Source organism: Chiloscyllium plagiosum, unplaced genomic scaffold, assembly GCF_037043375.1.
Source record: "Chiloscyllium plagiosum isolate Xiang-an unplaced genomic scaffold, Cpla_swu_hap1 HiC_scaffold_1, whole genome shotgun sequence".
NCBI lineage: Eukaryota > Metazoa > Chordata > Chondrichthyes > Orectolobiformes > Hemiscylliidae > Chiloscyllium > Chiloscyllium plagiosum.
The window spans coordinates 56,332,508-56,620,865 of NW_028270139.1; the positions used below are offsets into that span (position 1 = coordinate 56,332,508).

Sequence of the window (288,358 nt, forward strand, 5' to 3'; positions counted from 1 at the left end):
AGCCAAAAACTCACCATTAACTTCTCAAAGGAAATTAAGGATGGGTATTGTCGATCACATCGCATCAATAAATGAACTGCCCTGCCTAACATTCATCCCTTAGTCAACAACCAAGAAAGATTATCCCAACATTTGTTTCATTGCTGTTTGTGGACCTTTCTGTGCGCACGCTGCCTGCTGTACTGCCAAGTTTCAAAAGTACCAAGGAGTTCCTTTTATACTAAAGTGGTACCTATCTCAGTTTCAGCATCATTGATCAATCTCAGAAATTAATCCTGTGCGCTTTGGATTAGAAGTGTCCAACACTGACAGTGTGGTTTGTGATGGGGAAAACAGTTAAATTTGTTGATAGATGTAACCAGGTTGTATTATTTCACATGTTTCCAAGTATGCTGGTCCAAGGTATGATCAATATCAATGAGTTTTGTTCAAGACTGGAGTCACATAGGCTAGTTTGAGAAAAGGATAGTTGGATTTCCTTCTCTGAAGTGCAGTGTAATGCAACTGAGCTCCTTGGATGCTCCTTGGGGAGGGAATGATGGGAAGTGGAAATCACTGGGCTAGTTGGCCCTAAAGAGAAACATAATCATCCTCACCATCTCACTAACCTTTTTCATCCACCACTAGTTAAGACCCTTGAGTGGCCAATTATGGTCACTGAGGAGCCTCAATCTGACACTTGCCTTATCAATTCTAGCTGGTGAATAAGAAAAGTGGTTAGTTTCCTGACTGGAAAACCAGGGTGACCTGCCTGCTTCAGGTTTTTAATTTCCAGATTATAAATGAATTCAAATTTTTGAACTGCTATGATGGAATAAAAACTAAAGGTTTGCGATTAGTACCTCTGATCTTTGTATTACTAGTTTCTGAATCTAGTTACTGTAACCAGTCATTTGGCGAAAGAAAATAAAACACAAATCAATTGGCCAACATTTTTGCAATTGTCTTGTGGAGAAATGGAGTAAGATTTATATTGAATGTTGTGGTTCTGTTCGCCGAGCTGGGAATTTGTGTTGCAGACGTTTCGTCTCCTGTCTAGGTGACATCCTCAGTGCTTGGGAGCCTCCTGTGAAGCGCTTCTGTGATCTTTCCTCCGGCATTTGTAATGGTTTGAATCTGCCGCTTCCGGTTGGCAGTTCCAGCAACGGACAGCTGGAACTGACAACCGGAAGCGGCAGATTCAACCCACTACAAATGCCAGAGGAAAGATCACAGAAGCGCTTCACAGGAGGCTCCCAAGCACTGAGGATGTCACCTAGACAGGGGACGAAACGTCTGCAACACAAATTTCCAGCTCGGCAAACAGAACCACAACAACGAGCACCCGAGCTACAAATCTTCTCACAAACTTTGAATTTATATTGAATGCTGTTTTATTTAATACATGCACAAACCTTCCTGGTAATAGCAGAATAATGAAAATTCTTCACTTCTGAGTGTGTAAGTGACATCTTGTTGGCTTGTTTCTTTTACATTCCTAACTGACTCTATCCGAATGATGTTCTGCCGACTTACTGTATCATGTATTGTCAACCCTATCCTGCTGTCCATGGATGTCTTTAAATTGAGGTTTAGCCCTCCTAGGGCTACTAGTAACTAGGAGGAAAAGAATCTCCAATTCAGCAATTCTTTCCCACTGATTGTTGTACTTGGAACTCCCACTGATTTGGGATCAGCAGCATTTCCCCTGCAAATTATTTCCATTCTGCTCCCAAATTCTCTTAGTTCTGTCTTTTCTGTGACCTCGGGGCATGCAGGTCAGTGTAAGGCAGCAGAAGGCTTTATAATGAATTTTTTCTTTCTGGATTTGGGAGCTCTTTACAGAAAACACAGTGGCAGAGAGACCACTCTCTCCCTGAGGTTGAATACATTACAAGCATTCAATCCAATTTTCTGCAGATTCACTGCTCAGCAAGGAATTTGTGGTTTCATTTCTGCATATAACACGCCATGTTGTATCTTTGTCTCTATATGCCATGAATCAATTTTGTGACTTGCCAATGTACTGGCACAAACAATCATCACATTATCTTCCTCTTAGTGGCTGCTCTATGCTGGTGGGTAGAAATTGAGAAATACTGTTCTTGACTGAAGACCTGCTCCAGGGTGAGTGAGATTAGAATTGAAATGGGGATTTAGACTGCAAAAGCTGTTAGGGATCAGGGCTGAAAGCTGGTGTGTTGGAGGGAGATTTTGTAATCTAGTAGAAGTTGGCATTTGACATTGAAATCTTTAGCGCTCTTTAACGGAGTCGTAACAATTGCCATATCTGACAGCAGGGGGAGGAACTAAAATAGAATCTCACCAGAACAGACAGCAGCCATTCAGATTGCACCAACCCTCTAAAGAGCATTCTACCCAAACCCAACTCCCTGCCCTATATTCAAAACCCTGCATTTCCCATGGCTAACCCATCTAGCCTGAATATCCCTAGACACTACGGGCAATTTAGCATGGCCAATCTACCTAACTTGCACATCTTTGGACTGTGAGAAGGAAATGGAACCCCCTGCAGAAACCATGCAGACACAGGGGAGAAATTGTGAACTCCACACATGCAGCCACCCAAGCTGAAATTGAACCTAGGTCCTTGGTGTTGTGAGGCAGCTGTACTAACCCACTGTCCTGTCCCTAAGGTTCTCCATGTGAATTCTATACATTAGAAACATTGAATTGGCAACCTTTCCAGATTGTTCTTAATCTCTGACAATGGGAGACGAAATTCCCAGGCACTGTTATGAGTAGCCTTGAAGAAAATGAAGATGTTACTGTTGGAATTTACAGCAATGTACTTCCTTTGTTTATTTGTGTATTTATCTAGCTTGTTCTGAGCACAACAATCTAATCAGAATGAATTCATTATTGAAGTGTTCACACCATGGATGCTGCAAAGTAAAGGTCACATGAATATGACAAACTATGAAGGACATTTGTTCATGATTACATTTCTATCCAAACACAACATATATTATACAAAATAAAATTGCAAGTTATCCAACTTATACACTATTGTTTACATGCATTAACAGTTCTCATGCATTAGCAGTTTGCCTTTCTTGTCAATCTCTATTTGCATTGCATTTACAATCCATAAATCATGCTGTTTTTCTAATGGTTGTTGTTGTTGTCTGTTCAAATGGATGATGTTCCTTCACGAGGACTGTAATTCTTGATATTTGTTGTTACCTGTGTTTACCTATTGTTGTTCCCCCTCTGTGTTGAGAAAAAAGTGAGGTCTGCAGATGCTGGAGATCAGAGCTGAAAATGTGTTGCTGGAAAAGCGCAGCAGGTCAGGCAACATCCAGGGAACAGGAGAATCGACGTTCCTGAAGAAGGGCTTATGCCCGAAACGTCGATTCTCCTGTTCCCTGGATGCTGCCTGACCTGCTGCGCTTTTCCAGCAACACATTTTCAACCCCCCTCTGTGTTGGCTTACTGTGGAACCGTGGGTCTGTTGGTTGATCTATGGATTTTGTATCTTCCTGATCAGCTGCCTGCAGTTAAGGACAAATTTCTCTGTTGTGCATATGTGCCTGCTGTTGCAATAGTATATCTGATCATCCACTTCCACTTTGAGCAATTGAGGTGATAACTGCTCTACACATATGTGGAATTGCCACTTTGACCAACTCTTGATGGAACATTGAAGGTTGTACCCTGACTGGCTCTCCAATGCTTAACTCTTGGCAGTCTTGTCAAAATGAAAGTTACCTTTCTGCTATTTGACCTTGATTAGCTTTTTTTTTGCGATTGAAAGTGTGGTTTGGGTGCAGCATGATGTTAGACTTTCCTTGTGTTATGTAGGTGTGTTCCCATTTCTTTGTGATGCCTTTGACAATTTTCACTGCCACATCAGCCTTTTCATTTGACTGGGTATAGTCTGAAGATGGTGTGTGATGTTGAATCTTTCCCATGTGTTTATGAAGTTACTAAATTTTTCACTTGTTAACTGAGTGTCATTATTGCTCATCACAATGTTGGGAAGGCAATAATGGCTGAAATATACTTTCAAGTATTCAACAATCTGAGCAAGTCATCTGATCCACCTCCCAGTCATTAGAATAGTACTTTAGTAACATGATAATCTTTTTCTGTGAATCTGAAGAAATCTACAACTTCTTCTGCATTATGTCTGGGATGTCATGAACCACTAGTGGCTCTCTAGCTTACTTAGTTTGGGAATTAAATGCAAGCACAACACTGGCTGATCAGATTTTGAAGAGTTGCTCACATTTGGTCAGCAAATCTGTTGCCTTCCTCAGAGTTAATTACTTGGTGGGTTTATATGGATGCCTGTTAGCATTTCTCCTTACAGGAAAAGACTCTATTTACTTTGCCCAATAAGCCATCATGGGCAATCAATTAATCTCTGATTGCCCAATAGGGCAATAGGTGTTGTTATAATGCTTTTGCGCTATCCTATCAGCACTACCTTTTGCAAAGCTTGGAGAATTACATCTTGTTTGGTACTTTATCTGATTTGAGCTTGATGCTTGTCTATTCTATTTAATGTATTTGCAGTATTGATGATTTACAGAGTATGATGGACTGGTAATTCATGCTGAATGAGGAAAATTTCACATAGTCATAGCATGCTCTCCTTTCTTCACTGGGAGTGCTCTACGTGACAGTATATCTTCAACGTACATTTGAATCCCTTGCTTGTTTGCCACATCCAGATGGTTTCTCTGTAACCAGAGTAACTTTCTTTGAAGATACTTTGGAAGAGAGAGCTGCAGCTTGAGGAAAAAGCTTTGGAGTGTCCTGTGTTCGTACTTGCTGCCATTCTGCCTCTTTCAAGTAGGTATTGATGAAAATACACACGAGCGGAAACAATGGCCATGCATTCCTTCTCAATCTGAGCATAGTATTGTTCAGCTTGTGTTAACATTCTGGATGCAAGTACAACCCTGTTGTCTTTGTTACCTTCGGGTTACTCCAAATCCTGTCTCATTGGTGTCAAACTGCAGAGTGACTTCATCAAGCACTTTATTGTATTGCAGCCTCGAAATTAGTGATTCTTGTAAATGTAATTCTTGTTACGTGCCCCAATGCCACTTCATGTCTTTGGCCATGGAATGGCATAATAGTTCACACTCTGATGATAAATTGCACAAGGATTTTGCCAAATAGTTGATAAAATCAAACATTATTGCACTGCTTTTACACCTGATGGTCATTGCATCATTTCTACAGCTCTCACATTTTCAGGCTCTGGCAAAGACATTCTCCTGTTAATTCATGGCTTATGTACCTGAGTTTGGGGTTCTTTAATTGTAAATTATTTTGCTTAGCATCATGGGCATCTGGTGAGTTCTGACAAGCAGTCACATTCAGTTTGGATTGGAATCAGTAATGGTCGCTTCCATTGTGTTTCCTCACCCATAAACTAGCAAATCATCCACATTAGCTTCCACTCCAGAAAGAACATTAGCTCTCACACTGACTATGTGGGTATATCAAATGGCATGCAGAACCATTGGTAACTCCCGAAGGGCACTCAGCATGTGGTTAGAAAGCTGCTGCTTTCATCCAGTTTCACTGACCCAGTGTCTACCTCATTCATCGTGAAGAATCTGCCTTTGCAAGTTGTGGCACAATTTCTTCAGTGTTTGGCATGGATTAGTAAGATTCCTTCAGAGCCTTATTTAGATCATTTGGGTCAATGCATGTTCTCAGATTTCCAGGTTGTTTCACTGCTACAATATTGCTAATCCATTCTGTAGGAGTTATCACTTTCTCAATCAATTCATTTGTTTCTAACTCTTTTATCTTGTCATTCAGGCTGGCCTGTTCTGAAGCAATGTTTTGTTGCCTGGACTGTTCTGGAGAACCCCTGTACAATAGCTGAGTCATGTGCTCTGATTCCTGGTGGGTTGCTATATCTTCCATAATACAATAATTGTGAAGTGCAGACCTTGCTACCAGAGATCAGGTAAGCAGTTCATGAGTTGGTGATGGTGAAAAATAGGAAGGGCATGAGCAAGAGGTGGACAAAACAGGAAGTGAAGGAATAGGTAGGTTTGTGACATTTTCCAAAATGACCATTTCTGGTATTTGTCACCTCTACCAGTGTGTGTTAATGGGTGCTGATTGACATAGTTCTCTGCCACCCAATCCTCTTTGTTTTTGCTTTGTCAATCGGATGATGATTGGTAAAGGATTTACAGAAGAAATGCAGCTATTACCTAACAAGAAGGCTTATTGCATGATAGTAATAATTACAGTTACAGTTTGCCAAATATAATTACTTGGACCTTAAGGGGCTGGTGAAGATATGTCTGTATCCTTCATAGATAGTAAAGACATCTTTAAGTCTACCCACAATTTGAGTGTCACATCAGTAGCATCTGTAACATAGTAACGTAAGGCCAGGCAAAAGCACCCTTGTGACAGGCATGCTGAAAGAAACGTTGACTGCCAAAAAATGTTCCAGATAATTTTCATTCATAGACCTTCAAATATTTAAATCAAAATTAAATAACAGCTCTGTACTAATAGGTCAGTTATGGCCATACTACCTCAGCAAGGATTGCCGCAGCCTAGACTGTTGGGTTGACTCGCACCAGTAAGGGCACTACCGGCGCCACAAGGATAGGTGGATGAATGGTGTATGGCTGTGGGCTTCTAACTAAGTTTTGTGTGTTTTAAATATTTTGACTGCAAGAGAATAACAGTTGCTTCCCAGGCCTGATGGATTCACAATTGCAACTCTCTAGATGATCTAAACAGTTGCATGGATCCTGTGTTTACCAACCAAACCGACATTGTTCTTACTCTAAAGGGCTTTTGCCCCAAACGTCGATTTTCCTGCTCCTCGGATGCTGCCTGACCTGCTGTGCTTTTCCAGCTACTTTCACTTGGCTACCTTCAGATGCGCCTATCTACAGTATAATGCATGGATGCAGTTTCATGATGCTACATATTGAGGTTTTAAATCTATTTCTAAACCTTTCAGCCTCCAACTCTGTTCGACAAGCATTGTTTATTGTACTGTGTGCATACTATTTCTTGGCTTTTACTGTGGCATATGATACATTGTAACTTGGCAACAAATCTGTTCTCAGGTCTGTTTTTTTCTTGACCTGGGTGTTTACTATTCCTTTTTGAGTTTCTAACCTGTTTTTGTTTATACATTGGTCAGAGAGTTAAAAATGCTAAACATACCATGCGGAGGTACTTTGACCAATTCAAATTATTTTAAGGCATTCTAACATCAGACATGTCCAACACTTCTCAAGTCCTTACTGACTCATTTATCTCTTTGATTAACTGATACTTGTTTAAGTGCTCATTCACTCTATTTCTGATGTTAAATATGTATTATTTCCCAGCAATTTATGTTAAACTGACAGGTCTTTTCTGATCTGATTTCTCTCCCTTGACCTTCTAAATAATGGCATAATACTTATAATTCCTCAAATTCGAGTCTTTTGGAAAATTATCACAAAGAATCTGTAATTTTCTTACCTATTTATTTTAATAACCTTGGACAGAGATCATCAGGTCTTGGAGGTTTAGCTTAATTCCATTTATTTTCGTCATAAACTTTTTAAACTTATTAAGTTCAGTGATCTTATTTTTAGATCCCCTTGAACCATGAATGGCTTGTCCTCCTACTCCACATGGATGAAGAATTAATTGAATAAAATTCCCATTTTCTTAATATTATTTCTTATATCATCAGAGCTTATCTCAAATGGCCCCACATTTTGCCTCAACTGAGCCCTTGACCTTCATTAATCCTCTGGAAATGTCAGGCATGTCCACCTCTGTTTGCAGAGATGTAAATGTGATTGTAGATGGTAATGGACCAGTTCTATTGCAGTCTGATCTGCATGACATCCATCCATTGGCCATCCCTTCATTGCCCAAACAAACATTCCCACTGTGAAACATGAGCTTGACGCAAAGAAAATAGAATAATTACCAATGGCTAAAGTGCCAAGTAGAAAGTAAATAGTGAATTAGTATCTTCAAATTTGATCATTTTATTTTCATTTCAACTGCATAAAGTTCCACCTGTAATATTATTAACATTTGTTTTTAATACTCTAACACAACTGTTTAAGTGTAAATAGTCATGGAAATTATGTGATTGTAAACGATATATAATTATGCAAATTCATTAGTATCATAAATGGAAATAATCAATTTGACCTTTGACAGTTTGATTTAGTTAAAAGAAAAGCATTACATTTTTATAAAACTAGATTGTATGTAGGTTTTTTCACATCAAAGTGCAACTCCCAATACGCAAAGTGCAACTGAATATTTCAAATGAATCAGAAGAATATTGCAAAGATCGTTGCATTAAATATTTGCAAATAATGAAATTGTGAATGAAAAGAGAATGCTTTCCATTTCAGTCCAATATGATCGGCATTTAACTGAACTCTTTTTCAATTTATTCAATTACCTATAGTAGACACGGAACATTTGAAGGATATCCAAGAAGATAAACTATAAAAATTATGCTTCAACCTAAAGGTAAGGAAATGATTTTCAAGGTTATGACTTTATCATATTAAATGTAATTCAACTTTGACCAGTTATATTCTGCAGATTTCCCAGCTCTAAATCATTGTACTTGAGTGTTGCAACATAACAAATATGTTAGTGCTGCTGGGACCATTGCCATAAGAGTCACCAGTTTATTGCAAGGACAAAATAAAGACTGTGAACCACACTGAGAACCAGCATGGATTCTTACTCAGGCTGATTTATGTGAGTTGTAGATACTCATGCGACACTATTTCCATCTTTTTCTCAGTTTGAACACAGATCGAAAAGGTTACCATTGATACAGTGAGTACTTTTGAATTTATTCCAACTGATTGTTGCTATGCAGCTGTGTTTGTCGGACAGGTGTGACAGGAGTTGGAGAGCAGTTTTTGTTGTATACGTAAATCTCAGAGGAGAGTCACCAATTCTGTTTGTTTCCACTTTCATTCAAAGATAAAATTTAACTAAATGAATATCAGGTAGCTTCATCTCCCAGAAATTTGCAGAATTTTGATATAGACTGGAATTGAATATTTATGTTCATTAGCATGCCTTTAAGTCAGAAGTTTCGGAGTTTAAAATCTTCTCCAGACAGTATGGATAAATTGAGTCTTGCATTCTGACTGGACGTCTAGCAGGATACACATCTGTAATAGGTGGGACTGCTTCTTCTCATTGCATACATGAGAGAACAACAGATAGGTGGCTGTTTTTGACTAGTGTTGATCTGATGGGGCTGAAAACCTCTATGACTCTTTGAGTATAATAAAAACCATAATGTGGAAGACCATAAAATGCTATAACTGTATAAAGGCTTCTCCACATGAGGTATAACAGACTGTTAATCAGCCTGCAACATTTTCCACTTTACAAAATTCTCGAAGGGAAGAATGTGAAGCTACAAAATCCGAAACCAAGTGTCGAAAGCTTCAATAATTGTAAACAGTCAAGCTGATAGATGAAAAGGTTGAGAAAGATCTCAGAAAGGGTCCACAGGCTTGTTGAGTAGAAGGCTAGGTCAACAATAACGTTTAGGCCTTGGCTTCTCAAAAACACTATTTTTGCACAACATTAAATACAATTCCAATGTCATTTTTTTCAACAATCAAATACAGTAACATTTCTCAGTTTTTGATTAAACCTGCATTTCTCATCCAAAACATTGAAATAATAAATGTTTAACTGACTTCACTCTTAGAACTCTAAACCTCCCAATTCCAAGAAACAATTTTTATTCCCAATTTTTTCAACCAATGTACCTTCAACCTGTTTCTGAACAAGTTTTTTTAAATTTGTTCATTGACAAATGTACAAGCAAAGGAATAGTCCAAACTGCTAAATCCCTTCCCAGCCAGGTCCGTTTTTAGCTTTTTTCCTCTAAGCAATCAACTCTGCTTTAGGTGTCCAGTGATTGGTCACTTTTCGTGAGTGCTCTATCTGGATTTGTCTCCTTGTCTGAAACCTCTGGGCTTTTACTCCTCTAACTTCTTTCCCTTGAAATGTTTGTTTCCCTTTTGATGGCTCTATAGAGTTTTTATTGACACAGCTGTCCTTGGAGGTTTCTTCACAGGAGTTTTCTGTTTAGAGATTTTTCCTTTCACAGCAACTGTTCAGCTCGAGGACTGAGGGCTTGCTACTTGGTCTTAAAGCTGTACTGACTTTTTTTTGGAAAGACAAGTTTTTGAGTTGTTCTTCACACAATTTCAGGTTTAGTTCTTAATTGTCACTGCTGCCAGATTTTGTTAGACAGTGGATTCTATCACTAACACCGTTTTTGTTTTGTTGTGTGGTTTTGTGCCCACATCTGAGAGCTTGGGTTCAAAACAGAGTGGTCAAGGAGAAGGCAAGAATGGTTTATAGCCCTATGCTTCTTTAGAGCAGTGCTTACAGCAATATTGACACTAAATACTATTATCATGGTCATTTGAGATATACCATGCCCTAATCTTACTTTTACAATCTTGAAAGACTATTCTGTACACGTGATTCTCTTGATAAATTCTTCAATCTAAATAACTCCTGAATCTAAATAATTCCACCAACATTGATCCACTTATGCACAGTGGGACCAGTTCCATGATATTATTGCAAGTTTACTCCAGGGTCGTATAATTACTACACAACAAAACATCGTCTCATGGTGTTAGGATCATGGATGTTGCAGAACAGATGCAATATATTCTGGAATATGAAAGTGTAGGTCCACTCAAGGACAAGGGTGGGAAATTTTGCATGCGACCAGAGGAAATGGGGTGAGATCCTTAATGAGTACTTTTGCATTTGTATTCACTACTTAGAAGGACATGGATGAATGTAAGTTTAGGGAGGGATATGTTGATGCTCTGAGGCATGTTGACATTAAGAAGAATTTGGGTGTCTTGTGAAACATTAACTTAAATTAGTCCCCAGGACCTGTTTGGAACTATCCCAAAATACTGAGGGAGGCAAGAGAGGAGATTACTAATGTTGTTTCTTTGTTTGAGAAAGGCGATGAGGATAATCCAGGAAATTATAGGTCTGTCTGCCTTACATCAGTGGAAGGGAAATTATTGAGAAGATGTTTAGAGACAAATTTTCATGTATTCGAAGAAGAATGGACTTATTAAAAAATGTCAGCATGGCTTTATATGGGGGAAGTCTTGTATCACAAATTTAATTGAGTTTTTTGAGGAAATGGCAATGATGACTGATGAGAGTAGGGCAGTGGATGTTGCCTATCTGGGCTTTACTAAAATGTCTGATAAAGCCCCTCATTGTAAGCTGGTCAAGAAGATTATGTCGCATGGAATCCATGTTGGGTTGGTAAGTTAGATATAAAATTGGCTTGTTCATAGAAGGCAGAGGGTAATTGTGTTGGGATAATTTTTCCTGACTGGAAGCCTGTGACCAGTGGTATTATATAATGATCAAAGCTGGGATCTCTTTGGTTTGAAATATAAATAAATGATTTCAGTGAAAATGTAGGTTGTCTGATTAGTAAGTTTGCATGAACATTGGTGGAGTTGTGGATAGTGAGGAAGGTTATCCAAGGATACAACAGGATATAGAGCATTTGGAAAGTTTTGCATGTAGGTTTGCTCGCTGAGTTGGAAGGTTCATTTTCAGATGTTTTCTCATATCAGTGAGCGTCTGATAAAGCACTGGTGTTGGTGACCTGCTTTCTATTTATGTGTTTAGGTTTCCTTGGGTTGGTGATGTCATTTGCTATGGTGATGTCATTTCCTGTGGTGAAATTAGTCACCACAGGAACATGTAAGCTGTACTCCTCACCACTAGACCATCCATGTGTTCAATCCGTGTGGAAAGTGATGTCAGGTAAAGCTGTGTAATTGCACCAATTCCCTTAATCCATTTTCCCTGCTTCAACAGTCCACCCCATACTGATGGAGCTTTTGGCTTGAAAGGAGTTTCTCTACAGAATTAGCTGGAAACTGTCCAACTTGTACTGCCTCTAGGCCAGAACCAAGACTACTCAACTTCTCTTATTCATCTGCAGAATGCAGATGAGACTTGTATGGGCATACATTCAAAAGTTGGGCTCCAAACCATTGTCAATGCACTCACAAAGGCATGTAAGAAAATCTATCTTAGGTGAAACATCCTTCTCCCACATAACATTGTGTCCTGACTATCAACATTCATGGTGAACCACTGGACAACATGCTTCAATTCTTATAATGTTGGAACTTCCTTTCAGGAAAGCAGACATCAAAATGAATTTCAGCATCATTTCTGATATGCCAGCACAGCCTTTGATAAAGAGGGTTTGATGACAAAGCTCTCAAGCTCAGCACCATGCTCATGGAAAGCACGGCAGTTGTGCTACTTGCCCATCTGAATGAATCAGAGTCATGGACAATGTATAACAGATATCTCAAGCCCTTGGAGAAATGTCACCAGCAATGCTTCTGGCAAGTTTTGCAAATTCAGTGGCAGGATAAGCACTCCAGTATCAGTGCTCTTAATGAAGCCAACATCCCCAGCATTGAGGAAATGATATTATCAATTAACTGCATTGAGAGGACCAGACTGTCCTCATGCTTGTCACAAGACTTCAGAAACAAACTCTCTATATTGAATTTCTTCATGTCACAATTGTCAGAGAAAACATTTCAAGGAGGTCTCTTAAAGAATTTGAAAAAAAAAATCTTGTCATCTGATGGGACTGTCTCGCCATGGGCTGCTCAAAAGAAGCATCTGTGAAGCTTCCCAACCATCTTGAGCATCTCAAAAGGCCCAGGAGGAGGGAAGTACCAAGACCAAAAGCAGCAACATTGCACGGGCATCCTGAGCACCATTTTCCCCACCTGCACAGTGTGTGTGGATCCATCTTTGGATTGGTCAGTTACCTTAGAACGTTCAACCCTGGAGAAGAAGAAAGCCATCCTTGGGTTTGAGGGACTGATAAAAGAAAAGCAGGCTGATTGGAAACTATGCAAGGAAATTACAGAGGTGTAAACATTAGACAGTAGTTATAAGGGAAGTTCAATGATCCAAATGTAGACTGGGACAGTAGTTGAGTACGGTCAGAGAAGATAAAACATTCATAAATTGTGTCTCGGAGAAATTTCTAAAGCAGTATGCTTTCAGTTACATGAGAAAAAGAAGCATTACTTCTTCCAAATAAGATGGGCCAAGTTGATCAAATATCAGTGAAGGGATATTAGGAAACAGTGATCATAATGTTTAGGATGATGGAAAAGTACGATGAGAAACTATTTAGATTTAGATTAGATTAGATTACAGTGTGGAAACAGGCCCTTCGGCCCAACAAGTCCACACCAACCCGCCGAAGCGAAACCCACCCATACCCCTATTATTAAGCATAAATAACTAGGGGGAATCTGACTTCAATGGATCAAGAATGAAGCTGGGCAGAGTATACAGAATACAAGGGGTGTTCTGTAACTGTTGTTGAACAATGGGCTACCTTCGAAGAAGAGATGTTTCAACAAAGACAAGGCATACTCTCTCAAAAGGAAAAGGTAGAGCAAACAAACCCAGAAAAAGGAGATGGAAATTAAGGTAAAGAAGAAAAAGTTAGTTAATGACAGGAGTCTGGTTGGGAATTGAAAATCAGGCTGAATACAGAAGGGTACAAAGACAGATGAAACTGCAAACTAGAAAAGCAAAAGAAGGCTGACATAAAAGGGAAGTCAAATATCTTTGTGAGGTACATAATTGAGAACACAGTGCTAAAATGGATAGGACCAATTAGAAACAAAAAGGTTTTCACATGGAGGCAGGGGGCATGGCTGAGGAAAGTAATGAATACTTTACATCTGTCTTTACCAGATGTTACCCAGGCCCAGGCCCATGTGTCAGAGAAGGCTATTCAGTCTCTCAAAGGGTTCAAAACTCGGGGGAGATGTTGAATAGGCTTGTTTGTACTTAAAACTGACAAGGCGGTAAGCCTAGGAGAAATGTATCCAAAGATACTGAAGTAAGTTAGAGTGAAAATTGTGGAGGCATGGTCCCTAATTTTTCACCATTCCTTTGACTTGGGGTGATACAGGATGAAAATTGCAAAATTTGTGACTTTGTTCAAAGAAACGTGTAAGGATAATCCATCCATTACAGACCTGTTAGTTTAACTTTGGAGGTTGGGAGACATCCAGAAACAACAGTTCAGGGTGGAAGTAACGGTTCTATTCCTTTTGCCTGAAACGTCGATTTTCCAGCTCCTCGGCTCTTTTCCTGATGAAGGGCCTTTGCTTGAAACGTCAATTTTCCAGCTCCCCCTCTATTCCTGATGAAGGGCTTTTGACCGAAATGTCGATTTTCATGCTCGTCGGATGCTGCCTGAACTGCTGTGCTTTTCCAGCACCACTCTGATCTGGAAGTAATGGTTAGGTGGGCAAATGTGGTTTAATTAAAGAGAATCAGCATGGATCTTGAGTGAAACTAACTTGTTGGGTTTTTTTTGAAGATATAACAGAGAGTTGATGAAACTAATGTTGTTGATGTAATCTACAGAGACTTTCAAAAGACATTTGATGTGTTACCATGCAACAAACTTGTGAGCAATGTTAAGAGTTCATGGAATGAAAGGGGCAAAAGTAAAGTGGATGTATAATTGCATAAGTGCAAGGAAATGGAGCAAAGGTTAATTTTGGGCAGGAGGAAGGTTTGTAGTTAAGTTTCCAGGATAATACTGGCATCTTTCCTTTTGCTGATATATATTAATAAGCTCGACCTTGGTGTGCAAGGGACCGTTTCAAAGTTTGTGGATGAAACAAAACTTGAAATGTATTGTAGTCTAAGAGGTAGATTGTGTATAACTTTAAAAGGGCATTGACACATTGGTGGAGTGGGTGGACAGGGGATAAATGAAATTCAGTGACAAGGAGTATGAAGTGATACAGTTTGTATGAAAAAATATAGAGACATACTTTGTGCGAAGATATGTAGCTCGGGTGCTCGTTGTTGTGGTTCTGTTCGCTGAGCTGGAAGTTTTTGTTGCGAACGTTTCGTCCCCTGGCTAGGCGACATCATCAGTACTTGGGAGCCTCCTGCGAAGCGCTTCTTTGATGTTTCCTCCGGTGTTTATAGTGGTCTGTCCCTGCCGCTTCCGGTTGTCAGTTTCAGCTGTCCGCTGTAGTGGTTGGTATATTGGGTCCAGGTCGATGTGTTTGTTGATGGAGTTTGTGGATGAATGCCATGCCTCTAGGAATTCCCTGGCTGTTCTCTGTCTGGCTTGCCCTATGATAGTAGTTGATTAGAAGTACTTACAATATCCTGAGCTTTATTGATTTGGAGCTCGGAGTACAAGAGGGAGGAGCTTTTGCTGAGTTTATGTATAATTCCAGCTGGAGCACTGTGCACAGTTCTGGGTGTCACTGCTGAAAATTTGTGAAGACTTTGGAGAGAGTTCAGAAGTAGGTTACAAATATGGTTCCAGAGATCAGCAACTTTGGTTACGAATGTGGTTTGGGAGAGTTAGGACTGTTTTCCTTGGAGGAATAATGGGTTGAAAAGCCTTCATATGCACTCTAATAATTCTGTGATTTTGTGATCACCTCAAAATTTCTCAAAGGTACTTGTGTGAAATTGACAAAATTGCATCAGAGAGGCTAGAGAATGAAGATGAGCCTATCCATACAGTTTTGACTCCATCTCAGCTGCATATTAAATTTTGATCCAGAGTCAGATATTTCCTCTTTGTTCCCATATCTGAGCAGTAGTTTGTATTTGTTAGATTGATCCCAGGACTCCTATTTGATATGCCTTGGATGAGCTGAATCCAGTCAAAACTCATTCACTAATACAGAGCTAAAATCAATCCCTTTGAATTATCTTTGCAATATTCTCTTGGGTATAGCAGATTTAGTTACTCTTCTGAGTTGACTGAACATTTTAAGTTTGGGATTGTGTCATGCGATTTTTTTTTAATTGAACTGAACAGCACTTTTGCAATAGTATCTCTGTGATCATTGAGCTGCTTCATTTCACAGCAATAATATAATTTAGCTTTATGCAATGATATAGAATAATAAGTTTATGACTTCGCACCTGTATGTTTGGAGATTATCTGGGTGGAATAAAATTAGCTTATGTAGAGATTTCAAACTTAAAGCAATTATATCCAGCTTACAATTAGCAATTCAGATATAGTTCAATGAAAATACCCTTGCAGAAGCAAGATTTGAGAATTATATTTGAAAACCACCATCAAAAATATTTAATTACTGTATCTTTAATCAATACAATTATAAAGGTTACCAATTTGGTTTCTCTTGTTCAGTCCTTGAATCATGGTTTTGTACAAAAGATGAATTAAAAGCTTAAAATATAAATAGATTTTTTTTCCGAAGCACTTGCTGCATGTTAATGAATTTAATATACCACAAAATATAGAAGTTCAGGTTTATAAGACCGCAAGGGATTTATAGATGACAACCATCTTTGACATTTTTCATGTTCAAGGCAAGGTCTTAGAAAATATTAAATATACCAAAGAACAAATATACTATGAACTTTCCACACATCAAATGTATTTGCCTCAGTGAGTGATAAATCAGATTGAAAAGATTGTAATTTTAACAAAAAATAACTGCAAAAAATTGCATTTGCCCTCACCCACATTGTGATTACAGATACTCTTAAAAATTAGCTTGAGACATCTTGATGGTTCTTCTTTTAAAATAAAAATCAGTTTTGACCTAATATGCTTCCTCAACAGTGCTTTCTGGAAGGCACTTCTCACAGATCCAAAGTCATGAAAATATACTTCTTTAGATCCATTCTCAATTACCTGCTGCGTTCATTGACCAAGGGGAGCTTTCTGAAAGCAAATTACATACATGATTAAAATTGATAATGTCATCTAAATTGTAAATGTGAAAATCTTCATGTTCAAAGTCAATTTCATCAGCATAAATTTCCTGTCAAGCCTCCATAGGGATGAAGATGGGTGGTGTATAATTAGCATGTGCCTGTAAGTGTGATGATCCTGACGGTATTTCTGGGGTCAGATCGAATTAAATAATACAGGCGAACACTCAGGAATCATTCCTTTTGCTGAAAATGTGTTTGCCTGGTTTAAGTATTGAAACTAGAGAGAAAGGGAGAGTATTGTTTTTGTCAGGATTGTCCAGTTCACACAAGCTGGGTAAATGCCTATAAGAACTAAAATCTTACTTTGTTCCTTTTTTTTGGACATTGATCCATCAAATTATAATTGGACGGGGTGGGCTGATCTTTTCAGGACTTGCAAACAAATCAATTGGGAATTTCACAGAACAAATAAGAAGCAACATCAATGGTAATACATACAAGGTATACAGCAGAGGGAGATGCTATTCAGCTCAGTCAGTCCTTGTTGATGTTTATGATACTCTGTTAACATTTGTTCATGGGCTATGGGTGTCATTGGCTCGAGCAACATTAATTGCTCATTAATTTTGGAGAAGGTGATGATAAGCTGCTTTCTTGAATTACTGCAGTCCTTGAGGTGTAGATATTCATAGTGCTGTTAGGAAGGGAGTTCCAATATTTTAAACTAATGACAGGGAAAGGATGACAATGTATTTCTAATTCAAGATGGTGAATGGCTTGAAGGGGAATTGGCAGGTCTGATGTATCCAGGCATCCGCTGGTCTTATTCTTTTTGATGTTAGAGCTTGTGGGCTTAGAAAGTACTATCACAGGAGCCTTGGTGAACTTCTGCTGTAAACTTTACAGATGATACACAGTGCTTTGACAGTGGATTTAAGCTCTAGGAAATGAAAGTTGAAGCCAGTCGATATGGTGCCAATTACCAATCTGCTTTGTCCTGGATGATGTGAAGTTTCTTGAATGTTGTCAGAGCTGCACTTATCCAGGCAAGTGGGAAAATTCCATCACATGTCTGACTTGTGTCCTGTGAATGATGGGAATTGTGAGTCAGGTGATGGGAGTTACGTGCTGTACAATGCCTAGCCTCTAATCTACTGCTGTAGTCACATTATTTATATGGCAAGTCTAAGACAAAAGTAACCCCTAGGATAGTGGGAAAGCCAATGAACATCAAGGTGTAATGGTTTGATTCTCTATTGTTGGAGAAGTTCATTGCTTGGCATGGATGTTACTTGCCACATATCAGCTCAAACCTGTATGTTGCCTGGTCTCACAGATTAATACAGTCTCCTTTCATATCTGAAGAATCGTGAATGGTGCTGAACATCATACATTCCTTAGCAAATATCTTCATTTCTGACCTTATAATGGATGGAAGGCACAGTGGCAGGATCGCTACCTCTGGACCAGGAGATCAGAATTCAAGTCCTACCTGCTCCAAATGTCATGTGTCAAAAGATGCTGAACATATTGATTAAAATCTATGATGGTAGGAAGGTTATTAATGAAGCAGCTGAAGATGGTTGGCACTGAGAAACTCTTGCAATCATGACTTCCACCAATCATCTTCCTTTATGCCAGGTTTGACTACAACCAGTACTATTGTTAGAATATTGTAAGGAAACATAGCCTTTGGAGTTTCAGAAGCCTTCATTAGTTACTTGCTATAAGGTTGAATGAATCAAATTTGTGGAAGGTTGGCCTCCATGATACTGGCAACATCTGGAGGCAGCTGAGGTGGATCATCTATTTGGCACTGCTGTTTAAAAAAATGGATGCAAATTTCAGAGTTGAGAGTGTGATGCTGAAAAAGTACAGCAGGTCAGGCAGCATCCGAGGAGCAGGAGAATCAACATTTCGGCCATAAGCCGTTCCTAATGAAAGGCTTATGCCTGAAATGTCGATTATCCTGCTCCTCAGATGCTGCCTGACCTGCTGTGCTTTTCCAGCAACACACTCTTGACTCTGATCTCCAGCATCTGCAATACTCACTTTCTCCTCTAATTGTTTTAGCCTTGTTATGACATTCCTTCCACCTTTTCTCATCTAAATCTATCATTGGGACCATAAATTCTTTACTCTCCCAAGTACTAGTCTATATTCAACCTCAATGCATTTTCTTCAATAATTGCCTGTGGTAGAAAATTCCACATTCCTGGCACTGTTTGGGAAAATAGGTGACTTCTTAAGTTTCTATTGGATTTCTTGATGACTATCTTAATTGTCTCGATGCTTGTTCCCACACTGGAAACATTCCTTCTGTATCCAGTCCATGAAAACCTTTCATATAGACCTCTGTAAGGTAATTTCTCATCCTTCATTTCGTTGCAGAAGATGGCCAGGCTTGTCAATTCTTTCCTGCTAAGAACACACATGGATTTTTGATATTATTCTTGCTAATCCTTTCTGCCCCCTCTTCAGTGGCTCCATATACTTTTTATAAAGTGACAAGTACACTGCACAAATATGGAAGGGTCTAACCAAGGTTTGACATAGATTTAGCAAAAGTAGCTCACTTATCAGTTCTCTACTCGTCAACTCTGAAATACAATTCTTTCCTGAAGGGCATTGTGGGTCTACCTACAATGAGGCAGCTCAAGGAGGCAGCTCACCATCACCTTCTCAAGAACTACTAGGGACAGGAAATAAAAGTTGGTCAGACAGTGATCCCCATGTTCCATGAATGAATTTTTTTTTTAAAAAATCGGTAGGCTTGGGTACAGTTCTTTTAAAACATTTAGTGCTTAATTTTATCAGCAGCAGAGACACGTGTCTAGAATTCTGGAGAGGCTAGAATTTTGGTGAGGCTCATCTGAGATCAGGAGCAACTCGCTCCATGATTTATGTTTTTCACAAGCAACATGGTGAGTTCCTCACTAAGGTTAGCTTTCTATCTTTTCAAACTCACCAAACAAGGTAGACATGGTGAAAATTGACCTGGAAATCAGAGTGTGTAGCTGGCAGATTCAGCTTGCTGTTTACTCTAAATGACCTTCATGTCAGGCCCAATCAAACTGCAGCTAAGACCATGATCAATGTCCATCAGTGGCATGCAGCCATTGTCCAGGGACATTGGCATTTGCCAACTTCTCATGGCTCTGCTCTGATCCATTTGCAGGAAGCACAAACTTGCAGGCAGCACTCTGGTGACTGCTATTGAAAGACTCACAGATTGGACCAGGCTACATCTCAGAGCTGTTCAACTTGCTCTCTGAGCAGTCAATCACTTAGAACCCACCTGCATGCTCACCACACCCCTCCCTCTGCTGTGCCAATTAACCAGGCAGTGTTCATGGCTGTTCAGCAGCCTTCAGGAAAGGGAACACACATCGTGTTGTAATGCAATATGCTATATCAGTGCCCACAGCAAACACACGGTAGGTATAGGATAGGGGGCAGGCATGTCTCAAAGTCTATGGGGAGTAAACCAGAGGATTGGCCACAGTCAGACATCCCTTTGGGGTGTTCTTGGTCAAGGGGTGTATCCCTTTGCAGACAGGGATAAGGCCATGGTGTGTTCTCTTTCCAGAGAAGCTAGTCCGAGTGTTAGGACTAACATGATCAGGGAAATGCACTTTGTATCTGATGGTTGTCCAGTTAGTGACACATAATGGGGTCGACCATGGTCAATCCATTGGTTCCATTCACAGAGACTAAAGGGAAATGGAGTTGAGAGGTAGAGGGGCCCTTAGCAGCCATTGCCATGGGAATGACACTTGGCAGAGTAGTTTTCTGGAGGGAGGGATAGCTGTAGGCTGTGTTGAATGAAGCATTACAATTGTGAGGGGTAGTTCAACAGGATTTTCAAGAGGGTAAAGGATGGTTGGGAAGAATGTAATGTGGGAGGGGCAGGTTGTGAACTGTCAGCAGCAGCCTAGTTTCAAAGGGAGGCTGTAAATGACACTGCACCCTGCATGGTTACCCAGTGGCGAAGGGGCAGTGTAAAAAGGACGGCAGATGCAGGTTCATGTAGATGGGTTGGATGGGGACCTGGGGTTTATAATTTGCAATGTGGAATGTCGGGAACTCACCAAAATATTCAACGTGAGGCTGAATATAATGTCTGAGGAATGCTCGCTGACACATTCCATCGTGCTGGAAATCTAAAGGGCATAATGGGGAAGGAAATGGTAGTGACCAGACTCGGACTGGCTGGGGTAGGTGATTCCACCTGTCGGTGAGGGGGCTGCAGAACCCAGTGTTCAGGCTTTTAAAGGCAAACAACATTACATGTAAACGCATGCACTGGACAGGACAAAGGCTTGCAGAGTGCCTATTCCCTGGACATCCTAAAGCCTTACCTGCTTCTGTGCATTGCACCACCCTGTCACTGATACTGCTAGGCAACTCATTGCCAGATACACTTTTGGTCCTGGAGGCCTTGAAAGAATAGACCTGTTGTACAGGCGAGTTAAAGGTATCTGCTTGATCCAATGCCCTGAACACGCCTTGATCTCTCATCTTCCAGACGATGCAGTCAGCTCTCAACACAGACCTCCATCCATGGAACCTGCGGTCATGAAGTAATATCTCATCAAGGATCAATCCTGTCGGGCCTTCACAGAGAGACTGAGAATTAGACATGCTACTAAAGTACATAAATATATCCAAATCATTAGCAAGCCATTGACAACAGTGACATGCTCTAGGTTTGTATTGCCATACTCTTGAGGCTTAATGTGCCCACAGAGATAGCGGTATCCAAGTTGGTGAAAAGTGCAGGAGGTCATGTTTTTTCATTATTCATTCACAGAATGATGGCATCACTGGCTAAACCAGCATTTATTGTCTATCCCTGATTGAGTGGGATTGCTGTGGGTCTGGAGTCATATGTAGGCCAGACAAGGTAAAGGATGGCAGTTTTCTTCCCTAAAAGACATTAGTGAGCCAATGGGTTTCTCTAACAATCAACAATGGTAGATCATAAGTTCATAGAGTAGTGCAGCATGGAAACAGACCCTTCAGCCCAAACTGGTCCATGCTGACCATGGTGCCCACCCAGTTGGTTCCAATTGCTTGCATTTGGTCCATGTCCCCCTAAACCCTGCTCGTCCATGTACCTATCCAAATGTTTTTTAAATGTTGCTACTGTACCTACCTCAACCACTTTCTCTGGCAGCTCATTCCATATACACACCCCTCTGTGCATGAAGAAGTGGCCCCTCGGATTCTTCTTAAATCTTTCCCCTCTCACCTTAAACCTATGCCATTTAGTTCTCAATTCCCTATCCCTGGAAAAAAGACTATATGTATTCATCCTATCTATGCCACTCGTGATTTTATAACCCTCAATAAGGTCACCACTTATTCTGCTCCAAGGAATAAAATCCTATCCTGGCCAACCTCTCCCTATAACTCAGACCTACTGGTCCTGGCAACATCCTCGTAAATGTTCTTTGCACTCGTTCCAGTTTAACTTTGTCTTTCCTGTAACAGGGTGACCAAAAATGTACACAATTCATTAGGTGAACTCAAATTCCACTGTCTGTACTGATGGGATTTGAACCTGGGTCCCAGAAAATGACTTGGGTCTCAGGGTTAACAGTTCAGTGATAATACCACTAGGCCATCGCCTCTCTAAACTTACCAATGTTTCATCTGACATCTTGTCCACACAGGTTGAGGCATTGGCTTCTGGAGAGAGCTGGGCATTTCACTGCTTAGGTAGCAGAGATGCAGGCTCTACCTCCAAGACACAAGAGTGCAACGTTTTAACAGCCAGTGGCTAGGAGTGGTGTGTAACAATGACACTGACAGTGTGGTTAATGGGAGACTGGCAGTGGCTGGGCAGACTGGGCCTGGCACGGTCATTTGGTTATAAGGCCACGGATGTCACGGCATTTGCCCAGGTTTGGTCTCAATCTTCTGAAAGGGCAAAGATTCTACCCTCAGGGGAGAAGAGAGTGAGGAGGGAGGTGAGGAGCAACTGTTGGGCACTCCGCAACCCATAATGCCTTTACATGTCTGTTACGGCCTGTTTTTGGTCTGCCTTCCACATGACGAAAGTAGAGGGATGGAATGAGATGACAGTAGGTGGCATGACCGGTTAATTTTAGTTAACGCAGTGGAATGATGGTGCTGAGTTGCTCCAAGGGAGTGAGGAAGCTTTTCAGAGGCCATGTAGTGTTAGTGTTATGAGAGGCTGTAGCTGGTCAGAGTCAGGGAGGGAAGATATTGCGAGCAATAGTCAGAGTGACAGAGCATGAACCTCACTGGGAGGTGGGTACAATAGCAGAGTCAGAGTGCGTATGAGGTATCAGAGCCACAAATTGTTCTCAAGAGGAAGTTTTACCCCAAGCTCCAGTACCAACCTAGACCTTCTAAAAGGAAAGCGATGACTGTGGTCATTTAAATGCACCAATAATTGTGTCAGGATTGAAGCATTAGTTAAGTGTTTTTCGTGGTTTGGAAATCTTGCCTGTGTTGCTTAGAAATTCCATTAAAGTACATCTAATTTAGTTTCTTTCCTTAATTAAAGTAGATATTTCACCTCCTTTGATAGTAGATTTATTTGACCTAAAATAAATTCCCATTGTGAAGTTAAATGCCGAAGGTAACAGTCAACATTTCATCAAATTAATTACAACTGCACTGGCATAGGCTGAATGTATTCACTTAAATTCTAATTACGTTTTGGATCTAATGTCTATCCTTTCAGACACATTTTAAACTTTCTCAATGGCAGTGATAGATCTCTTTCTTGTGATTGACACAGAGACATCAGTTCATTAGTAATATGCTGCCTCAGCATATTCCCAGTTCATTTCTAACTGGCACTGTCCATTTCGAGCATTCATATCAATGTGAAAACCTGACATCTGGTAGGTCGACAGCTTCAGGGAACTACTTGGCAGAATGTTGTTTTCTGTTTCACAGTAAGCTTCATCCTTTGTGGCTTAATGAAGAAGACATTCTGTTCCTCCTACCTGCACAAACCATTTCTTTAATCTCCAGGAAAAAGAAAAGAGAACATATTTTGAGTAGCATAACCCTTGACAATGATCTGTAAAATTATACAGTACAATATTGATAATTTTGTCATTTCACTTATATTTATGTGATTATACACTGTGTAATTATAACTTTGCTAGGGTATATCACAAGTATAATGAAGAATTGCTGTATTAATTTTTATTTTCTCTCTTTTGCACATCAGTTATCAGCTTGATTATAGTTTTCAAGCCAACATCAATTTTTTTATACATCAGGCTCAATATTCTCTCTGGTTCAAGGATCAAAGTATATAACTTCCTTCAAGGACTTTTCGTGATACAGTTTTGAAGTTTTTATTTTGATTTTTGGCAGCTACTTTTCCATTTTAAAGGACTCCTTTCCTTCTTCAGTCTTTAATGAGAGGATGATGTGAAATTAGAACATTGCCTTCTGTATTTGTGTTGACTTCTTTCGAATGATAAGATACTGCAAAATACAAAAGATTGCACACATACATACATATGATATTAAATCTTGGAATCTATGAATAAGATGTGTTTCTTAACTTAAATAAACCTCTCAATATAAGAGCATGGACATAGCTGAACTGATGTGTCTCTGTGTGATAAATGATGAACTAAGTCTCGCGTTTTTAGTTGAATACCCCCCGGTAACTGATTATGTATAGAATGTATTGCGAACAATTTCTCAGGTAAACTATCAAACAGATACTATTGATTTAGCTTCACATAGCTACACATATTATAATCAACCTTGGCAAAAGTGAGGACTGCAGATGCTGGAAACCAGAGTTTAGATCAAAGTGGTGCTGGAAAAGCACAGCAGGTCAGGCAGCATTTGAAGAGCAGGAAAATCGATGTTTCGGGCAAAAGCCCTTCATCAGGAATAGAGGGCTCTGTTCCTGATGAAGAGTTTTTGCCCGAAACGTCGATTTTCCTGCTCCTCAGATGCTGCCTGACCTGCTGTGCTTTTCCAACACCACTCTGATCTAAACTTATAATCAACCTTCTCTACCCCATACACTCACAGGCCTTCTTACAAAACTTCTCTTCCCACTCATTCAGCAGCCATGAGACCCACCAGCACCCTGTTCCAATCCCCTTTTGTAAATAATGAACTCATCAAACTTTAATTCATTTATGAGATATAATTTGTTGACCTCTACAAGGCATTCTAGCCAATGTATGTTCACTGTTTTACATTTCCAAACTGCAGTTTTCATTATGTTCCAGTCCTGTTAGCTGAATTGCTCCCTGACCCACATATATATTGGACTAGACCCCAGTGCCACAATCCTCTCGACTGCTCAGCTGAGTCTTGGGGCTAGCACACCGGCACTCCCACCCCTCCCAGCCAAGACTTGGGTTCAACATCCCACCTCTCCCCTCCCTTCCTTCTCACAGCTGCAACCTGTGTCCAGCATCATCCACCCTCAGACAAGACTCCAGGTTGGTTTTGATGTGCACTTACCTCGCTCAATAATCACACAAAGTGTGACTTCATTTCCTGATTTGTCTTAACAGCCTCCTGGAGGATGTCCATTCAACATCCACGGTGGGGCCAGAGGTCTCCCATGTGGGATGAGCTACTGGACAGCCCAGAATAACTCTTCCAGTTCCTCCAATTATATGATGCTGGTCTCCCACACTTGCTGTTCCTCCAATCACAGATTTGTCCTTAGACAGAGAGAGAGAGAAAGGTAAGCTGGAGGAGCTGAAAGAGCCAGCACGGGAGAGACAGACCCTGTGATCGGAGAACCAGGTAGTTCCACTCAGGCCATTAGCTAAAAATCGCAGAGCTGCGGATGCTGTAAATCAGAGAGAAAAACAGAAATTGCTGGAAAAGCTCAGCAGGTCTGGTAGCACTTGTGGAGAGGAATCAGAGTTAACATTCTGGGTTGAGTGACCCTTCCTCCAGTTCTGGTTTCTCTCCACAGATGCTGCCAAACTGGTTGAGGTTTTCCAGCCATTTCTTTTTTTTGGCCCCATTCAGACCAATGGACGGTTAGGACTTCTTGCCCATCAGGAGAAAGTGACGACTGCAGATGCTGGAGATCAGAGTCGAGAGTGTGGTGTTGGAAAAGCACCGCAGGTCAGGCAGCATCTGAGGAGCAGAAGGATCAACGTTTTGGGCATAAGCCCTTCATCAAGAATGAGGCTTGTGGGCCGGGCAGCTGAAAGATAAATGGGAGGGGGTGGTGAGGGGGAATTTGCCTTTTGCACTCTCAGCTGCCTTCCCCTCAGCCCCACCCCCTCCTATTTATCTCTCGACCCCCTTGGCTCACAAGCCTCATTACTGATGAAGAGCTAATGTCTGAAACGTTGAATCTCCTGCTCCTCGGATGCTGCCTGACCTTCTTGCCCATCAGATTGCCGCCATATTTGAATTTTCCTGAGCCATTTTTGATGCTTTCAGAGGCAAATTTGCACCCCCCCACTACCTCTGCCCCAATGTATTTTGAGTTGCTGATTGCTGTATATGAATATTTTTAACAGATGCCTTTCAGCTATCAATGGTTGTTCATTTTCACAATTCCTTAGAGATCCACGCAGTGGCAGGAGAAATGAGGGGGAGTGTAGGTGGTGAGTACCTCCAGCTATGGTAAGCAGAAGATTCGGACAAGAGGGGCATTGTGGGGATGTGGTAGTACTTACGGAGGCATATGTATGGGGCCAGAGTGCGAGAAAAGACCCTCAAAATCGCAGACAGAGCCCGTGAGACCTGATGAAAATAACACTGTCAAATTATCATAAGATTCAACCCTTTATTGTCATCCACAACTTGCTAAAGTTCTTTGAGAGATTAGTAATACCAAGAGCTCCTAAACTTGTCATTCTTCAGAGAATCCAGCTCAGAAATTTGTGTATTACAAAGTAGTGTACAGTCAGTGTAGTGGGTGGGAATTCCTCAATCAATACAGGAAATGGTTGTTAAGTGCATTCCTTGTCCTATGAACAAGAGAAGTCACGTATAAATTATAAGAGGTTGAGGGCAGATCTCTGTGGGACCCCATTCATCATATCCTGCCAATCTGAAAAAGATCTTTACATATATATATACACACACACACACGTTGTTTCCAGTCAGTCTGCCAATCTTTTATCCATGCCTGTATGTTACTCTCCATGCATCAATACCTACTTTGTTCAATAACCTTTTTGTATGGAATCTTGTCAAATGTCTTCTGGAAATCCAAATACAACACATCAATGAGTTCCCTTTTATTTACAGCATGTTACTTCTTCAAAGAATTCCAATAGGTAAGTTAAGCATGAACAATGGAAACATGGAGTACATGTTCGAAGAAGCTATAGTAAACCTATATAAAGTATGCCCTGCGATTTGACCCAGTTGTGGGCACTACACCTTAGGAAAGTAATAGAATCTTTGGAAGGAGTAGCAGAGATTGACCAGAATGGTTCTAAGGATGAGTGAGTACAGTTACTTGGAGAGACTGCGGGAGGTAGGATTCTCTCCTTAGAGCAAAGAAAGCTACGCGAAAACTTGTTGGAAGTGTTTGAAATCAAGAAGGATTGATACAAAGTAGATAAAGAGAAATCATTTCTCATTGATTAAGACTTAATGAAATTTGAGGTAACTGATAAAAGAATAATGATGATCAGAGGAAAGCCTTTTTTTGGAATAAGTGGCTAAGGTTTGAGCGGTTTGATGAGATGGTGGAAACAGATTTCACAGGAACCTTCAAAAGAATTGGAAAAACATTTTTAGGGGAAAACAATATGCAGGGAAGTGTGGAATGAATGGGAGTGGCACAAATTGAATTGCTCTTTGGAACAACAAGCACAGACTGGGCTGAAATCTTCTTTACTGTGCAATTATTAAATCTTCCCTGCATTTCGCCCCTCACAACCAAACAACTCACACATACCCCCTCATCCATCCCACCCAAACCTCACACAGACCTGAATGTGAAATGACACAAACGAATTTGGAAAGGAAGCACTGAGAGCAGATATCCCAAAGGAAATACTTGTCAGCCAAGTGTTACACTCACTTATACTCCACAACAATCAGCTAGTGGTTAGAAGATGAGCAGTGAAGATCCATATGAGTGATGCTAGCATGGCATCTGGAATGAAAAAAGCTAAACTTAGCTCAGTTTAGTTGCTCATAAGTTTTTGGTTCTGAGAAATAAACATATGATCTTTAGATTACTCATCAAAATGTGAAATTGCAACAAACCCAATTGTCTGTTACAAACTTCAGTTACATAGAGTCATAGATATGTACAGCATGGAAACAGACCATTCGCTCCAACCCGTCCATGCCGACCAGATATCCCAACCCAATCTAGTCCCACCTGCCAGACTTGGCCCATATCCCTCCAAACCCTTCCTATTCATAAACCCATCCGGATGTCTTTTAAATGTTGTAATTGTACTAGCCTCCACAACTTCCTCTGGCAGTTCATTCCATACACATACTACATTTTGCATGAAAATGTTGTCCCTAAGGAGATCTTCCTGCTCTCTCCTTAAACCTATGCCCTCTAGTTCGAGACTCCCCCACTCCAGGGAAAAGACTTTGTCTATTTATCCTATCCATGTCCCTCATGATTTTAGAAACCTTCATAAGGTCACCCCTCAACCTCCGACTCTCCAGGGAAAACAGCCTTAGCCTATTCAACCTTTCCCTATAGCTCAAATCCTCCAACCCTGGCAACATCCTTGTAAATCTTTTCTGAATCCTTTCAAGTTTCACAACATCCTTCTGATAGGAAAGGGACCAGATTGCATGCAATATTCCAAAGGTGGCCTAACCAATGTCCTGTACAGCTGCAACATGACCTCCTAGCGTCTGTACTCAATATTCTGTCCAATAAAGGAAAGCATGCCAAATGCCTTCTTCATTATCCTATCTACCTGCAACTCTACTTTCAAGGAGCTATGAACCTGCACTCCAAGATCTCTTTCTTCAGCAACACTCCCTAGGTCCTTACCATTAAGTGTATAAATTCTGCTAAGATTTGCTTTCCCAAAGTGAAGCCCCTCAAATTTATCCAAATTAAACTCTATCTGCCACTCCTCAGCCAAATGTCCCATTGTAATCTGAGGTAACCTTCTTTACTGTCCACTCCACCTCCAATTTTGCTGTCATCTGCAAACTTACTAACTATACCTCTTATATTCACATCCAAATCATTTATGTAAATTACAAAAAGTAGAGGACCCAGCACTGATCTTTGTGGTACTCCACTGGTCACAGGCCTCCAGTCTGAAAAACAACCCTCCACCACCACCCTCTGTCTTCTGCCTTTGAGCCAGTTTTGTATCCAAATGGCTGGTTCTCACTGTATTCCATGAAATCAACCTTACTAACTAGTCTCCCATGGGGAACCTTGTCGAACGCCTTACTGAAATCCATATAGATCACATCTACCACTCTGCCCTCATCAATCCTCTTTGTTGCTTCTTTAAAAAATGTAATCAAGTTTGTGAGACATGATTTCCCATGTACAAAGCCATGTTGACTATCCCTAATCAGTCCTTGCTTTTCCAAATACATGTACATCTTGCCCCTCAGGATTCCCTCCAACAACTTGCCCACCACCGACATCAGGCTCACTGGCCTATAGTTCTCTGGCTTGTGCTTACCACCCTTCTTAAACAATGGCACCACGTTAGCCAACCTCCATGCTTCCGGCACCTCACCTGTGGCTATCGATGATACAAATATCTCAGCAAGAGGCCCAGCAATCACTTCTCGAGGCTCCCACAGAGTTATAGGGTACATTTGATCAGGTCCTGGGGATTTATCACTTTTACATGTTTCAAGACATCCAGCACCTCCTCCTCTGTAATATGGACAATTTTCATGAAATTCATCTACAGCTCTGCTCGGCACAGCACAGCATAACACAGCTCAGGACATAACAGCAACATCACAGCAAAGCTCAGCTCAGTACAGCACAGCACAGCACAGCACAGCACAGCTCAGCACAGCACAGCACAGTTCAGCACAGCACGGCACAGTTCAGCACAGCACGGCATAGCTCAGCACAGCACGGCATAGCTCAGCACAGCACGGCATAGCTCAGCACAGCATGGCACAGCATAGCACAGCACAGCATAGCACAGCTCAGCACAGCACAGCACAGTTCAGCACAGCTCAGCACAGCACGGCATAGCTCAGCACAGTATGGCACAGCATAGCACAGCTTAGCACAGCTCAACAGAGCATGGCACAGCTCAGCACAGCACAGCTCAGCAGAGCTCAGCATGGCACAGCTCAGCTCAGCACTGCTTAGCACAGCATAGCTCAGCACAGCTCAGAACAGCACAGCACAGCCCAGAACAGCACAGCACTGCTTTGTTCAGCTTAGCTCAGTTCAGCTCAGCTCAGCATGTAACCGTGGTTTGTGGCCAGGATGACAGTGGTGACTGCTGAAGTTGGAGAACACGTTCGAGTTAAGGACTTGCACCAAACGTTTTGATATGGTGCCTCCATCTATTTCAATCATTTACAAATAAGCTCTCTGGGAAGTGTTTTAATCTAAGTCACCCAGAGCAAAATAATGCTTATGGATTCATTCTCCATATTAGACCTTGCTCACTTCAGAGTAAAATTAAGTAAGTGTAAAACATCTAACAGAACCAATGTTGGGCAAGAATAATGAAAACAACACCCCTTAGTTGGTCATGATCTTAACATCTGAGTAAGGAACGTATGGTTTAAATTCTATTCATAAAATGTTGTTTCAGTGCTGTATTATCAGTGTTTAATGATTTGTCTGGAAAGGTATTCATCCTTAAGACGTAGGATCTGCCTAGTCGTTCAGGTGTCATCCTCCAGATGCTGCCTGGCTTACTGTGTTCTTCCAGCCTCCTGCCTATTTATTTTGGATTCCAGCATCTGCAGTTTTTTTTGTCTCTAATCGTTCAGATGAACAGTGTCATAAAAAAAAACTTTTATTAATCTCTCTCTCTCAATTAGATTAGATTACTTACAGTGTGGAAAAAGGCCCTTCGGCCCAACAAGTCCACACCGACCCTCCGAAGAGCAACCCACCCATTCCCCTACATTTACCCCTTACCGAACACTACGGACAATTTAGCATGGCCAATTCACCTAACCTGCACATTTTTAGACTGTGGGAGGAAACCAGAGCGCCTGGAGGAAACCCACGCAGACACGGGGAGAATGTGCAAACTCAACACAGAGAGTCGCCTGAGGTGGGAATTGAACCCGGGTGTCTGGTGCTGTGAGGCAGCAGTGCTAACTGCTGTGCCACCGTGCCGCCCACAAGTATTATATATTACATGACTGTTTTAAAAACATACTAAATGGTCCAACAACAATCACGTGACTAGACTTAACAGTAACTTTTACTCAAGATTCTCAGTCATCAAGGTCAGGCAACCAATGCCTCATATACCTCTGAAGAGGACTGGAATGCTAACTATTGGCCCATAAACTGCCACAGAGTCACAGGGCAGAATCTTACAGGGTCTGACTGATGGGGCCTTGGTTAAATTTGTGTACGTCAATATCAGGAACATCCCATCCCATCGTTTGTGTTGTTGAAGAACAGTATGCTGAGTTCATGGCTCGGCAGCAGTGAGTCGCTAATTACAGGAATTTGTTGCTTGTTACAGACCAATTTATCAACAGACCAACCCACCTCATTAATATTCAGTTTCCCAAATTACTGAACAAGCTTTACGTCCCAAAAATCTTGACTGGGTACCTGTCAAAATTAGCTGTTCTGCATAACCTCCACATTGGACACTGGGTACCTACATCTCAAGGCATGCTCCATGGGCACTGTCCACCTTCACCCCGAGTCTGTGGATATTGGCATCTGATGTGTAACAGCATCCGAAAACCTTGTCAATATGACCGAGATGTGAAGTATGTAAAATAAACTTCTGTTTTAACTTTATAATAATGTTATTGTGGTCTTTAAAAAGTCAGCATCAATAAACTGACAGAATGGGGAAATATATACAATTGTTTTTTAAAAAAAGAAAACAGATAAAATCACTCTTTATGGAGAGGTAGTGAGGTTAGGGATAGAGATCCAATTTAAAACCCACCATCTGTCCAGAACAATAGAACTGATCTTCTGAAGATAAGTTTTGGGATGGTCAGATTAACATTAACACTTTTTTCTGATGTGACAGTATCAAATCAAATTGAAGTAATTATTATTTTGTGGAATCTTGTGGTGTGAAAGCGACATTTGCTTATGTAATTTGAGTGAATACAATAATCAAAAGCAATGTTCACGTGTTGTGTTATTTCTCATAGATGTGATCGATTACTGTATAAGTACAGATCCTACCTTTTTTAAAACCACAATGCTGGACACTATTCACTCAGGAAGTTCTCAGTGATTCCCATTCTGGCCTTACAGTATTTTACCTTCCCTTCCTTTGACCCTTTTATGATCAAGCTGCACCCTTGTGTGGCACTCACACGCAGGCAACATACACTGCAGTACCTCAGGAGGTTTTAGTGAGTCAGCCAGATGTACCTCTGTCAGCTGAAGAACAAGGCACCAAAAGAACAAATGGATTAGATCAGAGGCTATTTCATCTTCGCTTTTGTCTGTATAACCTGGGCAATATGAGCTCAAGAGGCCTGCAATTTTTAAAAAAATCAGTCTGGACACCAACATTTTATCTGAACCTCAAGGGATGTACCCCAACTGCAAATTCTGGTCATTTGTGACAGAGTTCTTTACTCATTGTACCATAGCCATTTAACAGATAATCAGTGCTGGATAATATGCAGATCAATTTCAGGGCCATGTGCAATAAAACCCTGATCGCTGAGGTTACAAGATCATGTGATACATGCAAATAAGGGAGCAAACGGAGCATTTTGGCCAATCTTAATTCAGCAATCCAGAAAGAATCTTCATGTGGAGCTTATTCAAGGAACAGCTACTGTGGGTCCTTGATAAGTATGTACCAATCACGCAGGGAGGAAGTGTTCGAGCGAGAGAGCCGTGGTTTACTAAAGAAGTTGAACCTCTTGTCAAAAGGAAGAAGAAGGCTTATGTTGGGATGAGATGTGAAGGCTCAGTTAGGGTGCTGATAGTTACAAGTTAGCCAAGAAAAACCTAAAGAGAGAGCTAAGAAGAGCCAGGAGGGGACATGAGAAGTCATTGGCAGATAGGATCAAGGACAATCCTAAAGCTTTCTATGGGTATATCAGGAATAAAAGAATGACCCAGAGAACGATTAGGGCCAATCAAGGATAGTAGTGGCAAGTTGTGCATGGAGTCTGAGGAGATAGGGGAAGGGCTAAATTAATATTTTTCATCAGTATTCACATTGGAAAAAGTCAATGTTGTCAAGGAGGATGCTGAGATACAGGCTACTAGACTAGATGGGATTGAGGTTCACAAGGAGGAGGTGTTAGCAATTCTGGAAAGTGTGAAAATTGATGAGTCCACTGGGCCAGATGGGATTTACCCCAAGATTCTCTGGGAAACCAGGAAGGAGACTGCAGAGCCTTTGGCTTTGATCTTAATGTCATCATTGTCAACAGGAATAGTACCAGAAAACTGGAGGATAGCAAATGTTGTTTCCTTTTTCAAGAAGGGGAGTAGAGACAACCCTGGTATTTACAGACCAGTGAGCCTTACTCCAGTTGTGGGTAAAGCGTTGGAAAAGTTTATAAAAGATAGGATTTATAATCATCTCAAGAGGAATAAGTTGATTAGGGATAGTCAACACAGTTTTGTGAAGGATAGGTCATGCCTCACAAACCTTATTGAGTTCTTTGAGATGGTGACCAAAAAAGATGGATGAAGGCAAAGCAGTTGATGCAGTGTATGTGGATTTCAGTAAGGGGTTTGATAAGGTTCCACACGGTTGGCTTTTGCACAAAATATGGAGGCATGGGATTGAGGGTTATTTTGTGGTTTGGATCAAAGATTAGCTAACTGAAAGAAGACAGAGGGTGGTGGTTGATGGGAAATGTTCATCCTGGAGTTCAGTCACTAGTGGTATACTGCAAGGATCTGTTTTGGGGACACTGCTGTCTGTAATTTTTACAAATGACCTAGATGAGGGCTTAGAAGGATGGGTTAGTAAATTTGCATATGAAACTAAGGTTGGTGGAATTGTAGATAGTGTGGAAGGATTATGAAGGTTACAGAGGGATATAGATAGCAGAGCTGGGTTGAGAGGTGGCAAATGGACTTTAATGTGGAAAAGTGTGAGGTGATTCACTTTCGAAGGAGTAACAGGAATACAGAGTACTCGGCTAATGGTAAGATTCTTGGTAGTGTGGATGAGCAGAGAGATCTCAGTTTCCATGTGCATAGATCCCTGAAAGTTGCCATACAGGTTGAGAGGGTTATTAAGAAGGTGTAAGATGCATTAGCGTTTATTGGTAGAGGGATTGAGTTTCAGAGCTATGAGTCATTTTGCAGCTGTATAAAACTCTGGAGCTGCCACACTTGGAGTATTGCATACAGTTGTGGTCACCACATTACAGGAAGGATGTGGAAGCATTGGAAAGAGTGCAGAAGAGATTTACTAGGATATTGCCTGGTATGAGGAAAGGCTGAGGGACATGAAGCTATTTTCATTAGAGAGAGGGTTGAGAGGTGACTTATTACAGACATACAAGATGATCAGAGGATTAGATAGGGTGGACAGTAAGAATCTTTTTCCTCGGATGGTGATGAGGCGACTTAGCTTTAAATTGAGCGTTGATAGATATAGGACAGATGTCAGAGGTATGTTCTTTACTCAGAGAGTTGTAAGGTCATGGAATATCCTGCCTGCAACAGTAGTGGACTTGCCAACTTTAAGGGCATTTAAATGGTCATTGGATAAACATATGGATGATAATGGATTAGTGTAGGTTAGATAAGCTTCAGATTGGTTCCACAGGTTGGCACAACAATGAGGGCTGAAGGGTCTGTTACCACTGTAATGTTCCATGTTCTATGTTAGTAGCTGTCAGACAAATCTCATTTCACTTTGATGCAGAACATTTTTTTTTTCTCAAATATTCATTTTCTTGTCAGGGATTATATATATTCTCAATTTTGCTTGTTTTAATAAAATCAGTGTTTCCTTTGCCTCTGAACCATCTGCCTCCTGTTTTTTTTTACCACACCACGTCTGATTATATCAGCCCAGTGTCAGGACCAGGGAGCTGTGGTACAATAAACTGACTAGCACTCCCTACACACGCCTTTATTATATTCCACATGGTACCAGGCTTTATATGAAAGCAACATGCAGCAATTGCTGGAAATCCAAAATAAACACACAATGGAGAAACTTAACAAATCTGGCAGCATCTGTGGAGACAGGAACAGAGTTAAAGTCTGGAATTTAGAGTTCTGGAGAAAAGTCATCCTGGACTCAGATGTTGGTTCTATTCTCCACAGATGCTACCAGACTGCCTGAGTTTCTCCAGTATTCCCTGTGCATGCTGGTACCAGCGTTCAGTTCTTTATCCCATCTGTCAGCTCATTGAAGCCAAAGGTTTTATAAAAAGGGCTTTGCAATATCAGTACAAATTTTTTCTCTTATTAGTTTGAACTTAGAACATTTTAAAATCATGTTTAGTTTGATATCTGATTTTAGATTTCCCTTTCCTACCATTCCTCATCTCATTAACTATATTGTGGCTCTGGTAGTTCAAGTATTTCACATAACCACTCAGATGGCTACTGAGGGGTGGTGGACTTCATTATCCAAAAGGTTGTCTTGTCCAATTTCAACATGTTGGGGCATATGACAAAAGGAGTGAAGGGAGGACATCTTCTTGGTATAAACTCCCAATGACCGAGTTCATAGATCATGGGGACACAGCTCACAGTCCAAATATCCTCTCCTTGGGTGAGGCTCTGTACTGGCTATATATGTTTGTAAATTGTGCCCTATTGCATTTCTTCTATGTCCCTAATCATTCCAAGATGGTGACAGCATATGGACAAGGCCTGGCTATTGATTTTCACACAAAACTGTTCTGATCCATGAAGCCATCTCTCACATGACTCACACTCCATGATATGAATGTTGGCTGAGATGATGACTCAGTTATAAGTGTCTCTCACAACGTGGCTTTGTCTGTTGCAGCTTCGTCATTAAGGCCCACTGAGGAATGTAAACTTTAACATCGTGAATAAATAAGGAGAGTGATGCTGCTTTAGATCAAATTGCTGATTCATAGGTGAATAAAGTATGGTAGTGTGCCTGCGATTTGTCAAAACACTCACAGAATTCAGTTAGATGAGCAGAATGAAAGGTAGGAGGTATATTCTGTAAGGACAGCAAATCTAAAGGATATATCAACATGATAAATTCTCAAAATAACAGTGAAAGCAGGAATAAAAAAGAGAGAAATTTAAACCATCAAAAATGGAAAAGAGTGAATAGCTGCTTCCGCTATGATGTGGTCTACAAAATTGTACTTTAAGCTGTGAGACCAGGTATCATAGAACATAGATCGTTACAGCACAGTACAGGCCCTTCAGCCCTCAATGTTGTGCCGAACTGTGAAAATAATCTGATGCCCATCTAACGTACACCGTTTCATTATATGCGTCTGGACACCGAGATCTCTTTGTTCATCTACATTGCCAAGAATTTTACTATGAGCCCAGTACTCTGTATTCCTGTTATTTCTTCTGATTTTTTTCACATTAAACTTCATTTGCAGCTCTGCATCTTATCTATGTCCCTCTGTAACCCACAACAGTAGTTGTAGGCACTATCCACAACTCTGCCTACATTAGTGTCATCTGAAAATTTACTAACCCATCCTTCTATGCCCACCTCCAGATCATATATAAAAATGACAAACAGCAGTTGCCCTAAAACAGATCCTTGCAGCACAGCACTGGTAACTGAGTTCCAGTATGAACATTTCCCATGAACCATCACCCTCTCTCTTCTTTCAGCTAGTCAATTTCTGATTCAAACCACTAAATCACCTTCAATCCCAAAACTCCATATTTTGTGCAATAGCCTACTGTGTGGAACCTTACCAAATGCCTTACTGAAGTCCATATACACCACATCAACCACCTTACCTCCATCTACATGTTCTGTCACCTTCTCAAAGAACTCAATAAGGTTAGTTAGGCATGATCTGCTCTTCACAAAATCGTGTTAATTATTCCTCTCCAGATGATTATAAATCCTATCTCTTATAACCTTTTCCAACATCTTACCCACAACCGAAGTAAGACCAACTGGCCTATAATTACTGGGGTTGTCCCGACTCCCCTTCTTAAACAAGGAAACAACATTTGCTATCCTCCAGTCTTCTGGCACTACTCCTGTCGACAACGATGACACAAAGATTGAAACCAAAAGCTCAGCAATCTTCTCCTTGGCTTCCCAGAGAATCCTTGGATAAATCCCATCTGGCCCAGGGGTCTTATCTATCTTCAGATCTTCCAAAATTGCTAAAGCCGCCTTTTTGTCAACCTCAATCCCATCTAACCTTGTAGCCTGTATCTCCGTATTCTCACTAACATTGCCCTTTTCCAATGTGAATACTGACGAAAAATATTAATTAAGTGATTCGCCTATGTCCTCAGATTCCACACAAAACTTTCCACTACTATCTTTGATTGGCCCTAATCTTACTCTAGTCATTCTTTTATTCCTGATATACCTATAGAAGGCCTTAGGATTTTCCTTGATCCTATCCACCAACAACTTTTCATGTTCCCTCCTGGCTCTTCTTAACCCTCTCCTTAGATCTTTTCTGGCTAATTTATAACTCTCAAGCCCCCTAACTGAGCATTCACGTCTCATCCTCACATAAGCCTTCTTCTTCCTCTTTACAAGAGCTTCAACCTCTTTAGTAAACCATGCGTCCCTCTCTCGACAACTACCTCTTATCATACATATCAAGGACATACTTATCAAGGACCCGCAGTAGCTGTTCTTTGAATGGGCTCCACATTTCAAGAGTGTCCATTCCCTGCAGTTTCCTTCCCCATCCTATGCATCCTACATCTTGCCTAATCACATCATAATTGCCTTTCCCTCAGTTATATCTCTTTCCTTGCAGTATATATCTATTCCTGCCCATTGCTATTGCAAACATAACCGAATTATGGTCACTATCGCCAAAGTGCTCACCTACCTCCAAATCTAACACCTAGCCGGGTTCATTCCTCAGTACCAAATCCATTGTGGCATCGCCCCTTGTTGGCTTGTTTACATTCTGTGTCAGAAAAACCCTCCTGCACACATTGAACATAAACTGACCCATCTAAACTACTTGAAATATAGTATACTGTCAAAGTTTGTGAGACAGGGGACGAAACGTTTGCAACAAAAACTTCCAGCTCGGTGAACAGAACCACAGTATATTGTCAATATTGGGAAAGTTAAATTCCCCCATAACAACTACCTTGTTACTCTCACTCCTATCAAGAATCACCTTTGCTATCCTTTCCTCTACATTCCTGGAATGATTTGGAGACCTATGGAAAACTCCCAACAGGGTGACCTCTCCTTTTCTGTTTCTAACCTCAGCCCAATCTACCTCAGTGGATGAGTCCTCAAACGTTCTCTCAGCTGCTGTAACACTACCCTTGATTAACAATGTCACACCCCCACCCCCTTTAGCATAATCGCTGTTCTTGCCGAAATATCTAAATTCCGGAATCTGCAACAACCATTCCTGTCCCTCCTCTAGCCATGTCTCTGAAATGGCCACAATATCGAAATCCCAGGTACCAACCCATGCTGCAAGTTCACCCACATTATTCCAGATGTCCCTGGCATTGAATTACACACATTTCAAACCAGCCTCCTGATTTCTACTGCCCTCTCGCAACCTTGTAAACCTATCCCTGACATCACTACCCTCAACCTCCTGAACACTGGGACTACAATTCAGGTTCCCATCATCCCACAGCATTAGTTTAAACACCTCCGAAGAGCATTTTCAAATGTCACCCCCAGGATATTGGTACCCCTCTGGTTCAGGTGAAGACCATCCAGTTCGTAGGGGTCCCACCTTCCCCAGGAAGAGCTCCACTTATCCAAGAATCCAAAACCCTCCCCCCTGCACCATCCCTGCAGCCACATGTTCAGCTCCACGCTCTCTCTGTTCCTCGCTTCACTAGTACGTGGCACGGGCAACAAACCAGAGATAACAACTCTGTTTGTTCCAAATATAAGCTAGAATGCATCCAATGTTTCATAAATGCTGTCGCTTACTAAGAGCTTTGTACCTGATTGATTGGTTTAATTGGCAATTTCTGCAATGCACCTTCTGGTGCCAGTTTTAGATAATGTTTAAGATAATGTTTAAGATGATGTTTAAGATGATGTTTAAGATGATGTTTAAGATAATGTTTAAGATAATTTTTAAGATGATGTTTAACATGATGTTTAAGATAATGTTTAAGATGATGGTTTAAATGCCAATCAAACAAAACATAATGTTGCCTGTCCTCGGATTTTGCCTGTTCTCGGATGCTGCCTGAACTGCTGTGCTCTTCCAGCACCACTAATCCATAATGTTGGATAGAGTCCAGCTTCTGATTTTGTTGAAGCTTCACTCATCGAGGCAAATGGAAAGTATTCTATCACACTCCTTACTTGTGACCTGTGGGTGGTGGACAAGCCTCAAGGAGTTAAATGATGAGCGAATCATCATAGAATTCCTTGCCACTGAGCTACTCATGTAGCTTTATTATGAATATGATTGGTTCAGTTCATTTTCTAGCCAGTTATATTCCTTCGTGAAAGGACTGTAATGCTGTTGGACATCAAAGGAAGATGGTTAGCTTGCATCTGGTTGGAGATGTGATATGAGCTTTCCTTGCCACATAATATTGTCCTGTTCTTGTTACATTCATACATACCTTTGAGGAATTTCAAATGAATCCACAGTCTATCGAATCATGAGCAAGCAGTCCCAGGAAGTATCATAATGATCTGTCCAAAGTTGATTGGCCTAGAATTCTACCTTGCACCTCTTGCAGTAATATCCTGGGACTGAGATGATTGATCTTCAACAACTCTAACCATCTTCATTTGAATTAGGTATGACTCTAAGAAGTAGAGAGTTTTAATCCTGATTTTCAATGACCAGTATTGTTCGGGTTCCTGGATGCCACAGTCAGGCAAATGCTGTCTTGATACTCGTCACTGACAATATTCAACTAATCCTGATGTGTCCAGCAAATATCCAGCATGAGTAGCACCTGCTTTGTTTTTATTCATACACAGGATGAGGGCGTTGCTGGCTGGGCCAGCATTTATTGCCCATCCCTAATTGCCCAGAGGGCAGTTGAGAGTCAACCACATTGCTGTGGGTCTGGAGACACATGGAGGCCAGACCAGGTAAGGATGGCAGCTTCCTTCCCTGAAGAACATTAGTGAACCCAATGAGTTTATTTTCCACAACAATTGACAATGGATTCTTGGTTGTCATTAGACTTTTAATTCCAGATTTTTTATTGAATTCAAATTCCACCATCTGCCGTGATGGGACTCGAACCCGGGTCCCCGGAACATTATCTGGATCTCTAGATTAACAGTCCAGTGATAATACCACTAGGCCATTGCCTCCCCAATGACATAATTATAATTCAAATCAATCAAACAATCAAAGCACAGTGGATACTGAAAATCAGAAATTGCTGGGAAAACTCAGCAGGTATGGCAGCATTTTTGGAGAGTTAACATTTCAGGTCTAGTGACCCTTCTTCAGCAACCTGAGCATGTTTTTTCAGCAAATTATTATTTAGTTCAAATGAGCTGGCTATACCAGTTGGTATGTCTTAGCGTCATAGAATCATATCACATGGAAACAGACCCTTTGGTCCAATGTATCCACGTCAGCCAAGTTTCCCAAACTAAATGTGTCCCATTTATCAGCATTTTGCCCAGATCCCTCCAAACCTTTCCTGTACATTGAAATTATTCCTTAAATATTTTACCTGTACCTGAATCTACCACTTCCTCTGGCAATTCATTTGACACACGAACTAACTGTACGAAAACGTTGTCCCTTAAGTCCCTTTTAAATCTTCCTCTTCTCACCTTAAAAATATGCCCTTAGTTTTGAACCCTAAGGAGAAGATCTTTACTATTTAGTTTGTCTATGCCCCTCATGATTTTACAAACCTTGATAAGATCACCCCTCAACCTCCTGCGCCCGAGTGAAAAGAAATCCCACTATATTCAGCCTTTCCTTATAACTCAAACCCTCCAATCCTGGCAACATCTGGTAAATTCTTCTCTGAACCCTCTCCAATTTATTAATACCCTTCCTATTACAGGGTTACCAGAGTTGTACACAGTACTCCAAAAATGGCCTCACTAACCTCAGCGTGATAAGGTGTCATATCAAATTATAGCAGAATTTAAAAGCTCATAGAGTCATTGAGATGTACAGTGCAGAAACAGACCCTTCGGTCCAACTCATCCACACCAACCAGACATTCCAACACAATCTAGTCCCACCTGCCAGCACTTGGTCCATATCCTTCTAAACCCTTCTTATTCATGTACCCATTCAGATGCATTTTAAATGCTGTAATTGTACCAGCCTCCACCACTTCCTCTGGCAGCTCATTCCATACACGTACCACCTGTATGAAAAAGTTGCCCCTTAGGTCCCTTTTATATCTTTCCCCTCTCACCCTAAACCTATGGCCTCTTGTTCCGAACTCCCCCACCCCAGGGAAAAGATCTTGTCTATTTATCCTACCAATGCCCCTCATGATTTTATAAAGGTCACTCTATAAGGTCACCCCTCAGCCTCCATGCTCCAGGGAAAAAAGCTCCCGCCTATTCAGCCTCTCACTATAGCTCAAACCCTCCGACCCTTGCAACATCCTATGAAATCTTTTCTGAACCCTTACAAGTTTTACAACATCAGAGACCAGAATTCCACACAATATTCCAAAACTGGCCTAACCAATGTCCCATACGGCCGCAACATGACCTCCCAACTCCTGTACTTAATGCACTGACCAATAAAGGAAAACACATCAAACGTCTTCTTCACTATTCTACCGACCTTTCAAGGAATTCCTTCACTTTCAAGGAATTATGAAGCTGCACTCCAAGGTCTCTTTGTTCAACAACACTTCCCAGGATGTTACCATTAAGTGTATAAGTCCTGCTCTGATTTGCTTTTCCAAAATGCAGCACCTTACATTTATCTAAATTAAACTCCATCTGCCACTCCTCATGAAATAGGGATTGCCATATTAGCACAGGTAGAAGACTCGATGGCTGGCAGAAAATAAAACATGCTTAAATGGGTCTGACTAATTGTCATTGCATTCTGATTGATAGACATGTGTTAATTGTGTGCAAGGATGTGTACACGATGCTCAATCTCAGGGGCAATCTAGTTTAGCCCCTTTATAGATCCTTTGTTCTGGAGCAGCAACAGAACATCTGAAGAAATTCAAGGCCAATATTTATTCTTACTTCAATTCTTTCTGAATGTAAATGCTTAATTCTGCAATATTCTTTATTAATAAATGTCTTGTAGTGTGTAATCAATTGTACATGTTAATGTTTCAACAAAATATGATTTATGATTTAGCATAAAATCATATGCAAAATAAATAGATTATAATGAAAGCAACATACTCAGAGTTACATGTGCAATGATAAAGCTGAAATAGATTTTGGAGATATATTTTTTGCTGCATAGGAATGTGAAGAGTTAACATAGAAAGACAAGATATTGGATCAGAGACTAATCCTTAATAAATCACTGAGTAAACGAGGCTTCTGTGATAAAGTCATCACCTGCAAATTTCTTCCTGTCAGTTGTATGCATGAATGATCACTGATGGATATTTAATGCAATCATGCAGAAAGCCTCTAATTTGTAACAACGACCATTTCACACTTACAAATGATATATCTAACAGGAAATAACTACATGCAAGATTCTCATGAAGATTAGTGAGATGATATCTTTTAAGTTTCCTTGGACTATGTAATAACTCAGAATGCAGAGATACACATTAATCCATCAACACATTGTATTAAAATGCAACAAAAAAAAGACTGGAATATGACACAACTTTTGGGCCCTTGCTATCAACTGGCTTTTAAACAGTGCAGTTAGAATAATGAAGCAATATAAAATAAAAATAAAGTAAAGCAAGAACAATCTGTGATATTTTTCTTTGTGTTTTTTGTACCAACTGTTTAAGTCAATATGTTAATATCATGATAATCACATTTATTAAAAATCCATGAAAAAGCACATTAAAACGGTTGCTGTATTCATCTGCACAAAATTGATTTTACAGTGAAAATATTGAATGTTAAATTAATTTTATTCATAAATACTTCACAAAACTTACAGCCACATAATACCTTAGTTTAACTGTATTTCAGCAGCCTGAATATTCCAATTTGAGGCAACTTGACACCAGTTCACAGCATTGCATCTCTGAACCACTTCTATTGTTTGCCAAACTGCCTTCAAGACAATCAGCATGGACCAGGAATACCAGGGGATAAAATGGATTATTTGCACTACCTCATTTACATTTATTAAAGTATAAATATTTCAGCAAATCTACATTCAGCCTTGGCTGCATGGCATCTAGCTTTATCGTTACATATGTGAATTCTTGAGGTTTTTGCAGCTTCAGACTGGTGAAGTCATCTTTAAGCTACTGATCATCCACATGTAACATTAAAGAGTTGATCTAATGAAAAAAGTAATGTTCAACTTAATTGTTGGAAGTGTGGCTAAAATCAAATTGTCCAGATTTATCACTTAGCAATTCATCTTTTTTGTAATGTGATAGTTTTACTGCAGATTTTCAACTGACTCTATACATGAAGCTCTAATGTAAATGAAATTTGCATTAATTTGAACTACGCTCTGGCCACTTATCAAAAGGGATTTTGGAGCTATTCAAATAATAGTCTCATTCCACACTGACTTCGTATTGGCTGCAGTATAATGTCAGAACTAAGATTTCAAACTTCCATTTTAAAATTACAAAACAATTCCAGACATTAAAAAAAATGTGGAGGAAGGTCAATGATGGGAAAAAAGTGCCATTTGGCCCATCAGCTTGTTCCAATCATTAAAACATTTGAAAAGTGTCACTGACGTTATAATACTGTTCCGTGTAGCTTTGTGCATTCTTAAACTGACAGAGACCTATACCTTCCCTGACTACAAGATGTCTAAATTGAATCTGAATCGCCTAGTGCTGCTGTCACACAGTTTTACCAGCAGGTTCTGGTGCTAAACTGGCATTTGTGGTATATCTCCAGCATGAAATCATAAAGCATTGTATAATCTACCAGCAATTATTATCAGCATCCTTTGTCTTTTAAATTCCTTAAGGTGTACATTGACTTGACATTGATGATGTCTGAAATAGACACATCATAACATCTAAGAAATAAACAGCACACAAAGATGGCAAAATGATAATTTCGAATAGCATTTGAGTTTATAAACATCTTTAAAGTTAACAGAAATTATTCCACAAGTGTCATGCAGAAGTTCTGGCATTGCCAGATTTTGGCAATGATCTTTCATTTTGCTCAGTCATATTGAATGAAATGTGACTGGTTGAAGAGTAATCATGACTTTCTTGAAGAAATAAGTTGCAAAATGAATTTTGTTAACACCTGCCACAAGTCTGTTAATATTTGCCTTCTCACTAACACATAACATGAATTTTCAGTTGTATTGTATGTGAGAGTAGAGAATTTCATTGTCTGATTCAATTTTCACCAATTGTGGATAATTTTTAACCATCTGGTCTTTTATTTTAATAAAAGCAAATGACAGCAGGATGCTGGAGATCTCAAACACTCACAGAAATTGCTGGAGGAGCTCAGCAGGTCTGATAGCATCTGTGGAGAGGGAAACAGTTAACGTTGTGTCCTTTATTAATGCTGCCAGACCTGCTGGGTTTCTCCAGAATTTTCTGTGTTTGTTTTAGTCTTTTAGTTTTTCAAAGAAGTGATGAAGACTCTGATCTGGTGCCATTATGATATAATCTCCAATCATCACTTTGGCTTCCGGCATGATCTGACAAAATCAAAGCAAACAAAAAAAAGAGTTGATTAAGTAAACACATGGCTTCCTGACAGAAGATACTGCACTCCATACATCGGTTTTTATGGATTTGGAATACTCTAGATTAAGATCTCATTATCATTGTGAACCATATCCACCTTAAGTCTATGAGCAGTCCAACTTTGAAATTCTCCTCACATTTCTCCATTCACTGACTTAATTCAGGTTTAAAATCAATGATTGATGCAATGGATAATTAAGGCAAACTATTTAAAGTTAATGATTTTAACCTTATCAAAATGATTGATAGTTTGTTTACCAAATAAAATACAATTGCTGCAGTTAAAATTTCTAATATGTGCCTGTCTAATCATTGAAGGTGAGAGATTTGGATTAGGATGCTTGAAATGAAAATGGCAATAATGCTTGTTGAACAAATTGGCAAATAGAAATCATTCAGTAAGTGGAGATATTTATCACAAGCTTCTAATTCACTGTACATCTGCTAAAAACATACACCAAGGTCATGCTGTCAAGTGGCTGAACATCATAGTTTGATTTCACAGAGGCTCACTCATCACCTGCAGACATATCACACTATGACAATCAGATGACAGCTAGCTACTGACACAGACTTTGTACATTCCAACTAATTTGACTTCAGTGAATGTAGATATAATGACCAGCAGAGAGCGCCAAACACTACGGTTAATAGCACACTTCCTCAAGTGACCATGAAGACATTAAACATTTTCACACGTAAATAAAAATATGTCTTTAATTCGCTTTGGAATTATATTCATATATACAGGTATGTGGATATATACATCTCTATGCAATTATCTATACCTGAGATATACTATTAATTTTATTTAAGGAATCATTCAAATCAGAACCATTGATTCAGTGGATGACTAAAACAAATAATGTGATGTTCAATGCAGCCCATTCAAAGATCTTTGCAAGTACATGCAACATTTGTTTTAGTCTCCAGTGTCTTGCTTTTCCTTCAGTTTTAAATCCAACACAAACATCTGTTCAAGCTGGAGTGGTGTTTGTTCATGGCAGATGCTCATGCTGGGTTTTAATCAGACTGTGGCTTTAACTGGCAGCAGGTTGTGAGGTCGGATTCCTCACTGCAGAAAGCTCAGAATCCTGAGCAGTCATTATCTAATCCATATGGTGATTTCTTTGTAACTTTGAAAGAGTGACATATTGACCTAGAAATGTGAAACACTGCACTGCTTGTTGGGTGCTGTCCATGCACCTAGGCCTCCAACATAAAGGGAAGCATACTCTGAGTATAAGCCAGAAGTGCATCACCTGCCATGAAGACAAAAAAAGTGCTATGTCAGAAACTGGAGTTTGGTACTTTGCATGTGGTGAAAATAGGCTCTTTCAAGATACCTGTGCAGAATCAAGGAACCATGTAGCTTAACCCTAGCCTCCACTAGAGTCTGCCATCAAACAGATAAGATTGTTACGAATTCTTACCTGAAGGCTGAATGTGCACTTGGGAATGGGACAGCAGTTTAGGTTGTGTAGGAATGTTCCTTCTGATGTTATTCTAATTATTGGTTTAATGCTTTGACTACTTGTGTGTGGCATCTCCCACGGGTGCTCGCAGCAGGACTATAACATCAATCATTTATCTGTACAGCCTCAAATTAATAGAGCTCTGATTTCAGCAGAACAAAAGTGTCTGCTTTGAGTATTTGTGTATATTTAAAAACATCTAACTCATGTGATGCCCAACTATCATGACGAGAAGTTGAAGTTTGATTCCTGGCTATCGAGTCATTGAGTCGTATAACACAGAAGAGACCCTTTGGCCCATCACGTCTGTTCTAACCTATTTCTCTCATTCTACTTTCCAATACTTGGCTCATACCCTTGAAAGCTATGACATTACAAGTGCAGATCCATGTAACTTTTTAAAGATTGTGAGGCTTCCTGCTTCTATTGCCATCCTGGGCAGTACATTGCAGGTTCCCACCACCCTCTGGGTAAAAACACTTTTCTCAAGTCCCCTCCTAACGTCCTTCCCTTCAGCTTAAAATTGTGTTTCCCTCAATATTGACCTTTCGACTAAAGGGTTTCACAGCTTTCTCTCCTCTCCATATCCCTCATAATTTTGTACATCTCTATCACGTCCCCCCTCCACCTTCTTTGCTCTAAAGAAAATAACTTGAGCCTATCCAGCCTCTATATTGATAAACTGCTCCATCCCAGGTAACAACCTGGTGAACCACCTTTGCACCCCCTCCAGAGCAAACACGCCTTTGTATAATGTCATGATCATAACTACACACAGTACTCCAGCTGAGCTGAACCAAAGTTTTGTCCAGCTCCAACATAACCTCCTAACTCTTATAATTAATGCCAAGACTGATAAAGGCTTTCCTGAAGAAGGGCTTATGCCCGAAACGTCGATTCTCCTGTTCCTTGGATGCTGCCTGACCTGCTGCGCTTTTCCAGCAACACATTTTCAGCTCTGATAAAGGCAAGCATCCAGTATGGCTTCTTTACTACCCTATTAACCTTACCTGCCATATTTAGAGATCAGGCACCTAAGATCCTACCGTTCCCCTGAATTTCTTAGTGCCCTGCCATTCATTGAGTACTCCCTTGTCTTATTATTTCTTCCAAAGTGCATCACTTCATATTTTTTAGGATTAAATTTCTTCTGCCATTGATCTGGCTATTTGACCAACCCATCCGTAACCTACGTAACCTAAGATCTTCTTCCTCACAGCGATAGGGTCCCCCTTGTCCTCATCTACCATCCACCAGTATCCATATCCAGAGGATCATTAGCTGTCATTTCTGCCACCTCCAGTGAGATGCCACCACCAGATACATAGTCCCCTCCCTGTCTCCTTCCACAGGGACCGTTCCATCCAGGACACTCTGGTCCACTACTCCTTCACTCCCAACACGCCCCCCCCTACAACTGCCCATTTACTTCCTCCCTCCTCACTTTCCAAGGTCCCAAACACATTTCAGGTGAGGCAGTGTTTTACCTGCACTTCACGCAGTCTAGTCTACTGTATTCACTGCTCACAATTCTGTACACTGGGGAAACGATTGTAGACTGGGTGGCAGTTTCACAGAATATCTACATTCTGTCCATGACAAGAAAAACCCTGAGCTTCCAGTCGCCTGCCACTTCAACACATCAGCCTGTTCTCTGCCCAACTTCTCTCTCTCAGGCTCACTGTAGTGCTCCAGAGAAGCACAGCGCAAGCTAAAAGAACAGCACCTATTTTTCAGCTTGAGAGCTCTACAGCCTACTGGACTTAATATTGAGTTGAACAATTTTACAGCTTGAGGTACCTTTTCCCATATCCTTACTCCAACCCCCACACCAGGCCTTGTTATCACATGGTCTGCTATCATACGCACCCATTGTTAGCCACCTATTGAACACTAATAGCTATTCATTCTCTCAAGCTGATCGTTATCTACTCCTTTGTCTGCCCAACTGTTCTCTCTCTTTAGGCTCTAACTCCACCTACCGTTTAATCCATATTTTCTGCATTAAATAACTTTTTCCTAGCTATCATCAGTTCTGAAGAAGGGTCACTGAACCTGAAGCGTTAACTCTGATTTTTCTCCTCAAATACTGCCAGACCTTCTGAGCCTTTCCAGCAATTTCTGTTTTTGTATTCTTTTTCTTCACTATTAATTCACAAAGTGACTTATCATCCTCACTTTACATTATGATTTATGCAGATTTTATAAATACCACAAACAATAAGGGACCTAGCATTGATCCATGTAATATGGTACTGGACACTGGCCTCCAGTCACACAAAGAGCCTTATTTTCCAACACTAAGGTAATTTTGGATCCGTGTTGCTAAGTTGCCCTGGATCCCATGAGTGTTTACCTTCTGTACCAGTGTCCCATATAAACAATATCAATTGCCCTACCCTCATCTGCACAACTGGTCAGCTCCTCAAACAATTCAATTCAATTTTTCAGGCATGATTAACCACCCCCACTCCCCAACAAAGCCATGCTGACTATCCCTGATCAAGCCTAACCTCTCCAAGTCGAGATTCATTTCTTCCTTCAGAGTTTTCACAAATATTTTCCCTGTCAGCGAAGTGAGACTCACTGGTCTGTAACTCCTAATTTATTCTTTTCACCTTCTTAAAAACTGGACTGAAATTAGCTGGCCTCCAGCCCTCAAGCACCTTTTCTGCGGCCAGAGAGGAATTAAAATCTTAGGTCAGAGTCCCTGGAATTTCCTTCCTATTCTCCAACAGCAGCTGGGCACACACCTTAACCAGACCTGGGTATCGTCTATTTTTAAGCCAACCAAGACCTCCAATCCTCCTCACTCCTATGTCAAACTGCTCAAGAACCTCACAGTGTCTAAGGTTCCTGTATTTATATCCTTCTTCTACCAAGTGAAGACAGAAGTGAAGTAGCCATTTAACAGCATACCAATGTCCTCCAACTCCACACACAGATTGACCCCTTGGTCCCTAATTGGGTTGATTATGCCCTGGGTTATCCTCTCCCCTTATAATAATTATGGAAGTCTTGAGACAGTCCTGAATTTTATCTGCCAGTATTTTTTCATGTCCCCTCTTTGCTCTGCTAATTGCTTTCTTATGTTCCCCTGCAAGCTCTGTAAGAGTCTTTGCAGCTTCAGTTATTCTTAGTTAGAAGTCGAATTAGAATTCCTACAGTGTGAAAACATGCCCTTTGGCCCAATACGTCCACACTGTCCCACCGAATCGTATCCCACCCATCCCACCCAGACCCATTAACCTACATTTTCCCTGACTAATGCATCTAACCTACCCAGAGGAAACCCACGCAGACACAGGGAGAATGTGTAAACTCCACACAGACAGTCCGTCAAGGCTGGAATCGAACCCAGGCCCCGGCGCTGAGAGGCACCTGTGCTAACCAGTGTTGTGATGGGATTAATGTGCCACGATTAGTGGGGGGGCGGGGGCATGTGTGTGTGCATGTGCGTGCGTGCGTGTGTCTGTGTCTGTGTCTGTGTAGAACATCTCAAACTCAAATTATATACATAGTTTTCATTGATTTGGAAACCAGAGTGAAATACATTGAGTTGCTAGTAGCCATGTGACTACATTCCCATGGGAGTCAGAAACTAGTTCAGATAGGAGCAAAATACAGTTTATAGACCTGGTTAGAGTGTTGTGTTCAATTCTGACAATACTTTAGTAAAGATGCTGAGGCCTTAGAGAGACCACAGAAAAGAGCCATGGATTTCAGTAAGGCGTTTGACAAGGTTCCCCATGGGAAACTGGTTATCAAGGTTAGATCTCATGGAATACAGAGAGAACTAGCCATTTGAATACAGAACTGATTCAAAAGTAGAAGACAGAGGGTGGTGGTGGAGGGTTGTTTTTCAGACTGGAGGCCTGTGACCAGTGGAGTGCCACAGGGATTGGTGCTGGGTCCTCTGCTTTTCATCATTTATATAAATGATTTGGATGTGAACATAGGAGGTATAGTTAGTAAGTTTGCAGATGACACCAAAATTGAAGGTGTATTGCAAATGAAGAAGGTTACGTCAGATTACAATGGGATCTTGATCAGATGGGCAAATGGGCTGACAAGTAACAAATGGAATTTAATGTGTTGCGGAGCAAAGAGACGTTGAAATGCACGTTCATAGCTCCTTGAAATTAGAGTCGCAGGTAGGTAGGATAGTGAAGAAGGTGTTTGGAATGATTTCCTTTATTTGTCAGAACATTGAGTACAGGAGTTGGGAGGTCATGTTGCGGCTGCACAGGACATTGGTTAGGCCACTTTAGGAATATTGTGTGTAATTCTGGTCTCCTTCTCATCAGAAGGATGTGTTCCACAGAATCCCTACATGGTGGAAACAGGCCCTTTGGCCCACACCAATCCTCCGAAGAATAACTCTCCCAGAACCATTGCCCTACCCTATTATCCTATATTTACCCCTGTAACCTACACATCCCTGAACAAGATGGGCAATTTTGCATGGCCAGTTCACCTGACCTGCACACCTTTGGATTGTGGGAGGAAACCAGAGCACCCAAAGGAAGCCCACGCGGACACGGGGAAAACATGGAAACTCCATATAGACAGTTGCCTGAGGCTGGATTCGAACCTGGGTCCCTGGTGCTGTGAGGCAGCAGTGTAAATCACTGAGCCACCATGCTGATGTTGTGAAACTTGAAAGTGTTCAGAAAAGATTTACAAGGATGTTGTCGGAGTTGGTGGATTTGAGCTATAGGGAGAGGCTGAATAGACCGGGGCTGTTTTTTCTGGAGCAATGGAGGCTGAGGGGTGACCTTGTAGAAGTTTATAAAATCATGAAGGGCATGGATAGGGTAAATAGACAAGGTCTTTTCTCTTGAGTTCTATGAATCCTAAGGGACAGAATTTATATGTATTTGGAAAGGCAAGGACTGATTAGGGATAGTCAGCATGGCTTTGTGTGAGGGAAATCATGCCTCACAAACTTGATTGAGTTTTTTGAAGAAGTAACAATGAGGATTGATTAGGCAATGCTTTGAACAATCTCAGCTAACTTGGAGAAAGTGAGGGCTGCACATGCAAGAGATCAGAGTTGAAGAGTGTGGTGCTGCGAAAGCGCAGCCAGTCAGGCAGCATCCAATGAGCAGGAGAATCGACATTTTGTGCATAAGCCCTTCATCAGGAATCTTGCAGAGATAAGTTTGGCAGTGCAGGAGTAGGCTGAGAATGGGCCAGTCAGGTGTGTGATTTTTGGACAGGAGGTAGGATCAGGCGATGTGGGGTTCCCAGATGATGAGGCTGGAGGCTGTGGATGGGAAATCTCCAGAGGTGATGAGGTTGTTTGGTGGTGGGAGGTTAGCTATTGGTCAAGGGTGCTGTAGGAGGAGGTGTCTGTGAGTTGTCATCTGGCTTTAGCAGTATAGAAGTGATTGCGCTAAATTATCACAGTGCACCCCCCCCCCCCCCAGCCTTGTCTGCTGGCTTGATGGTGAGGTTGGGATTGGAGCGGAGGGAATGGAGGGATGTGCATTGCAAGGGTGAGAGGTTAGAGTGCATGAGGGCATGGACAGGTTGAATTGGTCTATATAATGACAGCAGTTGGAAATGAAGAGATTGAGAGCGAGTAACAGATCAGCACGGGGTGTACAGGTTGATGGGGTATGTTGGAGGTGGGAGAAGGGGTCCTCGGAAGGCGAGTGGAGTCATGATGGAAAAAGTAAGCACTGAGTTGGTGGAAGAAATGTTCGATGTCACAATGTTTGTTGACCTCATGGATCCGGGAGCATAATGGGATAAAGGTCAGGTCTTTACTGAGGGCTGATCATTAACTTGCCTGCAATCCCACTTTGCACTTTTTTTTCCATTCATAATACAGTTCACTTGTTCATTTGTAGACTGACGCTAACTTGTCAATCAATCAACTCCCTTTCCTCCTGTAATTTAAACTGTTATGTTGTTTGAAATTTGGTATTCTTGAAGTTGTCCTGATGCTTGAAAGTTGAAAAGTTTCAGCAACGTGTCTCCTTTCAACATTATTGAAGATCTTCAACCAAGCAACTCTCTCTGCATCCTCAGATATATCCCATTGATAAATGGAGCCATTCTGATAGCTCTCCTTTCTCCAATTTTAGCTTATGTAGTGTTTGGGGTAGAATGGTACCAGGTGTAAGCAACTTATGTGGAGAGACTGTAAAAGCTGATATTGCTCCCTTTAAATGTTAAGAGAAGGTTCAGTAAATGTCATGAAAATGTCAAATGGAACTAACAAAAATAGCATATTTCCAAAGACAGAATAATCATTAAACTAAGGACAAGGCCTCTTAATTATTCACCTCTTTACTCACTGTCCTTATGAAGATTGCAGGCTGACTCCCAATGCCCAATCAATGTGTTGACAGTTCAAGAGCCTCAGTTGCCCCATCAGAAGACCTGAGTACCACTGGAACAATGAGGAACCTCCATGTGGAGATGCTGTCAGAAACATGAATAAAATATAAAACGATAATGGTTGAAAGCTATTGGGTACCTCAGAATTGAGGGGAAACCACTCTGGAGGATCTGTTTACAATCAAGAGCTGTGGGCTTGTATAGACTGTGGGCATTGCCTTTTAGGAGGGAAGACCACTCTTTGATAGATAAAGGATCCAGCTCCAGGGCCTTCTGTAAGGAGGCCACTTCCAGTTAGATAGTTGTTTCTGCATGTTTTTTTTTGGGGGGTGCGGGGGGGAGCTGTTTCATTTGACATAATGCCAGAAATGTTAAAATTTGCTCCTAATTGGAGCTTTAGCCACGTTGGCTGCTGGCTGCCATTGATGGGTAGCCAGTCCTTATCACAGCTCAGCCATGGTGAATGTCTCATGTGGCAGTAATGCATTAGACACCTCTCTGAATGCAGCTCTCCTCTATTCCTCAGAATCCTCCAACTCCAACCCTGCCACCATTGACCTGGGAAAATTCAGCCTAGTGTGAGCATCTGGTGCTGTGCATTACAATGTTATGTGGCCAACTCAATACTGATTCAAGGCACAAATTACATTATCCTAACTTGATCCCGAAGACAGTTGGTCATAAAATGATTGACAAAAACTTCTTGACAGACAGTGTAAATGCTGCAAGCTTTGAAAACCACAATTCTCATGATGCTACAAGGTTTTGTCAGTAGTTCTACTTGGTTGAAGTATTGTGCCTGGAGGATATAAACAAGCGAGCTGCATTATGAATGGAAAAATATACATAGCTTGCAAAGTGGGATAACTGATTTATACCTGAATCCATTTGCCTTCCCAATCGTTGAACACTTGCCATTCCTGTCATTTCTTACACGTAATTAATCTATGACAGTAGTGGCATTACTCAGAATTATGACCTACAGTCCATACTCTCTGATGCTATATCAACCAAAAAGTTGCTACTTGTGCACTTTTGTTGTAGATATCCAGTTGTGTATGAGTGATAAATTCTCTGACATAAATTCACTATAAATCAACCCTAAAGTAGCATTCTGTTTTATGCTTTTTTCTTTGGAATCATTAATTGTTGAAACTATTAAAGTGCCTATCATGTTTTTATCAATAGGAAAGTGATATTGGAACACAGGCCAAGGTCGCACCCTTTACCCTACCTCTATTTAACTATTTATTTAATTTTGACCACAGCAGTCAGGTTTTATGAATTTTGGTAGGAGGTAGAATGGGGCAGTGTGGGATTTCCACACTATGCGTTCAGAGGCTGTGGATGGGAGATTCCCAGAAAAAATATGGAAATTCTAACTGCTATTATTCAAGCACTCAAAATCCTGTGTCTTGTAAGGACGTACAATATTCTCATAATAATCTTAACTGTGCATACATATTTTCATATTTGCAATTAATACATTAAATAATACCATCCACTAGTTTAAAAGTATGTAAGAACAGATGATGAAATCATAAAGAATACTGTTCATTTGTAGAAGTTAGGAATATTATTGAACACTTTTCTAATTAAATTAATTATATCTTACAAAACATAGCAATCTTTTAAAGATATTGACAAGTCAATTAATTATGTCAATCATGTGTAATTAGCATATGCAAATTTTTTAATACAACTTCTATACAACCTTCCACGTATGGAAGCAAAGTGCTATTTTTAAGACAGATATAATGTGTAGTTTGATTGCTGTTAGTAATAAAAATTGATAAATTATGTTAATTAATGTTCAATAGATATGTAAATTTAGGTTAATTTGAAAATAACTTTCCTCTAAATTACTCTCAAAATCAAATTCCTACCTTTGCAATACATTGAGAATATTTTTATACTGCTGTTGGGAATAGTGAACAGAAACAAAACTGAGCTGGTTACAGAGTAACCTACTCTATATTTAACATGGGAGAAAGTGAAGACTGCAGATTCTGGAGAGTCAGAGTTGAAAAGTATGGCGCTGGAAAAAGCACAGCAGATCAATCAACATCCGAGGAGCAGGAGAACTGACGTTTTGTGCAGATAAGCCCTTCGTCAGGAATGTCCTGATGAACAGCTTATGCCCAAAATGTTGAATCACCTGCTCCTCAAATGCTGCTTGACCTGATGTGCTTTTCCAGCACCACACTTTTCAACTCTATATTTAACATGTCTATATCTTATCAATTAGGCAAGTTGGAGGCTAGGTCACCATTTCCTGAATTATTTAGCTAACATACGTTAACACATTTATTTACAATTCTGTATAAACCTTGACTTTTTAAACTAAGAAATGTAATGTTGAAATCCTGTTGTACAGGCTAAATAGCTTGTTATCACTGAATGTAGTGATATTACCTGACTGAAATGTCTGCTCATTTTTAGATTAGATTAGATTACTTTACAGTGTGGAAACAGGCCCTTCGGCCCAACAAGTCCACACCGACCCGCCGAAGCGCAAACCACCCATACCCCTACATTTACCCCTTACCTAACACTACGGACAATTTAGCATGGCCAATTCACCTGACCTGCACATCTTTGGACCTGTGAGAGGAAACCGGAGCACCCGGAGGAAACCCACGCAGACACGGGGAGAATGTGCAAACTCCACACAGTCAGTCGCCTGAGGCGGGAATTGAACCCGGGTCTCTGGCGCTGTGAGGCAGCAGTGCTAACCACTGTGCCACCGTGCCGCCCACAGAATACAGAATAATTTATCATGGCTGAGTACACAATTGTATATTTTACACAAATCTAATTTTGTAATATTAACTTTGTTGTACTCTACTGGTTAGCAAGGTCATAAATGATTGTGGCGTTAAAGTACTTAAATGTCAAGAGAAAGCATACATGAGTAAAGGAAGGAAATATCTGATTGAGGTTAACTTTTTGCTATTCTGGAAAATAGCCAATTATGGAATCACTGTCTATTATACTGCCCACTCAATGTTTCTCTAGAAATGAAAATGAAAATTAAGTGGAGTGTACAATAAGCAGTTGATTTGCCCATTTTCTGTCACTGCCAAAATGTAATATCACTTAGTTTGCTACAATAACAGGAACCCACAGGTAGGAAGTATGTGACAGCAGTTAACCATTGTGGACCTACTATTGTCATTAGTGTGGTTTTGGTTAGTAGGACTGCTTTTCATCTCAGATTGACTCTCGGGATTTTAAATTGTGATTAGAATCACTAGCATGTCAAGAGATCACTCTGAGGATCTGGACAACCTAAAATATCAAATCTCTCAACTGCCCAATGCTAGGATGTAGGTTTGCTTGCTGAGCTGAAAGGTTCATTTTCAGACATTTCGTCACCATAACTAGGTAACATCTTCAGTGAGCTCCTGGATGAAGCACTGCTGATATTTCCTACTTGCTATTTATATGTTTGGGTTTCCTTGGGTTGGTGATGCCATTTCTTGTGGTTCTGTTATTTCCTATGGTGATGTCATTTCCTGCTCTTTTTCTCTGTGGTGGTAATTGGGGTCCAAGTCAATGTATTTGTTAATAGATTAAAAATGGCATTATCAACTTAACGAAACACAGTGCATGGTGGGTGGGGAGGGGGCAGGTCGGCCAGGGGTCAGACGGTGGGTTGGCGTGGATGAGGGTGTGGGGTTGGGGGGGGCGGGGTGTGGGCGGCTGGGGTGTTGTTGGTGATGGATGAGGTTGGGGGTGGATGGGGGCAGGGTGGGGGTGGACGGTGTTGGGGTGGGTGGGGTGGGTGGATGGGGTTGGGCAGTGGGGGCGCGGGGTGAGAGTGGACGGGGTTGGGGGCGGGCAGGGGGTGGGGGCTTGTGCGCGGTGTGCTGCTGCCTAATCTCCTGAATGGGGAGCAGGTTTCACAAAAAAAACTCCGAGCCCCAGAGGCAATCAATTAACCAAATAATCAATTATCCAAACTAAATAGTGTCAGCCCATCTCATTCGGATAATCGAGGTTTAGATTACTTACAGTGTGGAAACAGGCCCTTCGGCCCAACAAGTCCACACCGACCCGCCGAAGCGTAACCCACCCAGACCCATTCTCCTACATTTACCCCTTCACCTAACACTACGGGCAATTTAGCATGGCCAATTCACCTAACCCCTGCACATTTTTGGATTGTGGGAGGAAACCGGAGCACCCAGAGGAAACCCACGCAGACACGGGGAGAATGTGCAAACTCCACACAGAGAGTCGCCTGAGGCGGGAATTGAACCCGGGTCTCTGGCGCTGTGAAGCAGCAGTGCTAACCACTGTGCTACCGTGCCGCCCGAGGTTCCTCTGTATATATTTCTTCAATATTATTTTCCCATGCACAGATACCCAGCAAATACGGCAGAAAGTTGAAAAATACCAGCAGAAAGAAATAGGTTAACATATTGTACTTTCCACTCTAAGAGTTAATTTTGAATCCAAACCAATGTCCCTTTTCTGTGTTTGCTACAAGGCCCCTGTGTGAAATAAGTTTATGTAGGTCCTAGAAAACATGGACTCACAAAAAAAACTGCCACAAATTGGCAATCCCAATATGAATGGAGATAAGGTTGGATGGTTCCTGAAAGGAAAATGTCAAACTTGCACAGCAAGGAGTGCCTTTCTTAGGTTGGAATAGAGTGCAAGAAGTTGCAATCTGCATGGAACCCATGCAATAGACTAGCTGGAAGCATTGCGTGCTGTCATTGTGTATCAGTTATTTTCTTTATCTCGCTTACAGACGTCCTTACTCTTGATAAGCAAAAAAATCTGAAAGTATAAAATGTTAAGACTTTTTTATCTCTTAGTATTAAAAAATATGAATTTGGTTTCTGACTTTATTTTTTATCATAAATCCATACAACAATCAATAGAAAGTATCATTCCTTTATGATTGTATAGAGAGCTGTGCTGTGCTGATATAGAATTGTTACAATGAGCATATTTCAAAATATCCAATATCAGTTTTGCAAGAGTATCTAAAAATATTCAGCTGTGAGGTGGAAAGTGGACTACATTCAATGAACTGTGGGATAATACAACATTGTTAGACATCTCTAAATCAACAGTCTGCAGTAAAACACCCACAGTGTCCAAAATAAATCTTACCTCATTTTTATTCTGCCATAATTTTCTAAAGTATTCTTATTGAAAACCTTGAGCTGAATTTTCCCAGTTTTGGCAAAGTGTTTTTTTTAGGTGAGATTCATAGTGGCCCATTTTGACTTTCTGCCATGGCCCATTTTGACTTTCCTTAAATAATTATTCGCTGTATAGCTCAATAATTATACAGGAGAGGTGAAAGAGCGCGTTGTGCTGGGCCTTTGTAATGTTCACAGCACTGGTGCCATTTTTAAAACCTGGGTCTGTAACAGTTTAGGTACTGCGAGCCAGGAACTGCAAATGACAGAGAGCTGTTAGACTATCTTGACTGGGGGATGTGCCTAACAGCAAATTCATTCCTTGCTTTGTCAACACGAAGCTGAAGGTGATCATGGGCAGGGTGGTTAAAAGGAGGGACATCCTTCACACTGAGGATCAACAAAGCATGGCAACACTGCCCCATCAGCCTGGTTGGAGCTAGTGACCCAGGCCACTGCAATGCCATGTCAAAAGCAATGCACAGTTGTGCTGAAAACTGGTGAATGAGCTTCAATGCTCTGCCACAGTAAGTGCTACTATTTTCTCTCTGCTACCTCCCACTCACAGGGTCACCAACACTCATTCTAACACTGTCGTTGCACACATCTCTTTCCAAAGCCCCTGTCACATAGAACCATCATGTTCATTCAATGAAGCTCACCCTCCTAATCCTCATAAATGACTAGCCCTTTCTGCTCTCTGTACTCTCTCCTCACTTACAGGAGACTCCTCACCACCACTCCTGTCCTTGCACCACCACTAATACCTCCCTCATCCACTTCGATAATACGCAATCCTTCCTTTGGTCTCTTGCAGAAAACTATGCCCCACACCCAGATGGAAAGGGCAAAGTTTTGTGGCAAGATGGTGGACAGTAGTCTCCTCACCTCATATGAACAAAACGTGCGAGAGTTAGCCAAATTAGAGAGTGGCTGCTCACATGAAGATACAGAGATCTGCATGGGAAACAATCTGAGCTTCATTGTGCCGCACTATGCTGCTCACTTATTAATACAACATCTGGGCCATTTAAGTCCAAACATATTTAAGGACCATCAGCCGGGCTGATCAATGGAGGCTCCCTCCATCCTAACTGTGGTCATTGGAATTGCATATAGATATGGTGAAAGGGAGGAAGAAAAACCCAACTGAGGGCATTTTGGTGATATGGATGGCACTTTATCGCAAACAATCATCTGCTTCAATATATAAATGATAACGTACAATCTTAAAGTCTCTCCGTTAGTCTCTCTGTCACTATCATACCTGACTCAGTTGCTTCTATTCAAGAGATAAATAGCCTCTTCAGACATTGTTATGGTCAAACATTGATTATGTCTCATAAGCAACTGATTCCTTGACTGCAGAAAGCCTCAGACTTTAGGAAAAATGAAGCTAAATGCCAGAAATGCCTCCTATGTCAATGAAAAAGATAAATCTTTGTCCCTATGCAACAAATGATCTGGCAGAAGTGTAAACGTTTTGGTGTCCCTAAGCTGCCAAGTGAAGTCAATGTAGTGACAAAAGTGGATTGATTTACCAATTCCATGATTGGAGGACTGTATTGAGAAGATTGGACAAGTGTAGTTCATTAAAAAATTGATTTATGAAAGGATATCAGCAAATTCCATTGACTGGTAGAGCCAAAGGAAAAAGCTTTTGCATCCCCAAAGACTTTTTTTCTGCAACCTGGAATGAAAAGTTCACCAGTGTTTTTCAATGATTAACCAACAAAGTCAGTAAAGAATGTCACTCAAAATTGTGAGGAATATTTTCAACACTTGAACAAATGGTTTTATCAATTACAAACAGTCAATTTTATCATAAGTTTGGCTAAAAATGAATTTGTCAAAGGAAGTTGACTTATTTGGTCCACACTGTGGGACAAGACTACTAGCACAATGAAAAGCAAAATTAATGTTTTTCTTGTATCTTCCTGTGACTGAGGTGAATCACAAAATTTTATGTTTATCAGTATGAGTATACTGATTAGAAGTTCATTCGAAATTTCAGGACTACAATGGCCCCTTCGACAAGGTTTTTTTAAAAGAAATGCAAGAAATTTGAATGGACAATGGGATGTCAGATTGCTTTTAATATATTGGATGCTGCTCCTACTACAATATTGATTTTAACAGCACAAAATTATACAAAGCCACATAAACTGGTTGTTGAATCCACTGACATCAGTGTTGGTGCAGATCTATTGCATAAAAATGAGATGGAGATTGAACAGTCAGTCATTTTTTTTACAAACTAAATGTAAGTCAACAGAAATATTCAATGGTGAGAGAGGAGACTTTGAGTTTGGAATAGATCTATAATTGAAAGTCTACATATTTGAAAACTCTACAAGGACATTTATTTGTAAGGATTATAATCTCTTTTATCGAGGTTTCATAACAAGAAATTGAGAAAATTGCATAGGAGTTTGGTGCTTCAATCTTACAATTTAAATCAGTTACACTGCAGGAAAGGAAGAGACAATAAGCAAGAAACCAAATATCATGAACAAAATCGACTTGTATAGAAAATGATTATGATGAAAAGCCCTTATGTGTTACTACTAAAGTGAAATCTGTATAAGTAAATACGTTTTATGATAAGAGGAAATTGTGATCAGAAAATTAAATACCTCTTACTTTAAACCTTTTCATTTTTCTGCTGTGGAAGGATATGATGAACGTTCATGATATATTATTTATCATTTTGAAGCTGGTTAGAAAGTAGACAGAACCATATGTAGCTTTAAGTTTGATTTATATATTTGATTTGTGTGGGTTAAGACACAGTTTTTGCTTCATTTTTGAGTTCTGTGAATGGTGAAAAGTTACTTGAAATTAGTTTTACATGCATTTAAAAGATTCTTTTAAAAAAATGAACATTTCAGGTGAAGAGCTCAGTGCTTTAGAAAACAAGGGTGGAAGAGAAGAAAAACAAAATGTCCTCTAAGACTGGGAGGTAGAGATAGATACAAGTTTCTTTTCAGAAAGAGAGAACCATTCAAAAGTTCAGTGAGAGTGCTGATTTCTTGCTGAGAGAAAAGTGGGGGACTCAGAGAGAATAGAGGCAAAAACAATGACTGCAGATGCTGGAAACCAGATTCTGGATTAGTGGTGCTGGAAGAGCACAGCAGTTCAGGCAGCATCTAAGGAGCAGCGAAATCGACATTTCGGGCTTAAGGAAACGTTGATTTCGTTGCTCCATGGATGCTGCCTGAACTGCTGTGCTCTTCCAGCACCACTAATCCAGAATCAGAGAGAATAGACTTGGCCCAGTGGTTGTGCAGTTTAACAGTGTCCACAGTGGTTAGGGCAGATGAAAAGAAGCCTAAGTGGCTCAGAAATTGGTAAGAAAGAACAGAAGGCTTTGAGTTGTTGGAGACAATGACATCCTGCAGGTTTGTTGAATGGATGAGTGAAGGAAAATCTGGTAAAGAGTAAGAGAGCTCCAAGTGTTGTTTTTCAATTAATTTACAGGATGTTGGCATTATTGATTAATTCAGCATTTACTACCCATTCTTGATTTCCCAGAGGGCAATTAAAAGTCAACAAAATTGCTATGGGCTTCAAGTAACATGTAGGCTAGACTAGGTCAGTACAGCAGATTTCCTTCCCTCTAGGTCATTAGTGAACCATACATTTTCTTCCTGACAATCAATGGTTTCATCGTCATCGTGAGCCTCTTAATTCCAGATTTGTATTGGATCCAAATTTCATCATCTCATGACAGAATATTGCCTGGCTCCCTGTATGAGTAATGTAGTGATAATACCACTAGACCATTGCCTCATTTGAGGGTCTCATGAGGAGACATTAACAAAAGACAATAATATCGAATCATTACAGAAGTTTGCTGGAAGGAAAGCAGGTCCAGCCATGCTAATTGAACAGGAAAGTGAAAACAGAATGATCTATCACTCAATTTTGAGTATTTGTAAGGTTATTGTCAAGGGTAAAAGGGTTATTTCTAATATTTGTAATAAGACCCTTTCAAACAGTTCAAACATAGTATAAAATAATTTGCATTTTATTTCTTTTATGTATAATGAACTTCGATGTTCTTTTGTTATATGTATATTGGCCACATTTTGTTAATATGTTCAGTGACTGACCATGTTGGCTAAACAAACAGCAAGAACTAGAATGAGGTTTCACTCTAGGATCTGACCTGTCGAATATTACCATCAGCTGGGATCATACACTTCTTATAGTTCTTTTAAGAGGTTATGAGGAGTGGAGGTACATAAGGGCATTTGTGTAAGAAACTGCTGTGAGAAACTAATAGCATTTTCATCCAGTATTTGCTTACTATTGGCTTTTGAATTCTTCCATAGCATAAAGGAGACTGAGATTCATAGTCACTTTGGAAATTATAGCCTAGATAACATGATACATTGTTGTGTCAATCAGTTAGTTGGTTATGAAACAAAAGAAGCCAAGCCATTCATTTAAAATACAAAATGCTGTGTCATTTCTTCATGTGTGCTTGTATTTAACACAATTATTCAAATTCATGAATTTTTAAGGGATCTATCAGCCAGGCGTTACTTAAATCATGAAGACCAACTTAGAGTCTTGAAGGAAAATCTGCCATAATGGAATCATGAAGTTGGATTTGGCAAGTTGAAAAGAAAATCTTTTATGTTTTTGGAGCAAAGTTTCATAAGGTAATTTTAACAATGTTAAAACCAAAATTGTGAATTATTTGTTTATTTTCACTACAAAAAGATTTAACAATGTTCAATAAATACTGTCCAAGGAACTTTTTTGATATTTTATATGGTCCATTACTGTTTAAGAAAAGTATTTATACAGCAAAGACTCAAAGCAATATTGATAGAAACACGGAACAGGAGTAAGTCTTTTGGTCCATCGGACCTTCTCTGTTATTCAGTATTTGGTGTGATTTTAATTTGTTGTTATCATAGGCAAATAAGACATGAGTCGAATCAGAAGCTTGAGAAATTAAAAAACACAGTTTTCTTGTCTAAGAGATAATACCCTAAATCTTCTGGTCTCTCGTTCAATAGAAACTAAAAACATGGCCAAAGGTGTCAGTCAGGACCTTCCAGAAATACAGGCACACTGACGTCTGTAGAAGTTGCCTGGAAATTTTCAACTTATAATTAGGAATTCCCCTGCTCCCCTGGCTCCTTAGCATGAGTCATTGCATCTGAGCTCGAATTAGAGACTTTGGAGAGATCCGTCAGACTTCACCGAATACTTATCGTGATATGTTAGACAGGGAAACCCTGAGTGCACAGTTCAGCGAGAATCCTTGACTCTGCAAATCTGACTTTTTAAAATGGGTGCCTAGGTGTTTTCAGTCTGGCATGAGAGTGGAGTGTCACTACATTAGAAGTCAGGAAAGGTGAGCCTGAAATGAGAGTGGAGGACTACAGGTGCATAGGTGGGCTGGTAGGAGACCTGCATATGTGCACCAGCACTATGTCATTATTGTTTTAAAACAATAAAACATAAAACATATTTCCAATCCCAGTGCTCACATCCTCTCACACACCCACTACATCAATTTTAAATTACATTATAGGAATGAATACTATATTGTGGAACATGAAAGATAGTTATAACATGACTGTCCTTCTTTAAATTTATACATGATGTATAAATCCACTTTAAAACATATGGATATTCAATCAAATCAGGTTTAATGGAAACTATGCTCAAAATCTGGTATGAGTGTTCTGGAGCATCTTTGTTTCAACCTAAGAGAAGCCTCTTCAATTATAACTGAAGTCTTTCTTGTGTCCTCTTAATGTGTTTTGGGTCATAATGACTCTTCCATTGTTTATGTCAAGCATCGCTCTTCACAATCTAAGACAGGGCATGGTTGATGTCCATTGGCTTTCAACCTGTGGAAACGTTGGCCTTTGCATTCCATCAGGCCTTGCTTGCAGATGCTGTGTTTTATTTAGAGTGTCCAATTTTATATTGGGCCTAGTTGCTTAGGTCATTGGCCACTTGGCCACACTTTTGTTTTAGATACTGGAAGTTCTTACGCTTTGATTTTGATATTTCTAGCTCATTTAATTTGATATTCTATTTCACATGCTTTATCAATTTTTGGCCATTGTTTGCTGGTATCTAAACCATCACCAATCCTTATACTGACAATTACTCTTGACATTATTTTAAGCTTCTTCTTTTAATCTAATACTATCCTAAATCTCTTTCGCTAGTCAAGAACAGATTTATTTTCCTAACAAGTTTAAATTTCTCATTGAAAATTATGAACTATTTTTTAAATGTTTGCTATTGCTCATCGATCATCTTATCTTTTACCCTAATTTATTGATTTATCTTGACTAACCTATCCCAATACTTATATAATTGATATTATTTAGTTGCGATATTCCAGTTTTGCAGTTACATGTACCATTCTCAAACTGAGTATGAATTTGTTTTTTTTAATCTTTCAGGAACTTGGGCATTGCTGACATGACCAGACTTTGTTGGCAAGCCAACTTAGTGCCTTTGGACTAACTGGCTTGCAAGACTTTTGGAGTCAATCATACTGTTGTGGAGTTGCACGTAGACTGGTTCAGGTAAGAATTGAAGACTTCCTTCCTTAAAGGACATTGGTGAACATGATGAGTTTTTACCATTGATGTAAATGTCATGATTGCTATTAAATTCAAGCCTTCATTGAATTTAAATTCAACCAGCATCTTTGTCACCAGTGCACCAGTCCAGGCCTCAAGATTACTTGTCCTGTGTTATTACCACAAAGCTACTATGTCCCCAAAATCGACCATATTATGGTCACGCTTTTCCAGAAGTTGCCTTACTAAAAAAGTACTGATTCATTCTTTCTCATTGCACCAAACAAGATCCAAAATTGCCTCTATGTATTACTTCACTATGTATTCCTTTAGAAAATAATCTCAAATGTACTCGTAAGAACTTGTTCTCCAAATGATTACAAATGTGATTAGTCCAGATTATATACATGAAGGCTATTGTCCCATGTAATTATTACATTATCCTTGTTAGAAGCCCTTTTTATTTCCATGACAATACTCTTGCCCAACAGCATAGCTACTGTTACATGTATTTTCTGATTCCTGTTCTTTGTTGTTACACCAATAATGATGTATTTCCTGATCTCCTTAATCCTAATCTTCCCCATCAAAGTCCATATGTTATTCTGTATTAAAAGGCTAACCAATCACATTACTATGATAAAACAAAAACTGCAGATGCTGGAGATCTGAAACAAACTAAAACAGAAATTATTGGAGAAACTCAGCAGGTCTGAGAGCATCTGTGAGGAGAAAGCCGAGTTAACATTTCAGGTCCGATAACTCTTTATCAGAACACTGCTTTATTGTTGTCTGTCATTTCAAAACTTCAAGAACCCTGCAACATTTGGTTCATCATGCACTAGTATCCCTGTAATGGTTGTTGGATTCAAACTATTTATTTCGATTACCACTATTAATCAACTAATTCATTACAAATTATTTAGATAAAGTCCCTTTTTCTTGGTATAGCATAGCAGGAGGCTATCTGATCTACCTTGCTTTGCCAGCCCATTGAGCTGTCTAATGATTTTCATTCCACTGCTCTCTGTCCATTGCCCTTAAATTCATCTAATTCATCTTTGGAAGTTACTGTTGAATTTGCTTCTATCATTTTCTTGGCTAATGCATTCCAGACCACAACAATTTTCTGCATCATATTTCTCTTTGGCATTGGAAATAGTTCCTCCCCATTGTCACTCCCAAAGCCCTTCGCGATCTTGGGTATGGCTATCAAATTTAAAGCTGCTGAGCTGGCAAACAGGTGGCATGCATCGAGCAGATACTGATATTACAGAAGGTGGCAGAATGAGTGAAATCTAAGGAATAAAAGATATATAAATGGCACAGAGGATGAATGTATGGTTAACCAAGGATCAGCACAAAGAGAAGTATCTGTATGAAAATGTGGGGCGCAGAGAAGGCTCCAGTGGTATGGCAATCTGATGAAAGAAGGAAACAGAGGCCACAGTCTGACATCAAGAGTGCAACACACACCACAAGTAGTTTCTGACTGGAAGAGCCCAACTCAAACTCTAACCAACATCCTGGCCTCAACCTTTAGAATAAATGGATCATACTTCTTAGGAAGTTTAGTTATGGTATGGAATTACTAGTGGCAATGTTGTGTTTAAAGAACTGTAGAGTGTCAGATAGAAAACCGAGGTGCCATTTCTTGAACTTTAGTTGAGATTCCCTCAAATAGTGTAGAGGTGCAAAGTTAAAGAGGTTAGAGTGTGAGGAGGATGGAGAATCTACAATTATGAGGGGCATCTGGTTTAAGGATACAGCAGTGAACATGATAGAACTGTTCAGTAAAGTGATCAGCGAACTGCATTTATTTATCCGGAAGTCTTGGAATCTATCATGTAAGAGGCAAGTAGAGTACAGTGGCAGACATGTGGCTGAATGGTCTCCTTCCGTGCATTAAATGTTTGTATCTGAGATACAAATGTAACTTCTCTCTTTAACAGAGAAGCAGTTTTTGGATCTTTGGACAGTGGGAAGGGAAATGCTGAAAGGGCCGACACTTGTCTGGGGAGCTGACAATGGAAGGGGAGCAGGTAAGAGGGGAATAGTGAACTAGAATATCCTGAATGTAACAATTCCTGTGGAATCACAAAACTTTCAGCAAGGGGAAGATGTGTCCAATAGTAGAATTGTGTTCAATTTGGTATAGACGGTGGAAGATATTTTGTGAAATATGGAACCTTATTGTTTGAAAAGAGAGAATAGTTGGGACCAGGCCATGATTCTGAGAGGGAAGTGAAGAGATGAGGGAGGAAATATGGGGAATGGTTTCAGCTCAGTCCAGGGCTCTACCAACCATAATGCAGAAGACAAACTGGCTGAAGTGAAAGGAAAATATTTAGAAGTTTTAGTTTGACCTGTCATATTTTCTGCTTTTAGACAGCTGATTCTTTTCCGCAGCACAAAATATTGAAATCCAAGTTAACAACCGATCGCAGATATCTTGTTGAATTTCACACCAGTGGCTTGTGTCTCAGTTTTCTTTTCTCTGACGTGAATGACCTTCAAGATGTACTCAACCTGTGGTGCCAGTGAATTACGGACCTTTCACATTTGCCAACAAGACCATTAATGTGCCATTACTTCTGCGTTTCCTGTGAGCAACAGATTGCAAAAGCTTTTGACCGTTCTTCACACTATACACTAAGTAAAAGTTGTAAGTCTGATAGCAATTACAGGAAAGAAAATGTCATCAGATATGATACAAGTATTTCAGCGAAAGGCCAGTGCATGCTGTGAATTGTGATCACCAATAGCTCCATGGTGATGGTGATGTTGACTGTGTTGCTGAAGACTGAGATTAATTAACTCAACACGCAGATCAGTCATCTTCAAGCTGAATATCATTTATTTGATGTTCAAATATTTCCCACATAGTTAGAGAAGTGACCAATAATTGCAATGTGATACAAAATGTCACTATTGATTCATTACAGGCTTTTATAAGCCATGATGGAATTTTCTAATCACTACTCTTTAATTAATGTAATCTTCGAGGCTGTTCAAATAAGTTAGACAGGTGACAGCAGACACCTGTGCACACATTCTGCTTCTTATTACCATCCGGTAGCTGGCATTGCAGGATTTATTGCACAGAGTCATAGAGTCACAGAGATGTACAGCACAGCCACAGAAGGTATATGGGCTGAAGCAGCGCTAGTCCCACAGCAAATAAGTCTTCTGTTAACATCTCGAGGGGCCACTGCTTGGCAGCCTGGTTCCCCTCGCACTGGTAGAGTCCTCTGAAAGGAATGGATAGAGGTGAGGCCTGCACTGTTGGGGTGAGAGATGAAGGAGTTGACAGTCAGTGCCAGTGCTATCATCAAGCACCTAGGAGTGATAATAACCAAAAACCTGTCCTGGACTCCTCATGTGGATGCGCCTACTCAAGAAGGCACAGCAATGCCTCTTCATCCTCAGGCTGCTCAGGAAATATTGTCTGTCCATAAGGACCCTCAGCGACTTCTACAGATGTGGCACAGAAAGCATACTGTCGTTGTGCATAACGGCCTGGTACAGCAACTGCTCTGCCCAGGACCTTAAGAAACTACAGTAATGTTGTGCACAGCCCAGACCATCACTGGAGCCAACCTCCCATCCATGGACTCCATTCACACTTCTCATTGACACAGAAAGGCTGCCAACATCAAAGACCCCTCCCACCCCAGTAATGCCCTCCTACAATCTCTTCCATCAGGCAGAAGATACAAAAGCTTGAACACATGCACCAATTGGTTCAAGAATAGCTTGTTCCCTGCTGTTATTAGACTGGTGAATGGACTCTCTAACTTTAAATAACACTGATCTTGTTAATGTTGACCTTGCCTATTGCATGTACTGTGATGGTGTAACCTGTATGTCTGACTCTGTCAGATTTTTTATTTACCCTATGATCTGTATGTCCTTGCCTACTATGATCTGCCTCTACTATTTGCAAACAAAGCTTTTCACTTTACTTGGAGAAAGTGAGGACTGCAGATGCTGCAGATGCTGGTGAAGGGCAGGTCGTGCCTCACAAACCTTTTTGAATTCTTTGAGAAGGTGACTAAGGAGGTGGACGAGGGGAAAGCGTAGATGTGGTGTATATGGATTTTAGTAAGGCGTTTGATAAGGTTCCCCATGGTAGACTACTGCAAAAAGTACGGAGGTATGGCATTTAGGGTGAGTTGGAGGTTTGGATTAGGAATTGGCTGGCTGGAAGAAGACAGAGGGTAGTAGTTGATGGCAAAGGTTCATCTTGGAGTGCCGTCACTAGTGGCGTTCCGCAAGGATCTGTTTTGGGACCACTGATGTTTGTCATTTTTATAAATGACCTGGAGGAGGGGTTAGAAGGTTGGGTGAGCAAGTTTGCGGATGATAACGAAAGTCGGAGGAGTTGTAGACAGTGAGGAAGGATGTGGCAGGTTACAGCGGGATATAGATAAGCTGCAGAACTGGGCAGAAAGGTGGCAAATGGAGTTCAATGTAGCTAAGTGTGAGGTGATTCACTTTGGTAAGAGTAATAAAAAGATGGGGTACTGGGCTAATGGACGGATACTTGGTAGTGTGGATGAGCAGAGGGATCTTGGTGTCCATGTACACAGATCTTTGAAAGTTGCCACCCAGGTAAATAGTGCGGTGAAGAAGGCATATGGCGTACTGGCTTTTATTGGTAGAGGAATTGAGTTCCGGAGTACTGAGGTCATGTTGCAGTTGTATAAGGCTCTGGTGCGGCCGCATCTGGAGTATTGTGTGCAGTTTTGGTCGCCATACTATAGTAAGGATGTGGAGGCACTGGAACGGGTGCAGAGGAGGTTTACCAGGATGTTGCCTGGTATGGTAGAAAGATCGTATGAGGAAAGGCTGAGGCACTTGGGGTTGTTTTCATTGGAGAAAAGAAGGTTTAGGGGTGACTTGATAGAGGTGTATAAGATGATTAGGGGTTTAGATAGGGTCGACAGTGAGAATCTTTTTCCACGTATGGAGTCAGCTATTACAAGGGGGCATAGCTTTAAATTAAGGGGGGCAAGGTATAGGACAGATGTTAGGGGTAGGTTCTTTACTCAGCGAGTCGTGAGTTCATGGAATGCCCTGCCAGTAGCAGTGGTGGACTCTCCCTCATTATGGGCATTTAAGCGGGCATTGGATAGGCATATGGAGGACAGTGGGCTAGTGTAGGTTGGGTGGGCTTGGATCGGCGCAACATGGAGGGCCGAAGGGCCTGTACTGCGCTGTATTCTTCTATGTTCTATGTTCTATCAGAGCTGAAAATGTGTTGCTGGAAAAGCGCAGCAGGTCAGGCAGCATCCAAGTAGTAGGAGAATCGACGTTTTGGGCATGATCCTTCCTATATGTGACAATAAATCAAATCAATCTCCCTCCCACTCACACCAAGGAGACCATTCACCCAGCTTAAAAGTAGTAAATACAATGAGCTTAGGAAAACTCAGCAGGTCAATACAATCTGTGGAAAGCTGCAGAGGTTAAAGGTCCAATGACCATTTATCAGACTAGTTCTGATGATAAACTACTTGGTTAACTGTTTCTCAATACAGACAGTACTTGACTTCCTGAGTTTTTCCAGCAATTTTTTGTCTTATTTCAGATTTCCAGCATTTTGTTTTATTATTAATGGACTTAAAGTGCTGCTTTGAAGAGTCCAGTTGGTTCAGCTATTTCTCCATTATTACACTGGTTTTGTATCAATAGTTTCCAAAATGCTTAGGTAATGAGCTAAGCAAGAACTTAGCAAGCTAAGCACATACTTTGCTGGAGAGGCAAGTGGTGAATGGAAAACCAACTTAAAGATGCAACAAAAGCATAACTTAAACTGAGGAGATTCTAGACTATAGAAATGCCAGCAATAATGGTGGAAAGATGGTCACTTCAATTTGAATGGATGAGTATAAAGGAACATAGATTTTTGTGATGAGAGACGAGGGATGAAGAATATTGATTGGCGAACAGAGAGAAATAGGTGACGAAATAGTGCATTTAGGTTCATAAAAGTTTGAAATAAATGCGTCGTCATTTGTTCCACAGTACAGTTGGAACTTGGAGTTCGTAAGCCAAAAATGCAACAACTAATTTACACAAGCATTGATTCGGCTACAATTAGAGTATTATGTGGAATAATGTGTACCACTCATAGAATAGACATAACAGTGTTGAGAACGTGACACATATGTTCATCAGGTGGATGTCGGGAAAGTTATATAATAGTATGCAAATTAGATACTAAATATGATTGTGCTGCAACAAAAAACTAGAATGAGATTTAGTAGAAACTTTTAAGATTAAGAAAACTTTCTCCCCCTAATTTATTTATTTTTACATAACTTATAATCAGCATAATTCAGACAAATGAAGCAGGTGGCAAATCTTTGATAAAGTAACAAAGCATGAGAGTGACTGTGACTCAGAGCATTGATGATGTCATTGGGAAGGGTATTGAGAGGTTAGAGCATTCATAGCTGAACTGTGGCTGAGGGTGGATATGAAATCATTGCAATAAAATGATTTTCCCCATTCTTTTGGTGAGGCAAAGCGAACATTTTTGACCACTTCCCCTGGACAAATTATATCGGATCAGGGGCAGGCTCAATCAACTTGAGGTACCAGCCAGAGGATAATTGTGGTACTAGCCAGCAGCATGTCTGATGGCAGCCTAATTGACTTCTACATGACTAATGACTGTGCTGACAACTTGATTGAACATTTTGACTCAGTTAGTTGGACTACCTCAGTATGCAGAACCATTGCTGTGTCCAAAGTCAAATACTCCGTTCAGTAGCTTCAGAAAAGATAAAATGATCAACATTTTGCTCTGAACTCAGTACAATGTAAACCATCCAGCGATTTGTCGTACATGAAGATGGCTGGATTTTTCAGTCTCCTACATAATGAAGTGCAACTCCTCCGAGTTCCTTTATATCTATTCTCACGACGTTACCAGTCCACAAACAACACAACAGTCTCATGGCCTCGACCTGAAAAGTAATTAATTCTAATCTTCAGCTACCATATTTATGACACAAGCAAAAGATTGCTTTTTATTGTAAAATATTCTTTATTCATTAAAGAAGAAATCCATACAAAAAGGTTGTCATTCCATTCTATACAATCTTTCCAACGAGACAAAAAGAAACAATAGATGCTTTGGAATTTTACATGCCACAGAGCTACCATGCAGTTGCAAATAACCCATGGAATTTTTAACTCACATAGGAAGAATATGTTTTTATTGTGAGTCAATGAAAGACTGACAACTGAACAGACCTTCATTATACTTTGGCAGAAAGATCATGTCCTCAAGTACAAATCTGTTATTCACTTCTTCTTCAGTAATTGGTCCCTTCTTCAGAAAAGTTTTCTGTTTCTGATTGCTGATGTTGACTTCTCTATCTGCAGGACCAAGTTAAATTTAAAACACCGGTCGTAAATTATTTTAGCTGCTTGGCCAGTGTATACTGTTGTACTCCACAGTCAATTCGACCATTTGAACCTTTCCTTCAGCACCCTGATACCCTGTAGTACCAAGACCCTGTGGTCAGCCTCAATCAAATCTTGTCTTTGGTGTCTCTCAGCAACCACCCATCTAGTCTCCTAGATGTTGAAATAGCAATGTCATATATGGAGGCATAATATAAAGGAATCATGGTAACATCACTATGGCAGGCACCATTGTGCATTATTGATTATTCTCTGAAACAATTTATATATCAATTTTTTTGTTCAGAAAAATGTGTTGACCTTGCCAGTATTGGTAAAATGATAATGTAATTGGTCTTGTGTCCAGAGGCTCAGCCTGATGCTCTGAGTACATGGCTCAAATTCCATTGTTGTAACCGCTGGAAGATCAGTTAAATAAATTGACATAACTTCTGAAGTTAGAAGGCACTGTTATAAAAGTGGAGATAGTCAGGACTCAAGGAAAATAATGAACATTGTAAAAATAAATGATTGCCAGAGAAATCATTGGCCAAGGAAGAATGATTTGAAAACCTGGATATCAAAGAGGGAAAAAATAAGATATTTTCAGAGTTGTAACTGCTATAAATAGGCTATAAATAAAAAAACTGCTATAAACTTACCAGAAGTGTCTGTGTAATCAAGGATACAGGTGTAATAATAACCTTTATTTAAAGAAAATGAAATCAAAGGGAGGTGGGACCAATACTTATGAATGAAAAAAAGGTGAGAACAAAGACACAATAGCTGGAAACCAAGGAATGACAATTCACATTAATTTGGAAGAAATCAGAACAGTACTAAATGGAGTGAAATAAAGGAAAGCAGTAGATCTGAGTAAGGTACCTGCAGAAATGTGGACACACCAACATAAATGTGAGCGCTGAACAAGCTGCTTTGTACAGTTTAATAAGACAGCAAATCCAAGACCTGGAGGCAAAGAAACATGATGTATATTTCGACAAAAGGGAGACAACCAAGATTGCAAATACTATGGAGGAATTAAACCCCTACCAGACACTTTCAACACGCGGGGGAGCATCATGATGCTGAGAATAATAGAAATTCATAAAATGTAGTTCAGATTCATGTCCAGAAGAAGTACTGTGGATGTCATTTTGTTATGAAGCAAGTATTGGAGAAATATTGGGAAAACCAATACTATCATGAAAATTGGCTTCATCAAAGTAGAGAAGGCTTATCACCAGATACTTATGGAGGAACTCAGGAGATGTCCTAGAATTTGTAGACTTCCTGAGAAATAATATCACAAGACGTCTCCAAGGACTGCCAGGCATGAATAAGAATCAATAAAAACAGAAAATATTGAAGAAACTCAGCAGATTGGCAGCATCTGTTAAGAGAAAAACAGAATTTAAAATAAGAAGCAGTCTGGGGGAGAATGAGAGCCTCAAAGTCAAAGTTGGATTTCACCAAAGATTGGCATTGAGCCTCTTCCTCTTCATACTTGTCATAAATATTCAATGTGAATGAGTGATTCAGGAAATTTCATGGTAAATGATGTTCACAGAAGAACTGAGCTATTAGGTTGGGAGGCTGAGAATATGACCACATGTCTGTGGAACTGGAGAAAAGCCCTGTGAGACATAGATATAAGGATCAGTGACTAAAGGTACACATCATGTTTTAGCCTAGGGAAGAGGAGCAGAATGAAGGTATGAAGAATTGTAAGAAGTGAGTAACTGCAAGTGCCTGGAGTCAGCTTGGCAGGTGTGCAAAGTATGGAAGTAGAAATTAAGTAAGGAGTTGGCTGTGGTTGGAGTAATTATGTCAAGTGCAGTGGAGTATTATGTGATAGAAGCTGAAAGAAGAGTCCACAAGGCATTTGTGATATCAGCCTTATTAGACAACACAGAAACCTGGGCAACATCAAGAAGAGAGGGACAATGACCGGATACTAATGAGATGATGTGAACATGTAGTGAGGTGAGTAATGCAGATGGGACTGTCAGGAAGAAAGAGAGAGGAATGTTTGAAACTCAGTGAAGGATCTTGTGGCAAGAGAGTAAAACAAAGGGGGAAGAGGATACAGAGAAGTGATAACGTACCATGATGCAACCCCAAGTAAAATGAGGGAAGATGAAAGAAAATCAGGAATTGAAAGCTAGTCCTGGAGTTAAACATTTAAATATCACATTGATGACTGTAAGAATTGGAATTTTAAAAATAATGCAGGGAAATAATAGTGACTGCAATAATACTAAAATAAAGTAAGCTTCTTCAGAAAAACAAGGTGTCTAAAATGTGTTTCATGCTATTTTTAACACATTAGCTTGTATGTTTGTATAATGTTCCTACATTTACGAGAAAGAAAATCAGGAACTAATTAACTTAGAGAATTGAACCTTACAATGTTCTCTCTATTGTTGCAGAAAGTGTTTGATAACAGTATCAAATGGCAACTTTATACCCATTCAATAATAGATTTCAAAGACTTACTGTTGCAAACGGGGATTTTTTTTGTCTCAACAATTAATTGTCTATAGTTCAAAATAGATGGTACAAAATAATTATTTTTCATGTTTGGGGTAATAATATGAGATGATAGAGAAATAGTTACAGCTAAATTCAGTTAATGAATAAAACAAGGAATAGAAAAGCTAGAGGAGGATTGATACATTTTGGTCACAAAACAAGCCACAAGCAGGGATGCAACTAAGTGGAGAGGATGAGCTGAAAATTGAGTTCAGATTAAAGCAAGATTTATATTTGAAGAAAAGTTATTATTTATGACTTGATAAATGTCCAAGGGAATAAGAGGCTGTGCGTTAAATAGCAATGTGGTAACAATTTTTCAGCATGAAAACACTTCCAATCCACCTTCCCACAGTATTCCTTAAGTGTATTTCTGATAACACGGAACACCATTTGTTTGTAACAACTTGTCCTCCTTCTTAAACCTGTGCGGATGCACTGTCCAATCAGGACAATGGTTGTAATTTCCTCCCACTCTCTTGATGAGTACAGTGACAGGGGGTGTAGTTAATCAGGTGGGAGTGTGAGTAGCAACTCCACCACTTTCCCATCTCCATCCCGATTAAATCCAGTCTGGAAGGCTCATGAATGATCCTTCCACGTTGACACTGATTGGCACCCTTTAATAATCACTTAAGTCTGCCTCATCTCAGGTGGTGGAGTAGGGGAAGATGGGTATGGGGCATGTGTTCATCTCTAGAAGAACACAAGAAGAGACCTCTTAATCATATTAAATTTCCACAATACGAGTTCCTTCCAGGGATCAACTAGGAATTAGGCCATTTGGCCCATCAAATCTGCTTCACCATTCATTTGTGGCTGATATGGTTTGTTATGGACCAGACCTGGTCTCGTCAAAATATTTTAAGAAGGTAGCCGAGACCCTAACTTTTTCTTATTTTAAAGTCAAATATAAAGTACTGTGTTCCAGATGCAATCGACTGGTCAAACTACTCAACATTAAGCAAAACATAATTTATTCAAACATTATATTTAAAATACAACAAATGAAAAACTTTGAATAATTTAATTCCATTAAAAACATAACAGAATAATAGATAAAGCAACTGTTAGAAACTGTTCCAGTATAGCAACATCTCATAAACACACCCCTGAGCAAAAAGGCAAATTCAGAAATCAGATTTTCTCATGTGCAAAATCTGCAGTGGGAGGTGAAACCTCAGCTTCCAGTTGTAACCGAGAGAGAGGACTTCTTCAAAACTCCAGCAGCTAAATCTAAAAAAAAAGAAATCTTTGTCTGTGAGAACTGGCCACACCCATTCAGGCTGCTTCTATTGTTCCAACTTTAAAAACAAACTCCAAGGCCACATAAGCTGTTTACATTACAGCTTGCTTAGCATCTCTCATTCAATCTCTCTCTTTAAATAAACCAGGAGAAAATACATCTCTTAAAGCCATAACCTAGTCACGGTTTCTCAAACCAATTATTCTGCTTTCTACCAGTAACTGTTGATCCTCTTACCAATCAAGAACCTATCTATTGATGACTCACTCTGCATCATACCACAAATTGTCATTGTCAGGTCTAAAAAATAGAATGTGACTTAGAATAAATACAACAAAAGGAGAGTATCAATTCAATGTGAAGTGCCAGATGCATACCAGTGTTTTAGGCAATATCCAGAGCTTGACAAGCCTGTGGCTCAAGATTGGGACTCAAAAGAAATCCCTTGAAGGTAAAGTTGAAATATATGTTGGAATTCTACTTACTCACTTCCAGGGGATAAATGAAGCTGAGAGGCCAATGCTAAAGGAAGAGCAATGAGATGGAATTCCTAATGATACTCAACTCAGCATAGCTGAAGCAAGTCTAAATCTAACCTTCCCTGTACGTACATGTAACTTTACATGTTGCTGCAGAGATCTCCAGATTTTTGTTGACCACTAAACCATTGACTGCTGAACATATCCTGAAATATTGCAAGGATGATTTTACAGATCTTGGATGGATTCCCATGGCATATTTTGTAGCATCATAGAGTCATACAGCATGGGAAAAGACACTTTGGTCCATCTGATCCATGCTGACCAAATTAGTCCCACTTGCCTGTGTTTAGTCCATCTCCCTCTAAACCTTTCCTATGCATGTAACTATCCAAAGGTCTTTTAAATGTTATGACTGTACCTGCATCTACCTCTTCTTCTCACAGTTCCCCTCAGCTCCCTTTTAAAGCTTTCTCCTCTCACCTTAAAATGATGTGCCCTAGTTTTGAAGTCACCCACCCTTGGGAAAAGTCCTCTGCTATTCACGCAGATGAACCTCAAGATTTTATAAACCTCTTTAAGTTCACCTCACAGCCTCCTATATTCCTATGAGAAAAGTTCCAGCCTATCCAGACCCTCCTTATAACTCAAATCCTCCTGAAAAATAGGAAAGAAAGATAATTGGGCAAGAAAGCAATTTTTGGGGACCTGGTAACTGATGATTAGCAGATCAAACAGAAGAAGCAGTTATCAAAGAACAGCGGAAGTAAATGCATGATGAGAAAATTGGAATAAATGGAATATAACAAAAATATACAATTTAACAGCTATTAAGTCATGTCCTAACAGCAAAAGGACCTTACCCAGATCCTGATGATATGAAAGCTGTAGCAGAAATGTAGCAACCAATAGATGTGAAAACAGTGTAGTGGTTTGTTGGGTTTGGGAAGTTCTTCCTTAATTTGTAATCAGTGTGAGAATTGCTGTGCAAGCTCACTGCTAAGGATAAGCAGTGGTATTGGGGCACAGAACAAGAAGAAACATTCACTCAAATTAACAACAAACAACAACAGGTCATCATGCTGTGGAAGTCATCCACCCAACAGATGAATCTGATAGTTAGAGTCTGATATTCTGATGAAATACACACCAACTTTTGCATGTCATTAAAAAAATTCTGAATGTCTCAGGGATTATGATTGAAATGTAGGTGCAGAATCTGATGAAAGTGAAAGAGACTAGAACTAGAAAACAGTTTTTGTTCAAGGTGATCACTTGTCAAAGTAAATTGGGTACCTTTTAACTGCAAACGATAATGCTTGCAAATTTATTTTTGTTTGTCTTGTTCATGTGACAGCTGCTGTAACTTGTTTTCACTTTTAAGGTAGAAACCAGTAAAACGCATTACACAAAACAATGAAACGCACACCAGATAAGGATGTGATTGCACTGAGGGGGTGCAGAGGAGACTTACCAGGATGTTGCCTGGGATGGAGCATCTTAGCAATGAAGAGAGGTAGGTTTGGCTCGCATTGTTTTCTTTGGAGCAGAGAAGGTTGGGAGGGGGACTTGATAGAGGTGTATATGATTATGAGGGGCATAAACAGGGAGAATAACAGCAACTGTTCCCTTAGTTGAAGGGCTATCAAACAGGGTGCATCATTTTAAGATGAAAGGCAGGAGATTTAGAAGGAATTTGAGGAAAGATGTTTTCACCCAGAAGGTGATAGGGGTATAGAATGCACATCTTTGGAAGGCAGTTTAAGGCAGGTGAGTTCACAACCTTTAAAAAAAATACTTTAATGAGCTCTTGAAGTGTCATAACATTCAAGGCCTGGGGCCTAGTGCTGGAAAGCAGGACGAGTAGAGAGTGTGTGCATTTTTGGTGGGACAGACTCTGTGGGCCGAAGGACTGCATGATTCTGCGATTCAAAGATCCGTACTGCTGCTGTCTTCCCAGCATGGTATCAGTATCTAGAATCCCACAAAAAAATTCCACCTAAGTAATTTATAAATGATTTAAATGTAGCTCACCTCAGGCCCTATGCAGATGGAGGGGTCAAAATGGTTAGGATGTGTGGTGATGCCATGCAATTTAGAAAGAGAATAAGTCATTCCATGATTTATGGAAGTAATTCCATCACTTCAGAAAGTGCACTGCCCACTGCATTCCTTGAGAGACTCAGTGGACCTGCTCGTACCTGCTGTTAAAGGGGCTGTCAGTTTCTGAGAAAAAGAAATTGATCCGAGAAAAGATTTTTTTATTATTATTCAGCAGCTAAGGACTGCACAACAAGTGGAACAGTTTTAATCCAGACTTAGAACATAGAACATAGAACATAGAAGAATACAGCGCAGTACAGGCCCTTGGGCCCTCGATGTTGCGCCGATCCAAGCCCACCTAAACTACACTAACCCACTATCCTCCATATACCTATCCAATGCCCTCTTAAATGCCCATAAAGAGGGAGAGTCCACCACTGTTACTGGCAGGGCATTCCATGAACTAACGACTCGCTGAGTGAAGAACCTACCCCTAACATCAGTCCTATATCTACCCCCCCTTAATTTAAAGCTATGCCCCCTTGTAATACCCGACTCAATACGCGGGAAAAGGTTCATACTGTCGACCCTATCTAACCCCCTAATCATCTTGTACACCTCAATCAAGTCACCCCTAAACCTTCTTTTCTCTAGTGAAAACAGCCCCAAGTGCCTCAGTCTTTCCTCATACGATTTTCCTTTCATACCAGGCAACATCCTGGTAAACCTCCTCTGCACCCGTTCCAATGCCTCCACATCCTTCCTATAGTATGGCGACCAAAACTGCACACAATATTCCAGATGCGGCCGTACCAGAGTCTTATACAACTGCATCATGACCTCAGGACTCCGGAACTCAATTCCTCTACCAATAAAAGCCAGTACGCCATATGCCTTCCTCACCGCACTATATACCTGGGTGGCAACTTTCAGAGATCTGTGTACATGGACACCAAGATCCCTCTGCTCATCCACACTACCAAATATCCGACCATTAGCCCAGTACCCCATCTTTTTGTTATTCTTCCCAAAGTGAATCACCTCGCACTTAGCTACATTGAATTCCATCTGCCACCTTTCTGCCCAGCTCTGCAGCTTCTCTATATCCTGCTGTAACCTGCCACATGCTTCCTCACTGTCAACAACTCCTCCGACTTTCGTGTCATCCGCAAACTTGCTCACCCAACCTTCTAACCCCTCTTCCAGGTCATTTATAAAAATGACAAACAGCAATGGTCCCAAAACAGATCCTTGCGGAACACCGCTAGTGACGGCACTCCATGAAGAAACTTTGCCATCAACTACTACCCTCTGTCTTCTTCCATCCAGCCAATTCCTAATCCAAACCTCCAACTCACCCTCAATGCCATATCTCCGTATTTTCTGCAGTAGCCTACCATGGGGAACCTTATCGAACGCCTTACTAAAATCCATATATACCACATCTACCGCTTTCCCCTCATCAACCTCCTTCGTCACCTTTTCAAAGAATTCAATAAGGTTTGTGAGGCACGACTTGCCCTTCACAAAACCATGCTGACTATCCTTGATCACATTATTCCTATCTAGATGTGCATAAATCCTATCCCTTACAATTCTCTCTAAGACTTTGCCCACAACAGAAGTGAGACTCACCGGCCTATAGTTACTAGGGCTATCCCTACTCCCCTTTTTGAACAAGGGAACCACATTTGCTATCCTCCAGTCTTCTGGGACTACTCCTGTAGACAAAGAGGACATAAAAATCAAGGCCAATGGCTCTGCAATCTCCTCCCTTGCTTCCCAGAGAATCCTAGGATAAATGCCATCAGGCCCAGGGGACTTATCTATTTTCACCTTTTCCAGGATTTCCAACACCTCTTCTCTACATACCTCAAAGCCATCCATTCTACTTATTTGTGCCTCAGTATTCTCATCGACAACAATGCCCTGTTCCTGAGTGAATACTGAAGAAAAGTATTCATTCAGTGTCTCCCCAATCTCTTCCGCCTCCACACGCAACTTCCCCCTACTATCCTTGACTGGACCTATTCCTACCCTAGTCATTCTTTTATTCCTAACATACCTATAGAAAGCCTTAGGGTTTTCCCTAATCCTATCTACTAAGGACCTTTCGTGTCCCCTCCTTGCTGCTTTTAGCTCTCTCTTCAGGTCCTTCCTGGCTACCCTATAACTCTCAATCGCCCCAATTGAACCTTCACGTCTCATCTTGAGATAGGCCGCCCTCTTCCATTTAACAAGGGATTCCAATTCCTTATTAAACCACGGCTCCCTCGCACGACCCTTTCCTACCTGCCTGACAGGTACATAATTATCAAGGACACTCAATAGTTGCCCCTTGAACAAGTTCCACATATCATTTACACTCTTGCCTTGGAGTCTACTTTTCCAAGCCACACATCCTAAGTCATGCCTCACCGCATCATAATTTCCCTTACCCCAGCTATAATTCTTGCCCTGTAGTACACACTTATCCCTCTCCATCACGAGTGTAAAAATCACCGAATTATGGTCACTATCCCCAAAGTGCTCACCTACCTCTAATTCTAACACCTGGCCTGGTTCGTTACCCAGAACCAAATCCAGTATGGCCTCACCTCTTGTTGGCCTGTCTACATATTGTGTCAGGAAACTCTCCTGCACACATTGAACAAACACTGACCCATCTAACGAACTTGAGCTATAGCTTTCCCAATCAATATCAGGAAAGTTAAAGTCCCCCATAACAACCACCCTATTACTGTCACTCATCTCCTGAATCACCTTCCCAATCCTTTCTTCAATGATTCTAGGACTATTAGGAGGCCTGTAAAAGACTCCCAACAGGGTGACCTCACCTTTCCTATTCCTAACCTCAGCCCAAACTACCTCAGATGGCAAGTCCTCATCCATCGTCCTTTCCACCGCTGTAATACTGTCTTTGACAAGCAATGCCACACCTCCCCCTCTTTTACCCCCACCTCTAAACCTACTAAAACATTTAAATCCCGGAACCTGCAACAGCCAATCCTGTCCCTGTTCTAGCCATGTCTCCGTAATAGCCACAACATCGAAGTCCCAGGTACCAACCCACGCTGCAAGTTCACCTACCTTATTTCGTATACTTCTTGCATTGAAGTATACACACTTCAAACAACTTCCCTGTTTACAGGCACCCTCCTTGGAAATTGATGCCATGTTCCTCACCTCCCTACACTCCAGGCCCTGCACCCTGAAGCTACAATCTGGGTTCCCATGCCCCTGCCGAGTTAGTTTAAACCCCCCCCAAGAGCACTAGCAAACCTCCCCCCAAGGATACTGGTTCCCCTCAGGTTCAGGTGTAGACCATCCTGTTTATAGAGGTCCCACCGTCCCCAGAAAGAACCCCAGTTATCCAAAAACTGGAACCCCTCCCTCCTGCACCATCCCTGAAGCCACGCATTTAATTGTTCTCTCTCCCTATTCCTCGAATCTCTATCACGTGGCACGGGTAACAAACCAGAGACAACAACTCTGTTTGTTCTAACTCCAAGCTTCCAACCTAGCTCCCTGAAAGCCTGTCTAACATCCTCAGCACTCCTCCTACCTATGTCGTTGGTGCCAATGTGGACCACGACTTCGGGTTGCTCCCCCTCCCCCTCCAGGACCCGGAAAACACGATCAGAGACATCACGTACCCTTGCACCTGGGAGGCAACATACCAAACGTGAGTCTCTCTCGTTCCCACAAAACCGCCTATCTGTGCCACGAACTATCGAGTCCCCAATTACTACTGCTCTGCTCTTCTTCACCCTTCCCTTCTGAGTAACGGGGACAGGCTCCGTGCCAGAGACCTGAGCCCCGTTACTTACCCCTGGTAAGTCATCCCCCCCACAAGTATCCAAAACGGTATACTTGTTCTTGAGGGGAATGGCCGCAGGAGGTCCCTGCACTGGCTGCTTCCTCCCAGTCCCCCTCACTGTAACCCATCTATCTGCCATCTTTGGAGTTACTACTTCCCTATAACTCTGATCTATGACCCCCTCTGCCTCCCGAATGATCCGAAGTTCATCCAACTCCAGCTCCAGTTCCCTAACACGGTCTTGGAGGAGCTGGAGATGGGTGCACTTCCTGCAAGTGTAATCGGCAGGGACGTCGATGGCATCCCTCACCTCATACATGTTGCAGGAGGAACATTGCACTGCCTTCACTGCCATCCCTCTAAAGCTAACTGTTTAAACAAAAACTGTGTCTAAATAATACAAGCAAAATTCAGCACTTACCTGCTTGCCACAACAGATGTTATTAATAGGTTAGAGGAGGAGGGCGGGTGGGAGGCACTACCCGTGTAGTGCCTCGGGTTCCTCTCCTTCACGCTTTTAAAGGGGGAAAAAACTAACCCAGCTAAGCTTACACTAACTGCTTCCGGGTCTCGGCTGCCCCTCTGCTTGCCGTCACTTCCTCTGCTGCTCCCGCTCTTTCTGTGAAGGAGAGAGAAAACAAAACACCGATGCCCGCTACAGGTAAGTAATTTTGAAAAAAACTCTTACCTTAGCTGTAGTCTCCCGGGTTCACCTCAACTCGGCCGCTGCTCCCACTTCTCTGAAGGACTTCAAGCATTTTCAGGAGAAAATCCAAAAGTCGCTCTGTCCTTCACTGGCAGATAGAGGTAGTAATTCCAGAAGTTCTTACACTATCTGTCAACTCATTCCAAATGTAAATGACCCTATCGCTAGGATTTGATTTGACTTCTCATCAGTTAAAAAAACCTTTTTGCCAACAGCATGACCTTAAAAGAAACATTATGATAGTTAAACTTCATAAAATTATATTCCAACCAAGAGAGTGACAAAAACCTTGCTAAACATCCAATGAAAAAATAATTCATTGATATCAATCTGTAGTATTACTTCAATATATAGAAGATGGAAAATGAGTTGTAAGATTGTGATCCCATAAAGTGGTTTCGCAGATATCATTAACTACAAAGCTGAAGTCCAATCAATGATGTGAACCACTGAGATAGAACAGTTGTTGCTATCCTGCCTCAGACAATGTTATTTTATGTGCTATATGCAGTATATCTGGAAAAAAATGTGCTGAGATTTTTTTCAATTCAGAAATCATCACTGCTTGTCTGAGAATTGAAGCAGTTGAAAATATATTTGTGTCCTCTCTCTGTGCTGAAAAAGCTTTTGGGCTGCACTCACCGATAGATTTGTTCTTTAAGTAACGCACATTTATTTAAAATCAGCTTTGCACACTTAAGCATTAACCAGGTTAAGTGTTCTATAATTGGCAGCAAATTGGCACCAGACCTAGTGATGTAGCTTCAAATGAACCGCTGCAGCTATGTAGTTGTTTATGACTCTGGCCTGAGCTTCAGATTTAGTCAGACCTCAAGAAGACCACCACCATGTGATTTGCCTTATGGTCTAACGAAGCTGATTGTTCAAATCATTACAAGGAGAACCTGTCTTGTTCTCTTAATGGACATATTCATCTTTATTTTTAGCTTAAATCTTCTTGCTGCTTGACAAGCACTAATTTTATTTTCATATTTCACTCTGGAATTATCAGAATGCAACATGCAATGCTGTGCAAGAATTTTAAGCAGAGAAAATTTCTAATAAAAGCTATTTACAGTTCAGCTGTAAATAAAAGACCTCCCTTCAAATGTAAGAGCTGTCGGGTAAAGAGCTGGTTTGTCAAAATCTTTGACAATTTCCCTATGGTGTCTGCATGGGGAAACGTGAAGGTCATACTCATCAGAAACTGGCAGACAGAGAAAACACCTATCATGCCAATGCTGGAGGAAGTTGAAATCAACTGACCCGAGGTTGCTGCTTGTCAGGAGCACGTGCAAGATATTTCCCTTGAAGCATCAAACTAGTGGATTGTAGATGGTGGCATCAAGATGCTGCTGTATACCTTGAATTATGGAGCCTGTAGTTAGAACATAGAACAATACAGCGCAGAACAGGCCCTTCGGCCCTTGATGTTGCACCGACCGTGAACTATTCTCAGCTCGTCCCCCTACACTATCCTAAAATCATCCATGTGCTTATCTAAGGATTGTTTAAATCTCCACTTATGTGGCTGAGTTGACTACATTAGCAGGTAGGGCATTCCATGCCCTTACAACTCTCTGCGTAACGAACCTGCCTCTGACATCTGTCTTAAATCTATTTGTAGTTATGCCCCCTCGTACAAGCTGACGTCATCATCCTAGGAAAAAGACTTTCACTGTCTACCCTATGTAATCCTCTGATCATCTTGCATGTCTCTATCAAATCCCTTCTTAGTCTTCTTCTTTCCAATGATAACAGACCCAAGTCTATCAGCCTTTCCTCATAAGACCTTCCCTCCAGAACAGGCAACATCCTGGTAGATCTTGTCTGCACATTTTTCAATGCTTCCACATCCTTCCCGAAATATGGTGACTTGAAGTGTACACAATATTCCAAGTGTGGCTGCACCAGCATTTTGTATAGTTGCAGCATGATATTGCAGCTCCGAAACTCAATCCCTCTACAAATGAAACCTAACACACTGTATGCCATCTTAACAGCACTATCTACCTGGATGGCAACTTTCAGGGATCTATGTACATGGACTCCAAGATCCCTCTGCACATCCACACTACTAAGAATCTTTCCATTGACCCAGTACTCTGCTTTCCTGTTATTGTTCCCAAAGTGCATCACCTCATATTTAGTTGCATTTAACTCCATTTGCCACCTCTCAGCCCAATTCTGCAGTTTATCCAAGTCCCCCTGCAACCTGCAACATTCTTCCAAACTGTCCACTACTCCACCAATTTTAGTGTTGTCTGCAAATGTACTAATCCATTCACCTATGCCTGCGTCTAAATCATTTATAAAAATGACAAACAGCAGTGGTCCCAAAACAGACCCTTGTGGCACACCACTAGTATCCTGACTCCAGGCTGAATATTTTCCATCAACCATCACTCGCTGCCTTCGTTCAGAAAGCCAGTTTCTAATCCAAACTGCTAAATCACCCTCAATTCCATGCCTCTGCATTTTCTCCAACAGCCTACCATGTGGAACCTTATTAAAAGCTTTATTGAAGTCCACGTATAACAAGTCAATTGCCCTACCCTCATCTACATGCTTGGTCACCTTCTCTAAAAGCTCAATGAGATTTGTGAGACATGACCTGCCCTTGACGAAACCATGTTGACTATTTGAAATCAAATTGTTGCTTGCTAGATGATTATAAATCTTATCTCTTATTATCCTTTACAAAACCTTTCCTACAACAGAAGTAAGGCTAACTGGTCTATAATTACCTGGGTCATCCCTACTGCCCTTCTTGAACAAGGGCACAACATTTGCAATCCTCCAGTCTTCAGGTACTAAACCTGTAGACAATGACGACTCAAATGTCAAAACCAAAGGCTCTGCTATCTCCTCCCTAGCTTCCCAGGGTATCCTCGGATAAATCCCATCCGGCCCAGGGGACTTGTCTACTTTCACTCCTTCTAGAATTGATAATACCTGTTCATAACTAACCTTGATCTTTTCTAGTCTAATATCTTGTACCTCTTTCTTCTACCTCTACAATATTCTCCTTTTCCTGAGTAAAAGCTGATGAGAAATGTTCATTTAGCACCTCTCAGATCTCCACAGGGTCCACACTCAACTTCCCACTTCTGACTTTGATTAGTCCTATTCAAACCCTAATCATCCTTTTATTCCTGACATACCTATAGAAAGCTTTAGGGTTCTCTTTTATTCTATTTGCTAAACACTGCTCGTGTCCTCTCTTTGCTCTTCTTAACTCTCTTTTTAAATCCTTCCTAGCTGATCTGTAGCTCTCCATCGCCTCATCTGAACCATTTTGCCTCATCAACACATAAGCCTCCTTCTTCTTCGTAACAAGAGATGCAATTTCTGTAGTAAACCACGGTTCCCTTACCTTATCACTTCCTCCCTGTCTGACAGGAACATACCTATCAAGGACATGCACTATCTATTCCTTAAACCAGCTCCACATTTCCATTGTTTGCATCCCCCTGCATTTTGCTACCCCATTCTATGCATCCTAATTCTTGCCTAATCGCATTATAACTTTCCTTGCTCCATCAATAATTCTTGACCTGTGGCATGTACCTATCCCTTTCCATCGCTAAACTAAACGTAACTGAATTATGGTCACTTTCTCCAAAGTGCTCACCTACAACTAAATCAAACACCTGGCCTGGTTCATTACCAAGCACCAGATCCAGTGTGGCCTCCCCTCTTGTCGGCTCTTTGACATACTGTGTCAGGAAACCCTCCTGAACACATTGGACAAAAACTGATCTATCCGACGTACTAGAGCTATAACATTTCCAATGAATGTTGGGGAAGTTAAAGACCCCATAATGACCACCCTGTTCCTTTCACTCCCACCCAGAATAATTTTGCTAATCCTCTCTTCCACCTCCCTAGAACTCTGCGGAGGCCTATAAAAAACTCCAAACAATATAACCTCTCCTCTCCTGTTTCTAATCTCAGCCCACATTACCTCAGTGGACGAGTCCTCATCAAAAGTTCTCTCAGCCACCGTTATACTATCCTTGACTAACAAGGCCACACCTCCCCCTCTTTTACTGCCTTGTCTGTTCTTAATGAAAGGTCTAAACCCTGGAACCTACAACACCCATTCCTCACCCTGCTCTATCCATGTCTCCGAAATGGCCACAACATCGAAGTCCCAGGTACCTATCCATGCTGCAAGCTCACCTACCTTATTTCGGATACTTCTGGCATTGAAGTAGACACACTTCAAACCAGTTTGTTGTCTGCCAGCACATTCCCGTGACCCTGAAATCCTGTCCCTGTCTTCCCTACTCTCATCCTTCTGTGCACTGCAACTACACCTCAGCTAGTTTAAACCCACCTGAATAGCACCAGCAAATATCCCACCCAGGATATTAGTACCCCTCTGGTTCAAGTGAAGACCGTCCTGTTTGTACAAGTCCCACCTTCCCCAGAATGAGCCCCAATTATCCATCCATCCTGCACCATCCTTGCAGCCACGTGTTCAGCTGATATCTCTCCCTATTCCTTGCCTCGCTATCATGGGTAACAAACCAGAGATAACAACTCTGTTTGTTCTAGCTCTTAGCTTCCACCCTAGCTCCCTGAAATCCTGCCTTATATCCCTATCCCTCTTTCTACCTATGTCGTTGGTACCTACATGGACAACGACTTGAGGCTGGTCACCCTCTCCCTTCAGGACCCCAAAGATACGATCCGAGACATCACGGACCCTGGCACCTGGGAGGCAACACACCAACCGCTAGTCTCGTTTGTTCCCAACAAACCTTCTATCTGACTCTCTAACTATTGAGTCCCCAATGGCCAACACTCTCCTCCTTTCCCTCCTTCCCTTTTGTGCAATAGGGACAGGCTCTGTGCCAGAGACCTGGGCCCCACTGCTTGCCCCTGGTAAGTCGCCCCCCTCAACAGTATCCAAAACGGTATACACATTTTTCAGGGGAACGACCACACAGGATCCCTCCACTGACTGTTTTTTTCCCCTTCGAACAGTCACCCAGCTTTCTTTGTGCCTCGGAGTAAGTACTTTCCTGTAACTCTTATCTATCACAGCCTCTGCCTCCCGAATGATCAGAAGTTCATCCAGCTCTTGCTCCAGTTCCCTAACACAATCTTGGAGGAGCAAGAGTTGGGTGCACTTCCACCAGATGTACTTGGATGGGACACTAATGGCACCCCTTACCTCAAACATCATGCAAGAGGAACATTGCTCTCCCTGCACTGCCATCCCTGCTCGTCCCCTAGTCACAAAGTAAAAAAAGAAGAGACGCTTACCTGATATGTCCCTGGTCTTTAAGATTAGAGAAGGTGTTTGGGTGGGAGGCCCTACAAAGGTAGGGTCTCGGGTTGAGAAGACACTGATTTACATAGCTGGATGGAATAAAAATAAGAACTCCCTCCTTTCCCAGAAACCTCTGCTCTCTGACTTCAAATTTAAAAGCACAAATCAGTGACTCAATGCTCCCGGCAGGCCCCTGGTGCAAGCTCCCACCCTTTGAGTTGCTGCTGCTGCTGAAAAACAGCTCCATCTCAGTTCTATGACCATTGTTCAACACAACAAACCATCCAGAACAGTTGTGCTATTGACCCTGAGCTCTCTTGAAAAAAAGCACCTGAATAAGAGATGAAAGCAGCAGTGCGTTGGTGGAAGTTCTTTTCTCTGAGTCAGGAACCTGAGGGTTCAAGTTCCACACTAGAGAACATGAGTATAGAATTGGCCATCCGAATTACACAGCCAAAGGTGCCTGTCTTGCAAATGAAATGCTAAAACAAAGCCGCATCTACCCTGTCGGATAGACATAAAAGATTTCAAGGTACCAGGTCAAAGAACAGCTGGGGTGTTCTGGCTAATATATTTATCCCTCAGCAAACAACCATTTGCTTTCTTTAAAACCTTTGGCTGGACCATGATACAGGTTTCAGTTAAATTGTCATGTGCCCGACAATAAGAGAAAGATTATATGATACCTTTCTGCACCTCATGACCACTCTGCCATTCTATAATATTATAGCTGTTCTGTTTGTGTTTCCAGTTGCACATATCAATCAGTAAACTTCCTGCCTACCTGAGCCTTTTAAAAATATTCAATGACCCTGCCTGCACTTCCTTCTCAGGAAGAGAGTTCCAAAGTCACACAATTCTCTGAGAGAAAATAAAACTCCTCATCTCTGTCCTGAAAAGGTGACCCATTAATTACATCCATCGCACACAAGAGGAAACATTCTTTCCACATGCACTTTATTAAGACTATTCAGGATCTTATACACTTCAATCCAGTCAACACTCAATCCTTAAAGTCGAGAGTGTGGTGCTGGGAAAGCACAGCAGGTCAGGCAGCATCCAAGAAGCAGGAGAATCGATGGTCTGGGCAAGACCCCTTCGTCAGGAAAGGACTCAATCTTTAAACACTAGTGGAAATAATCCCAATCTTTCCAATCTATCCTCAAAAGCAACATATTCATTCCAGGTTTCAATCCACTAAATTCTTCTGAACTGTCTCAATGCATTTACTTTCTTCCTTAAATCTGGAACCAAAACAGGGCACTGTATTCCACCTGTGCTTTCATTCATCAATGGCCAGTAAAACTGAAGCATAGCCTATACCTTTGTAATTCATTCCTCTCATAACAAAAAGTAACATTCCACTCATTATCTTGATCATGGGCTGTACCCATATTCTAACTCTTTTGACCAGAATAACAAAATCTCTGCAACATGGACTACTGCAGTGGTTTCTGTTTAAGTATTACTGCTATTTTCTTATCCTTCCAAAAAAGTGAACAATTTCACGTTGTCCCACATCCTACTCCATCTGCCAGATTTTGCCTAATCACTTAACCTATCCATATCTGCCTGCAAACTTCTTATATCTTCCTAATGTCATACTTTCTTACCTATCTTGGTGTCATTGTGAATTTAAATATCATTCCTTCCCTCTCCAGTATAGTTGAGGTTCCAACACAGATCCCTGCTGCACCATACTTGTCATAACTTACCAATCAGACACAGACACCTTTACATTCTCTCTGTTTTCTACCAGCCAGCCAATCCTTTATCTATGCTAATTACCCCTAACCATGTGATTTTATCATCTGCAGTCATCTTTTAAATTGTACTTGATCAAATGTCTCCTGGAAATTCAAGTATAGTATGTCTACAGGCTACCCTTTATCCTCAGAGGATGCTTTTCCTTCAAAGAATCCAATGAATTAGTTAACTGTGAACTTCCTTCAATGAAATTATACTGATTCTTCCCAATTAACTTATTTTTTCTAAATTTCTATCATTGCTTTGATGGTCTATGCTAATGACTTCCCAATAGCAGATAGTAAGCTAACTCTACAGATGCTGCCCAACATGTTGAGTCTCTCCAGCTATATCTATTCTTGTGTATTTCAGAAATGCATCTCCGTTGGCCAGGTTTTTTGAAGGGGACTCACCTTGAACAGGTTACTGCCACAGTGAAGCTTCAGTCAAACAAAACTACATTCAGATGGTCTATTTTCCTTCAGAAGTGTATTTGTTATCATGATAACTTCCTTTCATTGTGATTGAATTCTGCAAATTGCAGGTTACGTTACAGGTTTACATCTTCAACCTGTAGTAGATTTCTTTACCTGTTCTGCTTGAAACTGTGGATGCCTGTCACTGACTGTGATGTCAAAACCACGTGATTTCATTTTTCCAACAACAATAGAACTAATGTTAAATCAGAAAGTTGCATCAAAAAGCTTAACTGATAATCCACTCTAATATGATTATTTTCTACACAAAAGTTTGTGATGGCACTATATTAGATCATTGCTGAAGGATTAGTGACTCTTTGGTCAGTGACTTATGGTATGAGTTATGTTTGCCACATGAGACAATACCATCCCTGACTTCAGCCTGATTGTTGTGCCAGTACAGAGCTTCTTTGGCTGTGATACATTGTTCAAGCCTGACAGGTAGAATAGATTTTCCGCATCACCTCCATCCTCATCTCTGATTCTGTTTCCTTTAAACAAGATTTCATATTGAACAAAAAAACTCATCTCTGCAGCAGCATTCTCTTATTTCAGTAGAAATTTCTTCTTGGACAGCATGAAAGCTGTATTACAATTTCGCTAAGGCTTGATCTTTTTTTAATGTCTCCACAGCTGTTCTGAGATAGAAAGGTACAACAGCTTAGTGATGTTCTCAATCCCTTTGATAAACCCATCTTTTGTTTTAGAAAGACATATTTCATAGTTATAGATTTCACCGAGACAAATTTTTCTGGTCGAGTAAGCTCATTTTTCAATACTGTCTGTATTAGGCATGCATGTACTTCAGGCTGAAAATGTCTGTCTAGTGGACAGTATTTGTTATAGCTGGATGGTGATAGCTATGGGTCCTTAACAATAGCATTCCAAGTCTTAGGGAATATATTCAGAGCCTTTGACAGGCATGTCCATGTATTGGGATTCTAGAATTCACAATGCAGCACATCACTCATCCTTTCTATTGATATTTTGTCTTTTCTTTGTTCGATAATCTTGGGCATTGCTGATGGATATCTACCTGTTTCAGACCACAGTCAATTTTTAATATATTAATCAGGGTCCTGCTTTGTTAGTAAGACTGTTATGCAATTTGCCATGAACCAATGGGAAGAGCATGATCTCTACACCCTAGTGCCAAGCACTGAGGAACCTGGGAAGTGGCTCTTAAAGGGATTATCGAGGTAACATGACCAGAAATGCTGCACTACTGATTTCTGTGCAGGAACGGGACTCATGCCTTTGCCAGCCTCTTCATGCTGTTGTTGTAAAGACCTTGCAGATTGATGATTAAATGTAAGTCAGCTCAAAGTCTCAACTTGTTCGGGACAAGATGAGGATATCAGGCAGGGAGCATGATTGCACACCCTGCTACCTGCCTGAAGAGAAACAGCCCCTTGCGATCTCTTTTACACACTTCATACTCAAACTATTGAAATTTGATACCATGGTCAAACTTTTATGTCCCCCCACTGACAGGTTTGCAGGCAAAGGGGAGCTTGTACACCTCTGTGACTGGCTTTCCCATCTGCCTTTTGCGCAGTCACATTTCTTCATAATTCTACAGAGGGCTGCGCAAGGACTAAGGTAGCCTGCATGTCCTTACCCTCTTTCAGGACCTTTGTCTATGGTGCTTCCACCTGTTTCACATTTCTGATATTAAAGCTGCTAGACCAAATCTTTGTTGTCCTTGGGGAGGTCGGGGCATGGACTTCACATGAACAACAAACAAAGTGTCTCCGGTCCAATGTAACTCTCCTATCTACTGTGAAGGACCATGCAATCAGACTGAATGAGTCAATGAGAGAAAAAAGGATGAGTTGTCAGGCTGACCTCATGAATATGTGGATCCATGAGTAGAAATCTCAGATAACGAGGAGTGAATGTCCTCCTTTTCAAGGTTTCCCTTGAGGAAGGGGGAAATGTGTGATTTGCACAGAGCTTCATGCATTGTCTTCTTGGAATCCAGTGCTCTCCTGATTGTGAGCATGTGAATCATCCTTTCAAACTGCATCATCTTGCTTTCAGTTTTTGCAGGAGCACTCACAGTTCAAACTGGTCAAATTGACTTCCTGTAACCATTAATATCCAAAGCGATATTGAGTGAGTTTACAGCTGGGTTTACCTTCCTAGAGCTATTTTGGGTGTCTAAATTGGGCTCTTAATTGAGTCAGAGAATGTCATACTATTTCTTTCTCATTGGCTGGTCAACTGTGAAGGAGAGTACTTTTACTGAGGGAATGTTATGAGCAAAATAGCGGGAATATATGTTCACTGGAACTTTGAGTGAGCTGTAGTGTACCCAGAATGAGCAATGACATATTTTCTTTGCAGCAAGCATCTGAAAAACTGAAGATGGGGAACCGCTCATGATGAATTGCTTCAGATTGGTTGTTCAGTTCAGTCTGTTTTCTTTGGTTAAAAAAAAATCAGAGAAGCAAACGAGAGGCTATGATTAAACATTCTGTGTTCCTTTCATTTACAATGAGGCATCCTGTGGTGGTGTAATCTGCCTTCGATCTTAAAGATCTAACAACCTTGGCTTTAGAAACAAAGTACGTTCCCAAAAGGGGTAACCAGACAAGTAGCAATGCACCTTTTCACTTGAAATCTACATCATCTTTCATTTAAAAAAAAGGACCAGATGAATGTGTAGTTGTTCGCCAGTAAATTGTAGCTCCAGTAAGGACGAGCTCAACTCGTCATTGTGGTTTACTTAGGAAACAGGAGAGTCAGTCCATACATCATTAATTATATACCTGATTGTCAGATACTTCTGTAATACAAAGTGCTGAATCTCTGCTGTAGTAAAGTAGATTAAGGTTGAGCAAAATCAAACAAAAGTAATTTAATTTGAGTCTGTGAAATCCAATACCTTGAACAGGCCTTTCTCCTTTCTTATCTTCCCAGTCAGTTTTATTCAACTCGATACAGACATGTTTTTAATGTGGTTACATTCTATCCAGAGCAGTCTTGGCTGGCTTAGTACACTGTCCTTTTAATGAAACAGCAGTTGTTAGGTGACTAAAACACATTCCAAATTACACCTAAGAAAGAGGCTGGAATTTACACTGAGGATGGGTTCCCTGCTAAACTGGCTGGGCCTGCTTTAATTTTTCATGCAATCAGACTTTAATAAACATGGGGGAGGGGGGGCTTCCCTCCTCCTCCAAGAGCCAGTCTCTTGGAGGAGGTGGTGGTGGGCGGCACGGTGGCACAGTGGTTAGCACTGCTGCCTCACAGCGCCTGAGACCCGGGTTCAATTTCCACCTCAGGCGACTGACTGTGTGGAGTTTGCACGTTCTCCCCGTGTCTGCGTGGGTTTCCTCCGGGTGCTCCGGTTTCTTCCCACAGTCCAAAGATGTGCAGGTCAGGTGAATTGGCCATGCTAAATTGCCCGTAGTGTTCGGTAAGGGGTAAATGTAGGGGCATGGGTGGGTTGCACTTCGGCGGGGCGGTGTGGACTTGTTGGGCCGAAGGGCCTGTTTCTACGCTGTAATGTAATCTAATCCCCTCACAGAGTTATCAATCAGACTCCAACTGCTTTGAACTCTCACAGAGCCAGTCAGGAGAAAGTGAGGTCTGCAGATGCTGGAGATCAAAGTTGAAACTTTATTGCTGGAACAGCACAGCAGGTCAGGCAGCATCCAGGGAACAGGAGATTCGACGTTTCGGGCACAGGCCCTTCTTCATTCCTGAAGAAGGGCCTGTGCCCGAAACGTCGAATCTCCTGTTCCCTGGATGCTGCCTGACCTGCTGTGCTGTTCCAGCAATAAAGTTTCAACAGAGCCAGTCAGGAGCATTGGTCACTGCTGGTACTGCAGGTAGGCCAGAAGCTGGTGTCCAGCAATGGAACTGGACATTGAGGTGAGTCTGAGGTCTCTCCAGAGTTAGGCTAATCAGCTCCAGTGAGAGGTATGTGAGTATTTGCTCAAAAGAACAATGGGGAGAAAGTGGTCATGGTGAGGCTAAACAGTTGTCAGAAGTGGGTATCTTGAAATAGCATTTCCCTCCGGCTGTTGCAAGGTACTGACTGTATCCAACTAGCCCATGCTTGCAAACCTAAAATATAGTGTCAATATCCCATGTGATTCTGTGATTGGGCAGTATTTGCTAAATAGTTCAAAATATGCTGAGAATTACATTGAGCTCAAGTTTAAGCTTGTCAGTTTGGTGCATTCGTGCATACTGGCAGCTTTTTGTGTTAATATGCAGGACCGTGTTCTTTGCAGATTGAAAGAGCAGGACTACACTTTGCTCTTGTTTCAATTTAACAAAATAGGCAAAAGCCATTCTTTGGCTCATCTCTGAACTCAATATCTTGACCAATCAGAGTCAAACTGTTTGGTTGAGTTTTAAATCAGGCTTGACATTTCACTCCCAATGACCTAGCTGCTGTATTCTCCATGGCAACACCTTTGTTTGGCAATTGCATCAAAGTGTTGTACAGGATGAAGCTTTATCGACTTAACAAAAAGACTTTACATGACTAAAAACAGTGAAGTTCATCAGACAGGCTGAAGTTCACAATTAAAACAGACCACTGCTCCCATAAGAAAGCAAATTTTCCTGGGGCCCGAACTCTGAGTCCACTTTGTGAATCAGTGGGCTGCTAGTGAGACTGGAGCAACAAGGGGAGGAAGGCACTGTTTCTGCCTTATGTTTTTGTTCAAGTTGCTGATACTGAGTGCCATGAATGCCATAGGAGCAGCCACTTTGGTTTCCAAATAGTAATAGAAAGTTTCCAGTTACTTGTGAAACATTCAAAACAGACTGCTGCAGACTGTAAGTCGATGATGTGAAGGAGCAAGATATATTTTTCTCAGATGCAGTGGAGCACAAGCAAGATGTGCAGACGGATGATATCATTTGTCATCACTGAAACCCTTCATTTTGCCTTTTATTTGTGATACAACATGAAGGAGGAAGAATAATGTTGGAACAAATTTTATGTAATTGTTATAAACCCGAAGGTAAATTAACTATGATTTGCATATTGCATTGGTCCCTGCTCTTTGCATTATTATTTGTTACTACGTTATATTTTAATTTGAACGTTTCGGAGGAAAGGACTCAGCACAGTCATTTTAGTAATCCACCCAAGAAATTATGAAGCACCAATTGGAAGGTAGATTGGGTTACTCTTTCAGCAAAACCTTCCAAATCTGTGTTCACCACCAACTAGAAGGACAAGAACAACAGAAATACCACCACCTGTGAGTTCCTTCCAAGCCATGCATCATTCTGCCTCAGAGCTATCTTGGCACTCATGTACTGTTGCTGTGTTTAATATCCTGGACCTCCATCCTTCGCAACATTGTGGGTGTCCTTACACCCCAAGAACTGTTCACAAATGCAGCTCAACATCACTTTTTCCTGGACAATTTGTGATCCCACATATCAAGAACAAATCAAAATAAAAGAAGATCAAATGAAAGTGAATGATCAAAGTTCTTCTTAAAACACGTAAAGTTCGTGGGCAGCACGGTGGCCCAGTGGTTAGCACTGCTGCCTCACAGTGCCAGAGACCCGGATTCACTTCCCGCCTCAGGTGACTGACTGTGTGGAGTTTGCACATTCTCCCTGTGTTCGCGTGGGTTTTCTCCGGGTGCTCCGGTTTCCTCCCACAGTCCAAAAATGTGCAGGTTAGGTGAATTGGCCATGCTAAATTGCCCGTAGTGTAGGGGAATGGGTCTGTGTGGGTGCGGGTCGGTCTGGACTTGTTGGGCCGAAGGGCCTGTTTCCACACTGTAAGTAATCTAAACTAAAACGTTCCACTGTACAATGCTGAAAAGGATGGAAGAAGGATATATTTTCACCAATCTGCATTATTATAGCCTATTAATCTGATTCAATGTAAAATTGGACTTGAAAAATGACAATGCAAAGTTGAGGTGATTGTTTATCTTTGTATTTGATGGAGGGGCATAATAAATAACATCAATTGGACAAGATTTGAAGGGAAGTAGAAAGGAAAACTAAACATTATTGAGGTTAGCACTGAGATTCAGGGAGGAATTTTGCTAAACTTTCTCTTGAGAGATTAAATATATAGAATTCATAAGAGGGTATTTCAACATTGACTAAAGAAATAAAATTGTTTGATAGGCCATTTTGCCTTTTTTTCCCTCTGTTTTCACATGTTATTAAAGTTTTATATTTCTGAAGCTAATCCCTTTTGTTAAGCCACTAAGCCTGAAATAAGTAATATTGAAGAGTCCAGGTATCTTTCTGTCCTAACTTATTGTTTTGTTAACACATGTCATACAACATTGGCAACAGAGACATGACAATCACAAAGAGTTATTTACAGATCTCATTTCTGTGGATTTCTTTCAGTGTTCATTCACATGAAATGATATAGAAACAAAAGGCGAAGGCAGAATTACTCTCATCATTCAGAAAGAGCTGTCATAAAGGAGAATGAGTAGGAAGTACTGAGGAACAATGATACAGCAAAACGGTAGAACAGAAAAGTATAGGGATGATCACAAAGCCACAGTGTACTTAAAGTAGTGATATTTCTGTCATTTATGACAAAAGTAATAGTTGGTGCTTTAAAATATGAAAGGAATTTACAAAACTTGATCATGAAGGCTCTACCTTTTATGTGAGCAGGTTTTATGGAATTAATTTATTAATGCTCACAGTACAATGTAGGCAAATACATTTAAATTCATTTTAAGGGGAGGTGATGGACAGTGACTGAGTGGTACCGTCCTGGGATGTGGGCTTCTTGTCACTCAAGAAGCTTGACTCTGTCAACACAAAGCAGCCCGTTTGATTGGCACCACATCCAAAAATATCCACTCTGTCCACCACTAGTGTTCACTAAGAAACAACATGCACTTCAGAAATTCACCAAATGAGAAAGCATCTTCCAAAACCATGACCACTACCATCTATCAGGACATGGGCAACAGATATATGTGAATACTTTCATCTGCAAGTTCCTCTCCAGATTTGGAAATATGTGGCCATTCCTATTGCCTGGAACTCCCTCCCTAACAATATTATGGGTTAACTTACACCAAATGGACTACAGCAGTTTCAGAACGCAGCTAATCACCAGCTTCAAAAAGGCAACTTGGGATAAATTCTGGCCCAGCCAATGACACCCACATCATTGAATTCTTTCATTGAATGAAAGTAAAGAATTTTGCAAAGAAGGGAGCATTACCTATCCACATCACATCTTCACACATGGGGGTATAGATGTTGAATGGTCATCAGTATGTAATTAAATCTCATAAGCTAGCAGACTATGCACATGCCATGATCCATCATGTTTTTACATGATCACTCATTCATTCATATCCCTTGAGTTATTAGTGTATTATTTTATATAAATATATGTAATACAAGCATCTGCCAGTATGAAGTGAAGTGAAAGTGAAGAATCTCACACTGAAACGACTTAGTAAAGTGCTTGATAAAAGAAGACTGGTCCAAAGAGTGCAATGATGAAAAATTACAGGTGTACTTCATAAGAAGAAACAAACTGAGTGTAAATCAAGACTAGTTCCTTCTGACACTTAAGAATGATAAAGTTATTATTCCTCCAAGGTTTAGCGAAAGATTGTCGGAGGAACTTCACCAAGAGTACAAAGAGATAACCTCTTTAAGCTGTCAATCAAATTTTGAACTCAGGATGTCTTGTTTTTAGACTTAAGACTTTTGAAACTCATCGAAGCATTCATAATGATAATTGTGGACTTATTGAAATTGCTCGACCAGAGCTTTTCTTTTCTAACCAGTACTCTTCAATTAAAGCTTTCCAGAGGGGTTTGTTGAAACTCTAAATGACAGCTGTAACTGTTTTTTAATTTTTCTGGAGAAAACACTTATTCCAAGAATTTTTGGTGATGATGGTTATTTAGATCTTATTCACTTTTCCAGAACACAGTAATTATAAAAACAGGAAGGTCTTATGAGGGAAGGCTGAGGGAACTGAGGCTGTTTTCGTCGGAGAGAAGAAGATTGAGAGGTGACTTAATCGAGATGTATAAGATACCCAGAGGATTCGATAGTGTGGACAGTGAGAGCCTTTTTCCTCAGATGGTGAAGGCTAACACAAGGGGACATAGCTTTAAATTGAGGGGTGATAGATTTAGGACAGATATTAGGGGTAGTTTCTTTACTCTGAGAGTAGTAGGGGCATGGAACGGCCTGCCTTCAACAGTAGTAGAGTCGCTGATGTTAAGGGCATTTAAATGGGTATTGGACATACATATGGATAATAATGGAACGGTGTAGGTTAGATAGCCATTAGATTATTTTCACATGTCGGCACAACATTGAGGGCCGAAAGGCCTGTATTGTGCTGTAACGTTCTATGTTCTATGTACCAGGAGTAGGCCCTGCTTCACCATTTAGTACCATCATGGCTTGTCAAACACATCAATGTCTTTTGCACACATAATCCCCATAACACTTTATATTATTGGCAATCAAAGATTCATCAGCTTCTACTATAAATATATACACAAAGACTGAGCTTCTGCAGCCTTGTGGAATGAAGAATTTCACAAATTCACTAAAGTGTGATGAGAATAATTTTTCCTCGTCTCAGTCTGAAGTGGCATCCCCCTGATTTTTAAAATTGTGCTCCCTCGTTCTAGAGTACACAACCAAGGAATCAACTCTCTATATCCCTTTAAGCACTTTCTCAGTTTCAATGTGATCACCTCTCATTCTTCAAATCTTGAGATACTACAGGCCCAGCTCGTCCAATTTCTTTTCATCTGACACCCTCACGATTCCAGGAACCTTTGTTGCCCTTCTCCCATGGCAATAATATGTTTCCTCAGATAAGGAAACCAAACCTGCATACAGTTCTCTGGGTGAGGTCTAACCATGCTCCTTGTCCTTAGCATTCTGCTGAGGAAATATGAACATTTATAGGTTAAATTAAAATGCAGAACCACAGAGATAATAATCTGCGGATTACTATTTGAGCCATGAGCTAATTGGCACAGGGTCTACAAGATTAAAGAGGTAAAAGTAGGCTCAGATTTTGGTGTGGGTAAAATGGGTTCAACAAATGGGACATTGGCACTAGTACACAGAACACACCAGATGGCCTCCTTCTTTAGAGACCGCAATTTCCCTTCCCACGTGGTTAAAGATGCCCTCCAATGCATCTCGTTCACATCCCGCACCTCTGCCCTCAGACCACACCCCACTAACCGTAACAAGGACAGATAGCCCCGGTGCTCACCTTCAACCCTACCAACCTTCGCATAAACCAAATCATCCACCGACATTTCCGCCACCGCCAAAAAGACCCCACCACCAGGGATATATTTCCCTCCCCACCCCTTTCCGCCTTCCGCAAAGACCATTCCCTCCGTGACTACCTGATCAGATCCACACCCCCCTACAACCCACCCTCCCATCCTGGCACTTTCCCCTGCCACTGCAGGAACTGTAAAACCTGCGCCCACACCTCCTCTATCCAATGCCCTAAAGGAGCCTTCCACATCCATCAAAGTTTTACTTGCACATCCACTAATATCATTTATTGTATCCATTGCTCCTGATGCGGTCTCCTCTACATTGGGGAGACAGGACGCCTCCTAGTAGAGCGCTTTAGGGAACATCTCCCGGACACCCGCACCAATCAACCACACCGCCCGTGGCCCAACATTTCAACTCCCCCTCCCACTCTGCCGAGGACATGGAGGTCCTGGGCCTCCTTCCCCGCCGCTCCCTCACCACCAGACGCCTGGAGGAAGAACGCTTCATCTTCTGCCTCGGAACACTTCAACCCCAGGGCATCAATGTGGACTTCAACAGTTTCCTCATTTCCCCTTCCCCCACCTCACCCTAATTCCAAACTTCCAGCTCAGCACTGTCCCCATGACCTGTCCGGACTTGTCCTACCTGCCTATCTACTTTTCCACCTATCCACTCCACCCTCTCCTCCCTGACCTATCACCTTCATCCCCTCCCCCACTCACCCATTGTACTCTATGCTACTTTCTCCCCACCCCCACACTCCTCTAAGCTTATCGCTCCACGCTTCAGGCTCACTGCCTTTATTCTTGATGAAGGGCTTTTGCCCAAAATGTCGATTTTGCTGCTCTTTGGATGCTGCCTGCTCTGCTGTGCTCTTCCAGCACCACTAATCCAGAATCTGGTTTCCAGCATCTGCAGTCATTGTTTTTACCAAGCATCTTGATCAGATGGGCCAATGGACTGAGGTGTGGCAGATGGAGTTTCATCTTCAGGGCAGGACTTATACACTTAATGTTAAGGTTGTAGGGAGTGTTGTTGAACAAAGAGACCCTAGAATGCAAGTTTGTAATTCCTTGAAAGTGGAGTCACAGGTAGACAGCATAGTGAAGAAGGCATTTTGTACATTTTCCTATATCAGTCAGTGCATTAAGTATAGAAGTCAAAAGGTGTGGCTCTGGAAAAGCACAACACATCAGTCAGCATCCGAGGAGCAGGAGAGTTGATGTTTTGGGCATAAGACCTTCATCAGGAATATGGGCATTGAATATAGGAGTTGTGAGTTCATGTTGCAGCTATACATGATATTGGTTAAGCCACTTTTAGACTTCTGCATTCAATTCTGATCTCCCTGCTATAGGAAAGATGTTGTTAAACTTGAAAAGGTTCAGAAAAGATTTACAAGAATGTTGCCAGGGTTGGAGAGTTTGAACTATAGGGAGAAGCTGAATAGGCTGGGGTTATTTTCCCTGGAGAATCGGAGACTGAGGGCTGACCTTATAGAAATGTATAAAATCATGAGGGGCATGGATAGGGTAAATAGCCAAAGTCTTTTCCCTGGGGAAGGGAATCCAAAACTGAAGGGCACAGTTTTATGGTGAGAGAGGAAAGTTTTAAAAGAAACATTAGGGACAACTTTTCAATCAGAGGGTAATGTGTGTATGGAATGAGCTGCCAGAGCAAGTGGCAGAGGCGGGTTCGATTACAATATTTAGAGGAAATCTGGATGGGTGTATGAATACTAAGGGTTTGGAGGGATATGGGCCAAATGCTGGCAAGTGGGACTAGATTAATTTAGGAAATCTGGTCGGCATGGATGAGTTGGACTGAAGAGTCTGTTTCCTCTCTGTATAACTCTATGACTCTATAAGAGTTAACATTTCAGATCCAAAATTACTCATCTTTGTAACTGAAGTTTATGTAATAGTTAATACTATTGTCTGGTGAAATGTTATGTTACTGTGAAGATGTTTGAATTGTTCATTTACCATTTTTGTGTAACAGAGCTTTGAAAAGTGTAAACATAGCCAAAGTTTGGTGATAACTCAAATTCAGTTATTTCAATTAGGCCTGACATGAGTACCAGCTAGCACCAGCTTAACTAAATTAAGGTTTCTTCAAATAATGATAAAATGGAGGCAAGAGATTCATAATTTGCACAACTAAGGAAGAAGCACTAAAGGAAGATATTTATGATACATAAGTCTCATGAGCAATTGTTGAACTAAATATAACTGAAGAATGCATTTCAGCACATCGAAATGTAGCTCCAGAGATTTGAAAATGGCATCTGCAGCTATCCAATCAGCAGAAAAAGCCAATGCAAATTAACAAAAATAAATATTCATGTTTAACATTGTGAAGCTGCATTACCCTGAGTGGAAAAAGGAACAATTACTGAACGCTTACCATAACAGAGCTTTTAAACAGAAACATTGAATTTTGACCAAATTAGATTGGCACAATAACTGGGCCCAGTCAAACTTAATTACATCCCTCATCTGTTGTCCTTCACCAGAATTGTTTTTATTCATTCATGAGATGCTGGTGTTGCTGGCAAGCCTAGCATTTCTGTCTGTCCCTGTACAATTGAAAGACTTCCTTGGCCATTGCAAAGGGCAAGATAGGGTCAATCACATTGTTATAGGTCTGGAGTCAGATAAAGATTAGTCTGGTTACCATTTGCAGATTTCCATCCTGAAGGACACTAACAAACCAGATGGCTATTTTTCCAACAAATTGACGTTTTCATGGTCACTGCTACTGAGACTAGTTTTACTCCAAGATTTATTGAATTAACTGAGTTTAAATTGCCCAGCTGCTGGGGTGGGATTTGAACTCCCATCCACAGCCATTAGATCAAGCTTCTGTATCATGAGGCGAGTAATAGAACCGCTTTACCCCAAAAAAGTACAAATTTGAGAGCTTCTTTCTGCACTGATTCCTAATGTAATACTGAGTGGGGAAACTATTAAAAGAAGACTATCACTAACATTTGCAAATCAAGAAATGTTTTTATTTTATCTGATACTCTTTGACCACAGATCCAGCTTGCATTTGGCTTGTGCTTGCAAATCTTCCAAGTTGTATCAATGCAAGTACATCACAGAATTAATGACCACACATTCAGCTTTAAACGATTAGCATTTTTAAATTCTTTTCTTGGGTTGAATGTTATATTGGCATGCAGTATTTATGTCTAATCCAAGTTACCCTGAAGAATTAAATGATTGAATTTATGAGGAGATTCTCCTGGCTCCCAGCTATAACTTCTCCAGCATTCCTGATGATTTCTAACTATATATTGCTTTGTGAAAGCTAATCTCATGATAATAGCCTGGAGTCAAATAGACCAGAGCAGCGACGAATGCCAGGTTCATCCTCAAGCGCATTAGTCAATCAGATTTTATAACCATGCTGGTGCCAGTGAACAAAATACATCAGCTGGTTGGTGAATCATGTGTCATCTCTTTTTTCTGGTCCCAGTTGATTGCACGACTGGACAGTAGGAAAGATGCTGTTAAACTTGAAAGGGTTCAGAAAAGATTTGCAAGGATGTTGCTGGGGACTGGAGGGTTAGAGCTACAAGGAGAGGCTGAATAGGCGAGGGTTTTCTCTCCCTGGAGTGTCAGAGGCTGAGGGAATGACCTTGTAGAGGATACAAAATCGTGAGGGGCATAGATAAGGTGAATAGCCAAGGTCTTTTTCCCAGGGTGCGGGAATCCAAAATTAGAGGGCATAAGTTTAAGGTGAGAGGGAAAAGGTTTAAAAGGGACCTGAGAGACAACTTTTTCACACAGAGGATACTGTATGCATGGAATGAGCTGCCAGAGGAGGTGGTGGAGGTGGGTAAATTTACGACATTTAAAGGGCATCTGGGTATGTGTATGAATAGGAAAGGCTTAGAGGGACATGGGCCAAATTTTGGCAAATGGGATGAGATCAGTTTAGGATATTTGGTCAGTATGGAAGAGTTGGACCAAAAGGTCTGTTTCTATGCTATATAACTCCACGACACATTTGAGTCATATCCTAGTTTGAAATTTGACTTGATAGATGATTTTTTTTTGGTTTTCATGAGATAATTTTTCACTGAAACACAAGCATTGACAATCAAATTTAGTGGCTGGGAGCCTTTCAAATAGAATATGTAAGCTGTCAATGCTCATGTTGATCCTGACACACAACATGGTACTGTCATACAGGACAAACATTCTGGCTTTTTTAGTCCTGTTTAGTCCCTGAAACACAGGCATTTCAATACTGCAGTTTCAGATTTAACAATAAAACAGAAGCTTATTATGCAAAAGCAATGAAGATAAAATAGAGCAACACAAATTATTTACTTACAACACAGATTTAAAGATTTCAAAATACACAGTAACGTACAATATCATTAATCTCAAAATCAGTCTCCCGCAACACTCACACCAGTGAGAATCTCCTCTATTTCACATTTCTAAGGTTTAAGTTAGCTATGGTTTCAATGCCTTGCCTTGACAATCTTATAGCCTCTTCATAGAGCCTTCACTGAGCTTGAAACATTATTTGAAAGTGAGAAAGTTTCTGAGTTTTAATCAAATCATTCTGGACTGCAATTTTTAAACTAAGTTTGTTACTCTGAGGTAACTTCTGACTTAACATTCCTAAACTACTGCCTTTTCTCAGGAGCAACAGTTCTACACATCCAGTCTCAGCCAAGACTTCTGCAAAGCTGCTCAAAACTGAAACTAAGAAGCTTTCATGATCTCCCTGAAGCAGAAACTCTATTTTTGTTCCTTCCTCCTATTGCTAGATGTTCCTCTACCTAAACCAACTGAGGAATTGCCAGATGATTCCAAATTTAGGAAAGTAGCTCTTTCAAGTTTAAAGCATTATGCAGCCATTGCAAACATTTTGACATTCTGTTACTTGAGGGTAGAGGAAGTGAAAGTATGCACTACAATATTTAAGAGAAGCTCCCAGGATCTAAACTTTTTTCAGGTTGCTGTTTATTCAACATTCTAATAAATATTTACAGTCTGAGATCGAGCACGTGGTTGACTAAGCATCTCTGTTCATAATCCCTCCATCATGTGATATCTGCCATTATTACTGCTATCACTTGCTATTTATATTCAGGCATTACTTCCAGTAAGATGGCAGGGGAGTAGGGCCTGGAGTTTGTCTACTCCACTTGCTTTCCTTTCCAATTTTTTTTTCTGTCTTTCTCATTTCCTTTTCTTTGACTTACCTCTTTGTGAAGAGCTCAGACATGGCAGTCCGAGTGCCAACGCATGCGTGCAACGTCCCAGAGACGAGTTTGGGATCCTGGCAATGTCTGCACCCAGTGCTGATTCACAGAGGCTGCAGTGGAGATGAGTTTGAACCCAGGGACATGAGCAGTAGCTGTACTGGCGAAATGGGCCTGAAGCAGAATCATGGTGCTGACGGAGTTCAGTTTGGGCTGGTGCTGTACGGTGCTGGTGCTGGTGTGGCATTGCTGGTGGTCGAATTGGTGAGGTCCAATGAGGACTCACAGTGGTGGGGGCATCGATGAAGGCAAGATAGCTCCGAAGAATGGCAACTTTTGTTCTTGGGGACTCACCACTGACCACTAGGTCCATGGCCCATGATGGAACACTTAACAAGCAGGACTCCAAAACTCTACACTATTTCTTTATTTTTCTGCCTTTGTGTTGTACATTCTGGTTTATTTTTCTGTGTTTTAAAAAGGTGCTGGAGAGAGGCGGCGCTGGACAACACTTTTCACCATATTTTTTCACCAGATAAATCAATAAATATGCATTAACCCTTTACGATTCTAAAATAACAAGGATAACTGTGAAAGACTTACATCACCAACAGTTTTCTACAGGAGAGATGGCGAATGTCTCATTGAGAAAAGTTATAATTGCCAGTTCCCAATCTGTGTAACCCAGTTTTGCTCAACAAGATTTTAGGAAGTCATGGTTGCAGAACTGATTAACACAAGAATAAGCTTGAGGATGCCAGCAATATTAGATGTTTCTGAAGTCTTCAGCAGTGTCAGTAGCTATTTGTTACCCCAGTTTTTGTTCCGCTTCTGCCTCTTTTTCTGCTTTACAGTCAAAATTGAATTTTATGATTTCAATTATTGGGCTCTGTTATTACATTTAATGTTAATTTCTGAACCAAGACTATTTCATTTATAAAATAATTGCATGGTAAATTGAGTCCATTAGAATCAAAACAACTGAAGTATTCTAACTTACACTGACCCACTAATACAGAATAGTCTGAGCTAGGCAAAACAAAACCTCTGAATCAATTTAACACAGAACAGTGATCCGTTGTGAAAAATGGGAGTAGTAAGTGGCAGTCTTAACTGATGTGGAATGAAGGTTTGTTGAAACCTTTTCCTTTTGCGTTAACCAGTCATTATCAATAATGTCACTTTCATGTTTAGTGGCTCAATTGGATACAGGGTGTTTAATCCTGTTTGGATCAAGCAGGGTTGTACAAACAAGATCCAATAGTTTTGTACAGCACATCCCTTATTCCTAGATTTATAAAATAGGTACTGCCTGAATCCAAGAGGAAAGTCATAAATATTAATCCACTCGGGACAAAATGTGAACATACACTGACTTCCAATTAAGCATCGAGATTGCAGTTCTGTTAGACAGGACATTCACTGTTTAAGATGCAGTATCGGTTCAGTATATGAAGATACCATGGAACTAGTACCTTGAAGTGAAGGTACATATCCTGTAATTCAGATAATTTGGTGTGGTAAAGGAGAAAGCATGATGAAATGAGTATGAAGAAATCAGGAAAAAGATTCAAAAGATTAGGAAGGCAAAGTGAAAGTATGTAATTAGCAGCAAGTCCACAGAAACTCTGAAAGTGACAACACAAGTGGATATGGTGGTTAAGAAGGCACACACCTTGCTGGCCTTCATCATTTGGGGTATCAAAAATCAAAATTGTCAAGTTATGTTATAGCTGTATCAACTCTTCGTTAGACCATATTTAGAATATTGCATGCAGTTCTGGTTGCCACACTACCAGAAGGATGTGGATGCTTTGGAGAGGATGCAGAAGAAGTTTATGCCTGGTCTGGAGGGTTTTAAATATGAGAAGAGGTTAGATAAACTGGGATTGTTTTCATTTAAAAGAGGAAGGCTGATATGCAACTTGACATAGATCTACAAAATGGTGAGAGGCAGAGATAGGATGGATAATCAGAGGCTTTTTCCTAGGGTGGAAAGGTCAACTAAAAGAGGGCACAGGTTCAAAGCGAGAGAGGAAACGTTTAGGGGAGAAGTGTGGGGAAAATGTTTCACACAGAGGATGGTGAGTTCCTGGAATGCACTGCCAATGGAGGTGGTGGAAACGGACACAATAGCAACATTTAAGGTAAATCTTGATAGACAAATGAACTTGAGGTGAACAGAGGAATAGAAACTGCATATTGACAAAAAGTAATGGGTCTAAATAAAGATTAGGAATTGGCATCGGCTTGGTGGGCCAAAGGGCCTGTTCCTGTGCTGTATTGTTCTTTGTTCCTTGTACTGTTCATTGTTCATTGTTCTGAAACTACATCATTAGTTCCCCATCATCAACTCTCCTAGGTGGACCCTCAAAGAATTCCAGTACATTAGTCAAACATGATTTTTCTTTTGTAAATCCATGCTGACTCTCTCTGGTCCTGTCACTGTTTTCTGAGTTTCTGCAATAAGTATTTTATTATGAACATTAGTGTTTTCTTTATGACAGATGTCATGTTAAGCAGTCTTTAATTCCTTGTTTTCTCCCTACGTCCTTTATTAAATAGTAGAATTATGTTATCTGCTCTCCATGAAATCTGATCCAGTGTCTATAGAACCTTGAAGCATGATTATCAATGCATCAACAATTTTAGGGCCACTTCCTTAAGTATTCTTGGAAGTAGATTATCAAGGTCTGAGAATTTATCTGCCTTTAATCCCATCAATTCCGCAAACACCATTTCTCTACTAATATTGATTACCTTCAGTTCCTCCCTCTCATTAGACTTTGCATTCTCCAACATGTTTGGGACACAAAAGGTAGCATAAGCTTCAAAATCAGCTAATTGTCAAAATTATTTTTATTTATTCTGAGGTAAGCCGGTATAGTCCTTGACTTAATGGGCTAGGGACTCATGGTTCAACAGTATTCCTTATGGAAATTTCCATAAAGTAGCCCAGAGGCAAATCCCATCAAAGAAAGAAGGACATTGTGAATACAGAACCAAAATATGTATTTGATTGTTATGTCATCTCTGTTTCCCACTATAACTTTCCCTTTTTCTGTTTGCAAGTGACCTATATTTATTTTTACCTTTTCCCTTCACATACCAAGAAAGTTTTTACAATCGGTTTGTATGTTTCCTGCAAGTTCACACTTGTACTTTATTTTCTTCTCTCATCAATCATTTTTTCTTCCTTTGTTGAAATCTGAATTGTTTCCAATGTTCAGGTCTGCTGCCTTTTTTGGTCAATTTGCATTTCCCTTTTTTGAATCTAATATTACTGTTAATTTCCCATTGAGCCATGGATATGCACCGTTTTTGTTTTATTCCTACATCAGACAGGAATTACAATTTTTGCGCTTCTTCCATCTGTCCTTTACATGTTTGCCATTGTTTATCCACATCATCTCTTTAAGTAATGTTCTACAATTTAATGTGGATTGCTCATATCTCATGCTACTGTAGTGTCCTTGATTTAGATTTGGGATCCTAGACTCAGAATCAACTGCATCACTCTCCATCTCAATGAAAGTTAGGAGCAAAGTGGCCCTGAGGGAAATCAAACTAAACATCAAGTTAGAGCAGGTTATTCCTTCATCATTTTTCATGGTGGACTTACTGTCTTTGCGGATAGCCATATCTCAAAGCAGATTTCATATATGTTGTAATTCTTGATGTAAATCTTTTTCTGCTGAACAATGTCCTTCTTTCTTTGATGGGATTTGCCTCTGGGCTACTTTATGGAAATTTCCATAAGGAATACTGTTGAACCATGAGTCCCTAGCCCATTAAGTCAAGGACTATACTGGCTTGCCTCAGAATAAATAAAAATAATTTTCACAATTAGCTGATTTTGAAGCTTATGCTACCTTTTGTGTTAATAAATTACCACTACAATATCATCGAAAGAAATACTTGCTCCTAATATATGCAAAAATTGAAATGGTGTTATATCATTCGCATTTCCAACAAATGTATTGGCACTTTAATTCCTTTTGATTGATGCCCTCATATTCTCAAGCGCCAGTTCCCATAGAAGCAGTACGGAATTAAGCATTAAGATATGTCATGAAAATTTTCCAGGAACTACTATATTTACAATTTATTTTGGCATTTCTTTCTTCATTACATATTGTTAGTGTCAGTTCAAGTGCCAAAAGCAGTTGATTTAATGTAGAGTAAGAAGAATTGATTTGGTTATTAAATATAGGAACTAAGGAGCATAGGAACATGAATTAGTTGCAAACTTGTTTTACTATTTTGTTGGATCATTGTTGACCCATATCTCAATGCAATCTACCTATCTTGGATTCATGCCCCTTAACTACTTGCCAACAAAAATCTATTAATCTCTGTTGTGAAATTTTCAATTAGCTCAAGTCTCGACAGCACTTTGGTGGAGTGAGATTCAGATTTTATTTAATCTTTGTGCAAATGCAACAGAAAGGCAGCACCCTTCAAATGTCACCGACAATAAAGATTTGTCCATTGAATAAAATCCAATTGGTGAATTGCAATTTCACTGAAGTGCCGCTCTAGTACTCGGCAATAAGTCCTGGTGCACGTCAGTGGAAGATATGCTGTAAATTATTATGTAAAACCTCCTCATTTATTGTGTGCTCTTGGAATCAAGGAATATCTGAGCTGACTTAAGATTCTTTTCACATCTATTGCAGAGTGCTTTAGAGGGATATTGGAATGTGACAAACTAATTCCTGCAACAAATAAGGGGGGCAGAGCTAACAATCTGAAAATATTGAATCCAGTGTTGAGCCCAGAAGGCTATAAGGTGCCTTGAGATTATATTAAGCTTCAACCTAACCACCCTAAAATTTCAGAATATAGTCTCACATCCCACATTAAATCTAGGCTATCCTGCATGGTCACTTTTAAAATGATGAATGCAGAATGAGAACATTAGGCAAATATGACGTGTCAGGTAAACATTGGTGCTTCATGCAACAACATGACCTTCACAAACCTATACTAAATGGCTAAAGATGGTGACATCTCTCTAGCAGCCATTTTTTATAGGGTTATTCTGTTATTTTCTTTTGTATTAAGTGATTCTCTTACATGTAGTTGGAGTACATCTTCCTCCACATTGAACATGCTTTTGCTGCTTTTGTGTAAGTTCCTCCATAATATTTCTATGTTTGCCCTCTGGTTTTATCTTTCTTCTGGTCCTTCTGCAGTTATTTCTTCATTTAATCCGTAACATTGTTTTTGTTCAATTTGGAATGTCTCTGAACATATTATAAAGCCCTAACTGTTGTTCCATTTTTAAAATTAATTCGTGGGATGTGGGCATCACTGGTTGGTCAGTATTTATTGCCCGTCCCTAGTTGCCCTTGAGAAGGTGATAGTGAGCTGCCTTCTTCAACTTCAGTCCACTTGCTGTAGGTAGATCAAAATGCCCTTGCAGAGCGAATTTGAAGATTTTGACCCAGTGACAGTGAAGTAATGGTGATATGTTTCCAAGGGAGGATGGTGAGTGGCTTAGAAGGAAATTTGTAGGTGGTGGTGTTCCCAAGTATTTGCTGCCCTTGTTCTAGAATCATAGGGTCAATGAGTAATACAGCATGGACTTTGGCCCAAACTGGTGTATGCTGACCATGATGCTCACTCAGTTGGTTCCAATTGCCCGCATTTGGTCCTTATCCATCAAAACCCTTCCCATCCATGTACCTATCCAAATGTTTTTTAAAACTTTGCTATTGTACCTGCCTGAAATACTTTGTCTGGCAGCCCATTCCACACTCACACCCATCTCTGCATGAAGGTACCCTAAGGTCCTTCTTAAATCTTTCCCGTTTCACCTTAAACATGTGCCCTCTAGTTTTCAATTCTCCATCCTTTGGGAAACGACTATATGCATTCATCCTATCTATGCCCCCCATGATTTTATGCACCTCAGTAAGATCACCCCTCATTCTCCTACATTCCAAGTAATAAAGTCCTATCCTGGCCAACCTCTCCCTATAACTCAGACCTACTAGTCCTGGCAACATCCTCGTAAATCTTCTTTGCACCCTTTCCAGTTTAACTATGTCTTTCCTATAACAGGGTGACCAAACTATACACAATACTGCAATTATGGCCTCACAAACGACTTATACAACTGTAACATAACATCCTAACTCCTGCACTCCCTGCCTTGACCGATGAAGGCCAGCATACAAAATGCCTTCTTCACCACCCTGTCTACCGCTTTAAAAGAATGATGTCTTTTTACTCCTAGGTCCCGCTGTTCTACAACACTCCTCAGGACCTTACCATTTACTGTATAAGTCTGACCTTGATTTGACTTTCCAAAGTGCAACACCTCACACTTGAATTGCATTTGCCAATCCTCAGTCCACTTCTCATCTGATCAAGATCCCTTTGCAATTTCTGATAGCCTTCCGCCCTATCAACAATACCTCCTAATATTGTATAATCTGCAAACTTATTAATCATGCCTTGTACATTCACATCCAGTTCATTTATGTAAATACCAAATAACAAGTGTCCCAGCACCAACCCTGTGGTACACCGCTAGTCACAGGCATCCAGTCCAAGAAATGCAATTCAAGTGTGAGGTGTTGCACTTTGGAAAGTCAAACCAAGTTCAGGGATAAAATTACTTGAGTGACTTGATCAGGCTCAGGAGATCTTTCCACCTTAATGCACTTTAAAGTTGCAAAACCCTCCTCTCTGGCAAAAAGTATGCAGTCCAAAGCACCCCCACTTGCTTCCCTTATTTCCTTAGCATCCACAATTCTCTCCTCAGTAAACACTGAGGGGAAATATTCGTTAAAAATCTCCTCCATCTTGTCTTTCGAGATGGAAGTGGTTGTTAGCTTTAATGGTGCTGTCTGGGATCTTTGGTGAATTTCTGCAGTGCATCTTGTTGATGCACACTGTGCAATTGAGTATTGATGGTAAAGGAAGTAGATGTTTGCTGATATGGTGCAAATCAAGTGGATGGTGGATGGTGTGAAACTTCTTGAATGTTGTTGGAACTGTACCCATCAGGCAAGTGGGGAGCACTTTATTGCACTTCTGACTTGTGCCTTGTAGTTAGTGGACAGGCTTCAGGGAGTCAGGAGGTGAGTTACTCATCATAGTATTCCAAGCCCCTGACTTGCTCATGTAGCCACTGTGTTTATGTGATGATTCCAGTTGAGTTTCTGGTTAATGGTAAACCCAATGATATTGATAGTGGGGGCTTCAGTGATGGTAATACATGTCGAGTGGCGGTGGTTAAATGTCTCTTATTGGTGATGGTCATTTGTGTAGGATGAATGTTACTTGCCACTTGTCAGCCTAAGCCTGGAAATGGTCCAGATCTTGTTGAACATGGACTGCTTCAGGACCTGGGGAGTTGTGAATACAACTGAAGTTGTGCAATCATCGGCGAACATCCCCACTTCTGACCTTATAATGGAGGGAAAGTCATTGATGAAGCAGCTAAAGATGATTGGGTCTAGCACACTACTCTGAGGAACTCCTGCAGAGATGTCCTGGAGCTGAAATGACTGACCTCCAACAACCAAATCTGTCTTCCCAAGGGCCAGGTATGACTCCAACCAACAGAGATTGTGCTCCCTGATACCCATTGATTCCTGTTTTACTAGGGCTCCTTCATGCAACAGTTGGTCCAATGCGACCTTGATGTCAAGGGCTGTCACTCTCACCTCACCTTTGGAGTTTATCAGTACTGCCAGTGAAAAAGTGACTAGGGAAAACACCATTCACTGATCTTCACCAGCATTCTACAAATGTCACTGGCTCTGAGGCAAAAATGTAACAATGAAGCAACTGTGAACTGGGATTTCATTCTCACAACTCAAGGAATCTTAGGAATTTGAACTATACCTCTTTTACCTTCATGTTTGTACTACATTCCCTCCCCTTCTTTGATATTTATTACACGTTACCTGTGTGTTTGGTGCTGAGTTTTATTACTTTTTTCTCAGAATTGGTGACTAGTAAATTTCTCCTTAATTCAAGCAAAAAATCTTTAAGAGTGACTCGTTCATTTTGATCTCATTAACAAAGCTTTAATTGAAGTGTGATAGCTTCGTGCTGAAAAAGAGGTTTTTATGAATAGTTACAACTGACCAAGATGACATTAAAAAGAGGAGAGCTGATTCTCCCCCCTCAACTGGTTGTGACAGTTCGTTGAATAACTTTTCACGAGGCTCAAGAGGGACAGAATCAAATTTACACTGTTAGAACAGGAAGAGCATTTAGCCTGGGGCAATTTAATACATGACTGTCAGCACAGTTGGAAACCATTATTCATTATGGATGCTGGTGAAGAACTGTGTATGTAAAGAAGGAATTGTCAAACTTAGATGTTAATGTCCTGGCACAAAGTTGTGTTTGCTCAAATAGGCAACTTGAGAACCAGATGAATGAGCCTTTGGTCACTTGTTCAGCCATGAGACTGCTAGGCCTCTGCTTGTCTGCTTGCTCCACTTCATAAGAAAATGAGGTGGCTGCTATTACACATAGGTAACATGTAATAAGTGTCAAAGAAGGGGAGGGCGTGTAGTACATGAAGATTGTCTTTCATCACGAGGAATGAACGCCAAGCCACTCTTGACACCAACCTTGTCTCTGGGCAAAATAAGGCATTTCCTTCTAAATTCGTGCCTGATCAATAAGATACTTAGATGCTTACATCACCCAGGTATGAAAACTGGAAATGATCCAGCTCTCAGGTTTATGAGTCAGAATTGAAAACTCCACTCAAGGTGGCTGGAGAGAGAGAAGTAAGTACAGATCAATGTGGTGTTGCTCTGAGGAATATTGTGCGTGGAATGCTATAGAAGTCAGAGTGTCATGCTGAAAGTGGGATGCCACTGACATTCCCAAACTTCATGAGGTCCTGAATCCTCTTGGACAATGATTTCAGGTTTATGGGACCACACCTTTGTTGCTCCCTTCATTTGCTACGTTCTTCCAAGTCTGCCTGGTTTGAAAGGCTGTCCTCTTCCTTCATGCTTGGGAGAGCTCTCTTCACTGGAGACCCTTACATTTCACAGCAGGATCTCCCTTTTGTGTGAGAGACAATAGCTCAGATGTTCCACTGGTCAGATAGTTGTTTTACTGCAATGTAGCTGGAAGTTGAACATGGGAACCCTGCAGAATCCCTATCATTGCAGACTCCGTGGGGGTTGCCTAGAAAGTTAAATTTTCCATTGGGCAATTTGTTGACAACTGGAAACTTCTGGAAGTCTCTAGTTAAATCAGAAAATTCAGTGCTCTGATTAAATTAAATAAATAGTTACTCAGGAAAATTAGACAATTGAACACTTTGTATAATTCCTGAGTAAGATTTAACAGACACCATACTTACCTCACACATCCGTAACTACAAATCCCTCAGACACCCTGTACCTCGCTGAGACCCTGACCAGACACATCGTCTGGATGTGCCTCACCCTCATACCCAACACTAATGTCAAACCACCTTTACCCTGACTTCCCTAACATCACCACAGTGGCCTCCCCAAAATTGCTGGACCAGACATGGATTGTGGGAGGAAACCGGAGCACCCGAAGGAAACCCATGCAGACACGGGGAGAATATGCAAATTCCACACAGACAGGTGGGAATTGAAGCCAGGATCCTGGCTCTGTGAGGCAGCAGTGCTAACCTCTGAGCCACCATGCTGCCCACAAAGCCTACTGCACCATGCGGTCTCCCATCCAAGTACTAACCAGGCCTGAGTCTGCTCAAGATCAAGTGGGTTCAGACTAGTATGGCCATGATCTATGATGACTTTGTCTCACCCTTGGAGAAAGTGAGGACTGCAGATGCTGGAGAATCAGAGTCAAAAGGTGTGGTGCTGGAAAAGCATAGCAGGTCAGGCAGCTTGTGAGGAGCAGGAGGGTTGATGTTTCAGGCATAAACCCTTCATAGGAATGTGTTGATAAAGCCCTGATGAAGGGCTTATGCCTGAAACGTTGACTCTCCTGCTTCTCTCAATCTTGTCCACTAAGAATTTTCAAATTAAACTATTATTTCAGATACAAGAACACAAATGGGCATCTTTTGAAAATTTAAAAGGTTTAAAACTATTTCATTTACTAAGAAATTTGCTTGTATACGCCAGTAGAATGAATAAAGGATTTTAAAACAATTTTCAGACAGGCAGAAGATTAGACACTTTTCTCCGATAAACAAGTTTCACTATATTATTAAAACGGTATCATCTTCCTCCTCTTAAACATATCAAGAGGCACGCTTTTAAAGCAAGAAGGAAGAATAAACAATGACATTCTATAACACAGATTGTACAGTTGATTTTCTTTTTGTTATCATGCAAATGGTGTTCAATAAAAATTTGAACTGTGAATTCTCTTTGAATAACACATGCAATTTTGGGAACAATTGGTGCCTAGATTACTGTAAAGGTAAAAGCTCTATATTTCTTACTTACAATCATGCCTAATTATGACACAGTGAAATATGTATATAGCTGTTTTTTAAACTGTGCAATCATTTACCTCAGCACAGAGTGGAACAAATAATTAAATAAATATTAGACTTGGAATAAAGAATAACTTAATTGGAAACTAGTACGTGGTTCATGTAAGCATTTGAATTTAAATGTAGTATCAATGTCAACTGCAAGAAAATAAATGACTGAAATCATTTAATAAAGTAAATATCTGTGATCATTATTGCATATCTTATTGGCAGGTCGCAATGCCAGTTTGGAATTTACATTGGCAAGATTTGTCCAAACTAGAAGACTGGCTATTCACGTATGTTGAAAAGTGTGGTGCTGGAAAAGTGCAGCAGGTCAGACAGCATCCGAGGAGCAGGAGAATCGACGTTTCGGGCATAAGCTCTTCTTCAGGAATGAGGCTGGTGTGCCAGGCAGGCTGAGATAAAAGGTGGGGTGGGGGGGGTTGCTGGGAATACGATAGGTGGAAGGAGGTGAGGGTGAGAGTGATAGGCCGGAGAGAGGGTGGGGGCGGAGAGGTCAGGAAGAAGATTGCAGGTCAAGAGGGCGGTGCTGAATCCGGGGTTTGGGATGGAGATAAGATGGGGGGAGGGGAAATGAGGAAGCTGGAGAAATCTGCATTCATCCCGTGTGGTTGGAGGGTTCCTAGGCGGAAGATGAGGCGCTCTTCCTCCAGGCGTCGTGTGGCGATGGAGTAGGCCAAGGACCTACATGTCCTTGGCGGATTCATGGTGTGCCTAGTTTTGAGTAAGTTTTTTTTAACTGTTAGTGAATTACTTTCATGTTTGCAATGGGTTTGATGAACTGATTTGCACTCACTGTTCAATATTGCTCCCACTAGCTCTTTTTGAATCTGCTTTCAAAGCCTGTCATGTCATAAAATGTCAATGCTTCATTCAGCAGAAGCGAAGGCATTGGAAGACTACCTGCTGAAGGCCACAATGGCCATCATATGCAGCCCACATTTAAAATCAAAGATTCTGCAATCTGACTTTCCAGTTCCTATTATAATTGTTTATTGAACACAGTATTCATACTAAAGCAGGGCAAGCTATCTTTGGTCTGCAAGTAGGCTCTAAGTTGACTATGCTTTGTTTTCCTCTGAAGATGATATGTAGATTCAAACTCCTCCATTTATGCATTAAGTGCATTGATATCAGGAAATGTATCAAACATGAAGAGCATCAAACAACTGCAATAAATATATTCTACATTAAAATATCACATCACATCATAAAATCCATCTCTGCTTCTAAGGATAACTTTTCCAACTGACAACTCCCAGTGTGGAGCCTTAATTCTGAGATTCTGAATCAGAAAATCACATACATGCAGCCTATGATTTTCCTTCTTAGAATTAATGTAATTTATCCAACTCCAATAGCAATTTAAAGTGCTTTCAGCAATATATAATGTCAATCACTTTTCTTGGAAACTCTGCAAAACAGTTCAGATTCAATGTGCTATTCTGAAGTAAAGATTTATAAAGGTAAACATGGAAATGGACTTCAAACACAGTTGATGTCACCAATAATATATAAATAGAATGTGCCCATGATGATAATGGTGATTTGACGTAACATTTGGAGAAAAATGCTTGAAAACTTCCCTACTGTTTGAAGACTCTCTGGACAGTGCCAGCTGATTTCTTCATGCCCATGGAAGGATAATAGCATAGCTTTATTTAGGACCACACTACAGTGTCAGTCTAGGCAAACATGAGGACTGCAGATGCTGGATACCAGAGTTTAGATCAGAGTGGTGCTGGGAGAGCACAGCAGTTCAGGCAGCATCCGCGGAGCAGGAAAATCGATGTTTCGGGCAAAAGCCCTTCATCAGGAATGGGACGTCCCTGATGAAGGGCTTTTGCCTGAAACGTTGATTTTCCTGCTCCTCAGATGCTTCCTGACCTGCTGTGCTTTTCCAGCACCACTCTGCAGTGTCAATCCGTATGCCAACACACTTACTGGATCAAAAAGTTGAAGTTCTAAATTGGAGGAAGGTATTAGGCAAGAACTTTCAAAAGCTGACTGTGGGCAGATGTTCGCAGGTAAATAGATGGCTGGGAAATGGGAAGCCTTCAGAAATGGGATAATGAGAGAGTTCAGAGACAGTATATTCCTGTTAGGGTGAAAGGGAAGTCTGGTAGGTGTAGGGAATGCTGGATGACTAGAGAAATAGAGGTTGTGATTAAGAAAAAGAAGGAAGCATATGACGGTAGAGACAGGAGAGATTGAGTGAATCCTTAGAAGAGTATAAAGGCAGTAGGAGTTTACTTCAGAGGAAATCAGGAGGGCAGAAAGGGGACATGAGATAGCTTTGGCAAATAGGGTTAAGGAGAATCCAAAAGGTTTTTATAAATACATGAAGGACAAAAGGGTAACTGGAAAGAGAATAGGGCCCCTCAAAGATCAGCAAGGCAGCTGATCAATCAGAATGCTTTTCCAGGGTACCCTCTGAGGTTTGACCCTTGGAGCTATTGGTACTGCTGGGCAATATCTCTCACATGTATGTGGGGAAAAGAGAACATTGTTAAATGGTGTAGCACAAGCCTTTATGAGGAGGAATGTGTGAGATTGGCTGCAATTTTGAGAAAAAAAGACTATAAAACTTTCTGATTGGCTCTGGCCAATTTAATCTCACCACTGGCTCAGGACTAGTCTTTATCCTCACCTGCTAGCTGGGTGGTATCTTCTTCAAAGCTGGCGAAGGTGAGGAGAGCAAGAGCCACTTGACTAGTCTGAGCCACTTTTCACTGACTGTGAGCTAGCCTTTTCTGTCATGTGAGAGAGAAGGGCTGAGTTTGATGGGAACATGTGTATGAGCATTCATAGCCTGACCAGCTGGTGACTCTGCTGAATCAGTGAGTAGGACGTGCAGTGCCCAGAGCTGGGGCAGGAGGTTTAGAGCATAAGTGAGCATCAGCCTTTCAGCACACAAGATGCCTGTGATAGCTGGTTAGGCATGCCCATGGGTCATGGCTGCAGTGTCAGTGTTAGACTGAATGATGGCCTTATCTATTTGAGCCAGGGGACAAAATGGTGGCACTTACTCCTGCAGAGTGCAGGAGATCGTTTGTCCACTTTCTGCACTGGGTCCTGTTTTATTTATACCTGCTTGAGGCACCAATGTCAAATGCAACCTGTGCCCAGAAGTAGGAGAAGGGGACCCCCTTTCTGGCCCTGACAGCCTGGGGCTCAGTGTTCATGGAGAGATCCATGAAGTGGGGAGCCATGTTTTGGTGCTTTGCAGATATCTCCAAGGTTGTGGGTAGAGGCTGTGGTGGATCTGTTGCATGAGTCAATGGTTCTGAAAGAGTTAATGTTGAAGCAGCATAAAGCCCTGCCTAATCTGATGTCACATAGCCTTCAAGTTGTGTAGAAGTAGTCCAGAAGGCAATGTTAATGGACATGGATTTGCCATTTCAGGCTCCTGGAAGTTTTTGTAATTATGTCCAACCAGTCAATAAATCTTGCAACCATCGCTATTTTGTAATAACTTAGATGTTGCTGTTAAGACAAGTCCCTCATGTTTTTTTCAAGACTAATGAGTAGACCATCTCATACGCCTGTTAACTAAATAGGCTCTTAGAGTCAGTATGGAGGAGGGCTCCTGGGGCTCTTGGTAGTGTCCTTATCTCTTAGCAAGGAGGCCTAAGTTCAAATCCCACCTGTTGCAGAGGTATGTAATGACATCTCTGAACAGGTGGATTAGAAAATATCAAGAAAATGCTTACAGAGGGCTCCTCTGGTGCACTGGTAGTATACTGACCTCTGAACCAGGGCCTAGGTTCAAGTCTCACTGACCTCTGAACAGGTCAATTGGAAAATATCTAGAGTCAGTATTATGATAATAATAATAATTCTACCTAAACCACAAACTGCCAATGGCTGGTACTGCAATGTATGACAACATTGACCACTGTCTGTCCTGCTGTTTTTGGTTTTCAGTGGGTACGAAGATTGCTGGTAAAGAAAGTGATCCCAAATGGTACTGACCGGGCTTAGCTCATAACTGTGTCATTTAAGTCACTACAGATCGAGGTTATCTATGAAGTGAGCTGAAGAGTAGGGGATCACTCTGGAAAACATGCAACAGTGCATGGAGGGCGTGACACCATATTCGACATCCACTATGACAGTTTAATCCCAAAGTGGAAAATTACAACCTAGGTGTCTGTTTCAAGTCTGAGTCAGAATCCAAATCAAAACATTTTGTGAATGCAAATCTCACACCAGTGGCTTGAATGAATCATCCAGGTTGACATTCAAGTGCAATACAAAAGGAATGCCACATCTACTGCTGCAGGTACCATCTTCTGGATGAATCATTCAACCCAGAAGATTAGGAAAGATCCCTTGGTGTCCTACCAAATATTGATCCTAAAATCAACATCATGAAACCATTTCGAGTTGATCTTTGTGGATTCTTTCTCTGTGAAAATTGATTGCTGCATTTTCCTTGAACAGTGGCTCCAACTTGTTTTTTATAATTTGAAAATCTTTTGATTTATTTTATAAAATATTTGCAGTACTGAGTCAGTAGGATATACTGCCTGTTCCATCTCACTCTACTTTGTATGTTTCATGAAAATCTTACTTAACATTTACTGCACTGACCCACATGAAATAGAACAAAATAAAGTGCTTACTGCTTTTGTTTAAAACAATTCCATCTGCTGTTGTAACACTGGCTGTCAGGTATGTTTCTAACAGGAGAGCTAATTTAAACTTTTCAACTGGACTCTACTGAAGAATTTATTTTTGCTAAATAGGCCTATTATTATAAATAATAACTGTTGTACACATTAATAAAGGTTTCATTGATTAATTTAACTTTTCACAAGTTGATAATTTTGTCTGATTGTATCTGAAAAATTCATAAAGGTAACAATAGTGCTTATAAGATCTTTATGCATGTAAATGCTTTGACCTCTTTTTGGTCAATAACTTGTTCTGATTTGATACCAGCGCACCCTCCTCACAGGAATCGTTAGAAGCCTGGGTGTTCTATTTAAACGCTTGGTCATTGACATAAGGTGCTCAATCGTAATGTTGCAGAAGTGTCAATGTGCTTGTCCTCTTTTGGTTAACTTGTCCAGTCTATGGCTCTTCCCTGGTACGTCCTGCTGTACAATAATATTACAAACTGGCTAATTGGGATCAAAAATGGCAACTGCAAGTACAATATTTACAAAAGGGAAAGTAATAGATAAAAGGACACCAACTTCAAACATTAATTAGTTTCTCTTTTGACAGGTGTTGCCTTATCTGCTAAGAGTTTACAGAGTTCGCTGTTTTTTAAAAATTTCAAAGCACTAACATCTACATAATTTTGCTGTTGTGTTGTAGATTAATATCTTTCATATTGTTTGGTCATTTTTCCAAACCACCAACAGCTGTTTAATAGAGTTAAATACTAAAGCTGCCAGTTTACTGCTGTTTATTGCCTTCCCATTAGCTACATTACTCAGCAATCCATCATATTTTTGTTAATACTCCTCTTCTGAAGAAAACTATGGATGTAAAGTTATAAAGCTTGAGTGAAATTATTTCAAGGGTTTAGTTGAAAAATCTGAGATCTCAATCTGGAAGACGAAGAAAAACACTCTGAAATGGACTTGCTCCCACTGCATACCCAGGCTGAGAAATGTGTTTTGTTGATCTCAGCAAATACTCATTTCTGCGTCGAGCCATGAAACCGAAAGTGAATCGGTGTCCTTCTCTTTCAGTGTGAGTGTTGAAAATTCTAGACCTCTATGGAGTTTGAAGTAAATGAAGCATGTCTCCTTGAAGATTTACCAAACTTAATTGTGCTCAAGAAAAGACCAGCTCGAGGGGCTAGTGAGTTCAGGAGGCATTCTGACCTGGAGATCCATCAACGCCAAATTTCAGGAGCTCACCAAGGGCCTAGGGTCACAGGAACTAGACCACAGGAGGGCAGAATCACATATTAGTTTTGCTGCTATGGGTTCCTACATTGACTTGCCTTGATGGACATCGTCAAAAAATGTAAAGATCAATGGGCATCCTGCAAGCTAACATGCTATAGGCTGGAGTGTAGGGGAGTCCAAGGGAGTGCTGAACTCCAAGTAGTTTAACTTCTTGCACTGGAATGTTCTGCCATTTTTGACCATCCCAATCTTACAGTGTGGCAGCGCACCCTTCTCCCATTATGTAGGAGGAGGAGGGACAGTCTCCCCTCAAGGCTAGAATCTCTAAGGCATTGTCTAAATATTGTGGTGCTTTCACAATACTTTTGCAATGAATGCTTTGTGCAACTAATGCAGAAAAAACACCTTATATTTAGCTCCACAATCACCACTATGCCTCTCCCTTGAGAGTTATTGGACAACTGAAATGAGATTTGACTGGAACAAAATCCTACTTTTACATGGAGTGTGGGCTTACATGGTGGAAATGTCAGTAATCCAGAGCCCCACGCTTACCTTCTGGGAACATGCATTTGAATCCCACACTAGCCGATGGTGAAATTTGGCTTCAATAAAATTCAGAATTAGAAGCTAATCTAATGGTGACCATTTAACCATTGTTGATTTTTTTCTGTCAAAACCCACCTTATTCACTAATGTTCTTCAGGGAAGGATATCTGCTATCCTTAACTGATTTGGTCTACATGTGATGCCAGATTCACAGTAATAACACAGTCAATTAATTGCCTTACCAGTCTCTTAATTAAAGTGAAATTAATGATGGGAAACAAATGCTGGGATTATCAGTGATGCCATATCCCAAGTTGGGTCCAATTTGAAAATCTTCCTTTTCTTTCAAAAAAGGTCAAAGAGCTAAAGATGAAGAACATAACTTCCATACCTCATTAAGGCATTTCCCATCTGATTGACATCCCTAAACAAACTCCATGAAATTAGATTAATTCTGATGTGACCATTTGTTGCTAATGCTAATCTTCAATTAAATTTAAATCTCCTGACCTCACTTCTCATTTATTATATACTCACTTGGGATATTTAAATTCATACAGTTTTATAGTTACAAAATAATGTGATCAGCACAATGGATTGCACATAATCAGATAAGAAAGTATAATATTCTTTAATATATAACACAATAACAACATTTTTATTTTGTTTGCACAAGAACATTTCCTGTTTTCCCTGGTGGTCTAGTGGTTAGGATTCAATGCTTTCACCACAGGGGCCTAGGCTTGATTCCTGATCAAGGAAGGAGGGTTTATTGCTCCTACTGGAAGAGACAATGGCCTTGTTACATTACCCAGAGTATTACTCCAGAAACTCAGCTAACATCTGGGGACTTGGGTTGAAATTCTGCCATTGCAGAGATGGAATTTGAATTCAATTTTAAAAATCTGTAATTAAGAATCTACTATGACCATGAAACCATTGTCAACTGTTGGAAAAAAAATCTGGTTCACTAACGTCCTCCAGGGAGGGAAATCTGCCATCCTCACCTGGTCTGGCTGACACGTGACTCCAGACCCACAGCAATGCGACTTACTCTCAATTGCTGTCAGAAATGGCCTAGCAAGCCATTCAGTTAAATCTATTGTGATGAAGTCTTAACAAAGAAATGAAACTGGATTGACCACCTGGTGTCAACCAATGGCACAAACTGCGCTGTGAACCCTGCAAAGTTTTCCTCACTAACATTTGTGGGTTTGTGCTAAAACTGGGAGTGGTTTCTCACAGACTAGTCAAGTAACAGCGTGACATATTCATACTCCCTGAATCATAGCGTATAATATCCCAGAAACCACCATAACCATCCCTGTATATGGCCACACCCAGCAGAGGTGGCAGCTCAGTAGTAAACAGCCAGGAAGTTGTCCTGGGGGTTCTCAACATTGACTCTGGACCCCATAAAATCCCATGGCTTCATGGAACATAGAACTGTAAAGCACAGGGACGGGCTTTTCAGCCCACCATGTTGTGCTGAACATGATGCCAAATTAAATTTATAAAATGGAGTTAGGTACAGAATGCCATGGCTCATTCAGGCTTCAGTTTCAACAGTGTCAAAGAAACTTCCCACTTGTTAGCACATAACAGTGCGCCTCTATGTTCAACAACACTTGAGAGAAACACTGAGGCTGGTGAGGGTGAAAAATATACTCTGGGTGGGGGATGTCAATATCCACCACCAGGACTGGCTCAGCAGCAGAACTACTGATCGAACTGGTCGGGTCCTCCTCATGGTTGACCTCATCAACTGCTGGCTGCAGATACATCTGTCCATGACAGTATCGGTAAGAGTGACCATCGCACAGTCCTTGTGGAGATGAACTCCTGCCTTCACATTGAGAATAACCTCCATCGTGCTGTATTACACTATCACCATGCTAAATGGAACAGACATCAAACAGATTTAGCAACTCAAGACAAGGATGTCCATGAGATGCCATGGGCCATCAGCAGCAGCAGAACTGTACTCCAGCACAATCTGCAACCTCCTGAGTGGCATATCCCCCACTCAACATTACCATTGAGTCAGGGGATCAACCCTGGTTCAATGGAGAGTTCAGGAGGACACACCAAGAGCAGCACCAGGCATACCTGAAAATGAGGTGTCAACATGGTGCAACCATCAGGCAGGATGACTTGTATGTTAAACAGCATAAGCAGCAAGTGATAGGCAGAGCTAAGTGAGCTCACAACAAATGGATCAGATCTGAGCCCTGCAGTCCCATTATATTCAGTCGTGAATAGTGGTGGACAATTCAATAACTCACCAGAGGAGGAGGCTGCACAAATATCTCCATCGTCAATGATGGAAGAGCCCAACATATCCGTGAAACAGATGGCTGTGGTCAAGAAAAAAAATGGCATATTTAATGTATAGACAGCTGGGATTCAGTGAATCCCAAGAGGAGTATAAAGGCGATAGGTGTATACTTAAGAGAGAAATCCGGACAGCAAAAAGGGAACATGAGATAGCTTTGGCAAACAGAGTTAAGGAGCATCCAAAGAGATTCTAAAAGCATGTTAAAGGCAAAAGAGTAACGAGGGAGAGAGGAGGGCATCTTAACGGTTGATGTGGTTGTCTATGTGTAAAACCGCAGGAACTGGATGAGATACTAAATGAATATTGCATGCAGCTTTTTACTGTGGACAAGGATATGGAAGCTAGGGAAAAATTGGGGAAATAAGTAGAGATATTGTGAAAGCAGTTCATGTTACAGAAGAGGAGGTGCTGGAGGTCTTCAAATCTATAAAGGCAGATAAATCCTCAGGAGCTGATCATGTGTTTCCCAGACTTTCTGGGAAGCTAAGGAGGAGAGTGCTGGGTCCGTTGCTGGGACATCAGTATCATTGACAGCCATTGGTGAGGTGCTGGAAGACTGGAAGGTGGCAAATGTAGTGCCATTATTCAAGAAAGGCTGCAAGGAAAAGTTAGGGAATGACAGACCTGTGAGCCTAACGTCAGAGGTGAGTAAATTGTTGGTGCAGATTCTAAGGGACAGGATTTACATGTATTTGGAGAGGCACGGACTGGTTAGGGATAGTCAGCATGCATGGGAAATCATGTCTCATTAGATTGTGTTTTTTGAAGAGATGACAAAGAAGATTGATGAAGACAAAGCAGTGGACGTTGTCTATCTGGACTTCAGTAAAGTGTTTGACAAGCATTGGTAGGCTGGGTAATAGAGTTAGATCACATGGGATCCAGGGGGAGCTAGCCATTTGGATGGAAAAGTGCTTTGAATATAGGAGACAGAAGGTGGTGGTGGAGGGTTGCTTTTCAGACTAGAGGCCTATGACCAGTAGTGTGCCACAAGGATCGGTGCTGGGTCCGTTGATTTTCATCATTTATATAAATGATTTGGATGTGAACATAAGAGGTATGGTTAGTAAGTTTGCAGATTATACCAAAATAAGTGATGTAAAGAAAATTATCTCAGAGTACAAGGGGACCTTGACCAAATGGGCCAATATGCCGAAGGGTGGCATTTGGTAAGGAAAACCAGGGCAGGACTTATACACTTAATAGTAAGGCAGATGTAGCTTAATTTAGATAAATGTGAGGTGTTGTATTTTGGAAGGATGAATCAGGCAAGACTTATGCACTTAATGGTAGGGTCCTGGGGAGTGTTGCTGAAGAGACCTTGGAGTACAGGTTCATAGTTCCTTGAAAGTAGTTGCAGATAGACAGGGTGGTGAAGAAACCATTTGGCATGCTTACCTTCAGTAGTCAAGACAGTGAGTATAGGAGTTGTGGCTGCTTTGAGAATATTGTATGTAATTCTGGTCACATTTTATAAGGAGGATGTTGTTAAACTTGAGAGAGTGCAGGAAAGATTTACAAGGATGCTGCCAGGGCTGGAGGCTTCAAGTTATAGGGAGAGGCTGAATAGGCTGAAGATTTGTTTCCCTGGAGCATTGGAGGCTGAGGGGTGACATTATGGAGGCATGGGCAGAAAAATATCAGATGGAGTTTAATTGGAGGGTTATAAAATGATGAGGAGCATGGATAGGGTGAATAGACAAGGTCTTTTCCCTGGGGTGGGGAGTCCAAAACTAGAGGACATAGGTTTAAGGTGAGAAGGAAAGGGGTGTAAGAAGGACCTGAGCACGAACATTTTCACACAGAGGGTAGTGCATGTGTGGAATGAGCTGTCAGAAGAAGTGGTAGAGGCTGGTACAATTACAACATTTAAAAAGGCATCTGGATGGGTATATGAATAGGAAAGGTTTAGATGGATATGGACCAAATGCTGGCAAATGGGACTCGATCAAATTGGAATGTCTGAATGGTGCAGACTAGTTGGACGAAATGGTCTGTTTCTGTGCTGTATAAATCTATGATTGTATGATTTGAAGTGCCAAGTGGATGATCTATCTTGGCCTGTTCAGTGGTCCCCAATATTACAGATTCCAGTTTTCAGCCAATTCGATTCACTCCATGTGATATCAAGAAATGGTTTAAGACACTGCATAGTGCAAAGACTATGGTCCCTGATAACATTTTGGCAATAGTACTGAAGACTTGTGGTCCAGAACTTCTGCAACCCTAGCCAAATTCTTTCAGTACAGTTACAGGTCGTTCTGCTACAACACAAGTTTCGTTAATGTGACTTCTCTGTAATGTGATTGACGAATTGGGGACATTGTTTCTAAAGCGCAAACTTTAAAACGTGTGTTGGCTGTAACATGATGAGATTGCCAACACTTTAAATGCTGTTTCTAAAGTGCGCTTTTCTATAATGCGGGGTTGTGCGCTATAGAAGAAGAGCCTGTACAATGCTGACAACTAGCTGACAATGTGGAAAATTGTCCAGGTATGTCCTTGACACAAAAAAAGCAGGACAAATCCAACACAGCCAATTAGCGCCCTATCAGTCTACTCTCAATTATCAGTAGTGATGGAAGGTGTCATCAACAGTGTTATCAATCAGTACCTGCTCAACAATAACCTGCTCAGTGACAACCAGTTTGGGTTCCACCCGGGCCACTCAGCTCCTGGCCTCATTACAGCCTTGGTTCAAACATGGACAAACGAGCTGAATTCCAGAGGTAAAGTGAGAGTGACAGCCCTTGAGATTAAGGCTGCATTTGACTGGATGTGGCATCAAGTAGTCCTCGTCAAACTGGAATCAATTGGTATTGGGCAAAACTCTCTACTTGTTGGGATCATAACTGGTACATGGGAAGACGGTTGCGTTGTTGGAGGTCAGTCATCTTAGCTTCAAGGACATGTCTGCAGGAGTTCCTCGGGGTAGTGGCCCAGGTCCAATCATATTCAGCTGCTTCAGCAATCACTTTCCCTCCATCATAAAGTCAGAATATTCACCGATGATTGCACAATGTTCAGCACCATTCTCGACTCCTCAGATACTGAAGCACTCCATGTTCAATGGCAACAAGATCTGGACTATATCCAGGCTTGAACTGTCCTTCTTGTGCTGCTACTGGCAGTGATCTGTGGATCTGCATACCCCGATATCTTTGCACATCTGTACTCTTAAGGGTTCTGTCATTCATGATCTAATTTCGACCGGTACTTGACCTTCTAAAATATTTCACTACATTTGTCCAGATTAAACTCCATCTGATATTTTTCTGCCCATGCCTCCAACTGGTCTATATCCTGCTGTATCCTCTGACAATCCTCCCCACTATCCGCAACTCCATCAATCTTTGTATTGTCCACAACCTTACTAATTGGACTAACTGTGTTTTCCTCCAAATCATTTCTGTCAATCATGAACAGTGGAGGTCCCAACACTGATCCCTGTGGAACATCACTAATCACAGCCTTCCATTTGAAAAGCATCCTTCCTCTGCTACCCTCTGTCTCCATTGACTCAGCCAATTCTGTATCCATCTTGTCAGCTAACCCCTGATACCATGTGACTTCACCTTTTGGACCAGTCAGCCATGAGGGACCTTGCCAAAGGTTTTATTGATGTCCATGTAAACAGCATCAATTGCCTTTCCCTCATCAATTATCTTCATCACCTCCTCAAAAAGCTCAATCAAGTTAGTGAGGCACAATTTCTCCTGAACAAAATCATGCTGTCTATTGCTAATAAGTCCATTTGCTTCTAAATGTGTATAGATCTAGTCCCTGAGAACTTTTTCCAATAATTTCCCTACCACCAGCATGAGGCTTACAGGCCTATACTTTCCAGGATTGGCCCTGCTACCCTTCTTAAACAATGGTACAGCATTGGCTATTCTCCAGTCACCTGGGACCTCACGTGTGGCCAAAGAGGATATAAAGATGTCAGTCAATGCCTCAGCAATTTTATTCTCTTGCCTCCCTCAATATTCTGGGATGGATCCCATCTGGACCCAGGGTCTTATCTACCTTAACACTTTCTAAGATGCACAAAAGAAGAACGTTATTGTTTAGCTATTGCATTGAAGCTGCAAATGAGATGAAGGAACTACAACTGGGGGAAGGCGATGGCCTAACTATATTATCAGCAGACTATTAATCCATAAACGTAGCTAATACTCTGAGGAGTATGGCAGAAGGTGGAATTTGAATTCAGTAAAGAATATAGGATTAATAGTCTAATGATGACCATGACACCACTGTTAATTGGCAGACAAAAACATCTGTTTCACTATTGTCATTTGGAAAATGTCCTGTATAACTCTATGATTCTGGAAGGAAATCTGTCATCCTTACCTGATCTGACCCTCTTCTAACTCCAGACCAACAGTAATGTGGTTGACTCTTAACTTCTCTCTGGATGATGAGGGTTAGATAATAAATGCTGATCTAGCCAAAGAGACCTATGAGTGAATAAAAAGTTAGTGTTTAATGAAGATGTTCTTTCCAGAGTGGAAAGTCAGATCACTGCTGGGAAACAAGAACATTACCTTATATTAACAGCCACTAAGGCTAGCAAGTGAAGATTTAAACATTTTTTACAGCTAAAAAGATGACTGCAAAATCTAAGGCATCAAAAAATTGTGGAATTAGAAAGAATGCATCATTGATGCAAGGAAGAGGACTCAAAGCTTCAAAACAAATTCCAGAACATTCAAGATTCAGTCAGAGTGGATCAGGCCACACCTGCATTGGCAGAAGCATTGGACAATCATGTACAGACAACACTGACATGAATTTTACAGGTTTGGAGAAAAGTTTCAATCTACAAAAAAGATCCACCAAACAGAAGCATGATGACATCAAGTAGTTGATAAGAATCTAGCCAAAGACAAAGAGATTCTCAGATGTAAAGCAGACCATATAAATATTCTATGTGCAGAAAACTGTTGATATTGCACAAATGACAGCTGGAGGTTTCAAGAAAAACCTATCAACCAGCTGCGCCAAACACTAAAGCATTTTTCAAGAAAAGCCTGAGACCACATCAATGAGCTCATAGATGCACACAATACCTTGATGAAGTTTAAAGTTGAACTTGGGAATGAGCTTGAGCTTCTCAAAATTTAACAAGGATTAGCATCACCTAACTACCTCAGTGAGACGAGAGAGTAAAATTCCAGTTGCTAGCAATCAAACAAAACAACCTACCTTTGAAGACTATTACTGAGGAGCATTGAAGAAGATTGACAGAAATCCTACACTCAGACAACTAGTGCTCTCACTCAAGTGTAACGAAGGAGATGTCTTTTGATGGGGGAAATGCCTCTTTGTTATAGAAATACTCAGAATTCCAGGATCAAGATGACTGGTTTCCTTAAGAACAATCTCCACTAACTGCATGATAATGGGCCTTAACTTACAGAAAGAAAATGAGAAACTTTGTTCCCTTTTTAATGACAGATTGCAGAAGGAGAATGTTCTTTTGAGTAGCTCTGTAAGTCAGAGGACTGCACAAGAGTTTCACATAGATCATGCTTCAGCAGTTTATTTCTATTTACATGGTATACATTCCTGCTTTCTCATGTAGACTCTGACATGTTGTTGCCTTCACCTCAGCATCTTGCATCAGAGTAAGTGTTGAGCTGTTACCGCTATGTACTGAAAGAGATACTCCTCTCGAACTAATGGGGAAAACTTCATCCCCTCACCTGCAACATAATCTTCAGAATATCCTTGATTCTCCTACATTACCTTTGTCTCACAAAGAAAAGCAGGTACAAAAGAGAGTGAGAATTTTACTTCCTTGCCTTCATTGGCAAGAAGCCCTGATCAGGTGAGTCCTGTGCCTTCTCTTTTGGCATCAGCTTTTCCCAGCTTCGTCTTCATTGCTACGACATTCATGTCTTCATCTCAGCCACAGCCCAAAGACCAGCTGTGGTCAGAAGCTGTCATTCCACCCCACCGATGTGCTGACAAGGGAATGACAAAAGAGTGCATACATCTGGCACGTCCTCTAATAGGACTAAAATGTTCTTGGAGATTAATCCCTAAAGCACAAGAATCTCTCAGGTAGTTGAGGGGGAAGTGGAGTGGAAGTGTTAAATGTTAATGGTTGAATGTTAATGGTAAAAATGAAATATTGTAAATGAACCTGGGAGGAGATATAGAGTAGGGGAAATTATATCTTTCCTCCAGATATAGTTACTGTACATATCCAAAGGATTTAGCAATTTCAGATCAGAGGGAGCCTGGGTCTGTAGGACTCCAAATAAAATGCCTTCACTTACCAACTTCTGTACATAGTTATGTTCAATAAAGTCTGTAGCTGTTCACTTACAAGAGTGTAGAACTCATGGTGCTGTACTAGAAAGTGGAATATTCACCTTCTTCAGAGTTTACTATAGATACCAGCTCAGTATTTGTCCCAGTCCGCTCAGGCAGAACTTCCCCTGAACTCAAAGAATACAAACTATTGACAGATTATTATATAGGAATATGATAGACAGCAGAGCCCAAACTTCCCCCTCCTCCCCTATTTCGCCTCATCGGGAGTTTCATGGGAAATTGCTGACTTTGTCAGTAATGCAAATAAAAATGGCAGATATGGTTCTAAACAATATCTGTTTACCTTGCAGCAGCAGTCTTTGCCATATATAAGATGCACTGTGAAAGTTCATCCAGGTTCCTTTGACAGCAACTTCCAAACCAATCATGGCCAACATTGGGAAAGACAAGGGCAGCATGTGCATGGGAACATCACACACTACACTTTGGATCCAAACCACACTCTCGATTCAGATCTCCAGCATCTGCAGTCCTCACTTTCTCCCACTAACTATCCTGACCTGGAAATATATCGCTAATCCTTCAGTGTAACTGGGTTGAAATCCTGCAATTCCCTCTCTAGCACCATTGTGGGTCCACCTACAACGCATGGACAACGGAATTTCAGGAAGACAACTCACCACCACCTTCTCAAGGGCAAGTAAGGATTGGTAATAAACATGGACCAAGTCAGTAAAGCTTGAACCATATGAATGAATTTTAAAAAAGGCGTGAGTGAATTTAGAAGTGGCATTGACAGCAATGTTTCAGTTTTGTATTTCTGTGAGATGCAGAGCTTTGTGGTAGTCATTGTGAGTTAGTATTTCTATCAAAGGAAAAGTCATACCTCGTTCATATTTGTGTGATAGCAAGTGAAATTCTAGCTTAACTCTTCTTTTCTGTTGGATATTGAACAGATATTTAGTTTGGAGTGTTATGGGGGCCTATGGTAACATGTGCCAGAGAAATGAGAATCACATGAGAAATGCAGCAAGGCTGAACACAAATTGGGGAATAGCTGGTTTTATCTTTTAACTAAGATCCAGTGCTGAGGCAAGATTCTCCACAGGGGACAGTAATGATAGGGATCAAAGTTTTTCATCGACCTTAGGAACTGCAAATCCTGCCTCAATAATATGCAGCTTCCTGTCCTACCAGCTGCTGCAGGCAAACTAGATGCTGAGAATTCTCGATGTGGAAGTCAGAATGGATAACTGGCAACTTCAGCTCACCACTTGCTTCAAAGGACCTCTGTGTTGAAAATAAAATAAAGAACTGTAGATGCTGGAAATCTGAACAATGGTTTGAGATTACCTTGAACAGAGTGTTTTTACCTGATATGACATTGTTTATTTATCTCCCGTAACATAACAATTTGGGTACTGATACTTTGATTTTTAAGAATCTAACATACATGTATTTCATCTATCTATTACATAGAAAAATCACATTCACAAGCACAGATGCATCTGTGTGAATATTAATCTTTTAGAGTACAACAGAAGAGTGTCATACTTCAAGAGATTTCTGAGATAAGATGGAGTATGAGACCTTTATACCCTCTGGTCACATGTTATGATACAGTAGTCACACCATAAGCATGTTTCTTCATGGTAGACTGGAATATTGACTGTGCGATATAATACAACTGCTGAAAATGTGTTGCTGGAAAAGCGCAGCAGGTCAAGCAGCATCCAGGGAACAGGAGAATCGACGTTTCGGGTATAAGCCCTTCTTCAGGTTCCTGAAGAAGGGCTTATGCCCGAAACGTCGATTCTCCTGTTCCCTGGATGCTGTCTGACCTGCTGCGCTTTTCCAGCAACACATTTTCAGCTCTGATCTCCAGCATCTGCAGACCTCACTTTCTCCTCAAAGATATTATACAACACCTTACACTAAAATTATGATCAGAGACTGGGAAATCACTGTTGAAATTTTGTTGGAACTATATACTTTAATATTATTTTGCCCATCATTTGACCTACCTAGCTTCTGAAAATCTCATTTTCAAGGAATACATCCCTGACAATCCTCCAGGGATCACCTGCAAAATGGCTTCATGCTGCCTACATAGCTAAATATTTACATAGCACAGTTTATCATTAAGTGCACAATCAATTTGGCAAGCCTTTTTTTCTGTTTGTATTAGGATGACTTTTGGATCAGAATTTTTGTAAGTAGTGCATAAATATAACAATTTGCAAAGCTTTCTACCAGAGCCAATAAAAGATAAAAACCTGCAGAAAACATTCAATACAATGCACTTTACAAAAAGGAATTGATTACTGACATGAATGTGTCTTTCCTCAGTAGAAGTATTAAAGTTCATTAAATGATTTCAAGATATTGATTTTAAAAATAATTCTGTATTCATTTTACATTTAAATATCATGCTTCAATTAGGCATTTGATGTTATGAACGTGATATAAGTAGTTTAATGTGCTATTATTTTGAAAACCCTTTAACCTTTGTATAAATTTGCATCCATTTTATTATTTCTCAGCTTGTATATATTGTGCTACAGGTACCACATTAATAATTGTTCTGTAAGTTTTTTCACAATATGATTTCTATCAGCTATTCACATGTGAATACACAATAAATTATCTGCAGCGAGTTATTTCATTATTTACAATGTAACATTGGAAAAGCCAATGAAATTTTAAGCTGTAGACAAAATTTCAAAATTAGTTCCATGTGCAGGAGAGTAAATACTTTTCTCATTACTATAGGTACTGAAACTCGACAAATCTCTGTCCTTACTTTAGGAATGGCATGCGATTCTAAATAGATGAAGCAATATCATTCTTCGCTGTTAACTCAGATGCTTACCTGAAGAGGAAACAGTATTTTAGGCAGCATAGTGATTCAGTGGTTAGCATTGCTGCCTCATAGCGCGAGGTCATGAGTTTGATTCTAGCCTCGGGTGACTGTCTCTGTGGAGCTTGCACATTCTCACTGTGTCTGCGTGGGCTTCCTTCAGGTACTCTGGTTTCCTCCCACAGTCTGCAGTGTGCAAGCCAGGTGAATTGGCCATTCTAAATTGCCCATAGTATTCAGGAAAGTGTAAGCTTCAGTGCATTAGCCAGGAGAAGTGTCGAGCAAAAAGGTAAGGGATTGGGTCTAGGTGGGATACTCTTTGGAGGATGGGTGTGGACTTGATGGGCTAAATGGCCTGTTTACACACGGTAGGGATTCTATGATAACATTTTTCAGCTTCTTTTTTGTTCTTTGGCTTTTGGCAAAGGATCAAGTCATAGCTCAAACCAAAAACTGATGCACTGGGCACAATGTGTAGCTTCCTATATAGACCACTAACTTGGTGTATACTGTGAAAGAAACAGAAGGCTTCATTTGCCTTACTTAATTGTATGTTCAATGGTGGATGTTGAAACCGCCTAATTTTGGGAATTGGCAAGATGGCATTTAATGAAACATCACACTAATTTGCAGCTTGGCTTCTAACCTGGTTTCTACTGAGAGTTAACCTGCTGTTGTCGCATCTCAATTAATTGCTTTGTTTTTTTTTTATCCAGCTATGTCAAATACTCTATTTGAACATGATAATAAGAAAGGTATGAGATCTTATCCTACACTCAAAATGCAGCAAAGGCTAAGGCAATTCCTTTTAAAGTACTATATATATTCCTGAACAAATGGCACCAATTTATGCACGCAGTTAAACATAACATCTATATCTGTGCTGGTTGCTACAAACAATTATGAAAAACTGAATTGCATTATGGGATCTCACTATTTTCTGCTGTTGCCATATAAGACATAGAAGCAAAATAGCTTTATATATTTGTGAACATAAACCTAATTTGTACCTAATTTGTTAAGTGAGCAGAAGAACATATCAAGCATAATGGACAAGATTGTAACATCTTGGTGCCTCTGCCGAGCTAAGACTACTGTGTGTATTTGCCATCCCACTTTAAAGCTCTGTGGTAAAAAATTAGGATTACAGTTTGTAGATACTGAGCAAAGTGTTAAAGCAATCATTTGTCAGCAAAACTGAAGTGAAATGCTTTGGATGCATTTGCTTTGATGACTTTAATAAACTCTTGTTTGCAGTAACAAATTTCACCACGTCAGGAGATAGGTGATTGGACCTGGTTGATTGACAGGTTGATAAAACAGAGAAAACAGCAAATTCAAGTTCAGTTATAGTTAGGTGCCAACTCAGCTTTGAAATTGCTGCATTCTTGACAGGATTCAAAATTCTAATCCAAAAAAAAGTGCTTCATTCTCCAATTCTTCAGCTTATGATGTTGATCTGAAATGACTGTGTATTTTACACAAACAAACCGGAGAGTGCAATCCAGCGAATGTCTGCAGAGGTTGAAGTGGCCAGATGATTTTTTTAAAAAAGAGACGTTTTACAAGAATCAGTCAAACACAAAGGCCAAATCAAATAACTAGAGGTAAAATTCCCATTAATTTATGAGATTCATTTCTGCACTTTTTTGGCTAGAAGAGAAATTAGGAGCATACATTTGTTGTAAATCATGGCTTTCGAAAGGGAATCAGATAATTACCCAAAGAAAGGAAAGTCATCAGGATTACAGAGAAAAGTTGAGGGAGCTAGACTAGTTGCATTCCTCTTACATGAGAGCCAGGATAAACAAAATGGACTGAGTTATCCTCCTCTGTGCTCTTCCTTGTTCAAAATCTTATAAATGGGAATCGGTTTAGCTCAGTTGGCTGTATCGTGTGATGCCAATAGCATGGGTTCAATTCCTATCACTGGTTTGAGGTTACCGTGAATGACTCTCCTTCTCAACCTCTTCCCTTGCCTGAGGTCTAGTGGCCCTCAGGTTAAATCACCACCAATGGCTTCTTTTTCTAATGAGGGAGCAGCCCTATGGTCTGATAAGACCATGGGCGACATAACAACAAGTGCCTTATAAATGGATGCAATGCTGCTTAGTTCAAAGTGTCATTTTCACGCTGCTAGTACTCACAGTGTGAATTTGTTAGAAGCAAGAGTATTTTGGTGATCTGACAATTTCAGGATCTGATTTTGGCAGCAGCCATAGTGCACTTGCTGAATGTAATTTCCATCTGAAAATTCAGCCAATATTATAAAAGAAAATCAGCTGCCATGACTCGAGTAAAATTAAACTTCCACTGACTGGGCAAAACTATAGGAAATGACTGGCAAAGTAGAAACAATCTGAAGGTGCTTCAGTGATGCTTCAATTTTAATAATCTGAGATTTTTGTTTATAAGTTAGGTTGGTAGAAATAGCAAGGCACAATCATAATTTTACTATAAAACAAGATTCATTTCATCTCGTTATGCAGCAAGTGAATTGAGACTTTGACACTACATGATCAGTGGTGTAAATGCATAAGCAAATTAAGTAGAAATTATACTGGAGCTTAAAATGAAGGTGTTGTGGTTGCATAGTAACAGAAACCTCACTGTGTGGCTTGGGACATTAGCATTAATTAATTAAATGTCACTGCATGTGTGTTTTATTCTATATGGTAAATTAGAAGGTTTCTCAATATTTATTGGAATGCTCAAAGTGATAGTTGACTCTGCAAGGAAGGTCACTGTTCTTGTTTCAGATTTGCTCAGTGGAACAAAGTGTAAAATTTAATACATTTTAGAAATGTAGAATATAGGCACAGGAGTAGGCCATTTGAACTCTTTGAGCCTGCTCCATCATTCAGTATAATCATGGCTGATCATCCAACTCTGTTTCTACTTTAGAAAATAGAACATAGAATATTACAGCGAAGTACAGGCCTTTCGGCCTTCGATGTTGTGCTGACCTGTGAAACAAATGTGAGCCCATCTAACCTATACTATTCCATTTGTTTAACCAATGACCATTTAAATGCCCTTGGAGTTGACGAGTCTACTACTGTTGCAGGCAGGGCATTTCATGCCCTTACTACTCTCTGAGTAAAGAACCTACCTCTGACGTGTGTCCTATATCTATCACCCCTCAATTTAAAGCTATGTCCCTATGTGCTAGCCATCACTGTCTGAGGAAAAAAAGCTCTCACTGTCCACTCCATCTAATCCTCTATCATCTTATATGTTTTTATTAAGTCACCTTTCAACCTTCTCTCTAATAAAAATAGCCTCAAGTCCTCAGCCTTTCCTTCTAAGATTTCCCTCCATAACAGGCAAAATCCTGGTAAATCTCCTTGGCACCCTTTCCAATGCTTTCACATCCTTCCTACAATGTGGCTACCAGAACTGTACGCAATACTCCAAGTGCAGCCTCACCAGCGTTTTGTAGAGCTGCAGCATGACCTCATGGCTCCAAAACTCAATCTTCCTACCAATACAAACTAACACACCATATGCCTTCCTAAGAACCCTATCAACCTCTGTCTTTTTTCAGCTAGCCAATTTCTGATCCAAACTGTTAAATCACCCTCAATCCCATGGTGCTGTATTTTCTGCAATAGCCTACTGTGGGGAACCCTATCAAATGCTTTACTGAAATTCATGTACACCACATCAACAGCATTATCCTCATCCACCTGTTTGGCTCCTTCTCAAAGAACTCAATAAGGTTTATTGGGGCATGACCTATCCTTCACAAAACCGTGTTGACTATCCCTAATCAAATTGATTTCTAATCAAATGATTAGAAATCCTATCTTTTATAATTCTTTCCAACACTTTACCCACAACTGAAGTAAGGCTCACTGGTTTATAATTACCAGGGGTGTCTATTTCCCTTCTTGAACTAGGGGTCAACATTCGCTATCCTCCAGTCTTCTGCCACTATTCCTGTTGACAATGATGACATAAAGATCAAAGGCAAAGATTCTGCAATCTCCTCCCTAGATTCCCAGAGAATCCTAGGATAAATCCCATCTGGCCCAGGGGACTTATCTATTTTCACACTTTCCAGAATTACTAACACCTCCTCCTTGTGAATCTCAATCTCGTCTAGTCTAATAGCCTGTATCTCAGTATTTTCCTCTAAAACATTGTCTTTTTCCAGTGTGAATACTGATGAAAGATAATCATTTGGCACCTCTCCTATCTCCTCGGACTCCACGCACAATTTCCCACTAGTATCCTTGATTGGCCCGAACCTTACTCTGGTCATTCTTTTATTCCTGACATACCTATAGAAGGCTTTAAGATTTTCTTTGATCCTACCTGCCAAAGACTTCCCATGTCCCCTCCTGTCTCTTTTTAGCTCTCTCTTTAAGTCCTTCCTGGCTAACTTATAACTCTCAAGTACCCTAACTGAGCTTTAAAGTCTCATTCTAACATAAGCCTCCTTCTTCCTCTTGACAAGAGATTCAACTTCCTTAGTAAACCATGACTCCCTCGCTTGACCACTTCCTTCCCTATCTGACAGGAACATACTTGAACAAGCTCCATATTTCAATTGTGCCCATCCCCTGCAGTTTCCTTCCCCATCCTATGCATCCTAAATCTTGCCTAATCGCATCATAATTGCCTTTTCCCCAGCTATAACTCTTACCCTGTGGTATATACTTATTCCTCTCCATCGCTAAAGTCAACATAACTGAATTGTGGTCACTATCATCAAAGTGCTCCCCTATCTCCAAATATACCACCTGGCGTGGTTTATTATTTAGTACTAAACCCAATGTGGCCTTGCCTCTTGTTGGCCTGTCTACATACTCTGTCAGGAAACCCTCCTGCACACATTGGACAAAACTGGCCAATCTACAGTTCTCGAATTAGAGTGTTTCCAATCAATATTTGGAAAGTAAAAAGTCCCCCATAAGTAGTCCCCTGTCACTTTCACTCCTATCCATAATATTGTTTATAATCCTTTCCTCTACATCTCTGGAACTTTCCGGATGCCTATAGAAAACTCCCAACAGGGTGACCTCTCTTCTCCTGTTTCTAACCTCAACCCTACCTCAGTAGATGAGCCCTCACCAGACGTCCTTTCTGCCATCGTAATAGTGTTCTTGACTAACAATGCCACACCTCCCCATCTTTTACCATCTTCCCTGTTCTTACTGAAATACCTAAACCCCAGAACCTGCAACAACCATTCCTGTCCCTGCTCTAACTCCTTTTGATCCCGATAATTCTAAGAACTTTATCTGCCTCTTTCTGCAAAGTCTTCAATGTTTCTGCCTCAACTGTTTCCTGTGGCAGAGAATTCCACAGGGTCACTAGTCTCTCAACTCTGGCCTAAAAGGCCGACACTTTATACTTTGACTGTGACCACTAGTTCTGGACTCCTTGGTCATCAACAACATCCTTCCTACATCTACCCTGTCTAATCCAGTTAGAATTTTATAGGCTTCTATGATATGCTTCCTCATTCTTGTAAACTATATGAACGTACTCCTAATCAGTTCACCTCTCCCACCATGCCAGAAATCAGTCTCGTAAACGACCTTTGCACTCCCTCAATAACCAAGACATCTTTCCTCAGATAAGGAGGCCAAAGCTAAATGCAACACTCCAGATGTGGTCTTACTAATACTTACCAACATACCATTTGCCTTCTTCACCACCTGCTACATTTGCAGGCTTCCTTTCAGTGAGTGGTGAACAAGGACTCCCAGGTCTTGATGCACCTTCCCCTTTCCCAGACTATTGGTATTCAGATGATAATCTGCTTTTTTGTTTTTCCTTTTAAACTTGATAAACTTACATTTCTCCATATTATAATGCACCTACCATGTATCTGCCCACTTACTTCATTTGTCCAAATTGCACTAAAGGTTCTCTGCATTCTCCTCAGAGTATACCCTCCCAACCAGCTTTGTGTTATTGGCATACTCGGAGAAAGGACACATAGTTTTCTCATCTGAACCATTGATATATATATAGTGAATAGCTCGTGTACAAACACTGATTGCTGGAGTAAGCTACGATCATTGACTGCCACTTAGAAAAAGACCTGTTCATACCTAATCTTTCTTTCCTGTCTGCCAGTCAGTTCCCAATACAATCCTGCCCACTTCCAACTCATGGAAAAGTCAGACTTAATTTTGGGTTGAGTGGGCGATGTAGTGGGTTAGAACATCACAATTTCATTTTCATGCCCTGGGTCTGAATCCAGCTCCAAGTGCTGACTTCATGGGTGATTGCTGTTGCCTCGGAATACAGATACTGTCCTTTATTTGGAAGCAGTTTTTGCAAGATTGGTAATGTTATTCAAAAGTTTAATATGTTTTAAAGAGATTATTATTTTTTAGCTAAGTAACTTTTGCACTTTACTTCAGCAGGTCAGTACAACAACACTCACTTTCTGGCTTTGCCCTGCTAAGGGAAGCCAGACATTCTGAATGCGTTGCTTGACGGGACTAAATCTGAACAATGAGTGTGTTCACCAGTAAATTGGAACAATGAGTGTGTTCACCAGTAAATCTGAACAATGAGTGTGTTCACCAGTAAATCTGAACAATGAGCGCATTCACCAGTAAATCTGAACAATGAGCACATTCTCCAGTAAATCTGAAGAACAAACACGTTCACCATTAAATCTGAACCGAGTTGGTTGACCAGTAAAACTGAACAATGAGTGTGTTAACCAGTAAATCTGAACAATGAGCGTGTTCACCAGTAAATCTGGGCAATGAGCGTGCTCACCAGTAAATTTGAACAATAAACACGTTCACCCTTAAACCTGAGCAATGAGTATGTTCACCAGTAACTCTGAACAATGAGCGTGTTCACCAGTAAATATGAAAAATTATGTGTTCACTAGTAAATCAAAACAATGAGCGTGTTCACCAGTAAATCTGAACAATCAGCGTGTTCACCAGTAGATCTGAACAATCAGCGTGTTCACCAGTAAATCTGAACAATCAGCGTGTTCACCAGTCAATCTGAACAATCAGCGAGCTCACCAGTAAATCTGAACAATCAGCGTGTTCACCAGTCAATCTGAACAATCAGTGTGTTCACCAGTCAATCTGAACAATCAGCGTGTTCACCAGTAAATCTGAACAATCAGCGTGTTCACCAGTCAATCTGAACAATCAGCGTGTTCACCAGTCAATCTGAACAATCAGCGAGCTCACAGTCAATGTGAGCAATCAGCGTGTTCACCAGTAAATCTGAACAATCAGCGTCTTCACCAGTAAATCTGAACAATCAGCGAGCTCACCAGTAAATCTGAACAATCAGTGTGTTCACCACTAAATCTGAATAATGAGCAGGCTCACCAGTAAATCTGAACAATCAGCGTGTTCACCAGTCAATCTGAACAATCAGTGTGTTCACCAGTAAATCTGAACAATCAGCGTGTTCACCAGTCAATCTGAACAATCAGCGAGCTCACCAGTCACTCTGAACAATGAATGTGTTCACCAGTAAATCTGAACAATCAGCGAGCTCACCAGTCACTCTGAACAATGAATGTGTTCACCAGTAAATCTGAACAATCAGCGTGTTCACCAGCCAATCTGAACAATTAGCGTGTTCACCAGTCAATCTGAACAATGAATGTGTTCACCAGTAAATCTGAACAATCAGCGAGCTCACCAGTCAATCTGAACAATCAGCGTGTTCACCAGTCAATCTGAACAATCAGCGTGTTCACCAACCAATCTGAACAATCAGCGAGCTCGCAGTCAATCTGAACAATTAGCGTGTTCACCAGTAAATCTGAACAATCAGCGTGTTAACCAACCAATCTGAACAATCAGCGAGCTCACCAGTCAATCTGAACAATCAGTGTGTTCACCAGTAAATCTGAACAATCAGCGAGTTCACCAGTCAATCTGAACAATCAGCGTGTTCACCAGTAAATCTGAACAATCAGCGTGTTAACCAACCAATCTGAACAATCAGCGTGTTCACCAGTAAATCTGAACAATCAGCGAGTTCACCAGCCAATCTGAACAATCAGTGTGTTCACCAGTAAATCTGAACAATCAGTGTGTTCACCAGTAAATCTGAACAATCAGCGTGTTAACCAACCAATCTGAACAATCAGCGTGTTCACCAGTCAATCTGAACAATCAGCGAGTTCACCAGCCGATCTGAACAATCAGCGTGTTCACCAGTAAATCTGAACAATCAGTGTGTTCACCAGTAAATCTGAAAAATCAGTGAGTTCAGCAGCCAATCTGAACAATCAGCGTGTTCACCAGTCAATCTGAACAATCAGTGTGTTCACCAGTCAATCTGAACAATCAGCGTGTTCACCAGTAAATCTGAACAATCAGCGAGTTCACCAGCCAATCTGAACAATCAGCGTGTTCACCAGTCAATCTGAACAATCAGCGTGTTCACCAGTAAATCTGAACAATCAGCGTGTTCACCAGCCAATCTGAACAATCAGCGTGTTCACCAGTCAATCTGAACAATCAGCGAGCTCACCAGTAAATCTGAACAATCAGTGTGTTCACCAGTCAATCTGAACAATCAGTGTGTTCACCAGTAAATCTGAACAATCAGCGAGCTCACCAGCCAATCTGAACAATCAGCGTGTTCACCAGCCAATCTGAACAATCAGCGTGTTCACCAGTAAATCTGAACAATCAGCGAGCTCACCAGTCAATCTGAACAATCAGCGTGTTCACCAGTCAATCTGAACAATCAGCGAGCTCACCAGTCAATCTGAACAATCAGCGTGTTCACCAGTCAATCTGAACAATCAGCGTGTTCACCAGTAAATCTGAACAATCAGCGAGCTCACCAGTCAATCTGAACAATCAGTGTGTTCACCAGTAAATCTGAACAATCAGCGTGTTCACCAGTCAATCTGAACAATCAGCGTGTTCACCAGTCAATCTGAACAATCAGCGTGTTCACCAGTCAATCTGAACAATCAGCGAGCTCACCAGTCAATCTGAACAATCAGCGTGTTCACCAGTCAATCTGAACAATCAGCGTGTTCACCAGTAAATCTGAACAATCAGCGAGCTCACCAGTCAATCTGAACAATCAGTGTGTTCACCAGTAAATCTGAACAATCAGCGTGTTCACCAGTAAATCTGAACAATTAGCGAGTTCACCAGTCAATCTGAACAATCAGCGAGCTCACCAGTCAATCTGAACAATCAGTGTGTTCACCAGTAAATCTGAACAATCAGCGTGTTCACCAGCCAATCTGAACAATCAGCGAGCTCACCAGTCAATCTGAACAATCAGCGAGCTCACCAGTAAATCTGAACAATCAGCGTGTTCACCAGTCAATCTGAACAATCAGCGAGCTCACCAGTAAATCTGAACAATCAGCGTGTTCACCAGTAGATCTGAACAATCAGCGTGTTCACCAGTCAATCTGAACAATCAGCGAGCTCACCAGTAAATCTGAACAATCAGCGTGTTCACCAGTCAATCTGAACAATCAGCGTGTTCACCAGTCAATCTGAACAATCAGCGAGCTCACAGTCAATGTGAGCAATCAGCGTGTTCACCAGTAAATCTGAACAATCAGCGTCTTCACCAGTAAATCTGAACAATCAGCGAGCTCACCAGTAAATCTGAACAATCAGTGTGTTCACCACTAAATCTGAATAATGAGCGTGCTCACCAGTAAATCTGAACAATCAGTGTGTTCACCAGTAAATCTGAACAATCAGCGAGCTCATAGTCAATCTGAACAATTAGCGTGTTCACCAGTAAATCTGAACAATCAGCGAGCTCACCAGTCACTCTGAACAATCAGCGTGTTCACCAGCCAATCTGAACAATTAGCGTGTTCACCAGTCAATCTGAACAATGAGCGTGCTCACCAGTAAATCTGAACAATCAGCGTGTTCACCAGTCAATCTGAACAATCAGCGTGTTCACCAACCAATCTGAACAATCAGCGAGCTCGCAGTCAATCTGAACAATTAGCGTGTTCACCAGTAAATCTGAACAATCAGCGTGTTCACCAACCAATCTGAACAATCAGCGAGCTCACCAGTCAATCTGAACAATCAGCGTGTTCACCAGTAAATCTGAACAATCAGCGTGTTCACCAGTCAATCTGAACAATCAGTGTGTTCACCAGTAAATCTGAACAATCAGCGTGTTCACCAGTCAATCTGAACAATCAGCGTGTTCACCAGTCAATCTGAACAATCAGCGAGTTCACCAGCCAATCTGAACAATCAGCTTGTTCACCAGTAAATCTGAACAATCAGCGTGTTCACCAGTAAATCTGAACAATCAGCTTGTTCACCAGTAAATCTGAACAATCAGCGTGTTCACCAGTAAATCTGAACAATCAGCTTGTTCACCAGTCAATCTGAACAATCAGTGTGTTCACCAGTAAATCTGAACAATCAGCGTGTTCACCAGTAAATCTGAACAATCAGCGAGTTCACCAGTAAATCTGAACAATCAGTGTGTTCACCAGTAAATCTGAACAATCAGCGTGTTCACCAGTAAATCTGAACAATCAGTGTGTTCACCAGCCAATCTGAACAATCAGCGTGTTCACCAGTCAATCTGAACAATCAGTGTGTTCACCAGTAAATCTGAACAATCAGCGTGTTCACCAGTCAATCTGAACAATTAGCGTGTTCACCAGTCAATCTGAACAATCAGCGAGCTCACCAGTCAATCTGAACAATCAGTGTGTTCACCAGTAAATCTGAACAATCAGCGTGTTCACCAGTCACTCTGAACAATTAGCGTGTTCACCAGCCAATCTGAACAATTAGCGTGTTCACCAGTCAATCTGAACAATGAGCGTGCTCACCAGTAAATCTGAACAATCAGCGTGTTCACCAGTCAATCTGAACAATCAGCGTGTTAACCAACCAATCTGAACAATCAGCGAGCTCACCAGTCAATCTGAACAATCAGTGTGTTCACCAGTAAATCTGAACAATCAGCGAGTTCACCAGCCGATCTGAACAATCAGCGTGTTCACCAGTAAATCTGAACAATCAGTGTGTTCACCAGTAAATCTGAACAATCAGTGAGTTCACCAGCCAATCTGAACAATCAGCGTGTTCACCAGTCAATCTGAACAATCAGTGTGTTCACCAGTAAATCTGAACAATCAGCGTGTTCACCAGCCAATCTGAACAATTAGCGTGTTCACCAGTAAATCTGAACAATCAGCGTGTTCACCAGTAAATCTGAACAATCAGCGAGTTCACCAGCCAATCTGAACAATCAGCGTGTTCACCAGTAAATCTGAACAATCAGCGTGTTCACCAGTAAATCTGAACAATCAGCGAGCTCACCAGCCAATCTGAACAATCAGCGTGTTCACCAGTAAATCTGAACAATCAGCGTGTTCACCAGTAAATCTGAACAATCAGCGAGCTCACCAGTCAATCTGAACAATCAGTGTGTTCACCAGTAAATCTGAACAATCAGCGTGTTCACCAGTCAATCTGAACAATTAGCATGTTCACCAGTCAATCTGAACAATCAGCGAACTCACCAGTCAATCTGAACAATCAGCGTGTTCACCAGTAAATCTGAACAATCAGCGAGTTCACCAGTCAATCTGAACAATTAGCGTGTTCACCAGTCAATCTGAACAATCAGCGTGTTCACCAGTAAATCTGAACAATCAGCGAGCTCACCAGTCAATCTGAACAATCAGCGTGTTCACCAGTAAATCTGAACAATTAGCGTGTTCACCAACCAATCTGAACAATCAGCGTGTTCACCAACCAATCTGAACAATCTGCGAGCTCATCAGTAAATCTGAACAATCAGCGTGTTCACCAGTAAATCTGAACAATCAGTGTGTTCACCAGTAAATCTGAAAAATCAGCGAGCTCACAGTCAATGTGAACAATCAGCGTGTTCACCAGTAAATCTGAACAATCAGCGAGCTCACCAGTCAATCTGAAAAATCAGTGTGTTCCCCAGTAAATCTGAACAATGAGCAGGCTCACCACTAAATCTGAATAATGAGCATGCTCACCAGTAAATCTGAACAGTGTGTTCACCAGTCAATCTGAACAAGCAGAGCGTTCAGCAGTAAATCTGAAAAATTAATGTGTTCACCAGTAAATCTGAACAATGAGCATGTTCTCCAGTAAATCTGAACAATGAGCGCATTCACCAGAATATCTGAATAACGAATACGTTCACCAGTAATTCTGAACAACAAACACATTCACCCGTAAATCTGAACAATAAGCGCATTCACCAGTAAATCAAAATAATATGTGTGTTCACCAGTAAATCTGAACAATGAGCATGCTCACCAATAAATCTGAACAATCAGCGAGCTCACCAGTCAATCTGAACAATCAGCGTGTTCACCAGTCAATCTGAACAATCAGCGTGTTCACCAGTCAATCTGAACAATGAGCATGCTCACCAATAAATCTGAACAATCAGCGAGCTCACCAGCCAATCGGAACAATCAGCGTGTTCACCAGTCAATGTGAGCAATTAGCGTGCTCACCAGTAAATCTGAACAATCAGCGTGTTCACCAGTAAATCTGAACAATGAGCATGCTCACCACTAAATCTGAATAATGAGCGTGCTCACCAGTAAATCTGAACAATGTGTTCTCCAGTCAATCTGAACAATGAACGTGATCACCAGTAAATCTGAACAATGAGCGTGTTCATCAATAATTCTGAACAACGAGCATGTTCACCAGTAAATCTGAACAATGAACACTTTCACCAGTAAATCTGAACAATGAATGTGTTCACCAGTAAATCTGAACAACAAACACATTCACCAGTAAATCTGAACAACGAACACATTCACCAGTAAATCTGAACAAGAAGCGCATTCACCAGTAAATCAAAATAATGAGTGTGTTCACCAGTCAATCTGAACAATGAGCGTGCTTAGCAGTAAATCTGAACAATGAGCGTGTTCACCAATAAAGATAAATAATGAGAACGTGCACTTGTCAATCTGAGCAATGAGTGTGTTCACCAGTAAATATGAACAGTGAGTATGCTCACCAGTAAATCTGAATAATCAGCGAGCTCACCAGTAAATCTGAACAGTGAGCATGTTGACCAGTGAATTTGAGCAATGAGCGTGTTCACCAGTAAATCTGAATAATCAATGCGTTGACCAGTATATCTGAACAATGAGTGTGTTTAACAGTGAATCTGAACAATGAGCGCGTTCACCAGTAAATTTGAGTAATCATTGAATTGACCAGTAAATCTGAGCAATGAATGTGTTCACCAGTAAATCTGAACAATAAGCATGTTCACCAGTAAATCTGAACAGTGAGTATGCTCACCAAACAATCTGAATAATCAGGGAGCTCACCAGTAAATCTGAATAATCAGAGAGCTCACCAGTAAATCTGAACAGTGAGCATGTTGACCAGTAAGTCTGAGAAATGTGCGTGTTCACCAGTAAATATGAATAATCAATGCGTTGACCAGTAAATCTGAGCAATGAGTGTGTTTACCAGTGAATCTGAACAATGAGCGCGTTCACCAGTAAATTTGAATAATCATTGCATTGACTAGTAAATCTGAGCAATGAATGCGTTCACCAGTAAATCTGAACAATAAGCGTGTTCACCAGTGAATCTAAAGAATGAGCATGTTTACCAGTAAATCTGAACAATGAGCATGGTCAGCAGTAAATCTGAACAATGAGTGTGTTCACCAGTAAATCTGAACAATGAGCGTGTTCACCTGTAAATCTGAACAATGAGCGTGTTCACCTGTAAATCTGAATAATCAATGCGTTGACCAGTATATCTGAACAATGAGTGTGTTTAACAGTGAATCTGAACAATGAGCGCGTTCACCAGTAAATTTGAGTAATCATTGCATTGACCAGTAAATCTGAGCAATGAATGTGTTCACCAGTAAATCTGAACAATAAGCGTGTTCACCAATAAATCTGAACAGTGAGTATGCTCACCAAACAATCTGAATAATCAGGGAGCTCACCAGTAAATCTGAATAATCAGGGAGCTCACCAGTAAATCTGAACAGTGAGCATGTTGACCAGTAAGTCTGAGAAATGTGCGTGTTCACCAGTAAATATGAATAATCAATGCGTTGACCAGTAAATCTGAGCAATGAATGCGTTCACCAGTAAATCTGAACAATAAGCGTGTTCACCAGTGAATCTAAAGAATGAGCATGTTTACCAGTAAATCTGAACAATGAGCATGGTCAGCAGTAAATCTGAACAATGAGCGTGTTCACCAGTAAATCTGAACAATGAGCGTGTTCACCTGTAAATCTGAACAATGAGCGTGCTCAGCAGTAAATCTGAACAATGAGCGTGTTCACCAGGAAATCTGAACATTGAGTGTGTTCACCAGTAAATCTGACTAATCATCGCATTGACCAGTATATCTGAACAATTCAGTGTGCTCACCAGTAAATCTGAACAATGAGCGTGTTCACCAGTAAATCTGAACAATGAGCATGTTCACCAGTAAATCTGAACAATGAGTGTGCTCACCAGTAAATCTGAAAAGTGAGCGTGTTCACCAGTAAATCTAAACAATGAGCGTGCTCACTGGTAAATGTGAACAATGAGCGCATTCACCAGTAAATTGAAACAATGAGCATGTTCTCCAGCAAATCTGATCAATGAGCGTATTCACCAGTAAATCTGAACAGTGAGTGTGCTCACCAGTAAATCTGAACAATGAGCACATTGACCAGTAAATCTGAACAATGAGCGTGTTCCCCAGTAAATCTGAACAATGACCGTGCTCACTAGTAAATATGGACATTGAGCGCATTCACCAGTAAATCTAAACAATGAGCGTGCTCACCAGTAAATTTGAACAATGAGCGTGCTGACCAGTAAATCTGAACAATGAGCATGTTCACGAGTAAATCTGAACAATGAGTGTGTTCACCAGTAAATCTGAACAATGAGTATGCTCACCAGTCAAACTGAACAGTCAGTGAGCTCACCAGTAAATCTAAACGATGAACGTATTCATCAATTAATCTGAACAATGAGCATGTTCACCAGTAAATCTGAACAATGAGCGTGCTCAATGGTTGTGACAAACAATGTAACTTCATCCCCTTATGGAGCTGTAAGAGTTAAGAAGAAATTGAGATAGGACATTCAATTCATGAATATCTCATTTTCAGACACTAACTGGCTCTGACCAAACAGCTCAATTGACTGTTCATTTATTATACTGGATCTTTTATAATTTTCCCAGTAATGCTGGAGATAATATGCACTGGCAGGAGAGTTAGCAAGAATCATGTGTGGTCTCTGATTGTGAAGATCTGCTGGTATGTTGTGAGCATTAATTCAGTATCAGGCTTTCTATTAAGAACTCTGGAAGAAATTCTACCCCACAAAAGTTTCCTTCCAGCAGAAACCAAAGTTTTCCATTGCCATCGACCATCACTGGAAACAATGACAACTGCTCCTAATGCAGTCAGCAGTAGCCCAGGATTAATGAGGAACTGCAGTCCAAAGATGAGTGAAGCAGAATAGGGGTTGTGGGTTGACAATGATGGATGGGGAAGAAAATGGGGCTTGTAGGTATGATTCTATAACTAATCCCATTTGCTGAGCAAATGTTATTCAGGCAGTTGTCCAGGTCATTGTGCTCTTATTTGAGGTTCAGAACCAGTCTCCCAACCGAAACCTAAAATATAAACCCCATCATGTTGAGTGAATTTAAGGTCATTCTGTAATTGCAGCAATTTTTAAAATTTAACTTTGCTTTTTAGTTCATAGTAAGAAGTGACGAACTTTTGCTTAATTAGTTTATAGAACCACACCTCATGGTTAGATTTTTAACTGCTAAGAATATGAAGCTTCACAATAAAAATGATCCAAACAGCCTGGGTTAACCCTTCTTTATATACCCTATCAATATGATTGTGCCTCATTTAAAAAAAAAGGCGGTTACCAAAACAGATTTTGTACAATGCATGTTTTACACTGACAGTTAATTTATCTGTGTACGTATCTGAGGTAGAATATGGGAACAATATGCTCAATATTTTAATCTTAATGTTGGGAAATAATGCTTTAGATTTGCTGGAATGAAGAGCTCTGTTTCTCAGGAAAGACTGAGACACTTGGGGCTGTTTTCATTAGAGAAAAGAAGGTTTAGGGGTGACTTGATTGAGGTGTACAAGATGATTAGGGGGTTAGATAGGGTTGACAGTGTGAACCTTTTCCCGCGTATGGAGTCGGGTATTACAAGGGGGCATAGCTTTAAATTAAGGGGGGGTAGATATAGGACTGAAGTTAGGGGTAGGTTCTTCACTCAGCGAGTCGTAAGTTCATGGAATGCCCTGCCAGTAGCAGTGGTGGACTCTCCCTCTTTATGGGCATTTAAGCGGGCATTGGATAGGTATATGGAGGATAGAGGGTTAGTATAGGTTAGGTGGGCTTTGATCGGCGCAACATCGAGGGCCAAAGGGCCTGTACTGCGCTGTATTCTTCTATGTTCTATGTTCTATGTTCTAATTGCTTTCCTCATTTCAATGGCTTGAGCAATGCCTTTTTCTTGGCTAGTTGTTGTTTTGGATTTTTCTTTGGGATGTGGGGCACTTGGGTGATGGGAGAGAGTCAAACAGGCTTGTGACACTGGCTGTGTAGGAAGCAACATACTAATTGCTTTCCATGTTGGGTCACAAGAGGTTCGGCTTGGTATTAGCATCAAGTTGAGGTTCAGCTCCAGCTGACAGATGAGCACAAAGGTTTCTGCTTGAGAATGTTCCAGCTTTAGTTGGAAGCTGCATGAAATGTGAAGGGTTTTAAGAAAAAGTTCACAAGTGAAATAAATGGCAAAATAGGATAAAACTAGAAACAATATGACTTAACCCAATGTCGATACATGAGGTAAATTAAATAACTGACAAAACAAATGAATGCAAACTTGAGCAGGCTGATTTTTGTTTTTTCTCATCGATAACATCATCAAATTAACTCTCTCTTCCCGTAACTAAAGATTTCCACTTTTTCTTCTCTGTCTAGAATAACTGGGCATTTTTTTTAAAAGTGAAAGCTGCAACTGGATTTTCGCCAATTCATCAAACATCCAAGGAATATCACTGTGAGGAGAAGTGCTATCCATTATCAATTTGAGAATTTCAATACTAAAGTATTCCTTTTCATGCTTATCGGACTCTAACAAGTCTCATAAGAGAACCAAATGCCAGATAATTGCTGCAGTTTCACTTCTTGCCACGCCACTTCATTCATTTCGACGAGAGCTGCCTGCCTCTTGAGACAATCATTTTTGCTTTTGCCAACTACAAGCTTTGCATTGAATACAGCTCGCCTTTTCAACGCTGAAACATCCATTTCTGTGTGGCTCCCAGATAATCAGAGTAAACTGTGGAAATTGTAATTAATTCGAGTCATGCACAGTTTTAAGCTTTCTTTTACTGATTACTTTGTCCTTTGTTCTAGTATAGTGTACAGCCTATAAAGCTTTCGAAGAGCTTATGACCTCTTTAATACTGCAATTGGTGAAGCCAGTGAGTTGAAGCTAATGTTTGCTACAGGAAACTGGTTTTATTCGGTCTGCAGGCATACGAAAGAGCAAAACTTTTCATGCATGCCCTGAAATAAATCTGTGATATTTACTTTGTTATTTCACTGCAATGCAGCTTGAAGAAAATTTTAATTAACATAATCATTTGTTTTGTTTCGTCATTTGAAAAATCGTATATTTTTAAGGTTTAATGTTCTATTTGCAACAATCTGTTCTTTGAAATTGCCTTGAAAGGCCCTGCCTAAGGCTCTAACAAACCTTGCTTCACAACGCTGATTAGGTGTGATGTACATGTCTTTATTAAATTGCCCTGACTTGTTACAGTTGGGCTAGGTATTTCTGTAAGACCATTGAATACAGCATCTCCTCAAAGTATATAATTTAAAATCAATTACAATTCTGAGCAACTCTATATATTGGGGAAAAAAAATTAACTTTCATGGAGACTTAATGATGCAGTACTCAACCTTACAGCTGAAAAGTCTCAGCTTTAATTTTCAGTCCATGCTGTGTCACATTCAACAAGAATTCTACAGTTGTCTTCATTATTTTGAACTAGCGTGAACACGTCAGTCAGCTTTCCCACTATTGGATCATTAACTTATGCTGGAAAGTTTGTGTGCGTGTGTCTGTGTGTGTGTGTCTGCCTGCCTGCCTGTGTGTGTGTGTGTGTTTGTGTGTGTGTCTGTGTGTGTGTGTCTGCCTGCCTGTCTGTGTGTGTGTGTTTGTGTGTGTGTGTGTGTCTGTGTGTGTGTCTGTCTGTGTGTGTTTGTGTGTGTGTGTGTTTGTGTGTGTGTGTGTGTGTCTGTGTGTGTGTGTGTCTGTGTGTGTGTGTGTCTGTGTGTGTGTGTCTGTGTGTGTGTGTTTGTGTGTGTTTGTGTGTGTATGTGTGTGTTTGTGTGTGTGTGTGTGTGTGTGTGTGTGTATCTGGAATGGCTTCTGGAGCAGGGACACCAGTTTCCTGGTTACCTTTGTTGTCAAAAGTCTGGTTTGTTTGAAGTTTTTTGACACTTCAGGTGTTGTACTCCATCAGTCTCTTTCTGTCTCAAGATAGCCACTTACGGGAAGAATTAGCTTTGTTGTCATACGTCCTCACATGAATCCAGTGAAAAGTTTACAATTTACCACTAACAACACTAAGACGTAATTTAAACCTGCTATTATGGTGTCTTTGTAGCAGTCCTCTTTTAACAAGTTAAAAATGTCCACAGCCTTTCTGGGTTCTGATGATTGGAAACATTGTCCAGGAAGTAACAGCTGACATGACTGGCCACACCTCCACCTAACAGCTTAAACATTTATTCCCTCATGCCTGATCAACTGGATGCACTGCAGCAACTCGCCAAGACTTATTCAACAGCACCCCTTAAATCTGCAGCTTTTGTCATGAGGACATCAGCACCTGCACTTCCCTTCCAGGTTGTGTAACATGTTGCTTCGAAACCAGTTGACTCTGCTTTTATTGTCACTGGGTCAAAAATATGAAACTCCATCCTGGTCAGCACTATGTGAGCACATTCACCATACAAACTACAGTGATTTAAGAATGCAGTTCACCTCCAACCTTTTGGGTCAATTAAGGAGGGACATTAATTGCTTTAAATCATTGCTATGTTTGAAATAAAGTCTATCTATAATCATTTATTTCTACAACATTATCCAAGCATTAATGCCTTCATTGTGCAATGAATGGAATGAGAAGCAAAGCAAAGTTAAAATAGCCTTAATGTCAGTAAATTTTAATCATCTCCAAGCAAAATGCCATGTAAATGTATACTCACAGATGGCATAACAAGACATTATCCTATTTGTTTATTAGATAGGGTCATTATCCTACTGCAGCGAAGACAGCTGAATGTAGTGCTTGAGCAAATCAACAATCTCAAAACCTCTTTCTGTCTCATTTATGAACATAAACTAAAACATTTGGCTAAACTAATCATCATAAGCAAGATCAATATTCATTAACAATCTTTCATATGTTACATGTATAAGTTTAAGTGGATGAAAATCTTAACTCAGCAAGCAACAAAATAAACAAAAGTAAAACAAAGAACTGTGGATGCTGGAGATCAAAAACAAAAACAGAAACGACTGGAGAAAATCAGCAGGTCTGTGGGAAGAAAGCAGAGTTAACTTTAAGGTTTGATGATTCTTCATCAGAACTGGCAGCAGCTAGTTAAATGCGATATTAATGCTGAAGGTGAGGTTGGGGAAGGAGTGGAACAAGGGTGAGGGGAGTAAAATGGTCGAGATGGAGTCCAGACAGACAGAGAGGTATGAAAAGGGGAGGTAAATGAGCAGATTAAGAATAGCAGGCCTAGACAGCAGAGAATAAGTGCTTATGAGTGCTGAGGGTGGTGGAGAATGGTTCGTCTGAGCTGAAAGCAAACTGTGCAATGTGACAACAGGTCGAAAGGCGTGTGAAAATGGGCCCTTGCTAAAAGCAACCCATGACATAACAAGACTGCGTTTGGGTAAAAACATAGGAGAATGGAATCAGACTCTAAAGTTATTGAACTTGATGCTGAATTCCAGAGGCTACAGTCTCCCCAAAAAGAAAACCAGATGCTGTTCTTCAATCTTAACACTTGCTAAGACAAATTAAACATGATTGTTCGGTGTCAGCTGGCAGCATTGAGCAGACACACACAATCTGGTGCTCTCTCAGCACTGGCCTGCTGGAAATGCTGGGGGAGCTTTACCATGGAATTCCTGCAGTACAGAAAGAGGCATTTGGTGAATGAAATCTGAGCCTCCAAAAGCATCCTAGATTCAAACCCAGCCCCCTACCATAACCCTGTAACCCCACTGTACTGTAGCTAACTCACCTGGCTTACAGATCCCTGGACACTGTGGGACAATTTAGCATGGCCAATCCACCTAACCTGCAAGTCCTTGGACTGTGGGAAAATAAAATGGAGTGCTTGGTAAAATCCATACAGACATGGGGAGAACATACAAACTCCACGCAGACAGTCACCCATGACTGGATTTGAACCTGAGTATTTGGTGCTCTGAGGCACTAGGGCTAGGCACTCAACCACTGTGCCACACCACCCTCCAGCCCCAACTTGGATGTAACTAAGATGCGTGGTTGGTTTGTCACCTTTGCCTAGCCTCATGCTGCCCTCTATGCAATTGTAGGCAGCTAAAGTGTCAGGCAGCTCCTGCTTCTGAGGGCTTTTGAAGCCCTTAATGACCATTTCATTGATAGTTAACAGCCTCATCTCACTTCTGCTCCTTTAATGCAGTTGGTGGGGGATGATGGAGGAATAAAGCAGGAAGGAAGGGTAGATATCACTTCTTTGCATCGGGAACACCAAACCGTGTCCTGTTGTTACCCTCTACTTTTTTCTCACCTTTCCATGCTCCCCTGCCCCTCTGAAACATGACCCCCTTACCCCCTCCAACTCCTCCATCCATTTCACAGGGCCCACAGTCCCTATCAATCCAAAAGTCCTAGGATTATCTCTGAGTCCAATTGCTAAAATCTCTTTTCAGAACAAGGTGTGGACTCTCAACATTGCTGATACTGCTGGGACTTGGCTGATAGGCAGATCTTCTTGAAGATAGGATCTCTTGACCGTGAGGGGTGGAAATGCCACACTTGCCCACAGGGCTCCAAGGCAATTCAGTCAGTTGTTTTGCAAATGACCTTCACACCTGACAGTGGGGTACATAGCGGATATATACTCTCACATGCACTGCTTTCCAAGTAATAGAATAAATTATAGACTCATCCAGGCTCAGAAGGAGGTGATTCATAGAGTCATAGAGATGTACAGCATGGAAACAGACCCTTCGGTCCAACATGTCCATGCCGACCAGATATCCCAACCCAATCTAGTCCCACCTGCCAGCACCTGGCCCATATCCCTCAATCCCCTCCTATTCATATACCCATCCAAATGCCTTTTAAATTGTGCAATTGTACCAGCCTCCACCACTTTCTCTGACAGTTCATTTCATACATGTATTACCCTCTGTGTGAAAAAGTTGCCCCATAGGTCTCTTTTATATCTTTCACCTCTCACCCTAAATCTATGCCCTCTAGTTCTGGACTCCCTGACCCCAGGGAAAAGACTTTGCCTATTTATCCTATCCATGCCCCTCATAATTTTGTAAATCTCTGTAAGATCACCCCTCAGCCTCCGACGCTCTAGGGAAAACAGCCTAGCCTGTTCAGCCTCTCCCCATAGTTCAAATCCTCCAACCCTGGCAACATCCTTGTAAATCTTTTGTGAACCTTTTCAAGTTTCACAACATCTTTTCGATAGGAAGGAGACCAGAATTGCACGCAATATTCCAACAGTGGCCTAACCAATGTCCTGGACAGCCACAACATGACCTCCCAACTCAAACACTCAATACTCTGACCAAACACCTTCTTCACTATCCCAACCCAAAAGAGAAAATGCTGGAAAATCTCAGCAGGTCTGGCAGCATCTGTAAGGAGAGAAAAGAGCTGACGTTTCGAGTCTAACTGACCCTTTGTCAAAACCTTCTTCACTATTCTGTCTACCTGTGACTCCACTTTCAAGGAACTATGAACCTGCACTCCAAGGTCTTTGTTCAGCAACACTCCCTCGGACCTTACCATTAAGTGTATAAGTCCTGCTAAGATTTGCTTTCCCAAAATGCAGCACCTCGCATGTATCTGAATTAAACTCCATCTGCTACTTCTCAGCCCATTGGCCCATCTGGTCAAGATCCATGTTGTAATCTGAGGTAACCCTCTTCGTTGCCCACTACACCTCCAATTTTGGTGTAATCTGCAAACTTACTAACTGTACCTCTTATGCTCGCATCCAAATCATTTATGTAAATGACAAAAGGTAGAGGGCCCAGCACCGATCCTTGTGGCACTCCACTGGTCACACGCCTCCAATCTGAAAAGCAACCCTCCACCACCGCCCTCTGTCTTCTACCTTTGAGGCAGTTCTATATCCAAATGGCTAGTTCTCCCTGTATTCCGTGAGATCTAACCTTGCTAATCAGTTTCCCATGAGGAACCTTGTCAACGCCTTACTGAAGTCCATACCACTCTGCCCTCATCAATCTTCTTTGTTACTTCCTCAAAAAACTCAATCAAGTTTGTGAGACATGATTTCCCACACACAAAGCCATGTTGACTATCCCTAATCAGAATCCCTAATCCTGAAGAAGGGCTCATGCCCGAAACGTCGATTCTCCTGATCCTTGGATGCTGCCTGACCTGCTGCGCTTTTCCAGCAACACATTTTCAGCTCTGATCTCCAGCATCTGCAGTCCTCACTTTCTCCTATCCCTAATCAGTCCATGCCTTTCTAAATATATGTATATCCTGTCCCTCAGGATTCCCTCCAACAACTTGCCCACCACCAACATCAGGCTCACTGGTCTATAGTTCCCTGGCTGTCCTTACCACCCTTCAGTTCACTGTAGCTGCACGAGCACTATAAAACTATTCAGTTTATCAAATCCCTTGTCTCTGCCTCCCCACCTCCAACAGCCCTGTATTTTATTTTCAAGTATTTCTCTCTTTTGAACGCCCTCCATGGGATTTGCTTCCAATAGCCTTTAAAGAAGTGTGTACTGGATCACAACAACTTACTGTATAAAATAAAATTAATCATCTTTTCAGTTTGCCTTTGATTTCCTGCCATACGGCTGAAACCTGAATCCTCTTGTGACCATCTTTATGTAACAGTCCCTCCTTATTTATCAAAACTCATCATGATTTTGTTCACATCTATCAGGACTACCTCGGAGATCTCTGCCTGAAGAAGAATAACTGCAGCTTCTCCAAACTCTACACATAAACTTTATTTTTTTTATTTACGTATCAGGCATGGGCATCGCTAGCTGGCCAGCATGGATTGCCTGCCCCTAGTTGCCATCAGAGTTTGGCAGTGAGCTGCCTTTTTGAACCGTTGCTTATGTGATTTGATGATGATGATGCTGATGATGAATTTGCTGTGTACCATTTGACCATTTTACCTCTGCACTCATTCTTAAAGTCTTGACATTCCTAAAGTGTGATGCACAGAACTGAATACAATGTACCAGCTTGAAGAGACCTGGGCAGTCATAGAAGGATTTATCACCAAGAAACCTAATGAGTCTTTGTGGTGTATCTTACCTAATATGAGTCATTAATTACCCACGCTCCCCCATGTCCGATGTCTACTCCATTCAGTATTTGCCATTCCCAGAACAATTGCCCGCTCAGCGGAGGTCATGGTATTCAGTGGCATCCCTTCAGCCATTTTTAAAAGGCTGTTTTAAATCACTACCAGTACAATACAGTTCATGGTATTTGCGCTGGACATGGTAAAATGGGGAAATTTGCAGCCTACTTTGAAGGCCAGATTCTGGAGATCCTGCTGATCAAGGTGGCACTGATGCAGGACTTTCACTTCCTATAAGACCAGCACTCCAGGCCATGATACCGGACCATGCAAACCTGAGTCAATGCAGTCTCAGCCATCCAGAAGAATGGCCAGCACTGTAGAATAAAGTCAATGTTCTTTTCCACTCCATTAGCATAAGTACCACCATCTTCTCTCTACTACTTCACACTCACTCAACCTCTGCTCCTGCTCTGACCTCGCACCAAGGTCCATGCTCTACTACCCTCACTGTTGCTTGCAACATCTTCCCTACTTGCTCTCACCCTATTTTACACACTTCTTCACTAGCTGTGTCCCTTGGCACCACTAACACAGCATGCCCTCTATACTGCCAACTCAGTGTCTTGTGGCACCCACTTACCTGCACCAATGATAATAGCCAACCCATCCATTTTCATTTCCCTCAATACCTGCCTCTCTCTCATTCTATAAGGAAACCAGCTCAAATTTGGGCAGAAAGAGTCAACACCGATAGCTTGCTGGCCTGCATTCACATCCACATCCCCTATGAGGCGAGGATCCAGACTCTGACTGTCCTGAGCAGTATTGAAAACTCCCCTTGACTTATTGTGGCTGGACACCTTATTTGCCTGAGGCCCCTGGCAGCTATGGCTTTGCATCTGTATTGCACAGCACGTAAGACAATAGTGATATGAGCCTGGTAACCCTGGCCGAAGGAGCACAGTACAAAGAGGTGATGTAAGGCGGGGATGCTGTGAAGCTCCAGGTGGACTCAGAATGAGCACTGTGAGACCAAGCAAAGAGCCCAGAGATGCAGCCTGGTCCAGTCAGTAGGCTGATTCAAAGACTCTGACCACAAAGTGTCCTCACAGTACCACTGCAATGAGAGCTGCCAATTCAGCCCGCTATGGAGCATTGAAACGTAACAATGTCCTGTGAGTGATGTGCCATGAGGGTGGATGGAGACTGGCACTTGTCGGAAACCACATGGATGTGGGCTGTGTACAGCTGGTGCCCATGGAGCATGCCTGATACACCAACATGGAGGATGTTTGGAAAAGCAGTGAGTTGAAGCCGCAAAATGCTTGCTCTGGGTTCTTTGTCGAGTGTTTCCTACATTTAGCTTGCATGGTGAGTTTGGTAATATGGAATGTTACATATTAATGAGGTGAGTTTTTCTGTTAATGAGGCATTTAAAAAGCAATAATAACTACCCAATTGGCATCTCCCGACTGACCAGTGAGAAACTCACCACACTGAAAAGCGTAAAAGATGGCCTGAGTTTCTCCTGAATTTGAGATGAACCTCACTGCACTATTCCACATCTCACCATAGCCTAGGCCCTGCAGACCCAAATAAGTTTCCACCCAATTTATTTGCTTTTGCACTCCATGATTTAATTCTAAAGCCCTGAGTGCAGCATGTCTTTTGTCAATCTTCTCAAATTGTCTTCTTCCACCTTGAAAGATTTATTTACATAAACCCTCCAGCAGTCTCTTCCAGCATCAATATTGTACCAGTTCTTTTTACACTGAATCTCAAAATTCTTCCTACTAAAATGCACCACTTCAGTCTCCTCTGTGTCACACTTTATCTGCCCTGTGTCTGACCACTTCACTCTCTCTCCTTCTGAGAGCTGTATTATCCTCCTTATTGCATTTTACATGGGCGAAGTCCATGCTATCCACATCTGGATAACAAAGTCAAGGCAATATCAGAAACAGCAATGGCCTAAACGTCAACTCCCAGGGAACACTACTGTATAATGTCCTCCAGCCTGAAAAAGAACCAACCTTAGCCTCAGTAATCAATGTTTCTATGTCACAACAAGCCATCGATCTGGTCATTAATGAATTCTCTATGTTGGACTTCCCTGGAAATTTAGCAATTGCTCGTGACTGCACATTTGGCTGGAAATTTAGCAATCTTGCTTTCCGAGAAGGCAAGGTATTTAATAGTGAAGCACATTTTTATGTTCTGAAGTGCTATGTAAATGCAAGTTCGTTCCTTTTTCCCACCTTGGTGTCTGCCTCTATAAGTCTTTCTTGAATGGATTTTAATAATGCTGCACATGGAGGATATGTTGCAGTCCATAAACTCTTAAGATCCATCTGTGAATCCTAGGCTGCTGTAACATAGCATGTATTTGTGATCAGGGAAGTATGTACCTTTATGAAATCCCAGGTAATGATATCTACGTGACATTATTCCAATGGTATTTTTGTAAAAACATACCAGCTCCACCTTGAATAACACTTTGTAATCCATTAGGAGAATCAGATAATTAAACAGCCTGCTATGTGATTGAGCCCAGATCATATCGAAGTCTGTGATAGCTATAATTTAGTCAAAACTTCATGAAAAAATCTTGTGATATGTATTCTCAGTCAGAATCCTATCTCAGTTGTTTGTGTTACAAGAGCTAACATAACACCAGAGAACAGAGTCTTTCATCTATTTGAATCATATCCATTCTTCCGTTTGAATTTTAAGGACCTAAATATTTGGGAAATAATAACAGAATAATAGCAACAAATTGAAGGCAATAAGAGGTTAATATAATTTATGGCATGCAAAATTCTTTTTATGTTGTGGAGGGCCAACAGGCTTAGATTCCATTGTAATACAGCATGTGAAGGCAAAGATTTAATAACTTTTTCAATACTTTATCTGTCACTTCCTAAACCCTAAAGCAAAGCTAAAACCATCAACAGTCATTGTTATTGTACCTTCAAGTGTGGTAAATACAAATATTGAGTAAGAAAAGTTTACCTTAGAGTTTAAGATGTAGATCAACAACATAACCAATAAATCAAGTTGCTAGAGGCTGCAAACAAAGCTAATTCTGAAAGAAGTTGGAGCTATTTATATCACTGCTTCCTCTTCAATGACAGAGAAAACAGCATTTCATATTATTCGTCATCCCTTCTCATTTATATTTTCTAAAACTGTGTTGAAGCTCATTCAGATCGACTGTGGCTTTTGCATAATGCCACACCATTTTGCACAGTATATTAAATCAAACCTAAGTTACAAAGCTCGCATGAATAAAACAAGAATAACTAACGAGATGTGTCAAAGTGCAGTACTGCTTCGACTCTCAAACCTTTGACTGTGTACAACTGCTAGTGTACATTGAATTACAATTACTCCACAGTATAGTGTTTGCTTAAACATATGCTTAAGCATTAGCCTTCCAAATTGCAGACAAAACCTAGCAGATGCTCTCAGTGGAGAAGATTTTGTGATATGATCTTGATAGAACCTGATTGGATTGCAGTACTCTAATACACTGGCTGAAACAATTGTGATGCTTTTCTGTGCTGTTTGCTGGGGATAAGTCTTTTATTATTGCTCCGTCTTGTGGGAAATGTAAGATTATTTTTGTGGGAAACTCAAGAGTATTTACTTTAATCAAGTGATCTTCAAACAAAAGGAACTGGAGAGTGCATGTTGAATTCTGCTGTCAATGATTTCACAGATTTGAAGAGGAATAGGAAGTGGAGATAATGCTTATGGAGATTGGTTAGATAGTGCTTTGGGTAGCTTTTTCCTTCCAAATGGTGGAAGCACATTTCTGCTGTGAGCCATGTCGGCTACCATTTTGTTAAGGGTGCTCATGCATTTGAAAATGTGCAGAGTACACAGGTTGTGGCATCTTGTGTGGCACTGACTTGATGCCAGTGGTGTTATTTGGGAGCTCAGGGCTCCAGCAAACATCATCCCTTTACCTAGAACAACAGAACACATGCTCCAAATCAGGAACGAGTCCCCAAACCCCCCACCTCCCTCCATTTATATTTAGAAGGTTCATGAATGACTTTCAACTTAAGTTTTGTTTTGTTCATTCGTGGGATGTAGGCTGACTAGGCAACTAGGGTATTTGTTTCCCATGGATAATTTCTTTCTTGAACTGCTGTAGGCCATGGGGTGCTGCTGCTGGACTTGGGAAGTTTTGAATGATTCCTGGAGAATTTTAAAGTTACTTAAGTCTTCAAAGAATGTAAGGCACATCGGGAGGAATTTTGTCTTCAATATCTGTAAATAAGCCAATCGCTCTCTAATTTGTTCAACAGCTTGCAAAACCTTTTCCCTGGAGGAGGGACAATGAACAGAAGTGATAAGGACATGACATCTACTGGATCAGAATGGAAAAATGTTTACAGCTGGTGGTCTTGCCCACTCATAGTGTCCAGGGAGCCATCCATCTAGTTGACACTCAGTAAGGGAGAGTGTGTCAGACGTCTGCACTGTAAAAGAAGGTCCTTATTCTGCCACCTGTTTCAGCCACAAGTGAAATCCCATGCATGCCAATGACCTCATTGCCAGTGATTGTGAAGGAGACTGTGGCCTCAATCTTCAGTGGATTTGCCCTAGTTCAGGCTGGAGCAGATGAAAGTTGTGACATGTGCATGAGGTCACTGAGTCCTTACATTCTAAAATAACTGAGCACACTTCCTTATCAAATCACAGAATCCTGACAGCGCAGAAAGTGACCATTTGGCTAATCACATCTGCACTGACCCTCTGGAGAGCAATCCATCCAATCCTCATAACCCTATACTTGGCAAGGTCAAGGGGGCAGCACGGTGGCTCAGTGGTGAGCACTGCTATCTCACAGTGCCAGGGACCCGGGTTCGATTCTAGCTTCGGGTGACTGTCTGTGTGGCATTTGCACATTCTTCCTGCATCTGCGTGAGTTTCTTCCCAGTGTTCCAGTTTCCTCCCAAAATCCAAAGATGTGCAGGTTAGGTGAATTGGCCATGCTAAATTGCCCATAATATTCAGGGATGTGTAGCTTAGGTGCATTAGTCAGGGGTAAATATAGGATAATAGAGTAGGGCAATGGGTCTGGGTGGGTTACTCTTTGGAGGATCAGTGTGGACTTGTTGGGCCGAAGGGCCTGTTTCCACACTGGAGGGATTCTATGATTCTTCTATGATTCTATGAATTCACCTCATCTGCTCATCCTTGAATTGTGGGAGGAAACTGGAGCATCCGTTGGAAACCCATGCAGACACAGGGAAAATGTGCAAACTCCAAACAGAGGCTAGAATTGAAATCGGATCCCTAACGCTGGGAGGCAGCAGTGAAAAACCACTGTGCTACAGTGTTGTCCCTTCTCCTCTGTCAGGCTCAAATTGGTGGAGTGAGTATTTGGCTTTGTGAGAATTATAATGGTACAGTAATGCACTGACAGCTCGTCACTTTGTAGAGGCTGAATGACAACTTGGAGATGGACTACATCTCAAAGGGTTGCTTATCCCTCAGCCACCAATGGTAAGTGACCACATACTGTGAATTGTGCAGGGTAAGGACTGGCATCCTAACAGCAGTCACAATGCCTTCAGTCTGTGGCATTTAGCTGAGCCAGCTGAATTTAAGCGGTCACGGCAAATCAAAGGTGGTCAATGGGTAAGAAGGAACATTTTGTGATAAGGTGATTTATAACTTCACAATGCATCCGAGACACAACTGGGACCAGATATATCCAACGAAAAGCTTGCCAGCACATGAGTTGTGATTTGGCAGATCATTGGGGTGTTTAACACTGTTTCCACTCCCGGACCTGCCATTGCATTTGCTGCAGAGCTCACCGAATCTCCTTAGACAGCACATTCTAAACAGCAACTTCCACCACCTAGAAAGACAAGGCCATCAGATACATGGGAATACCATGACCAGCAAGTTACCCTCCAAGACTTGGTTCACAGATTTTTACTAAATGTTTTATTTTTGGGAATTGGCTGAAGGAAGCGGGACAAATGCAATTGAAGAACATGGAAATCTATTATCCTAAAAAGACTGAGGTCATGTTGGTTAATGATTGGAAATATCGGATCAGAAAGTGGAGCTTTCTAGCCCCGTCCAGAGGCTTGGTAGGATCAAAGAGGGAATTTAATTGAGCAGGAGCCCTCAATCTGAATTCATGACGATGTGTCAATACTTTGCTATTCGGTTCTCAGAATCTTTCAGGTGGATTGGCTTTCTGGACCTTGACTTCTTTTGAATTCGTTAACATGCCAAGTGCTCATTTACACAACAGCCCAAAGGAATCATATTCATAAGCACAATCCTTCTAAGGTAAACAAGTGTGTTCACAAACCTGACTATCTTAAAGATCTGGTATTATAATATTCGAGCATATGAACAAGGAGCAAGAACTAGGGCCCTTGATATGCTCCACCATTCAATAGGATCACAGCTGATCTGACGTTCCTTGCGTCCACTTTCCTGCTATTTCCCTGAAACCATGGATTCCCGGACTGAACAAAAATCTATCCGTCTCAGCCTTAAATATACACAAGGACTGTGCCTCTCAGCTCTCTGCGGCAAAGAGTTCATAACTCTCTGCGAGATGAAATTCCTCTTCATCTCAGTCTTAAATTGGTATCACTTTGTTCTGAGACTATGCCCTCTGGTTCTAGATTCTCCCATGAGGAGAAACATCCTCTCAGCATTTACTCTGTCAAGCCTCTCTCAATGACATCACCTCTCAGTCTTCTAAGTTCCAGTGAGTAGACTCCCACATTGCACCTGTGTGCTAGCTTTCTGTGTTTCATGTACAGGTTGCCCAAGTACATTTGGGTTGCAGCTTTTTACAGGTTTTCTCCATTTGATGAACACGCTGTTCTCCCATTCTCCTTCTGAAATGAACATATTCACATTTTCACACATTATTGTCCCAAACATTACATTATTGTAGTGTTTCCCTCCTGCCTCCTTGAACCAAAAGAGAGAGAGAGAGAAGTAAGGGTTGTTAGAAAACTTGTTTGAGACTTAGAAACAACAGAGCCTCAGCCATGTGCATTGGTTTGACCTGTAAACATGGGAGGTTTTGGATCGCCAAGACAGACAGGGCAGTCACATCTGCATGAAGTGACAGAGAGCAGCAGTCCTCCAACACCGTGCGGCTGATTTGGTGCAGCAACTCTTCTCACTGCACACCATACAGGAAGGAGAGAGGTTTCTGTACGGTCATCCCAGAGAGTGAACACTCCACATCATGATAGGCAGGCAGGGAGGAGTGTAGAGAGGGCAGGTGAGTGGGTGACCATTCACTAAAAGGAAAGGAGATGGCAGTTACAGGAAACACAGGACTCCTTGGAGCTGTCTAATAAGCATGAAACTTTAGATGCCTATTCAGTGAGGAACAAGACTGAGTTAGTGGTGGATGGCCCAAGGGAAAACTACAATACAGGTAGATGATCCTTTATCCGAAGTTCCAAAATCCGAAAAGCTCTGAAATCCGAAGGTTTTTTGTGAAGATTTTTTCTCATTAACAAGGTTGTTTGCCGTGCAAGCAGTTAACCCAAGTCAACATCCACTCAATGCGTGTCACTCAGATGCAACGTGGGGGGTGTGTGGGAGGGGCCTGGCCCAGCACCGGCAGGCCTGGATTCTCTCTCAAGGCCAATTTAGCTACTAAGTCTGCTCCTCTGGTAAGATTTTTAACAATTTCACCATCAAACTGTCACTTATTCTGAAATTCAAAAAATTCCATATTCCAAAAATAACTAGTCCCGATGATTTCAGATAAAGGGTCATCTACCTGTACCATGGTACCCAATGCTCCTCTGGTAAGCAGATTAGTAGGATAGTAGTAGTGGGTGACTCAATATTTTGAGGAATAGACGGTCTAGTTTGCAGCTGAGATTGTGAGTCCTGTACGATTTGTTGCCTCTCAGGTGCAAAGGATTGGAACACAACAGAACATCTGCAAAACTTCTGGCAAGAGAGGGTGACAAATAGTGGCTGTGGTTCATCTGGGAACATAGGGAGAGGGATAGCTTGGAGATCTTTCTGGGTCAGATTCAGGAGCTAAGGAGTGGGTTGAGACACAGGACATCCACAGCAGTACTCTCAGAAATATTACCTGTGCATGAACTTCACCATTTAGGCAACAACAGATCCAGGAAGGAAATGTGTGGTTTGAGGGAGGATGCAGAAGGGAGGAGATTAGGTTTTTTGGCACACTGGGATCACTTTTGAGAGAGAAGAGAGCTATTCAAAAGAAGGAAGTTTCACCAGAGTAGAAATGGAACTAATCACCTGGCTGGGAGAGTAAACAGCGCAGTAGGGGTGGACTTAAACTTGTAAGATAGGGGTTTAGGTTGACTAATGGCCTAGTTTTGGAAATATCAGAGAGAACAAAAAGAGATAAGATGGGGAATGGGGTAAAGGAAGTGAGGGAAGGCTTGGATGTTAACAGTGAATGAAGAAAGGTAGCCTTCCAATGGGCAAGAAAGAGATAAGTGCAGCATTACAGTCACTTAATTTCACAGAGCATGTGAGCAAAATGGGGAAATGAAAGCAGAAATTGCTCTGGGGGGTATGACAGTAGCGTTGACAGAAACATGACTCAAGGCAGAACAGGACTAGATGCTTATCATCCCGGGTTATAAAGCTCTCAATAGGAACAGGGTAGGTAGGAAGGGAGGAGATTCAGGAAGGCATCTGTGTCAGTAAATGTGGTATAATCTCTTTGGTTCATTTGCCTGTCATGTATGAATAGCTGGCAGTATGTGCAAGCTGTGAAGTATGGATATGAGGCTTACAGAAAGACAATAAATTTCCATTCTGTTCTATTCTAAAGCTATGAATGTGAGCTATGAGTTGTGGCAGGAGGAAATTGCTGATGGATGTTTGATTTCCGAACAGTGTCCGAAGGTTATGACACATTTGATGATATTTCAATATGAACGCACTGACCATTCATGTAAGATTCCTGTATCAAGGTTTTCAGGGCCAGACAATAACTGCTGAGGCCAACCCACTCTGTGGAAGGGTCACTGGACCTGCTGAGTTTCCCCAGCAATTTCTCTTTTCATTACTGCTAAGGTCATCTGTTTGCTCTGCTTCTCAAGGCTTTTCGAGACGTTCTCCTAAAGGGAAAGAGGAGCTCTGTACTCCCTTCTTCCTCCTTCACTAAGTCATTCGGAGCAATTACAGATTACCTAGGACTTATGCTCTTCCAGTATCACACAACAAGACATTTTACTCACATTCTCCTCAGCAGCATGAACTCTACCACCTGATCGAGACAGAATATACCTTTATAAGGAGCAAGCTGGCTTTGAATGATGCAGTTTTCAAGGATACTAGCATTACACCAATGTATACCCCCTGCTGCAGTGTGTAGTCAATCTATAACATCACAAGCTCTGGCTACGCTCAGTTAGCATGCAAAATCAGCAGGAAGGAATCTGCACAGGTTAATTATGCATTACGGTTACCCAAGTCTACTTTCAGGCACTGAACAATTTCACCACATCCATCTCGTCTGTTATAGAGACTCGGGAGAGGAAAGTGATGAAGTGATAATCCATTGTCTTTACTGGGTTTTAAGCTTCACAAAACAAATTTCAGCACAGCAATTAGAATGTTCAGAGCAGCGGCCGAAAGACATTGAGACTTGATTATTGACTTTCAGCAGCTGGCAAATCAAAATTTCAGTTTCCATCCAGACAAACAAAACACTGACCAAAATTTATAGATCAGATTGTCTCTCAACTATGATCAAATATAATCATAGCTTAAATTACATTTAGGGGGATTAGAACTGATGATATTCCTGCAAAGATAAAATCCCTTTGAAACTCTAAAATTTGATTCAAAATCTGTGTTCATATCTGATAGGATTAAGTTATCATTGAGATCATCCCTTAGGGAACACTGAAGTGATCATTATAAGGTATCATGTTCTGATGATCTCATTAGCAGCAGATAATCCTTCTTGATACAGGTGTTTGTATGTTTACTTATTTTGGTTGAGCTGATGCTTATGAAGGGTGAAGGATGAGAGACTGGACAGAAGTGCAAAAGAATTATTAAGTATAGAGGTAAAAAACAACGTGAAAATGTGCTCCAGAAGCTGCTGAACTGAGCCACGCACAAAGATGGATGATATTATGAATGCAGAAGAAAGCTGTTTTTGTAATTGAAAGGATATGGAATTTGGGAATGGGAAGCATATGAATGAAAATGAAGAAATGACCAGAAATAGATCAACAGGACCTCCCAGATGATCCTGTGGCTGGAAGCTCAGGGTGAAAAGATGCCAACGTTGCAAGCAGTCTGTTTCAGCTCAAGCCATTGGATAGGGATAGCATACAATCGCCACGGAGATCTTTCCAGTACTTAGCTCAAGGTAATACGAGGTCTTCAAAGACTGGATATTGGATAACCAGGGTCAGTAGAAAAGAAAAGGAAGGTGATGTAGGTCAAGCAGAGTATCATCACGACGTAGCTGACCCCATGTTTACAAGTATTTTGGGAATGGAAAGCATATGACTGAAAATGAAGAAATGACCAAAAATAGATTGACAAGGATCTCCCAGATGATCCCACGGCTGGTAATGATCAGATCAGTAAGAGTGCAACCAAGCACTACCAATGTCTTTTTTTGTTTATTAATGGTACTATGAAGTTGGAATATATTTACATATTAATCTTTAACTAGGTCAATGTGGGACTTCTTTTTGAAATGCAACAACTTAAAAAGAGACAGGGGACTTTTTGTTAAAGGACCACAGAAGTATACTGACCCTATAAAAGTTGCTTCTGAAATTGAATTACCAGAGAATAGGACATTGTCTCCCTGCTGAACCTCACACTGCTGTTGTTAAAATTTATTGATAAACACCGAAATATAAAAATTAACAGACCACTTGGCTGCAGAAGCAGCTGAGGCAAAGGAAGTCTACCCAAACCTACTATGGAAAAAAAAAGATGTCCAAGATTCCTTTAGCTGTCCCAATGATATTTCAATTACTCTGACAAAGGGAGTTGAAGCTTGTCATTCATGAGGATTTTTCCCATTGTGTGCCAAATGATAGCTATCATAGATTGAAATGTGATTGAGACAAGCATTATAATTTGCTATGTTTGTTATAGCATACAGCAAACATCAAAAAGACCTGCAGTATAGAACAGTAACAGTAGCTCTCTCTTGTCAGTTCTTCTTTCTCAGACTTGGGCACAAGCTCTGTTACAAATTGGAATATAGCACAAAGTCAGAGAATTTTGGAATAAGAGGAATTTCAAGTGCTACAGCACCCAGCCTGGAACAGATGGATTGCAGTTTAAAAGAGATGGCCTCCAGACGAACAACCAGTTTGCATCAGCCACAACACCACTGGCACATCAAGAACACCAAAGGAACTTTGGAAAAGATCATTTTTTATTCTTATGGAGCTTTTTCAAAGTCCACCTCCTCTACCCTTAGACAGCTTTTGCCTTTTTAGTTTGCATTGAGTGAGTTATGGAATAAAATTAACTCCTTGTTTTTGTTTACACTAGAGATTAGCCTGGTGTATTTCTTGCTATTGATTCACATCATCAAGTGAATAGTAAATTGAGAAATCACACCTTTGTAAAATTCAAACAATGTTTTGACCAACTTCAAGAGTGAAAAGTTCGGAACTCCGTCAGCCCTCCAGATCTTGTTGTGAGAAATGGATGTCGAATTGCTGACAAGGCCTGCCTGCATTACCCCAGAAGGTGATAGCAAACTGTCTTCTTGAATAAGGCTGGATGGCTTCCTAGGACAATCGAGAGTTCAGCACATTGCTGTGGTCCTGGAATCCTGTGCAGCCAATATCAACTGAGGATGAAAATTTCCTTTCCAACATGACATCAACAAATCAAATGGACTCCTGATGAAGAGCTTTTGCCCGAAACGTTGATTTTCCTGCTCTTTGGATGCTGCCTGACCTGTTGTGCTTTTCCAGCACCACACTCTCCGCTCTAATCTCCAGCACCTGCAGTCCTCACTTTTGCCTCTTCAATCAATCAGTCGTACACATTTCTGAGTCAGCAGGAAATGGATTTACTCCAGTTCTACTCCAAATTCTTGGGCACATAATTATGACTGACATTCCAGAGTGGTGTTGAAGAGGTGCTGGAGTTTTGGGGGTGTCATCGTTTGAAGAAGATGTTAAGTGTAATCCTCCCCTCTGTCTCAGTGGACATAAAGGATAAATTTCCCTCCAGGGTCAATGACCTCAACTTCACATTTGTTTCCAGTTCCCCAACACATACCCATTAGCAACACAACTATTGCCTTTTTAGTTGGCAAGTACATTAATTGATTCAGGGTGATATCTAATGACCAATCATGATGGCAGATGTGGCAAACAGCTGAAATATAGAGACAATGGTACCCAATTTAGTGCATGAGTGGTTGTCATTATTGTGAATGGAATTTTTCTTCATGTTAGAAAGGAATTCTAAGCTTCGAGTAATAGATAGTAAGGATGACTTCTCTTTTCTCATCATTTTTCTGGAGCTAATGAAACACGGAGAACTATTTGCTGTCTGTCTACAAATCTTACAAAGGAGACATAACTGGAGTTGGTTTGTGACCTCAGCACCAGAGGAGTGGTGATGAGAAATTGGGCCTGTGTAGATATGACAGAGTGAGTCCAAGAAAAGACCCAAATCATGCACTTCCTGGTCAGCAGTAACCAGAGTGCAACATGGTGAGGCATCCTTTGGACATATGGGAGACATGGATGCTCAGCAAGATTAATGACCATGAGCAGAGGTCAGAAACATAAACCCATTGGATAGCACCCCACAGTATGCTCCTATGTAAGTGAAAAGTCATGAAGGAGGGAGGAATCATTTTGATGGCATTGTTCTTCAACATGCATAACAAATCGAGCACAATATTAAAGAAAGCGAAAGGATATGCTAGGAACTTGGGGTCCCCTGGTTCATGTTACCGATGCATTTCAAATTAAGTGACATTGGTGCTACTCTATTTGGGGATCCATAGTTAAGCCACTTTTCCAATGGAATCTTTATTCCTCAAGGATGTGTGTTGAGAGTGATTAATTATCGATTTAAATTGTTTTAATTTCTTATTTACCAGCATATCCTTTAGTTTCATTTTATAACCTACCTTGCTGAATTAAACTCTCACACCGAACCTACCTTATTTAAATGAAAGTCTTGTTACAGTATTTGTATGAAATTCTGTATATTACAATTAATCCTTTCCAGAGTTAACCATAACATTACAAATGAATTCATCTTGTAATAAATGTTCTCCCAGATGTTATCCCATTTTCAATCATTCGAAAATTTTGTGTTGTGCAAATGTAAGCTATTATTGGTTTGTATGGTTCAGCCTTAATCATCTGGGTACAAATACTTGCAAAGTAAAATCTTCAGCATCTTTATTAGACTGTATGGTAATTAATGATGGTTTATGTTTGTGGTGAGCGGCTGCTAGGAGCTACTTTTAAACACAGCATGACACTGCTGATCGCCCTGCTATTATATAAGTACTAAGGGCAACGTCAAGTGGTACTACATTAGAGAGACCATGTAAAACACAATGAGACAAACAAAATAGGGAATGAGAGCAACATCACAGAATTTGCTGATCTAATATAACAAATGACAACTGATAAATAGGTACACAATCTCTATACGTTTTCACTTGGCAACATCCAAATTACAGCTGACAACACTCATGCAGGACTACTCACAAGATGTTGCAATGTGTAACATCTGTAGCCTCTTGATATATCCAGCTGGCAAGACAGGTTGCTATTCTGCAAAACAAAGTAATTGTTTTCCTAAATTATTTTTAATACAGAAGACTATAACAAACAGAATGTTGGGTATGAGCAGATTGTGAAAAATCAACAACTTGCTGCTAACACAGCTCACCCAGGGTTCCACATTCTTGAAAGCTGCCGACCATATTACTGGCTTTATTTTTCATTATCCATCTCTCCATGATGCATATCTCGATGTAAATCAGTTTTATTTTAAAATCAATACATTTTAAGTTGCTCAAAAAATGAATCCAGCTCTAGTTTTTTTTGTATTAAAATAGACATCATTTTTGTTGTTCATTTTCAGCTAATACCATAAATGGAGATGCATACTGTTCAAATTACTTCCCCAATTTTACTCTTCCTTCACAGAAAACACCACATATTTTCAATTTCTTGACAAAAAGGTGTTATTGCAGGGAGCTCCTTGAATATCTGAATTCATTTTTTTTTAATCTACCGACTCACAGCTATAGCCTCACATTTGACACTGAGCAGAAATCTCAACTCCCATGCTTCGACCACAATGCCGTGTTTCTTCTCCCGGTTTACAGGCTAATTCTCAAGCAGGAGACCCCCTCACGGATACAGGTCCAGTGCTGGTTGGAGGAGGCAGAGGATCAACTCCGGTGCTGTCTGGAATCGGCTGAGTGGGACATGTTCAAACAGCCTGCAGGTACCTTGGACAAGTACGCCACCACCAACATAGACTTTATCAGCACGTGTGTGGAGGACTGCATGCTGAGGAAGTCAATCCGGGTGTTCCCCTACAGGAAACCCTGGATGAATCAGGACATACAGGACCTGCTAAAATCCAAGCATGAGGCTGCAGATCAGGAGACCCACTCAAATATAAGGAATCCAAGTATGACCATCACAGAGCCATTAAGACAGCCAAGGACCAATACTGATCCAAACTAGAGGCCCAGACTGATACCTGGCGACAATGCCAAGGACTGAATGACATCACAGGTTCTAAAAAGGGACAGTGCAAGATAGCAGAGGATGACACATCCCTCCCAGATCATCTCAACGCCTTTTATGCTTGCTTTGAGCAGAATTTCGGCGGACAGGTAACACCTATTCCAACAAGTTCTGACGAACCTATCCCAACAGTCACTGCATCAGAGGTCAGATCAGTTTTCCTTCATGTGAATCCAAGGAAAGCAATGGGACCAGACAGAGTACCCGGCCGTGCACTCAGAACACGCACAGATCAACTGGCAGAGGCCTTTTCGGACATCTTCAACCTCTCCATGCAGCAGGTCACTGTCCCTGCCTGTTTCAAGAGGGCCATCATCATCCCTGTGCCTAAGAAGGTTCATGCAGCATGTCTCAATGACTACCGCCCAGTGGCCCTAACTTCAGTGGTCATGAAGTGCTTTGAAAAGCTGGTCATGGCATTAATCAACTCCAGCCTCCCCACTACTCCTGACACAGTCCAATTTGCCTATCAGACTAACAGATCCATGTCAGATGCCATATCACTTGCCCTTCACTCCTCTTAGGAGAAGGTGAAGTCTGCAGATGCTGGAGATCAGAGCTGCAAATGTGTTGCTGGAAAAGCGCAGCAGGTCAGGCAGCATCCAGGGAACAGGGCTTATGCCTGAAGAAGGGCTTATGCCCGAAACGTCGATTCTCCTGTTCCCTGGATGCTGCATGACCTGCTGCGCTTTTCCAGCAACACATTTTCAGCTCTTCACTCCTCTTAGAACATCTTGACACCATAACAGTGACGTAAGGATTTTACTCATTGACTACAGTTCAGCCTTCAACACGATTATCCCCTTGAGACTGATTACTAAACTTAGTGATCTTGGACTAAGCACCACTGCCTGCAACTGGATCCTTAGTTTCCTGATCCACAGGTCACAATCAGTGACGACTGGGGACAGTATTTCATCCTCACTAACACTCAACACTGGAGCCCCCCAGGGGTGCGTACTCAGCCTACAACTATCCTCACTGTATACCCATGACTGTGTCACCAATTACCAGATGAATGGCATTTACAAGTTCGCTGATGACACCACCATAGTCGGTCGAATCTCAGATGGTGACAAAACAGACCATAGACGGGAAGTGGAAGACCTGGAAAAATGATGCACTGAGAACAACCTAGCTCTCAATGCTGGCAAAACCAAGGAACTCATTATTGACTTTCGGTGGGATGTTTCTCATGCCCCCTACACATTAACAGCACAGAGGTGGAACGAGGAGAGTGTCAAGCTCCTGGGAGTGGTCATCAATAACAAGCTTTCTTGGACTCTTCATGTGGACACACTGGTTACAAAGGCCCAACAATATCTCTTCTTCCTCAGGCAGCTGAGGAAATTTGGCATGATGGTGAATACCCTTGCCAATTTTTATAGGTGTGCCATCGAGAGCATTCTGTCTGGATGTATCACTATCTGGTATGGCAACTGTACCATTCAAGATCAGAGACAGTTACAGAGAGTGGTACAATCACAAAGGCCAACCTCCCAGCTATAGAATCCATCTACCAGGCCCGCTATCAAGGAAAGGCTGCCAGTATTCTCAAAGATCCATCCCAACCTGGCTATGCTTTTCTACAACCTCTACCATCAGGGAGAAGGTACAGAAGCCCGAACACACACACCAGCCGGTTTCAAAACAGTTTCTACCCTACTGTTGTTAGAATACTGAATGGACTTACAAACTCTTAACATTCGCCTGTACCTATGTTTTGTTTTTGTCACTATTTACCTATGATTTATGTATCTATGTTATTTAATTATGTGACCTGCCTGCTCACAAGACAAAGCTTTTCACTTGCCTTGGTACACGTGACAATAAATTCAATTCAATTGTGTCAGAACTGCTGCCATATGACTATTCTGGTAGTGTTCAAATCAGCCTGTTCATAAATGTTGTTATACAGATCTGGAGCAAGTGAGACTTGAACCTGGACTTCCGTAGGGACACTAGTACACTACTGCAAGAGTCCTTCCTTGTATCACTTCTACTGCCCATCTCCATGTTGTGTTCACCTGCCTTAAAGACCTGTTCATTAGCTCTTTGTCTATGTCTTTCTATTTATCTATCTGTTCATCATTTAGTCAGTTAAGTAAAAATAACAAAATGAAAAGAAATGTACTCTAACATAGAATTGTTCAAAGTTTATGATGTTAATTTTTCAAGACTATAATTAAGAGTTTAATTTATAAGAGTTGCTTTTGGTTACCAAAAAAATCTTTAAGTATATATAGCACTCATACCTTTAAGTCGCTTGATTTTATTGTATAGTCAATCGCCAGGGTAAAAGCTGCATCACTTCTATGTGTTGCTTCACACCTTTGGCGATGCTACAGCAAGATCATTTGGAGAAGTTGGGAATTGGTGATCTGTCAGTGTGACACATGCTCAGGGAGCCCTATGCCAGGCAAATATTTATCACTGTGTTAAAACAGCATCATGCATAGAAAGCCAGGGGTCAGTAGAAGTACACTGAAAAAATATGCATCCTCAGCAAAGCCTTAGCATTTAGCATATGTGCTAGAATTTTCAAGAGCAGTACAGCTGAGGCGTCTTTTTGTAGACAAAAAAAAAGCATGCCGTTGCTTTATGAAGTGTTAAAACTAGGGCAGATCAAACTTTTATTTTTTGCTGCACCATTCCTCAAACTTAAATTCTCTTCCAAGTATAAGGCAAACTTTTTTTTGTGTTATGTGAACAGAATGGTTAAACTCAGAAACTGCTTTATCCAATGCCAGTGTATTTACACAGTATCTGAAAACGCTGAATAGAATTCAAGACAATTTGATTAGAGAACATCTTTCACAACTACATTGCCTTTCATAAGTACTCAAAGGGCACAAATGAGCTAATTACTGCTCTGATATTTGCAAGTTGCCTAGGTAACAAAATATTACTTGGGTTACTATTGTAATAACTGAACTGTGGTATTATTTAATTCATTCTGCTTTCACTGAAAGTGTTTTTTAAAAATATATTTAATCCTAGTTGCATTCTTGACTATTGGAATTGTCTTCTCTGTTCTGATCGTTTTGATTGATTGCTATGAGTTATGCATACTATTTCAGCCACTTCTATTTCTATATCTAAACTAAATCCCATCCCCATCAACTGGATACTTATTTGTGTCAAAATACTGATAATCCCCAACAATCTACATGTTCCCAAAATGCTTATTCTTGCTTTCTTTGCATGTGAATTGCACTTCATATTGAGAAAGCAAATACATTCTTTGAACATTTTCAATCCTTTAATCATTAATCATTTCATTGTCATTCTTCATCACCTGGAACTCAATATTCGTGAAAGAAGAGCTAAGGCTGAAACAAAATCTCTTAAACACATCAATCTGCATATAATTTAGTGTTGGTTTTATTGGTAAATGACATGTGAAAGCATTGCTTATTCCATTTCTATAGCAACACATTTGTTACTTATGCAGATGTTGTTCAAGCAATTGATTTTCCAGCATTGTAAACATGCAGGCTGCAGTGCCATTACTCCTTTTAGTGTGCTCCATTGAATGAAACAGCTTAAATCCTCTGAAAGCTGAGTTCTGCAATCTACAGAATGGTGGAGGGGAAGAAATGATTGATAACTTTCCTAAGCCTTTACTCCTCATAATCCATTGCAGATAAAAATGCTGACTTATTTTGGTATTGGAAATTTGTTGCACATGGGCTGATAACTAAACCTTCATATGTGTAAGAAAGCTCACATCCATGTCAGATTTTAATCAATTTGAAACTCTTCAGATCCAGATTCAGGGATATCTAGGTGATTTACTACACACGCTGAATTGCCTTGCGAAAGTTCTAATGGACTTTCATTTTGCTTCTCTGAATTCCATACAGTAAAGGGATTCCTGCTGCACTGATACAGAGAGAATTCCAGCATTTTGAACCAATGCTATTGAAGGAACAATGATAAAGGCATGGGTTTGGCTATAGGATAGCATGTGACTTGGAAAGGAATTTGCAGGCGATGTCATTTCTCTGTGCTTATTGCCTTATAGTTTGAGGTGTTGCAGGTCATGGGTTTGGATTCTTTGTGAATTGCTGCAGTGAAAACTGTAGACAGCAAATGTCTAGATATGGTATAATGCATGGACATCTTGACGTGTGGCCGAGGCTTGGCTGTGAACAGATTCTCCTTCTTTCTGCTGCCATTACACTGATGGAGTGGGCCTGGCAAGCAGCAGTTTCCATTCTCAAGTGTTCTCATGGAGCAAGTGATCCCTACATAACCACTCCGGGCTAAAAAACCTACTCATGGTAAGTATTCAGTAGGACAAGTTTTTTCGACTTCACAGCCCTTTGACAGATCTTTTGTTGCTGCAGTATCATTTTCCACAGTATCTCTGCCTTTCCTGGGCATAACTGAAGAGATAGGTTGTAGAAGGAAGAGCTGAGCTTGGAGCTTAGGTAGAGCACTGATGATAAGATCTCTGTCTTCACTGAACAGGTAGTAAGGGTTTATCAGCTCATATCCAGCATTTGTTCAGCATTGTAGTGAACCATTCAAATAGTTTTGGTGTAGAAACTGATATATGAACTATTCAAGTTCCCCTTTATGAAGTTGGTAACTCATGTCTTGGACATGTTTTTGAGGTGAAGGATTTTGAGACCCCTTCTATTGCTGCTAGATTTATTTTTAATTTTTAATTTAACATTTCCCCATTTTTGCCCTAACTCCATCCACTCTCAACTTCATCCACTTACTACTCCAAACCTCTTCCTAAGGCTTACCTGAGTCTATTTCTAGACAAGGGCAAGCTGCCTGGAGAGGTAGTTCAGCAGCAATTTAGATGGCTCTCAGACTTTTCTGTTTGGAAGGAATGAACCCAGAACAACTTCAATGTGTTCTAGTTTTGAAGGGGACCTGCACTCATGAGCTCTGACTGTGCTGCCACTGAGCAACTGTGTAAAAAGCAACTGATGCATTATGGGAACTGAAAATGGGGGAGAAAAAAAGCCTTTTGTAATTCTCATCAGAAGAAGAGTAATTAAAGCAGGAAAATAGCTACTTGTATCTTAAGACAATACTCAGTACTGCCTTAAGTACTGTACTTAATACAAAACATATTTGGCCCAACATCCAATAGCTAAATATATATTATATTAAGTACAGTACTTATGATGCTGGGCCAAATATGAGCTATTCAGGAAATAACAAAATTTTAAGCACATTTTGTAAATTGATAGGTAAACAGTCCAATATTATATTTATTGCATAGCATCTTTTAAGGTCTGTAAGGTATATGCAACATGTTTACTTCGAGTCAGTGCTATGAGCTCATATTTTGGTAAAACTGTTGTACTGCACATTGGGATAACTACAATTACTTTCAGACTACAAGAAAAAAAATCAAAAAATCACATTTTGGTCTTGGCATACCCTTGAGCAATGCCTTAGGAGATTTAAGTACCACATCAAACTCTTTTATGCACTTCCACAGGGCAAAACTACTTCAAATATTACTACTGAACAAAAGGAGCATCATGGTTTAAAATGCCCACAAAGCAAATAAAATTGTGACTGTAATAACTACAGCATCTGAGTAAGTAAAATATTGAATAAATGCAGAAGCACAAAAATATACTTTCACAAATAATTTCCACAGGGCATATTCTCTGTTTCCCAATCTTCAGGCATAATTATCCAACCCGAGTTGTTGTGTGTGCTGCCATTGTATGGATTCTTAAAGGGCTTATGCTATCTAGTCTGTGCAAGTTAGTCACCTTCTGGCTGAGTGAGAACAGTCTTTGAGAGGAAACAAGATGTGACTTGTTGCATCTCTGCATCCTTAGAAGTTATCACAATTGACTCTACCTTACCACAAAAATTGTTAGAAGGATCTCCCACAAGATCCAATTTGCTGTCTGACAAACTCTGCATAGCGTATCATGATAAGTGGTATTCCTTACATCCAGTCAAATATTACAGATCCTTTCAGAACCATTTACAACTCAAGTCACTTCCACAAGTCTGAAATCAGCAAGCACATAAAATAATCAACCAAATTTTCAAGGCATTTTTCACTGCTTTTGGGCCCCATTTTACACCTTCCTTCAGGATAGTCAGTATATACAAATTAAAATAATAGACCATATGATCCTTGGAGCAAAGTCCTGATGATTGTGGCTAGGATTGTGTTCACTGATACACATGCAGCTCTCTGTTGAGGTTTGATCTGATTTGATTTGATTTGCTTTGATTTATTTATTGACACTTGTCCTGAAGTACAGTGAAAAACCTTGTTTACGAGCAATACAGGCAGATCATAGTAAGTAAGAGTATACAGACTATAGAGCGAAAATAAAACTTAGACAGGCATACAGGTTATGTCACAAAGGGCATGCACAAGGCAAGATCAACATGCTGCTGTGTGCCAATCTCTATACACATTTTTCCAACTGTATGCATTAAAAAAAATCTATATTTTTAAATAAAAGTTCATTCATTTACCTTGAAGGCCCTGAAACTAATCCTCACGTGCCCATCTGAATGCTGGTAACTTTCAATTTTTTTCACATTTTGGCCTCTGGTGAGGCTCTGTATTCAAAATGAGCCAAAAAAAGATTGCACTGTAATCAAATGTAGCTCTGTGTAGCATTTAACACTGCTGAGTCAGATGGCTTTGCTTTCCAGGCCCATTCTTGAGACTTGAGCACATAATGCAGGTTGATACTTGAGTATTTGAGTATGTCTGTTGTTGTCAAAGATTTTCAAGCATTGCATGCATACAACTGAAGTCTATAAATTAAAAAAACTGACTAAACATGAATATAATAAGATTTATACATATGAAATCCAAACTCTTTGCAAATGCATTTTGATTTATTTGTCCTGTGTAAAATTAAGATGAACTGTTTGCAGATGATGTAACAGTGAAGAGTGGGATGTTGGAAGATATTGTCTATGCTTTGCAAATGTGCTGGTTCTTCTATCAATCTATATCAATGAGGATGTCTCATGTGCTTCTGAGAAAATGAGTTTTTGCAATTATGCCCTCTGGTCCCAGACTCTCCCACAAGATGGAAACAATGTCTCGACATCTACTCTGTCAAGTCGCCTAAAGATCGTGTTTGTTTTTTAAATTAGGCCACTTACTATTTTTCTGAACTCCAATCTACGTAACCTCACCTCATAAGACAATCCCTCCACACCTAGGATCACCTATTATACCTTTTCTGGACTGCTGCCAACACCTTAGGTAAGCGGGTCAAACCAGTTCACAGGATCCCAGGTGTGGTCTAACTTGTGTCTTGTTGTATGTGGCAGAAAGAATAACAAGAAGCATAGCTTCAGAATGGTGAAATGTTGCAGAGCTCTGAGATGCACTGAGAGCAAGATGTCCTAGTGCATGAATTACAGAAACTTAGCACGCAGGTACAGCAAGTAATTGGGAGAGCTCATGGAATGTTATGTTATATTACACGGTGAATTGAATGCAGGAGTAGGCAGGTTATGTTTCTGTTGTATAGGGCATTGCATCTGGAGTACTGTGTCCAGCAATGGTCACTGTACTTAGGAAAGGCTGTTAATGCATTGGGTGCTGTTTAGAGAAGGTTAAATACACAAGTACATGGAATAAATGTATTGATTTATGAGGAATAGCTTGACAGGCTGTCCTCTGCAGTTTAGAAGGATCAGAGATGACTTGATTGAAACATATAAGATCCTGTAGGGACTTGTCTGGTGGGTGTCAAAAGATTGTTTCCTCTTGTAGAAGAGTCTAGAATGAGAGACCACAGTTTAAAATAAGAGGAAGCACATTTAAAACAGAGATAAGGAAACATTTTTTCTTTCAGAAGGTTGTGAATCTTTGGAATTGCCTGCCTCAAAAGGCAGCTAATGAAGATTTTAAAAATAATTTTAAGGTAGAGGTAGATAGATTTCTGATTACTAGGAGATGGAAGATTATTGGGGTGTACAAGAATGTAGAGTTGAGGTTAAAATCAAATGAGCTGTAACCTTATAGAGCTGCAGATCAGGCCTGAAGAGTCTTGTGGCCTACTCTTGTTGTACATTTGTATGTATTATTTAAACAAGCCTTTCCTATATTCATACTCCAATCCCTTTGAAACAGACAAACAGTGAGGAGGAATTTCCTCAGCCAGAGGGTGGTGAATCTGTGGAACTCATTGCTGCAGAAGGCTGTGAGGTCAAGCCATTGAGTGTTTTTAAGACAAAGAGAGGGAGGATCTTGATTAATAAGCGGATCAAGGGTTATGGGGAGAAGGCAGGAAAATAGGATTGAGAAACATATCAACTAAGATCGAATGACAGAGCAGAATTCAAGGCCTGACTGGCTTATTTCAGCTCCTATATCTTATGGACTTAATATTCCATTTGTCTGCCCTATTATTTTTACTGAACTTAATTGCTAGCTCTTGTGATTTATGCATGAGGACTCCTAAATCATTTTGTGCTGCAGCTTTCTGCAACCTTTTGCAGGTCAGAGGAGCCGACTTAGGCCATTCAGCCTATTGAGTCTGTTCTGTCCTTCAATCATGGCTGATATGCTTCCCAACTCCACTTTCCAGAGGTATCTGTTCCTCAGCCATTCGTGTGCAGCCTCTTAGTACAATAGACATAGGGATGACCACAGCTTCCATTCCGCATGGATGATTCCAATGAGCCCATGTGGGCAATGTCAGAAAGCGGACAGCTGCTCATTAATATGTTCAGTCAGCAGTCGCAAAGCTAAAATAAAATTTGAAGAGCATCCTCAAAACACCAGGACATGGAGGCCTCTAACAAGGAGGCTACTGGAATGCTGCTACATTTACCATAGAGCATGGAACAATACATCATAGGAAAGGGCCCACTGTGTATGTGCTGACCATGACATCATTCTAAACGAATCCCATCTGCCTGCACATTGCCTGTATTCTTCTATTCCCTGCTTGTTTATGCGTGGTCTTTTATTTTTATTTATGAGATGTGACCTTTGCTGGCTGGTCTGCATTTATTGCCTGTCCCTCGTTGCCCTTGAGAAGGTGGTGGTGAGCTGCCTTATGGAGTCTGAGAGTCATGCAGCACAAAAACAGACCCTTCGATCCAACTCATCCACACAACCAGATATCTCGATCTCACCCAATCGCATTTGACGGCACTTGGCCCATGTCCCTCTAAACCATTGCTATTCACATACCCATCTAGTTGCCTTTTAAATGTTGTAATTGTAGTCCCCTTCCAAATTTCCTCTGGTAGCTCATTCCACACATGCACCACCCTCTCTGAGAAAGAGTTACCCTTAAAATCCTTTTTAAATCTTTCCCCTCTCACCTTAAACTTATGCCCTTTAGTTTTGGACTCTCCCATCCCAGCTAAAAGACCTTGTCTATCCATGCCCCTTTTGATTTGACAAACCCCTACAAGGTCACCTCTCAGCCTCGGATGCTCCAGGGAAAAATGCCTAGCCTAATCAACCTCTCCCTATAGCTTAAACCCTCCATTCCTGGCAACATCTTTGTAAATCTTTTCTGCATGCTCTCATATATAACAACACTTTTCCTATAAGATGGTGACAAGAATTTTACGCAGTATTCCAAAAGTAACTGCATCAATGCCCTGTACAGCCGTGACATGACATCCCAACACCATTGGCCACTCCTCAGCACATTGGCCCATCTGATCAAGGGTCCTGTTGTGCTCTGAGACAATCTTCTTCACTGATCACTACACCATCTATTTTGGTGACATCTGCAAACTTACTAACCATAACTCCAATATTCACATCCAAACCATTTAGATATATAACAAAAAGCAATGGATCTGTCACTGATGATTGTCACACACAGCTGGTCTGAAAAACATCCCTCCACCACCACTCTGTCTTCTACATACAAGTCAATTTTGGATCCAATTTGCTAGCTCCATGTGGATCCCATTTGATCTAACTTTGTTAACCAGTTTACCATGTGGACCCTTATCGAACGCTTTATTGATGTCAATTTAGACAACACCTACCACTTTGGCTTCATCAATCTTTTTCATCACCTCTTCAAAGGCCTCAATCAAGTTAGTGAGACATGATTTCCCACGCACAAAGCCATTCCGACTATCCCTAATCAGGCCTTGCCTTTCCAAATGCATGTCAATCCTGTCCCTCAGGATCCCCACAAACAACTTGCCCACCAACGACATCAGGCTCATCAGTCTATACTTATTTGGCTTTTGCTTACCACCTTTCTTAAATAGTGGCATCACATGAGTCAGCCTCCAGTCTTCCGGCACCTCATCCATGGCTGTTGATGATACAAATCTCAGCAAACGGCCCAGCAATCACTTCCTTAGCTTCCCACAAGGTTCCGTGAAACACTTGATCAAATCCTGGGGATTTATCTACTTATATGCATTTTAAGACCTCCAGCATCTCCTATTCTGTAATATGAACATGTTTCAAGATATCACTATTTATTTCCCCAAGTTGTCTAGCTTGTATATCCTTCTGCACAGTAAATACTGATGTGAAATATTCGCTTTGTATCTCACCGGTCTGTTGTGGCCACAAATATAGATGTCCATGTTGATCTTAAAGAGGCCCAATTCTCTCTCACTAACTACTGTCTCCTGAGTTATTCTTTTACTCTTAATGTATTTATAGAATCTCTTTGGATTTTCCTGAACTCTATTGGCCAAAGTGAACTCATGTCCCCTTTTTGCCATCCTGTTTTCCTGCTTCAGTATCCTCCAACTGCCCCAGTATTCCTCCAGGGATTCACTCAATTCCAATTGTCCATATCTGACATATCCTTCCTTCTTTTGCTTAACTGGAGCCTCAATTTCTCCAGTCATTCCCTCCACCTACCAGCCTTGCCCTTCCCACTAACAGGAGCAGACTGTCTCTGAACTCTCATTATCTCATTCTGAAAGGCCACCCACTTCCTAACCATCCCTTTACCTACAAACAGCCTCCCCCAATCAACTTTTGAAAGTTCCTGTCCAATACTGTCAAAACTGGTCGTACTTCATTTTGGAACTTTAACTCCTTGTTCAGCTCTATCCTTTACCATAACTATTTTAAAACTAACAGAATTATGATCACTTGCCCCATAGTGCTCCTCTACTGATACCTCAGTCACTTGCCCTGCCTTATTTCCCAACAAAAAGTCAAGTATTGCCTCTTCTGTAGTAGGTACATCCACAAACTAAATAAGCTCTGTGTTGACCCACAATGCCATTAGGGAGGGAATTCCAGCATTTTGACCCAGACACAGAGAAGTGTTAGTGATTTCCAAGTAAGGATGGTGAGTGGCTTGGAGGGGAACTTGAAGGTGGTGGTGTTCCCTTGTATCTGCTGCCTTTGGCCTTCTAGATGGAAATGACCATAGGTTTGGAAGTTGCTGTCTGAGGATCTTTCGTGAATTTCTGCACAGCATCTTGTAGATAGTACACACACTGCTGCCACTGAACCTTTTAATGCTTATTAAATGCCTCTTAAATATTGCTATCATATCTGCTTCTATTACCTCCCCTCACTGTGTGTTCCAGTCACCTACCACTATGTGTAAAAAAACATGCCTCACCCATCTATTTTAAACTTTTCCCCTCTCACCTTAAACCTATGACTCTAGTATTTGACATCTGCACCCTGGGAAAAAGACTCCAACTTTCCACCCTATCCATGCCTTTCATAATTTTGTATACTTCTATCAGGTCATCCCTCAACCTCTTACGCTCAAGCTCTCTCTCATACGCTCACAACTTCACTCCTACGCTCACACGCACACATACACTTTCTCACAGACTTAAACCCCTTTACACTCACATCCATGCACATACACCTACTGTCTAACAGACACTCATAACTGCCTCCCACTACACACCCCCCGACATGCACACTCACCCACATATAAGTTTGTGGGGTGAATTAGTACTTGCAGAATTATATTTTATTTTGCTCAAAAACTGCATGAATCCATGGAAGATTCTGTAAATCTGTTTTTTTTGATTAGAATCAATCTGACCATTGTGGCACAGACAGTCTCACACAGGGCACCTCACACCCTCAGTGCATGACACCAATATCAGGGCCGACATGACACCTACTGTTAAAGTTCATTTGAGAATGTAACGTTAAAGAAATTCTGCGATTTACATATGAAAGAACTGAAACCAACATGTTCATTCTAAAAGCTGAGAGACTTAACAAACAATCCAGGTCTTTTTAATATATCATTTCAGTTACAAGACACTGTAAACTTTTGCTATAAATTCTGTGTCTTACGATCTTACACGTCCCAACTTCCTGATGAAGGAGCAGTGCTCCGAGAGCTAGTGCTTCCAAATAAACCTGTTGGACTATAGCCTGATGTTGTGTGATTTTTAACTTCTGATAGCTGATACACTCCAACCCAGGCAACATCCTGGTAAACCTCTTTTGCACCCTCTTCAAAACCTGAACATCCTTCCTGTAGTGTGGGGACCAATACTCCAAATGTGGCAAGTCATATCCAGCTCTAATGTGACTTGCCAACTGTTCTACTCAAAGTCCCAACTAATTTAGGGAAGGATGCCATTTATCTTTTTTACAACTTTATCCACTTGTGTTGCCACTTTCAGGAAGCTATGGACTTGTACCCTAAGTTCCCTCTGTATATCAATACTCCCAGGAGTCCTGCCCATTGCACATTGTTGACTGATTCAGATGTCTGTTATTCTTGCTTTTTGCCAAGGAGGAAGAGATTGTACTTGTCTGAGCAATAACGAGAACTTATCCTCAAACTTGTCACTGCCTAAGAAAGGCAGCACTGCAAAGGGCATAGTGGCATGGGCACTACATCGTCCAAGGTGAGAAATGAGCAGACAATGAAACCTTAGAAGGTGATTGCACTTTTTTGGACCAAAGGTGAATCTTTACAGCATGCATGACATTCTGGATCACAGCTTCAGTTGGATTACTTTGAAATGCTGAATGATATGGTCAAGGTCATTTGTGGCCAGGATTTTTAGCGGACCCAGTTGGTGCATGCATGAGGTTCGCAAGGACTTATATGCTAACAGGTGTCTTTAATCTATATCTTGCATCTGTTTAATGCTATTTCTCCTGAAATACCCTTACATTACACAAAAGCAGAACTCTTTCCCTCAGCGGGAAAAACATACCATGCACAATCTGAGTTTGGTAATGGCTAACGTTCACTTCAATTGCATGTTAGCAGTTTGGGTGAGGACAGAAGGCATCATACATAGTGCTACACAGAGTGAATCACAGGTTCATCCTCTTATCTAGGTGATCCTTCAAAAACCTTTATGTTCCTTTCTGCTTTGTCTCCCTGTTAGCCCCATCCCTTTTGATCATCCTCACCTGACCCTCTGCTGAAGAGAATCACAGGATTGTGATTGCACAGGAGGAGATTGTTCAACCCATAGTGCCTGTGCCAGCTCTTCAGTTGCATATCATTCCCTTGTACTAATCTTTAGCCTTATTCCCCATAACCTTGCACTCCATTTCTATCCGAATAATCGTCATATCTTCTCTTGAGTGCCTCAGTTGAACCTGCCTCCATTTCATTTTCAGCCACCATATTATCACGTTCATCACTCACTGAGTGAAAAAGAGGTTTTTCACAACACCTTTGCTTCTTTTGGACAACACTTTAAATCTATGTCCTCTCATTCTTCTTCATTTTATGAGCAGAAACAATTTGTTCCCCGCTCCAATCAAACTTATGAACAGATTTCTCATATATTAAAGTTGAGCTTTCTCTGCACCTTCTCTGTATTTGGAACACTATATTCTACATTGTGTTCTAGTACCTTGATGTACTAATGTGAGTTTATGATTTATGTGCTTAGTACACAATACAAAACATTTCCCTGTATCTAGGTACAGGTGACAATAATAAATCAAATTAAATTGAATCTATTCTATCTAGATGGCTCATGATTTTGAAAACCCAGATCAAGTAGGAGATCTCCCTACTTTTCTTCCAACAGTGCGATGGAATCTTTTATCTTGAGCTGAACAGCTACAGAGGCCCTTGGTTCACTGTCTAAACTGAAAACTTGAAAGAGGTAATCACAGAATAATACAAAATATCCGCCAATTAATAGCGCAACTGGGAATCTAGAAAAGTGTCTGAGGAAATTATAAAAATTTTAACAACAGTTTAACATCAAAATTTTGTGATGATCAAAGTAATTAATATTAAAAAAGTCAGCTTCAATTTAAAAAATAACAAAAGAGCTCATAAATTTTTAAATATTCTTGGAAATAATATCAAGAAAAAGCTTTGTACATCCTCGGGTATAATGTTAAGTGTCTCTTTTCATTATCCAACTTTGAGGTCAATCAATGAATTATTCTTTCTCTCTCTCTCTCTCTCTCTCGAGATCTTTTTCTGTGTTTTTGTCAACAGTTTCTCTGGCCTAGATTTTTAAAATCTGGCACTGATGAATCTGTCAGCACATCTGTTATTCTGAAAAGTGAAGCAAGTTCTTGTACCTGCACATGTGCAGTTTAATATAAAAATTCCGAGGTCACGGTCTGATTCCTTAATCCTCCATAGGATGCATTGTTGAGGTTTTTGCATTTGCAAATTAATTAGAAATAATGGAATTGATAGCTGACATGAAGTTTTAGTTTTTAAACTTTATTCTTAATGCAAAAACTCTGGTAATGTTTACACCGTATTGAATGAGGTGAAAGTGGATTTTTATGTGGAAACTAAGTAATTACAATGGGTAACCTGTCTGGCCCTAAAATCATAGTTTTACAATTGTGGGATATCATGGAAAAACTCCATCTATTTTTCAAAATGATATATTTTTAATGATATTTAAATGTCTACTTGATTCACATGTGCGGGTCGATGTGGACTTGTTGGGCCGAAGGGCCTGTTTCCACACTGTAATGTAATGTAATATAAAAAATATATTTCAATCAGTAAAATTATAAAAGGTGAATGAAAAAAACTGCTTGCTAGTTCTTGATTTATTACTCAAAATTTGTTAATGGGATTGGATGCTTTAGCTGCTTCATACCAATGTTGCTAAATACTAAATAAGATCAATGAATAATGTTAGAATGAAGTTATGGTTAAACATGAAGCATGGAGCTCACTCACAGTGACAGAGCCAAGGAGAGCAAACTTGGGGGTGAACTGTGACAGCAGGATAAATACCTGAGGAGTGGAGTCAGTCAGAGTGAACCTGAACCAGAGTCTGGGGCCAGAGTTCTGGAGGTGGCCGAGACTTGGCTGCTCAGGAAAACCAGGTTTTCACTAATGAAACCACCAAATGCGGGAGATCACAGCGGGAGATCACAGTCAGCATCCACGGAGAGAGAGCAAGCTAACGTTTCGAGTCGAGATGACTCTTGATCAGAGTTGAAGTGTGGAGGGGACAGCATTTATGCAATAACTTGGGGTGGGAGGAGTGCAGGGGATAGGGTGGGTGTAGGGTGCTAGTGAAGAAAAGATGTTGAAGGTTCAGATTAAATGATCAGAATGTGAGAATGGCAACACAATGGTGTGCCTCCTTCCAGACGTGAAAGGACAATAAATGGAATGTGGGATGAGGGGAGGACACTATAACAAGCCAAAAGAAAGAGAAGAAATGTTCACAATTTAAAGTTATTGAACTCAACATTAAGTCCAGAAGGCTGTGAAGTGTCCAATCTGAAGATGAGATGTTGTTCCTGTAGTTTGTGCTGTGATTCACTGGAACACTGCTGTGTGTCAAGGATAGACATTGGGCACATAAGCAGGACGTTGTGTTAAAATGACCAATTATAGAAAGGTCAGGGTCCTTCTTGTACACAGACCGGAGGTGTTCCGCAAAATGGTCATCCAGTCTGCTTTTGGTTTCTCCAATGTAGAGTAACCCACATTGCCACATTGAGTACAGCGAATACAATTCACATGACTGGAGGACAGGGTGAAATGCTGCTTCACCTGGAAAGACTGGTTATGCCCTGGGATGGTGAGCAGGGAGGAAGTGAAGGGGTGGGTGTTGCATCCTCTGCAGTTACATGAGAAGGTGTTGTGGAGAAGGGGGTGATGTTGGCAGTTGTAGAATGGATTAGAGTGTCCTGGAGGGAACAGTTTCTATGAAATGCAGATAGGGGGAGTGAGGGGAGGATGTGCTCGGTGGTGGTGTACTGCTGGAGCTGTCTGAAATGGTGGAGAATGATACTTTGAATGTAGAGGCTGGTAGGATGAAAAGCGAGGACAAGGGGGACCTGATCATGCTGTGGTGAGTAATGGGAAGGGGCAACAGTGGAAGGGGTGATAATTCGTGAGGGCCCTGTCGACCACAGAGGGTGGAAAACCACGGCCATGGAAGAAGAAGCCATGTCAGCAACGTTGGTTTGGAAGGTGACATCATCCGAATGGATGTGACGTGTAACATGTGGGAAGTCAGGGACCCTTCCAGTCTCCATGGTGACCGTGTAAGCAGGAAGTGTGTTCTCCTGCAGCTTCCTGAGTTGCCGCTTGGAGCTGTGAATGGACTCACCACGGAGCATCCATAAGGCTGAGAATGTTGTGAATAGAATTTTTAGTGAGCTGGTCACACCGTCGCTAAGACTCGACAGACAGAGAAGCATTCAGTGACCACCAGGAAGACGGGTAAGCATGGGTAGGAGTTTCCTGTGGCCATTGCCCTCTCAAACAGATTGAGACCTTTCTGGGGTGGTAGGGGGTGGTGGTGGGGGAATGGCCTCTCAGGGGAAGCAGCTGCAGTAGCAGCCAGGTAGTACAGCAGGGTAGGTGAGCACTAACAATAAGGGACTACAGTTAGGGTCACAGATAGACGTATCTGTGGCTGCAAGTGAGATTCCAGGATGGGCAAGGATATCTCTGAGCACACAGAGCATCTTCTAAGGTGTAGGATGAGGTTGTGGCCTATATCGGGACTAGTGACACAGGCGGAAAGAAAGATGAGTTCCTGCAAAGGGAATTCAGGGAGTTGGTAGGAAGTTGAAAAGCGGTACCCCTCAGTTTGTAACCTCAGCATTACTTCCTCTGCCATGTGCCAGTGAGGTCAGGGATAGGAAGGTAGTCCAGTTGAATACGTGGCTGATGAGCTGGTGTAGGAGGGATGGTTTTAGGCCTGTGGATCAGTGGGATGTCTTCTGGAGCAGGTGGGAATTGAACAAGAAGGATGGGTTGCACCTAACCTTGAGGGGGACCAATACTCTGGCAGGAAGGTTTGTTAGTATCACTCAAGGAGGGTTTGAATTAGGGGCCAGAAACCAGAGTAGTGAGTCAGCAAGTGAATTGACCAAGGACGAGTCAGATACAAAGGCCAGCAAGAGTAAGAAAAAGAACAGGCAGGGACAGGTTACTGAATATGGCAGGACTGGTGATCTGAGCTGTATTTGTTTCAATGTGAGGAGTATGACAGGTAACATAGATGAATTCAGTTCATATAATTGTGACGTTTTGGTTGAGAGAGGGACAAGAATGGTAGCCTAACATCCTGGATTTGGATGTTTCAGGTGAAGTAAAGAGTGACGTAAAGAGGTGGGTAGTTGTGTTACTGATTCGGGGGAATATCACTGAACTGAGGGAGGACATTTTGGAGGGTGTGGTGCTGGAAAAGTACAGCAGGTCAGGCAGTATCCGAGGAGCAGGAGAATCAATGTTTTGGGCATAAGCCCTTCATCAGGAATGACCAATCCAGTTTGGACCTGAACAAGGATACCCAGTACACACTACAAATCCGAAACCTTCAGTACGATTCTCCTTCCGGATCCTCTGCTCCATGCTTGCAGCCATGTGCCGCCACCTAATTTCCCTGCAGTCATCCCTGCCTCAGCTCAGGGCCACTCTCTCCCAGACCTGCAACAGACTTCTGCTGTTCTACATCCTCAAAAGAATTTATGTGTTCAACAAACAGTTTTTCTCCACCATATTGGACATAAAAGAACATAAGTTAAACAAACTTCCATGTACTCACCTCAATATATGGATTTCCTCGACTATTTCAGAGCCTTCCCCTGGCCTCTGGAACCACTCAGATGCCATTAGCCACACGGCTGTTCCTTCTATGACAGCTGGGGCCAACGATGATGTCACTTCCGCCCCTGCCACCACACGGACTGCAGCCACTGCTGATCACACCAGCTCCAAGATCGCCATCCACCCAACCACCCCCATGACTGCCGGGAAGACGCCTGCTGCCCCTGCCGCTGCAGGATCCACCGTCACAGCTAGATTCACTGCCTCCAGCACAGACGCGATACCTGCCTTGCACGTCACTGTTGCGCACCCCTCCCCCCCTGCAGTTGCAGCCACCACAGCCAATTTCACCCCTAATGACATCACTCACCTGGACACAGAACACTCTATCGCTGACCTCACTTCCGCCACCCACTGAGAACCAGATCGCAGTGTCGCCACCGTTTTTAGAATTCCTGATGAAGGGCTTATGCCCAAAATGTTGATTTTCCTGCTTGTCGGATGCTGCCTGACCTGCTTTTACAGCATCAAACTCTCGACTCTGATCTCCAGCATCTGCAGTCCTCACTTTCTCCTAGGACATTTTGGAGGGCTCATTCAGCGAGGTAATACAGGCAGAGGAAGGGTGCAATCACTTTGATGGGTTTGCACTACAGATCTCCCAACAGCCAGTGGGAGTTAGAGAAACAGACATGTGGACAGATTATGGAGAAATGCAAAAACAGCAGGATAGTGTAAGTGGGTAATTTTAACTTGCCCTATTTACTGGGACTTGTTTAGTATCAGGGGCTTGAATGGGCAGAGTTTGTCCAGGACGGTTTTTTGAAACAACATTAAATAATGCAACTAAGGGAATGGGCCATACTAGTCCCAGTGCTGGGAATCAGCCCAGCCAGGTGGTCAAAGTTTCAGTGGGCGAGCATTTCAGGAACACCGACCATAATTCTGAAAGCTTCAAGTTACTTATGGATAAAGGTAGGTCCATTCAAGGACAAAGCAGAGAACTTATGCATGGAGCCAGAGGAAGTGGGTGAGGTGCTTATTGAATACTTTGCATCAGCATTCATGAAGGAGAAAGACATGGGGATGGTGAGTTTCAGGAGGGGTATGGTGATATTCTGGGAAGTGTCAACATAGAAAAGGAGGAGGTTGGATGTTTTAAAAGGATTAAAGTAGAAAAGTCCCCAGGGCCTGGTGGAATCTATCCAGAATGCCAAGGAAGGCAGGTGAAGAAATTGTTGGGGCTTTATCTTTAGTCACAGAAGAGGTCCCACAGGACTGGAGAGTTTCAGTGCTGTTCCTTTGTTTAAGAAGGGCAACAAGGATAATCTTGGAATTACATGCCAGAGAGCCCTATGTAAATGGTGGGAAAATTATTGCAGAAGGTTCTTAGGGATAGGATTTACTTGCATCTGTAAAATTATGAACTTATTTGTGATAGGCAGCGTGGCTTTGTGCAGGGAAGGTTGTGTCTCATGACCCTTGACTGAGGTTTCTGAGGAAGTGACAAAGATGTTTGATGAGGACAGCTGGTGCCTATGTGGGCATTAGAAAGGCATTTGACAAGGTTCTTCTGGCTCCCTATTGTTTGCAATCTATATAAATGATTTGGGGGCGAATGTAGCTGGCCTGATTACTAAGTTTGCAGATGACCCAAAGACTGAGGCGAGCTGTGGACAGTGAGGAGGATCGCCAGAGGGCACAGTATGATATAGATAGGCTGGAGACTTGGGCGGAGAAGTGGCAGAAGGAGATTAATCCAGACAAATGCAAGGTGATGCATTTTGGAAGATCTGATTCAGGAGGGAACGATGCAGTAAATGGCACAACTCCTTGTAGCATCAATGAACAGAGGGATCTAGGCTTACAGGCTCACAGTTCCCTGATAGTGGCAACGCAAGTGGATAAGGCTTATGGCATACTTGCCTTCGTCGGTTGGGTTGTGAACTCTGAAAATTGGCATATCATGTAGCAGCTGTATAGAACTTTATTTTGGTCACTTTTGGAATTTTGTGTGCAGTTCTACTAACAGAAGGACGTGGAGGGAACAGCAGCAATTTACCAGGATGCTACCTGGTTTGGAAGGTATTAGCTATGTGGAGAAATTAGCCAAATATGGTTTGTTTTCACTTGAATTTCTGGAGAATGTCGCTGAACAAAGAGACCTTGTAGCACAGGTTCATAGCTCTTGAAAGTGGAGTCGCAGATAGATAGGATAGTGAAGAAGGCATTTGGTATGCTTTCCTCTATCAGTCAGAGTATGGAGTACAGGAGTTGGGAGGTAATTTTGTGGCTGTACAGGACATTGGTTATGCCACTTTTGGAATATTGTGTGCAGTTTTGATCTCCTTCCTATCAGAAGGATGTTGTGAAACTTGAAAGGGTTTAGAAAAGATTTACAAGGCTGTTGCCAGGATTGGAGGATTTGAGCTACAGGGAGAAGTTGAATAGGCTGGGGCTGTTTTCCCTGGAGCGTCGGAGGCTTAAGAGGTTATAAAATAGAGGTTTATAAAATCATGAGGGGCATGGATGGGGTAAATAGACAAGGTCTTTTCCCTGGGGTGCGGGAGTCTAGAACTAGACGACATAGTTTTAGGGTCAGAGAGGAAAGATTTAAAAGGGACCTAAGGGGCAATGTTTTCACACTGAGGATAGTGCGTGTGTGGAATGAGCTGTCAGAGGACGTGTGGAGTCTAGCACAACTATAGCATTTAAAAGGCTTCTGGATGGGTATATGAATAAGAAGGATTCAGAGGAATATGGGCCAAGTGCTGGCAAGTGGGATTAGATTGGGTTGGGATATCTGGTTGGCATGGATGAGTTGGACCGAAGGATCTGTTTCTGTGCTGTACACTTCTATGCCTCTATGACTCTAGGAGAATGTGAGGACTGCAGATGCTGGAGATCAGAGTTGAAGAGTATGGTGCTGGAAAAGCACAGCCGGTCAGGCAGCATCTGAGAAGCAGGAAATCGATGTTTTGTGTATAAGCTCTTCATCAGGATTCATTCTGATGAAGGGCTTCTACCCGAAATGTCAATTCTCCTGCTCCTCGGATGCTGCCTGACCTGTTTTGCTTTTCCAGCACCATACTCTTCAACTTTGTTTTCTAGCACTCCTCTGGAGTACTTTGGCATGTTTTATTATATTAAAGACACAACACAAGTATAATTAGTTCTTGTTTTGTTTTAACCTTACAAGCTGCAGAATTCACATGGAAGGTACTGGAATACTGCTGTCATATCTGCAACACTTAACTTCTTCACTCACACAGCACATTGCACAGGCAGTCATCTGCTTGTTTAATGAGGTAGTGTACAGTGTAAAGTCTAATTTTACAATGATGCACAATGATGCGGACATTTTGCAGTCTATTGTGCAATTAAGTTGTGTACCACTGATGTAGCAAATGAATTTCCAGTTAATCAGGCCACTAGCTAATAATTGTTCAGTTCAGCAGGCTACAGACAAAATAATTGTTCAGTTTCTTTAAATGACATGATAGTCAGCATGTACAGTTGTAGGGGGGCTGTTTGCTGACAGTAAACACAATTATTTTGTTATTATTTCAGGAGTTATGTATTTTATTTCAATTAAGATGAAAATAGATGTGCCCTGCCGCATCAAAGATTGAGGTTTTCGGTACTTAGCTTGTTGCAACTGGAAAGAGAAGAAAAATCTAAAGGACAGTAGTAAAATGTGGTAAACATATTCAGTGAAGCCTGTTGTGTTTTTAAAGTACATAAGAAACGCTTTGAAGGGTTGCAAGCTTCTATTAGCTTGCTCTTACTATGCACATGGAAAAGCTTTCCTCTTATTATTAATAAGCACTTCCAAAGGTTAGTGAAGCTCTCCAAACATAGCTCACATTTTAATACAATGCATTCACATTTATTTGAAGGTATGAAAATTACCCCATTAGGACAGCAGATATTTTTACATTAATTAACTTCATTAATAGCTGAAAGTTCATAAAAGCTACATTGTAAAAATAAAAGTGTAATTTCTCCAGAAAAAGTGTATAATTATAATAGGTATTTAAGGTGCTGCATATATTTACATTTTGATCACACAACTAGCTCAGCCAGTTGGTTGAAGATCAAATCTTTAACATAATTGATTACATTTTGTAATGTTCGATCAGTTGCAGTGTGACTACGGAATCCTTATTACCACAGCTTGCACAATGGGTTGAAAATATCAATAACTGTAATAAAAACAAATGACTTTTATAATTTATTACATCTTGTTTATTGCAGTTCTTATTATTGCAACTCAATAATCATAGATATATTTAAATTAATTAAGGTGAGTGTTTATTATAGCCAAACAGAAATAATTGATCGCATGAAATGTGCTATTTGTTTAGTAATTTAGTGTTTGTAAATAATTTAGTGAAGCATTTTGGCAGGATAAGAAAATACCACATGAAATACATTACAAAGGATTACTTTAAATTGTTCAAATGATGGGATTATTGCAACAACTTGTGGTTTTGATCAAAGTTGAAGATAGCCTTTCTTCAAATGCATTTAAATATTGATGAAAAGCCTGACAAAAACCATAAATCCTTGTAATGTGTAGATGTAGCATAAAATCTACCAGTCACTTCAACCTTAAATACACAAATGTTGAAACATTAATACCAGATGAAGGGATAACTATGAGAAAATCTATTCATATACTTGAGAAATATGATGTGTCTCCAGCATGGCCTTTCACACTAAGAGTTTTAAGAAAGAAATATTAACAACTTTGCATTTGTTTCAACAAATCTATTCACTTAACTGCAAGCAAGAGTATGGTGCAATGGTAGTCTCCCTACCTCTGGGCCAGGGGATCTGAGTTTAAGTCCTATCTACTCCTGAGGTGTACAATAACATCCCTGAACAGGTTGATGAGACTAACTACCACCACGAACAAATACTTGACTGAGATTCAACTTCAAAAACAAAATTCTGATTGGCAGCTATGACACTTCTTGCACAACGAAAAAGCTTTGTCAGAACATGACAATAGGGAATTGAAATGGAATATCTCCTGAACATTGTGACAGAGACCATGTTGCATGAAAACATGCTGTCATTGATGAGACTGCGGACAGCACACCAAGTTCAGCTACCTGCTTGTTTGAATGGTCATTGTGAACTACAATACTGTCTGTGCTGGATGGCAATGAATGGTTAGCAATATCTAAAACTAATGGGACGTTCTTAAAGTTGGCTTGCATTTTGTAACATGAGAGATGTATTCTAGCCAGACAACGGGCTGGGGGTTGCAGTTGAAACCTAATTTGGAAAATGTAAAGATTGACCCAACAGGAGACAGAGTGGGCTGCATGGTTTTCAAAAGCTACGGTAGAGATATTGATGGAGAGAAACAGAAGCAGGGACAAGATCACAACGTAAGGAGATCATCTAGACAGTCAAATGGAAAGTGCTGGCCATGGAGATTGAGGCCAGTTATTTACTGTTTTCCCTGTATGTTTATGAAAAATGGGGTTCACTGGTAAGCTATGAGCTATTGCCATGCTAGTACAAAGATTGAAGCCAATTCTTTCTAGCATGGAGGTGATTGCCAATACCATCTATATACCAGGGGTACTAGCCTTTATGCAGTATTTAATAATCAAAATTCCAGCACAAGTAGCAGCCATCAATCTGGAGGTGATGGCATGCAAGTTCAGTCTGCTACGGGCAAGTGTCTATCTTCTTCTGTGCAATGGCGTTTGCAGGATGTTGCAGAAATTCTACACTCTGTCCTCTGACAAATTACAAAGATCATTGAAGATTACAATCTGTGAGATGCTGTAAATATTTCCATCTTGAGTTTGGGAAGGACCAAATATATTGAAATTTAGTGGCACTATTGGCAATGTGGTCCTTTCCCTGCTCTGATGTTGTAACTGTGGCTGTTCAGTGAGATTTAGATTTCAGTGAGGTCATTATAATTCGCAAACAATAGTTCTTCAAAGAGCTTGAGGCAAGGGAATTGCTTCCTGATCACCATTGGTGGACATGATCTCCTGCAGCTTGTCAATCTTCCTGCCTCCCAGTTCAACTCCTCCTTCTTCCAGCAGTCTGTGCTTCTCTGTAAATCCACTGTGCTGTTTAGATTAGATTAGATTAGATTACTTACAGTGTGGAAACAGACCCTTCGGCCCAACAAGTCCACACCGCCCCGCCGAAGCGCAACCCACCCATTCCCCTACATTTACCCCTTACCTAACACTACGGGCAATTTAGCATGGCCAATTCACCTGACCTGCACATCTTTGGACTGTGGGAGGAAACCGGACCACCCGGAGGAAACCTACGCAGACACGGGGAGAACGTGCAAACTCCACACAGTCAGTCGCCTGAGGCGGGAATTGAACCCGGGTCTATAGCGCTGTGAGGCAGTAGTGCTAACCACTGTGCCACCGTGCCGCCCACAACCACTGTGCCACTGTACCGCCCACGGTGTTGTCAGAAAAATTATTACATCCATCTCTTGGAAAAAATGCGAATTGCAAATATCTTGAAGTCACAAACCATCCTGCAGGGTCTACCACATTCAGACAATATTAGCAACTTGGAACAACAAAGTAAAGCATTGAACACTTGTAAGGTCATAGCAATGCAATAAAAACAACCAATAACAAATTAGTGATTAGTCAATTAGCCCTTTATATCACTCCAGTTGGTTTCAGAAGCATAGAAATGAGAGAAAAATTATATAAAAGCGAACTGATTTGGTTCATTATGTCAAACCTGGCCAAAAATAAAACTGGCCATGTATTCTAATCGCACTTTCTAGCACCCGAGTTGTTGCCTTGCAGGTTACTGCACTCCACATGCAGATCCAAGTACCTTTCTAACTAGTTGAAGGTTTCTGTTTGCACAATCAAACCAGACAATGAATTCCAGAGATTCACATCTCCTCTTTCCTCTTGTCCCCAATAATCCTTCTCCAAATCATCTGTGCCCCTGCCCCAGTAATTGCCACCACTCCGCTCTGCCAGGATCAATTGGTCTTTCCCTTCTACTTTATCTGCACCCTTCATAACTTTGTACTCCTCAGTTAAGTTCGGAAGGGCCCTTTTCCTGCTGCTCAACACATGTTCAAATTATTTATGTGAGAATTTTAACTCAAACGGTACATTTCAAAATGGTATCTCTGGCACCAATTCAGCAGCACATGCTGATGAACTCCAATAGTCTGTTTACACTGTTTTGAGAGTGTGGTGCTGGAAAAGCACAGCAGGTCAGGCAGCACCAGAGGAGCATTGTGTACCAGTGTTTGGCATTCACTGTGCATGTCCTGCAGCATCTACCTCACAGCATGTTGCATCAACGTCCTGGAGCTTTATGTACAGTCATGAGCTCGAAGAATTATTTTAAAAACTTGCATTATATAGCACATTCCTCAATTAGCAACTATCTCAAAGCAATTTACGGCGCATGAAGTACTTAGTGACTGCTGTAATGTATGGCAGTTAATTTGCATTTAACAAAGTCCAACAAACATCAGTGTGTTAGTGGCCACACAATCTGCTTTATTTTATGTTAATTGATGGCTAAGTGAAGCTAGAACACTGAAGATAATTTTTCTTTGTTTGTTGAAACAGTGCGCTGGGATCTTTTTCCTCCATCCAACTAGCCAGACAGAGACTTGATTAAAATCTCATCTGAATTCTGATCTCGTTCCTCACTATTCCATTGTCAGCCTTGATCTTTGTGTTCAAGCCCTGGAGTGAGACTTCACCCTGGAGCATTGTGTTTCAGAGGTAAGTGTGATACTAACTGAACAGACACAGAGGCACAAATGAATCCAATTTCCCATCCAGGACATGGCCTCAGCAATTTCAAATTATTAATGCGTAGATCAAAGATAAAGCAGCATTTTACAGAGGAAGGTCAGAACCAAGTGTCATCGGCTGGTTTTTGGTTGAGTCTGTATTTATGTTTGTAGAGCTGTTATGAAATCTTTCACCTTGTCACTGATGTTGCAATCATGATGTAAGTTCAGCCTCAATCTACTGCTAAAGCTAATTTTGATACTGGAATAAAGCAGAGTGTAATTTCCTGGAGAAGGGAGACTCATCTGCTTTACCTGGGAGTTAGTACAGGCCATCGTGCCTAATTGAAATTACTGGGGGAGTAATTTTCATTTCATGCAGCAGTGTACAAATGGGTGATGATGGATCAGCATCTTGCTTTACACTTCTACAATTTTTTTTTAAAGGAAGTTAATATGACATGAACTGTTCCAAATGAGCATTTTGAGTTTTTGTACAGCATATTATTTTATTGAATTATTCTTGAGTTGTCAAGAACAAAGCAAAAAGTGAATCATATTTACTCTTTACCATTCTCCTGAACAGCTGATCACAAAACTTCTTTTTCTCAATTTCTGTTCTTGCATCTTTTTTCCTCCAAATTTGTCTCCAAATATGTTCACTGCCTAAAATGAACTTTTTCAACACATATAACCACTTTTCCATTCCTTTGTCAGGTCAAAGTAACTTCTTTCTCAAGAAACAACATGAAATCAATGCCAAACATTGATTCCATTCCTTCTGAACCCCGGTCAGTGCACTTCCATCTCTCACTGTTCTCCATTTTAGTGACCTGTTGGCCCTCCCTCATGTCTCTTATGCAACAGTAACAGCCCTGAACAGGCTAGTACAAGAGACCCTCTACCTCCATCTCTGAGGAGGAAGTCACTGAACCCTCAGAGGATTCATTGGCATGACATTCCCGTGCACCCTCGACCAGCTTAGGGACTTTCACCTCATGGGGATTATTGCTTAGACTTCAGAACAAATTCTGGTGTGCACATCACTGGTAAGCCTCTCCAGTTGCTGAGAAAGAAACTTCCCCATGTCTTTGGCATACCGAGGACAGATCCAGCCCAGGTATTTGGGAGCTCAGCTGCAGCATAAGAAGACTATCTTAGAGTCTAAGCCATTAACGACTTCATGACTGTCCACAGACAGGTGAAAGAGCAGCAGGCAGCTTTGACAGAAGCTGATGGTAAACTGAACTAAAGAATGGAAGTGTTCACCGATGTTATTAGTACTGCCCTGGCTCCAGCATGCAGGCTGCTTCAGTGGCGAGGTTCGCAAAGACCACAAGGACAGCCAGCTCCAGAACGCTCAGTATCTTCCAGATATGTGCATGGGCCTGTACTCCATTGCTGTAGCCACTGGTGCTCAGCATCAATGACAAGACGGAAGTGTTTTGAGGGAGCTCAACCTCACTTCTTGTGGAGAGAGTGAGACGACCTCAGAACTCAGGATCCACATCCTGTACCCCAAGATACATCCTCCCAGTAAACTCCCGGGGTGCCCAGCCCAAGTACCTCCTCCCTGCTCATGATCATTGTGACTGCAGAGGCTCTAGCCAAGAAGACTGAGCTTATCTCTGGGCAGCACACTCTCAGTGGGTCTGCACTCTCCAGGCTTACATACACCCACATGCGAATACACAAGTCCTCCAGGCTAACAGGCCAATCACAGGGCTGTTAAATTTTACCTCTGCTTTGAGGTGGGACTGTGTTAAATGTAGTGGGCAGGAGAAGAAGGAAAAACAATATTGAAGATACAAAGGCATCATAGGTGACACTTAAGTAATCTTGCACTTCTGCAAATATATGCGTATGCACTCACACAGAAAATGTCTACTCTGGTACCTTTGTTGCTGTTGGATCTGGTTCAGTTGTTATGCCCATGTGAGAGATGAGCAGTCTCTCCAGACATCTGAAAGTTGAAAGAAGTTGTGATGCCCAGGCGTTTCTTATCTCTCACAAGTAACTGACTCCTTGACTGCAGATGGGTCAGACATTAAGGATCTTTGAACCATAGTATTGACTGCAGCCGAGAGATTGCACTTGAATGTGCTAGGGCATGGCCTGTGATTATCTCCTGCACTTGTGGCTAAAAGAATGGAATCAGTGATGATTCCACACAGTTCTGGAGAGAAAGGTTTATTGATCTCTCAGATTTTTCAAGGGAATGGGCTGTCATTCAAGGCTGGGTAGCACTCATCTCAATTCTTCCTCAAAATATACTGGCCTGTCATGAAAGCTGCATAAAGTGCAGCCTTTCTCCTATTAAATGCTGACCTCCAGCATGCTCAAGCATTACAGGGCAACTTAGCAGCTGACAGGAATTTTGAAACATTGAAGACCAATAGGTGATGTCAGGGTGAAAAGGAGATACCTCAGGATTCCATTCAATCTGCTACCTATCATGAGAGATTTGATTGCACAACACTCAGATATCCCACGCTGGCTTAGCACCATGTGATGTTCGTGCACTGTCTCACTGACTGGCACGTTTTCTCCTTACAATCAGTGGGACCTGTCACGCGTAGATATTTGAAAGCGGATCATCCAAAGGTATCAATCAAACAAAATAATAAGAGATTTATTCAACAACAGAGAGGGTTATGGACTGTAAGAATAGCTATATTTATTTTGCACTAAACAGGGGCAGCTTGCCATCTAATCAGTAGAATCCTAAGCAATTAAAAGCAATCCAAGCACAACGTCTTCATCTTGGTTTAAATGAGGTTCTCGCTGGCTTTGCACACTCAATGACGCATTCCTTTATCACTCAGTCATGGATGATGCTCCTCGTCAATGTCTGAATCCACTTCCTCAACCTCATCTTCATCTCCATAGTTTGCTGTAGATGCCTCGTTTTAATTGCAGGGCTTTACTCCAGTCTGTTGACTTGCAATGGGCACAGCACGCCACAACGATGTGGTACACCCTTCCTGGGCCATACTGTAAAGCTCTGCCAGAGCAGTCTGGGCATTGAAACCTCATTTTAAGGAAACCAATGTCTGTTGCACATTGGGTCAGGTGGAACCAACATCAAGACTATTTCTTCATTTCTTCTGAGGAGTTTGCAGTGGTGTGATCAGCCATGTTTGGTGGAGGTAGCCTTTGTTGTAGCCCAAAGAGCTTGGAAGGACTGAAGAGCTTGTGAGTTCTCCAGTATGCATTTTCATGGCTGCTCCAAGGATATCTGGGGCAAACCTCAAAATCTATGGCCCCAGATGAGCTGAACCTGGATGGAGTGTTGATGAACGTTTTCTGTCACTGAACTTCACTGCCTGATGATAGGACACTCTCAAATCTACTCGTGTATAGCATGCAGCACACTGCATCCAGAACCAACGATACTGGTGATCCTCAGTATCAGAGCATTCAACCTCCTCATCATTAGGCAACGAAAGGAATAGCTGTGATCTGGAGAAAATGGTATCAGTGTTATCTTAGCTGTATTAATGAGTCGAAAAATTGGAGATGCCACACAGGTCCCCAGTTACTTCAATCCACCCGCATGAATGTTCAGCTCAGGTGTGACCTTCACACCATTGGATGGGACTAACGCCAAGTCTTCCTCCAGTCCCACATCAGATGATGTTACAGTTCAATGATGATGGCCTGCGACATCCTTCATCTGTGTTCCCGAGAGCTGTGGAAAATGAGACCAAAATCTATCAAACCAGGGTCACACCATTCTCCTCTGCCTCCTTGGGGGATCTTTGCATGCTGTTTCCCTGTGGATGCTGCGAGACAGCTGTTGAAGATTACTGCTTTTGCTGAGATTGCTTTTAACATTGCAATTGCTCTCTCCATCAATATTGTCTTCACATTTGAAGTGATGCCACAAGGACCCCACCCCACATGGTGTGCATGTTAGATGCATGTGGATATCACCTGTGGCCAATCTCAGATAGAGAACACCAACTCATCAATAGTACCCCTGAGGCCTGACATCAATAACAATTGATCTTTATGTTATATCCTGCCACAGTGTGGCATTGAGACTTTACAAAGAGCTTAATGTCATGCCTTGCTCTTAGCTTTGGGATATCTAACCTTATCCAAATGGACATTGTACAATTAAAGTATTCAGGCTACATTAGAGGAGTGGAATCCTGGCAGTAAGCCTCAGTGATAGTGGCCACCTTCTCACAAATAAAGCAGTCAACAACAAACATACCAGCCATTTTGTACACCCAGAGTTCATGTAGTAAACGTGGCAGCTCAAAAGCATTACCTTCCAGAGTTAGATATTTACTATGTTCAGAATGCAAATACCAGGTGATGCCTTTAAGTTGGAATCCCATTACATTTGTCTAGCTGACATGACAAAGAGGCAATTAGTGTGCGCAATGTAACATTTATGATTTCTTGAGGCCAACATTTATATTGTTCGCTCTTGGATGGTGAATGACCTGCCGGTGCAGTGCAAATTGATGCCAGATGGGGACATTACTGAATCAAAGTCAAGAGTGTGGTGCTGGAAAAGCACAGCAGGTCAGGCAGCATCCGAGGATGGTTTGACTCATGCTTGAAACATCAATTCTCCGGCTCCTTGGATGCTGCCTGACCTGCTGTGCTTTTTCAGTACCACACTCTCAACTCTGATCTCCAACATCTGCAGTCCTCACTTTCTCGGCATTACTGAATCAGGTAATTAATAGCATTATCCCTAGCAGAGCCTCACCTTCAAATCATTTTATTCTGCTTCCAAAGAGAAAAAAAAGTCACTACTTTGCCCATTCTGCATGTAACAGCAGCCATTTTGTATCATTATTACTCGGTTCTCATTAGATTAGATTAGATTAGATTAGATCCCCTACAACCCCCTTGGCCCAACCAGTCCACACCGACCCTCCGAAGAGTAACCCACCCAGACCCATTTCCCTCTGACTAATGCACCTAACACTATGGGCAATTTATTATGGCCAATTCACCTAACCTGCACATCTTTGGACTGTGGGAGGAAACCGGAGCACCTGGAGGAAACCCATGCAGACACGAGGAGAATGTGCAAACTCCACACAGACATTAGATCGAAGATGGCAAGGTTTCAACTTTGTGGCCTTGCCGGTGACCTACAAATTTCACCTGAGAAACAGAATGACTAAGTTTCATCTGGTGTCTTCATTGTTCTGTTCAGACTCCCACACCACCGCACCCCCCCCACCCCGGTGCCACCTCGACGTGACGTCTCCATTTAGTTCCTTATGTATGATCCTCCCTTTCTATCTTGAATTGCTCCATTTCACTATAATCGTTTCCTCAGTCAAATGAAACCCATTCCCAGACCTGAGTTATCCGCTTTCCTTCAGTCTACATGGGCTGCCCCTGACAATTACTGAGCAAACCCTCAGGACTGACAGTGGACCAAAGCCCAGAAGACTTGGAAGAATAGGCCCAACTAAAAATGAACAATCTGCTGGGCTAATGTTTCCTTAACCTTCTAACGGACCCACCTTCAATCCCCAGGCTGTGTGCATGTGACATGCCCACTTTCTGAACTGCAAAGTGACAGATCCCTGGCCTCAAGTAACAACAAGCACCTGACTGACTGCGACTAACCCCTGTTTAACGTGATCCAATGAGCCTGCGGCACTGGTGTCTGTAGTTCACCTTCACTCGACTAAGAACTGGTCTACATGAACTTCCACACATAACCATTTGCTTAAATCATGAACAGTGTATTTGCTGAGTAAACAACTAGCACATACTGCAAGTGGATCATTAATTTATCACAGTGTCCATACAGCAATGTGCCCATCCTCTTGACTGTTCAATGTTGTCAAATGTGACAAACTGCCTATTTCTCCATCGGTATGAAAAAGAAAACCACAGACGCTCACAGCCTTCAAGTAAATACAAGGTGACTGATCTGGAGGAAATGAAACCAAAAGCCATAAGACATCCCATGGATCCTGTAGACACTTGTGTTTGTGAGTGTGTGTGGTTAGGTGTGTGAACATGTGTGTGTGTGAGAATGAGTGTGTGAGTGAGCATATGGGTATGTGAACATATGTGTGTGAGAATGTGTGAGAATGTGTGTGAGTGAATGAGCATATGGGTATGTGAACATATGTGTGAGTGAGCATGATTGTGAGTGTGCTTGTGTGTGTACGTGTGCAGGAGCATGTGTGTGAGCGTATGCGTGTGTGAACATGTTTGTGTGTGAGTATGAGTGTGAGCGTGTATATGTGTGTGTGTTCCTCTGCCCTGTCTTGAGTCATTGGGCCTGAGTTCAACAGTACTGAAGGGCTGAAGTTCGATTGAGGACAGCTATGGTGAGGCAGTAAGCCTGGAAATTTGCCAGTGCTGAATTACATGGATGACGGGTGGGGAGGACAGTGCCAATGGAACATGAGAGTTGGCCAGAACAAACAGGCTGTTAGGTACCCGATCTGATATTGAAGTCAGGAATTGGCACTGTCTCATAAAGAAGGGTTTGAAGGCGGAATCGTGCAAATTAGAGACCAGAGAGGGGACTTACACTTGGAGGCAGAAGGCATGGTTAAGGCGTTAAATAAATACTTTGCATCTGTCTTCACAAAGAGGAGAATGTAACCCAGGTCATGGTGACAGATCAGGGAATTCTTTCATTATAATGGGTTCAAAACTAAAAATGAAGAAGTCTTGGACAGATCATTGGCACTAAAGTGAACAAGGCAGCAGGACAAGATGAGCTTGCAAAGATCTTGAAGGAAGTGAGGGCAGAGATTGCGAGAGTTTGGCACTCTTTCCTGCTCTCGAAGGGAGGGGTGACAGAAGACTGAAGAAATTCAAGCATTAGTAACTTGTTCAAGAATATTTGTAAATGTAATCCCAGCAATTATAGACCAGTCAGTTTAACTTGGTGGTAGGGAAACTTCCAGAAACAATTATTTGGGATACAATTAGTAGTCACATGGAAAGAAAAGCGGGTTGATTAAGAAGAGTCAGTACAAATTACTGAAGGGTAAATGGTGTTTGACTAACTCGCTGGAGTTTTTCGAAGAGATAACAGAAAGAGTCAAGAGAAATCAAAATTAGCGTTACGGGGTTCAGGGATCCTTCCCAGTTCTGAAGAAGGGTTACTGGACCCAAAATATTAACTCTGATTTCTTTCCACAAGTGTTGCCCGTTCTGCTGAACTTTTCCAGCCATTTACAACATCCACAGTTCTTTTGTTTTTTACAGAAGGAGTCAATGAGGGTAAAAGCACTGACGTGCTATATATGGATTTCCAGAATGTGTTTGACACAGTGGCACACAACAGACCTATGAGGAAGCTATAGTTCATGCTATGAAACAGACAGTAGAAGTATGAATACAAAAGTAGCTGAGTGATTGGAAACAGAGAGGAATGATTAATGGATAATATTCTATTGGATGAAGTTTAACAGTAGAGCCCTCCAGGGGTTGGTATTGGAACCCTTGCTTTTCCTGATATATATTAATGATCTGCATGTGTGTGCAGTGGACAATTTCAAGTTTTCAGATGAAACTTGGAAGAAAAGGATATCCACTAGTTGATGAGGTGGGTGGATAGGTAGTAGATAGGTTCAATGCAGAGAAGTGTGAGATGATGCATTTTGGTAGGAAGAATATTTAAAGCAGATGGAATTGGGTGGACATGTGCGCATATAATTGAAGGTGACCGAACAGGTGGAGACAGCCATTAATACAGTGTCCTCAGCTTAATGATCGAGAAATAGAGTATATGAGTAAGAAGGAGATATTGAACTTGTATCAGACAGGTCTTAGACCTCAGCTGGAGTATTGTGTACAGTTATGAGTGCCACTTCACAAGAAACATGTGAATGCATTGGAGATGTTGCAGAAGCAGTTAACTCGAATGGTTCCAGGAATGAAAAACCTTTAGTTATGAGGATTGATTGAAGAAGTTGAAACTGTTCTCATTGGAGAGAAGAACACAGACGAGATTTGAGACAAGTTTTCAAAATCATGAGCAGGCAGCACAGAGTAGATAGGGAAAAACTTTTCCCAATTGGAAAAGGAACAAGAATGAGACGGCATAACTTTAAAGTGATGCGCAAAATATGCAAGGGTAACGTGAGAAATAAAATGTTTTCTCTCAGCAAGTAGTTGGGGAGTGGAAGATGAAGACTCGGTTTTCACATCTTGGCAGAAACAGAAGGTCAGCTGATATTTCTGCTGCTCAAATTGTTGGACTGAAGAGAAAGAGGTATTATGGGATGAAAAGTCAATTACAGTTACAAGTGTTATGGACAAGGCCAAGACAGTTGCAATCTATAATGGACCAGGCCAGACCGTTCCAATCTATTATGGACAAGGCCAGACAGTTCCAGCATGCTATGGACTAGGCCAGACAGTTCCAGCATGTTATGGACCAGGCCAGACAGTTCCAGCATGTTATGGACCAGGCCAGACAGTTCCAGCATGTCGTGGACAAGGCCAGACCACTCAAAACATTCTTGATCAGGCAGCCCAGACCATAACTTTGCAATTTGCTTCCATAAGTATACAATGAGAATTACCAGATTAAGCCGGCTCAGTTGACTACCAGGTTTGAAAACAAACAGAAATTTATTCACAAACTTACACAATGAAACGCACAGAACAGAATAAAGAACCCCTACAGAACTCAGTCTCTCCAAACTAGACATAACTATGCTATTCCGAATATACCCAACAGTCCCAATAAGCAAACTCCCTTAAAAAAACAGTTTAAAATATGGAACAGACGATAACGGGTTGAAATTAGAAGGGCAGAGAAAGAGAGCAGCTGAACTCCTAAACAGTTCTGGACTAAACTGCTCAGCTAGAGAGTCGAGAGTGTGGTGCTTGAAAAGCACAGCAGGTCAGACAGCATCCGAGGAACAGGAAAATCAACATTTCGTCAGGAAGGATTTTGTCTGAAACTTTGATTTTTCTGCTCCTTGGATGCTGCCTGACCTGCTATGCTTTTCCAACACCACACTATGGACTCTAATCTCCAGCATCTGCAGCCCTCACTTTTGCTCAGCTAGAGAGCTGACCATTCCCCTTCCATTACACAGGTTACTTCTAAAAGATGACCACTTTAGCCAAAAGTCTCAGCTGCTTACATATAAACAAAAGGCCTTTCAAAATTCTTTTTCATCTCTGTACCCAACTAGTCACCTTGGAAGCTGTTTATGAACCCCTCTGAAAAAAAAAAGGGACACAGTACCCTTGAGAAAAGCAACAGCTTTTCGAAAAAAGGCACCAGCTTTGTGACACTTATTCCCTTAAAACAAAAGAACCATCAGTACCAAAAGATGGCTTCATTTTTAAAACCCTTCAAAAACAAAATTGCTTAGTCGTCTAAAACACACACATATATACACTACACTAACTATGAAAATGTACAAAGTTAAATATCACACAACACCAGGTTATAGTCCAACAGGTTTAATTGGAAGCACTAGCTTTCGGAGCGAAGCTCCTTCATCAGATGGTTGTGGAGTACACAATTATCAGACACAGATTTTATAGCAAAAGTTTACAGTGTGATGTAACTGAAATTATACATTGAAAACTACCTTGATTGTTTGCGAAGTCTCTCATCTGTTAGAATGCTTCCAATTAAACCTGTTGGACTATAACCTGGTGTTATGTGATTTTTAACTTTGTGCATCCCAGTCCAACACCGACATCTCTAAATTATGAAAATGTAAACATGCACAACCACATGAGAATTCAGGCCGTGGCACACCCGCCACTGAACACCTCCATATCTCATTCCAGTCTCGATAATGCATCGACAATCAGTTTTTGCAACCTGCCACATGCACAATTGTCAAATTGAATGGCTGCAGCAACTAGCTCCATCTAAACACTCTGTCATTTTTGTCCTTAAATTTCCCACAAATGTCAATGGGTTATGATCAGTGTATATGATTGCCTCAGATGCATTGCAGATAATATAAACACTGAGATGTTGTAATGCTAACACCAAGCTCAAAATCTCTTTCTCTACTGTTGAATATTTCTGTTGAAATATTCCTGGAAAAATAACCGATGGTCTTTCTATTTCCTTGTCAGGAGGAACACTGCATCGTCACCCACATCACTGGCATCGATAGCCACCTTGAAAGGTTTCGTGTAATCCGGTGTGGCTAATACTGGGGAAGTGGTTAACACAGTTTTGAGGCTGTCAAATGCCTTTTGACAGTCCGCTGTCCACTGAAACTTCTTGCCCTTTTTTAACAATTCGGTGAGTGGAGCAACCACACTGCTAAAGTTCAGCACAAACTTTCAGGAAGATCCACTCAACCCCAGGAACCATAGTATAGCTTTTTCCGTCGACGATGTGGGAAATTCCCCTATTACTTTCTTTTTTGCATCCCATGGGACCATTTGTCTATTTTCAATAACGTGGCCCAGGAAGGGGACTTGGACTTTGGCAAATTCACTTTTAATTAGGTTTACCACCAAGCCTGCCTTCCAAAGTCGATCAAACAAGTCTGATACTTGCTGTAAATGTTCCTTCCATGAGTGACTAAAAAATCACCAGGTCATCAATGTAAACAACACAATTGGGTAACCCAGCAATGACCTTATTAGCTAGTGTCTGAAATGTGTCTGGAGCATTTGTCATGACTTTGAACTGATATAGTCCATTTGGCATTACAAAAGCCAAAATTGCCTTTGCTCTCTCTGACAGAGGTACTTGCCAGTAATATCTTAGCAAGTCTAACTTAGAAATGTAAGTTGCCTGTCCTACTTTTTCGACACAGTCCTTCAAATGTGGAATTGGATATGCATCAGTCTTTGTAATGGCATTGACATTGTGATAGTCCACACATAACCGTTGGGTACCATCTGGCTTTGGCACAACGACAATGTTTGAGCTCCAGTCACTGTAACTCATTTCAATTATGCCATCTTGGAGCATGCACTCTATCTCTTTCTGAACCTGTGCCAACTTCAGAGGGTTAAGCCTGTAAGGATGTTGCCTTATCAGAACAGCATCTCTTATACCTACATCATGCACAGTTAGGTTAGTACTTCACAGCTTATTTCCACATATCTGTGATAGTAAGAACTCTTTCAGATCATTTCAATTTTCTTGTGGAAGGTAACTCAATAATTAATCCCAATTTTTGACAACTTCCTCATTGTCCAATTTGATTGGAGCAATGTCCAATTCAGAATCCTCTGGTTCTTCCTTCTGTGCTGTAATCATTAATACCTTCTCCTCTTACTTTCCTTCCCTGTCTAAATACCTTTTGAGCATATTCACATGTCACACTCTGTGAGATTTCTTCCTGTCTGGAGTCCTTATCAAGTAGTTCACCTCACTCAATTTCCTCTCAATTTGATATGGTCCACTAAACCTTGCTTTTAAAAGATCATCTGTTACTGGAAGTAACACCAATACCTGATCTCCAATTGCAAAATTGCAACTTTGTGATTTCTTATCCATTTCCTGTTTCAGTGTATGCTGTGATACTTTTAAACACTGAGCGCTTTTCCTGCTGTGCTTTTCCAGCAACACATTTTCAGCTCTGATCTCCAGCATCTGCAGCCCTCACTTTCTCTTGTACTTTTAAACACTGTCTAGCCAACTCCCCAGTTCTATTTAATCATTCTCTAAAATTTGACACATAGTCCAAATGGGTGGTCTCTGAATTCTGACTTGTTAATTTCTCCTTAATCAGTATTACCTCATGCCCAAAAAATAATTCAAATGGACTGAATTTGGTCGATTCATTCGGTGCATCACTGATCACAAAAAGTACAAATGGAACTCCCTTACCCAATCATCTGGATAATCCTGACCATAAGCCCTCAATATGGTTTTTAGTGTTTGATACCATCTCCCAACCACACCGTGTGATTCTGGGTGGTACACAGTAGATTTGAATTGCTTCATTCCTAAGTTATCCATAACCTCCTTGAACATTTGGATGTAAAGTTTGATCTGATTGGATCTCTATTAGTAGTCTGTGTGTGGTAAAAAAAAATTAAGTAATTCTTCTACAAACCTTTTAGCTGTGATGTTGCGTAATGGGATTGCCTCTGTAAATCTAGTGGATACATCCATTACTGTTAACAAATACTTATTCCCACTTTTAGTTTGAGGATGATGACCTCTGCAATCAATCAAGACTTTTGTGAAAGGTTCCTGAAGTGCTGGAATAGGTATTAAAGGTACAGATTTTATTACTGTCTGTGGTTTTCTGATTAGCTGACATGAGTGACATGTCTGGCAAAATTCAACTACATGTTTGTGTCGTCCAGGCCAGTAAAAATGTCTTTGTATTTTAGCCTGTGTTTTTCTCATCTCTAAATGACCTCCAAGTGGTAGCTCATGCGCCACTCGCAGTACCTCTGCCCTACTGGCAAAACAATTTGACGAATCTGTGCCCATTTCTCATCAGCTTGAATGTGCAATGGTCTCCATTTCCTCATTAAGACATCATTTGTTAAGTAGTAACACACAGGAATACATTAACTTTCCTTTTCTGTATATGCCTTTTTACAGAACTGTTTTAAGTTCTCATCTTTCTGCTGTAACTAAATAAGCTTAGCAGAGCGAAAGATATTTGCATGTTTACTGAATTGCTCCTGCTCTGTCCCATTTATCTGATCAAAAAAAGTCTCTGATAAAGTTATGTCATCTTCCTTATCTGTGGCTCTCAATCTCTCCTGCTTTAACTTGTGCCTCTGTGATCTTGTGATAACACAATCTGGGAAAATTCCTGGATAAGCATCCTTCATTTCTTCAGTTGCCTCCATCTCCACTGGCTTTTCAACTAGAGTAGGCAGCACGTCTACTGGTGAATCAGTTATATCATTTTCAAGGACAAATTGTATTCCTGGAGCTGAGAGTTTGCCCAGAACTTCTACCACAATTTCTCTACTCTTCTCTTCTCTAGCCTCACATTACATAATTAAGTACTTTTTGTCTCACCATGAATTCCTGTTACCAGTACCTTTTCTGGCAACAGTCCCTCAGGGGTACATATCTCCTCATCCTTCAGCATTACAAACTGAGAGGATCCTATGTCCCTCAATGTTGTAACCTCTTTACCTGCTACTCCTAGCCTATGTGAATAAACTTTATCCTTACCTCTATATTTTTTAAGCAGATCTGGCACTTCCTCTTTAACCGACTTCTGATCATCTTGTACACTCTGAGGCAGTTGTCTAACTTCCCTTTTTGTTACTCGTCCAACAAAACTTCCAGGCTTGTCTAGTTTTCCTACATCTGGCTTTCTCCTAGCCCACCAACACTGTGATTTCGTGTGGCCCACTTTATTACAATGAAAACACTGGAGCTTTTTAATTTCTTTGTCCCCGTCAAGGGTTTCCTTCCTACCCTGTGGTAAGTTATCCTTATGATCTTCACTGAGATCTCCTTTTCCCTTTCCACATGAGGATTTCTCTTTGCCCCAATTTCTATCCCTCATGGACTGAAATCAATTCTATAAACCAAATCGTGTTTTGTGGACCAGCTCATAATCATCAGCCACTTCAGCTGCTAACCTCGTTGTTTTAACTCTCTGCTCTTCCACATGAGTTCACATTACTTCAGGCAGTGAATTTTTTAATTCCTTCAAAATATTTACCTCTCTAAGGGCATCTTAGGTTTGCTCAATTTTTAAAGCTCTAGTCCATCTATTGAAAACGGGTTTGACCAGTGTCCCAACTTAGATTCCTGAAACTTTATCTATAGGCTTCTGGTACAGGCTCATATGCACTGAAAATGACATTTTTCACCTCCTCATACTTCCCAGATACCTCCTCTAATAGGGATGCAAATACCTCATGAGCCCTACTTATGAGTTTCGTTTGGATCAACAAAACCCACATTGCCACTGGCCACTGCATTTGTTTAGCCATCTGAAAAAGGCTTCCACATCCTTCTCACCAAATTTAAACAATGTTTGGATATACTTGAACAGTTTCTCACCAGGCTCCTGACTACCAGGGGCTTGCTCATCCTCACTCTCTTCCTCACTAAGACTACTCTTAGTATTTATCTCCAGCCTTTTATGCTGACTTTCCTTTTTATCAGTTTTTGAAGTTCAAAGCTCTCTATTTTTCTTTTTCTTCTGCTGCTCTCTCTTTTCCTTTCTGTTCTGCTGCTCTTTCTCCCTCTCTTCTGTTGCTCTGTCTTTTTCCCTCTCTTCTGCTTTTAACTGTAACTCAAACTGTTTCATTTCTGCTGCCCTTTCCTTATCTCTCACCTCGAACTCAAGCTGCGTCATTTACAATTGAATTCTTGCCATCTCTATAGTTTCTAATGGTTTCTCCAGCGAGTTTAAATGTTGAGCTACTGCTGTAATTATCTCTCCTTTCCTCACAGAATCAGACAGTTCCAATTCCAGCTTCTCTGCTAATTCCTGCAACTTGGTCTTATTCATCTTTTGCAAAACTTCCAAAGTCACTGCATCCACTTCCAGAAAATGTTTGGCAACTGAAAGAGCCATTCCTATCCCAAGCTTTACCTCCCCAACCAAACCAACACCGGAAATAAAGACACTAGCACCAACCACTCGCTGTTTAAAATCCTGCAAAGAGCCCCCAGTCTGTTATGGACTAGGCCAGACCACTCAAAACATTCTTGAGCAGGCAGCCCAGACCATAACTTTGCAATTTGCTTTGGTAACAATACAGTGAGAATTACCCGGAGTAAGTTAGCTCAGTTGTCTGCTAGGTTTTAAAACAGACAGAAATTTATTCACACAACTACACAATGGAACACACAGAACAGAATAAAGAACCCCTACAGAACTCAATCTGTCCAAACTAGGTTTAATTATGCTGTTCCGAATATACCCAACAATCCCAATGAGCAAACCCCCTTAAAAACCATTTGAAAAATGGAACATATGCTTACAGGTTGAAGTTAAAAGGACAGAGAGAAACAGTGGAAACAGGCCTTTCAGCCCAACAAGTCCACACCAACCCTCCAAAGAATAACCCACCCAGTCTGGTCCCCCTTATTTTCCCTTGACTAATGCACCTAATCTAGTCATCCCTGAACACTACAGGCAATTTAGCACAACCAATTCACCTGACCTGCACATCTTTGGATTGTGGGATGAAATCAGAGCACCTGGAGGAAGCCCACACAAACATAGGGAGAATGTGCAAACTCCACACAGACAGTTGTCCAAGGCTGAAATTGTACCTGTGTCCCTGGCACTGTGAGGCAACAGTGCTAACCACTGAGCCACTATGCCACTCCATTGCTGTTGCTGAGGCAAAGTCCTGAAAGTGATGGGTATGTGACCATGAAGGTGACACACCTTCTCAATGATAACCAGGAATGGTCCATAAATGTTTACTGAGCCAAAGACAGGGTCTAGATTAGCGTGGTGCTGTAAAGGCACAGCAGGTCATGCAGGTCCGAGGAGCAGGAAAATCAAAAGCCCTTCATCAGGAATCTAATCTAGACTCTGGTTTCCAGCATCTGCAGACCTCACTTTTACCTGAGCCAAGGACAGTCACTCCCATCAACTAATAATAAATAAGTCAATAAATAATCATTGAATGCTGTATACTAATTTTTAAAAAAATGTGTAAATCAATATTTATCCTGGAAGGAATGTTTTGGCTGCAAGGCTTTGGGAATGGGAAGGGTTGAAAGGGCAGTTGTTGCATCTCCTGTGCTTGCACTGAAAGAAGCCTTGGGAGGGGAAAGGATGGTGGAGGTGATGGAAGAGTGGACCAGCATATCACAGACCGACCAAAATATATAGTTTGTGGCATTAGTTGGAAGTATTGAAAGGTGATACATTGGACTTGAAGGTTTGTGTCAAAGTGCTGGAACTCCAAAACACAGACAAAAGATTGTAGAAATACTCAGCAGATCAATACTTATGCAGAAAGAAAGAATGAATAGTTAGGGGCTTTTTACCAGCCCCTGGAGGCTGGCTAGGACATGGAGCTAGTACTGATGGCAGGATGAGAAGCTGAAATATAGCCAGCCCCAAGGAGGTGAGCGGCCAATTATCATGATCAAAGGCCAAATTACTGTGCCTTTCTTTGTAAACTGACTGACCTCCATCCATGAGAAGGCCAGCAGCTGAATGAAGACAGTCTCTGAGCAGTAGCTGAAGAGGGCATGGGTCTCTGATAGGGGCTTTCCTTTTGACATTGGGCCCTGTGATTCCTCTTTCTTCTATGTACCTGTCAAAGACCTTGGGGCTTCCAGCTCCCTTCACAGAGTGATGCCTCAGAGCTGCAGATTGAGTTAACACTATGTAGAACTTGCTATCACCTGTAATTGGCTGGCGGGCCTGAAGATAGACAATTAGGAATATGTGTTAAAATTGCCATGCAGATGCCACTGTCGGCAAATGTGAGCATGGCACCTTCTATTTCAGCACAGACATTAGGGTCCTTAATCCCTTGCAAATTTCAACTGAATTTTGCAGCCCGATGGATGAAAGGACAAAGGAAATCCTGAGTTACTCCTGGGAGAGAGCGGAAAGGGTTAGGGCAGAAAAGTGGCAAATGGGATAGATGTGGTTGAAACTTTATTGCTGGAACAGCACAGCAGGTCAGGCAGCATCCAGGGAACAGGAGATTCGACGTTTCGGGCACAGGCCCTTCTTCAGGAATGGTTGAGGATCCTGTCACCCTGAGTGAAGAGGAATGCTTGGGTGAGGAAACAGGACAATAAATTGGTGATATTGATTTGGAAGGTGGTATCATCAGGCCAGACAGAAATAAAATGGAAAAATTGGGAAAGTGGAATCGAGTCCATCTTGATTGTTGGTGGGAGGTGTATATTCAAGGTTGCTGTGGCAACTTGAGGTTATAGTTAACACTGGCTGGCAGTCTCTCCTCAGAAATGCAAATGAGCAATAAATGAAGGGAAGAGAAAGCCAGAGCTGAATCATTCAAAGGTAAGGGACAATGAAAATTGGGAGCAAAGTTAATAAATTGCCATTATGATACGGGTGAATGAAACAACACTGAGTCATTAATGTGACAGAAAATGAGTCCGGGAAGGGCCAATTGGGACTGAAACGAAGAAAGTTCATCTGACGAAAAGGCAGGCATAGCTAAGACTATAATGATTCCGATCATGACATCTTTTATTTGGGGTAAGTGAGAGGTGTCAAAGTTACATTTTGTGACTTCTCTTTTGACTTCATACAGTCAAAGGTTCACCGATGATTGCACAGTATTTAATTATAGTTACAACTCTTACGATACTGAACAGTCAATGCCTGCACGCAGGAAAACCTGGACAACATTCAGGCTTGGCCTGATTAAGTGGCAAGTAGCATACTTGTTGCACAAGTGCCGAACTATTACCAGGTTCAACTAAAGTGAATCTAACGATCTTGTCTTGATATTCAGTTGCATTATCATCAGTAATCTCTCACTATTAATATCGTGGGAGTCACAACTGAACATTAAATTAATTGCATCAGCCATGTAAGCATTATGGCTCCTAAAGCAGATTGAATATTCTGTGGTTAGTAACTAATTTGCATTCTTCCAGAGCCTGACCACCATCTACAAAGCACAGTCAGAAGTGAGATCGAATCTCTCTGCCAGCCTGGATCAGTGCAGCTTCAATATAACTTTAAATAACTTAACTCCAAGCAGCCTTTTTTCTGAATCTGCATCTAATCCTCATGTTTAGTTTCCATATCTTTGACATCTAAAAGATGCACTATAGCAATGTGCCACAATTTCTTTAACATCAACCCTGAAGCATAACAATTCTCACTTGGGAGGGTAAAGGGACCAGAGACATGGGAATGCCAGAAGTTCTATTTCCCTCCCAAACCACAAACAATCCTGATCTGGAGCTAGATTGACATTCCTTCGTTGGGTTAAAATCCTGGAATTCTCTTTTTAACAGCACCGTGGATGTACATATACCATGGACTGCTCTGTTCAAGATGGCTACCTTCTTAAAGGGAAATTAGGGGTGTGCTGGCCTTGACTGCAAGGCCCACATCCCAAAAGAATGAATAAACATGAAATAAATAAAAAGTTAGCAAACATTTCTCAGCATTGATTTCTTCAGAATTGCAGCCTTAAAGCGCTTTTTGATGTGCAACATGAAGTATGATTCACAACCAGCGCATGGAGCTCTACTACTAACTTGCTGCAGGTTCTAATGAGCTCAGGGGTTACTTGGGATGACCAGTCAGTTGATTTTCCTTTCCATAGTTTACCATGTCAGAAATAATGATTAGGATCTGTAGCTGGCAATGAAGGTGACATACCAGTGCTCTCAGCAACTGGAGTGATTGTGCACTTGGTCTTTGCATGGATTGATATATGACCAGCATGGTGGTATGCAGCTATACTCCTCACCCGCCTGCTTTTTTATTACAGTATATTCCAGTGCTGTGTTTCATTTCATGTTCCATTTGTCCAGGTTTTCCACAGTTCTCTCTCCCTCTGTTTTTCTGCTGTAATCATTCACACATCATCTGGTCCCTGATGTATCTTTTGTTTCTCTAATTTCTTTCATTATAGCCTTCTTTTGTCTTACATCATTTCCATTTCTGTCATTTAATCATTGCCTATCTCTCATTTAATTATGGCCCATTAGACCATTTTTTTCCACTCCCCCTCCCTCCTTTCTCAATGGCACTGCCATTCTTCCTCACAATTTATTAGTATCCAATATACTCTTGTTCTTTATCAGATCTTCCTTCCCTACCTTCCTTAGATGCAGGATTGATGGGTGATAGTGTGTAGTCAGTTGACACATCCTATGGCTGTCACTATCCCTACACCATGGCAACCAAATTACAGAGTTTGAGAATTGAAACTGGGACTTTGCTAAGCTGTATAGCACACCTCACTGAGGAGTTCATTTACGTCCCACTTAAGATGGTGACAACAGTATTGTAGGTTAAAGGAATGGAATGATTCTTCTTAGATGCTGGCACAGTGGCACTATCATTGATCCAAAGCTCAGGGGAAATGGGTTCAAATCTCACAAGAGAGCTGGTGGAAATTGAATTGAAGTCAATCAATAATTCTGAAATTGAAAGCTAGTCTCTGTCATGATGACCATGGATGTAACAATTGTTGTAAAAGCCCATCTGCTCCACTAATATTTTTTAGGGAAGGAATTCGGCCATCCTCACCTGATCTGGCCTACATTTGACTCCAGACCCTCACCAGGGTGGTTGACCTTTTATTTTGCCTTCTGAAGTGGTTTAGTAGTCAATCAGTTCCAGGGTGAGCAAGGGTGGTCTTGTTGGCAATGCCCACATCTCTAGCAATAATACGTTAACAAAAAAACAGAAAATGCTAAGTTTTGTCAATGTTTCAAAAGTTTAAAATTTGAAGACTGTCTCATTAAGAATTCAATTGTGTGCACATTATTAATTCATAGAAGAGTTTTCTATTTCAGTTGATCTGAATTTTAACGGAGCTTCCGGCACATTGCACTGCAGGCTGTTTATAATATTACCTAGGAAGGATAGAAAGGAGTTGTGAAAAAGTGAACCTTCCTTTAAAACTGGGACTTGCTTCTGTTTCAGAAATTAGTTGATGCTGGCTTGAGGCCAATTCTGGATGCAGGAATCTAGCTTTTCAATAAAATGGAAGAAATTGTTTTCACCTGATCTTCACCAATGACCAATGTTCCATTTTACTAAAGATATTGTATCTCCCCAATGTTACAGCTGCAGTTCCCTCCTCAAAGCAAGATTACATTTGTTGTATCTGTCAGGATTACCTTGGTTCTTACTTTAATGCATTTGGCTCTTCCAGTCCACTTCTGGCTTCTATCTTACAATTTGCAGCCTGCAGTGTAATGCTGCTTGAGGGAGGAAACTGAGGTTCTCTATCCTCACAAAGCCCCCCAATTTCATCTCACTCTGTCTTGCCAGCTGGCAGACAGGGGGAATGAGAACAACGGTTTGTCTGAATTTCAGCCTTTTCCAAGGTACAGGCCATTATTGACAGCACACAAACTATTCTATCTGCTCCTCATCTGATAACTGCCATTTTCCTGAAACAAATAGTTCCAATTTTTCAATGTGTAGCTGGTTTTTAATCAGTGGCATTGCATCATAATAAATGGCCACTAGGTGTGGTATCACAATTCCATCTATGACTATAACTATCTCGGAATATATAACTATCCTCTGTGCCAGCTGCTTTTGACTCAATAAGAGAAAGCTGGGTGATGATTGCTATGCTGATGGTATGGCTCCTGACTATGGTCTGGAACCTATGCACATATGCAGAGCAGGCATGCAATATTGACTATGTGAGCATAAGGAACTCATGGGACATACCATCAGCATAGGCCTCAAACAATGTTTCTTCAGACTGGAGAAGCCCTAAGTTGGTGCTGATATACTGTATACAAGCTGCACCCTCTGACAATTAGGAGAGAACAGGCCTTGCCTGAGACAATTATCAATCCATCGATGAGGCAAGGAGCTGTGCAGCCGGGACATGACAAAGTGCAGAAAGAGGAGGAGGGGGAAGCAAAAGGTGCTGGAGGACAAGTGTGACTGAAAGCAGAAATGAGCAATAGACAGTCATTTTCTGCCCAGGTTACATGGGACCTAATCATTCATGAGCAATACCATGAACCTGAACTACAACATGACTTTTATCAAATATCTCACCTCACTCCCTCCTTTTTCACTATTATAGATCATTGCACTGTCCTTTCTCTGACAACACAAAACTGAAAATTCATAATCTTGTTTAATTTTATGAAGCAAGCTGTTACATGATTCTCCAAAAAGTAAATTCATTATTCTCCAGCACTCCTTCTGTAGAACTTCCATGTACCTTTGCCTCATGTAATACTTTTACAATGAGCTTCTCCCAGGGGCTGCAACATGTCTTCTGGGGAAACTGTTGATGGTTTTGGAGGTGCTCAGTATCTGTAAAGCTTACCCTCAGACAACACTATCTATGCATTGTGTAAGGGCAGCCTGGGCTGTCTGGTTGGCAGGCAATGGCAGAGTGACTGTTGGACTTGGCAGGAGTGGAGAAAATGAATGTCATCATCCTGAGTCAGGTCAGCTGGTTCATGCCGAAGGGAGGCATACCGTCTGTCCTGGAAGTAGCCTCACTCGCCCCAGTGGTCTATTACAGCACAGATTGCTGTGATGCCCAACAAGCCTCTTAAAAATTGGTGCTGAAAATGTGTTGCTGGAAAAGTGCAGCAGGTCAGGCAGCATCCAAGGAGCAGGAGAATCAGGAATGAAGAAGATCATGCCCGAAACGTCGATTCTCCTGCTCCTTGGATGCTGCCTGACCTGCTGCGTTTTTCCAGCAACACATTTTCAGCTTTGATCTCCAGCATCTGCAGTCCTCACTTTCTCCTCTTAAAAATTGATTCCACAGTCATGAGCTGCACTCCTGCCAATGCTATTCTTTGTTAGTTCTTCCCACTGCCTCCTAATCATCTCTTCTGGAGGCCTTCCTGCACATGGGCAGGATGCAGGACACCTCTCCTCCTTTCTACTTCTTCCATCTAAACATCCAACGTACTGTCCCAAAAACATTTCCAATTACTCTTCTGTTTTCAACTATCCTCCAATACTGGGATTTCCTGAAGAAGGGCTCATGCCCGAAACGTCGATTCTCCTGCTCCTTTGATGCTGCCTGACCTGCTGCGCTTTTCCAGAAACATATTTTTAAGCTCTATCCTCCAATTCTTACTAGTACAGATTCAGATGACAAAGAGCATTAGTACATTCTGCATTCATGATATATCTCCCTGTAAGAAGGTTGCTTTTAAGTATATTTGGGTCCCTGCTAATGTGTATAGCCAATATACAGTGAGTGACGTGTAGTTTTATGCAATAATCATGTAAAACAGCAGGCAGCACAAATGTAACATATCTCCTATGAAGCAATTAACGGGTGTGTGTTCATCATACAGGGTGATCACTATGCTTATTTTCAGCTGTGATCTAAATTCTCCCTCAAATTTAATTTTTTTAAAATCAGGCTTATTGCCTCAGTGAAATAAAAATCTCTTCTGTGATACTTGCATATGATTAGATGAGCAGGCTCTTCATGTCACTGTGTTAAAATAATTGCGTCATTCCCTCATCAAAGAACATTCCCTTTAAACATTTACTCGAGTTCATTATCATTCAGATCAAACTTGAAGGCCTTATGCTATTGATCATGAGTTTTCATGATCAATAATAAGTATGAAATTACTCAGACAAGAGCCAGAACAATGAAAACTACCAATATCAAAATGTCAGCGCTTATAAATGAGAAATCAAATACTATGCTCCGTAACTGTGCTTTTGATTTAATGGGCCTTAGTGCTTACTTGAGGATGTATAGCAATTATTAGAACAGTTAAAGTACAATGACCAAAGGCTTTTATAGAGAATGTAGCTATGAAACATACACTCAATGCAATTCCACCTTAAATAAATGCAGGATATCTGACAAAACATACATTTAATGAGATCTCTGTTGCCCCTTTCATATAATGTCATTTCACAAACAAAATGGATTTAATAACTTCCCCAGCTTATTGAAATATCTGTTCTGATTTGTTCAATCTAAAAAGAAAATAGGTGGTAAGTTGATACCTTCCGTGCTGACCATGCTTAAATCAGTATATTTTTCTGTATCATTATGCATTCACAACTACCCTCTCACATTCTCTCACTAAATGACATCTATTGCACCATCAGGCAGCCTCCTCTGGTGTCATGAAGTCAAAGTAAAATTGTTAACAGTCCAGTGAAATAAAGTTCAAGATTGCAATCTTGAATTTTAGGAAGAAAATCTCAACACTAAAGAGTTTTTTGTTCTAAAAATATACAATGCAACTTCCATAAGTAACTGAAAATATTAATTCTCCAGTAGTTAAACCAAATAATTACAAAATGGAAACTGATTGTAGCATTACCCTTCTACTGTCCAGATTTAATCAATAGCATCTTTTTGAATATCAAATCTGGGAAGTTTCATGTTCAAATATTTGTGCCCATCTCTTAGAGATTAAAAAGAGATAGACAATTTATGTGATTCCATTTGATTACAGTTTAATATATATGATCTGGAATTCAGTCTTCAAGACTATTGTTTCAGTCTGCATCATGTTGGCTCTGAATTTTTTGGAGTGTGAAATGGAGCACAGCAACACCATTTAGTAGCCTGGAAAAAAAGAACATTAAAACATGCATAACGAGGTGCAAATCTTAGTTAAATCTGCTTGTGAATGCACAGTTGTCCAGTTGGGATCTCTGATATTTCAAAACCTGGCCTTGACTTTCTGAATGCAATCAGCACTAGCTGAAAAAAATAAATTGCTGTTGTGTCTTCTTGATATCCACAAGTTTTACAGCCTTCAAACAAGAAATTCCAATAGGTTGTGATCAATAATTATGGGTTCTCGATTTTCAGAATCAGGGACCAAAAGAAGCATTGTATTAGTAGTGAAACGCTCAAGTGATTGCAGGGCAGTTGTGAAGAATGCATGTGCATGCTCTGAAATATGTAATACAAAGCGTGAATGGTTACTTCTTCTAAATGAATATCACGTTTGTTTTCAACACAGTAAGTAGTGCGTTTCATTGATAAGAACATTCGATGCATTTAAGTCCACATACGGTAGGTCTGGAAATTTATTTCAAACCTCCCAATTTCTATTTATCATTAATTCAATTTAACTCAGAATTGGATTTGCAAAACCATAGCTGAGATATTTGTAGTTTAAGCTTTCGAAACAAGCAGCCTTATGTACAAAGTAGATCTTGTCCAGTCATCAAGACACTCACACATTCTTTCAGACAAGGACATTGTAAGAAGCTACAAGCTTTTTAGGAGCTCAGAATGAGTTAACTGCACCTTTACAATGAACTGTAATATTAAACAGTTATTCATCAGAGCTGTTGGCAATAACCTTTCTTTGGGCAAGGTAGGGACAGATGTTGATATTAGTCATGTTACATTTACTGTAAGACACACATTCATTCTTCAAAGATCAAAATGGGTAATTATAGTTTTCCTTGCATTCAGTTTTTAAATATATATGTTAATGAAAATTCATGTACCAATAAGAGTTTTCTTAAGATGCAAAGGAAGTACATTTTAATGAACAAAGCAATTTAAATGCATATTTCATAAATGTATTCTCCAACCAAGGAGCTTTTTGTTCAGGAGTCCAAGTCACCTGATATGGAATGGCACATTACCATGTCAGGAGATACTAGGGAAGTAAACTGCAGTGACTGGAATCATGTAGATCTTGTTGATTGTGAGCTCCTTGATTGGAGTTGTTAACCTGGGCCAATCATGAAAGGCCTGTCTGACCAACATAACCAGGAGATGCCAGAATCTCTTCAGTTCAGGGTGTTGACTCTGAGTTGTTTGGTCACAGCCAGTGTTCCTGCTGTTGGGTTTTGTTTTTGGGGACCTGATTCCTGACCTGGCTGATCTTCACAGTCAGTGTGTTACTGTTTTATTTCAGTTCTCACCAGGGAACTGTTGTTTCACTGACTGGCTGCAGCCTGTGTGTTACTCTTTTTGTTCTCTTTTGAGCAAGGACTGTGCTGATTTTTATGGCTTAGCCCTTGCTCTCTGATTTTTTAGTGCTTGCACTTTTTTTAACATGTATTTTCACTTTTTGGACTGACCTCTTGTGAGTTAACTGCACCTTTCCAGATGAATGGTTCCTCTGTGAGTGGGCCTGGGGCTCTGTGGATGAGCCAGACCTCTGTAGAGACTGGACACGTGTGTGTGTGTGTGCGCGCGCACGCTGTGAGGTGAGCATTTGCTGCCTTTGGGAGTGGATTCTGTCTTTGAGACTGGATTGAGCTCCCATGAGTTAACTGCACACTTACAATGAACCATATCCCTATGAATGGGCCTGGGCCTCTGTGGATGGACCAGTCCATGGGGTGTGCATTTTCTGTATACGGAGTGGAGTCTGCATTTTGCTGGTTGGTTTTATCACCTGCATTGTGCATTGTGCATTGTGCATTGTATGTCCCTGGGTCTGGCAGTCCTGACTGTGAGCCTAAAGGTGAGATTTGGGGTTTGTCTGCATTTCCCTACAAACTGGTTGTAGAGGGGGGTTTGGGATTTGGCCTTGCCTTTGTTGTCGAGCCCTTGGTCTGGTCCATGTTATGTTGCGTCGCCTCATAATCTGCTAAAATGTGAGTGACAGAGAAATCCCAAATTCCACTATTTAAAGAAGATAACATCAATTTACTTTTTTAATGCTAAAAGCGAACATTAAACAACAACTATTCACAATTCTAAGCCCCCTTTCTCTTAACTGCTTATTACCTGCCTCCAAATCTATAACAATATGCTAATCCAATAAGACACTTACTAAAATTACATCATTTCAAAACCACACAGTTGCTGTCGTCTTCTGTGTCTTATCTGTTCCAGCTGCTGAATTCCCTCGGTTATCATCTTGCTTTTCACTGCGAGAATGTTTTATATGGAAAAAGATACCTTTGATAGAGAGTGTTTTCTAATTTCTTGGATCTCTCGATGGCAGTTGCGTGCTCTCCAATTTTCAAAATGTCTGAATTTTTGTATCCCCAACATTGGATTGTCTCATTGGTTCAATGTTGGCAAAACAATAAATTCAAACTCGACTGGGTTTCAGTATCTTGAGGAATAATTTAAACTGTTTAAATTTGAAGTGTTGTCAGTTCAGCAACCAAAACTTAGGTATCCATTTCACTGCCAAATGTTACATAATTTTAAGTTTCCAGTACACTTTGGGACTGCTATCTTATCATTTCTTGTAATCTCTCAGTTCAGAATAGCATTTGCTCTCCTTTAAAGGTACAGTACATACCTTCAACTTCATAACATCCTCGGTTCAGCCCGTGGACTTCTTGCCGTCATGTGTGATGTGCAAAAAATGCCTAAGTCACTGGGCAGTGTGGTGTTGTACATTGAGCTGTAGTTAACCTGCTCAAGTCCAAAACACTTGTTATGAGGATTGATGGAGCCACTTGGTATGGATTATCATTTGAATGTCGACTAAGATGAATGGCATGATGCATCCCCATTCTGCAGTGGAGATAAATTGTGATCACTTAGATATAACTGTCAAATGCTTCAATCAATCAGAGAAATAGTTTTGAATCCATGAAAGGTGGTAATAACATCGAGCTGCCTGTCTTCAGAGTATACATATGTGATAAGAAAACTATGCTTTTGAATGTTTATGCCAAGAGGCAGACACTAGACAAGATGTAAGGCCCGGCCAGGAATTGATCTTTGGAAATCCTAAAGTTATTGGGACTGAAGCAGGTGGAGACATCAAATATGTGATGTCAGAAAATGCTGGGAATCTTAGGTCTGGCAGCATCTGTGGAAATGGAAATCACGTTACCCTTTAGAATCCAGTCTGACTCTTCAGAACTGTAACTGGATCACTCCAAAACATTCTGTCTTTATTCCAGCTCTCCAGCATCCGTATTATCTTGCTTTCTGCATTGTCCATGTATATCTGGTTGCAGTTAAGTAAATCAGAATGGAATGAGATGAAGCACGGTGGCTCAGTGGATAGCACTGCTGCCTCACAGCTCCAGGGTCCCAGGTTTGGTTCCAGCTTTGGGCAACTGTCTGTGTGGAGTTTGCACATTCTCCCTGTGGCTGCATGGGTTTCCTCCCACAGTCCAAAGATGTGCAGGTCAGGTGAATTGGCCATGCTAAATTGCCCATAGTGTTAGGTGCATTAGTCAAAGGGAAATGGGTCTGGGTGGGTTACTGGTTGGGCCACTGTAGGGAATCTAATCTATCTTTATCAGCTGGAATTCATCAGGTAAGAGGATGCTATGGTCAACCATGACAACTCCTCACAGTAAGAAATGAGTTTTGTTGCTCTGTTATTAGTCTCTCAAATGTTCACCCTTGTGGACTGTATTGTAGACTATTACTGCAAGTTTCCCTCTAAGCCACTCCCCATCCTGTCTTGGAAATGTATAAGAGACCACATGAAATAGGAACTGGAATGGACCTTTCCACCCCTTGAGCATTCTTCAACATTCACTAAGATCATTGGTCTGACATTCCTCATAACCGCTGTCTTGCATTTTCCTTGATTCCCCTACTGATCAAGAATTTACCTCAGCCTTAAATATAACATCTTTGCCCTTACAGCTTTCTATGGCAATGGTTTCCAAAGATACACTCAACCCTTAGAAGAAATCCTTCCTTATCTCAGTCTTAAATTGGCAAGCGTTTATTCTGAGACCATGCCCTCTGGTCCTAAACCTTCGCGCAAAGAGAAATATCCTCGCAGTACTTACCCCTAAGTATTCTATATGTTTCAATGAGATCACCTATCATTCTTTGAAACTCCAGAGAGTGGAGTCCCAACCTCTTTAGCCTTTGCTCCTAAAACATTCTGTACATACCAGGGATCATCCTGGTGAACTTTTGCCAATCCTTCAATGATATTGGTGAAAGTCCTGGGATGCCCTCCCTATTAGTGTTGTGGGTCTACATTTAACACATGACAGTGGTTCATGAAGACAGCTTACCACTACCTTCCCAAGGGCAGCTAAACTGGTCAGCAATACCCATATCCTACTCGTGAATACAAACACTCTAATTGTGAATTAAACTCACCACAGAATGTTAAGACTGGTTATAGATATTATTAATACCCTTTTTTAATTTGGTGATCTATGTTCCTGCAAAACTAGTCAACCTCACACATCCAGGAAGAGTTATTTACAATAAAATTGAAAATGCACAAAATTTAAATGTTGATGCCTGTCTTCCACAGGTAGTCAACTATGTGTTAGAGATTGTGTGAAATTTAACATTTAAGTTCTTGATTTCTATTTCAGTTTGTTCTCTTAATTTAATATTTACTTCCTATTACTCATTCTGTGTCTGGTTTGAATGTGTTACTTTATCTCATTCTCAGTTGTGCCTCTGCTTCTCTAACAATCAATAAACTGACCAAGAAAATCTATCTTGGATGCTGTTGTTTGTCTGTTTGAGTTGCTGTGTTCTCTCAACAAACCATTATCAGTTTGCAATATGTAGTGCAATAATATCAGAGATAAGAATGGAAGTGTAAATTGATGGGACACACAGTGAGATGATACATTCCAGCAAAGTCAGGGCCAACGCTTGGTTTATTTTGAATGCAAGATTTCCTTAATAGGATGAAAGGAATCCCAAAATAAAACAGTGAAAAGCTAATTTAAAGCAAGAAATAACAGTACTACCTTCACCAAATCAAGAACTCTTGGTGGATCAATTAATCATGTTTCTTTTATCTTGAATGACCTAATACCTGAACAAGGTTAAAGTTAAGCACGACAGCATGGACATTCAAACTATTCTCTCTGAGGAAGTAAGAACATTGTTTCAAAAATTGTACAACCCCAGGATGGTCCCACAGTATATTGACTAATGTACCCTTTTTAAGAAAGTGTTGCTGGCAAGACTAGTATCCATACAGTCCCATTTGAGACCATCGTTGTCTTTGGGGAGAACCTTTTGCTTTATTCACTTACTTATTTTTAAAATGACTGAAACAGTTTGGCTAGTTCTGTGTTAAAAGTGGTGCAGTGACTTTTAGAAGGGTGATTCTAACTGCAAAACTCAACATTGTCTTGACTGCCAATATAACAGCTGCCATTAAGCCTCTATGAGATGTCCGTTCACTGACATGTACCTATTTACAAAGCCTTACAAATGAATCCAATTCAACTGAATACCTTGTCAATTCTTACTCTTCAAAATTTCTATTCTGGTAATCCATATTGACTCAGGGAAGAAGAAATTGCAACTTTTTGAAATGTAGCATTTATAGTTCAATAACATGGTCCATGTGTGTCAGTTCAGGATTGCCAAAACTGCTGTTCTAAGCAGGGCTGATATCATCTGAACCTCACAGCACACGGTAAAATGCTTCATGCAATCTCAATCTGATTGTCACAGCTGCTAAATCAACAGAATTCAAAATGCTCTTTAATATTGCATTCCTACATAGTGACAAGCCAGCTATATTTTAATATCACAACTCAGAAATGCTAGAATATTGAAATGGGAACCCAAAACCATAGAGAATTATTGCTTTACACATAACAGCAGAAGTGTCTATTTAATATAAAAGCTTTTGGTTTCACAAAATAGTTGACTGTCTCTTAAAATGAAACATTTTGTTCATAGTCAAGGGAATTCATTTTTATATTTGCCTCATATGGACATACTGTATTGAAATCAGATATAAATCCATTTGATTTAGCCATACATGAATGCACAATTATTTTTACACAAATGAGACCTGACTCAGCAACATTTTATACCTCTTGTGGAACATACTACATGTATATTCAAGCATTACAACTTAAGGAGCTTTAAAATAAGATGACACTCGACACTTAGCAACAAAGACACCCTGGCATCTAAATGATTGAGTTGCCCATTATAGCTTATGGCACTCATGCGTAAATTTTTAGATTATAATTACATAGTGAAATAGTTCTTTATTTGAAAATGGATAACATCATAACAGCTGAACAGCACAATATAACTTAATTTTAATGGAGGGTCAGCTTCCTGGAATGTCAATGGGGGTCATATTTGTTACTAATAAATAAATGCATTGCTTCCTCATGCATTATAAATTGTTTGAATTTGTTCATTTTGAATAATACATAGGCTTTGGTAATTTATTTATAAGGATTAAATGTGTTCATTGCTTATGCAAGGCTGATTTTTCATGCATTTGAGCTGTAAATCCTTATTAGTTAGGCCTACTCAATATCCCATACCATAAGTAAAATTTGGAATCACTTCAAGTCAATTTGTAAGCTTTTTTATCACTTATGCATTGTGAAGGGCAAATTTTGGCAGTGCAGTAAAATGGTGTAGTATTGATTACGTCGGAATATGTTTAGAGGGACTTTTATATTTATTAAAATGATCGTAGTCGAACATTAACTTTGAATCTCCAATGAAGATTTAAAGGTTAGCTTTTGAATTGATTGATTTGACTTCTTTTTGGTTTGCTGTCTGTATATTGGCAGGAAAAAGGTACATGTATCTGCTTTCAAAGCAAATGATGCAAGTTAGAAATGATAAAGACTGACAAATATTCCAGTGTGCTGAGAATTCACAAAGTGCAATGCCTCAAATTTGAAACGGTGTAGATAATTAAAAATAACCAATAGAAGCCAAGTCATGCTATGTCAACTATATCTTGCTCTGGGTCATTTTCTTGATTGCCACCTTGATCTGGTGGAGAATCATACACTTTTGGCCAATCACTTGTGTAATCGATTCAAGAAGCTTCTTGTTCCAGGTATAGCAGCGATGACAGCAGGCAAGAGTTTGATGTTGCCGGACAAATGCAGTCCAAGACGTCCTCAATATCAGATTTATTGAAAAGTAGGCTATGGGCAGAATCTTATCAAGGTCTGAGCAAAATGGGCTTTGGTGAGATGTGTGATAGATTCAGATAGGAATTCTGGTCAGGCCCATCTCAACATTGGGAGCAACACAAAATTGTCAAACCTTATACTTTTCACAAACAGTGTGTGAGATTTTCGCTAGGAAGTGATGAGATGCCAGTTGACAGGGATCATTACTTATTAAAGCCATTGCTGATGGCACACCTCCTGGGGAGGAATGGGACGCAGTTTTCAGACAGGCACCATGTGTACTACGACATGGTAATAGGACAATACTGGGTGTTGGAGCAGGACCTGAAGGCTGCGGAAGTGAGAGGCCATCCTGTCCTGGTGGCTGAGAAGGTCACTGTGTGCTGAATTTCTGTGTAACTGGCCCTTTCCAAGGAGCACCAGGTAACCCCTGTATGATCACTCAGGTGCACACCCACAGATGTATCAGGACATTCACCGATATTATCAGTGCAAGATCACATCAGTTCATTTTGCTTTGCAGTAATGACATCAGTGTTGCAGCCTGGGCAGGAAGATTTGCTTTCCTCAGCTCAGGTTACCATCAAATATACACATAGGACATTAAAAGGGCTTATGACAATACTGTAGAACTTATCAAAAGGAAAGTGTTTCATCTGACTGATGAACATGTGATCTGTGATCAGCATTCTCACTTATTGGAGGTATGTGCCTGCTCTCTGGTAGTTGCCTGGAGCACATTCTGGAGCACTCTTGTGTACCTGGTGCATTTGAAGGTCCAGGGACTTTTTAAGGTTGGTTACTGCAAGGCAAGGGATTACCCACTGTGATCATGGCTGATGAAACCATCTCCCAAGCCTCTGACTGATGCACAGAACAGATACAACGGTATCCATACTTCAGTGAAGGCCATGATGGGCCAGTGATGTTGCTGAAGAAGTGGTTACATTGTTTACGCCAATCTGGGGATTTCTCCAGTGCAGTCTAGGCAGAATGTGCTGGCATACTGTGGCCTGTACAATTGGAATAGGCAGTGAGGGAGTTGGATGCTGAGGAACTTGTGGTGGGGGAGGGGAGGGAAAGTCTTCTGCAGAGGAGGAGGAAGGCATTGTGGAGGTGGAAGTTATTGTTGCCCATGGCAAAGCTCTGCTTGATGGGTACTGTCAGCGAGGCATGATCTCTTTGTCACACACAGTGAGAACAGACGAGAGCTGGGTGCTCTCTGGTACTTAATCTTGGACTGTAAAGTAATCTTTGCTCATGATGCTAAAATCTGGGTTTCATTGTCAGGGTAGACTTCAGCCTTTATTGGTTTTGATTGATTCCTTTTATTTTTGGGAAGGAAAAGCTCATGATTTGAATTGTCGGATTGCCTGTATGCAATATTCTCCTACTGGACATTGACAAGAAGCAGGTCTCCAGTGGGCATTGCAGACAGAGTACTGATTTAGAGGGTCTTCAGATGGGATGTACCTTAGGACAAGTAGATTGTGTAGTCTGGTGTTCCAACTGCAACTGCAGTGGGAGAATAAGGTTTTCGATACAAGTGGGTACCAGCCACATTGACTACGTGCCGTGAGCAGCACGGCTTTGAGGTGGCTGAAGTTTCTCATGAGGGCAATACCAAAGTGCCAATGGTGTTCAGGTGCACTGGGGCCTTTTAAGGGTGGCACAGGTGCCAGGTATAGTCTTTCATTGGATATCTGCCACGTTTTGAGTTGTTCCAAGAACAGTGTATTGTCCGTGTTTTGGACATTTTTTTTGCCAGCTAATGTATTAATAATACTTTATCCAGTGCTCCTCTCGGTGAGACGTAGGAAAGGACACAGAATTCAGTTTGCTGTTCAACTCCAATTTATTAACAAAATATTCCTTTTGAAAAACACTATGTGAGTATTTCATAAATTCCCACAATATTTCGTGTCCATTTAACTCTACCCATTTGAGAAAGGATATTACCTGCAATGACGCCAATGGCCAAAGGCATGGGTCATAAGCTGGGTTCAAAGTGTTCAATAGGGTGGTACCAACACCCTTCACTATTGCCATTGCCAGAGAGGTGTACAGTGCACAGCCTTGGGCACTCACTGGAAATCAAGACGTCAGGATGTCTGATCGATAGCTCTCTGATACGTAATGCTCAGGCTAGTTGTAACTAGCCCCCAACCCAAATTCCCCCCACCCCCAAGTGCATCCTCTCTGCTCACACGAAGAGGAGAGCAAATGTACTGGAACAGTTACCCTCAGAATGGGCTGTATGATATTCAGTTGGTGAAAACTACACCTTCCACGATCACCACCTTCGTTGTCAACATTGAAATTTCACAGTCTTAAATATTAGAACATTCATGGTTCATTTCAAATGCAACCATGAAGAAAGATGATCTGCAATTGTAATATGTTTGATTTGATTTACTGTAATCACATGTACCTAAGTACAGGGAAAAGCTTTGTTTGTGAGCAGTACAGGCAGATCAAAGTAAGCAAGGACATACAGATCAGAGGGAGCTTAGACAGAGTGAGGCATACAGATTCTACTGCACAGGAGGGGTTCGAATTAAGATCAATATTATTTGAAGTTAGGGAGTCCAATCAAGACTTGAAATTGCTCTCTCACTGCCATCTGTGAGACCTAAGTCTGTAGTCAGCTGAAGGAATAAGTGAGGAAGCACAATGTTTATAGGAAAAGGGCAGGTTGACAGCAACTTCTGTGTCCATAATGTGTTTTTGCCATGCAGAATAGAATCATGGTCATGCTTCCAGAACTCCTTGATTCTCTTTCTTGACATGGTTCACTGGGTCTCTTTAGTGTCTGCTTAAACGAAGAGGGAAAATGCCGTGTGTAAGTTCAGAATGAGTTAACCTTGGGATTAATTAGAAAAAACGCATAGCACAGTGAAGCTTATTGGATTGGTTACCCGTGGAGATCTCTGTGTCGGCACATGAGCAGTCATCTCCTTGCCCACCCAACTCCAGCAGTTTTTCCTCATGCAGGTGTGGAACCTGAATTCCACCACCCCATTGCCCCAGTCTTCATATCTCTGACACAGTTGGAGCCATTTTGTGCAGCATTGAGTATGTTGGAAGTGGATGTGACCTGTGAGATGTGAGATAGCTGCTGTAGAGGTGGAAGAATGTCCCAGTGGGTGAATAAGGTTTATAGAGAGCAGGAACGTTTAGTATTTTAGTGGAGCTGGGTGACAGCTGCATGCATTATTGAAAGTTGCAGTTCATGAAAGATTGGTGAGGTGTGTTTGTAGAGGTAGAATTCAAGTAAGTGGTGGTCCGGTGGGAGTGAGGTAGCACAGAAAAGGTGGTGCCACTTACCCTTGAGTGCTGAAGATCATTTACCTTCTTTCAGTATTTCTGATCGCGTGTTATATTTGACCCTGGACACTACACTGACACAAGTTACTATTTCTGTTCCCTCCCCACCCCTCTCCGCCTTTCGCAAAGACCGTTCCCTCCGTGACTACCTGGTCAGGTCCACGCCCCCCTACGACCCACCCTCCCATCCTGGCACTTTCCCCTGCCACCGCAGGAACTGTAAAACCTGTGCCCACACCTCCTCCCTCACCTCTATCCAAGGCCCTAAAGGAACCTTCCACACCATCAAAGTTTTACCTGCAAATCCATTAATATCATATACAATAAATGATATTAATGGATTTGCAGGTAAAACTTTGATGGTGTGGAAGGCTCCTTTAGGGCCTTGGATAGAGGTGAGGGAGGAGGTGTGGGCACAGGTTTTACAGTTCCTGCGGTGGCAGGGGAAAGTGCCAGGATGGGAGGGTGGGTCGTAGGGGGGCGTGGACCTGACCAGGTAGTCACGGAGGGAACGGTCTTTGCGAAAGGCGGAGAGGGGTGGGGAGGGAACAGAAATAGTAACTTGTGTCAGTGTAGTGTCCAGGGTCAAATATAACACACGATCAGAAATACTGAAAGAAGGTAAATGATCTTCAGCACTCAAGGGTAAGTGGCACCACCTTTTCTGTGCTACCTCACTCCCACCGGACCACCACTTACTTGAATTCTACCTCTACAAACACACCTCACCAATCTTTCATGCGGTCTCCTCTACATCGGGGAGACTGGGCGCCCCCCAGCAGAGCGCTTTAGGGAACATCTCCGAGACACCCGCACCAATCAACCAAACCGCTCCGTGGCCCAACATTTCAACTCCCCCTCCCACTCTGCCGAGGATATGGAGGTGCTGGGCCTCCTCCACCGCCGCTCCCTCACCACAAGATGCATGGAAGAAGAACGCCTCATCTTCCGCCTCGGAACACTTCAACCCCAGGGCATCAATGTGGATTTCAACAGCTTCCTCATTTCCCCTTCCCCCACCTCATCCTAGTTTCTAACCTCCAACTCAACACTGTCCCCTTGTCTCGTCCGGACTTGTCCGACCTGCCCAGCTACTTTTCCACCTATCCACTCCACCCTCTCCTCCCTGACCTATCACCTTAATCTCCTCCCCCACTGACCTATTGTACTCTATGCTACTCTATCCCCACCCCCACCCCCACCCCCACCCTCCTCTAGCTTATCTCTCCACGCTTCAGGCTCTCTGCCTTTATTCCTGATGAAGGGCTTTTGCCCGAAACGTCGATTTTGCCTGTCCTCGGATGCTGCCTGAATTGCTGTGCTCTTCCAGCACCACTGATCCAGAATCTGGTTTCCAGCATCTGCAGTCATTGTTTTTACCTCGTTGATTTTAACCCTATTGCGAATCCTCTTGCAAGGATGCCTGCCTTGAAGAAGTTTTCCTCCTCTCTCTACAAGAATCTCAGGGAGTCTCTCTCCCACTGCAACTCCCAGGTCATTTCCTCAGCCCTGAAGCTATCCCCTGACTTGTCCGGACTTGTCCGACCTGCCCAGCTCCTTTTCCACCTATCCACTCCACCCTCTCCTCCCTGACCTATCACCTTCATCTCCTCCCCCACTGACTTATTGTACTCTATGCTACTCTATCCCCACCCCCACCCTCCTCTAGCTTATCTCTCCACGCTTCAGGCTCTCTGCCTTTATTCCTGATGAAGGGCTTTTGCCCGAAACGTCGATTTTGCCTGTCCTCGGACGCTGCCTGAATTGCTGTGCTCTTCCAGCACCACTGATCCAGAATTGTGAGAGAAGAGTCAGCAGGGAATAGTTGCCATAAACTGCATTGAAAACACTTCACCAAAAAATGGGAAAGTTTAATTCCTAATTTTAGAGGTGGGCCAAATAGAACACAAAATTGATCATGTTGAAGAAAACAATATTAGAGACACAGAATAGTTTCAAATTTACCCACTAAAACATTAGCTGATTAAGGAAATCCACTTCCACCACAAATTTGAGTCTAATTGATGAAAGTATGACTTGCCAAAGGGCAAAAGATGAAAGAGATACTGAAATGTTTTGATAATTACTTCAATGTCAGTGCTAACAAAATTCTTGAATGAGCAAATTTAACAGAAGGGAAAGTCTATTGATAATTTCATTAATGATCTCTGTAGATTAATGGAGAAATGTGCATATGATAACTTTAAGTCAGAATTAATAAAAGGACAGAATTGTTGAGGAAATATGGATGAGTATTTGAGATTCATTACTGTCCAAAGACAGTAAAATAAGCCTTTCAGATGGAGAGAGAAGCAGAAATCCAGAAACAACAGATCAAACCGAAGAGAAGAACAAACAGGAATAGTGCCAGAAGACTGGAGAATAGCAAATGTGGTTCCCCTGTTCAAGAAGGGGAGTAGAGACAATCCAGGTAATTATAGACCAGTGAGCCTTACTTCAGTTGTTGGTAAAGTGCTGGAAAAGGCTATAAGAGATAGGATTTATAAACATCTAGGAAAAAGTAATTTGATTAGGGATAGTCAGCACGGTTTTGTGAAGGGTAGGTTGTGCCTCACAAACCTTATTGAGTTCTTTGAGAAGGTGACCAAACAGGTAGATGAGAGTAAACTGGTTGATGTGGTGTATATGGATTTCAGCAAAGCATTCGATAAGGTTCGATAAGGCTATTGTACAAAATGCAGAGGAATAGGATTGTGGGAGATATAGGTAAAAACAATGACGGCAGATGCTGGAAACCAGATTCTGGATTAGTGGTTCTGGAAGAGCACAGCAGTTCAGGCAGCATCCGAGGTACTGCTCCTCGGATGCTACCTGAACTGCTGTGCTCTTCCAGCACCACTAATCCCGAATTGTGGGAGATATAGCAGTTTGGATCAGTAATAGGCTTGCTGAAAGAAGACAGAGGGTGGTGGTTGATGGGAAATGTTCATCCTGGAGCCCAGTTACCAGTGGTGTACCGCAAGGGTCGGTGTTGGGCCCACTGCTGTTTGTCATTTTTATAAACAACCTGGATGAGGCCGTAGAAGGGTGGGTTGGTAAATTCGCAGACGACACTAAGATCGGTGGAGTTGTGGATAATGACAAAGGATGTTGTAGGTTACAGAGAGACATAGATAAGCTGCAGAGCTGGGCTGAGAGGTGGCAAATGGAGTTTAATGTGGACATGTGTGAGGTGATTCACTTTGGTCAGAGTAACCGGAATGCAAAGTACTGGGCTAATGGTAAGATTCTTGGTAGTGTAGATGAGCAGAGAGATCTCGGTGTCCAGGTATACAGATCCTTGAAAGTTGCCACCCAGGTTGACAGGGTTGTTAAGAAGGCAAACAGTGTTTTAGCTTTTATTAATAGAGGGATCGAGTTCCGGAACCATGAGGTTATGCTACAGCTGTACAAAACTCTGTTGCGGCTGTGTATATTTCTGGTCACCGCATTATAAGAAGGATGTGGAAGCTTTGGAAAGGGTGCAGAGGAGATTACAAGGATGGTGCCTGGTATGGAGGGAAGGTCTTACGAGGAAAGGCTGAGGGACTTGAGGCTGTTTTCGTTAGCGAGAAGAAGGTTGAGAGGTAACTTAATAAGGACATATAAGATAATCAGAGGGTTAGATATCGTGGACAGGGAGAGCCTTTTTCCAAGTACGGTGACTGCAAGCACGAGGGGCTATAGCTTTAAATTGAGGGGTGTTAGATATAGGACAGATTTCAGAAACAATTTCTTTACTCAGAGAGTAGTAAGGGTATGGAATACTTTGCCTGCAATGGTATTAGATTCGCTAACTTTAAGTACATTTAAGTCGTCATTGGACAAGTATATGGATGTACATGGAGTAGTTAGATGGTTAGATGGGCTTCAGATTGTTATGACAGGTGGACGCAACATCGAGGGCCGAAGGGCCTGTACTGCACTGCAATGTTCTATGTTCTATGTTCTATGTTCTATTAAACACGGAACAGGAGATCAGTCCACTTAATTTTTAAGGTACAATATCACACTTGTGTAAAATGAATATAACAATTATAACAAGTCCCAGATGCTCAAATTTCTCATTAGAACCATGCAGGAAAGAGACTTCACTGATATAGATTATCCCCAGCCATCAAAAGTGATTGTTTTATCTGTCACTCAATGGGTAAGTTGCAGAAAAAGTGCAGAAACAGACATTGTCTTAGAAACACAAGGAATCAAACACAAGAGCTTAGTGAGATACAACAGTCTACAACAGGAGAGAAACCTCAAGTATGCTGAGGGGAAATATATGATGCAGACCATATATTTGGCAAGCTGATATTTACCTTAATTGACAAATTTCAAGTCTGAAACTGACACATATATCACCAGGGACAAGAGGGTCAGTTCATTTAATGGGAAATTAAAATAGAAGGGTAAGGGTATGACAACATCGGGAAGGATTTGGGATATATACATGGGGCATAAATATTTGTATAAACTAGTTTGGTCTAGCAGCCTGTTTCTGTGCTTTATGTATTTAATGTTCTGTGAAAATATTGTAGAAAAATGCACCAGAAAAAAACCCGATATACACTCTTTAACTGCAACATTTTCTATAATCAATTTCATATTGATCTCAAAACAATTGCAGTTGATTATTCACTTCCTCAGCTAACCTACAAAACAAAGAGTGTTTTATCCTAACCAATTGCATTACTTGTTTACTGATATTTGGGAACTTGGCAGCAAAATGCAGCTGAAAGCAATAGTTGTTAAAACAAGTGGCTCATAAATTTCTTACTGACAATAACTAGGGGCATGAACAAAACCTGCAAATGTGTACTGGTGCACAAAATAAATTTCATCAATTTTCCAGTGATTGTGTTTCAGAAGATAGCTCAACATTATGTTGTGCTTTCCTAGGAAAATAGGAAGATTAGCAGGCCATTCAGCCTGTTGAGTCTGTTCTGCAATTTAACCCGATTATGGCTGAATAAATACTTCAATGCCTTTTACCCACATTATCCTCACAACTCAATACACCATAGATAATCAAAAATTCAACTATTTACTTTAAATGGGTATAGAAACTAAGCTTTCATAGCCCTCAGGAATTGAGAATTTCTAAAGATCACTATCCTTTGAATTAAAACAAAACTTCCCTTCATCTCAGTCATTAATGACTTCCCCATTAATTTTAAGTCTTGACCCTATTTTTAGATTTCACCATTGGGAGAAATTTCTTACCAACATCTACTCTGTTTACCCATTCTAGTATTTGCAAAAGTTTCTATGAAACTCCAGAAAATACAGGTCCAGTCAGTCTAATCTCTCCTCAAGAGAAAGTCCTGCCATCCCGGAAACAAGTCTGATAAACGTTTATTGCATTCTCTCTAAGGCAAGAATATCTTTCCTGAAATAAGGCAATCAAACCTGCGCACAGTGTTCCAGATGCGTTCTAACCAATGTTATCTTACATTTGAAGCAAGATGTCACTACTGCTGTCCTCAAATGGTCTTGCAATCAAGGCTAACATTCCATTGGTCTTCCTAATAGCTTGCAGAACCTATATAATACAATGCAATACTGCACAGGAAGAGGATCATTGGCTCACCACACCTTCACTGATTCCTAACCCCTATTGCAACCCACTACTTATTGTCCTACTGTTCAACCTCATGTTCATGTGTTTATTGAGATACACCTTGAAACGTTGCTAACGTGCTTGATTCCACCACCTCTACTGTCAGTGTGTTCTCGACACTCACTACTCTCTGTATGAAAACGTACCCTTCACTTCTCCCTGAAACATTCCCTCGCTCACCTTGAATCTGTTCCCTCTTGTAATTGACCTTTTCACCCGAGGAAAACGCTTCTGACTATCCACCCTATCTATGCCTCTTATAGTTTTGTAGACCTCTGTCAGGTTGCCTCTCAGCTTCTGTTTTTTGAGTGAAAAGAATCAGAGGGTATCTAACCTCTCCTCATAACTAAAGCCCTCCAGACCAGGCAACATCCGAATAACTCTTCTCTGCACCCTCTCCAAAACATCCTTCTGGTAATGTAACAACTAGAACTGCATGCAAAGTTCCAAATGTGGCCCAACTGAAGTTGCATACAGCTGTATCATAACTTGCCAACTTTTATATTCGATGCCCCGGCTGATGAAGCCAAGCATGCTGTATATCTCTTGACCACCTTATCCACCTGTGTTGCCACTTTCAGGGAACTGTAGTCTTGTACATCCAGAGCCCTCTGTATATTAATGCTCCTAAAGTTTCTGCCATTTATTGCATAATTCACACCCGATCTTCCAAAATACTTCATCTCATATTTGTTCGGATTAAACTCCATCTGTCATTTCTTTGGGTGTATCTGCAATCTATTTATAATCCCACTGCATCCTTTGACAATCTTCCTCACTATCTGCAACTCTGTCAATTTTGGTGTCATCCACAAATTAACCTTCAGTTACTTACAGACCTGGACATCCAAGTCCCTTTGTACATCTACACATCCCACCATTTAAGAAGTACTCTGCCAGTTCTGTTACAGCAGTTTTCTTTCTACCAAAGTGACAACCTCCCACTTACCATTATATTCTACATGCTATGTTTTTGCTCAATCATTACGTTTGTCCAAATGTTTCTGCAAAAGTTTTACATATTCCACTCAAGGCATGTTCCTGCTTAACTTGCATCATCTACAATTTTGAGATATTACACTTTGGCCTCGTGTCCAAATCATTATGAACAGCTGAGGCCGCAAACACTGATCATTGTGTTTCCCACTAGTTCTAGCCTGCCAACATGAAAATGACCCATATATTCTGAGGCAGAAGTGAGGACTGCAGATGCTGGAAACCAGTGTCTAGATTAGAGTGGTGCAGGAAAAGTACAGCAGGTCAGGCAGCATCCGAGGAGCAGGAAAATCGATGTTTTGGGCAAAAGCCCTTCATCAGGAATGGACGCCCATATATTCCTACTCTCTGTGTTCTATCTGTTAGCCAATCCTTAATCCATGTCAGTGCAATATCTTCTATGACATGGGCTTTAATGTTGCTGGCCAGACACCTGAGTGTGTGGCCTTGTCAAAAACCTTCCAAAAATACTAATAAAGCACATCCATCAAATCCTCTTCATCAATTTCTTTCATAACATCCTTAAAAATCTCCAACAAGTTTATCAGTGATTTTGAGTGAATGAATGAATGATTTATTGTCCTTTGAACTTTGCAGTGCAATACAATAAAATACAGTGAAATGCTTCCATTTGTTGCCAGAATCCGGTGGCATTTTGACAGCTTAAGAATAAGAGAAAATGAAAAGATACAGCTTGAAGAGAAGTCCTCAATTTGCAAATCCATGATGATGGATTATGCCTAACCAGATCCTTTCTATCCAAACGACCACTTATCACATCCTATCCACACAACATCGATTGTAGCATTTTCCCTGCTGTTGATGCAAGGCTGAGGGGTCCATAGTTCCCCTTTTATATCAGCTTTCTCCTTTCCTAAATAGTGAAGTGACATTTGCAAGTTTCTAATCTGTAGGAACCATTCCAGAATGTCTGAAATTTTTGAAGCCATTTCCTTTAACTCCCCACTCATCACATGGAATTCCAATTATGGGAGATTTCTTGTATCTTCCTTAGTGAAAACAGGTATAACATAATCATTTAGTTTCTCTGACATTTCTTCATTCCCATTTATCAATTCTCCTGAATCCACTTTTAATGAACCCATATTTGCCTTCGGCAAATGTCTCCTGCTTGCACTCAGGTGGACTGTCCCTTACTTTATCCTTTTGACATCATTCCATATTTGAGACACATTCAATGTTGAGTTTTGTTTCTCCTGTCTTTGAGTCTTCCTTGCAGCTTTCCTACTTCGTGTTGCATGTTAACTCCATTTCAAATGGGATTATTCCTCAGGATCCTATACCCTGACGAGTTAATTTAAATCAACCCAACAGCACTGACACATCTCATGATGTACCTCATCCAGCTTGTACAGGACGCGTCGGATGCCTTAGTGGTATTATTGCTAGGCTATTAATCCAGAGATCCCAGTAATTTTCTGAGGACCCATCCTACCAGGGCAGATGGTGGAATTTCGATTGAATAAGTATCTGGACTTAGGAGTCTAATGGTTAGCATGAAACCATCATCAATTGTCAAGAAAATCCCATCTGGTTCACTAATGTCCTTTCGGGAAGGAAACTGCCATCCTTACCTGGTCTGTCCTACACATGACTCCAGAACCATTGTAATGTGGTTGACACTTAACTGCCCTCTGGGCCTTTTGGGATGAATTGTAAATGATGGCCTGGCCAGTGATGCCCACATCCCCTGAATGAATTATTAAAAGACTGATCCCAATCATAAATCTGATGCTCTCTCTCTTAACACCAGTTCTCCAGAGTTTCAGGTAATTATGCTTTCCAGGAGAGGATTGCAGTAGCTCAGTACAGGCATTCTCTGCAGACTACAAAGGAGGCTCTGGTTTAGTGACACCGTCATTGGACTAGTCATCCAGAGGAGAAAGTAAGGTCTGCAGATGCTGAAGATCAGAGTTGGGAGTGTGTTGCTGGAAAAGCACAGCAGATCAGGCAGCTTTTGAGGAACAGGAGAATCGACGTTTCGGGCTGGAGCCCTTCATCAGGAATCAGATGTGATCCAGAGGCCTAGGTTATCATCCAGATACCTGGATTTGGATTCCAACTCAGCAGATGGTAGAATTTGAATTAAAAATATCTGGGATTAAGAGTAATGATCATGTTATAACTATGTAATTACTGTCAATAATCATTAAAAACTCACCTGTTTCTAATGTCCTATATAGGGAAGGAAATTTGCCATACTAGGTCTGGTTTGCACATGATTCCAGTTGTACAGCAATGCAACTGACTCTTCATAACCCTCCAAAATAATCTTACAAACCATTAAGTCATAACAAACAACTAAGATGTGTCAAAGGCATGAAACCAAATAAACCACCCAGATCAACCTAGACACTGGAAACGTAATGCCAAACATAGTCCTGCTGACACTGCAAGGGTCTCCATACTAATATTTGGGGACTAAAGTCAAAACTGGGAGAGCTGCCTCATAGACTGGCCAAGCCTGACATAGTCAAACTCATGGAATCCTCAAAGACAATATCCTGGATCTTAAGTCTAAATCTTGGTGTAAATACACGTCTTATCTATTTGTTCTTTATTCATTTTAATCGTCCACATGTGGTACCATTGATTCTGAGCAGATCTAATTTATTCTGCTTTGAAAACACTAGTTCACTGACCAAACTCCTACTGGGCAGTAAAATGCTGAGCTGGATTTTCATAGGCCCAGTCAGGACCAAATGGTAGTGGGACCAGGAATAAATGATCACCAAGTGAGAATGATCGGAATTTCTGCCTCTATTTCCTCCACCCTTGGATATTTTCACATGGCGGGAGAGGGATTGGACCCAGAATATGCCATTTTTATTAAAGAAATAACTGACAGCACTGATGGATCAGTGAGGACCTACTCCAGGCAGGATTTTTAATACGTATGAAAGTGACTGGGCCTTTGAAGATGTCGAATTTTATACCAACGTCATGGAGGAGTGAACCTGGATTGAAGGTGGAAGAAGTTTAAAAGATAAGTTGAATGGTTCTGCCTCTTTATAGTTCATAGCTAAATGCTGTAGCATGAGTTGTGTCTGTTTATTTTATAATAAGTTACAACAATGCTGTTTTTTGGAAGATGGAACTGCCTAATATACAATGTGTTTGCCAGATTGCTGCTTCTGCCAAATGACAAATTGCTAAATTCTAAAAAATCAACATTGTAAGTGTGGAAAAGTCTTCAAACAAAAAATTAATCACATGGAAAAGAAGGTAAAATACATTGTGGGTCAACCTATAGCACATGGACTACAGTGGTTCATGAAAGCAGATCACCACCGTCTTCTGAAGGGCAATAAAAGTTGGCAAATCAGTGATGCCCACAACCCACAAAATGGTAAGTCTCAGCCAGATTGTCATCCATTGAAGATATTCAGTGAACTTCAACCAGCATAGAATAAAGGGATTAGACGGTATTGCACAGGAACAGACCCTTTCACTCATCAAGACTGCACCAACACATGATGCTTTTCTAAACTAAAAAACCTTTTGACTCAAAACAGTCTGTATCCATCTGTTCCCTGCTTATTCATGTATCTGTCAAGGTGGCTCTGAAACATGACTAATATATGTACTTCTGCCACGTCCTCTAGCAGCACATTCCAGGCACTTACCACCCTCTGTGTAAAAAACTTACGTCTCACATCCTCTTTAAATAGTCTGAGGACATTTGGTGAATTCCTCCAGTGCATCGTGTAGATAGCATACACTGCTGCTGTTGGTGTTAGGGAGTTGATGCTTGTGGCAGCAATGCCAATCAAGTGGGCTGTGTTGTTCTGGGTGGTGTTAAGTTTCTTGAGTGTTGCTGGGGCTGCACTCATCAAGGCGAGTGAGAAGTATTCCATCACACTCCTGATGTGTGCTTTGCAGATGGTGGACAGGCTTTGAGGAGTCAGGAGGTGAGTTACTCACTGCATATTCCTAATCTCTGACCTGGCCTTGTAGCCTTGTGTTTATGTGGTGAGACCAGTTGAGTTTCTGATCAATGATAATTCCCAGGATGTTGATAGTAGGGGATTCTTATTGGTGATAGTCATAGTCTGACATTTGTATGGTGTGAACGTTACTTGCCAGTTGTCAGCCTAAGCCAGATCTTTTTGCATTTGAACACAGACTGCTTCAGTATCTGAAGAATTGCAAATGGTGCTGAACATTGTGCAATCATTGGCGAACATCCCCACTCTGACCTTATGATGGAGGGAAGGCCATTGATGAAGCAGCTGAGGATGGTTGGGCCCAGGACACTACCCTGAGGACCTCCTGCAGAGATGTCCTGGAGCTGAGATGACTGTCCTCCAACAACCACGACCATCTTCCTGCGTGTCAGGTATGATTCTAACCAGCAGAGAATTTGTCCTCCGATACCCATTGATTCCAGTTTTTCCAGGGCTCCATGATGCCACACTTGGTGGAATGCAGCCTTGATGTCAAGGGCTGTCACACTCACCTCCCCTCTGGAATTCAGCTCCTTTGTCCATGCTTGAGGTCAGGAGCTGAGTGGCCCTAGTGTCACCCAAACTCAGTGTCACTGAGCAGGGTTATTGCTGAGCAGGTGCTGCTTGGTAGCACTGTTGATGATGCCTTCAATCACTGTACTGAGTATTGAGAGTAGTCTGATGGGGTGGTAATTGGCTGGGTTGGATTTGTCCTGCTTTTTGTGTACAGGACATACTTGGGTAATTTTCCACATTGTGGGTTAGATGCCAGTGCTGTAACTGTACTGGAACAGCATGGCTAAGGGAGCGGTAAGTTCTGGAGCATAAGTCTTCAGTATTATTGCTGGAATGTTTTCAGGGCCAGTAGCCTTTGCAGTATCCAGTGTCTGCAACTGTTTCTTAATATCACATAGAGTGAATTAAATTGACTGAACACTGGTATCTGTAATGCTGCGAGCACTGGAGGAGGCTGAGATGAATCATCCACTCGGTACATTCTAATTGAAGAGTGCTGTGAAAACTTCAGCCTTATCTTTTGCAATAATGTGCTGGGCTCTTCTATCACTGAGGTTGGGGATATTTGTGGAGCTGTCTCCTCCAGTGAGTTGTTTAATTGTCCACCGCCACTCATGACTGGATGTGGCAGAACTGCTGAGCTTAGATCTGATCCGTTGGAATTGGGACCACTGAGCTCTGTCTATCACTTACTGCTTATGCTGTTTGGCGTGCAAGGTGTCCTGTTTGGTGTCTTCACCAGGTTGACACCTCATCTTCAGGTATGCCTGGTGCTGCTCCTGGCATGTCCTCCTGTACTCTCCATTGAACCAGGGTTGATCCCCTGGCTTGATAGTAATGATTGAGTGGGGGATATGCCAGGCCATGAGGTTACAGATTGTGTTGGAGCACAGTTCTGCTGCTTGTTGATGGCCCAGGGATGCCCAGTCCTGAGTTGCTAGATCTGTTTGAAGCCTGTCCCATTGAGCACAATGATAGTGTCATACAACACAATGGTGCTTATTCTCAATGTGAGGTCAGGCCTTTGTTTCCATAAGGACTGTGTGGTGGTCACTCTTACCAATACTGTTATGGACAGATGCATCTGCAGTTGGCAGATTGGTAAGGATCAGGTCAAGTATGTTTTTCCCTCTTGTTGGCTCCCCCACCTGCTGTAAACTGTGTGTAGCAGCTTTGTCCTTTAGGACCCGACCATCCCGATCAGTACTGCTGCCGAGCCATTCTTGATGGTGGACATTGAAATCCCCCACCCAGAGTACCATTGTGTCTTTGCCATCCTCAGTGCTTCCTCTGAGTATTGTTCAACATAGAGGAGCACTGGTCCATCAGCTGAGGGAGGAGGGTATGTGGTAATCAGCAGGAGGTTGCCTTGCCCATGTTTAACCTGAAGCCGTGAAACTTCATAGATTTCAGAGTCAATGTTGAGGACTCCCAGAGCAATACTGTTCTGACTGTATACCACTGTGCCGCCGCCACCTCTGCTGGGTCTGTGCTGCTGGTGGGACAGGACATATCCAGGGATGGTGATGGTGCTGTCTGCAACATTGTGTGTAAAGTATGATTCCATGGCTACGACTATGTCAGGCTGTTGCTTGGCTCGTCTGCAAGACAGCTTTCCCAGTTTTGGAACTAGCCCCCCAGGTGTCAGTGAGGAGGACTTTGCAGAGTTGACAGGGCTGTTTCTGCCATTGTCTCTTCCGGTGCCTAGGTCAATGCCAGGTGATCCATCTGGTTTGATTTCTTTGAGACTTTGTAGAGGTTGGTACAAATGAATGGTTTGATGAGCCATTTCAGAGAGCAATTGAAAATCAACCACATTGGTGTGGGTTCGGAGCTACATGTAGTCCAGACCAGGTCAGGATGGCAAATGTCCTTCCCTGAAGGACATTAGTGAACCAGATGAGCTTTTCTAACAATCAACAATGATTTTGTGGTCATCAGTAAATTCTTAATTCTAACTTTTTTTATTGAATTCAAATTCCACCATCTACTGTGGTGGGATTTGATCCTGGGTCCCCAGAACATCACTTGGGTCTCTGGATTAATAGTCGAGCAATAATGTCACTCGGCCTTCCCCTGCTGTATGCTAAAGTGCTGTACACTAAAGTGAATTCTCACAGTAGTTTCAGGCAAATACCCTTAGACAACAAGCGAAGGCTGTTACCAACATTTATCACATATTTCAGCTTATTCTACTTTAATCACCTTCATTTAGGGATATCATAACCTCCAGAGATATTTCAGTGCACTACGTTACACAATCAAGAATGAAAAAAGTCATCACGTGTACAGCATCACAAATAAGAACATGATTACAGAGTCATGAAGTTTTCGGAGCATTGTAGGATGCAGGTCTCGTATTGAATGAGAGGGGCGATTTTGCAAGAAAGAGATTAGGCTCTTGGGGCATTTAATTCAAGAGGGTGGGTATAATCAATCTTCTAAAACGCAAAGCCGTAAGTGACTTTCCACTAGCAAAGAGAATCAGTGGGGTCTGGAGATTTCTGGAAATGGTCAACCAGGTAGAAAATTTATTTCTAAATTTGGCTACAATCACAAAGTTTTGAAGCAATCTTTTGAGAAAAGGTCAACTGTGGCTTTAAACTATTGAGAAATTCATAGCATTTCAGAAGGAAAAAGAGAAATTAATGTCTTCTGACGCATGGGCACATTAGAATTCCATGTTGCCCATGGTGTTAGCTACAGAAACATCCTCAGTAGGTTTAGAAGAAGTACTTTCAGGTCCAGGATCATGATAGAAAAAAACTGATCTGAAAGCAGAAAAATGTTATGCGACCATAGAAAAAGTGGAATTGGCAGTAATAAGGGGATGTGAGTGCTTCTCAGACTATTTCATTGAAGTTTAATTGAGACACAACAGGTAGACTTCTAAGTCAGAGAGACAAAATACCAATTTGTATTCAGTAGCTCAGACTCAGGATGATCTGGATGTAAATACATTGTATGTACCAAGAAAAACATAGATAATTGCTGACACATTATCTAGAATTACAGTGGATCAAGCTGGGATATAATGCCTCATCCTTCATTTTGAAGCAGATATATTTTCAACAGTTATAATAAATATTCACCATATTCTGAGAACACTTTACAAGAAATCAGAAAAACACAAAAGGCAGATGGAGAGTGTATCCAGGTGAGGTTAATGCTCTGGGGATAAGGGTTCAAATTTTATCACGCAGCTGGTGAAGGTTAAATTCAATTAATACATTTGGATAGAAACTAAGGGCTCTTTTGGCACATTGCTAATGTCCTAACTTTTGAGCCAGGAGGTCTAAGTGAAGTCCCATGTGCTCCAGAAGTGTAATAACATCTCTGAACGCGGTGATTTGAAAATATCTATATCTGGATAGAAAGCTAGCCTCAGGAATGGTGACTATGGATCTATCTCAGATTGTGTTGATAGTCCAGTGATATTATCACTAGACCATTAATCTGGAGATGCTGGGAATGTTTTGGGGACCTGGATTTCACCTGACGAAGGAACAGCGCTCTGAAAGTTTGTGATTTCAAATAAACTTGTTGGACTATAATCTGGTGTCATGTGACTTATGACTTTGTCCAACACAGTCCAACACTGACACCTTCACATCACAGTTAGCCCCAAATTAAATAAGGGTGTTACTTTGGCAGTTTTCCAATCATCTGGAAATTTTCCAGAATCTTAGGATTCAGGGAAGATTCCTACCTGTGCATCCATATATCCGTAGCTACTTCCTTTAATATCTGAGGAGGCAACCAACTGGATCCATTTATTCAGGACTATTTATTTAATTCTCTTCCATTTTTTGATTCCCCAGCCCCCTTCTCTACAGGGCCCATATTCACTTTGGTTTCTCTTTTTCTTTTCATAAACTTAATGCGTTCCTGCTGTCCATCTTGATATTACTTGCAGGTTTAACCTAACAGTTTATTTTTGTCCCTTTTATTACTTTTTGTTATTTTTTGTTAGTTTTTAAAACTTTTCGAATCCTCTGACTTACCACTAATCCTTGCCACATTGTATGTTTCTTTCTTTCAATTTGATGCTGTTCTTAACTTCCCTGATTAACAATGGTTGACTGTCATCCCCCAAGATTCCTTGTTCTTCTCTGGAATATGTCTTTTCTGTGAACCATAAGCTATTTTCTTAAATGTCTACCATTGTTCCTCAATTGTCTTTGCTGTCAAACCCCAGCCAGTTTTGCCCTCAAAAGGCTTTGTGATCGCAGTGAAACCTTTTAACACTCAATGTATGCTTCTGTTATTTCCACTTCCACAAGCTTTAAATTCTTTATGAAATTGTTGGTGAGAGGATGCAAAAGTATTAGTAAATATAGAACAACAAAGAGGTTCATTTTTAACTGTACCATCTGACAAGTAACCTGAGAGGTGGTAACCTGCCTTTGGCAGAATATTTTTATGATTTTTTTTCTTATTGATTTGGGAATTCATAAGCCTGAACTTTTATTTAGATCCCAGTATCCTCTAACATAGACCTGTATGTTCCCAATCTATGTGTGTCTGCCACATAGTGAAAGCAATGTTTTGGGTTCTGATCTACAGCTGTGAAAACACAAGGAAATGAGGAAATCAAGGAGGCTCTGTTTAGTGCAAAGAGGCAAAACAAGCCAAGGACAGCAGTACAGGATAATGGAAGGAGATGACAGAGCAGATAGCAGAAATGCAAGCACCCCATGCAAAGTGATGTATTGCCTGGGAAAGTTTAACAACCTTATTAAGGCATTTAAGCTAAAATGAACCAACCACACTTTCCATGGTGCCTTACAATGAAGACCACCTCATGCTGTTTTAAAGTGCTTGAATTTCTTACTATCAATACACCCACTGATTTTACCTGGCAGTATTCCTTCACTCAATATTTCATACATTCATTTCACTAAAAGTCCTCTTGTGGATCAAAATTGCTTTGTGCGTGCATTTGTCACAGTATCCATTAAGGGCTGCTTGCTGACAGTGGGGTTTTGCTGCATGACGTGTAGCATATAATAATTCCCATTTTAGGACAGGGAAAGTTAAAGCTATAAAAGGCAGTGAACCTCCAAGCTGTCAATCTTTCACTCCTACAGGGATAAAGGTCCACAAATCCTGACAGAAGAAACCATTGAGGGAGTCAAGGATGGGACAGTAAAGGGCAAATAATTCCCAGATGACAGTTTTGCAAATATTTCTTCTCCTCCCAGTGTATCACCAATATTTATTACTTTATTACATGTTGAAGCCCTTGTAACAAATCCCACTAATGGTAAAAGGTAAAGTTAGCATTGTCCGACCAGGCCAGAGAGCTGCTCTCATTAGACAGAAAGACGACTTGTGGTGGTTTAACCTGAGGGTCTGCAGCCCTCAGGTGAGGGGCGAGGTTGAGAAGGAGAGCCCCACATGGTAACCTCAGCTGGTGGGAAAATTAGATCCATGCTGCTAGTGTTGCTCTGCATTGTAAGTTTAACTGGCCTCCCACGATCAATCCTCCATTGATGAAAACAAGTTTTAAATTCATCCAGGGTGATAATGTAGCAAACGATATGGCTTTATACTGGAGACAGTCACATCCACTGCCTTATAGAAGGAGAGGGCAGCAGGAGCATGGGAACATGATCTCCTGCAGCTTCCCCAGCAAGTCACACACACTATAAAACCAAAAAACCCCAAAGAACTGTGGATGGTGGGAATTAGAAACAAGAACAGAAAGTGCAGGAGAAACTCAAAAGGTCTGGCAGCATCTGTGGAGAGAGAAACAGAGTTAACATTTCAGATCCAGAGACCCTTCCTCAGAAGTTGTCACTGATTCACTGAGGATATTCTCATTGAAATTCATCTACAACTTCATCCACAACTCTAATGTCAGAGCACGGAAATCACCACATTGCCAATGGCTGTGTCAGTCCCTGGGGAGGTGAACTGTCATGCCATTTTGAAACCGAAGGTACAGGGGTATTTGCAAAATCTTGCCATTTACTCTGCAAAAGATAGGTCAAAGGCAACAGACTCTATGTTATTTTCCCTTGCTAGACACCATCAGGCACAGTGAACATACGGGTTTGCTCAGACGTTCATAACAGGAATATTCAGCATCCAGTTTCCTTGTGGCAGCTGGCAGGACAGGAGCTACATACTAACAGGTGAGATCTGTATTTAATGAGTCTGACAACGGGAAACATTCCCCTTCAATAAACATCTCACCACTGCCTCGCGCGAAACTTGTTTCTTCGCCCAGAACCCTGTCAGAAAATTAGAGTTGCTCCTGATGCCAAGAAAAGCCTCATTGAACTTTGCATGTGATTCTCTCAGACTTCTCACATTGTTCAGGACCTTACAAGATTCCACCCATAGTTACAAGTCAGGATGGTCTGTGAAAGGGTCACTGGACCTAAAGTGTTAACTGTATTTTCTCTCCACGGAAGCTGCCAGACTTGCTGAGTTTTTTCCAGTAATTTCTGTTTTTGTTTCAGATTTCCAGCATCCATAGTTATTTGATTTTTTTTTTGTTTTATGGTCTGTGACTTGTTGGGGAACTTGCATGAGATTATGTTTCAATGTTTCTCCTGCCCTTTTACATGGCAGTGGTTGTCAATTTGGAATGTCCTATTGAGGGAGCCTTGGCAAGCTGGTGAGTTGTTAACTTTCAAATTTCATTTTACGCTTCTAAATTTAACTTACTTGCAATTGTATTTTTATTTTGCAATGTGGCTGCATTTGTGTTACCACTTGCATTGTTAACTATTTCTTTATCATCAACTCATATTCCCTCAGCTCCTCTGGTGAAGTGCCCCTGACAGAGTTGGCACAGAGTCATCAGAAAATAATCAGAAGGGAAAATACCATACCAGCTGAAATGGAAGGAATGAGGGAAGTTCTTCAGAAAAACTTTGAAAATAACGTTTGTTTATTTTATTGATATTACATGTAGGAAGTTGCATGTGATAAATAAATGTTTTATCAACCTTTTCAGATAAATTATGGCATACCTCTGGAGCACATTGGACTTGAACTCAGGTCTTTCAGTTGTAAGATAATCACCAGAAAACATTTGATGCTTAATGCCTACTTCCACAAATTTAACAAGCTGTTGTTGCGTCTCAATGCTTTTAAATGCTTTGACTCCTGGAGTAGGACATTCATAATGTTAACTGAGAGCTGTCAGTGATTGGGACTCAATTCAAATTGCAGCATTTGACATGAAGTGGTGGTTTGACCATGTGAAGTGCAATTGAAAATTGATTTGATGTTATCAACCTTCAGATAAGGTTCTGGAATCTTGTTTCTCTCTCCTCTTTCAAGGAATGTCGGTGTTGCTGGTAAGACGAGTATTTGTTGCCTATCCTGCTTTATATTGTTTTTTAAGCCTACACTACTACCTGCACATTGAAACGTGCAATTTCAATACACCTGCCTGGTGTATCTTGCACTGTGGGTGCCTGCACATATATTGTCTCTGGGATTATGTATTCCTTCTCTCTATGTGACATTTTCAAACTCATCACATACTGTATTTACATCTGTACAATAATAGGTTCTCAAATACAGCTCTTTTGTGTAGTGCCTAAAACCTCTCTCTCTTCACATGCTCATTGTCAACTGGTGTTTTCTCTCTGACAGTCAGTCATGTGATCAGTTGTAGTGTCGTGATGTACATAAATCTTATTAATCCAATATTAACCATCCAATATTAACCATCCTTAAATGCCCTTGAACTGAGTGGCTTGCTAGTCTCTGTCAGCGGGCAGTTATAAGTTGGTCTGGAGTCAGACCAGCTAGGGATGGCAGAGCTCCTTCTCTAAAGGACACAAGATGTGTTTTTACGGCAAGTGAATCATGTTGCTGTCGTGAGATGGGTTTTATACTTCAGAATTTAAGATCCAGCAGTTTTTAAGGGGGACTTGATTCCATGTTGCCAAAGCACTTGTCTGTGTCTTTGGATTATTTTATCCAGTGATATTATCATTACACCATCAGCTTCCCTGTCTCTAAATAGTGTTCAGCTTTTCACTTATTATTTGCTTTAAAAGAACTCTTGCTTTAACCCTTATGTGTATGGCGTTTTCAGCTTGTAGGTCAGCCATACGTAGGATGATGAGGAAGTGGGGTATGACCGGGAGGAGGAGGTATCCAGATACCGTCAACTTCAATGATTGCAGCTAAGAAAGCTGGCTATGAGTTCAGCAAAGGCCATTGCAACAATATCACCATCTCCTTCACAGAGCTGACCATGCAGGTCACATGGTCTCCATTTGTTCATTCCTACTATCTCTGGTTACGAAGCACCTTGTCTATAATTCAAGAGGGAAGAGCATCAGTCAGTGTAATGCAGTCTCACTGAGGTGGCTGTCTTCTTTCAATAGTTGCCAGTGTGTGCATGCTATGAGATGTAAGTGTGAGTCTTGCAGCAATTCTCTGTGAACCTGTAGTGAAGCAAATGCTTTATGAAACTTCAACCTACTTTTCTAATCAACCTGTTCAGAGATGTTACTACACACCTCTGGAGCAGGTGGGACTTGAACTCAGGCCTCTTGGTCCAGGGCTGGGCCTAACACTACCACTGCACCACAAGAGGGACCCAAACAAATGCTTATCATGTATGATCCCTGACTGAAGAGCTTGTTAATAGGGCAGCAGTAAGGATGGAATGAATTGAAGATTCAATTAAGTGAATTTGCAGCTCATCACCACCTTCAGGGCAATGAGGGATAAGAAAGAAATGTTGACCCAGGCAGTGATGCCCATATTCTTTAAGTGTAAAACCAAACATAAAATTGAGAAGTGGTTGCAGCTCGTGGTGATGTTAGCAATAAATGCAACTTGAAAGTGCATTCCCTGACCTGGCCATTTCTGTGAGAAAACATCTTGAGTTATTGTGTCCACGTATTTGTGGTTAGATGCCTAGCATTGACTCCCAATACCTGCTTTCATTGATACCTGCTCTCATTGTTAACTGACCCAAATTAGTGTGACGTCCTGTGAATACAGATCTATCCTCTCCCTCAAATCTTCTTGTTACTCATGTGTTCGAAAACTGGGGATTCAGATCTCTGCTGAATTCTCCACTGCCTGTATGGACTGATTTTATATTGAGGTTCACCCTGGCATAAATGTCAAGGCTGGGCCCACCTCTGATCATAAGACATGGGAGCAGAAGTAGGCCGTTCCATCGATCAGATTTGCTCCACTTTCCTGCCTTTTCTCCATAACTCTTGATCCTTTACTCATTAAAAATCTGTCAATCTCAATCTTGGCTTATTTAAGGATGTAACCTCTTCAGCCCTTTACAGAATTCCACAGATTCCTAACCGTCAGGGAGAAGCAATTCCATCTGATCCCCAGTGACACTTTATTCCTCTGAACAGCTTTTGGGTTGTGTGTTGGGCACAGATCTCTCCTGGCAGCTCTTATGTTATTGCAGTGATGGGTGTGGTCTTTGATTGGGCCTTAGTTTCCCATATAAAGACTTCAGTCGGGCTATGGACAGGTAATCCACCTGATCGCTCCTGTAAGATTATGGCGTGGGTGGAGCTGCACAGACTGGTGGTAAATATCCCACCAAAGGCGTAGTGCCGAACATACAGATATTTCAATCTGTTTTCTCAGCCATGGGTGACCTGTAACGTTTAGCCCTGTGTTGTCATGTTGTCTGACATTGTGTAGGGAGTCAGAAAAATTGCTCAGCTTAAACATTGAGTTAACTGTTCTATTTGCTTTAGTCCACATCACAAACTCTGTTCCCTTACCACCAACGCCATCTCTCTCCTTGACAACAGTTTGAGGGAGAACCGTGCTGTCTGCAACCTCAGTGTAATATTTCACCACTTATCCACTGTCACTAACACTGTCTAGTCATTCCTTTACAACCTTGTCTGTCTCTGTCCATTCCTCAGCTCTACAGCTGCTGCTGCAAGTCTCATCCATGACTCTGTCACTTCCAGATTTAACTGTCCTGTGCATTCTTGTTGAGCTCCCAGACTGTTTCCTCCGCAAGTCGGGGTTATGTAAAACTCTGCTGCTTGAATCCTAATCATAAAGTCCTGTTCAGCTAATATGTCATTGCAATCAGACAATATTCAGTTTCTCAACACAGCAATGCCTTGATTTTTAAAATTCTCAGTTGAGAATGTGGCACTGGAAAAGCACAGCAGGTGAGGCAGCATCGAGGAGCAGGAAAATCGATGTTTTGGGCATGAGCTCTTTATCAGGAATGACACTGTCAGCCGAGGGGGTGGAAAGATAAATGGGAATGGCGTGGGGCTGGGGGCAAGGTAGCTGGGTGTAATAGGTAGATGAAGGTAGGGGTGATGGTGATAGGTCGGATGAAGGGCTTATGTCTGAAATGTCGATTCTCCTGCTCCTCGGACACTGTCTGACCGGCTGTACTTTTCCAGCACCCCACTCTCGACTCTGATCTCCAGCATCTGCAGTCCTCACTTCTTTTCAAATCCTCATCCTTATTTTCAGATCTCTCTTATCTAACACCTTCGTATCTCTGTAATATCTTCTATTCCTACAAGGATCCAAAATACCTGGCCTCTTAAGCATCTTTGATTTCAACTCCCCCACGACCAGAGATGCACCTTCAGCTATTTGGAGATAATGAGGACTGCAGATGCTGGAAAGTCAGAGTCGATAAAGTGTGGAGCTGGAAGAAGCACAATCCATTATGGAATTCCCTCTCTGGACTTCGACAACTCTTTACCTTGCTTTTTTCCTTGAAGATATTTCTTAAACTCTAGCTCTTTGACCCAGCTTTTGGTCATCTGACTTGGTGCCATTAAAAAAAAAGAACTGCAGATGCTGGAAATAAGGAATAAAAACAAAAATTGCTGGAAAAAATCTCAGCAGGTCTGGCAGCATTTGTGGAGAGAAATCAGCGTTAATGTTTCTGGTCTGGTGACCCTTCGTCAGAACTGATGGCAGCCAAGAAAAAGTGTTTTTTATGCAGAGGATAGGGTCTTGTTGGGAGGTGGGGTGAGGTGGTAGGGAGTAAACAATAATAGAGATACAGCCCAAAGAGAGAGGACAGTTGGACAGACTAAGGAGTGGATAATAGTCAGCCTAGGAGAATGAGTAGTTACAAATGGGAACTATTCGTGGTGAACAATGGTTATGTCTAATAGCAGAGCATATGATAACAAGTTGGGATAAGGGTATTTGGAGACAGGTCGGACTTGGCTGAGCATCCTGTCAACTACGACGCTGGGAATCTTCAGTTGAGGAAGAAAGTAGACATTTTGGAAGTCTCATTGTTGAAGTTGGCACCATCAGAACAGATGCGAAGAACCTGAAACATTAACTCTGATTTCTCTCTGCAGATGCTACCCAACGTGCTGACTTTGTACAGTAATTTCTAGTTTTGGCTTGGTGTCACACTTTGTTTTACAATGCTCCTGTGAAATGCCATGGGATGTTTTCTGTTTAAGATACTGTATAATCACAGGCGTTGTGGTGGTATTACATGCTATTTTTCAGGTCATGGTGTTTTTCCCTGGCACCTTCTCCACACCTGCCATGCAATCCTTTCAACCAACCAGGTTTGCTTCAATAATTCAGGGAGTTACAACTTTGGGTCTAACTGTTGATGTATACAGCCATCGCACAGCATGATAACTGTTGACTGTAAACAATGTTCATGTTACTGATCAGGCAATACTATGATTGCTTGCTGCCTCCATTACGCTGAATGAACGTGAGTTAATCAGACATTGTAATCCTCCATGGAGAGGACTCAATTTAGCTTCATAGTGCCAAGTTCAGTTAAAAATACTTAATGCAATTTGTCTTTTGTTGCTTGGATATAAAAAATCTCCAGCAATGGGAGAAAAAGGAGATGTTTGAAATTGTATAACACCTTCCTAAAACATAAGGTTTTCTAAATGCTTTACAGCCAATGAGGTGTTTTTTTAAAATTGTTACTGTTGTTGTAACATAGGAGGCATGGCAATTAATGAGCACATTTCAAATTCCCACAACCAGCAATGTGATAATGACACCATAACCTGTTTGTTGAGGGATAAATATTGATTGAACACCAGGAATAACTCGTTTGAGCTCCTTCAACATAATACCATGAGATGTTTTGTATCCACCAGGGAAGGTAAATTAGGTCCTTGGATTAATTTACTGAAAAGTTGGCATCTCTGACAATCTTGTATTCCCTTTATCACACCAGAATGTCAGCTTTTTCTGTGTTCCAGTTCTTGACTTAAACACACAACTTGGTGACTCAAAAGGTGACAGTGTTACCAACTGATTCACGGCTGACACACCTCTACTGATTGTATGAAGGAAAACCGTGCTAAGGAGGATAGCATGCCTTGACAGCACGATTTTCCCAGCTATTTAAATGATTGAATGGGAAACTGAACAAGTTCTGTTATGGATGTGACCTTTCAGTTGAACTTTTTTCAATCTGTTTGAGCAGATTTTACAAGTCATCAATCAGCAGAATGTTCAAAAGCCCATATTTTATTTGGTATGTTTCCACTTTTGAATTTCCCAGCTCATGTCTTAAATGTAGTACTGACAGCATTTGAATTTTAGAATGTCTCGCTCAAATTCGGAATGTGTGAGCTCAGGTAGTAAACGTTTATGAACAATTGCAGCTGTGTCCATCTTCGCTAAAGGTCATGAGGTAACTGTTGTCTGTTTTGAATAACTATTAGTCCATGGATAGTGAAACTAATGAATAAAATATGAAACGGGAGTAAGATGAAATTATTTGGCCTGTCATGCCTCCTCTGCCATTCAATAAGATTATGGATAATATGAGCGTGGGCTTAACTCCACTTCCCTGTGTCTCACCATCAAACCCAAAGACGTATATAACCCTTGACTCCTTTGGCAATCAAAACTTTGTTGAGCTCAGTTTTAAATGTATTCAGTGCTCACTACGGAAGAGAATTCCAATGCTAATGAATATCTCAGAGAGAAAAGAAATAATTCACCATATCTCCATCTTATTTTGCCCCGAAGGTACTTTCTTTGTATCAGGCTAGGAATTGAGAACAGAATTTCTTCTGCTACAGATCAGATACAGACATTCTTATACTCCCAAACAGAAAAATATACAAACATTAATAAGGAGAACAAACCAACAGTTCGAAGCATTCGACTTCTGGGAAAATTAGACATGTCCTCCCATCAGGTAGTTTGAAGAATTTTTTCCCTCCAGTTATTTGGAAGGAAACAATCTTTGAGACAGCTAGATGTGTTGCTATGCTAGTCACAATCAGCTAAAGTAATAGGAAACTATTGATGTGACCCACCTGATTACCCTTCTCTGCATCGGTGTAAGCAAGATTCAGAAGAGAGCAGGCCATTTATTCTTCACTGTTAACTATGAAATCGATTGCTGGTGAGAATGGCCAATTGTACATTTCATCACATTATATCTTAAACTGGATCTCCAGATGCTCATACACGGTCAGGGTTTGCCCACTGAATATTGGCATTGTGCCCATTTTGATGAGCACGCTCATGTCATCCTGATGGTAACCTGCCTCAGGTGACTGACTGTGTGGAGTTTGCACATTCTCCCCGTGTCTGTGTGGGTTTCCTCCGGATGCTCCAGTTTCCTACCACGTTTCAAAGATGTGCAGGTTAAGTGAATTGGCTATGCTAAATTGCCCATAGTGTTAGGTAAAGGGGTAAATGTAGGGGTATGAGTGGGTTGCGCTTCGGCGGATTGGTGTGGACTTGTGGGCTGAAGGGCCTGTTTCCACACTGTAAGTAATCTAATCTAATCCAATTAGTCTTTTCCAATAGAAAATTATGGAAGATTACATCTGCCTATTATAGTTTGTTGATCTGGATCTTCACAAGATGTGGACTTCGTATATCACAAACGTTTTTCCCAATCGTGCTGTCCTGCCCATTATTCCCCATCAACTATGTATGTTCATCTTCAATCCAAAAAAGCTAACTAATATTGTTGTAAAGTAAGGCTCAGGATCACTCACTGGATAAAAGACACTCTATGTGTCAGTCTTCACAGTAAAAGACATGAGTAATATCCCAGCAATTAAGGAGAGTCAAGGGACAGAGTTGAGTATGGTAGTCATTACAAAAGAGAAAGTGCTAGAAAAGCTAAATGGTCTAAAAATAAATTTCCTGGTCCTGATGGGCTACAACCTAGAGTTCTGAGGGAGGTGGCTGAGGAAATAGCGGAGGCGTTGGTTGTAGTCTTTCAAAGGTCACTGGAGTCAGAGAAAGTCCCAGTTGATTGGAAAATTGCTGTTGTAAACTCCTTGTTCAAGAAAGGATCAAGACAAAAGACAGAAAATTATAGGCTGATTAGCCTAACCTCGGTTGTAGGTAAAATTCTAGAATTCATTGGTAAGGATGAGATTTGTAAATTCTTGGAAGTTCAGGTCAGATTAAAGCAAGTCAGCACAGATTTAGTAAGGGGGGATCATGCCTAACAAACCTGTTAGAGTTCTTTGGAGAAGTAACAAGTAGGTTAGACCGGGAAACTCAATGGATGTTATCTACCTAGACTTCAAAAAGGCCTTTGATAAGGTGCCTCACGGGAGGCTGCTGAGTAAGGTGGGGGCCCATGGTGTTTGAGGTGAGCTACTGGCATGGATTGAGGATTGGCTGTCTGATAGAAGGCAGAGAGTTGGGATAAAGGGTTCTTTGTCAAAATGACAGCTAGTGACAAGTGGGGTCCTGCAGGGTTCAGTGTTGGGGCCGCAATTGTTCACTTTATATATGAATAATCTGGATGAAGGGATTGGGGGCATTCTGGCAAAGGTCACCAATGATATGAAGTTAGGTGGACAGGCAGGCAGTACTGAGGAGGTGGGGAGTCTGCAGAAAGATTTGGACAGTTTAGGAGAGTGGTCCAGGAAATGGCTGATGAAATTCAACGTGAGTAAATGCGAGGTCTTTCACTTTGGAAAAAAGAATACAGGCATGGACTATTTTCTAAATAGTGCAAATTCATAAAACCGAAGTACAAAAGGATCTGGGAGTGCTAGTTCAGGATTCGCTAAAGGTTGACTTGCAGATTGAGTCCGTGGTTAAGAAAGCAAATGTAATGTTGTCATTTGATCTCAAGAGGGTTGGAATATAAAAGCGGCGATGTGCTTCTGAGATTTTATAAAACTCTAGTTAGGCCCCATTTAGAATATTGTGTCCAGTTTTGGACCCCACACCTCAGGAAGGACATACTGGCACTGCAGCGTGTCCAGAGGAGTTTTACACAGATGATCCCTGGAATGGTAGACCGAACATACAATGAACGGCTAAGGATCCTGGGATTGTATTCATTAGAATTTAAAAGGTTGAGGGGTGATCTAATAGAAACTTAAAAGATAATGCATGGCTTAGAAAGGGTGGACGCTGGGAATTTGTTTCTGTTAGGTGGGGAGACTAGGACCTGTGGGCACAGCCTTAGAATTAGAGGGGGCTAATTTAGAACAGAAATCAGGAGACATTTCTTCAGCCAGAGAATGGTGGGCCAGTGAAATTCATTGCCATGGACTGCAGTGGAGGCCGAGTAATTGGGTTTCTTCAAGGCAGAGATTGATAAATTCTTGATCTCACAAGGAATCAAGGGCTACGGCGAGAGTGTGGGTAAGTGGAGTTGAAATGCCCATCGGCCATAATTTAATGGCGGAGTGGACTCGATGGGCCGAATGGCCTTACTTCCACTCCTGTGTCTTATGGTCTTATGGTCTTAAATTGAACTTTCCAACACAGTGTCTTCAAATCCAATACAGCAGGCAACTGTGCTTCTATAGCCATTGCTTGAAAGACTTTGGGAACAGCTAGCAGAGATTCTGTTGCAGTGGACAGTGAAATAACTCTTCAGAGGCCAGCATCTCATCACTAGTCACCCTTTATTTACAAATGCATAGCGTTTGACAATAGCATTGCCTCTCACTGAGTCAGACATTCAGGGGACCGAATATCCCTGACATTCACCCTACAATGGATCAGATTAACAGCTCTGACCAGGGAACCCATATTCTCTGAGATCCAGCTGGCTGACCTCATTGCAATCACTGCAGTTAGCATTGACTTGTTTTTAAAACTAGCACTCACTCTATGTTGGCAGAATAGATGCCATGGTCTGAACAAAGCCTAGACACAAATTCAAGCTAAACTCAAATATTACTCAAGATTGACAAGGATAAATTTCCATGCTAATTGTTTTACAACTAGCACTTTCACATAACAATTTTGAGCTCATTTTTCATGGTGCACAGCAAAGCTACTAAATTTTCTGGTTTAAATATCCATTTAGTGGCTTATTAGCATTGCTAAAATTATTACAGCTGAAAGGTGCGATGTGTTTAGCTAATGTTTTGCTTTTTATTCAAGTTAATATTTGTAAATGCTAGTGTTGTAAAATCTCGGACCAAACCAGTTTACCAGGAAGAGGCCAGATGGCCAATTCTTTGGCCTTTCTTTTTCTGCTGGAGTGTTAGCAAAGATAGAGAGCAAAGAGAGTTAAAAGCAAAGATTTCTCTGAAATTACAGTAACAGGAATCAAACCTTTCATGGCTGAGTGGAATGAATTACAACATTAATGATCAAGCTATCTATGCTTAGATAAAAGTAAAACCTAACTTGTCACAATCTTTTGTCTCAGTTGGTTCTCACTTAAAGGAACATATGTGATTATTTTCATGTGTGAAATATCTTTTTGATTGTTCTGAGTTTATAGAATCACAATTTTCAATGGACCACCACATCAGCAGACAGAAAAGTATCAGTGATTATTGTACCATCTTTAGATTTATAGATATTGAAATTTGAGATTCTTAAGAAAACACCAATTGGACAATGTAATCACATGGAACTGCAAGCTGATAGGAACTGGAAACGAATAGCACAATCGTACATTTATTACATCAACAAATCCCACAGGCTAGCATTTTCTTAAATTTGTGAAGTTGCCCAGCACAAACAATATGTGTGCAGATCGAAATAAAGATTCAATGACAGCAAGGCATTTTGGATTCAGAAACTGACTTGATGATGAAGCTCTCAAATGCAGAACTAAGTATATTACAGATGAACTATGACTACATTAGTAGTCTTATTTATTTAGAAGGATGGATTGAAAAATCACCTTAATCAGATTGAATTGACTACTTCTTTGCCAATTTTATCCATTCTAACTTAAGTATTTTTGGAAAGTGCCTTTAGTATTTGATTATTTGCAGATTATATAGCATAATTTTACATAGCTTCATCCTTGTAACTAAGTAAATAACTTGGCAAATAAACAAAAGGCAAACGTAATAGGAAGCACGTCCTACTTGTAGGTATTTTAAAAGTTTCCCTCAGTATCCCTCTTGAATGTCAAAAATCTCAAATTCGATAGATTCAATCATTGTCACATTTTCTTGTAACATTATCTGACATGCGGAATTAAGTTGACCGCAAAATTATTCATCTGAAAAATAGGAAACAAATGAAGCAATACGTGCAAACAGTGGGTTAATGTTTGACGACAGATGATTCAACATGAAATAGTAAAATGGACAACTTTGACATATTCCTGTAAATAGGATCATCACTTCACTGTGACAGATACTAACAAAGAAACCAGACGAGAATGAAAATCTTTTGGAGGAGATTTTCCCACCTGGAAAACCAAAACCTAAATATTCACAATCATCATTTTACAATGTAGTGGATATCAAAGCATTAAAATCTGAAACATTGGCTATTTAATACTATTGCAGGAATATGTAATTCTTCCAAATCAAATTCCTCATTAAGGGTTAAATAACTTGGTGAGATTACAAAGTTTACACTTTTCCAGGAAGAAATTTGCACTTTGGCTGATATCTTCCATTAAACACCCTCTTTTGATTCGAGTTTCCATTGACTGATAAGGAAAATGAGGTATGGTGTGCAACAAGTGAGTGTTTGATTTACATTATCAAATTTCTGCAGAAGAGTCACTGGACTTAAAATGTTAACTCTGTTTCTCACTCCAGAGATGCTGCTAACCTGCTGAGTTTCTCCAGCATTTTCTGTTTTTGTTTTGCCAAGTTTCTGGCTCTGCAGAAAACAAAAGTTTCTGCTTCCACTTTTCCAGGTGCAGCAGAATTATATTTGCTTTTCCTGCTTCAGACTCAACACAACAAGACCACACCCGATTGAATAATTAGATCTCCAAACTGTACGAGTGATTTGTGTCACAGTCACAGCACGAGACGAGAATTGCTGTGAGTTAAATTAGCAAATTAACCTTGTCATGAACATGTATTAGTGAATCAGTAGCGCACCTGTTGTACAAGATGGGAGCAGTGTATTTATCTCGACTTGGAAATTAGAATGTGCAGCCTTTCAAAGATATAAAAATAATTGAAAATTACAACAGTAAATTGTGTTTGGTAAAGAGAGTTGACTCTTCACACTGGTTCAGTAAGTGATGACGTGTGATTTGGGGCCATTTTTCATGCACATTTTCAACTGTGTGCTAAGGAGAGGATCCTAAAGAAGACATAAATTTATTGCGAAGAGATTGCATTGATGAGTGCACCACTTCATTGAGACTGAATCCCGGATGGAGTCTATAAAGGAGTATATTCTATCAGGAAGGCAGACATAAATATTCATTATAACACTATCCACTCTAACCTTGTTATCAAATATTGGAACTGAGGATGGCATTAGACTTAGTTGTGAACATTGCCAATTGTTTCAGGTCCTCTGATTTGGCTGTCCTTGTCTGTATGTACGGGTGGTGACAACAGTTAGCCTGTTTTTAGAGGAGAACTAGAAATTTGTGTTATCAAGGTCAGAAGCCAGAACTTGACTTAGAATCATAGAGATGTACAGAATGGAAACAGACTCTTCGGTCCAACTCATCTATGCTGACTAGATATCCTAACCTAATCTAGTCCCATTTTCCAGCACTTGGCCCATATCCCTCTAAACCCTTCCTATTCATATACCTATCCAAATGGCTTTTACATGTTGTAATTGTACCAGTCTCCACCACTTCCTCTGGCAGCTCATTCCATACATGTACCACCTTCTGTGTGAAAAGGTTGCACCTTAGGTCCCTTTTGAACTTTTCCCTTCTCACCTTAAACCTACACCCTCTAAATTTGGACTCCCCAATCCCAAGGAAAAGACCTTGTCTATTTGCCCATCTTTGCCCCTCATCAATTTACAAACCTTTCTAAAGTCACCCCTCAGCCTCCAAAGCTCCAGGGAAAACAGTCCCTGCGTACTCAGCCTCTCCCTGTAGCTTAAATCCTCCAACCCTGGCAACATCCTTGTAAATCTTTTCTGAACCCTTTCAAGTTTCACAACATCCTTCCGATAGGAAGGAGATTGCACACAATATTCCAAAAGTAGCCTAACCAATGTCCTGTACAGCTGCAACATGGCCTCCCAACTTGTGCAGAACGTTCGGTCTCCCATCTGTCTAATCTCTCACCTGTCTAATCCCACATCTCCTCCTTTATTGACATGACAGTGATGAAGCCAAGAGTGTCACAATCGTTAGCGAGAAAGCAAATGAGGCTTTGAAAGAGTGCATTGCTTACATCGGACAGACACTCAAGTTGTTAAGTTTCTTTCTAATGTACAAATGGTTCTGGAGTTCAAGGAAGTTGCACTCACTGTACAGTCACATCCTTGAGTGAAGTTCAAGCAACATTTTCAATGTGAACCTTGCCTCTACTTAATTGCAGTCCCGAACTTTGCAAGAAAGAAAAGTAATAGCAAGTCTTCTGGTCTACTGCTGCACAAGGTATCTGCCTTCATTGTCCAGCTCCCTCCTGCACTTTGTCCTAGAAAGGTCCCCTGGACTGTCACACACTGGACCAGAACTGGAACAAAAAGGAATTCAAATCCAAGTAAGGTATACTCCCTCAAAAATGAACATTAGACAGGCTATAAAAATAAATAATCAGATCTCTCAATCATCAAATTTAAAATATTAATTTGAACAGTGTTGGGGAAGATAATATATTGAAGCACTCAAGCTTCAATTACTCTTTATCTGAACTAAATGTTTACTTTAAAATCACGGTGAGATAATCACCTTCTTTGCCTATTTAACTAAGTTTCCACAGTTGAAAATAATGTAACTTGCACATTCTTCTTTTAACCTGAAACTTAGACTAATAAAGTTTTACTTTCCAAGCTTAGAGGGTTGAAAGTGGTGTCTTTGAGAGAAAGGCTATTTTTAAATGAATTTAATTTGCATGTGCCATATAGGGTCAATTAGCATATGTCATTTATATGTTATTCCTAACAGCATAATAGGTTTCACAAAAACACAAATTTGCAAATGTAAATTATATCTAATTAGCACATTTCATTAACGTTATCCCTTATGGCATAACAATTACATTCCAAGTTCTGTAAAAAGAGACTGATGTTTTTGAGATGCTAATGAGGACAGAAGAAATCCATGCTAAAAATGGCAAAACCATTTACCTGCTATGTTGGTACAGGAAACAAGAAGATGATATTGATGTACAAAATTGATCGATAAGGAAACAGGAGAATAACCTGTGAATTAAATGTCCTTGACCGAAAATGTAGAACTTACATGAGGTTGCAGCAAATTCATTATTTCACCAAATGATCATCAGGATTTGACTTGAGAAATTAGAATTTTATAATTCTAGAGTTCCTTATTATTCTGGGTCACTACAGATAATTATACTCATAAGGCAAAAAAAATGCTACGTTTTAAGCTCAAACAATATAAATGGTAATGGTTTCCATATTAACATTTTGTATAAACGAACAATAATGTTGTTATTTTGTCCAGTATTTATTATTAGGTTAATCAAATGCAAATGATTGTATTTGATCCTTTAACCAATTAAACTAGATTAAATCACATTGTATTGCACCAAAAACACCAAATTATAAGAAATTGGAGCAAGAGGTAAACCATTTGGTATCTGGAGCCTGTTCTGTCATTTAGTAAGGTATTCTGACCTTCCACCTTCCTGCACTCTCCCCTAATCCCTTCATTCCTTTAGAATTCCAAAATCACCAACTAGTCAACTCAGTGGTTGAATATCCACAGGCTTCTGGGTGGAGAGCTTCAAAGATTAACTAATGAGCTGGACTTGGCTGATTGTGTTTGTTCATGGACTATTCCTCAGAATAAACAACTTGTCTTACCCTGACCTTTCTGCACACTGTCCTCACTGTGCTTTTTGGATTTGGAAGCAAGACTTTCACAAAGCTTTGTTTCAGCGAATTGAGTTTTTTTTAATGTTTAGTCCAATTGGATAAGATTCCATCCACACACGTAGAAATAATACACAGAAATATTAACAAGCAACCCAGTGCTAAGCATGAACTCACCGTTCATGTTATCTAATCATGTATTCTTCATTACTTACTAGTGACCAGGAGCAAGAACTATTGTGGATTTCTTTTTCCTAATGTTCAGACAAAACTGTAACCAATTGGAATTGTATTTTACAACTACAGTACAACAATTAGATTGAAACAATCTTGGTGTTAATCTCAACTACCCAATCAGATTGAAAATCTAGCCTTTGGAAGAATTTTGGAACACTAGTATTAAATCTTACATTATTCATCACCATGTCTAAACTTCAATTTTGCACTTCTCTAACATAGTCCAATCTATACACAATGGTATTATTTTCTTTACAATTCTTATAATTTAAACTTCTTAATTTGCTTTTATTCTTCCATGTCTCCATTGCACATTTCAGGAGACAGAATGACTCTTTTTTTTAAAAGATGATTAAGAATCAGTTTCTGAAATTAGCTTTGCTGCAACAACATCAAAAAGAATAACAAATTCAATCTCAAATGTACCAAACCCAAATGGTTTGTTGCCAATATGAACGCCAATTGAGGGCTACTGCAGCCTACGTGTGCAAACATGAGCAAATTTATTTATGATACACAATGGATTAAGATTCTTCATTGTATCTCTCTTTGCACAATCGTTTCACAATTCCATTGTACATGCTAACCTAAAATTATGACACTATGAGCAAAAATGTAAAATTAATATCTTATCATTGGGAACTGTGGATTTAAAAAAAACATGGGATATGAGCATCACTGGCCAGCTGTTACTTTCCATTCTTCATTGCAGATGGCAATGAGCTGCCTTCTTGAATTGTTACATTCCTTGGCATGCAGCTATGTCCCCATTGCAATTAGGAATCAAATTCCTGGATTTCTGACCCACTGACAGTGAAGGAATGGTGGTGTAGTTCCAAGTGGTGTATGGTTTGGAAGGGAATTCACTGGCGATGGTGTTTCCATGCATCTTTTCCTCTGAAGTGTTGGTTACCACAGGTTGAAAAGTACTATCATAGGAGTCTTGGTGATTTGTTTTGCTGCTTTTTTGGAGATGGTGCACACTGCTGTCATGGTGACTTGGTGGTCAGGGGAGAAATGGTTGAATTGGTGGATGGGGTGTCAATCAAATAGGCTGCTTTCACTTGGATGATGTCAAATGTCTTGAGTTTTGTTGGAGTTGCTCTTATCCAGGCAAATGGGGAATATTCCATCACATTCCTGACTTGTGCTTGTAGATGTGGATGTTATAGAGTCATAGAGTTCTACAGCACAGAGACAGGCCTTTTGGCACAAACTGGTCTATGCCGACCAAAATGTCCACCTACATTAACCCCATTTCCCTGCACTTGGCCCATATCCTTCCAAACCTTTCCTTTCCATGTATTTGTTCAAATGCCTTTAAAATGTTGTTAATGTACCTGCCTTAACCACTTCTGCTGGCAGCTCATTCCATATGTGTACCACCCTCTGTGTAAAAAAAAATACCCCCCAGGTTCCCTTCTATTCTCTCCCCTCTAACCTTAAACTGAAGCCCTCTAATCCATGATTTCCCAATCCTGGGAAAAAGACTGAGTGCATTCACCCTACCGATGCCTCTCATGATCTTACGCACTTCTTTAAGATCCCCCCTCAGTCTCCTATGCTCTAAAGAAAAAAAGTCCTGGCTTATCCTATCTCTCCCTATAACTCAGAAGCTTGAGTCCTGGCAACATTCTTGTAAATTTCTTCTGCACTCTTTCCAGTTTAATAACATCCTTCCTGTAGCAAGGTGACCAAAACGGAACACAATACTCCACATGCAGCCTCACCAATGTCCTGTACAACTGCAACATAACTTCCCAACTTCAATACTCAATGCCCTAACTGATGAAGGCCAGTGTACCAAAAGCCTTCTTCACTGCCCTATCTACCTGTGACTCCACTTTCAGAGAACTGTGAACCTGAACTCCAAGGTCCCTCTGTTCTATTACACTCCTTAAGGCCCCTCTTTTTACCATGAAACTCCTACCTTGATTTGATATTCCAAAATGCAAGACCTCATACTTATCGATATGAAATTCCATTTGCCATTTCTTGGCCCAGCTGATCAAAGTCCTGCTGCAATTTCTGATAACCTTCCTCACTGTCCATGATATGCCTATTTTAGTGTCATTGGCAAACTTACTAATCATGCCTTGTACATTCATATCCAAATCATTGATATAGATAACAAACAGCAATGGGCCCAGCACCGACCCCTGAGGCATTCCACTAATCACAGGCCTCCAGTTCGACAAGCATACTTACATAATTATTCTCTGCTTCCTACCATTAAGCCAACCGTGTATCCAATTTTGAGAAAGTGAGGACTGCAGATGCTGGAGATCAGAGCTGAAAAGTGTGTTGCTGGAAAAGCGCAGCAGGTCAGGCAGCACCCAAGGAGCAGGAGAATCGATGTTTTGGGCATAAGCCCTTCTCAATTTGCCCTGGATTCCGTGCAATTTAACCTTCCAGAGCAGCCTACCATGTGGAATGAAAACAAAGGCCTTACTAAAATCCATATAGACTACTTTTACTGCCCTGCCCTCATCACTCTTCCTGGTCACTTCATCAAAGAATTCTTAAAACATTTGTGAGACATGATCTCACAAACCCATGCTGACTGTTCCTAATCAAGCCCTGTCTTTTCAAATGCATGTATATCTTATCTCTCAGAATCTTCTCAAGTGACTTACTTACCACAGATGTTAGGCTTACTTGTTTATAGTTTCAGGTTTTTCTTTGCTGCCTTTATTGAATAAGAGCAGAAGATCTGCTATCCTTCAGTATTCCGGGACCTCACCCTTGGCTAACGATGATGAAAAATACCACTTCTACTGTGATAAAGACTGTCCATAAGGTATGACCACTAATGTTCCCAAGTCTTCATGCCTTTCTCCACAGTAAACACTGGAGAAATATTCATTGAGGACCTTTCCCATCTCCTGCGGTTCTTCACATACATGCCCACTTTGGTCCTTCAGGGGTCCTGAACTTTCTGTCGTTATTCTTTCTCCTTTAATAGACTTAAAGGGCCTCTTTGGATTCTTCTCAGCCAAGGCTATCTCGTGCTCCCTTTTAACCCTCCTGATTTCCTCCTTCAGTAAACTCCTGCATCCTATTGGATTTGCTCCCAGCGGAATATTTTACCTGATGTGACAATATTTGTATTAGTTCCCATTATATAATGGATATTGTAGGATTGAAAGATCCAATAGACATTTATCACAGCTAGCGATTATATGCAAACTTTGTATTCACAGACACCTAAGAGCCTCGGTTAAAGATAAACAATGAGGTTACAAAGAGTAGCAGCATGTTTCCATTAGTGTGTCATTCTCTGAGTTAAGCCAGAGCATGTGATTTTAAACATAGGTCACATACGACAATTCAGTGATGATAGCATGAGCATATCTCTTAAAGACAGAATACCCTACAGTAGGCAGAATTCTCGAGACGTCTGAGTGACGTGTGGCTTGTCGCGGATTCAGATGAGTAATCTAGTGAACTCTATCTTGACAACAGCAGCATCTCACGCCATCATTTTGCTGAGCGATGAGGCAAGTTTCTCATTAGGCAGTGACAAGTTGCCAATTAAGGAGATGATTAGTTGTTAAATGCCTTGTTAACTCTATAACTTGGTTCATTAATATTCAGTTTCCTATCTTTCAAACATGCCAAACAAACTAAACGGCAAAATTTATTCATGTGGAAGTCAGAGCAGGTATCTGGAAACTTTAAAACAAAAGAACTGCGAATGTTGGAAGTCAGAAACAAAAAGCAGAGATCGCTGGAAAAACTCAGCAGGTCTGGCAACATCTGTGGAGAGAAATCAGAGCTAATGTTTCTGGTCGAATGACCTGGAAATGTCAGTAGACGAACAGGAGGCTGGAAGAACACAGCAAGCTTGTGGAAGTGGAGAAGGTGACGTTTAGGGTCGAGACCCTTCGTCAGGACTGGCTTGCTGTGTTCCTCCAGCCTCCTGCTTGTCTACTTTGGAATCCAGCATCTGCAGGGTTTTTTTGTCTCTAACCTGGAAACTTCAGGTCACCACTGGCTACAATCAGTTTCCATGTTGCTCAGCACCAGAATGTCAGAGCACAATCCATAGAATTGGTTGCTTTGTGGACATTGGCATCGGACACTTGCCAAGCCCTCATGCCCATGATTGCACACTTTGATTCACTTGCAGGCCCATTTTAGGAAGCACAGAGTGGCATTGCAGGGCACACTGGCGCTGGTGCTGCTGCTGGAACACTGAGAGCACAGGACAGCCATTAGCTCCTGACGGAAGCTGCATCCCAGACTCCCTGATTGCTCTCTTAGCAGTTGCTCACTCCGTTCCTTACCGCAATGCTTCTTAGTGCACTGGTGTTTCAGTCAAAGCCAAAAGCGATCAGTACTTGGGTGGACTAGTTGGCTAAGGCAGACAGGGAACAAGGACTATATGGTGGGACAATTGAGGAACAGTGGAAGACCTTCAAACTAATTTTTCACAGTGCTCAGCAAAAATAAATATACCTAGTGAGAAGGGAGGACTTTGTGAAAAGGAAAGTCAACTCCTAATAACTAAGCAAATAAGGGAGGGTATCAAATTGAAAGCAAATGCATGCAAAGTGGCAAACATTTGTGGGAAACAAGAGGACTGGAAAATTGTTATGCAAGTTTAGTAAGATATGAGTAATCTCAGTAAGGCTCACAGTGAGGATCCCTTCCAAAAACATAGTGCTGCTCGCAGTCAGACTAAATTAGGCAAGATTTATCCTCTTTTTCTTTAAGACACGAACGCAATTGAACTAAACATAATACAATGTTCCCCTTTCTCTGAAAATAATAACTTACATGAAACAATTATACTCAATTGTACATAGTCGTACGTTGTCAATTCCATAATTATATAAATAGGTACAGCAGCATTTACAAAGTTGGTGTTTCAAACTTCAATGTAACATTTTGGATGTCTGATTATTCATCTTGATCTGGCGATCTTGCACCAATCTGAAGGGGTACATATTGTCCCTTGTTGATCATCTTGCTGTTGGTTACTGGCACTCAGCACCAATGTGCAATCATCATGAGTAATATTCTTCCTCACACTCTTTGGTGTATTATACATTGGTCTGAGCTGGCTCCTGTTTCTTCCTGATGTAAAATAATGACCAGTAATGACCTCTAAAATTCTGCAATAGCTGTGTATTCCAAAAACCTTTGATAATATTCAAGTATCTGCATTTGTATATCTAACACACACACGCTGCCCATTGCACAGTTGTGGCAGTTCTGTACTTGCTCACTCATTTACCTCTTTCATTTTCTTCTGTTTTACAGGAAGAATGCCCTTTGCCTTGGATTGGTTAGGTAATTAGTTGCTGGGTGAGATTATTTGTACTTGCTTTCCAAGCATAAATTGTGCTGGTAATGGTAATCACTTCTCCATTAAGGTTGTTTGAAAATGCAGAAATGTAATCTAGTTTTGTTCCTTGACATGGAATGCTCATTGAATTGTTTGACTGCATCATTTTCCTTCTGGAATGCATGAGCATGGATAGTGAGATAGTGCTATAATATGGGTCACTCCTCATTTACTAACAAATATTAAAATGGTTGGTTGATGAAATATGGTCCATTGTGTCAGACTGTGCTGGAAATCGAGCCCTGACATTCCCAGACTTGAAAGACTTGAAAGCAAACACACACAATTCCTCAATGTATCAGATTTTCAGACCCACGTTGAAAGGAAGCATGGACCAGGTTTCTGTACTTAACAAGATACAGAACAACCTCAATTATCTGGATGTCAATTATCCCAATTTCAGATTATGTGAACGAGAAAACAAGTTCCAATAAAAATGTTATCTGTTATCCGAATAATCAGTTAACCAAACAAAATACTCCCCGACCGTCTCGTTCAGATAATCGAGATTGTTCTGTCTACTGTTTATTGTAAGTATTTAGGTTCTCACTGGAGGCAAAATGTTATAAGCCGTTGGCATATAACAGAAAAATTAAAACTCAAAATCCTCTTGCAAGCTACCCCTTACAGCCGAAACCAGAAAGGCAGCTCAGTGATTCATATCCAGGAGTTGCTCCTGGTGGTTCTTACACTGGTTAATATTAAGGATTGATAGTCAGTTATCCCAAAGCAGTGTTTTTGAGCAGTAAGACTATGCTAATGTTGCATTTTTGAGCAAAGTGTGTTATGTTTATTTTAGGTAGTTTCTGGGTCTGTAGATTGTTAAAGGTGCAGAAATGGCTTTTAATCAAATGTGGAAGATCAGAGAGAATTTGAATGCCCCTGGAGACTATGTCTGCAGGAAGTGTATTTGGTTGCAAAACCTATTAGATTGCATGAATCGGTTGGAGAAGCAGTTAGAGGCAATGAGGAATGTAAAACAGCAAGGGCATGTGATGGATGGCAGTTTCAGGAAGGTGGAGACATCGCAGATACAGTCAGGTAGATGGGTAGATGGTTGACTGTCAGGAATGGTAGGAGAGGTATCCAGGTAGTGCAGGATTTTCCTATGGGGAGAAAGTGAGGTCTGCAGATGCTGGAGATCAAAGTTGAAACTTTATTGCTGGAACAGCACAGCAGGTCAGGCAGCATCCAGGGAACAGGAGATTCGACGTTTCGGGCACAGGCCCTTCTTCAGGAATGAGCAGAGAGTGTTCAGCAGGAGAAGATAAAAGGTAGGGAGGAGGGACTTGGAGGAGGGGCGTTGGAAATTTGATAGGTGGAAAGAGGTCAAGGTGAGGGTGATAGGTCGGAGTAGGATGGAGGCGGAGAGGTCAAGAAGAAGACTGCAGGTCAGGAAGGCGGTGCCGGGCTGGAGGGATTCGGCTGAGACAAGGTGGGGGGAGGGGGGATGAAGAAACTGGTGAAGTCCAAGTTCATCCCCTGTGGTTGGAGGGTTTCCAGTCGGAAGATAAGACGCTCCTCCTCCGACCGTCGCGTTGTTGTGGTTTGGCGGTGGATGAGTCCAATGACCTGCATATCCTCGGTGGAGTGGGAGGGGGAGTTGAAATGCTGTGCTACAGGGTGGTTGGGTTGGTTCGTCCGGGTGGCCCAGAGGTGCTCTCTGAATCGCTCCGCAAGTAGGCGGCCTGTCTCCCCAATATAGAGGAGGCCACACCGGCTGCAGCGGATGCAGTAGATGATGTGGGTGGAGGTGCAGGTGAATCTGTGGCGGATATGGAAGTTTCCTTTGGGGCCTTGGAGAGAAGTGAGGGGGGAGGTGTGGGCGCAAGTGTTGCACCTCCTGCGGTTGCAAGGGAAGGTGCCGGGAGTGGAGGTTGGGTCGGTGGGGGGTGTGGATCTGACAAGGGAGTCGCGGAGGGAGTGGTCTCTACGGAAAGCTGATAGGGGAGGGGAGGGAAATATATCCTTGGTGCTGGGGTCTGTTTGGAGGTGGCGGAAGTGACGGCGGATGATGCGCTGTACATGGAGGTTAGTGGGGTGGTAGGTGAGGACCAGTGGGGTTCTGTCCTGGTGGCGGTTGGAGGGGCGGGGCTCAAGGGCGGAGGAGCGGGAAGTGGAGGAGATGCGGTGGAGGGCACCGTCGACCACGTCGGGGGGGAAATTGCGGTCCTTGAAGAAGGAGGCCATCTGTGTTGTACGTATTTTGAACTGGTCCTCCTGGGAGCAGATGCGGCGGAGACGAAGGAATTGGGAGAATGGGATGGCGTTTTTACAGGGGGCAGGATGGGAGGAGGTGTAGTCCAGGTAGCTGTGGGAGTCGGTTGGTTTGTAGTAGATGTCCGTGTTGATTCGGTCGCCTGAGATAGAAACAGAAAGGTCTAGGAAGGGGAGGGAGGAGTCCGAGACTGTCCAGGTGAATTTGAGGTCGGGGTGTGTGGTGTAAAATTATGTCCCAATACATGTGTGAATCATAATGCAACACATGTATTGGGCCAAGCAGTGGAATGTGGTGAAAGGGTTAAAATTGTGTCCCAATACATGTGTGAATCTAACCGAAAATGGAAGGTGTCGCTTAGTCCCGTGTGAATCTTATTATACACCTTCCCGTGTGAATCTTCTTATCTGTATGTAACCAGAATGGAATGTGTTTTTTAGCCTTGCTCTGCTGTTCACATGAATGTTTATATCTGGAAAAGAGTATATCAGCTGGAAAAGTCTCCAGTTCGGTAGAGTCTGCTCCGGGGTTGCGTTTAACCGCCGAGCGTGGGTTGTTGGCAACCGCTCTACGAGAACTGACGGCTCCCAGTTCCGGTAACACGTAGAGTGAGTATAAACCAGACCCGTTGTAAGTACGAGACCTGGTTGTGGCGACGCTGCGGGGAATAAAACACTTATATTCTAGCAGACTCACCTCTTGGCTGTTTGTTCTGTGTCAGACTACTTTCCTGCGAGCCTGGTCCTTGACCTTGAGAATTTTTTAAAACATTTTGGCGTAGCCGGCAGGATCAATCGCAATTGAGGAAAGATTTTGATACAGAACAATGTTTTGGAAAAAGGCTAAGAAACCAGAGGAACAAACTGTGGAGGTCCCGACCGTCCCGGGATGGCATGGACCGTGGCATGGCGTGGCAGTTTGTTTGAGAAATGGTGGGGGGCGACCGGAGAACTGGGAGGCCGAGGGCGTAGGAACCCCAGGGTCGCTGCTATCCACCCTTGAGAGGATCCCAGTCCTGCCGAAGAACCCCTTGCCTGGGGTACAGCGGAGGATGTGGGCCTGTGCGGCGGCTTGTAGACAACAGTCAGACAAGCGCCAAAAAGCTGAAGCAGAATTAGCCCTCCTGAAACATGAGCAGGGACTCAGTTCGGGAGATGCCTCTATGTTGAGGCAGGAAATTATGAAGTTAAAAGCTGAATTGACAGCATTAACTGAACTAGCAGGACGAACTATTATGTATCTGTCTGCTAAGAAACGGAAAGAAAAAAGGAAGGTCCCTCGAACCCCGGACCCGGTACAAGTACGGGCGTTTGTAGCCCAGTTAAATAACGGGGATCGGTGGGATATCGATCATTGGGATGGGAACATTTGGGGAGATTCAGATGATCAGTACGAAGAGGACCCACCCGTACTCCAAGCTAAACCAGTGGTTAGGAGAAAGCAGGTTCAGAGACGTCTCCCAGTGCAACGGGAGGTAATGTTAGATGAGGAAGGAAACCCTATACGGAATGAACAAGGGGAGGCAATTATGCATGAATTACCGCGGGCTCAGCCTCCTGCAGAATTCTCTGAATTAACGGAAGACTTCACTACCGATGAGGTGCTGTTTATCACCCAGAAAACCCGACGTAATCCTGGGGAGCCGTTAGAGCTATGGCTAATTCGGCTCCTCGAGGAAGGGGGACAACAAGTGCAGGTAGACTATCAGGATGCTCCCAAGTTTGGTGGATTAGCAAAGGATGCTGCCATAGACCTGGGGTACCGCAGACAAGCCAAGGATATGGTAATAGATCGCAGTATGGGGACCTTATTTGGGATGTATGCCAGGGCAGTGGCCGAACAGTATCCCTTCCCGTCCGATTGGCCCCCCTTGGAAGGAACTTGGACAACAATTAAGGAAGGGGTTCAGAGGCTAACCCGTTTGTGTGTGCGGGATGCCCTGTTGCTGGGAGTGCTGGACGAGGTAGATAACACAAATGTTAGTAGACAGACTAGAGACCACCTAGTGAAGACTGCCCCCCCCCAATTATAAACCACTGTTATTAACCATAATGTTGAGTGGACGGGGAGAAACCCTAGGAGATGCCCGTAGTATGATGAGGGAGATGGGTGGTTTGGGGGATTGGGGACCCACAACCCGTGCTTCTCAGGGGGGCACGGAGGGGCGTCGCCCTGAGGCTCGGGCAGGGGGAAAAGTAAACCCTAATCAAGGAAGTAACCAAGGCCCCTCACGGCGTGCTTTGTGGCAAGCTTTGATACGGGCGCAGGTCCCAGCATCGGAGATTGATGGCCTACCTACACCGGAATTAAAAGACTTATGCAGACGAAAGGGACTGAAGGTGTCCCGGGTAGAGACGGAGTCCCGACCCACTATGGAAGACCTAGTGGAATTACTAACACAAAAATGTCAGACACGGGGTCCGGTTGTTAATGAGCCTCGAAGGGGTAGAACTTCCACTTCCCAGCGGTGTGAATCCTCGGAGGACGAGGAGGAGGAGGAGGTACGGCCTCCCCTCCGAGAGTGTTATAAAGTGGATAGGCGTGGCCGGAAACCTAGTAAGAAAGGCAAGAACAAAGAAGGGCGAGGCAAACGTCTTTACCCAGTGCTGTCTGGGGAAGATGAATGGGAGGAACAATAGGAATCGGGCCAAGCCCCAAGGGTTTGCCCACGAACGAGCCAATGGTCAGCAGACGACATTCGACCTCATGTATCATTGACTATCTATTGGCGCAAATCCGTCCAAACCGTTATGGCTCTAGTGGACACAGGGGCGGAGGCCACCTTAATCTATGGGACGCCCCATAAGTTTAAAGGAACCCCAGTCACGCTGGTTGGGCTGGGAGGTAATCTGATTGAAGGAAAAACAGTACAATTGCCCCTAAAGATAGGTACAATGCCCATTAAAACTTATTCAATTATCATTACATCGGTTAGAGAATGGATCCTGGGAATGGACATTCTGGCCGGTTTAACACTTCACCTCCAACAAGGGAAGTTTGAATTTGGAATCACGAAAATGGCTTTGCGCTGTAGGACGGTGTTAGTGGGAAAGGTTAAAATGGACCCCTTCCCCATCCCGATCGCCGATCGCGTAATAAGTCTTAGACAGTATAGGATTCCCGGCGGACATAAAGAAATATCCGCCACAATTAAGGATTATTTGGAAGCGGGAGTGCTTAGGACATGCACCACGGCGTGGAATAACCCCTTATGGCCCGTACATAAAGCCGATGGGTCATGGCGGATGACGGTAGATTATCGGCAACTAAACCGTCACACTCCGGCCTTGACGGCAGCGGTCCCGGATGCCGTCACTATTATAGGACAAATCCAACATCATCCAGGGGTGTGGTACGGAGAAATTGATTTGGCTAATGCCTTCTTCACAATTCCTATTCCCGAAGATAGGCAGGAACAGTTCGCATTCACTTGGGAGGGTAGACAATTCACGTTCACGCGATTGCCCCAAGGATATCTGCATAGCCCTACTATCTGCCACCGGATAGTTGCAGAACACTTGGCTGCCTTTAAAGTGCCTGACGAAGTGATGATCTCGCACTATATTGACGATATGATGATACAGGGGACAAGTCAGAAGCAGGTTCAGGAATTGCTGGACCAACTGGTTCAACATATGCGAGGATATGGGTGGGAGATCAACCCAGCCAAAATCCAGGGTCCCTCACAAACGGTAAAATTCTTAGGAATCGTGTGGAACAAGGGGGAAAGGGAAATCACTGCGAAAGCTAAAAATAAGATTCAGGTCTTTGCCGTCCCTCACACCCAGAAGGACGTGCAGCAATTTATTGGGTTATTCGGATTCTGGAGACAGCATATTCCCCATTTAGGACAAATTTTAAAACCTTTGTATCGAGTTACGAGGAAAAAGGCAGCGTTCGAATGGACGGAGGTCCATCAAACTGCATTTGAAATGGCCAAGCAAGCGATACAGCAAGCTGTATCCTTGGGAAAGATACAGTCAGGACCTGTAGAACTGCAAGTCTCAGCACAGGGGGATTATGCCAATTGGAGCTTATGGCAAAAACAGGGAAGAACCCGTAAGCCACTGGGATTTTGGTCCCGAAAATTACCCCCGGCAGGGGAACGGTATACCCCCTTTGAGAAACAGTTATTAGCATGCTACTGGGGCTTGGTGGAAACCGAAGCCCTGACCATTGGACATGAAGTGATCATGAGAACAGCTATCCCTATTCTTCCGTGGGTGCTTAGTGACCCCACTACCCACCGAATAGGAACTGCCCAAGAGAGCAGCATCATTAAATGGAAATGGTATGTGTCGGAGAGAGTGCGGACTGGACAGAAAGGAGTGTCAGTCCTACATGAGCAAGTGGCGGAGGCCCCTGAGGAAGGGGAAAAACGGTTTGAGGTGATTGAATACAAGGAATCACCCGTTAAGATGGGAAAACGGTATGATGAACTGACCCCGGATGAACAAGCCACGGCTTGGTTCGTAGATGGGTCAGCCCAATGGAAAGCGGGACAGCGTAGATGGAAAGCTGCCGCCTTTAACCCAAAACAAGGCACTACCCTAGAAGAATTAGGGGAGGGAAAAAGTAGTCAGTGGGCAGAATTAAAAGCAGTGCATATGGTAGTCATGCAAGCAGGGGTCATGGGAGTTTGTTTGTTCTCTGACTCGTGGTCAGTGGTTAACGGCATGACACAATGGATGCCAACTTGGCAGGCCAATCAGTGGATGATCCAGAATAGGGAAGTATGGGGTAAACAGTTATGGGAAGATATATGGGAGAAAGCTCAATACCTGGTCATATACATCACCCACGTAGATGCCCATACATCTCGAAATGATGTGGAAGCTCTACATAACCGATATGTGGATGGTATCGTCCGAACCATGATGGTGCAAAGGGGCACCTCAGTGGACCTAGCTAGATGGGCACACCTTAAGGCTGGGCACTGGGGAGTGCAAGGAACCTTGCAATGGGCTCGAGACCGAGGAATAGATCTTATGGTAGATGATGTTAAGACTGCAGTAAACCAGTGTGAGCAGTGTCAACATCAGCGGCAGGGAGTGCCCCAACACATGATGGGACATATCCATCGGGGGGATGGTCCAGGACAGAGCTGGCAAATGGACTTTGTGGGTCCCTTACCCTCCTCACAAGGATGTAACCACATATGTACAGCTGTGGACACTATGTCTGGGGTTTTGGTAGCCCATCCCTGTCGTCACAACAATCAACAGGCTACCTTGCGATGTTTAGATTTGATTGAACAATTTTATGGATTGCCCATACAGGTCCAGAGTGACAATGGCTCCCATTTCACAGGAAGGGCGGTAAAGCAGTGGTGTCACGATAACCACGTGGAATGGGTTTATCATGTACCCTATCACCCACAAGCTGCGGGACTTATAGAACGAATGAATGGGCTTCTGAAGTCCTCACTACGAAAAGCAGGAGGTTGCAATGACTTAACAGGTTGGAAGAAGCAACTAATTCGGGTGGTGAAACAAATTAATAACCGCCCATTAGGAAATGGGGTAACACCCTTGAATAGGATGATACGAGTATGTGATACCCCAAAGACTCAGCCTATTAAAATGTGGAAATTCGCTGAGGAAGCTGATATTCCCGTAAGGGCCACGCCGGCTTCGGCTGGACTGGACCTACGAGCACTAACTGCCCAGACTTTGATCCAACAGAAACCTACGGTGATTAAGACCGGATTAGGATTGCTTTGTCCCCCTGGAACCTATGGGCATATCCTCCCGCGGTCGGGACTGTCACTAAAGGGGATTGATGTGATGGCAGGCGTAATTGACGCGGACTACCAAGGGGAGTTGGGGGTGATCCTGGTCAACATCACCGCTGAACCTTACGTGATACAGAAGGGGGACAGAATAGCGCAATTGGTCATTAAGCCATGTAACCTTACAACGGTGGAAGAGACGGGAGCTCCCGTTATGGTTACTGGGCGTGGGACGGGGGGATTTGGGTCTACTGACACTAAGGGGGCCAAGGTATGGGTGCGCCAGACGACCGGCCCCCCCAGGCCGGCCGAAATCATAGCACAGGGGAAGGACAGTCTGGTCACCATTATGTACCCCGGGGACCCGACCTGGGCAAACGTCCCGGCGAACCAGTGCTACTTACGTGAGACCTTAATAATGTTGTAATTGCTATGCACCCGCAGGCTGGCCCTCCGCCTTGAACATGGGGTGGTCATGGGGATTGCGACTCCTATTGGCGATGTTCGCGATCGGATGGCCACTCCAGGGCATCGGTATCACGGCCTGGACGCTGGTACCGGTCGCCCGCCATGAGGTGCGGTGGGAGGCCAGTAGCCAGCGACGGACGCAGGACAATTTTACATGTGAACCCGGTCAGCAGTGCGTTGTTCTGACTCTCACCAGCGACTGTCAATTGTACACGTGTGCACAGTGCTACATGCGCCGGGATGGGGAAAAATATGACATATCGTTCATACCACCTAATTGCACCCTGGTGGTAAATGCCCAAGTCAAGACGTGTTTGTGGGACCGATGCACCCAGACATGCGGGACAACGGGGACTCATTGGAGCGTCACAGCTCGGGGGGAAGATCTGTGGCTGCGCAATGCCACCGATATTCGGAATCGTCATCGATTCATGTGGTTAATAATGGTACTGCCCTCGACGAACGCCCCGTCTGAGGCGTTATTAAACCCCACGCGGGGCGGGCCAGCCACGGGGGGCGTGCGGTCGCATCGAACACAGTTGGCCCCTATTATGTCAACTTGTCAACAGATGGCCCGGGCGGTACTGCACACTGATGTTCATTGGCGGGTACAGTTGCCCCTCATACCCGAGTGTCATACCAAGAGGCGGCGACGAGCGTGGTACGACACCCTGCTGGGAGGCGCAGGAACTGTTATGGGTATCTCGAATGCCATTGACTCTGAGGTGACCCGTACTAAATTATCTAACACGGGACGGGCCACCTCACAAGGACTACATACTATTGGAAGGTGGATGCCATCCGTAATGATGACTCAAGGAGAGACAGCTGAAATAATGATACCATCTCTGCAATGGGAACTGGATGTCTGGGGTGCCACTCAGGAACTGTTTGAGAACATTACGGCTCAGTTAAATTGGACTGCCTGTCATATTCAAATGTTGCATGCTCAAATACAGAAAGAACGCTTTTTGCGTGTGGTAACATCCCCCAATGTACAAGCGTGGAGGGGACTATGGAATGTATCTGAGAAATTGTGGATGATAACCCATCCAGAGCGAACATGGTGTAACGCAACTATGTGTAACGGATACTTTGTTACCATGAATGTAACCCACACTGTTACGGTCTGTCGATATTATGTATTACCAGTGATTACATCTTCTGGATATTATTTTCTGAAGACAAGGGGACAGTGGTTTAGCCCAGATACCAATATTACCTATGATCTGTCCGCTTGTGAACAGACTGATCAGGGGAAAACTTGCCTACTGATGGACAGGTATCGGGACCCTTGCTTGACTAAGGGAACGGCCCTGTGCGAATGGACTGTTGAGACTCCAAGGGACATGATGTGGCAGATTGGGCCACACACGCTCTGTGTGGCTACCAATAATCCACATCCTATGCTTCCCTCAGCACCGTTCTCGGGATGCCTCTCAAATGTCTATCAGTGGCACTGGCAGAATCACACCTATTTGTTGACCACTTATAGCAGTGCTCGCCACTTTACCAAGGTGCAGTGGAAAGTGCTGACGAATCCTTGGAACATTTCCCTGGATCGGTTTAAGCGAGCATTGGACCGATCCGAGGAGCTTAAGCAGATATTACGAAAGCATCAAACCAATGTCACCAAGGTTACGGTGTCTACCTTTATACATGGACAGGAGGTAGTACATGCTGCCCGTGTAGTGGACGTGGAGTCAGCTCATCATTGGTGGGACATATTGAGTGGTATGTCCTCCACTGCGGCGACATTCCTGTTCCCACCCTTGTCGATCCTGGTAGCGGTCCTGGTGATTTTAACATGCTGTAACGTCCTGACTTGCTTGTATATTTGGCGTGTACGTAGGCGCTTGTTAGAAAGAATACATATGGGCATAATGTAACACATGTATTGGGCCAAGCAGTGGAATGTGGTGTAAAATTATGTCCCAATACATGTGTGAATCATAATGCTACACATGTATTGGGCCAAGCAGTGGAATGTGGTGAAAGGGTTAAAATTGTGTCCCAATACATGTGTGAATCTAACCGAAAATGGAAGGTGTCGCTTAGTCCTGTGTGAATCTTATTATACACCTTCCCGTGTGAATCTTCTTATCTGTATGTAACCAGAATGGAATGTGTTTTTTAGCCTTGCTCTGCTGTTCACATGAATGTTTATATCTGGAAAAGAGTATATCAGCTGGAAAAGTCTCCAGTTCGGTAGAGTCTGCTCCGGGGTTGCGTTTAACCGCCGAGCGTGGGTTGTTGGCAACCGCTCTACGAGAACTGACGGCTCCCAGTTCCGGTAACACGTAGAGTGAGTATAAACCAGACCCGTTGTAAGTACGAGACCTGGTTGTGGCGACGCTGCGGGGAATAAAACACTTATATTCTAGCAGACTCGCCTCTTGGCTGTTTGTTCTGTGTCAGACTACTTTCCTGCGAGCCTGGTCCTTGACCTTGAGAATTTTTTAAAACAGGGTGGAAGGTGTTAGTGTAGTGGATGAACTGTTCAACCTCCTCGTGGGAGCACGAGGTAGCGCCGATACAGTCATCAATGTAGCGAAGGAAAAGATGGGGGGTGGGGCCAGTGTAGTTGCGGAAGATGGATTGTTCCACATAACCTACGAAGAGGCAGGCATAGCTGGGGCCCATGCGGGTGCCCATGGCCACTCCTTTTGTTTGGAGAAAGTGGGAGGATTGGAAAGAAAAGTTGTTCAGGGTGAGGACCAGTTCGGTCAGTCGAAGGAGGGTGTCGGTGGAAGGGTACTGGGTGGTACGGCGGGAAAGGAAGAAGCGGAGTGCTTTGAGTCCTTCGTGATGGGGGATGGAGGTGTACAGGGACTGGATGTCCATGGTGAAGATGAGAGGATTCTCCTATGGCTATCCCCATCCCAGCAGGTATGCTGCTTTGGATACTGTAGTTTGTGGATTGCCTTTCAGGAGTACAGTACTGATAGCCAGGTTTCTGGTACCATAACTGGCTCTCCTGTAATGAGGGTTTTGTTAGATTCCAAGCAATTGATTGTAAATCGAGATTTTCTAATCTGGGGTACAGATAGACACCAGGATGGTGTGTTGCTTTCCTGGTGCCAGGGTCAAGAATGTGTTAGGGAAGGTTTGCGAATATTCTGAAAAGGGAAACTGACAAGCAGGAGATCATTGTGCACATTGGTACCAATGACATAGGGAGGGAAAGGGATAAGGTTCTGCAGAGACAATATAGAAAACTAGGCAGGATACTATTGCCAACGTTGTATTCTAGTAGGAATAGAAGGATTGAGCAGATGAATACGTTGCTGAGGAGCTGGTGCAGGGAGCAAAGATTCACATTTTTGGATTATTGGGATCTTATAAGAGATAGAAATGACGTGTATAAGAGGGACGGGTTCCATCTGAATTGGAAGGGGGCCAATTGGAGGGGAGATTTGCTAAAGCTACTCTTGCATGCTTTAAACTAGGAGAGAACGAGGTTGTGGGAACCAAAGTGACAGTGAGGAAAGAGAAAAGACTAAGGCTGATTCAGTAGATAAGGGAACAAGTGAAAACGTCTAGACAGACAAGAGCTTGGCAGAAAATGAGGTAAGTGCGGTAAATTAAATTGCATTTACCTCAAGAGATAGGTAAGGCAGGTGAACTCAGCATGTTTGGGAACATGGGACTGGGAAATCATAGCTTTTACACAAATGTGGCTCAACGATGGACAGGACTGGCAGCTTAATGTTTTGGGATACAGATGCCATAGGAAAGATAGAAAGGGAGAAAAGAGAGGAGGGGGTGTGACGTTTTTGGTCTGGGTTACTATTATGGCTATACTGAGGGAAGATAATCCTGAGAGTTCATCCAGTGAAGTTATATGGGTGGCACTGAGAAATATGAAAGGGGTGATCACCGTGATGGGATTGTGTTACAGGCCCCTTGTAGTCATTGACTTAAACTGCATGGAAACAGACATTTTGGACCAACTTATTCACACTAGACATCCTAATCTGACCTTTTCCCATTTGCCAGCATTTGGCCCACATCCCTCTAAACTCTTTTTATGCATGTATCCATCCAGGTGCCTGTTACATGTAATTGTATCAGCCTCCATCACTTCCTCTGGCAACTCATTCCATACATGCACCATCCTCTGCATGAAAAGTTTATCCCTCAGATCTTTTTTAAATCTTTCCCCTCTCACCTGTAACTTATCCCCTCTAATTTTGGACTTCCCCACCTTGGGACAAAGACCTTGGCAATTCACCCTATCCATGCCTGTCACAATTTTATAAAACTCTAGAAGGTCCCCCTCAGTCTCCAATGCTTTAGAGGAAAATAAACCCTGCCTATTCAGCCTAGTCTATCTGGTCAGCATGGACAAGTTGGACCAAAGGGTCTGTTTCCATGCAGTACAGTTCTATGACTCTATGACACTTTTATAAATCTTTTTTGCAGCCTCTCAAGCTTAACAACATCCTTCCTGTAGAAGGACCACTAAAATTATATGCTGCAATCCAAAAGTGGCCTCACTAATATCCTGTACAACTGCAACATGACATCCTGACTCCTCTACTGAATGCCATGACCAATGGAGGTAAGCATGCCAGATGCATTCTTCATCAGCCTGTCTACCTGCGAGCTCCACTTTCAAAGAACTATGCACCTGTTCCCCCAGGTCTCTTTGCTCAGCCAACACTCTCTAATCAGTGGGGAATTGAGATGCAATTACGTTGGAAATCTCAGATCTTGACATTCACCTCTTTTTCTTCAGGTTTAAAATAGGTTTTTACGACAAAGAACACTGAGAAATCTTCTGTGTTGGTTAAAATCCAAACACTTCTCTCTTTACTATTTCTCGCCCCAAACTATTCAGTGACCTGAGAACCAGTCACACTGTTTTTGGCAGGCAAATGCATTTGTCATTGATAAATGGCCACTAGTCCAGAGACCAATCAAGGTTTTGTTGTAACCCAGAGACCAAACAAGGTCTTGTTGTAACTCAGTTACATCTGTACACAGAACTCCTTGGCTCCAATTCATCTGCAACCACTTCAACTACTGTTTGGCCAAACAGTTACTGACACAATGTATGCCATAAGTGTCGAGTTAGTTACTGTGCAAAACATTGGTCTTAAAACAGTCCTTTCCCATTTCAGTCCACTACTTTAGAAAGCACAAAAATAGAAATACATGGTCTTTTCAATTGTCAGATGGTCACTATTCGGGTGTAGCAAAATCAATTAAAATAATACTCTTTGAGTCAACTATAGTGGTAATCGGTGTGTTGCTCAGTCTAAAGAAATGGGAAATTTGGAGAAATAATCCATCACAAAGGTGCAATCTTCTTCATGCACAGTGAAAAGGAGTAATTAGAACATTGTGTGCATGCAAAGGTTCCCTTTGCTGCTGGCGTTGATATGTTTAGCAAAAACACACAAGTGTTTGAATTTCCTGATTTTTGTTTTCCTGGCCAAGAAACAAACTCATGCATTTTGTTTATTCAAAACCCATGCATCCTTCTTGTAACATGGACTTGACCATGGTATAATGCTTTGGCATGAAAACTTGTTTGCTCTTGAAATTAACTTGTGGTGATGTACCTCGTTTGTCTCTTTATATCCAAAATGAATTAATCTTCGCAAGTACTTATTTAATACTGTCAGGCCATCCCTGGATAATGAACATTTACTGTGGTTGTGGTTGTCTGTGGTTGTCAACCTTTCAAACTATATTAAAATACTCAAATTCATTCAGTTCAGCTCAAAACTTCATCTGAGTATGCATCCTGCATTTCTTTGGAGGCTCAATAAAAAAAGTCTGCATCATGGTGAAGATGCAATACCACTTCACCCCTAAATGTTCGATCACAGTAAATCCATCTGGGTACAGATGTTTGAGATATTTGAGAGATTCATTGAGACAATAAGAATAATAGCAGAGGCAGGCCATTCAGCTCATCATGTCTCCTCCACCATTCAATGTGATTATGATTGAATTGATGTTCCTTAATTCTACTTTATTGCCTTTTCCCTATAACCTTGGCCTCCTGGACTGATTAAAAATATGTCTCTCTTAGCCTGACTATACTTACCAACCCATTCTCAAAAGCCCTTGATGGTAAAGAATTCCATGAAGTTATTACCCTCAAGAGAAAAAAATGTTGTTCCCTGTCTCTGTTTTAAATGTGGAGCACCTTATTCTGTGGCAATGCCCTCGAGGTCTGAGACTCTCCCACAAGGATAAGCAACCTCTGCACACGTGTCCAATCAAACCCCCTAATAATCTTATATGTTTCAAGATGGTTGTTTATAATTCTTCTGAATTCCAATTATTATAGGCTCTAGCTACTCAACTCTCCTCATAAGACAGTGCCAGGGACAATCTCGGGACTGTCCCCATACTTAATGCATCATTTCCTTGATAACTGGCCCAAAACTGTTCTCAATATTCCAACTGTGGTCTGATCAGTACCTTGTATCATTTCAACAAGACTTCCTAATTTTATATTCTATTCCACCTGAATTTGGATGGTAGCTTTTTGAAATGTGTGCACAAAGACTTCCAAATCCTTTTGTGCAGTGGCTTTCTGCAATCTTTCTCAGAGTTTAAAAGGCATATGGGATACTAGCCTTCATTAGCCACGGTACAGAGTTTAGGAGCAAAGAGGTAGTGCTCGAACAGTGTAAATCATTGGTTAGGCCTCAGCTAGAGTATTGTGCAATTCTACAATCTACAGGAGGGATACGATTACATTGGAGAAGGTGCAGTGGAGGTATACCAGGATGTTGGATGGTCTGGAGAGTTTATGAAGAGAGATTAGTTGTCTTGAGTGGGCGGCACGGTGGCATAGTGGTTAGCACTGCTGCCTCACAGCGCCTGAGACCCGGGTTCAATTCCCGCCTCAGGCGACTGACTGTGTGGAGTTTGCACGTTCTCCCTGTGTCTGCGTGGGTTTCCTCCGGGTGCTCCGGTTTCCTCCCACAGTCCAAAAAGATGTGCAGGGTCAGGTGAATTTGCCATGCTAAATTGCCCGTAGTGTTAGGTAAGGGGTAAATGTAGGAGTATGGGTGGGTTTCGCTTCGGCGGGTCGGTGTGGACTTGTTGGGCCGAAGGGCCTGTTTCCACACTGTAATGTAATCTAATCTAATCTTTCAAGAGGAGATTAAGTGGAGACATGACTGAGATGAATAAAATTGAGGGCATAGACAGTTAGGAAGAAACATTTCCCCTTGGTGGACGGATCTAGCTCACATGTTGATTTTAGCTTTTAATGTGTCTTGTCCTGTGTTTTCAGCGGCAGATGATATTAATTGTTGACATAATCATCATCATGGCAAAGTTAACAACATAGAAAGCTTGGCTATCTTTTGAGATTTACCCTTTGTTTAGTTGACTCTGAAAATTGGTGTGTTTGAAATTTACCTTCTTACCACTTTCCTTGCTGGCAGCGTTTGTGTTGTTGTTAGTCTGTTGGTCACCTGAGTTTTATTCTGGAATCTGACTTGATCAGATATCCTGGACTTGTATATGCAGTGTCCCCTTGGTGCGACAAGCTTTGCAGATATCCAGAAAAGCTGCACAGCTTTTGGGCAGATTTTGACAAACCCCATCTGTTCGAGATTTTGCTGGTTTAGTGAACTTTGCTTAATGTAGCACTAATATTGACTGCACCAAACTAGAATTGGCTTCATCCTTGCATCCATTCACACTTTGACTATCTTAGATGTCTCAATTAAGTCACCTGTCAACCTTCTTCTCTCTAAATAAAACAGCCTCAAGTCCCTCAGCCCTTCCTCATAAGACCTTCCCTCCATACCAGGCAACATCCTAGTAAATCTCCTCTGCACCTTCCCCAAAGCTTCCACATCCTTCCTATAATGTGGTGACCAGAACTGTATACAATACTCCAAGTGCAGCCGCACCAGAGGTTTGTACAGGTGCAGCATGACCTTGTGACTCCAAAACTCAATCCTTCTACCAATAAAAGCTAACACACCATATGTCTTCTTAATAATCCTATCAACCTGGGTGGCAACTTTCAGGGATCCATGTACATGGACACCGAGATGTCTCTGCTCATCTACACTCCCAAGAACCTTACCATTAGGCCAGTACTCTTAATTCCTTTTGCTCCTCCCAAAGTGAATAACCTCACACTTTTCTGCATTAAACTCTACTTGCCACCTCTCAGCCCAGCTCTGCAGCTTATCCACGTCCATCTGTAAATTGCAACATCCTTCAGTAGTATCCACAATTTCTGAACAAAACTGCTAAATCACCCTCAATCCCATGCCTCCATATTTTCTGCAATAGCTTACCATGGAGAACCTTATCAAACACTTTACTGAAATCCATACACAGCACATCAACTACTTTATCCTCATCCAACTGTTTGGTCACCATTTCAAAGAACTCTAAGGTTTGTGAGGTACGACCTACCCTTCCCAAAACCGTGTTGACTATCCGTAATCAACTTATTCCTCTCTGGAATGATTATACATCCTGCCTCTTATAACCTTTTCCAACACTTTTTCCACAAGCAAAGTAAGTCTTACTGGTCTATAATTATGAGGGTTGTCTCTACTCCCCTTCTTGAGCAAGGGAACAACATTTGCTATCTTCCAGTCTTCTGACACTATTCCTGTAGACAATGATGACATAAAGATCAAAGCGAAAGACTCTGCAATCTCCTCCTTGGCTTCCCAGACAATCCTAGTATAAACCTCATCTGGCCCAAGGGACTTATCTATTTTCACAACTTCCAGAATTGCTAACACCTCCTCCTTGTGAACCTCAATTCTGTCTAGTCTAGTAGCCTGTATTTCAGTATTCTGCTCAACTACATGTCTTTTTCCAATGTGAATACTGACAAAAAATATTCATTTAGCGCTTCCCCTATCTCCTCGGACTCCACGCACAACTTCCCACTATAATCCTTGATTGGCCCTAATCTTACTCGAGTAATTCTTTTATTCCTGATAAAACCAAAGAAAGCTTTATGGTTTTCCTTGATCCTATGTGCCAACGATTTCTCATGTCCCCTCCTGGCTCTTCTTAGCTCCCTTGTTAGATCTTTCCTGGCTAACTTGTAACTCTCAAGCACCCTAACTGACCCTTAAAGTTTCATCCTAACATAAGCTTCTTCTTCCTCTTGACAAGTGATTCAACTTCTTTAATAAACCACGGCTCCCTCGTTCAATCACTTCCTTCCTGCATGGCAGGTACATACTTATCAAGGACACGCAGTAGTGATTCTTTGCGCCCATCCCCTGCAGTTTCCTTCCCCAACCTATGCATCCTAATCATGCTTAATCACATCACAATTGCCTTTTCCCCCAGCAAACTCTTGCTCTGTGGTATATACATATCCCTTTCCATCACTAAAATAAACATAACTGAATTGTGGTCACTATCACCAAAGTGCCACCTACCTCCAAATCTAATGCCTGGCCAGATTCATTACCCAGTACCAAATCCAATGTGGCCTCACCCCTTGTTAGCTTGTCTACATACTGTGTCAAGAAACCATCCTGTACACATTGGGCAAAAACTGACACATCTAAAGTCCTTGAACTAAAGTATTTCCATTCAATATTTAGAAAGTTAAAGACCCCATAACAACTACCCTGTTACTCTAACTCCTATCTAGAATTTTCTCTGCTATCCTTTCCTCTACATTTCTGGAACTATTCGGAGGCCTCTAGAAAACTCCCAAAAGAGTGACCTCTCCTTTCCTGTTTCTAATCTCAGTCCATACTACCTCAGTAGATGAGTTCTCAAACATCCTTTCTGCCACAGTAATACTGTTCCGGAGTAATAATGCCACATCTCCCCCTCTTTTACCACCTTCCCTGTTCTTACTGAAACATCTGAATCCCAGAACCTGTAACAACCATTCCTGTCCCTGCTTTATCTGTGTCTCCGAAATGGCCACAATATTGAAGTCCTAGGTACCAACCCATACTGCATGTTCACCCATCTTATTCCGGATGGTCCTGGTATTAAAGTAGACACATTTCAAACTACCTGCCTGCTTGCCGGTGAGCTCTTACGACCTTGAAACCTCATTTATGACCTCACTACTCTCAATCTCCTGGACACTGGAACTACAATTTAGGTTCCTGTCCTCCTCCTAAATTAGTTTAAACCCTCCTGAAGTGCATTAGCAATTTTCCCCCCAGGATATTAGTACCCCTCTGGTTCAGGTGTAGACCATTCTGTTTGTAGAGATCCCACCCACCCCAGGATGAGCCCCAATTATCTAGGTATCCAAAACCCTTCCTCCTGCACCATCCCTGTAGCCACGTGTTCATCTCCTCTCTCTCCCTAGTCCTTGCCTCGCTAGCACATGACATGGGTAACAAACCAGAGATAACAACACTGTTTGTTCTAGCTCTAAGCTTCCACCCTAGCTCCCTGAATTTCTGTCTTAAATCCCCACCTTTCTTCCTACCTATGTTGTTAGTGTCTATGTGGACAATGATTTAGAGCTGTTGCCCCTCCCCCCAAGGATCCTGAAAACACGATCAGAGACATCACGACACCAGGGAGGCAATACACTGACCATGAGTCTATCTCATTCCCACAGAACCTCCTGTCTGTCCCCCTAACTACGGAGTCCCCAGTGACTACTGCTGTATTCCTCTCCCCCCTTCCCTTCTGAGCAACAGGGACAGACTCTGTGCCAGAGACCTGTACATCATGGCTTACACTGCTAAGTCGCCCCCCCCCCCCCCCCCCAACAGTATCCAAATGGTATACTTGTTAGTGAGGTCAGTGAACTGCCTGCCGGTTCCCTTTCCGTTCCCTGACTGTAACCCACCTGCCTTTTTTTTGTACCTGAGGTGTCACTACCTCCCTGTAACTCCTCTCAATAATCCCCTCCACCTCCTGAATGATTCAAAGTTCATCCAGCTCCAGCTCCAATTCCCTAATGCGTTTTTCGAGGAGCTGGAGTTGGGTGCACTTCCTGCAGATGAAGTCAGCGGGGACACTAATGATGACTCTTACCTCCCACATTGTGCAGGAGGCACATTCAACTGCCCTAACTGCTATTCCCACTATTCTAAATTCCCAAAGAGACTGGAGAAAAATAAAGAATAAAAGAAAAATAGTCACCCTACCAATCTGGTGCACAGAACCTTTTTTTTGGTTAGAGGAGGAGGAGGATGGGTGGGAGACACTATCCAAGTCGTGCTTCGGGTAATGTAACCACTCAAATATATTACTTCACTTACTCAGCAGTCCTGTGTCCACTCCTGCTCAGTGTGCCCTCTGCCTATTCATGAGGTAAGTTTTTAAATCAGTGATTCACC

General features: G+C 41.4%; 1 long non-coding RNA gene across 1 annotated transcript; it reads right to left on the reverse strand.

Moving 5' to 3' along the window:
• Positions 1 to 23,786: 23,786 nt before the first annotated feature.
• LOC148152125 (uncharacterized) lies at positions 23,787 to 173,832 on the reverse strand. The gene is made up of 4 exons (XR_015758028.1): positions 173,718 to 173,832; positions 170,407 to 170,472; positions 25,267 to 25,472; positions 23,787 to 24,261 (listed from the first exon to the last, which is right to left on the reverse strand). It is a non-coding gene; the product is annotated as an uncharacterized LOC148152125 (long non-coding RNA).
• Between the last annotated feature and the right edge of the window lie 114,526 nt (positions 173,833 to 288,358).